Source organism: Homo sapiens, chromosome 6, assembly GCF_000001405.40.
Source record: "Homo sapiens chromosome 6, GRCh38.p14 Primary Assembly".
In the NCBI taxonomy this organism is placed as follows: domain Eukaryota; kingdom Metazoa; phylum Chordata; class Mammalia; order Primates; family Hominidae; genus Homo; species Homo sapiens.
This window is the reverse complement of record NC_000006.12, coordinates 29353111-29638208: the sequence shown is the minus strand read 5'-3', so window position 1 is coordinate 29638208 and position 285098 is coordinate 29353111. Positions and strand designations below refer to the sequence as shown.

The following is a 285098-nucleotide window of genomic DNA, read 5'->3' as shown; positions in this document are numbered from 1 at the left end:
AACAAGACTCCGTCTCAATAAAAAAAAGAAAGAAAGAAAGAAAGAAAAAGACTTGGAGTGGGAGTTGGGTGAGAGAAGTGCCTCAAAACTAAGCCTCTCAATGCAGTAGAAAGAATTTGAAAATAGGGTAACGAACTTAAGTTCAAATGTTGGCTCTGTCAGCTTTATAGCTGTGTGACCTCTGATTTGCTTCTTACTTTCTTTAAATGGTAGTTTACTAGGCTCAGTATAGAACATGAATATCCACTCTGTGTGGTTAGGTGAGAATTTAATGAGATACTCCCAAAATGTACCTAGCATCTACCTGATCATCAATCAAGTGAACTACGTTGGTTAATATGTTTTCAGGGCTCCCAGAGTGTTAAATTCTGGGCTATATGCTCTCAGGGATGGATGGAAGATGAGGCAGAAGAGAGAAAAGGAAGTAGAAAGAAAGTATGGGAGGCCAGGCCCCGTGGCTCATGCCTGTAATCCCAGCACTTTGGGAGGCTGAGGCGGGCAGATCATGAGGTCAGGAGTTTGAGACCAGCCTGGCCAACATGGTGAAACCCCGTCTCTACTAAAAATACAAAAAATTAGCTGGGCGTGGTGGTGGGGCGCCGGTAATTCCCAGCTACTCAGGAGGCTGAGGCAAGAGAATTGCTTGAACCCAGGAGGCAGAGGTTGCAGTGAGCGAGATCGCGCCACTGCACTCCAGCCCGGGCGACAGTGTGAGACTGTCTCAAAAAATAAATAAATAAATAAAATAAAAATAAATAAATAAGAATAAAAAATAAAAATTATTAAAAAAAAAGAAAGTATGGGAACTAAAATGAATAAGATTTGTCATTTTCCAGTAATCTGAGTAGGAACTCCACTATCTCTATGAAAAACCGTCAAAAACTACAAAAGGAGATGGCATTGCCAAAGGCACAAATTGTACAGAAGTGAGAGAAGGATGGGATCAAGCCTGGGGATCCTTCCAGAGGAAAGAAGTTTTGTGCTTGATGTAAAAGGAAAAGAAGGAAGTAGATTGATTGTGGGGAGGATGAAATTAGGATACTCAAGTAGTGGTTCTGGAAGGACCTCTACAAATATCCTGAAAAATATGGCCAGGAATCCTGGCAGTGACATTGGAATATGAAAAGATGTGAAAGGGGGAAGTTGTAGCTACTGGTGGAAAAAGGTGAGTGGTTTGTATAATGAACATAATTGGAGCCCTTGTCTGTACCCTCAAATGCCTCTGCCTCCCAAACAAGTAACAGATTTTAGCTATACTGATGCAACTTGCTAGGAAGGTTTTCTTTAAACCTTTATAAATCAGTTAAAAATGATTTATAGAGGAGACACTTGTAAAACATTTGAATAAAAGTTGAACAACAAATATGACGAAAGAAAAGTGTGCAGGCCCCGCACAGTGGCTTATGCCTGTAATCCCAGCACTTTGGGAGGCTGAGGCAGGTGGATCACCTGAGGTCAGGAGTTCGAGACCAGCCTGACCAATATTGTGAAACCCTGTCTCTACTAAAAATACAAAATTTAGCCAGCCATGGTGGTGTGCACCTGTAGTCTCAGCTACTCGGGAGGCTGAGACAGGAGAATCGCTTGAATCCGGGAGGCGGAAGTCGCCGTCAGTCGAGATCACGCCATTGCACTCCAGCCTGGGTGACAAGAGTGAAACTCCGTCCCCCCACCAAAAAAAAGAAAGAAAAAAAAAGAAAAGTGAGGGTGGAGGGAGGGAGAGCACGACGTGCGCGCACCCTCTCCCCTTGTCCACTGCTGCCGCCTCCTTCTTCTGCCGCTCCTGGTGCTGCTTGTGTGCTCGTTTGGAGCGGACCTGGTACCTCTTTTGTGAAGCGGCAGCTGAGGAGACTCCGGCGCTCGCCATGGCCGAAGAAAAGCCCAAGGAAGGAGTCAAGACTGAGAACAACGATCATATTAATTTGAAGGTGGCGGGGCAGGATGGTTCTGTGGTGCAGTTTAAGATTAAGAGGCATACACCACTTAGTAAACTAATGAAAGCCTATTGTGAACGACAGGGATTGTCAATGAGGCAGATCAGATTCCGATTCGACGGGCAACCAATGAAACAGACACACCTGCACAGTTGGAAATGGAGGATGAAGATACAATTGATGTGTTCCAACAGCAGACGGGAGGTGTCTACTGAAAAGGGAACCTGCTTCTTTACTCCAGAACTCTGTTCTTTAAAGACCAAGATTACATTCTCAATTAGAAAACTGCAATTTGCTTCCACCACATCCTGACTACTACCGTATAGTTTTCTCTATTCTTTCATTTCCCCCTTCCCCATTCCTTTACTGTACATAAAGTAACTGGTATATGTGCACAAGCATATTACTTTTTTTTTTTAAAACTAAACAGCCAATGGTATGTTTTGATTGACATCAAGTGGAGACGGGGCGGAAAAATACTGATTCTGTGAAAATACCCCCTTTCTCCATTAGTGGCATGCTCATTCAGCTCTTATCTTTATATTCCAGTAAGTTATTTTGCTCTCACTGTTTTAACAACAACAACAAAAAAACAACAACATAAAAATCCTTGCATACCTTGTTCAATTGGAGAATTTTAATGTTTTTCATTTATCATTGTAAAACCAAGGACAATTTTATAACTTTTTTGTACTTAGCTGTTACATGCAGAGCAATCTGTCTTTAAGTAGGGATAAATTACTCTAAAACAAAAAAGAATCCTAGATAGTTTTCCCTTCAAGTCAAGCGTCTTGTTGTTTAAATAAACTTCTTGTTTAAAAAAAAAAAAAGTAAAAAAGAAAAGTTATGCAACAATTAATGGCCCAGAGGCAATCCTTGTTAACATTTTGATGCATCTTTTAGCTGTTTTTTTTTGTTTTTTTTTTTTGACTGAGTTTGACTCTTGTCACCCAGGCTGAAGTGCAATGGCATGGCATGATCTTGGCTCACTGCAACCTCCGCCTCCCGGGTTCAAGTGATTCTCCTGCCTCAGCCTCCTGAGTAGCTAGGATTACGGGCATGCACCACCATGCCTGGCTAATTTTGTATTTTTAGTAGAGTTGGGGCTTCTCCACGCTGGTCAGGCTGGTCTCGAACTCCCAACCTCAGGTGATAAGGGAAGGGGCACTATTGACATTTATGGTTGGGGCAGAGGTGTAAGATATTCTTCAAAGCACTACCTACATGTTGAAGAATTGTTCCTCACCCAGATTCTCAAAAGTCCCCCAGGACATTCACGTAGTGAAAACCTGTGTTTAATTATCTGAGCCTATAACTTAATACAGTTTTAAAATTTTTTTTTAAATATACAGTGAACTTTCTAGGAATGCAATTATAGTTGTGTGTAAAATTAGGGAAAATTAACTTTGCTACCAAGAGTTGTTCAACATTTTGTTAAATCACTTCATTGATGGCAACATGCTGGAGGTAGTTGAGTCACCAACTCAGCACCTGGATCAGCCTGTGTTGGTAGCAGTTTCATCCCCGTGGTTCTGTGAATAGGTGGAAGCATCTGCTTACTCCATCAGGACTTCTAGGGTAGTCGGGCCTTGGCACTCACACATTAAAATACTGTTTATGTTATTTTATTGCAAGTTACTTTTCTTTCATTTCCCCTTTACGTTACAGAAAGGGAAGCATTTTGCTTTCTGTTTAAAGTTGTGTATGTAGGTAGGTTATATCATCTATGACTTTCTCTCCCTCCTTCCCTTTCTTTTTGTTTGAGATGGAGTCTTGCTCTGTCACCCAGGCTGGAGTGCAGTGGTGCGATCTTGGCTCACTGCAACCTCTGCCTCCCGGGTTCAAGCGATTCTGGTGTCTCAGCTGGGATTACAGGCGCACACCATCACACCACGCTAATTTTTCTATTTTTAGTAGAGATGGGGTTTCGCCATGCTGGCCAGGCCAGGCTGGTCTCAAACTCCTGAGCTCAAGTGATCAGTCCGCCTCGGCCTCCCAAAGTTCTGGGATTTCAGGCGTGAGCCTCATCTATGAATCTCAATTTAGGACAGTAAAAGTGTCATTACAAAATATTTATTGTAAAAAAGGGTTGGAGGTTGAGAATCTCAATTCTAGTCAGTCTCTCAGTGTTTGGTTTCTTCCTACCATTTTTCCCCCTAGGACCAGCCAGAAAGCAGCTTTTTTTTTGTCCCCCCCAACAAGGAGCCCACTGTTTCCTCTCCCAGCCCAAACTCAGGCCTACGAACAACAACAGCACAACACACACACACACACACACACACACACACACACACACACACACACACACCCCTCCACTTCAAGGTATAGCCAAGAGCTTCTGGAGCCGTCAAAAAGGTCTGTACCTGCTGTCTTTAGAGCTTCCAGTTTGCCCTTGGTCAAGAAATACTGTTTGCTAGGCTCTGCTGGAGTACATCAGGTAATACTGGCTTCTAAACCACCCTGAGGTTCTTTTCTCTTGTCCTTTTACTCCCTTCGTACTTCAATTTCTCTCCTTGATGTCCCCCTCCCTGTTTTGTTTTTTGCCTCCAATCCGTTCTGCGCGTTCCCTGCAGAGCAGGCGAGTAGCAATGCTGCTGGACCATGGAGCTGCTCTAGTCTCCCAGAAATCTCTTCTACACCCAACCCTTCTTGCGCTTAGGTGGTCCTCAGTCCCCCTCCCCCACCTCCTTCTGACCCAGGCTTCTTTCTCGCCCTCCGGTCGCAGTTCTCCTGGGCATCTGCCTCTGCCTCTCTCCTCTCACCCGGATCTAGGGCTGCCTTCTCTTTGTGCAGCCGTCTTTCTCCACCTTCATCCCAGACTCCCTGTCTCAGCGCCAGCTCCTCTGCCTTTGGCTCGGGTTCCCTCTCCCCCACCCCAGCTTCCAGTTGTTTGGCCCGCAGGTCCCTCGGCAGTGACCGGCGCCCCCCGACGAGTGCGTGTGCACCAGGGCACCTCCCTCTCCCCCACCTCTCAGCCCCGCGCCTCTCCACCGCCCGCCCCACCGCGCTGTGGGCGGTCCAGGGCGGGGCTGGGATCCGGGGCGGCTCCCGGGGCTCGGGTTGTGGGAGGCGCCCTCTCCCCGGTCTTCCCCTCTCTTCCCCCCGCCCTGCCTTCCCTTGCACCCTCCTTCTTCCCTCCGCCCGGGAGCTCTCCCTGGTCCCCGGCGCCGCCTCCTTCCCTCCCGGCTCCCCGCTCCCCGCTCCCGTGGCTGCCGCCGCCCCGGGGAAGAAGAGACAGGGGTGGGGTTTGGGGGAAGCGAGAGAGGAGGGGAGAGACCCTGGCCAGGCTGGAGCCTGGATTCGAGGGGAGGAGGGACGGGAGGAGGAGAAAGGTGGAGGAGAAGGGAGGGGGGAGCGGGGAGGAGCGGCCGGGCCTGGGGCCTTGAGGCCCGGGGAGAGCCGGGGAGCCGGGCCCGCGCGCCGAGGTAAGAGCCAGGGCCCCGGGTTAGCAGGGCTCGGAGAGGGGGCGCGCGGCGTGGTGGGGGAGGGGGCAGTGGGCGCAGGGCCCAGCTGGGGGAAGCGGGGCTGGGGGAGAGGAGGAACCGCGGGGATGGAATCGGGGAGCGCTGAGGCGGCCGATGCCGGGAGCGTGGGTAAGCCAGGCTTCTGCGAGCCGCGGGGGCCGGGGGAGAGGAGGTGGTGAGAGGTGGAGTCCCGGGAGGGTTGGGGGCCGAGGGAGGCAGGAGGAGGGTGGGGACAGGCTTTCTCTCCTCCTCTCCCCCCACCCCGCGCGGGGCTCCGCCCCCGCCTCCTCCGCGGGGCGCTCTCTTGGTCCCCAGGCTGAGCCCGGTCGGAGCCTGCGAGGCAACCGGCAAGAGGTCGAGTAGTCTCCGGGTGCGGGCCGCGCCGGCGGGGCTCGGTCCAGTCCTCATGGCCGCCTCTCACTTAGATGTTGCTGCTGCTGCTACTGGCGCCACTCTTCCTCCGCCCCCCGGGCGCGGGCGGGGCGCAGACCCCCAACGCCACCTCAGAAGGTGCATCCTTCTTCGACGACCTCCGGCCCTCCTTCGCTCCACTTCCCTTTCCCTGCATCTCCTCATTTCTGGTCCTCATCACTATCCCATCAGTCCCACATATCATCCCGGTCTGGCAACCCCTTCTGCTCGGCCCGACTTTACTACTGCTGACCTCCTTCTGTCACCCCACGTTACTATCCAGCACCTCTTTTCTCTGCCCACATTGCTACACTATACCACCTTCCTGTGCATTTTCTCCGCCTCAATCCCCTTTCCCAGCCCCACATTACTACCTCAATTACTCCCTTTTCTTGGTCCCACTTTGCTGTCCAGATGATCTTATTAGCCTCCCTTTATCCTCCTATCCTAATTCAACTCGAATATCCTCATTTAGCCTTTTTTTTTAAAGAAAAGCTCCACCCACATATCATACCCTTCATGATTTCTTAATTACTTTTCTTTCTTACCTCCACCCAGCACCCTTCCCTCCCCACTTGTGGGTTCTCTCATCAGCTTTAACCCTGGCCCTTTACTCTCTGTCCTTTAGCCAGGGGATCTGTACCTGTCCCCACTCCCACCCTCTAGTGCCCCATCCCTCTTCCTCTGTCCCCAGCCTGCCCACAGACCACGCCCTACTCTCCCCTTCCTCCCACTGGGGAGCCTGCCTTTTCCTCTTTCCCACCATTCCTCTCTGTATGCCTCCCCGACTCACCCCTTAGGTTGCCAGATCATACACCCGCCCTGGGAAGGGGGCATCAGGTACCGGGGCCTGACTCGGGACCAGGTGAAGGCTATCAACTTCCTGCCAGTGGACTATGAGATTGAGTATGTGTGCCGGGGGGAGCGCGAGGTGGTGGGGCCCAAGGTCCGCAAGTGCCTGGCCAACGGCTCCTGGACAGATATGGACACACCCAGCCGCTGTGGTGAGTAGCCTCGGAAGCCCCTCCCCTCTTCAAGACTATTCCTTTTCCTGCCGCAAACTTAGCATTACTGCTTGCAAGTCAGCACTTTAAATCCAGTATACCAAAATTCACAAATACATTTATTGAATGACTACTACATAAGAGCAATTTTGCTCTGTGCGGTTGGAGGTAGTAGAGCTAGCAGCCTGCACAGTTCATTTCATCCTCCCTTCATTAGGCCACTGATCATTGGCCTATAACATTGATAATTCATCTTGTCAGTTATTCTCTTTGAGGATCATTAGTGGCAGATGATGACAAAAAAATTCTAAAATGATTTCATCACATTTTTGAATACCTCTGTCACCAACCCAGAGACCATATGCCCAAGAAACAAAAGCCAGTTTAATATTAATAGAAGCCAACTATAATAAGAAAAGCAAATCTGATTGTGCATCCAAAGTTATATACATCTACATATTTCAAAGCCAGAGAACCGCCCACTGTAGCTGACTTTGAAGAGATCCCATTTTGTGTGCTTATAGCCCCATCTTGGGTTCCTAAAATGGTAATTTTTTTTTTCTTTTGGGAATGTGTGGATGCTTGCACAGGTAAGGGAGGATTGGAAGATAGGTAGGCAAATCCTTTTCACATGTGATTTTCTTTAGAGCAGGATGCTTGTGGACCCAAACCTGCACCTGAGTCCCCTGCTCTTTAAAGGGAAAGAGCCTTCTTCAACTCGCCTCTCTTCTTATTTTCCTATCTCTCCACAGTCCGAATCTGCTCCAAGTCTTATTTGACCCTGGAAAATGGGAAGGTTTTCCTGACGGGTGGGGACCTCCCAGCTCTGGACGGAGCCCGGGTGGATTTCCGGTGTGACCCCGACTTCCATCTGGTGGGCAGCTCCCGGAGCATCTGTAGTCAGGGCCAGTGGAGCACCCCCAAGCCCCACTGCCAGGGTGAGGGGAACAGCTGCCTGCATGCAGCTGATGAGGACGCTTGTGTGAGGATGGGAGTGGGGTGGGAATGGATAATGGGAAAGAATGGAGAGCTATAAAAATGTGGGGGAGGACACTGGAAAGGGGAGATGAAAGTCCCTTTTTCCTCCATCACCTGCCTCAAACTTCCTCTTGCAGTCCCCGGTATCCTCTGTAGGTTGGGGGCTTCCTTCCTTTACCTTTTAAAAAAATCTTCCTGCTCCCGATTCTTAGACCTCACGTTTTCTCTTTTCCTTTATGAATCTCACCTCTCTCACCTTCTTCAGGTTTAAATACTCCAATTTTCCCTTTCTCTAAACTTAGAAATTTCCATGCATCACCCTCTTCTAGAATTCATCCCTCACCATTCCTTATATAATTGATTTATTGTAAAGACTCAGAAATAAATCAAACATTCTACTAAGAAAAATTGAGAAGGGGAGCTCTGGGGGTGGAAACATATTAGGGTAAAAGACTTAAAATTGGAGGCAGCATTATCAGAAGATGAAGAACAACTCAGGGATGGGGTGGGAAGAAGACAGGTCCTTTTCTGTACTTCCTAGACAACCTCCATTATTCCCTAAGGGAATCAGTGTTGTGTCTGTCTACTTTTTTTTTTTTTTTTTTGCCACGTAATTTTACAAACTCTCCCTTTTCTAGGCACCCGAACTCTCTGCCATCTTCTCTCCTGGGATGCAGTCATCCCATTTGTATGCCTCATACTTCCTCTACCCTGGTAGATTCTTTCAAGATCCTTGGGCTTTACTTTCCTCACATAACTCAGTTATTCTGCTTCTAGTTTACCATTTTATTCTGGAAATTGAGAGTCCCATCCAGGGGTGGACTTATGACACTACTGAAACTTAGACTTCAAGGTTCCTCACCTACAGGGCCCTCTTCCTGTGCTCTAATAATATAGAGGGCTCGATGGATATGTGTTCATATGGTAACAGGCTTTTGTAAAAATTGCAGAAATAAGATTTTAACAGCAATTGCTTAAAGCCAATTGTATGTGTAATTTTTTTTCTTAAAGACTCCCAATTTTGTAATATTCAGGCACCACAGAACCAAGATCTGCCCCAAACTTAGCTATTGGCATTCCCGTCTCAAATTCTGTTGTCCTATGAAAAATCGAAGAAGAAAATAAGTCCTGACCCCCTTACCCCCAGACCCACCTTGTTCTTATCCCCAGGCACCCTCCCCTCAGAAACGCAGGCTTCTGCTCTCCCCGGTCTTCAGCATGGACAGGTGTGGGAGGGGGCTGGGGATCAGGCCAGGGAAGCTGGGCGCCAGTGGTAACTCTTCTCTGATCCCCGTCTTTCCTGCTGCCAGTGAATCGAACGCCACACTCAGGTGAGATGAGAAACCCTTACCGCGCGCACTGCAATGCCCTCCCCTTCACTCTGCACCCTCCACCCCCCTGAAATTCTGCCCTTAGGCTACGGGGCGTCGTCCTTTCGCACCTTCCCCAACCCACCCCAGTTTGCGGCCACCCCCTTCCCTCCCTACCTGTTTCCTGCCTCCAGTCCCGGTTTTCCACGAGGCTGCGGTCTCTCCTTGTCCCTGCTTGGCTACACTTCCCTGGGCTCCACCTCCTCCCAGACTGAGCCTCGCCGGTGTCAGGCAGAGCCCAGCAGAGGGCGGCAGGGTGCTGGGAGACCCTGAGCTCCCACCACGTTTTCCCCTGTGGGGTTCCTTGCGACCTTCGCTGGAACCTTTTCCAGCCTGCTGCCTCCTAGGATTTCACCTAATGGACTTTCTCAGCCTGTCCCACCCATCCCAACCCTGGCCAGGCCTCTCGCGCTCTTCCCCACATCTTTTCCTTCCGTGTACCCCTTCCCTCGTCTTTTCTCAATTCCATGTCCTGTCTCCCTTTCTTAGGCTTCTGTCTACCCAGCCCCAGGCTCCCTTCCACGACCCCACCACTCCCTCAAACCAGCCTCCCTTCCGTACCCAACTCGTTCCCTCCAAAACCGTTTCCTCTCCCCCACATCCTCAGTGCTTCACTGTATCGACTCATACTCCCACTTCAGACCTCAGGCGCCAGCCCCGTTTCTCTCCCGTCCCACTCGCATCCTTCCCTTCCTACCCTGGTTCCTCCGTGCTTCAGCCTCCCGCGGCTCCCTCCGCCCACCCCGCCCTCCTGGCACGCCCCGTCCCCATTTCTCCTCCCCTCGGGTCCCCTTAAGTGAGATCCCTCCCTTCCTCTTTCGTTCCTTTCCTCCTCGAGGTTGCATCCCCCCTCCCCTCCCCGCCCCTCCGACTGTCGCTCCCACCTCGGCGCTCGCTTCCCTCCCCGCCCCCTTCCTGCCTCCCCAGCTCCCGCCCGCCCCCCCACCCCCCGCTGCCGCGCGCCGCCCGTGACGTCAGAGCCCCCTCCCAGCCCCACATCTCCCTCCTGCTCCTCCTCCTCCCCTCCGTCGGTCAGTCAGTCCGCGAGGAGAGTCCGCGGTGGCGGCGACGGTGGCGAGAGCCGCGGGGGCCGTAGGAAGCCAACCTTCCCTGCTTCTCCGGGGCCCTCGCCCCCTCCTCCCCACAAAATCAGGGATGGAGGCGCCTCCCCGGCACCCTCTTAGCAGCCCTCCCCAGGAAAAGTGTCCCCCCTGAGCTCCTAACGCTCCCCAACAGCTACCCCTGCCCCCCACGCCATGGGGCCCGGGGCCCCTTTTGCCCGGGTGGGGTGGCCACTGCCGCTTCTGGTTGTGATGGCGGCAGGGGTGGCTCCGGTGTGGGCCTCCCACTCCCCCCATCTCCCGCGGCCTCACTCGCGGGTCCCCCCGCACCCCTCCTCAGAACGGCGCGCAGTGTACATCGGGGCACTGTTTCCCATGAGCGGGGGCTGGCCAGGGGGCCAGGCCTGCCAGCCCGCGGTGGAGATGGCGCTGGAGGACGTGAATAGCCGCAGGGACATCCTGCCGGACTATGAGCTCAAGCTCATCCACCACGACAGCAAGGTAGCCCTGGACATGGGGGTGGGTGGGAGGTGGGGGCTTGCGGGGCAGGGGGCCAGCCAGCTGCACGCGCCCCCATCTGTCTGAGTCGTCTCTGGGATTGCGAGGCAGACCCCTCCCTTGTGTGACTGGCAGGAGATGGGCTGGGGGTGCAGGAGCTTGGGGAGAGTCGCAGGGGCTGGAGGTCCAAGATGAGGGTCTAGGGGCTCAAGATGGTTAAGCATGCTGCAAGGCAGACCCTTCTGCCCCGCTGCGGGAGTCTCGCAGAAGTGTCGGGGTTTGGAGAAACTGGTGGTGGATTTAAGGTATTAGGAGACACTGATCCTCTGAGGGAGTAAACTAACCCTGGAATGGGTTGGGGGTGGAGGGAATGTCAGAGGTGGGGAGCTGGATTGGGGGTTTACATTTACCATGGTAACAAGGTAAAATCTTGGCGTAGGTTGGAGCTGGAAGGAATAGGGACAGAATGAGGAAAATTTTGAGAGACTTGAGAGCTCTAGTTTATTTATCTTAACAAAACAGCAAGGTAGTGGTGAGCCCTACCTGACTCCTTCTCATCCTTCTATTCCCAACCCTGTTGAGCATTCCCAGACTGTGGGATAGATGGCATATGGTGATTGGGGAAGGCTAATGATCAAGAGGTGGGCAGAGGCACTGGGAAAATGAATTGGATTGGGGATCCACATGGGAACCCCCACAATAGCATGGGGATGAAGAAGAGTCAACATACAAGGAGAAGAGAACAGAAAAGAATGGCAGTGGGGGAGAGGGGCAAGGAGGTAGCGTGGGGATAATGAGAGATCTTGGGGCACCTTATGGAACTTGGGTCCTGACCTTCCCTTCCCTTATAGCATTGTGGCCTCTAGGATGTGAGAAGGGAAATGGGATGTAGGGATTAGGGAGGTGAGTTGAGGGAGAGAGAGAAGGTAAGCAAATTTGGGTCCAGGGGTATTAGGGGATAGCTTATAATGAGGTTTTTTTTCCCACCCCTCTCCCCTACATGAATAATTGGGGGTGCAGGGAAGGATGTGACACAGGGAAGGAGATTTAAGATCTCAAATTTATCTTCACTGACATGTGGCCCCAGAGACTTAAGGAATTGGGTTAGGGTGAAATAGAGTACACAAGGTGAGAATTTGGTGATCTTACCAAATATCAACCTTGGGGTGATCCAAGGATTTATATTCATTTTTAGAACATCACTATACACCTAGAAATAGGTGTGTGTCTGGGATAGGTGTGTGAGGGGACAGAAGTGAGGTTGAAGGTAGGGTGCTTGAAGAGAAGAGAGCACAAGGATTATCAGGAGCTTGGCAAGAGAACTTAAAATCCTTTTTGACTGTTACTTTCTCGTGGTTCTCAGCCTTCAGTGTACATAAGAATCACCAGAGGAGTTTGTTAAAAATACAGATTCTAGCTCCTTGGTCAGGGATGAATCCCAAGTATTTATCTGTATTTTTACTAATAGACATCCTATCTTGGTGGATTCCTGAGCTGTAAGCTAACCCCAGAATGCCTATGGGAAGAGCAGCAGGGTACAGGAAAATAATTAGGTATTAGGGTACGGGAGGCAGGAAGAGAAGTAGAGGATCAGATCTGGTAGAGGGTCAGACTTGGGACAGTCAGAGAGATCATTGGTTTTGGGGAGTGGAGTGTGAAGAAAATGACAGGGAGAGATGGGTGCAGGCTTTATGATAGGGGATCACAGGAGATAGGGGAGGCCTGGCTGTGAGCTCAAACTCATCCACCATGACAGGTGATTCCCTGGAGGTGGCGGGGAGCAGACGTGGGACCTGGGAGAAGGGAACTGGAGAACATCAGAGGCATCAAGCGGGGTGGGATGGGAAGGCAGAAGAACCAGAATGTGTCAATTGGAATGAGTCGGTTTCCTGCCTGCAAATCCAGATCCTTGCAAGAGCAAAGAGAGGGAGGAGAACTAAGGAAATCTATTGGGGAGGGGGAGAGAATCACGTGGTGGAGAGAATCTGCAGTGATGAATAGTGTGTGGAAGAGGGAAACGGTTGCAAGAAAAGGTAGATAAGAAATCAGGAAACAAAATGGGGGGCATGCCTTGCCCTGTTGATATGTATCTTATATGTTCTTGTATGTCCTCATTGTTCCTATTAACCCTGTCTTTAGAGAAGTGGAGGGGCACTGAGGGGCTGTGGGAGAAGCTGGGAGCAGGATCTGGAGTAATAGATGTGGGGAGAGTGCAGGAAGGTGGGTCCTGAGAATGGTAAAGATTTACAAAGTTGCCCTAGTGGGAGGCATAAAGAGAAAACCTTCCAATGTTGTTGAGCACTGCCCTTGGCCAGAGTGAGGGTAGGGTGGGCAACAGAGAATTCTCAGTGACTGCTGGTTCTTCAGATTCCAACAGCTTCCCCTGGCTCCCCCTTCTCCAACTTCCCACCGTGTCCCAAATGTCAGGCCTCAGTGGGAGGTAAGCAGGCTCCAGAGTGCTTTCTTTATTTCCTTTCTACTTATCCTCCCCTCCTGGCAACATTTCACCCTCCTTAGTCCCCTGAGCCCCCTGTCTGTGTCCCCTCTGCCCTGGCTCCCCACTGGCTGCCATTTCGTCTTCACATGCATTGGGGTTCCAGCAGCTTCTGAAATGTCATATATCAGTGGGAGGGGAACAGGCAGTGGGAGACCCAAGGCTGGCTCTTCCTCCCCCATTTCCCCTCCTCCCAAGCTTCCTTTCTTCTCCAGCTTTCTGCTTGTTTACTTTCCCTAGCTCCAAGCCTCTCTTTAAGGCACCTCTCAAATTGTCTGGTTTCTTGAGAGTTCCATTCTATTCATTCTCTCTGTTCTTTCCTCATCCTACATTCTTCCCTACTTCCACCCCCCAGTGTCTTTTTTTCTAATGGACCTGTCAAATGTCAGCGCCCAGCAGGAGGGATGGATCACTGAGCGGGACCCCCTACTGGTCTTGTTCCTGTTCTCTCTTTACTTATCACTAGCTCTGAAAAGAGAAGAGGGAGGAAACAAATGGAAGGTGGGGAGAAGGGGTTTGCAGAGGTGAGGAAGGAATTTTCATAATATGGCTTTGAGCAAGCTATCTGGGGATGTGGAAAGAGTTTACCGTATTCCTACTGACTTCTTCCACCCACTGGTGTTTGAAGCATAGAAACATGGGGTAAAGGGCTTGGTGACAGAGGGAAGGGGGATGTCTGAGGGTGAGCTGAAAGGAGGTAAGGTGGTATGTTCATTAATACCAAAGGAGGGGTGTGCAGGAGAGGTGATGGGTAAGGCTCCAGATGGAAGACAGAGAAGGAAGTTTAATGAAAGAGGAGAAAAAAGGCACTTGACAGGAAGAGATGCCAGAAAGGAGAAGAAAACGGTAATTAATGATGAAAGTGAGTAATTGAGAAAGGAACTAATTTGTTCGAGAAAGATAAGAGCAGGAATTGCAGACAGGGGAGGGGCCCCAGGAGAGCTTGCCCTCATCTCCTCTTGTCTTTCAGTGTGATCCAGGCCAAGCCACCAAGTACCTATATGAGCTGCTCTACAACGACCCTATCAAGATCATCCTTATGCCTGGCTGCAGCTCTGTCTCCACGCTGGTGGCTGAGGCTGCTAGGATGTGGAACCTCATTGTGGTAAGCAGGGCTATGGGGGTCAGAAGATGGGGTCATTCCCTTTTGAGCTCTACTGAAGGGACGATGGCGATTGTGGGTTTGTATTGAAAAGGAGTGTGGAGGACCTGCTACTAAGATTCAGAGTCCTCTGCAGACCTGAGCTAGGCAGCCTCCTAGCAACAGTGGCCTGACAGTGCTGCAGCTGACCTCCTTCTTCAGAAGGAATTGAAATTAGATCAGTGAAAGAGCATCCCGGTTGTGAGGGGTGTGTGGGCCTTTGAGAATCTCTTTTCCTTAGGCAGACCAGAGGTGGGGAGGTTTGGAGAGAGTAAGGAAGAGAAACCCAAAGGCAGGAAGAGGGTTAAAGGAACTCTTGGCCACTCTTGGTGTCCTCAGTGAACAGACCCTGTTGCACTCACTCTCCCTGCCCCACAGCTTTCCTATGGCTCCAGCTCACCAGCCCTGTCAAACCGGCAGCGTTTCCCCACTTTCTTCCGAACGCACCCATCAGCCACACTCCACAACCCTACCCGCGTGAAACTCTTTGAAAAGTGGGGCTGGAAGAAGATTGCTACCATCCAGCAGACCACTGAGGTCTTCACTTCGGTGAGGAGGGGTTGGGCAAGGGGTAAAGGGACATAAGCTCAAATTCCAGCACCAGGAGATGTGACGTGAGAGTCACTTTTAGGGGCAAGAACTTGATTCTTCATTGAAAGAGAACGCATTCCATGTGGATTAAGTGCAGTTCTTTCTGTAGCCAGGGGAAAGAATGAGTTGAGTTTTTGGGATCCTCTCTGTCTTTATGATTTTATGATTTTTTTCCCCTGTTTGATGCCCTGTTCCCCAGACATATAGACCCAGAATGACTCAGTTCTGTTAAAGTAGGTTCAATCCAAAGTGGGGGCAAGAGATGGGAGCGAAGATGAGATAGGAATCCAGGAAGGCAGCAGATTCCAGAGGCTTTCAAGGGGGGTGGTGGGTGGGTGTGAATGGGAACAGAGGGGATGGAGCCAGTGGATTACAGAGGAGAGAGGGAGAGGAAAGAGAGAGAGAGAGAGGAATGAGGGAGAGGAGAGAGAGGGGCAGAAAGGCAGCTGCATGGATCTGGTAGTTGGTACTAAGAGAGAGAAGCCGACAGACAAGGAGAGGTTGAGGGGGAAGAGGGAGATTTGGGGAGGTAGAGAGGAAATACAGGCTCTACATCTGAAGAAGGCAGTCTGCTCCCTCCCTTTTATTCTATTCTTTGGGTCTTCTATCCACTGTGTTCAGTGGCCCTTTAATCCTCCCCCACTTTCACTCTGATTCAGACCATTCTTCTCTGATCCTTTGTCTGTCTGCCCATTTGCCTCTTGAGGTTGACATCATGCTGTCTGTCCCAGTCCTTGCCTTGTCTTTTCCTGGTTCCTTTATGTTTCTTTACCCCATCTTTGCCTTCAGTGGTAGGAGTGGGTGAATGGAGTGGCTTCCCCCACACAGAGCCTCAGCAGGGGCTCACCATTCACCTTCCCACTTGGAATCCACATCCTAAGACCAGATGCCTTCCCGAACTCCTCACTTCAGGGACAGAAGCTGTTGAAGGAAGGTTCAGAATGGCTGCTTCTTTGCTCTATCTGAGTATTGCTCTGAAATCCCCAGTTAACCTCTCTGGTCTTTATTCCCTCATGCACCCCGTGTTTTTCCAACTTGTTTTTTATTCCCACCCAAGACTCTGGACGACCTGGAGGAACGAGTGAAGGAGGCTGGAATTGAGATTACTTTCCGCCAGAGTTTCTTCTCAGATCCAGCTGTGCCCGTCAAAAACCTGAAGGTCAGATGGCTGGGAGTGGTGGGCTCTGTTTACGGAGGGACCAAGCTGGGGGACAGTGACTGGTTGGAGAGGAAAGCCAGGCGGGGGCAGGTTTTGATTCTCTGAGGCAATAGCATCTCCTGGGGAAGTTTAGCTCCATCTTCCAGTTGACGTTTATTCACTATACGTTGAGCGTTACCCTGCACTAAGCACTTTGGGATGGGAAATCAAAGCTGTGAAGACATCTGGCTTAGCCCCTCAGGCATTCCCGGGCATCCCTCAGGAGCTGTTTCTTTCTCTGTTGTAGCGCCAGGATGCCCGAATCATCGTGGGACTTTTCTATGAGACTGAAGCCCGGAAAGTTTTTTGTGAGGTGGAGTTGGATCTGAAGAGGGAGGGGCACTGGGTGGGAGTTTCCCTTGGTTTTCTTGTGGGGCCTCCTCTTGGCATCTGTGCCTGAGTTGATAGCATATGATCTGAGGTGACGATTCATAGGATGTCTCTGTCTGTTGGCTCTGACTGCATCCCTTGTCTGCACACACATGATACTTTCTTCAGATCTCATTTTTCTACTGCTTTGTGTTTCCTGAGAAGCCCATGAATTCCATCTGTCCTGACTGGCTGGAAAAGGCCACTCAGAAATACAGGGGCTGGGGAGAAACTTAGAAGGAAGAATTGTCAGCCTTTCCTACTATCCCCAAGACTTGTAGATTTCTCTTTTTAGTTCTACTGCTCTTCCCTGATTCCCAAGAGGCTAAATAGTATCAAGTGAGATAAGACAAAAACAAACAAATGAGCAAACAAAAACTCAGCCATTCTCCTCTGTATTCAGGTGTACAAGGAGCGTCTCTTTGGGAAGAAGTACGTCTGGTTCCTCATTGGGTGGTATGCTGACAATTGGTTCAAGATCTACGACCCTTCTATCAACTGCACAGTGGATGAGATGACTGAGGCGGTGGAGGGCCACATCACAACTGAGATTGTCATGCTGAATCCTGCCAATACCCGCAGCATTTCCAACATGGTGAGAGTGTGGGGACTTGCAGTCTGGCACCTGGGAGGGTGGAGAGGACTGAGGGGGCCTTGCAGGGGAAAGGGTGGCAGGGAGAGGGTGCGGAATTTGGATATAAAGGAGAAGAGGGGGCTGTGCCCACCCTGAACTTGTCTGCATTATGTTTCCTGTGGATCCTACCTTTGCTCTGACTTCCTTGGGTAGAGAGAGAAAAAAAAAAAAACGATGGAGTTGTATGTTCAGTAGGTTCCTGATGAGTGGAAGGGCTGTTACCATGGAGACGAGGAGCAGTTGGTGAGAAGTCAGGAGGAACCGGCATTAATGATAATATGGATGCTTGTATACTCAAGCACACCTTTACAGGAGCACTGTGTCTGGGCAGAATTGCATTTCATTTTCTTGGTGATTTATGTTAGTGTTTTAGAGTTGCTTAATATTCACTCATGATTGATATGCAATTAGCTTGGATCCTGTTGCTTTTTTTAATGATTCTTTTTTTAGAATTTTATGTGGAGAAGGGGCTTTTGAAATCATTTAGCCCCAGACAGCTGGTTAATGACAGACTTGGAGCGAGGAGGCGCATTCTCTGATTTGAGAGGGCTGGGGCAGCCCTGCAGCTGAGGGGCAGAAGTGAGTGTGGGTGTGGGCACAGGGGAAGAGGCTTCTTTGTTGCTCAGCACTACATTGTAAAGAGTACAGGAATTTTGGGTAAGCTCGATACGGCCACCTATGTGTCTGCTTATTACACCAAGTGTGTACCTGCTTTGGAGAGCATGTTAGGGGTGAGTTAATGGTTGTAAAGCCCCAAAATAGCTTGATTTAAAAAGTTTTACTAACAGTGGCATTTGTGTGGTACTTAGATTCATGATTTCAGGGATTCTAACAGCAAAACTCTGATGTGGACTTATCTACATTTTGTAGACCAGGAAAATGAGACTCAGAGTGGTTTAATGACTTGTCTCAGGTCATGCAGCTACTCAGCAGTCCAGCTGGAATTGAATCCTAGTTAAATCTGGCTCCAAACTGCTCTGCTCATCACTTCCCATGGAAAACCATGAAGCCTGACTAAAAAGTTTGTACTTTTATCTGCTAACACTGTTTAGCTACTGGCAATTGCTGAGCAAAGGAGAAATAAGATTTAGGAAGTTGACTCTGGTGGTGTGTTGTGATGAAAGATCTGCTGCCACATGGACTCTGATGATACACACTGTTTTGGGACATTCTAAATGGACTCTATGTTTTAAGGTATGTTAGTTGAAAAATACAATGAAAAAATTTTGGAAGATCACTTTCCTGTAGAGTACCCAAGAGGTGAGTCATCCATAAAACCTGGGAAAGTATTGGAACTGGCTACCAAAGCCAGAAAGACTTGTTGGTGCCCTGAGCCCAGGACTTGCCAATCGTTGCTTCTGTCTTATAGCAGGGAGCTAGAGGAGGCTGACAGAAAACAGGGATTTGGCTGGATCTAGTGGCTCACACCTGTAGTCCCCAGCACCTTGGGAGGCCAAGGCAGAGGATCACTGGAGCCCAGGAGTTCAAGACCAGCCTGGGCAATATAGTGAGACCCCCAGCTCTAAACAAAAAGAGAGAGAGAGAGAACAGAGAGATGGTTAGGGACATAGAGGGACACCTGAGCATTGGGGTGGGAAGACTTGGAAGGTCCCTTTCTGACTTTGTGTCTAGAGAAAGATGGTTCCTGCTTTTGAGGCCATAGGGCTTCCAGTGGGACCAGCCTAAAATGCCAGTGGGGAAGCCAATGTTTTCTGAAGAGGATAGAGCAGTCTTAACAATAGGTTAGGGGCAAAAGAGATTATAGATTAATCAAACAGCACAAATAGAAGTGGATCAAAGCAAGGGTTGGACCTAGGGGGCCGGAGCCATGGAGACTTAGAAAAGAAGCAGAGTTGCTTTTATTCCCTAAGGATGGCCTTATGTTTAGATCAATAGTTCTCAAACTTTAACATCCGTCAGAACCACCTGGAAAGGTAGTTAGTTCACAGGTTATCAGGCCCTTCCCCTGGAAATTCTGATTCAGTAGATCTGGGCTAGGGCCTGAGAACTGACATTTCTAGCAAGTCCCTGGGGATGCAGATGTACTGGTCTGGGGATCACACCTCGAGAACTATTAGTTAGGGTAGTGGTTTTCAACTACTACCCTAGACTCAGACGCTATACTATCTGGAGGCATTTTTGGTTGTTACAGTTGGGGGTAGGGGATGGGGAGGGATACATGCTCCTGATATCTAATGTGTAGAAGCCAAAGATGATTCTAAATATCCTACAAAGCACAGCCCCTGGCAACAAAGAATTATCTTGCTCAAAATGTTAATAGTGCAGAGAATGAGAAACCCTAGTTTAGAGAAAACATCTTTAGGGGCAATATGTGGAAATGGAGAGTGGGTTAGAGTGGTTTTAGAGAAATGTAGCTGTGGGCTAGAGGGGAATGTGGGAGGTGGCATCCTGGAGATAAGATTGTGAGGAAATCTTGATTGGGGTAGAGATCCCATCAGACCTAGGACCAGTACAAACTAAAAAGCTACCTCAAGATATACATTTTAGCCCACTGTCAAGCATCCATTCTTGAGAGCCAGACAAGGCTGTTAAAAAAATTAGGTATAAATTTGCACTTGGTTGATTAACTAATTGCTGTGGGTTGAGGGGTCTTTATTGTTCAGATTTCCTTAAGCTGCAGAGTAGAGTGTCTCTTTGACAATCTATAACTGTATCTTTACTGACTCAAGGGGGAAGCATTCTACTCTTCTTTACTCTTGGGGTGGCAGGAGCAGTGGTGCCCCCAGTGGTTAGGCGTGTTAGTGGTAGTGACCTGGCGTGAGCACAGGGTCTGACCACCTGAGCAGGGGACCGCATCGTGCTGAGCAGATTAATCCCTTTCTTTCTGGGTGATTTTTTTGATGCCATATTTACCTTGAACTGAAGATTGGATAGACCAATCTTTCAATTTGAAGCCAAAAGACTACTCAAAGTATTAGCCTAGCTGCTATTTGTGCAGGTGCTCTTAGAGAGAGGCAGTCTCATGTACAGAGACTGTGTAGGGTGGCTGGTAAGAGTATGGATTAGCTCTGCTACTCATTAATAGTATAACTTTTTTATAGGCAAGTTATATAACTTTTCTGTGCCTCAGTTTTCTTATCTCTAAAATGGGGATAATAACACCTCATTGGATTGTTTGAGGATTAAATAAGGTAATATAGTTTCCTCAGGAAAATGCTCGATACGTCCTAAGGACTGTATACATGTTAGCCACCATCATCGTTATCATTATCATCATCATCCTGTGTAAGGAGGGATCGATATCAATGAAACATTTCAACAAAAGAGTTAAGAGGACTCAGTGATTTGAAAGGGTCTGATGTAATTCCAAGGCTTCAGTCTCATTTACTGGGAGCTGTTTGGGAGTAAGAAAAAATTGAGCTTCATCTTGGATATTTTGATTTTGAGATTATTCATCATACATTAAAAATGCCTCAGAGTCAGTTAGAAATATGGACTTGAGGCTGGGCGCGGTGGCTCACGCCTATAATCCCAGCACTTTGGGAGGCTGAGGCAGGTGGATCACAAGGCCAGGAGTTCAAGACCAGCCTGGCTAACATGGTGAAACCCCGTCTCTGCTAAAAATACACAAATCAGCTGGGTGTGGTGTCGTGTGCCTGTAATCCCAGCTACTTGGGAGGCTGAGACACAAGAATCGCTTGAACCCAGGAGGCAGAGGTTGCAGTGAGCCAAGATCGCACTACTGCACTCCAGCCTGGCAACAGAGCAAGACTCCATCTCAAAAAAAAAAAAAAAAAAAGAAAGAAAGAAAGAAAAGAAATATGGACTTGAAATATTGGGCTGAAATTATAGATCTGAGTATCAATAACAAAGATGAGGTTGAGAGTCAAGGAAATTCACGTAGAGAAAATGTAACTTACTTCATACCCAGCATTTTTATACATGTTCTAATTTCATTTCATACTATTTTAGATAGTATTATTCTCATTTTAAAGCTGAATAACCAACTAGTGAGGTTTAATAACTTGTTTGAGATTTCATAGCAGGTAAAATGATTAGAATATGAATTCATCCATTTATCTATCCAACAGACTTTTTTTTTTTTTTTTTTTTTTTTAGTAGAGACGGGGTTTCACCGTGTTAGCCAGGATGGTCTCGATCTCCTGACCTCGTGATCCGCCCGCCTCGGCCTCCCAAAATGCTGGGATTACAGGCGTGAGCCACCGCGCCCAGCCTTTTTTTTTTTTTTTTTTTGAGGTAGAGTATCCCTCTGCTGCCCAGGCAGGAGTGCAGTGGTACAATCGCTGCAGCCTTGACCTCCTGGGCTCAAGTCATCCACCCACCTCAGCCCCTCCCAAGTAAGCTGGGATCACAGACATATGCCACCAAGTCTGGCTAACTTTTTTTTTTTTTCTCGAGATAGAGTCTTGCTCTGTTGCCTAGGCTGGAGCACAATGGTGTGATCTCGGCTCACTGCAACCTCTGCCTCCTGGGTTCCAGTGATTCTCCTGCCTCAGCCTTCTGAATAGCTGGGATTACAGGTGCGTGCCACCATGCCCAGATAAGTTTTTGTATTTTTAGTGGACATGGGGTTTCACCATGTTGGTCAGGTTGGTCTCGAACACCTAACCTCATGATTCACCCTCCTCAGCCTCCTGAAGTGCTGGGATTACAGGCGTGAGCCACTGCTCCAAGCCAAGTCCGGCTAATTTTTTTTTTTTCTGAGATGGAGTCTTGCTCTGTTGCCCAGGCTGGAGTGCAATGGCATGATCTTGGCTCACTGCAACCTCCGCCTCCTGGGTTCAAGCGATTCTCCGATTCTCCTGCCTCAGCCTCCTGAGTAGCTGGGATTACGGGAGCCCACCATCACACCCAGCTAATTTTTGTATTTTTTTTTTTGAGACAGAGTTTCATTCTTATTGCCCAGGCTTGAGTGCAATGGCGCGATCTTGGCTCACAGCAACCTCCGCCTCCCAGGTTCAAGCCATTCTCCTGCCTCAGCCTCCGGAGTAGCTGGGATTACAGGCATGCGCCACCACACCCGGCTAATTTTGTATTTTTAGTAGAGACAGGGTTTCTCCATGTTGCTCAGGCTGGTCTCGAACTCCGGACCTCAGGTGATCCACCCGCCTCAGCCTCCCAAAGTGCTGGGATTACAGGCGTGAGCCACCGTGCCCAGCTAATTTTTGTATTTTTCATAGAGACAGGGTTTCACCATGTTGGCCAGGCTGGTCTTGAACTCCTGACCTCATGATCTGCCCGCCTTGACCTCCCAAAGTCCTGAGATTACAGATGTGAGCCTCCGTGCCCAGGCCAAGTCTGGCTAATTTTTAAAAAAATTTTGTAGAGTTGGGTCCTCTCTGTTTTGCCCAGTCTTGTCTCAAACTCCTGGGCTCAAGGAATCCTCCTGCGTTGGCCTCTGAAAATGAAAATGTTGGGATTACAGGCGTGAGCCCCCTGTGCCTGGCTGCCTTTTTTTTTTTTTTTTTTTAAAGGCAGAGTCTCACTCCATCGCCCAGGCTGAAGTGCAGTGGCGTGATCTCTGCTCACTGCAACCTCTGCCTCTTGAGTTCAAGCGATTCTTCTACCTCAGCTTCCCAAGTAGCTGGGATTACGGGAGCCCACCAACACACCCAGCTAATTTTTGTATTTTTAGTAGAGACGGGTTTCACCAGGTTGGCCAGGCTGTCTGGAATTCCTGACCTCAGGTGATCCACCCTCCTTGGCCTCCCAAAGAGCTGGGATTACAAGTGTGAGCCACTGTGCCCAGCCTGACTTGTTTTTTATAATGCCTTTTTTTTTTTTTTTTGAGACGGAGTCTTGCTCTGTCGCCCAGGCTGGAGTGTAGTGGCGTCATCTCAGCTCACTGTAACCTCCACCTCCTGGGTTGAAGTGATTTTCTCACCTCAGCCCTCAGCCTCCTGAGTAGTTGGGACTGCAAGTGCACACCACCATGCCCAGCTAATTTTTTGTATTTTAGTAGAGATGGGGTTTCACCATGTTGCCCAGCTGGTCTTTAACTCCTGAGCTCAGGCAGTCTGCTTACCTTGGCCTCCCAAAGTGCTAGGATTAAAGGTGTGAGCCACTGTGCCTGGCCTTTTTTTTTTTTTTTTTTTTTTGAGCAGTTTTAGTTTCCCAGCAGAATTGAGATGAAGGTACAGAAACTTCCCATATGCTTCCCACATGCATAGCCTTCTACATTATCGACATCCTCCGCCAGAGTGGTACATTTGTTACAACTGATGAACCTACATTGATACATCATAATCACCCAAAGTCCATAGTTTACATTAGAGTTCACCCTTGGTGTTATATATTCTATGGGTTTGGACAAATGTATAATGAGACGTATCTACTATTAAATACTTTACAGAGTATTTTCACTGGCCTAATCCAATGGACATTTATTGTTACTTCATTATGGTTGGGCACAGTGCTAGATGCTGATGATTAAGAGAGGGCATGGGATTTGGTCTTGTCCTCAAGGGTAGAACCTAGGCCCATTGCATCTTCAAAGCCCAGGCTCCTTCAAAGCCCAGTGTAGTAGCAACTGCTGTACCTTGCCTGTGCCCTTTGCGTATCTCACTCCTCTATCTCTCTAGAAAGTTGGAGAGAAAAGTGAGCAAGGCATGAGGAACAAAGTTATTTATTTATTCTTCATTCATCTATTTATTCTTTCATTACCGTTTGTGTTAAAACATTCCAAACCCAAACAATTATTTGTATGGTCCCCTGTGTATTACTTGTGGTTTCCCAAGAAGTAGTTGCTAAGCTTTTCCTTGTATGGTTTCTGTGAGGTAAGGAAGGAATGATGTGATTTTCTCCAGTATGTAGAATGCAGTTCCAAGAGGTTAAGTAATTTACTTACAGTTATTTAGCCAAACAAGGTTACTGCAAGGTATATGAAGTCAGGTCTCTTGACCCAGTTCATGAGAGAGTTAAAGGAACTATCATTCTTTTTAGCTTTCATGGAAAAAGAAGGTTGAGTGTTGGGAGGGGTGTGGGTAGGATTGATAATGGACTTCAAAAATGTGAAGGGTATTTCTGTAGTTTTCATTCTTCTGAAAGCCTTCTAAGAGGCAGTGAACCAAAAGCACACAAGAATGGCAAGAAGTTAGCATGCTGAAGAAATATCCTCCTGGCTGGCAAGCAGAGTGAGAAGACTGCTATCACCTTTTCTAGAATCTTTTGGAATTGTAGGAGCTGTTAGATCCTGGGTTAACTCTATGAAGAAAGTCAGAAGGATCAGAGAACATCAGTGTCACAGCTCTTCATTGGAATATCCATGTCTCCTCCTTTACTCTGCTCTACCTTCCATCCTTTGCCACTAATTATCCAGAGTGTTTGTCAAAATTCTCTGTTTGCAGTTCTGAGCTAGCAACTGTACACACTAACACCATCAGACACAGCTAATACCTACTCTAGTCTAGTAGCTTCCGATCTAAGGCAGACACATGGGTATAGTTAAAGATTTTGAATGTACATGTGTCCAATCTGACAACAGTAACACAAACCATCCATTCAAGTAGAAGTGATTGAGTCAGAATTGGATTGCACCCCTTCCCCCACACCCACACACATTTCAGTTCTTTCCTCATGATTTTTTCCTCCCAAGACATCCCAGGAATTTGTGGAGAAACTAACCAAGCGACTGAAAAGACACCCTGAGGAGACAGGAGGCTTCCAGGAGGCACCGCTGGCCTATGATGCCATCTGGGCCTTGGCACTGGCCCTGAACAAGACATCTGGAGGAGGCGGCCGTTCTGGTGTGCGCCTGGAGGACTTCAACTACAACAACCAGACCATTACCGACCAAATCTACCGGGCAATGAACTCTTCGTCCTTTGAGGGTGTCTCTGTGAGTTAAAACTTCCTTCATACTCCCCTGTCTTCCCAATCTTGAGAGAGACTCCCAAGAGGCACCTTCTACAAACATGCATTCTCTGTTTTTCTCAGTTACTTCTTTGCAGAATCAGTCTCCGACCAGAGAAGTAGGGACCTTCAAATTAGAAGAACCCATCAAAGACTAGAGGAAAAAAAATGATGTATTCCATTTTTTTAAACCCCTCCCCTCATTTCTTTTCAAACTAGACCAAGTATTCATGAGTCAGATGAGAACTATAGGATTTTGAAAGACAAAACAGTCTGAAAGGTCATCTTCTTATTCCTTTTAAAATGAAAAGATTAGTTTCCAGAGAGATTTGCTGACTTGCTTAGGCCACACAACCAGAAGCCTGCTGGTGTTCTGTCTGGGGATTTTTTCCCATTCAAATCTCATAAGTGAAGCTCCTTCTCCAAAGAATAATGTTTCTAAAATCTAGGGTATGGGCATCTGGGGTATGTCCTATATGCAGGCAAATGCCATAAATAGCATTCATTCAGAGGCTCAATTACATCAAAAACAGAAGGATTTAAAGAGTCCCTGATGTTCTCTTTCACTCTTGCTTTTGTCTCCTTTGCCTTGCTCCACATGTTCCTTCCCTCAGGGCCATGTGGTGTTTGATGCCAGCGGCTCTCGGATGGCATGGACGCTTATCGAGCAGCTTCAGGGTTAGTACAGGGGCAGGAGGGGACCGGACATGGGGGCTAGGCTGGGGCTGGGCTGGGATGCCCCCTGGGGAAGAATGCCAGAGACATCACAAGATTGCCCTGGCACCTCCCAACTTCTGCCCTTCTCTTTTAACTCTGTTCATCAAGCTTGTAAATAATAATAATAATAAGCTTAACTACAAGAAGATTGATGTCTTTGAGTTGCACTGGTTTTGCTCTTGAAAAGAGGTGTGCAGGCTGGGTGTGGTGGCTCACCCCTGTAATCCCAGCACTTTTGGGAGGCCAAGGCAGGCAGATCATGATCATGGTCAGGAGTTTGAGACCAGCCAGACCAACATGGTGAAACCTGTCTCTACCAAAAATACAAAAAAAAAAAAAAAAATTAGCTGGGTGTGGTGGCAGGTGCCTGTAGTCCCAGCTACTTGGGAGGCTGAGGCAGGAGAATCACTTGAACCCAGGAGGCAGAGGTTGCAGTGAGCTGAGATCACGCCACTGCACTCCAGCCTGGGTGATAGAGTAAGACTCTGTCTCAAAGAAAAAAGAAAAGAAAAGAGACATGCAAATTAAAAACAGCTACTCTCTTTCCCAGTGGCTTCCATTAATTTCAGGAATTTCCCCTTGAGTGGCTTGGGTTGAGAGGTTGATGACCTGTCAGTTAGACTCAAGAAAGCTGAATCTAGGAGAACCGCTATTTTTTTTTTAAGGGAATCTGCCAAATTTCCTTGCTGTGTAAAGCTTCAATGTGTATAGCTTGGCTTTTGTAGATTGTATTTTCTTGAAACTTAGCACACAGGTATTTGCAGAACTTCTAGGAGTTAATTTTTCTGCTCCACTCGGCTCTCAGTCTTTTACGGCATGGCCAAGAGAGCTATTTCTTGGCCTCCTGTGAAAAGTTTCTTTCTTCCTTTCTCCCCACCTCCACATCCTTTCAGCTCCTCTTTGTATCCAGGACAAGAGGAAATGGACTTCAGCCATGGTGAAAGGAGTGTGAGTTGGCTTTTGAAGGAAAAGTTATGGTAACGGAAACAGTTCTAGAACAGAAATCTTAGAAATGACCAAATTTTACTCAATGGCGCTTTAAGAGGCAGATATAACTTATCCAAGGAATTAAAACCCAAGCCAACAGAAGAGAATGTTCTAAAATTAAAATGAAAGCCACTGGGAAAATAGAGCCTGCCCATCATGAGAGGAAGAATAAGCAGAAATATGTGTAAAGCTTTAGAAGCCAAAATCAAAGTGAGAGACATCTCGCCGAGAGAGGTGTGAGGAATGGAATAGGTGGCAGACATGTTGTGGAGCCTCCTCACTGAAGACTTTTAAACATAGATATTCTTATTTATTTGAGTTGTCTTGGGAACCACCTTATATTGCTTTTAAGTCATGTTGCTGATTCAAGAGTCTCGTAGGTCCTTCCAAGCATCCTTAGGGCCTCAGGTGAAAATAAAATCAGATACAACCATGCAAAGCTCTAGGGAAGTGGGAAGTTGAAAATGCCTAGGATCAGCTCTTTGGCTACCTGTGGTCACTCCTTTTATTGTCGTCTGCCCAGGTGGCAGCTACAAGAAGATTGGCTACTATGACAGCACCAAGGATGATCTTTCCTGGTCCAAAACAGATAAATGGATTGGTGAGTGGATCTTGTTTGTATTTTCCTTCAGCCCCTCTCGACAGTCAAGGGAAAAAGTCATGCCTTTGAGTGAGGATGGAATGGTAGAGACTGTTAGGTTGGAATGTGGCTGGCAGCTGGGCCAGGAGAAAGGGTTAAGTGAGAGTGAATACAACCCCTAAGGCGTGGGTAGGGGAGACTGGTGTATTTGGAGAGGGAATAGGCGGTGGTTAGTACTATTTTTAATGGTGCATTGCTGGGGTAACTGGGGATTAGAGGCAGGGGGTGGGCAGAGGGCGGGAAATGGAAACTCCATTTGGGTTTCCCAGATGTCCTGGTGTCTTGATATATTTGAACCAGCTACTTCAAGCCCAGAGCTGTCTCTTTGTCTGTCTCTGTCAGGAAAACGGTTGCTTAAACTATGGAGGAGGAGGGAAAACCTCATGTAATTGTCATCTGCCAAAATGTGCTTTTTATTTTTATATGTATTTTTAAAAATTTTCCTATTTTTATGTAATTTAGAGGTAGACGTGCAGTTGTGTTACATGAATATATTGCATAGTGGTGAAGTCCGGGCGTTTAGTGTGCCTGTCACCCGAACAGTGCACCTTGTACCTAATAGGTAGTATTACATCCCTCAAAATATACTTTTTAAAGAGAGAAAGCAAGCAGTTATTCTTTGTGTACTTGGTCTAAATGATAGGACATAGGAGAGAAACTGAAGGTGGACAAAAGGAAGGACCTACTGATAAAAGAAAGCCTCCTTGAGAATGAAGGGGAGGCTCAACCATTGAAGATGGCTGCCGTCTGCCCTGCCCAGCAGATATCCAGTCATTCCCAGCACTGCTGGAGTTTTGCCCTTTTTTTTTTTTTTTTACAATTCGAATTTAGGACAATGTTCTGGATTGCTATAAATGCTGCATGGCCTAAATTATTCTTTAAAAAAAAAACTAAGCAAATTGAAATTAGTTTTTTTTGGTGAACTCTGACAAATTTGAACTTCCCCCTAATAATAACTGGAAAACATATTTGGGAATATTACCCTGCCAGGATTAAAATTTCAGATTAGCTTTCCTTCTTTTTTTGTTTGTCTTAAGAATAGGTGTCCACACTAGATACTTCAAGGCCTTTTTAGCTTTATGATTCCATAATTGTCATTTAAAACTTTGATTTGGGTTATAAGAAACCTTATAACATTTTTTAATGATCCCCTTCTTTCTCCTCCCATTTTCCTTTGCTGTAAGAAAGACAGAAAAACTTAAAGAACAAACAAAAACAAAGACTACAACTTTGGGGACATGCCTCAGCATTTCCCAACCTATGGATAGACCATTCACTCCATCTTCTCATCTCATTTCTGGTTGCTTCCTAACGGCCCCAGTGGCACTGAGCATTCTGCCTGCAGTAACCTCTGTCCAGTGCAGTTAGGGCCTCATGTCCCCAGCCAATGACTGAATGTCCATCAGCAATCTAGTTCTTTGCCCTTTTCTCCTATCCCGTCTTCATTCCTTTGTCCTCCTTCCCTTCTCTTTTCCCTTCCCCTCTTCCTCCCCTGTGCCATGCAGGAGGGTCCCCCCCAGCTGACCAGACCCTGGTCATCAAGACATTCCGCTTCCTGTCACAGAAACTCTTTATCTCCGTCTCAGTTCTCTCCAGCCTGGGCATTGTCCTAGCTGTTGTCTGTCTGTCCTTTAACATCTACAACTCACATGTCCGGTAAGTTTCTCTTCTGACGTTTTCCTTGTCTGCCTCTCTGAGATACTGATCATGTTCCTGGACAGGATGAGAATAAAACCTGTGTAACTCCCATGGCCATGTATCATGGAGTTTTTCATTCTGACTTGTTGAGAATGAAAACAGGGAAACCAGATATAACCCCCACTCCTACTCCAAAGTAGCTAACGGGAGGAAAAAAGAAAAGAAGAGAAAAAAACAACCTTTGGGGCCAGGTCTCACAGTCTTGGACTCTACATAAATAGCCTGTATTCTAGTGGGGGCCTGTGCTTGGGAAGCCCTCTGCAACTCCATCTTCAGCCCCATGACTGCATTGCTCTGCCTCTCAAGGCTCCACTGTCTTCTCCAATCCTGTCTTCCTTTAGCCCCTGGCCCTGAAATTAGGGTCATGCCATTGCGTGGTATTTGGAGAGCTCAGCCTCCCTGGAGAAGAGGGGTAATTCTCTCTCCCTCTCACCCTCTCCACCTCTGCCCTAGTTATATCCAGAACTCACAGCCCAACCTGAACAACCTGACTGCTGTGGGCTGCTCACTGGCTTTAGCTGCTGTCTTCCCCCTGGGGCTCGATGGTTACCACATTGGGAGGAACCAGTTTCCTTTCGTCTGCCAGGTGAGGAGGTGGTGGGCAAATTCCTTACAGGATGTGACTCTCCCACCCGTCTCAGGAGCACCTTCCATGATTTATGATTCTCTGCCCTTCCTCCTCAGCTTTCCCTGACTCTTGTCCCTGTTCTTTCCTTCTAGCATCACCCCTCTGTTCTCTGTTTGGCTCTGTCCCTTCTTTCTGTGTCTGCAGGCCATTTTCATTCTGTAGTTTACTTGTCAGTTCCAAGGTTGCCATGGCAGGCCTTGCAGAGAAGAGGAGGGAGCCATTGAAGGCAAAGGAAGGGGATCTGCTCAAAGGTCTCCTGAACAATGGTGGCTTGTCTGTGGTATGGGGGCTGAGAATCAGAACTGTGGACTTTTTTTGGGAGCCTTTGTTGGGTTTGGAAGGATAGAAGCAGAGATGGAAACACAGCAGAGAGTTGGGGGGAAGGGACCACTGCCACACAGGGAGGAGGGGCTCTGGGACTGTTGGTACATGGAAGGTTCTAGTGCTGTGGGGAGAGGCCAGCTTCAACAGTGATAGTTGAGTGGTTCTCTTTTCCACTGGTGGAAACACCCACTCTTTCTCCTGATCTGCCTGCCTGTCCTTGCTCTCTCTTTTTCCTCTGCTCTGTGCTGTCCTGATCATACATCTGTGCACATGGCATTTCCATGCACATGCACATGCAGTTCATCAGGAATCCTCTGTTCCCAGTGAGGCCAGAGTGCAGCTGGAGAAGCAGACAATTAGCTGTAGTGCAATAGGAGAGGTTCCAGAGTAGGGATCTGCACAAAGTGCTTTGGGGGCAAAGAAGGGAACACAGTTCACTGCTGGCGTGATTGGGTGGACCTCACTGAAGAGGTGGCATTTGAATACTGAAGGACAAATAGGATTTTATCAGCTAGAGAAATAGAGGAAGGCTACTTCAGGGGCATAGGGAGCATCGTGTGGCTAGAAAATACATGAAAGAGAGTAGATGAAGAGAAAGTGAGTAGTTCAGCATGGCTGGAGCGTGGGGTAGGTGTGGGGCTGGGAGATGAGCCTAGCTGGACAGGTGGATGGGAGCATGTTGTGAAGGGTCTGTGTCATATCCAGAAGTGTTCAGGCTATAACTTATAGATATTGGGGAGTGGTTGGAGGTTTTTGGCCACTAAAGCCAGGAGGTTTTAGCAAGATCACCCTGGTGGTGTGGAAGTAGAGGGTGGATGGGAGGAATTGTTCAAGGTGGGGAGACTGCTCTCCTCCTGCCGCTCCCCGTCCTGCTCACATTTTCGCATCCTCCCTGTGCCACCATGAGCTCCCTGCCCGTGCTCCCTGCCCACTCTCCCTTAGGGTTCTGCCCATCCTTACTGCAGTCCCGGCTACTACTCTACCCTGTTCTGCCTGTGCCCTCTCTTCCTTTCTAGGCCCGCCTCTGGCTCCTGGGCCTGGGCTTTAGTCTGGGCTACGGTTCCATGTTCACCAAGATTTGGTGGGTCCACACGGTCTTCACAAAGAAGGAAGAAAAGAAGGAGTGGAGGAAGGTGAGCTGCTGCCCAATCCTCAGCCCCCAGATCCTTGGCTCCTGGGGCACAGAGCATTTTCCCCTGACGTGCCTGTTCTCCCCACATATTTATCCAGACTCTGGAACCCTGGAAGCTGTATGCCACAGTGGGCCTGCTGGTGGGCATGGATGTCCTCACTCTCGCCATCTGGCAGATCGTGGACCCTCTGCACCGGACCATTGAGGTACCACTGGAGAGGAGGTGCTATGGTCAGGAGAATGAGCAGGGCTCAGTGGCCATCAGGGCCCTGGGGCTGTGTGTGTCTTGAGGGATGAAGCTACTTGGAGAGAGTGCCTTCCTCGTATTGGAAGCTCTTCCTTTCCTTCCTAGAAGGAGCCCCTCATAGGCCTCCAGATTCAGCTGAAGAAAGGAAGGGGTGGGAATCTGGGAAGGGTGTGTAGAACTTCCAGGCATCAGGGAAAGTGGGGAACAAGCACCTCCAAGGGTTCAGGAAAACATTCTTAGGCCTAGAATGAGATTTGGCATCAGCATTGAGGGTCTCATAGGAAAACAGTTGGAAGCCAGAGACTGAGAAGCGTTGAGGAGAGGAGGGGAGGCTGGCAACCATCTTTCTTGTGACCTTGTTTCTGCCCTAGACATTTGCCAAGGAGGAACCTAAGGAAGATATTGACGTCTCTATTCTGCCCCAGCTGGAGCATTGCAGCTCCAGGAAGATGAATACATGGCTTGGTGTGTGGGATGTGGGCAAAGGAGGGCAGGGATGCACAAAGGCAGGAGGGAAGGCAGGGGTAGAGGGCTTGGAGGGAGAGGGGTCTTTGGAAGAGGAGGTAGAGAGCTTGTCAACCCAGTTTGAACACCCTACTCTTTGTTATTGCACTAATCTTTTCTGAGAATAGGGGAGAGTTGCTCTTTTGCTATGAGGAGCTTAGGGCCCAAAGCACAGAAAGCACAGATGAAGAACTTGTGTTCAGCAGAGGAACAAGTGGGGGTAACCCCACCTCCAGACTTGACATTATCTTTTAGATCCCCCTTGGCCTTATTAGCATTGTTCGATTCATGGTCACAAATTGCAAACCTACCCTCTGCCTGGAAAGCCACCTTCCCACCTGTAGGGTAAGGGTGAGGCATGTGTGGCCCAGACTGGCCTATTTCTAGATATTCAACAAGCCCTTGCCTGACTGACAGCAGCTTGCCACCATTGCTTTCCTGTGTGAATCCCAGGAAAAAGTGATGTGGTCTGGGCAAGTTGGGTGGACATAAGGGATAGGGGACACAGGGTGAGGTTTGCTAGGTCAGAGGGGTTGGATTGGAGAGGAGGGCCCCCTTTCCATTTCAGAGTAGGTGAAGGGCAGAGAGGGGATGGGGATTGAGTGAGGAGCATTGTGGTCCTTGTTGCTCAAGTGACTCTCTCCTGCCATCCTAGGCATTTTCTATGGTTACAAGGGGCTGCTGCTGCTGCTGGGAATCTTCCTTGCTTATGAGACCAAGAGTGTGTCCACTGAGAAGATCAATGATCACCGGGCTGTGGGCATGGCTATCTACAATGTGGCAGTGAGCACTGACCCCATGGCATTGACCCTGTAGGCTGACCACAGCAGCCCAGATATAGAGGACTAGGAAGAATCAATGCTAGATCTGGGATCGGTTGCTTAGAAGTCTTAAAAAGTTTGTTAATTCTTCAGGTCTATAAAGCACTTTACAGTTTACAAAGCTCACTACAGACATTGTATCATTAATCTTGCAACTACCCAGTGAAGTAGATATTAGTATCCCCACTTTATAGGTGAGGAAACAGAAACACAGAGACGTTAAATTGCTTGTCTGTGGTTAATGGGCTGGACTCTATTGACATTTCCTGCCAGGGACCGACTCTGGAGGACCCGGAATCTGTGCATAGAGATCCTGGGAGTTCCTGCCTTGAGGGGAGGGGTTAACCAAGAGTGAAAACTGGTTTGGGACAGTTTGAGATTTTTCTCAATCTATATTTGAGGATGATCCTGAATTTGGATCCTTTTCAAAGGGAAAGTTCACCAGGAAACTGTCTGCATAGACTCCCTCCCATGGGAAGTAAACTCTGGATCTTGTCTGAGCCTGCAGACCTGAGACTCCCTCAATGTGTCTTTCCCTCTAGGTCCTGTGCCTCATCACTGCTCCTGTCACCATGATTCTGTCCAGCCAGCAGGATGCAGCCTTTGCCTTTGCCTCTCTTGCCATAGTTTTCTCCTCCTATATCACTCTTGTTGTGCTCTTTGTGCCCAAGGTAAGGATCTGGCTTTTCTCCCACCCTCTTTGTTCCCATGTTCCCTCCATCCCTCCTTCCTATATTACTGAGTTCCTCTGCCCTTCCGTTCACCCTCCTCTCACTCCTCCCCTTGTTTTGGGCCCAACTCTTATCAGCATTCCTTCCACCTCCAACCTTCCATCAGCCAGTCACTAGTACAGTCCTTGCTGGGCCACCCCACGCCCAAACATTTGCCCCCAGATGCGCAGGCTGATCACCCGAGGGGAATGGCAGTCGGAGGCGCAGGACACCATGAAGACAGGGTCATCGACCAACAACAACGAGGAGGAGAAGTCCCGGCTGTTGGAGAAGGAGAACCGTGAACTGGAAAAGATCATTGCTGAGGTGCGGGGGTGGGTGTCAGGGTAGGGTGTTGGAGTGGTCCAGGAGGCTTGCGTCTTAGCTTGGGTTGTCTGAAGCCAAGCCTGAGATACAGGGTCAGATGTTCTTGGCTCATGGAGGGAGGGTCCTAGGAGACAACCTGTAAGGAGTGAATGGAGCAGCATAGGGGAGGGGAAAGGGCTGAGCAAGATTCTATCTCAGGCAAAATCCAGTGTTGGCCTGGCAGGTGGAAGGGCTCTGGAGTGGGAGCTATGTGGTTGACTCAGCCTCCTTAAGGCAAGAGGATGGCTGTTGGCTGTAGGTGACAACTGGAGAGAGGCAGCTGTGAGCCTCTAGTAGTCAACACTCACAGCAGCTGGGTGTAGCATGCAGCCCCAGCATAAAGGACCTGGGCAGGCGTTCACTGTGCCCCAGGCTGTCATTAGGGGCTGGTGCAATGCCAAAGAGAGGGATGTTCCAACTGGGTTGACACATCTCTCTGATTTATTGGAAGCTCTGTGCACTGACTTTTCTCTCCTTCCCCACTTTTTCCTTTTGTTTTTAAATTCTCTCTTATTTCCCTGATCGCATTTTTTCTATCGGTATCCTTATGTTCTCTGGCTTTTCTTGTTCTGTTTTGATTTCTCCTTTTAATTTATTCTGTCCACTTACCCTACGTCCTCCCCCTACATTTTTCTGTGCCCTTCCTCTCTTTCCCTGTGCCCTTCCTCTCTTTCCCTCCTCCCCACTCCTTCATCACCTCCTCTTCTCCTACTATCCCAATTGTGCTTCTTCCTCCAGAAAGAGGAGCGTGTCTCTGAACTGCGCCATCAACTCCAGTCTCGGCAGCAGCTCCGCTCCCGGCGCCACCCACCGACACCCCCAGAACCCTCTGGGGGCCTGCCCAGGGGACCCCCTGAGCCCCCCGACCGGCTTAGCTGTGATGGGAGTCGAGTGCATTTGCTTTATAAGTGAGGGTAGGGTGAGGGAGGACAGGCCAGTAGGGGGAGGGAAAGGGAGAGGGGAAGGGCAGGGGACTCAGGAAGCAGGGGGTCCCCATCCCCAGCTGGGAAGAACATGCTATCCAATCTCATCTCTTGTAAATACATGTCCCCCTGTGAGTTCTGGGCTGATTTGGGTCTCTCATACCTCTGGGAAACAGACCTTTTTCTCTCTTACTGCTTCATGTAATTTTGTATCACCTCTTCACAATTTAGTTCGTACCTGGCTTGAAGCTGCTCACTGCTCACACGCTGCCTCCTCAGCAGCCTCACTGCATCTTTCTCTTCCCATGCAACACCCTCTTCTAGTTACCACGGCAACCCCTGCAGCTCCTCTGCCTTTGTGCTCTGTTCCTGTCCAGCAGGGGTCTCCCAACAAGTGCTCTTTCCACCCCAAAGGGGCCTCTCCTTTTCTCCACTGTCATAATCTCTTTCCATCTTACTTGCCCTTCTATACTTTCTCACATGTGGCTCCCCCTGAATTTTGCTTCCTTTGGGAGCTCATTCTTTTCGCCAAGGCTCACATGCTCCTTGCCTCTGCTCTGTGCACTCACGCTCAGCACACATGCATCCTCCCCTCTCCTGCGTGTGCCCACTGAACATGCTCATGTGTACACACGCTTTTCCCGTATGCTTTCTTCATGTTCAGTCACATGTGCTCTCGGGTGCCCTGCATTCACAGCTACGTGTGCCCCTCTCATGGTCATGGGTCTGCCCTTGAGCGTGTTTGGGTAGGCATGTGCAATTTGTCTAGCATGCTGAGTCATGTCTTTCCTATTTGCACACGTCCATGTTTATCCATGTACTTTCCCTGTGTACCCTCCATGTACCTTGTGTACTTTCTTCCCTTAAATCATGGTATTCTTCTGACAGAGCCATATGTACCCTACCCTGCACATTGTTATGCACTTTTCCCCAATTCATGTTTGGTGGGGCCATCCACACCCTCTCCTTGTCACAGAATCTCCATTTCTGCTCAGATTCCCCCCATCTCCATTGCATTCATGTACTACCCTCAGTCTACACTCACAATCATCTTCTCCCAAGACTGCTCCCTTTTGTTTTGTGTTTTTTTGAGGGGAATTAAGGAAAAATAAGTGGGGGCAGGTTTGGAGAGCTGCTTCCAGTGGATAGTTGATGAGAATCCTGACCAAAGGAAGGCACCCTTGACTGTTGGGATAGACAGATGGACCTATGGGGTGGGAGGTGGTGTCCCTTTCACACTGTGGTGTCTCTTGGGGAAGGATCTCCCCGAATCTCAATAAACCAGTGAACAGTGTGACTCGGCACCTTGCAGTCTTCCTGTGAACAGAATGGGCTTCAATCCAAGAAGGGAGGTTCAGAGGACTCCAAGTTCATGAAAAGGCATTAAAGCGGAGGGTGAAAAGAGGTGTTTTATTGATCCATTGAGGGCTTAGCAGAATGAAGCAGGACATGATTAAGTCTGAGATTAGTGAGTGAGGACACTACTGGTTAAAAGTGTGGGCTCTGGAGTCAGACTGCCAGGGTATCAGATCCAACCACATGCAAACATTTTCTTAGTCTCTATTCCCCATGTCCTCATTTATGAAAATGAGAATAACAGTAATACATTCCTCCATAGGTTGGGTACAAAGACTATTATAAATTGTGCATTCAGGTGCCTAGGTTGGCCCTTGGGCCATGGTATATGTTGCGTGAATGTTAGCCTCTGTCCCTGCTGTTTAATGAGTTCCTTGACAGTAGTGGGCATGTATTGGGAGCCTGGAGCAAGTGCCTAAGCATCCCCTCTAGGGACGCTCCTTCCCAGGAACTAAGAAGAGTAAAAGAATGATGACTGCTAGAAGGTAATGGATGAGATGGCTGCTGAGTGCTTCCAACCTTAAACATCTTTGTTTAGGAACTCTGAGCATCTTGGAAATAATTTGCTATCAAACTGAAAAAAAATCTTGAATGGACAAGGGCAAAAACATTTGCCTGAGACTTTAAACATTTTTTGTGTCATCTTGGAGAGTGCTTTTTTGAAGCTCAAATTTTCTTTTATTTTGGCACTGATTTTTAAAGTGATTCTCAGATTTTTGTAAGACAGCTGCAAGGGTTGGATGGGCCCTGTCATTCACTGACCTGTTAAGAGCCAATTTCTGAACTTCCACTAAAGCATGGGCTGGTTGAATCTTAGACCAGTACTTGAAAAACTTTCCACTGTGATTATCCACCTTGGACCAGTTGGACTTAATTTGAGTCTCTCTTCTTCCCACAGTGAAATATCCGCTAGGAAAAGAGAAGAAGTCTATGGAGTAGATAAGCCTGCAGTTTGGAAAATGAATAGTTGGCATCAGAACAGCAGCAGGAGGCTGGGTGTGGTGGCTCACGCCTGTAATCCCAGCACTTTGGGAGGCTGAGGTGGGTGGATCACGAGGTCAGGAGTTCAAGACCAGCCTGGCCAAGATGGCGAAACCCTGTCTCTACTAAAAATACAAAAATTAGCTGGGCGTGATGGTGGGTGCCTGTAATCTCAGCTACTCGGGAGGCTGAGGCAGATAATTGCTTGAACCCAGGAGATGAAGGTTGCAGTGAGTTTGTGCCACTGCACTCCAGCCTGGGCGACAGAGTGAGACTGTCTCAAAAAAAAAAAAAAAGAAAAAAAAAAAAGAAACAACAGTAGCAGGAGCTATAGAACAGCCCTGGGTAGAACCTAAAAGACCCAAATTATCATCTCAAACTTGCATTGCACTTAAGTGGGCTGTAAATTATAAACAAAGGGTGAAAAGTTCTACTGTGGCCAAAGGTAAGCCAGACACTCTGCTAGCAGGAGTGCAGGAGTCGAGAGCCAAACGGTGCGGCTAGCAGAGTGCCCAGTGCAAAGGGGTGGGAAGGAGTGAGATTGAGAATATTAAAAAGGTACTTAGAAGAGAACTTGTAAGATTTTTACTGGCCAAATTTAAAACATGACTGAGCACTATTTTTCATACAGGCCTCCTACTAATAAGAAAAACAATTTTGAGATAACTACTTATTTGAGTTCACAGTTAATGTTCCTGATGATTAAGATCAGTTGCAAATGTTCATCTGTCAATGCTTATCTACAATGAGACTTCATGTATTCATTTCTGAAAGTGTCTTTTCAGGGTGAATGGTGCTATTGATTAGCACTAATACTAATTATTAGTACATTATATATAATTACAATGAGATATACACACACATACACACACACATATATACATATACACACACACAATGATATATAATTAATATATAATTGTACCCCAAGGGGTGCAAAGGAGATGTGTTGCCAGGTGGAGAGGCTACCGCTTGGCAGTTCTGGGAGGACTTGCTCCCTGTGCACTGTGAGGCAGGCTTTGCCTTTCAGACCTGCCTTTGGGTAGGGTTCAGATCACTTTCTAACTCTGGAATGTCCTAGAATGTAGACTGCCTGCAGGCTTCCATGTCCCCTGCTTTTCCCTGACTTAGCCTGTTGCCTCCCTGCCCTCCTGTTGGTTGTCTACCAGTAGAGAGCACTTTGTGTGCACTTGGCTGCTACATTAGTTAGGTGATCTTCAACAAGTGTTGATGGTGAGTTGCTGTGGCAGGTGCTTTTTTTGGCACTGAGGCAAAATGGTGAGTAAGATGGCTTTCAAGCGTTGTACCTTCTCGACGTGGGAAGATGACCAGTAAGCAGAAAAACAAACGAGATCACTTAAGAGAGCAACCAGGAGTGTTGGGCATCTCACAGCCATTAGCTCTGGTGTGAAGGACAAATCTAAAAGCAAGGGGACTGTGTGTTCATTTTCTGGGGTCACAAAACTAAGGAGCAAAGCCAGTATTCAAACTGCATATATTATTATCTATTGCCACAAAACCTGTTACCCTAAATGGCTTCAGACAACAATAATCATTTATTATCCATCATGGTTTTTGTGGGCTAGAAATTCAGATAGGGTACAGTGGGGAGGGTTCACCCTGCTCCACAGCATCTGGAAGATCTGAAGTCTGAGGGTTGTTGTCCAAAAGATCCTTCACTCAGCATCTAAAGGAGGTATTGGCTGTCAGCTGAGACCCCTACACATGACCTTTCCATGTGGCCTGGTATTCCTCATGACCTAATGACAGTTCCAAAGGCAAGTGGAGGCAGTTGTAGAGAGTCAGCCAGGTTTAAGCTGTATTTTTTTTTTCCCTGACAAAGCCTTGAAAGTCACGTAGCATCACTTCTGAGATATTCCACTGGTCCAAGCAGTCACAAGGCCATGCCTAGGTTCAGGAGAGGAAACACTTCACCTGTTGGTGGGATGAGCGTAAGTCACACTGTAAAGAGAACATGTGGAATGGGACAAATGTGTGTTGCAGGCTGCTTTGGTAAAAGCAGTCTGCTGCATCTGGTCTGCCTGCTGCAAAGCCAGTGTTCACTTCACTTTAACATGTTCTTTGTCCGCCCTCTGAGCTGAGCACCCTAGCCTTGTATATTTGCTGTCATACAGCCTCTTACCAGGCCCTGGATTCCTCTGGATGCTTGGGGGCCAGCTGTGATCTCACCCCAGCAGAAAATGGGAAGTGTTGAAGATGGTCCTGCCAATTGCTCCTCCCACAGTCCTTGGTAGTTTTAGGACACCCTGGATAGGCAACAGTTTGTTTATCCACTCAGGCTTTTGAAACAGATAATTCTGTGACTTTGCCCTTGAGGGAAGCTATCACTTGACATGAAGCTTACCAAAAGGTAGGCTTCATGTTAAGGGAGGCTGTCACTTGAAGGCAGGCAGAAAGGTGCTATTCATTAGCCACCTTATGGTGGGTTCATGTTAAGTGACAGCTTCCCTCAAATGGGATGCTACTCAAAATATTTAACCAGTATGGCATCCACTTACATGGCTCCCTGGAGTGTGGAAGGATATGCTGGAGACTCTCCTGGAAGGTGAGTTCAGCACCAGCAGCAGCTGTGATAGGGACATGTACTGAGGCCTGTGTGGGCTGGACACTGGGACTGATGCAGCAAAGCTAGGGAGACAGATGCAGAAGCAACGTCATGTGGCCTGCAGAGTGCATTCCCCAGGTGTGTGTAGGGAGTGTAGGAAAGAAAATCCTTTTCCTCTTCCTGTCTTAGGTTCTCCAGCCGTGGCTGTGTAAATTAGAGTGGCATAAGACAGATTAATGAGAGAAAAACAAATAGAAGTTTATTAACATTTGCTTCATGCATGTACACATGGGAGTACCCAGTGGTGAACAATGCAAAGGGGCAGTTAGAATTTGGGCTCATGGCTGGGTGTGGTGGCTCATGCCTGTAATGCCAGCACTTTGGGAGGCTGAAGCTGGGGGATCACTTCAGGTCAAGAGTTTGACACCAGCCTGGGCAACATGGTGAAACCCTGTCTCTACTAAAAATACAAAAATTAGCCGGGTGTGGTGGCAGGCACCTGTAATTCCAGCTACTCGGTAGGGTAAGGCAGGAGAATTGCTTGAACCTGGGAGGCGGAGGTTGCAGTGAGCAGAGATCGCGCCATTGCACTCCATCCTGGTTGACAGAGCGAGACTCTGACTCAAAAAAAAAAAAAAAAGAATTTGGAGCTCATATAGTTGCCCCTTGAACAACTTGGGGTTTAGGGTTACTGACCCCACACACAAACGAAAATCTGCACATAACTGTTGACTCTCTCCAAACTTAGCTACTAATAGCTTACTGTTGACTGAAAGCCTTACTAGTAGTGTAAACAGTTGATCAACACATATTTTGTATGCTATACATCTTATATATGTATTCTTATAATAAAGTAAGCTAGAGAAAAGGAAATGTTATCAAGAAAATTGTAAGGAAAATACATATAGGGTACTATACTGTATTTATTGATGCCTTAAGTTTACATCATTTACATGATGAATCGTCTGTCTGAAATGGCAGCAACCCCAGCAACAGACCTTGATCTATGGTGTATATCAAGCAATTCAACTTTTTATAGAGTCATGACTTTGCTTCTTGGGAGAACTTCCAGCATCACTGTTGGCACTTCATATGGGCCCTATGGTGTTATTTAAGGTTCACAGTATTGCTCTAGACATGATGAAATATATGCAAGAATCTTGAGAGACCACTCTTTACTGCTATACACAATTTACTGGATAGATGAACTGCTCATGCAGAGATGATTAGTGTCACTTGGCATTTTAGGCAGATACTTGCAACAGTTGAGCTCTTTGCAATAGTAAGAGGAGGTGGCTATCAAATTACAGTAGAACAGTATACACTACAGTTAATTTTATGCCGTTATGATTTAATTCTGCATCTTTTGTTAAGCTTTCTCTTGACTTTGAGTGGCTTATGTATGGTCTGTAAGTGTGTGCGTAAGTTTTGATAAATTTTATTTATTTTTTGAGACATGGTCTCACTCTGTTGCCCAGGCTGGAGTGCAGTGGCGTGATCTTGGCTCACTTCAGCCTCAACCTCCTAGGCTCAGGTGATCCTCCTACCTCAGCCTCCTGGGTAGCTGGGACTGCAGATACATGCCACCATGCCGGACAAATTTTTTGTATTTTTAGTAGAGATGGGGTTTTACCATATTGCTCGGATTGGTCATGAACTCCTGGATTCAAGCAATCTGCCCACCTAGCCTCCCTAAGTGCCTGGCCAAATTTTTGGTTTTTATAGTAGATTTGTGTATATTTTTTGGTAGTATCTACATATATTTTATACATTTATTTGTTGATGAAAAAAGTAAAATTTGTAAAATATTTGAAGAGGTTTATTCTGAGCCATTCTGAGGAGTTCCTGAGAACATGTGCCCAAGGTGGTTGGGTTACAGCTTGGTTTCATACATTTTAGGGAGCCAGAAGTTGCTGACAAAGACATAAATCAATACATGTAAGGTATATATTGGTTCAGCTCAGAAAGGCGGGACATCTCGAAGCAAGGGAGCTCACAGGTCATAGGGGGATTCAGATTTTCTGATTGCCAATTGGTTGAAAAAGTTAAGCCCTGCCTAAAGAGTTGAAGTCAGCAGAAAGAAATGCTTGAGTTAAGGGGGCGTGGAGGTGGCGTTGGGGGAGATGTTTGTGGAAGCAAAGATTCTTGTTACGTAGATGAAGCTTCCAGGCCTCAGAAAGAATAGATGGTAAATGTTTCTTATCGCACCTTAAAAGATGTCAGACTCATTAGTAAAATCCCTCCTGGATCAGAAAAAGACCTGGAAGGGGAAGGGGATTCTCTACAAAATGCAAATCCCCATGACAAGAAATGGCTTTGCAGAGTCATTTCAAAATGTCAAATAAGTATATTTTGGGGTAAAATACTTTGATTTCCTTCAGGGCCTGCTATCTGTGGTGTGATGCTGTATCAGAGTCAGGTTGGAGTTGACTATTTTATTGCTACAGAGAATCTTTTGTCAGTCTTATGATCTCTATTGTAATGTTAATGCTGGTCAGTTGTCCCTAAACTCCAGAGGAAGGAGGGTATCATTGGCATGTCTTACCTTTCTTCCTGTCAGTTAGGGGGCTTAGAATTTTATTTTTGGTTTACACATGACATACTTTTCTCTTATTTATTTATTTATTTATTTGAGATGGAGTCTTTGTCGCCCAGGTTGGAGTGCAGTGGCACCATCTCGGCTCACTGCAACCTCCGCCTCCTGAGTTTAAGCGTTTCTCCTGCCTCAGCCTCCCAAGTAGCTGAGATCACAGGTGTGTGCCACCACGCCTGGCTAATTTTTTGTATTTTTTAAGTAGAGACGGGGTTTCACCGTGTTAGCCAGGATGGTCTCGATTGCCTGACCTCGTGATTCACCTGCCTCGGCCTCCCAAAGTGCTGGGATTACAGGCGTGAGCCACCGTGCCCAGCCCTATTTATTTTTTTAATTGAGGCTGGAGTGAGGTGGTGCAATCACAGCTCACTGCAGCCTCAACCACCTGGGCTCAAGAGATCCTCCCACCTCAGCCTCCCTAGTAACTGGGACTACAGGTGCGTGCCACCATGCCCAGTTAATTTTTTTTTTTTTTGCAGAGATGGGGTTTCCCCATGTTACCCAGGCTGGTCTCCAACTCCTGAGCTCAAGCAATGCATCCATCTTGGCCTCCCAAAGTTCTGAGATTACAGGCATGTGCCACAGCACCTGGCCCATTAATTTTTCCAGTGCTTCTAAGCTATGTGGTTTGTGAGTTTTTTCAAATTGTCACAAATCTCCAAAAATTTTCAATATACTTACTGAAAAAAATCATGTGTGAGTGAATCCATGGAGTTCAAATCGTGTTGTTCTTAGCAACTGTATAACATCTTGGCTAGGTAAAGGAAAAGGAGTTTGGGGCTTCTGGGTGAGTGGTAGATGGGCAGGCAAGTTATGGGAAAGTGACCAGGAAAATATGGAACAAAGTGGTTTAGTAAGGTTTGTTATGTGGATTTAAACTGTCTTCTCCATTAGTAGAGTTGTACCTTTACAGATAGAAAAGGTTTGTTATGTAGATTTAAACTGATGTCTTCTCCATTAGTAAGAGTTGTACCTTTACAGATGTGAATTTATTTACAAAAGGAAAACTTGTATCCTGTTTTACAGCATTCACTAGTCTGATGATTTTCAATTGTTAGCTCAAAATAATCCACATGCTAAAGATAGTTTGAGGTGGCATATACTGGTACCCTTCAAGGGTGAGCGATTAATTCTGCATAGGAGGAGCCAGAAGGTTTCCCCTTCCCTGGGAGATAGAAGGATAAGACAGGGCTGGGCCCTACACATAAGCATCTATTCATGATTCGGTGAGCCCTTCAGACGTTTGAGGTTTATTTTATTTTATTATTATTTTTTTGAGATGGAGTCTCACTCTAACTCCCAGGCTGGAATGCAGTGGCGTGATCTCGGTTCACCGAAACCTCCGCCTCCTGGGTTCAAGTGGTTCTCCTACCTCAGCTTCCCAAGCAAGGGGTTTACAGGCACCTGCCACCAGCCCTGGCTATTATTATTATTATTATTATTTGTATTTTTAGTAGAGACTTTTTAATTTTTATTAGAGACTTCATATTTTTAGTAGAGACGAGGTTCTTGAATAATGTTCCTTTAAGGCTTCCAACTCACATGTCATGTTAGAATGAATAGTTAAGTGCCTGCCCTCAGGAGACCTAAATCATGTAGGTTTGAAACATCTGTAAGGGATCCTTTTTTTTTTTTTTTTTTCTGGTTGTATTCAATTCAGTAGCTTCTGTATCTTTCTGAAATAATCTCTACCTTCCTGCTTAATCATTTTGCTCCTCGGTGTAACTCCTTCCCCCACATCTCCCTATCTTAATGCACAACATGCTTATTTTTGTCTTTAGCCTTTTCTGTTATAGAACCAAACTGGGGTCTGCTTGCCTGGTGCAATAAAACCAGATACTTACACCAAGGATTGCACCAATAGAAAGAAAGGCATTTGTTGCAGGACACTACGCAGGGAGGACCAGGCAGCTAAACACTCAAGTCCTGGCCTCCCTGATGTCTTGCAGGCAAGGGTATTAGCGGCAGAATGTATCAGAGTTACATGGCATGAAAATATGTTAGCAGCTGCGAATCTGTACAGGTCTGCAGCAACCTCAATTTTTGCCTCCTCAGAAGAAAGAATCTGACTGAGGGGCATAAAGCAGAGTAAGAGACCGAAGCAAATTTTAGAACAGGAGTAAAAGTTTATTAAAAAGCTTTACAGCAGGAACAAAATAAAGTAAAGCCAACTTGGAAGGGGGCCAAGCAGGCAACTTGAGAGATCAAGTGCGTGGTTTTGACCTTGACTTAGGGTTTTATATGTTGGCAGGGTTCCAGGGTCCCTTCTCCCCTGAATCTTCCCTTGGGGTGGGCTGTCTGCATGTACAGTGGCCTGCTAGTGCTTGGGAGGGGCTGCATGCACGGTATGTTTACTGGAGTAGTATGCATGCTGACTTGAGGCATTCTTCCCTTACCAGGGAGTGTTCCTATAAGGTTATAAACCAGTTAAATGCTGTCATTTCTCCCTTAGTGCCCATGCATGAGCCCACTTGCCCAACTCCTGAGATCTTAGTTTCAGGTTTTTCTATTTATTGGGAGACTGTTTTTCCCTGGCACAGGCTGTGACCAATGATTATTTTAGAGAGACAGCTTAACAACCGCCTATCACCTGATGGTTGCCTGACATTCCTGGTGGGGAAGGAGGCCCTTTCCTGCCCTGCTCGTGTCTGACTAACTATTGTAACATGGGTTTTTAAAGGCAGGGGTAAGGCAGTGTGCAGTGGCTCACACCTGTAATCCCAGCACTTTGAGAGGCTGAGGCAGGAAGATCACTTGAACCTAGGAGTTCAAGAACAGCCTGGGCAACAAAGTGAGACCCCAACTCTACAAGAAATAAAAAAATTAGCCAAATATGGTGGCATATGCCTGTACTCCCAGCCACTCAGAAGGCTGAGGTGAGAGGATCCCTTGAATCCAGGAGGTTGAGGCTGCACTGAGCCATGATTATGCCACTGCACTCCAGCCTGGACAACACGGCAAGACCCTGTCTCAAAAAACAGGAAACAAAAAAAGGCAGGGGTAAATTTCAGAAAAGCAGAAGCTACAAGGAACATTGGAAATCAGTGCATAGAGGTTCCACATTTTTTTTTGAGATGGAGTCTTGCTCGGTTGCCCAGGCTGGAGTGCAGCTGTGTGATCTTGGCTCACTGCAAGCTCTGCCTCCCAGGATCATGCCATTCTCCTGCCTCAGCCTCCCGAGTAGCTAGGACTATAGGCACCCACCACCACGCCTGGCTAATTTTTTTTTTTGTATTTTTTGTAGAGATGGGGTTTCACCGTGTTAGCCAGGATGGTCTTGATCTGACCTCATGATCCGCCCACATTGCTTCCCAAAGGGCTGGGATTACAGCTGTGAGCCACCGTGCCCGGCCTCCACATTGGTTTTGATCTAAAAGGGTGGGATATCTTGAATCAGGGACTTACAGGTTATAGGTAGATTCAAAGATTTTTCTGGCCAGGTGTGGGTCATGCTTGTAATCCCAGCACTTTGGGAGGCCAAGGAGAGAGGATCCCTTAAGGCCAAGAGTTTGAGACCAGCCTGCGAAACATAACAAGACTCTGTATCTACACACACAAAATTTTTTTTAATTAGAGGCTGAGGCAGGAGAATTGCTTGAGCCTGGGTGGTTAAGCTGCAGTGAGCTACGACTGCAACTGCATTCTGGCCTAAGTAACAGAGCAAAAGCCTGTCTCAAACAAAAACAAAAAAACCCCAAATTTGCAATTAGTTAAGGAAGAGAACCTTTGTTTAAAAATTTGGGGTCCAGTAGAAAAATGTTAACTGCCTAGAAGGTGTTACTTTCTCCAAGCTCCTCAGGAAGAAACTTAGAACAAAGGATGATGGTTATAAAGTTCAGTCATTTTCCTGTCCTCTGAGGTCTATGCCAGCAGATTCATTTGGTGGGGTTCCGAGTTTCTGAGAGACAACGCAGAGACATATGTTAAGAGGTTATCTTTAGTTTCTATGAGGAAAGCAAACCTATTCAGAACGCTTAACTTCCTTGGCTATTGTCTTAGGCTGCTATTACCTTGTTGCTTTTCAAGTTGCTACTTATTTCTCAGAGCCAGCTAGGTGCCTGGAATTTTCCTTGAAGAAACACAGGATTTTGCTTTATTTCCATGCTTAGGAGTCCCCAAGCCCCTAAAAAGGGGGTCTTTGCATCATCTCATTTCTACACAGTCAGCAAATACTTCTTATTTTGTTTACTCTTCTGTGGTTCAAACCTCTAAGAGGCTTCCATGATCACTGCCGCTCCAAGCACTCACACACATTATTCTTTAATTCTGTATTCCTGTAGACTCTTATTTGCTCCAATTCAGTTGTGTAACTGTCATGTATGCTGGCACTATGTGCCTGACCATCCCTATTTTCACTGGACATTGTGGGGGTTGTGACTGAGTAACTTTATATTGGATTTTCTCACAGAGTATCCAATAGATGACTGTCACATGGAAACAATGAATTTAGGATAAGAGATGTTAGTCCTAAGTCCTATGTTAAACCATTTATTCAACAAAGCAGATTCTTTTAGACTGCTTTATTTAATTCTCTGTTGCATTTCCCCTAGAGTCAGTCTAGAAACGATTTTACTATATACAAACATTATAGCCTCTGGCTGTAGGGAGATGATAAACAGGAGAAAAGTGTAGACATTTCTAGGTGCCAGTAAGAGAAAGCAGATAGAGGGGGTCATGAAAAAAAGGTCTTACTACAGTGATTTGAAAAGTGGAATTAAGCTTAGCCTTACCTGTAGGGCTGAGATTATGATTATGATTATGATTATTTGAGATAGAGTCTCACTGTGTCGCCCTGGCTGGAGTGCAGTGGCATGATCTCGGCTCACTGCAACCTCCGCCTCCCAGGTTCTCCTGCCTTAGCCTCCTAAGTAGCTGGGATTACAGGAGCACGCCACCACGCCAGGCTAGTTTTTTTTTTGTATTTTTAGTAGAGACAGGGTTTCACCATGTTGGTCAGGCTGGTCTCGAACTCCTGACCTCGTGATCCGCCCGCCTTGGCCTCCTAAAGTGCTGGGATTATAGGTGTGAGCCACTGCGCCTGACTGATTAGGATTATTAAATATAAAATGGGGGCTCTACATTAAGATTAGAATATGCTCTAATAACGAGGTCAAGGAGACAATAAGATTAACACAAGGATGGCTAGGATAAAGATTAGGATTATAATAGAATTAATGTTGCTGTTCTGTGCTGATGCCAGGATAAATGTTGAATCAAAATCATTTTATGTTGGAACTAGAAATAAAACTAAGATTTTCCTTTTTCTTATTTTATCGGCGTGTACTCAAAAGGGAATTTGGTATTGCTGCCCTTGCCAGGGAAAAGCTGGGAGACAGCGTATGTGGGATTGGAACCCCAGAACCTTTTATATATTCTCTTTGGAGAGTAAGATTCATTCATTCATTCATTCATTCACTTATACATTTATAAAACTGGGTGCCAATTTTATGCAAAATTCTGGTCCTTGCCTTCTGAGAGCCTGAAATCTAGTGGGTGAACTAAGCCAGAAACACACACACAATGAACTGTAACACAACTTTTTCCAAAAGTTTTATTGTTCTGTTGTTTCTTATGCTTTGAAGTATTTGAAAAACTCTTATTTTAAGGAAGTGAAACCCCTTCGGCTGGGGGATCATTTAGATATAGTTTTAGATTGAAATGATTTCCTCAAAGCTTGTTGAGAAGTTGAAGCTTTTCACCTGGGCCTGGGAGGCATTATTTTTACCAAAAGGCAAGGTTAAGAGCAAGGAGTCTGGAGCCAGTTTTCCTGGGTTCAAATCCTGTCTTGCACATTTGCAAGTGGTAACATAAATTCTGTGTTTTAGTTTTTACCTCTGAAAAAGGATAATAATATTATCTGCTTCATAGTGTTGTTATAAGGGTTAAATAAGTCAATATGTGTAAATTGCAGGGGGTTCCTGACTTTGACCATTTTTTGACTTTATAATAATGCAAAAGAGATACATTCAGTAGAAACCGTACTTTGAGTACCAATATAACCATTCTGTTTTTTCACTTTTAGTACAGTATTCAGTAAATTACATGAGATATTCAAAACTTTATTATAAAATAGACTTTGTATTGAGGATTTTGCTGAACTGTAGGCTAATGTAAGTGTTCTGAGTATGTTTAAGGTAGGCTAGGCTAAGCTATGATGTTTGGTAGGTTAGGTGTATGAAATGCATATTCAACTTACAATATTTTCAGTATATGATAGGTTTTTTGGGAGGTAACATCATTATAAGTCAAGGAGCATCTGTACTTTAAGTGTTACTTGGGTTAACATAACAATTACATAAATGCTTATAGTATCATAACCATATCTATGTCTTTGAGCAAAGTACAGTTCGGATGACCCTGGAGCAGAAGTCTGGGATGTCACATGCAATACCATATTTGGCCGGTAGATGACACCAAGGTCCACAATGTGCCAGCCTAAACATGAAGATATTTTTGTGTCTTTTTGGCTGCTCCTTTACCTGCGATTTGTGGGCATTGTAAGAGAAGAAATAGGACTGAAGAAGCTAAGTTTCCTTTGTAAGGCTCAAGCCTGAAATACTGGGATATTTGATTATGGTGTGAAAGCAACAGTGTGTATTTGAGAGTTGCCTGACTGAAAATTATGGGGCCTGGATTTTAGTTCTGATGCTGTGGACACTGTGTGTTCTTGGGTGAGTTTCCGAACTTAGCTGGGCTTCAGCTTCCCCTTCTCTTTTGCTGTTATTTGAGGAATAAAATAGAATGAGAATACAAAACAGACATATAGTGAAGTGGGAAAAACATGAGGGAGAAGCAAAGAAGATATGGTAGGAATTAGAATTGGAGGTGAAGGAATAGTGGGGATATGGCAAGGGAGGGGAATTAAAAATGGAAGTGATAAAGGTAGGAACATGACTATGGAGGCGAAGACTTAAAGTAGAAAAAAATATAAAATATACTTGATGCCTATAATTTTTCGCATAAAGATACCTCCCTTTACTACATTTCAGTCGCTGTCTCTTGCACACATACATGCACACACACAGACATGTGGCTTTCATCCATTCCCACAATGTAATGGGTGTGAAGAAGGCAGAGGGGCAGGGAACTCAAACTTTCTGATAAAAGCACATAGAATCTCCTCTCTTTTAAAGCACATTAAGCAGCTCTCCCTCAGCTTTGTGTGAGCCCCATTTCCTTCCCCAGCAATCTCCTGAATGCCCTGGTTACCTCCTTGTTCCTCAGGGTGTATATGAGAGGGTTAAGTGAAGGAGTGCCCACTGCATAGAAGAGACCAAAGAACTTGCCCCTCTCTTGGGCATAGGGATTTTTGGGCTGGAGGTAGACAGCAATGACTGAGCTGTAGAAGAGGGTGACCACAGTGAGATGGGAGGAGCAGGTCCCAAAAGCTTTCCTCCGCCCTTTTGCAGAGTTAATCCTCAGCACTGCCCAGGTAATGGCTCCGTAAGAGACAAGGATGAGGCTGAGAGGCACAACCAAGATGAAGACACTGGCAACAGCCACCTGGATCTCATTGTAGGAGGTGTCTTCACAGGAGAGTCGAATTAGAGCTGGGACCTCACAGACAAAATCATCCACCTGCCGATCGGGGCAGAAGGGCAGGTGCAGGGTGGATGGTGTCTGGACCACTGACTCCACTAGCCCAATGACCCAGGCCACAGATGCCAGCTGCCAGCACAGGCGGGGGTGGATGATGGTGGCATAGTGGAGGGGCTGGCAGACAGCCACGTAGCGATCAAAAGCCATCACTGTCAAGAGGATGCACTCAGTTGTCCCCAGGGACAGGAAGATGAAGATCTGGACAGAGCAGTCCAGGAAGCTGATGGTCTTCTTTGGGCCCCAGAGGTTGACCAGCATTTGGGGAACACAACTCGTGGTGAAACAGAGGTCCAAGAAGGAGAGGTTGGAGAGGAAAAAGTACATTGGAGAGTGGAGCTTGGGGTCCAGCGCAGACAGCAGGATGATGAGTGTGTTGCCCACTAGGGTTAGGAGGTAGGAAGTGAGGACAACCACGAAGAGAGTCCTTTCCAGCCCTGGGTGTTCAGAGAAGCCCAGAAGGAGGAAGCCCGGTGTGGAGCTTTGGTTAACCATGGCCTGTTCTTGTTTGTACCTGGAGGGATGAGGCTGTCACTCCAGTGTGATTCAACCTGTCTTATCAAAACTCAGCCTGGGTGTTTGTGAGGTCACAGCAGGTAGGTGTTTCTCTTCTGTCTCTGCTCGCCCAGCCTCCCTTTCCAAGGCTCATCACCATCCAGCAGCTCCTTCTCATTCCCTGTTCTTCCTGGTCAAACATTGTCTAGTGAGAGTGAGGAATCCATGAATGTACTGGACAGCAGATGGATACTCACACTGGTGCCTCTGACTTCCTGGGTGAGGGCAAAGGAGGCTGATTAAAATATGCACTAATTCATTAATTCATTCATTCAGGGGAAATTTATTGAGTGCCACTATGTTCTGAATGCTGTTCTAGAGTTGTCTCTTATCTATTGGATGATCTCGTAAGGTATATTGAATGAATTTTCTGATAAGTTGTCTCTGTAGGCTCAATTATTGCTCTATTGGTTGAATGAATTTTATAGAACTCTGTACATTCCATTTATTTTGTATTTTTTCATTTGCAAGTAAGCTTATCAGAGACAGTGTTTTATCTATGAGAGAGATTTTGTTTTGTTTTAAGATATCCCTACTTATAGAGAGATCAGGTTGGTTGCCCTGGCCTTTTTAGCAACCTAAGTTTCTGAACCAACTGACTTTCAGGGAGGGGTGGAAATTGGTCCACATGCTTCGTCCTTGCCATGAGTAGCTTACAAGTAGGAGGCAAGAGTGGCCACAAGCATGTTAAAATCACCAGGGTTCACAGGAACATTATCGAAAGACTCCAAGAATCACTCTCCCTAAATCTTGTAGTCTTTCAGACACCACCAAAAAGAGAGTCCAAAATTTAAAGGCCAGTAACACCAATGTACTGGGTGAATGAGAGTAAAGGTTCTGTAGGATGACTGACCAATTTGGTTGGGTATATCAGGGAAAGCTTCCTAGAGGAGGTGACTGGACTTTTTCCTTAAAATAGAGATGTATTGGGGCATAGAAGGTCAGTTGAGGGCTGGGGGTGGGAGACTGAAGCCACTCTGGCAGGTCAGAGACAAGGACTCAGGGTCTTACAGGACCTTAGGAAGGCCATGAGGGGAGGAGATGAGATGGTGGGCCACACCACAAACGTGCCATGGAGCTCAGAGGATGGCAGGAATGTCTTCCTCTTACAGGGTCCCCATCTTGTATTAAGCTCTATCACATCTCCCTTTTTGCCAGGACTCTCTGCCATTGTCTCTGTCTTCTTCCTGTTTTTCCCATTATTCTTTTCTCACTTAAAATATATTTTTAATTTTCAAAATATTGTTACATATTTAAACAACTAGGTTAAGGAACTGAGCAAATGTTTCAAGTATCTTAGAAGCTTCTGTGTGCCCCTCCCTGATCTCTCAATTTTCTCAATTTGTCACCCCTCAAGATGTCACCACCATTCTAATTTTTTTTTTTTTTTTTTTTTTTTAGAGTCACGTTTTATAGCCCAGGCTGGAGTGCAATGGCACGATCTCTGCTCACTGCAACTTCCACCTCCTGGGCTCAAGCTATTCTCCTGCCTCAGCCTCCCAAGTAGCGGGGATTACAGGCACTCAAGACCATGCCTAGCTAATTTTTGTATTTTTAGTAGAGACGGGGTTTCGCCATGTTGGCCAGGCTGGTCTCAGACTCCTGACCTCAGGTGATCTGCCTGCCTCGGCCTCCCAAAGTGCTGGGATTACAGGCATGAGTCACTGTGCCTGGCCTCTAAATTTTTAATTATGCCTTCGCTTTCATTTTTTGAGATGTATTTAACGTACCATAAAATTCGCCCTTTTGAAGTGTGTAATTTAGTGGTTTAAAGTATATTCACAAGTTGTGCAACCAACACCATTTACTTCCAGAATATTTCATTACTCCCAAAAGAAACCTCATGCTCATTGGCTGCCGCCCCCTCCTTTGTTTTCTTTGTAATATAAAATTCTTTGCATGTAACCTTAAACAATAGCCAATTGTTTCTTATTTATCCATCATGTGTCATCCTAATTAATTTTCTACATTTCTAACTTTGTCATTATCTTGGCATTTCATTCCTTTCCTTTCTCTGCTATATCGCTGAATCTCTTTAGATTACACCTTTCTTAGTGACTGTTTCCCTTTCCCTCTTTGTTCTCTGTCTTTTCCACTCTCATTATTTTTCTCCTACTCCTTTTCCTTCTGAAATATTCATGCATTGGTCTACGCATTTATTCATTTCTTGAGCCCCAAAGTGCCAGCATTGTGTTAGGAGCTGGGGAAGGAGTTGGGAGGTCCTTTGAAAGGGGTTTATGATAGTCTAGTGACCATGAGCTACCCTTGCTGTTAGTAGCTACCATCAAAGCATGGTGATAAACAACTCCCTGAACATCTGGTTCTCACAGTGACCCTACAAAGAGATAAAATTATCCCAATTTTACCAAAAAGTGAACAGTCACAGACGGGACAAGAGACTTGTAGAAGGTTACCTAGTCAATAAGTGCTAGGACTAGGATTTTAGAGTAAGTTTAACTCCAAATCTGGTCCTCCAGTGTTGAGGATAGGCGGAAACTGATATCTCACAGCCAAAGAGCAAAGGTTCTGCTTACCTTCAATCAAATAAAAATCTCTTCTGGTACCAGCAATTCCCCATGACAGAGCTCTTAACTGGTGCCCAGCCTCCACTTGTACATCAGGAAGAAACAAAAAAATAAAAAGGAATGGGCATCCTTGAATGGGCAACTGCATCTCTGGTCACAATAGGGATTGCTAATGCTGACCATCTGGCACTTTTCTAAGCACACATGTGTGTGATGAGCTGGAGCTGGCTCAGATTATCTCTTGATTAGTAAATTTTTAGGAATTTTGTGAGACAGTTATTAAACCATCAGTGGCTTGAGACAGCCATGGCAGGAATATTTACACTATGAAAATTGGCAAACACTACAAATTAGGGCTCTCCCCATCTGCCACCAACCAAGTTGTTTATTAAACATTTACTCTACACTGCTGATTATCCTTCACAACTCTACATATTATTCTCTTCCTTCCAATATGAAGAAGTTGAAACAAAGAAATATAAATAACTTTCCCAAGGCAGTATAGTTAGTAAGCACCAGAGCTGATGTTTGAACCCAAATCTGCTAACTGTAGAGGGTTTGCACCAACCAAAGCCCACCAAATCTCTGCAGGGAGGATGAAGCCAAGGTCAGAACTTTGCCATTGAGTTCTTTGCCATCGAGTTCTTTGCCATCGAGTTCTTTGCCATTGAGTTCTTTGCCAACAATTTTCCCCCTCAGTCTAGGCAGAGGTGTGCCTCTGTTTTAGTGGCATTGGAGGTAGAAATGTTGACATGGTATGGTGGTAGAGGGATCCCACGGAGGGAAAGAGCTCATTAATTCTGCTGAGACTCTAGGGTCCATAGCCCACAGACAATTCATTAGCCACAAATTATGGTAAAAGGGGCAGGGGAATATCTATAGGAAATATGCCAACAATAGTCATCACTGTGGTAGGTAAAAGAGGTCACTCATTGCTTCTTTCTGTCAACAGGAAGAAAAAGGACAGTGTCTCTACTCCCACCTCCAGTGAGTCCCGGGCATCCTGATAGTCCTCTCAGGCTTATGATTCATCTATTCAGGACCTCAGTTTTTAAAGTTCTCAGCTTCCTCCTTTTCTATTTAGTTATTCTGAGATGGAGCACACTGTAGTAACAGAGAATTATAAAGCTCTGGGTTTGGAGAGTACTTAGAACATTTAGCCAATCTTCATATAACTGAATCGTTATGCTTCTCTTCCATTAGAAAGGGAGCCTATGAGATCAGCTAATAAATGGCATGTACTAGGTCCATGGATCTACCCAGTAGTCATTTCTGCAGTCTCTAAATCTGTAACTGGAATGCACATGCTTGGCCATTGGCAGAATCCCCACATAGTTCTTTAGTCTGTGGAGTACGAGCTACAGATTGAAGTGGAAGCCCTGAATCTACACCTCTTACCGCAAAGACAGTGAATCAAGAACAATATCACAATTCAAGGGAAATGGCTGATTGAGGCCACCTTTAAAGGGTGCGGGGGTTTGTTTCTATCATATTTCACATTTAATTCACCAGTCTGGTCACTACAAATATCAGATGCAACTTGAAAGATGACCAGACTAGCACAAACTCAACCAAGAAATAGCTGTAATTACAGCTGTTGTGCCTGATTAGCACGGTTTCAGGTCCATGTTATATGGCTATTAATCTGGTGAATAATGTGTTCTTTTCTTTTCTTTTTGAGATGGAATCTCACTGTTGCCCAGGCTGGAGTGCAATGGCATGATCTTGGCTCACTGCAACCTCCCCCTCCCGGGTTCGAGCGATTCTCCTGCCTCAGCCTCCTGAGTAGCTGGGACTACAGGCAAATGCCACCACGCCTGGCTAATTTTTGTATTTTTAGTAGAGACAGGGTTTCACCATATTGATCAGACTGGTCTTTAACTCCTGACCTCGTGATCTGCCTGCCTCAGCCTCCCAAAATGCTGGGATTACAGACGTGAGCCACCGTGCCTGGCTGAATGTGTTCTTTTCAAATACTATCAGGAAGAAAGACCAAAGGCAGTTTGAATTTACAGGTATGGATATAAGTGTACATTTACATTTACATTTTTGCTTCAGTACCATGTTAAAACTCTCCCGTCATAATAGGGTCCAATGGGACATGGATGTGCTGCAAGTCCAGGCAAAAAAGCCTTGATTTACATCATTTGCTGATTTCTGCAGTGTAAATATTCTCACCATGGCCAATTTTAAACTGTCAATGTGAGATTACTGAAAATGCAGAGTTGTAGAGAAATGTATGGTAACACACCATTACACAGAATAATTTATAATACAGAGGGTTTTTTTTTGTTTGTTTGTTTTTGAGGAATAAACAAACAGTCTTTATTAGGCTCAGACCAGAAGTCCATGGATCTTGAGGAGACCTGTGTGTATTTGTCAGTTTTCTTTTTCATGTTCTTTTCCACCTATTTCTGTAGCCTCATAAGCTGTTTCTTCTTCTGGTAGTGGATCTTGGCCTTCTCCTTCCTCTTCTTCAGGGTGGCTGTCACTGCCTGGTACTTCCAGCTAACTTCATAAGCTCGGTGTCCAGGCGGACAAATTTTCTTGTAGGCTTCAGACACACAAGCTTGAGGGCAGCAGGAACCACCAAAGCTTTTTCTTGTCATGGGGCGGTGGAATGCCGTCAGACACCTTGAGGTGGTTGAGGGCGGCCTGGCCTTGGTGAGTCTTGTGGGGCAGTGGGCCTTGCACCATCCACCAGAAGATGCGGCTAGGGCCGAGAAATGGCAGGGCCTCCAGAAGGTGTTCATCCGCTTGCGGAGAAAGCCCAGGTACTTCAACTTGTTTCTGTAGAACTTGCCAGAAATGTTGATGCTCTCGCATTGTACGACCACCACCTTCTGGCCTAGAGGGAAGGAAAGGGTTGGGAAGTGCTGAGGGTGCCATCTGAAGGCTCTCCCTCTACCTGTGACTGCACACAGACAGTGATGGGCACAGCAGAGTTCATGTTTAAATTAAAAGATAGCCTAATGGAAAATCACTTCTGAACCAGGAGGACCGCACCCCAGGAATGGGAGTGGCTGGCAGGTCTCAGAGCAGTGCATGGGGTTGGTCTCATGGCCATGAGACTCAAACGAAAGATGGTGATTGTTGCTCATCACCAATCCAGAATATTTTTATTATACAGACAACATTATTTAGTATCTTTATTATATAGACATAACAGATATAAATAACCAGAAGAGTATGGAAAATATGATAAGATAGTTAAATACCTAGAAAATGAAGAGCTTAGGGATTTGTTACCTATGCCTTAAAATAACTTATTTTAAAATAATAGTCATGTTTAACAACTGGTTTGCACAATTTCTGAAAATTTAACAGTTGGCTCCATGAGGCAGTATGAGCTAGCTGCATGCAGCACACCACTGGACGTGGACCTTCTGGACATTCCACAAAACATGACATCGTTCCACTGTATCAACAATATCTTATTAACCAAACAGAATGAGCCATGAGGGCAAGCATATTGGCGGCACTGGTAAGACAAATGCACTCCAGAGAGTGGGAAATACACCCTGTGAAGATTCAGCATCCTCCACATCTTTGAAGTTTTTAGACTTTGTGCCAGGACATCCCTCTAAAGTAAGAACACATTATTGCATTTCACACTTAACACCAGTAATGCAGAATTGGAAAGAGATGCACAGTAACACACTATTACACAGAAGAATTTATAATACAGAGGTGTTTTTTGGAATAAACAGTCTTTATTAGGCTCAGACCAGGAGTCCATAGGTCTTGAGGAGAACTGTGTGTATTTGTCAGTTTTCTTCTCCACGTTCTTTTCTGCCTGTTTCTGTAGCCTCATAGGCTGTTTTCTTCTTCCAGCAGTGAATCTTGGTCTTCTCCTTCCTCTTCTCCAGGGTAGAGAATGCTTGGTTGTCCTATTTAGGATCTAGAGGAAACATATTCCACACTCATGGGAATACCACATGGAACAGTTTACTAGCGACTGACTGAAGCCCAGAGCAGACCTGGGGTCCGCAGCTGTTCTAAGCTGTCATATCAGCCGTGTGGTAGTGCTTTGGTCATGTGACTCAATAGACTCTGGGGCACTAAAGGTATCAGTGGTGGGAAAAGATACAGTGTGGCATTTTGGGCAAGCCTTGAAAGGAAAATCACAACATAGATCCCTGGGGTTCTTCATCAAATCTATGCTGTCTGCTGCAGGAAAGTAAACCCCATTAGGAAACAAGTCCTAGCTTGCTCTTGGGCCTTACTAGAGACAGAGCTCCTGATCATGAGACATCAAATGGCTATTAGGCTACAACTGTCCATCATGAGCTGGGTCCTGTCAAATCAATCAAGTGATGAGGTCTAGTGGTTGCAACATCATCAGTTGTAAGAGAGAAGTCGTATATCCTGCATCAGTCATGGGCAGAACTGGAGGGTAAATGCAAGGTGCTGAAGTGGGGGGCCCAGATTCCCATGTCCTCCACGCTGTGGCCTTGGTACTTCCCAACTTGCTCATACCAGTGGCTCATGGGAGTGTTCTAGTTATTTATTGCTGCATAACAAAGTCTCCCCAAATTTAATGGCTTAAATGAACACAAACCTTATTGTATCTCACATGTTGTGGGCCAAGAATTTGGAACGAAATTGGCTGGGTTTCCTTATATTCCATGTTGCATCAGCTGGGATCCCTTGGAAGTATTCAGCTGGCAGATGGACTGCTCTAGAGGGTCCGAGACAGCTTCACTCACATGCCTGGCACCTTGGTGGGTTCACTGTAAGTTTGGGCTCATTTTCTCTGTCTTCATGCTATCTCAGGGCCTTTCTACATGGTCTGCCCAGCATGATAGACTTTTTACTTGGAAATTCAGGACTCCAGGATAGCAAGGAGGAACAGCCAGTTCTCTTACAGGCTGGCCCCAGAGCTGGCATGGTGTCACTTCTGCCACGCTGTTTTTGTCAAAACAGTCATAGACTAGCACAGATTCAAGGGGAGGGGAAATAGATAGCCCTCCTGATGGGATGATTGTCCGATAGTTTGCAGCCATCTTTAATCTGTCATGGGGGGGGAGGGGTACTTTATGATTGGCTAATGGAGGAAAAATAAGATGACCTTGGTTCATGGATGTATCTGCTCAACACATTGGTGTGAGCTGAAAATGGACTGCTGCTGCATTATAGCCACACTCAAGAGTAGTTCTGGAAGACAGTAGAAATTGTAAATCTTCCCAATGGGCAAAGCTTTGAGTAGTGCACCTGATTATCTATTTTGTGTAGAAAGAATAATGGCCTAATGGAAGAATATTTGTGAATACATGGGCAGTGGCAAATGGCTTGGTTGGTTGGTCAAGTGCTTGGAAGGAGGAGGTTTAGAAGATGAAGAACAATGAAATTTGAGGAAGAGGCACTTGGATAGGTTTATGAAAATGGGAAATCTTTTTATTTATGAAATTGGGAAAATTGTGAATATCTTTGTGTTACATGCTAATGCCCACTAGAAAGCATCCACAATAGAAGAGGCTCTAAACCTCTTCTAAACCAAGTAAACAGTGACTATAGGCCAGTTCACACTAAGCAGTCTTCTCCACAGGCCACCCTAGTGCTGGTAAAAATGGACTTATGAAGGCAGTAACTATGGTGGCAGGATGCAGGTCTGTATGTGTTCAACAGCATGGCTTTCACTCACCAACACTGATCTAACTCCTGCAGCTACTGAACGTCCGGCCTGCCAGAAACATGCAAATGCTGCCCTTGATATGGCACTATATCCTGGGCATGAGTTTGCAGGTCCAGGATTCAAATTGGATGCTGCGCAATGCGAAAGGGCTCTGTGTATTTGTAGAAAACCCCCAAACTGACCATTTTCTCCTACTATATTCTCAACATTCAACACTTCTAGTCACCAAAACATGTTCGTTTTTATTTTATTTTATTTTGTTTTGTTTTATTTTATTATTTTTTGAGATGGAAGTCTTGCTCTGTTGCCCAGGTTGGAGTGCAGTAGCGCGATCTCGGCTCACTGCAAGCTCTGCCTCCTGGGTTCATGCCATTCTCCTGCCTCAGCCTCCCGAGTAGCTGGGACTACAGGCATCTGCCACCATGCCTGGCTGATTTTTTGTATTTTTAGTAGAGACGGGGTTTCACCTTGTTAGCCAGGATGGTCTTGATCTCCTGACCTTGTGATCCGCCCGCCTCAGCCTCCCAAAGTGCTGGGATTACAGGGCTGAGCCACCACGCCCGGCCAACATGTTGGTTTTTCTTCCAGACTGACCAATACATTCTTCAGTGGACACCAACTTGGTGTCCTATAATTCAATTCAATTCACTTCTGACATTATTCACCTGGAGATACAGTGAGATCCCACAGGTTAAAGGATCCCATAAGGCTGCTCCCCACTTCAGATGCCAATCACAAGTCCAAGCTTCTGGAACTTCTGACCTACTGGGAACCCTACTGGGGGTTCCCACAATCCCCTCCTTGGGTTTGATGATTTATTAGAGCAGTTCACAGAATACATGAAAGCTCTTTAGTTCAATTTACCAGTTTATTATAGAGGATATTCCAAAGGATACAAATGAACAACAAAATAGAAGAGATGTACAGGAAAAGGTGTGTGGGAAGGGTTACAGAGCTTCTGGGGCATGCTGCCCTCTCAGCATTTCTGTGTGTGCACCAGCCTGGAAGTTCTCGGAGCTCTGTAGTTCAGGGATTTTTGTGGAGGCTTCATCAAATAGATATAGTTGATTATTAACTCAATGTCTAGCCACTCTCGATTTTCTGGAAGATGAGGGTAGAGCTGAAAGTTTCAAACTTCTAATCATGGCTTGGTCCTTCTAGTCAGAGTCCCCATTCAGGGGTCCCCCAAGGGGTCACCTCATTAGAACAAAAGATGCTCCTGTTACCCAGGAAATTCCAAGGGATTAGAGCTCAATGTTAGGAACTGACATATTTGGTCAAAGACCAAATATTAGAACAAAAGACTCTCCTAGCACCCCTATTGCTCAGGGAATTACAAGGGCCTTAGGAACTCTGTGCCAGGAACTGGGATCAAAGGCCAAATATGTATATCTTATTATATCACAATATTACAGCCTCTTGGCCACCGCATTATTCTGCAGCCCATGACTGCAATAGCTTTTTGGATTATATTCAGATGCTTTTCACATGTGGCGATAGACTCAAGTACCATACTCAGTGATGACCTCAGAATTACATGTCATTTTGCTATGAGTCTCTCCCAAGTTTAGCTTTTTGAAAAATCTTTTGGTTTCATATTATATTATGGGATATATTAGCAATCTCTGATAGTTTTGTGGCATATTAAATATTCATGGATGAAGCAGCTTTGGGAGTCGATAATGGATAGGGTGTTTATAACTAACCTAATTTAAATTTTATTCTAGTTACTACATTACTATGGCTATTTTGCCTGGCAATTAATGAAGAGCACTGGAACTGATTCTTACTGGGGCATAAACTTGTAGCCACTTCTGCCTTGAACCTATTAACTGCTTAAAATTTACACACACACACACACATACACACAATTTATTTTGAATATGTAAAGCACACACAGCTGTAACATTTAAAAGACAGGCAAAAATATAAAGTGAAAAGCAGATTTCTCTTCCATGTCTGCTCTTCTTCAAGTTACTGCTGTCGATGATGTCATAGGGCTCACTAGCTCCAGAAACAGCTTCTTCTGCAGGAACCTGGGAGGCTTCCAAGACACAAAGGGATTTTACTTCCTGCTGAACGACGTTGGTGATGGCTTTCTTGACTCCTCTAGACCTTGCGACCGCCGGATCCCAGTTGGCGTAATCTGCCACAGTCTTTGGAAGGAGCAGGCATCATGGGCCCAGAGCTTGAGCCGATTTCTTCTCCTCGACACGGCGCTCTTGTCTAGGGGAGGCTGGCACAGAGGTCTGCAACCATGGGCCAGCTCCGCCCTGCTCTGCTGTTAGCCCACGCTGGAGGCCAATGCTTTCGTGAGGACGCAGGCCCTAGGATTTCTTTCTGTAAATATAGTCTATCCTCCATTCCCACAGGTTCTGCATCCACAAGCAAACATGAATTGAAAATACAATATTCTCAGGATGCTAAACTCATGGATGTGAGAACCGACTTTTTGTATTTGTGAGTTCTGCAAGGTCAACTTTGGGACTTCAGCATCTGCAGATTTTGGTATCTGAGGGGTGTCCTGGAACTAATTCCCTGGGGATACTGAGGGGTGACTGTAATAAATATTCATTACATACCTACTGTGCCAGATACTATGCCAGGCACTAAGAGTATAAGGATAAGTGAGCCAAAACCCTGACCCTCACTTTCCTTACTGTGTACTTTGAGAGGCAGACAATTAAAAAGATCCTGTTACTTCATGGGAAGTGCTTTTTGTTGGTGGTAGAGAGGAGCTGGAGGGGAGAGTCTTCCAAAGAGAGGGAGGAGCACGTTCAAAGGCTAAAGGTGGCAGAGAGCCTGGTGTGGTTCATACACTTGCACTTGCAGGTAGTTGTGTGAACTTGCAGGATTCTAGGTGGTTGAGCCTTAGGAGGTGGGGATGGTAAAGTCTGGAAAACAGGAACCCGATCTAGGAGTTTGGGCTCCACATTTTATTGCAGGGGGATTCTATATATTATTTTTGGCTAAGGGAGTAACATATTCAAATTTGTATTTTGGAATGATTACTCTGGTTCAACATGGATAATCAATTTCAATCGGTCAAGACTGGAGGCAAAGAGCCAGTTAGTAGTCATTCATATCATCCACCAAATATTTCTGGTTCCCTTTCCTGCCACATGATTGGTTTATTTCCCCTCACCTTGAAGTTATATGTAGCCATGAGATTTGCTTTGGCAAATGACCAATGAGTCAAAGTGTTATGCCACTTCCGATTGGAAACTAAGTGCTAGTTTGCCATTTGTCATGCTTATTATTTCCTCCTTTCCCAGCACCTAGGAGTGTTTGAGATGGTGGGTGTTCTGTCAGTCCACATCTTTGGGTGAAGATGACAAGGCAGAACCTCTGGTTGGATGACAATGGGCATGCAGCAGCAGCAAGAAATAAACCTATGCTGTTTCAAGTCACTGAGGATTGGTATTGTTATCACAGCATAACCTCTTTCCTGACAGGAAAGAGGAGAGAATGGTTCAGTTCTAAACAGATTTTTCCATCACACTCTCCATTCCATTCATGTGAGGCTTTGAGAATGTAATGAATGTAGATCAACTTGAAAAAGGAAATAAGATTTCATAGAAGTTGGGGCTTACACTGCTGCTCCCTTTTTTCTGAGGCCCTTGCTCCATCCAGGCTCCATTGCAGCACTTTATTACTTACAATTGGATTTCATGTTTGTGCCTGGCTAGTAGAGGTTGGTCAGAATTTCAGAACTGCACTAGAAAATGGATGCAGGACAGCTGTTAGCACTGTGTAGCCACTGAAGAGCAGACTCACAACTCCTCATGGTCACTGTCATGCAGAGGTTGAGAAGAGGTAAAGGAAAATCATCTCCAGGAATGGGAGCACATTTTCAGGATTTGGCAGGAGATTAGTGTTGTGATCCCTGGAAAGCTGGATGATCAGAAAACTTACTAGGACTGGAAAAATAGAGTTTTCTGCCTGATAACCCATTTGGGTATAAATCCTAATGATGTTGGTATATTTATAATGGTGTAAAACCAACAGCATGCACTTGGTAAGTTAACAGATATGCATCTCAATTTAGGTCTAACAAATTGCTGTGTGTTCTTGGGTGAAATTACTAAATTCTCTGAGTGTCAGCTTCCTGTCAGTCCACCTCAAGCAAGTGGAGATGAACCATCCTGATGACAAAGGAAAGAAGACATTGTCAGAATCAGAAGTGGCTGGGTGATGTGGCTCACTCCTATAATCCCAGCACTTTGGGAGGCCGAGGCGGGTGGATCACCTGAGGTCAGGAGTTCGAGACCAGCCTGGCCAACATGGTGAAACCCCGTCTCTACTAAAAATAAAAAATTAGCTGGGCATGGTGGCATGTGCCTGTAGTCCCAGCTACTCAGGAAGCTGGGGCAGAAGAATCACTTGAACCCAGGAGGCGGAGGTTGCAGGGAGCCAAGATCGCACCACTGCACTCCAGCCTGGGCGACAGAGTGAGACTCCATCTCAAAAAAAAAAAAAAAAAAAAAAAAGAATCACAAGTGATGGTAAAATGATGATGATAATGTAACAATCGGAGAGGGGTTACATAACCAGAAATAGGCATGGTGCATTTGGAGAACCTGTAGGGGAGAAGAGAGTTAAAAACCAAATTGAAAAGAAAATAAAAATATAGAAATTAAATATTAAAAATGGGCAGGTATGATAATCTTTTTGAGCTTTAGATGTTAATTAAAGATACCTACCTCCTCTTACCTGACTCTTAGTCTTTCTCTGTCTCTTTCTCTCTCTCACACACACTCATATACTGTGACCCATTGTAAACACTGTGATGGGTGTATGAAAGGTAGTATACTTGGGAGCTCAAACTTGTTCACAAAAGGATAAATAATTTCTTCTTAATTTAGAAAGCACATTAAACAGCTCTCCCTCAACTTTGTATGAGCCCCATTTCCTTCGCCAGCAATCTCCTGAATGCCCTGGTTACCTCCTTGTTCCTCAGGGTGTATATGAGAGGGTTAAGTGAAGGAGTGCCCACTGCATAGAAGAGACCAAAGAACTTGCCCCTCTCTTGGGCATAGGGATTTTTGGGCTGGAGGTAGACAGCAATGACTGAGCTGTAGAAGAGGGTGACCACAGTGAGATGGGAGGAGCAGGTCCCAAAAGCTTTCCTCTGCCCTTTTGCAGTTAGTCCTTAGCACTGCCCAGGCAATGGCTCCATAAGAGACAAGGATGAGGCTGAGGCACAGCCAAGATGAAGACACTGGCAACAGCCATCTGGATCTCATTGTAGGAGGTGTCTTCACAGGAGAGTCGAATTAGAGCTGGGACCTCACAGACAAAATCATCCACCTGCTGATGGGGGCAGAAAGGCAGGCGCAGGGTGGATGGTGTCTGGACCACTGACTCTACCAGCCCAATGACCCAGGCCACAGATGCCAGCTGCCAGCACAGGCAGAGGTGGACGATGGTGGCATGGCGCAGGGGCTTGAAGATAGCCATGTAGCGGTCAAAGGCCATCACCGTCAGGAGGATGCACTCAGTGGTCCCCAGGGACAGGAAGATGAAGAACTGGACAGAGCAGCCCAGTAAGATGATGGTCTTCTTTGGCTCCCAGAGGTTGACCAGCATCCCGGGGACACAACTTATGGTGAAACAGAGGTCCAAGAAGGAGAGGTTGGAGAGGAAAAAGTACATTGGAGAGTGGAGCCTGGGGTCCAGCACAGACAGCAGGATGATGAGTCCACCGGGGTTAGGAGGTAGGAAGTGAAGACAACTACAAAGAGAGTCCTTTCCAGTGCTGGGTGTTCAGAGAAGCCCAGAAGGAGAAAGCCTGGTGCGGAGCTTTGGTTAACCATGGCCTGTTCCTCTCTGTATCTGGAAGGATGAGGCTGTCACCCCAGTGTGATTCAACCTGTCTTATTAAAACTCAGCCTGGGTGTTTGTGAGGTCCCAGTAGGTGAGTGTTTCTCTTTTGTCTCTGCTCGCCCAGCGTTCCTTTCCCAGTCTCATCACCATCAAGCAGCTCCTTCTCATCCCCTGTTCCTTCTGATCAAACATTGTCTAGTGGGAGTGAGGAAACCATTAATGTGCTCAACAACGGATTGAGCCTCACACTGGTGCCTCTGACTTCCTGGTTGAATGCAAAACGTCTGATGTGAAGCATAGATCAGCTAACTAGTTAGTTTTTATTAATTTTGCAAAAATTTATTAAGTACCTATTATGTTCTGATCGCTATGCTACTACTGAATTTTCCCTTTGTTATGTGTGGAAGGAAATACAAAGAAATGTGTGTTCAGTGAGTTTCCTAATTGTAAACATTACTAGAGAATTCATCATGTTTTCTAGTGGTGGGCATAAATTTTCTCAAATCATTCACATTCTATCTACTTTACACTTTTGCAAGAGATTTGACCAGTGATAGAAATGTGGACTGTGGAGATTTCTTCTGTATGTGAAATGACTCAACTGCTAGAAAGATCAGTCAGGTGATTTAGGTCTTTCAAAAAAAATTATGACTTATTAAACTAAGAACAAACATTTCTCCTGCAAATGAAATGTCCTGCCTAAATTTTCCATTATGTGTAATATGTAAAAATAAGAAAAAATATAATGTCAGTCAGAAAGATTATTTTCTGGTTCTGTAACTGCAAAAAAATCCTGAAGAATTGATGTTTGGTGTTAGAAAGCTGAAATAGATTTCAATATCCTCTCCTTTTCATGTAAGATAAAATATAGTAGTAAAAACATACCATGTTGAGTTTGGGACATGTAAGTAGAATTTTGCTTTTGAAAATGCTCGGTTAATTTTATTCACATGCAATTAAAAACCTTTGATTTTGAAATAAGTTGAAACTTACAGAAAAGTTGCAAGTGTAGTTCCAAGAACTTCTATATAACCTTTATCAAATTCATCAATTTTTAGTATTTTTACTCATTTTCACTATCATTATACTCAATATGTTTATGTATTTTCATTTTTACTCTGAGTCACTTGGGAATAACTTGTGGACATCATGCCTCTTTCTCCTTATTGTCTTAGTATTCATATTCTACAACAAGATGATCTTAATTAACACTGTACAGCAATTAAATTCAATAAACTTAAAATTGATACAGTATTGTTATGTAACACACAGTCCATATTCTTATTTTCTCTATGTCCCAATAATGTTCTTTGTAGGATTTTTTTTTTTCCACGTAGGATCCAGTTGAGAGTCACATATTGTACTTAGATGTCAGGTCTGACTTTATCCTCTTTAGTAGCCTATCCTAAGTCACTGAAGTAAGGAGTCTACTTCAAATTATTGAACAATGTGGTCATTCAAGGCGGAGGAGCTTATGGGCTGGAAGAAAGAGTAGTCTCATGGCTTTGAAAAACCCTGGGTAGTACATTCAACATCAGCAGAAAACTTGAAACATTGCAGGCAAATAAGGCAAAAATATTGGGGTAGGGGGCTAGAGGTGAGAGATAGATCTGTAAAGAAAATGAGTAGGGTGGTTGAGTGAATCAGGGAATGCTTCCTGGAGGAGGGGACTGTGTTTTTGAGAAGGTGAAGAGAGTTTCAGCACACAGGGCCAACTCAGATATGGGTGGACGGTGGCAGCCACTCTGGCAGTTGAGAGGCAGGAACTGGGCAAGTTGATGGGGAGGTGGCTGGAGAGGCTATAGGTTGGCAGCATCTACCCATTGCAGTGTCTCTTTTTTGTGTGTTTAAAAGCCCCATCTCATCTTTTTATTTGTTCAACCTGTTTATATTTGTCTCTTTTTTCGTTTCCTTCCTCCTATATTCTTTTTACTCTGAGAAAAATTTTTCCTTTAAAATATTGTTGAATATTTTAACAAAAGATTGTTTAAATCTTAAAAGCCTTCTGCGTGCCCTTCCCTAATCATACCTACTACCTACTCCTGAAGACGCAATGACTATTTCAATTATTACTTTTACAAAATCATTCCTATATTGTCTTATAACATTACACCCTTTGTGTTGGTAAAAAATAGCCAACTCCTCCTTATTTATCTGTCAACCATCATTCTAATACACTTTCTGCATCCCTCTCTTACACTCTTATACTCTTGGTAATTCATTGCTTCACTCTATGTCATTTTTCAGTCTCTTCAATTTACATAGTTCTTTGACTCTCTTTCTGTTCTCTCTTGTTCTGTGTTTCACAACGTGTATTTGTTCTCACTCTCTTTCTTCTGGTCTTTTTAATTTTTCTTGGACACCCACAAAAGTCCAGTACAACTTTACTCTCTTCCTATTAATTTCATATTCACGGATGTATTTATTTCTTTATTAATCACCAAAGACCTAGTTGTGTACTAGGTGCTACAAGGGAATGAAATATCAATTCTTTTCTCCAATTCATTAGTGAAAACCACGTTAATACTTTGGCAGCTACCATCTGTTGTGTGCTTCCTATACACCAGGCACCATGCTAAACATTTCCTGAATACCTGGTTCTCATAACTCTTTGAGGTAGTTAATATCATCTTCCTTTTACAGAAGAAGAAATGGTCGCAGAGAGGTTAAGTAGCTTGCCCAAGGTTACATAGCCGATGAAGACCAGGCCTGGAGTCTGAGTCCTGTTTGATTCCAAATCTGGTGCTCCTGGGGTAGCTCTACCATTGACGATATGTGGACATTAATGGACAGTAGGAGAAGAATAAACTTATAACTTTTCCTCAATCATGTCACAATCTCCCCATTGCCTGCTGCCGGAGCTTCTCCCTGACAACGAGCTTCTAGACTGAGTGAGCCTCTAGTTAATCCTCACAATGAAATCTACAAGCAAAGTCAGGAGTGTTGGGCACCTTTGAAAGGGTGGTGGATTAGGGCTCAGGTAGTAATGTTGACTTCTAATGCTGCTGCCACACCTTTCAAAGCACTTCACAACCTCTGTATGACCTGGATAATATTTCTATATTCTATATTTATTTTCAGATGAAGAAACTAAAACATAGGTTAAATAATTAGCTCAGAATTATATAGCCAGAGCTGAGACTTGAACCCAGGTGGGTTGGCTCTAGAGTCAGGCACAAACTATACCCCACCACCATCCTTCTTCTGGACCTGTAAGGCTGAAGGTTGCTCTTTGCCCACAACCTCTCCTCTTCAACCTAGTAAGTTAACCTGTCTTTTAATGGTAGTGGAGATAGAGAAGAAAACGTGGTGAAGTGATGGAGGGAGGGATCCCGGGACTCCCATCCCATGGAGAGAAATGGCTTGTTAATTCTCCCAAGACTCCAGAGCGTCACAGTTCACAGACAATTAATTAGCCACTGGTGCTAATGATGATTAAGAAAGAAGGAGATGATTCAGAGGAAACGTGCCAGCATTGGTGCTCCCTGTGGTAAGTAAAAAGGTCACTTCTGCTCCTCTGTGTCATTGAGGAGCACAAGGTCATGTTTTCTCATTGCCACCTCTCCTGAGTGTGTCCCATTCTTTTCTCTCAAGTCTCATTTGAACCCATGTAAGACTTCGTTATTTCTTGTTTCTTCTCTACTGGTAGACATTTGGATATAATTTACATGCAATAAAATGCACAGATTTGAAATATACGCTTTGATGAATTTTGATGACTTCAATGAAGAAACAGAAGATTTCCATCATCCTACAAACCTTCCACTTGCCTCTTTCCTTGATACTTAGTTTTGCCTCTTCTAGGACTTCATACAAATGGAATAATATATACTCCTTTGAGTAAGAATTATTTCACTAGGAGTAATTATTTTGCAATTTATTCATGTTGTTTCAAGTATCAGTAGCTCATTTCTGCTTTTAAAATCAACTTCAGTCTGGGCATGGTGGCTCACATCTGTAATCCCAGCACTTTAAGAGGCCAAGAGGAATGGATCACCTGAGCCCAGGAGTTCGAGACCAGTCTGGGCAACATAGCAAGACCTTGTCTCTACGAAAAGTACAAAAACTTAGCCGGGTGTGGTGGCCTTCATCTGTAGTCCCAGCTCCTTGGGGGGCTGAGCTGGGAAGATAACCTGCGCCTAGGAGATTGAGGCTGCAGTGAGCTGTGATCATGCCACTGCACTCTAGCCTGGGTGACAGAGTCAGACCTTGTCTCAAAAAAACATAAAATAAAATAAACTTCTTTAAGATAGAATTTACATGTAATAAAATGCACACATTTTAAGTATATTGTTCAATATACTTAGGAGGTCAAGGCTGTAGGGAGCCGTGATTGCACCACTGCACTACTGCACTCCAGCCTGGGTGACAGAGTGAGACCCTGTCTCAAAAAAAAAAAAAAAAAAAAAGCAAGCAAGCAAGCATTCATACATTCATACCACCTGATTTCATTGACATAACTTTCCTACAACAGGAAAAGCAAATCTAGCAAGATAGAAATCAGATGATTGGTTGTCTGGGACAGGGCATAGGATAACTTTCTAGAATAATGAAAATGCATGCTCTATATCTTGAATGGGGTATTGGTTATCCAAGTGTATGCACTTGTCAAAACTTATTGAACAATATACTTAAAATGTGTGCATTTTATTACCCGTAATTTGTACTTCAATGAAATTTACTTTTTTTATGTTTTTTGAGACAAGGTGTTACTTTGTCACCCAGGCTAGAGTGCAGTGGTGTGATCACAGTTCACTGCAGCCTCAACCTCCTGGACTCAACCCCCCAAGTAGCTGGGATTACAGGTGCAGGCCACCACACGCGGCTAAGTTTTGTACTTTTTGTAGAGACAGGGTCTCGCTGTGTTGCCCAGACTGGTCTCGAATTCTTGGGCTCAAGTGATTCACCCACCTTGGACTCCCAAAATGCTAGAATTACAGGCATGAGCCACCATGCCTAGCTTCATGCCTTATTTCTGGCTTCTGTTATCTGGCTTGTTATGGAAATTCATTCATAGTGTTTCATATATTAGTAATTTGCTCCTTTTTATTGCTAATAGTATTTCACTGTATAAATATACCACAGTTTATCCATTCATGCATTGATGGGCATTTGGGTTGTTTCTAGTTTTGGGCTGCTATGAAAGAAGCCACAATTGTTGGGTATGGTGGCTCACACCTGTAATCCCAGAACTTTGGGAGGCCAAGGTGGGAGGATACTTGAGCCCAGGAGTTTGAGACCAGCCTGGGAAACATGATATAACCCTGTCTCTACAAAATAATACAAAATATTGGCCGGGCATCGTGGTGCATCCTGTAGTCTCAGCTACTTGGGGGGCTGAGGTGGGAGGATCACTTGAGCCCAGGAAGTTGAGGCTGCAGTGAGCCATGATCATGCCACTGCACAACAGCCTGGGTCCGAAAAAAAGAAGAAGAAGAAGAAGAAGAAGAAGAAGAAGAAGAAGAAGAAGAAGAAGAAGAAGAAGAGGAAGAGGAAGAGGAAGAGGAAGAGGAAGAAGAAGAAGAAGAAGAAGAAGGAGAGAACAGTTAGTTGTGTTGTATATGGTTCTTCGTTCTTTGTGTGAACACATGTGTTCTTTATTTTGGGTAAATACCTAGAATTGGAATTTCTGAGTCATTTGCTGTCTGTTTATCTTTATAAGAAACTGCTAAACTGCTTTCCAGAGTGATTGTGCCATTTACACTCCCTACAGCGATGAGAGTTCCAGATGTTCCACATCCTTGGTAATACTTGGAATTGTCAGTCTCTTGGTTTTAGGCATTCTATCGGCTGTGAAGTGCTCCCTCAAGTCGTTTCAATTTGCTCTGTGATGGTTAATGGTGTTAAACATCTTATCATGTGCTTTATTGGTCCTTACGTGTCTTTTATTCAAATTATTTTTCATTTTTTTAACTGTGTTGTCTTATTAAAACTGTAGTCATATCTTATAATAATATAAGTAACATAATAAGTATTTATGGTAATACTTTGAGATTATGCAAGTATCTTTTTCTCATTATAGTTTTGCCTACTAATTTTAGCATCCACAAATGAGTTTTGACTGTAACAATTACTATTGGGCTGTTTGCCTAATGATAACTTTCATCATTTCTCCTATGTTTGTTATTTTGAATTTTGTAAGAGCTGTCCCTCTCCTCCTATTCGTTTACTGTTTATTTTCTTTATTCATATCCAGTAATGACTCCTGGATGTTTATTTTATTCTTTCTTCATTATTCTCATTATTTACTTTGCTGTTTACATTTTCCCAGACTTGGCTATGGGGAAATCCTTTAACGTGATTACTGTGAGTTTTTTGATGTGTCCTCATTTTTTTTTTTAATGACTTCTTTAGTTTCTGGCATCATACAGTATTCCAGGGTTATCTTGTATGTTCTCTTTCCTCTGTCTGGGATCAACCATCTCTCCAAGGACTCCTGGTTCTTTTTACCAGAAAGTCGTATACAGCTGACCCTTGAACAATGCGTGGGTTAGAGGTGCTGACCCCCTCATACATTTGGAAATCCATGAATAACTTTTGACTCCCCTAAACCTTAACTACTAATAAACTACTGTTAACCAGAAGCCTTACTGATCATATATACAGTTGACTGACACATATTTTGTATGTTGTATGTATTATATACTGTATTCTTACAATAACATGAGCCAGAGAAAAGAAAATGTTATTAAGAAAATTATAAGGAAGAGAAAATACACTGACAGTACAATACCGTATTTATCAATTATGTAAGTTTGTGTCATCTGTTAAGAGATGAAACATCAGTCAGAAATGGCAGGAAACTGCAGCAGCAGACCTCAATCTATAGCACATATCAAGCAATTCAACTTTTTCCTGTAATGTTATGGCTTTTCTCTGTCTCCAGGGAAAACTTCCAGCATCACTATATGGGTCTCGTGGTGTTATTCAGGCTTTATGGAATTGCACTAAACACAATTAAAAATACACAAGATCCTGGGCGCGGTGGCACACCTGTAATCCCAGCACTTTGGGAGGCCGAGGGGGGTGGATCACTTGAGGTCAGGAGTTCAAGACCAGCCTGGCCGTCTTGAACCAAAGAACGTTTCTACTAAAAATACAAAAATTAGCCAGGCGTGGTGGTGCATGCCTCTAATCCCAGCTACTTGGGAGGCTGAGGCAGGATAATCACTTGAACCCGGGAGGCAGAGGTTGCAGTGAGCTGAGATCGTGCCACTGCACTCCAGCCTGGACGACAGAGCAAAACTCTGTAATAAACAAACAAACAAAACAAAAACAGGACAACCGCAAGAACCGTGAGACATCACTTTTTCCTAAAGAGAAGACGAACTGCTTACGTGGGAATGATTAGTATTACATGACATTTTAATCCCATACTCCCAACACTTGAGCTCACCCAATAGTAACAGGAGGTGGCTACATAATTATTATAGTAAGACAGAATGTACTATGACTAATTTTACGCAGTTATGATTTAATACTGTATTTTATGATTGTTTATAAGTATTTGTGTGTGAGTTTTAATAAATTTTAACTTTTTATAATAGATTTGTGTATATTTTATAGTAAATGATAAAGTATGCTAGTATCTACGTATGTTTTATGCATTTATGATATGTCTAATTGTTTCTTAATTATTTTGATGTTTCTAAGCTATGAAGTTTGCGAGTTTTTTCAAATTGTCACAAAGGTACAAAATTTTCCAGTATATTTACTGAAAAAAATCTACATTCAATGGACCCATGCAGTTCAAACCCTTGTTGTTCAAGGGTCAACGATATTGTATTTTTCAGTTCCAGCATTTCTGTTTGGCTTTTTAAAATGGCAGTTTCTACATCTGTCTCCTAAAATTCATCATTTCTTTACCCATTGTATAAATCTTTCCCTGTGGATTCTTTAAAATACTATAGTGATTTTAAAGTCTCCATCTGATAATTCTAACATTTCGGTGGCGTTTGGGTTTGTTTTTATTGAGGATTTAAAACTGTTTGTCTAATATTTCTGTTTCTTCACATGATTGGTGATTTCCTGTTTTACACTTGATGATGTGAGTAATATGTTACAGAGATTCCGTATTCTATTACCTTTATCTATTTTGTATTCTATTATCTTTCTCTGAAGCGTATTGAATCTTGTTTAATAAGCAGATATATTACCCACTTATCACTTTGAACTTCTGAAAAACTGGCTTTACATTTTGCTGGAATGGATCATTGCAGTTTTTTCTTGGTTCTAGGGTGAACTCCTTAAGCCTTGGTTGTCATTTTGACTTCTAAGATCTGGTCCTTTTGGGGTTTTAGTTAAAGGCACATTATTTTCAGATGTCTGTTAATGGTAGCAGAGCCTAATCCTAAGTGAAATCCGAAATCCCCAGCTGACAAAAGAAAGTACCAAATAACTTGCATGAGAAGTAGGAGGCAGAGCCTGGATTCACTCCAAGATGGCCTGACTGCTACAAAGTGGAAATGCGCCATTGGTCAACACATCATCCTGCACTTATGACTGCATTAGTTATTCCAGTTGCTTTGTCAGGTTGGACAATTTTTGCACATTGACATCAGTCCCATGTACCAGGCTCAGCAATTGTCTCAGAATTACTTTTTTTTTTTCATTAGGTTTGGTCTCTGATTTTAGCTAATTATAAATTTCTTTGCTTTCAGATATATTATGGGCTATATTATCAATGTTTCTAAATTTTGCAGTATGTAAAAGATTAGTGGAAAATAAATTTTGGGGAGTAGGGAAGGCACAGAATCACAATAGTTAACCTACTATAGCCACCAACTTTTCATGGCCCTTTGCCTGTCAACTAGTGATGAGCACTGAAACTGGTTCCCATTGGTGCATAGCTTATAGCCAGCTCCATTCTGAGCTGATGACTACATAAAAAATATACTATCCCTTCCCATACTATCTGCCTATCTGAATGTGTAAAACATGCACAGTTGCAAAACTAAAAAATAGCAACAATAATAAGATAAGACATATAATGAATAGTCCACCTCTCATTCCTGCTCCTCAGGCAACTTGCAGAGTCAGTGTCTCCTCACAGAGATGTTGTATGCACATTTTAGCATATGTGTATATTTTCTTCCTTTCTAAATAACAAAATATTATACATATATTTTGCAACTTGGCTTTTAAATTTAATTCAACTGTATACACCAGCACTTATTTAGTTGTCTATTGATAAGTGTTGTTCCCATTTATTTCAGTTGCAAATAATTATTTCACATGAATATTCTTGTACATGGCTTATTTCACACATATATAAGTGTACTAATAGGGCCAGGCATGGTGGCTCATACCTGTAATGCCAGCACTTTGGGAGGCGGAGGCAGGTGGATCACCTGAGGTCAGGAGTTCGAGACCAGCCTGGCCAGCATGCTGAAACCCCATCTCTACTAAAAATAAAAATAATAAATAAATAAATAAATAAATAAATAATAGCCAGGCATGGTGGCACATGACTGCAATCCCAGCTGCTCAGAAGGCTGAGGGAGGAGAATCGCTTGAACCCAGGAGGCGGAGGTTGCAGTGAGCCGAGATCGCGCCATTGCATTCCAGGCTGGGAGGCAAGAGTGATACTCCTTAAAAAAAAACCAAAAGAGTACTAATAGGATAAGTTCCTAGAAGCAGAATTGCTGAGCTAGAGGATATGAACATGAAAAATTTTAAATTATATTTTTATTATAATCTTTGATACTACAGATAAATAAATGTAACCCATATAGAATAATATAATGTAACACTATAAAACATAATAGTAGCATAATGAACACTCATGGTTTTTACATTTTTATAAGAGCCTTATTGCTTACATATGTAGTTCTAGATACTATATTCAGTTTTGCTTATGTTTAGTTTTCTTTGGAACATTTGTTTTAGATATTATTACTTTACCTTTAATAAAGTGAATATACGGTATGTCTCTCAAGTAATAAATTGCTTTAACAAACATTAAGTTCTCTTGGTTAAACTTCAGATTCTGAATATGGCAAGATGAAATAATATCAGGGCTTCTAATGCCCTCTTACTTCCTGTTGAAAATCTCCTTCAAGTAGCTTATATCAAAATTTAGATTGGGCTTCATTTTTGTTAAAAAGCAGACATATCCTGAATTTCAAGTAGTTCCTCTTTTTCTCTGTCTCACTATGTAGTTTTGCTTGCTTTTGAGATTTATGGAGAGTATCATACTTTATGTAGTCTTACTCATCTTGCTTTTGTTAGATATAGTGAACTCCAAGATTCTCTTCAAAGAATCAGTATGTCAGCATATTCATCTCTCTTATTCTTTGATTCTCCATTTGAAAGTTGAGCTTCCGGGTTCTCTTCACCCTCTTGCCTCTAGTTTCAGTAAACAACTTTCCTGTCAGTTCTAATCAGTGGTTCATATCTGTTCCCCTGGTCACCTGCTCCATCCGGAGTCACCCTCGGCCACCTGCTTTGATTTGAATCATCCTGAGTCACCTGTTCTGTAACCACCCTTCCCACCAAACTACCCACCCTGCCGCTCTGGCTCATACCCCTGCTCTCTTTAAAATAGCCAATCGGAATTAGCTTAGATTGTGTGGTCCAAACCTAGCCAATAGGGGAACGACACAGCAGTAGGGGCTACCTGCCTCAGGAATAAGAACTCCTTCCCCTCCCTTGTCCAGGTATGCTCTTGCCATTACTCCATCCGCGAGTCACACCCTTCTATAGAAGTAAAAATTCCTTGCTGAGAAAATTGAATTTATGTCTGAGTGCTATTTCTTTGCGGCACCGTGGAATAAGCATTTGTTTCTAACACTTTTTTCACTCAATAGGTTCTAGCACATTCATCTGTATCGTTGTTTGCAGGTATGATCCTTCTATTTATGCTGCTTATGATATTCTACAATTTGGTTACCTATTTCCCTAATACTGATAGGCATTTGGTTGTCTTGGTTTGGTATGTCCATGTTAAATTTTGGTAGGTATTTTCAAACTGTTCTTCTTTGAGTGTAGACTTTTTTCCCAATCACCAATAAATGAGAATTCACACTAGCTTTCTGACTGAGTTTGGTTGGCATTTTTGAAGCAATATTCTAGATCTCAAAGCAGTTTAGAAACTCTTTCATGGACGTTATTAAAGAGACTAGAAAGAGACATCTGTTCCAAGTAGGCTTCAAGTAGGCTTCAATGGGGGCAGTGACAGGCCCAAGAGCATCCCGTCAGCCAGGGCCACATTGGGACACTCGTAGATAACCGCCACAATTGTTTTATAACTTGGCAAGATCTTCATACCATCATCTTTTTACTTTTGTTACTGGAAAGGGATCCTGATCCAGCCCCCAAGAGAGCGTTATTGGATCTTGCACAAGAAAGAATTCAGGGTGAATCCATAGAGTAAACTGAAAGCAAGCGTATTAAGAAAGTAAAGGAAAAAAAGAATGGCTACTTTATAGGCAGAGCAGCCCTGAGGGCTGCTGGTTGACTATTTTTATGGTTATTTCTTGATTATATACTAAACAAGGGGTGGCTTATTCACAAGTTTTCCAGGAAAGAAGTGGGAAATTCCTGGAACTGAGGGTTCCTCCTCTTTTTAGACCATATAGAGTAACTTCTGGACATTGCCATGGCATCTGTAAACTGCCATGGCCCTGGTGGGAATATTTTTTAGCATGTTAATGTTTTATTTAGCATATAATGAGCAGTGAGAATGACCAGAAGTCACTTTCGTTGCCATCTTGGTTTTGGTGGGTTTTGGCTGGCTTCTTTACTGCTTCCTTTTATTTGCAAGGTCTTTATAACCTGTACTTTGTGCTGATCTCCTCTCTCATCCTGTGACTTAGAATGCCTAACTTCCTGGGAATGCAGCCTAGTAGATGTCAGCCTTATTTTATCCAGCCCCTATTCAAGATGGAGTTGCTCTGGTTCAAACACCTCTGACACTTTAGTTGGTTTTCTGAATTTGTCAGAGGGGTAAATGATGTAGTTTGGATGTTTGTACTCTCCAGATCTCATGTTGAAATGTGACCCCCAGTGTTGGAAATGGGCCCACTGGGAGATGTTTGGGTTGTGGTGGCAGATCCCTCATGAATGGCCTGGGGCTGTCATCATTGTAATAAATGAGTTCTCACTCCATTAGCTCACAAGAGAGCTGGTTGTTTAAAAGAGCCTGGCATTTTTCCCACTGTCTCTTACCTCCCTCTCTTGCCATGTGACACGCCTGCTCTCCTTCACCTTCCACCATGAGTAAAAGCTTCTTGAGGCCTCACCAGAAGCAGATGCTGGTGCCATACTTCTTGTATAGTTGGAGGAACTATGAATCAATTAAACTTTTTTTCCTTATAAATTACCCAGCCTCAAGTATTCCTTTATAGTATGCAAAAGAGACTAAAACAGCAAATGAAAAGAGATCTGTCTCTGAAAGAACTTATTGTGACATAGAGAGAGACAGAAAAAAGTCAGATTGACACTGGGTAAGAAGCAAGGAGGTCAGGTCCCAAGATGAAGTCCTGCCTGTGGTCAGCAAAGGGGCACCAAGGTGTCTGGGACAGTCCTGGCCCTGGCTTTGGGCAGGGAGGGAATTTCCCATAGGAAGGGAAGAGTAAAGAGAGAGAGAGAGGTCAGAGTCCAGGTTTGTTGTTCATATGTTTTCTTGAAAGGGCACTATTTCCCAGAATCCAGGTCATCTCTGGGTAGGGAATCCCCTGAATTAGTTTTTTCTGAGAGTATATTAGATTTGCCCTCACAGTAACCCCATGCTGGAAATACCCAACTCCAGTAGCACTTTTCTCCCTGCCTTTTCCCACTGAAATAACATAATAATATAGGAAGAATACAAGGACTATAGAAATACAGATTAGTGTTTGAACCCTTGCTTACCAGCTACTACTAATATGATTGTGGATGAGGTAGCTTCTTACTTATTAACGGGGATACTAATAGAGGTGGTTCCTTACAATGATTCCATTTATGATTTTTTATTTAATAGTGATACCAAAGCAATACATACTCAGTAGAAACCTACTTCAAGTTCCCATAAAATCATCTGCTTTTCACTTTCAGTACAGTATTTAATAACTTAAATGAGATATTTCACACTTCAGTAGTAAATACACTTTTTGTTAGATAATTTTGTCCAACTGTATGCTAATGTAAGTGTTCTGAGCATGTTTAAGGCAGGTTAGGTTAAGCTATGATGTTTGGTGGGTTAGGTGTATTAAATGCATTTCTGATTTTGGATATTTTCAGTGTACAATGGGTTTACAGGGATGTAACCCCATCATAAGTGAAGGAGCACCTGTACTTACTTCATTAAAATGCTGAAACAGTAAATAAGGTAACATTTAATAATATGTTGTGCAGTTCTTGAAATTTAAGTACTCACCAAATATTACTTTTCCTTTTTTTGTTATTTACTTACTTTTCATTCATTTATTAATTCATTTGTGCATTTAGTAAACATTTATAAATTATTTCCTGTGCCTGACAGCATGCTGGAACAGTGCTAAAGATACAAGTTAATTAAGACACAATCACGACCCCCAAGATTCCTACTCTTTTCTAAAGATTACAGACAAGCAGACGATGCTATTGTTGAAGAAACATGCTCTGAGAGGCATTTGAAGGAAGTGTAGAGGATAGAAGATGGACACATAACCCAGGATGGGGAGGAAAAGAGTTAGGGAAGGCTTTTTGACGAAGATACTGTTTACACCGTGTGTTCTTATAAATTCATGGTGGTGGGGATAGAGTTGGAGGAAAAGGCATGCTCAGTGGCGTGGAGATGGCAGAGAGATTGGGGTGTTCAAGGATATGCCGGGAATTCAAGGAACGAGAATTCCCATAGACACAGACACAGCTAGACATAGAGATCTGCAGCTTAGGTTTGGGCTGTGGGTATAGATCCAGGTGGCTTCAACAGACAAAGATCTTTCCTGAGAAAAGGGAAAAGTTTTCAACACAGAAAGACCATCCCATGTTTGGAATGAGGTTTGCAAATAGATTGCTTGAGGAGAGAAGTATGTGATCAGAAAGCATTCTTTGTCTATTAACTCCTGCCCAGCAAAAGTGAAAGAAAATTCATGGGAGCATGCAAGAACAAAGAGCACAGCAAAGCTGGACAAACACAGCAATCCAGGCAGGGGATTTCCAACTCAACTCTGGTATATAAGCTGCATGCAAAGTCCTTTTTCTGTCTCTGGTTTCTGGCCCCTTGTCTGCAGAGATGGCTCCCAATGCTTCCTGCCTCTGTGTAAGTTGGGATTTGATAAAGGGGATGGGGAAAGGAAAAGCACTTTCAAGAGTTGGGGAGAGATCTTAGAAACGGGGGCTGGGCAGTACTCAGGGCTCTGGGGGGCTGGGCAGGCATCCTTCAGGAGAAGAGGCTGGCATTGACATTTGCAGAATGGGAAGAGGGATTGTCTGAAGAGAAGCTGGTTATCTGGCTTCTGTGTTCTTTTTTAAATAAAACATTGGACTAGCTACTCTTAGGGATAAATGGTAGAAGAAAAAGTGGGGGTGAGCTTTGTGTTCCACAGGGCTGGTGAGATTTGAAATTATGGTAACATTTTTTAAGGTTCTTAAACTTAATCTTCCCTCTCCTCTCAAAGGAGAGCTTCACAAAACTCATTCATCTGAAGTTGTTAATGATCTAACACATTACATTATATAAGAAAATATGCACTATGGAGAGAACCTGGAATTAAGGCAATGCTTAACACAGATCTTCCAGTGAAGAAATGTCTGCAATATCTAGATTGGGAAAATATTTCTGAATGGAGTATGAGGGAGGTCTTCTCAGGCTTTCAAGTGGCCATTAGGGGTGAGTTTTCCCATCTTTTAGGATTTTCCAGCTATTGAAGTAAGACTTAGATATAGTCCCTACCTTCTGTGAGTGAGGCCCTAGTCTTATCAAAGGAGATCACATTCTATATTAGTGTTACCAGGGGGTCTTTGCTCCCAGAGCTCTCAAGATGGTGGTGGGCTGCTTCCAAAATGGCCGCAGGCCGCTTCCAAGATGGTGGCAAGCCTCGTGTTCTCTGACCTGGGGTTCTTGGCCTCATGGATTCCAAGGAATGGAATCTTGGGTCATGTGGTGGTTGTTACAGCTCTATTAGAAGCCATGGGTCACGGAAGAGAACCGTGGACCCAGTGACTAGTGTTCAGCTCGATTAGGAAGAACCTGGGCACTTAGCCGTGCAGAACAATGGTACGCCTTTAGCCCAATCAGGAGCGGCAATGGGCGCCTCACTGGTTCAGAAGCACAGCGGACACCCTGCCAGATCCGAGGGATGGAAGTCAGCCGCGGGTCTGCGACGGTGGCAAACGGCAGTGGTGGATGGCAAGCGAAAGCTCACCTCGAGCCGTAAGAAACATAGACCAGAAGAGTGCAGTTGCAAGATTTAGTAGAGTGAAGACAGAGCTCCCATACAAAGGGAGGGGACCCAAAGAGGGTAGCGTTGCTGGCTCGAATGCCTGTGTTTATATCCCGATCATTGTCCCTCCCGCTGTGATCTCAGGCAATAGATGATTGGCTATATCTTTACCTCCTGTTTTTGCCTAATTAGCATTTTAGTGAGCTCTCTTTACTACCTGATTGGTCAGGTGTGAGCTAAGTTGCAAGCCCCGTGTTTAAAGGTGGATGCAGTCACCTCCCCAGCTAGGCTTAGGGATTCTTAGTCGGCCTAGGAAATCCAGCTAGTCCTGTCTCTCATTAGATAGAAATAAAAACACAAGAAATATAAATTAACAAGAAACACTGAACATAGTGTCACGGTAGTATGTGAGTTATTATTATAAAGCAGTGGGATATTTGAAAAGAAACTAACAGTTCAGTGATTATGTGTCCTACCCAGGATTTCCTTCTGAAGTATTGACAGAGGGTATCCTATGGCTATGAGTATCTTCATGAGGCTGTCATATTTTGGAAATTCTCTTTGAGAGTTGTTTTTAGAGTCTGATGTACATCTTTTGAAGCCTCGTATTTACTTGTTGACATTTGACAAACTTTATCTGGATAGGAGAGGCAGGTAAATAAGGTGGAAAATCACTAATTACATTTTGAGATGGATAAAGGTATGTTTTTTACATCCATTGAAATGCACAGAAAAACGAAATGTAAAGATTGTCAACTAAAAAAAATCACACAATTCATAAATTTAGAAGGGGAGTTTATTTCTTATGAAAGGTTATAGTCTGCAAGGTAGCCATTCTGACAGGCTGGGAAGTTTTGCTTCTGATTGAAAACCAAAAGCAAGCACTTTGCAGGAGGAAAGGTGACACAGGAATTTATGCTGAAGGGGTTTGCTAAGTATACATATCCAATAGGTTATAGCAGAGGCAATGAATATTCATGGAGGGGGTCCTAATGCATGCATATTGAATAAGCTTGCATGTTACATACCACCCATGGTCACTCTGAAGTGGAGACTTAACATTTAATTGCATTACAGTTAGGCCTTATACATGAAAAGGTGAAGCAGGGACACAAAGGCATTCAAATGCACAGCTTCTGTAAACTAGCCAGAACCAGTCCATGGTCAGTGGTCTCTTATCAGGAGAAAATTACTGAAATCAGTCTTTTGTCCAATTAAAACTGTAGTTATGGCTTGTGGAACACGGGGTCAGTTAGCCTGTGTTCCCCAACACAGGGTGAGCTGTAATTGTTTTAATATTGTTCCTGTCAAGGCCAGTGCTTGTTTAGCTGCTAGAGAAAAAAGAAAAAACTTTGTGGCAGAACATAGTTTATTCTTTAAGTGTAAGGGATGCATGACTTAACTTTTGCCTGTTATAGCCCTCGGTCTTGTTTATAATTTGCTATCTTATTGCCACAAAGAATCCATTCTCTCAGTCTTATAATCTCTAACTTTGCTGGTCAGTTGTGTCTAAACTGCAAAAGGGAGAAGATACAATGAGGCATATCCAACCTCCTGTTCCATCATGACTGAATGTTTTATTTATTTATATTTTTGAGACAGAGTCTCACTCTGTTGCCCTGGCTGGAGTGCAGTAGTGCCATCTCCACTCACTGCAACCTCTGCCTCCTGGATTCAAATGATTCTCCTGCCTCAGCCTCCTGAGTAGCTGGGATTACAGGGACTTGCCACCACTACTGGCTAATTTTTGTATTTTTAGTAGAGACAGAGTTTCACCAAGTTCACCAGGCTGGTCTCGAACTCCCAGCATCAATTGATCAGCCTGCCTCAGCTTCCCAAAGTTCTGGGATTACAGGTGTAAGCCACCACCCTTGGCCCAATGACTAAGTTTTTAAAGTTTCTCTAGGGTCCCCCTGAGCAAAAGAGCGTCCGTTCAGTTGGTTGGGGGCTCAGGATTTTATTTTCCATTCTCAAGATCGAAAAAAAGGTGTGATTATAAAGGAATGGGACAAATTATCTTATTTGTGTTGTAACTTGGTAATTCCAAAAAAGAAGTTCCAAGAAAGAGAGGGACACTGGCTACTGAATAGGAGCTAGAGGACCAGATAGATAGTGGAAGAGGGGGAGCCATTGTGGTGGGGAGTAGAAGTGTAAAGGAGGCAGGCATCCTAGGTAACTGTCTTGTGGCTTTCACTTCCCAGGTGCATGTCCGTTCCGAGGAATGGGATTTAATGACCTTTGATGCCAACCCATATGACAGCGTGAAAAAAATCAAAGAACATGTCCGGTCTAAGACCAAGGTTCCTGTGCAGGACCAGGTTCTTTTGCTGGGCTCCAAGATCTTAAAGCCACGGAGAAGCCTCTCATCTTATGGCATTGACAAAGAGAAGACCATCCACCTTACCCTGAAAGTGGTGAAGCCCAGTGATGAGGAGCTGCCCTTGTTTCTTGTGGAGTCAGGTGATGAGGCAAAGAGGCACCTCCTCCAGGTGCGAAGGTCCAGCTCAGTGGCACAAGTGAAAGCAATGATCGAGACTAAGACGGGTATAATCCCTGAGACCCAGATTGTGACTTGCAATGGAAAGAGACTGGAAGATGGGAAGATGATGGCAGATTACGGCATCAGAAAGGGCAACTTACTCTTCCTGGCATGTTATTGTATTGGAGGGTGACCACCCTGGGCATGGGGTGTTGGCAGGGGTCAAAAAGCTTATTTCTTTTAATCTCTTACTCAACGAACACATCTTCTGATGATTTCCCAAAATTAATGAGAATGAGATGAGTAGAGTAAGATTTGGGTGGGATGGGTAGGATGAAGTATATTGCCCAACTCTATGTTTCTTTGATTCTAACACAATTAATTAAGTGACATGATTTTTACTAATGTATTACTGAGACTAGTAAATAAATTTTTAAGGCAAAATAGAGCATTCAAAGCCAGCTTGGAATTTAATTCTGTCTTGATACCTTGTTATTTATGCAAAAACTCCTATCTCCTTTCCTTTATGACAAGAGAGTAAGTTTTAGGTTGGGATCCATGTTCTACTGATTTCTGTATTTCTGTCTTTGTTAAGTCCAGTGCTTTATTTATATCACTCAATAATGGTTGAACCAAATTGAATTTCTACTTATAGAGCATAGTGAAATGATATTTTATAAAATGAATTAGTTGCTCTGACATGATCACAATCAAATTACTAAACATTTTAGAAACTAAATTAAACTCCTTCCCCCCTCTTCTCCTTTAAAGCTATTTGTATGAAATGAAGTCTGGCACCATGCCCCCTTTTATTCTCTATGTCTCACACCCAACTAAAATAGTTATTATTTCTGGGGATGATGGTGGGCAAGGAAAGGTATTTTCCACAGGGATCTAGCAATTCTGTTTAACTAGTGGGGATTCCTAGGGGTAGATGGACATTGGGAGCGAACAAACTTTCTAAAGCTGGGGGACTGTGGACCACCCTCTCTCCTACCTGCCTTAGGGTCTAGCAGGTCTTCTCCAGGATGAGGGCGCCAGTCTGGGTGAGGGTGGGTGAGGAGCTGGCTTCTGGGTTGACCTCAATATTCTGCTCAGGTTCTGCTGATTGAGCATTTTCCTCTCTTCTTTTTTTCATGAGGAGATCCCTGTTCCTGTCTTGAGAACTTGAGTCCCTTCCTCCATCTTCCTCCCTCCATTTACTCCTCTCTCTGACTCTCTCTCTTGCTCTCTCTCTCATGACTCACTACTGATCACCTGTGAGTTTTTTTCACGGGCTGAGACGTGCCCGCCTTCTTCCACACTCATCCTAGTTCCTTGTTTCTTTAAAACTTGCTCAAGAACCAACTCCTGCAGGGGGGTTTCCAGTCTTAACCCCACTCAGCAAAATTCACCACCATTTATGGGCTTTCCTCATCACATTTATGGGTGAAATGCCCCGGGGAGGGCACTGGTCATCTGGCCAGGTCTGCACTAAGTTGGACTGATTTCTGAGAATAGAGTCCATGGTCGCTTTTTCTGGATGTACCCTCTCCTGCAGGGTAGGGACTATGATTTTCTTGTCAACTTGAGACTTCTGATTGCAGAGACCAAGAGGTCTTCCATGGTCTTCCATCAGATAGGGAGGAAGCTAAAGGCGAGCATCACGTCCATCATTTTCCCTGCGCGTGGAGTTGTGAGGGGTAGGTTTTCCTTCCCTAAACCTGAGTATATAGAGGATTTAGGGATTTTCCCTCAAGAACTAAACATTTCCTCACGGGAGGAAAACATATCCCCCATTGGACTCCTTAGGACAAATCTTGCAGATTATCATACAAAAATGAACAGCCTGAAGTCTAAACTGACTCACTAAGGGGTATTTCCATCCTTGGGTTCTGGCTTAATACTTTCTCCCCTCCCCAACTACTCACTGCCCAGCCTGGCCTCTCCCCAGACTCCGCAGCAGCCTCCTCGCTGCCCCCTTCACTTTCTTATTCCTGAGGGTGTAGATGAGCGGGTTGAGAGCAGGTGTGACCACGGTGTAGAAGAGCGATACGAACTTGCCCCGTGCCTGGTTGTAGCGCTGCGCGGGCTGCAGGTAGGTGTAGATGGCCGAGCCGTAGAACAGGCAGACGGCTGTCAGGTGGGACCCACACGTGCCCACCGCCCTCCTCCGGCCTCCGCTGAACCGCATGCAACAGACAGCTCGGGCCACGGCACCGTAGGAGGCCAGGATGACGGCAAACGGCAGCAGCAGGATGACCACGCGGGCGGCGAACATCTGGTTCTCGGTAGTGTCTCCGTCGCCTCCGCAGGCCAGCTTGAGCAACGCCGGCAGCTCACAGATGAAGTGGTCCAGCAGGCGGGGCGCGCACAGCGGCCGCTCAGCCAGGAGCGCGGTTTGCGCAACCGAGTTGGTGAGGCCGCTTAGCCAGGAGGCGCTGGCCAGCGTGCGACATAGGCGCGGGGAGACGAGCCCCGCATAGCGCAGCGGGCGGCACACTGCGGCCGCGCGGTCCAGAGCCATCACCGCCAGGAGGACGCATTCGGCGGAACCCAGAGCCAGCGATGCGCACAGCTGGGCCGTGCAGTGGCTGCGCGGCAGCCAGAGCGCTGGTCCGCGCAGGTTGGCCAGCAGCGGCGGCACCACGCTAGTAGTGAAGCCCGCGTCTACCAAGGCCAGGTGGCAGAGGAAGTAGTACATGGGCGTGTGCAGGCGCGGGTCGCGCACCGCCAGCAGCACCAGCGCCGAGTTGCCCGTCAAGGTCAGGAGGTAGCACAGGAGGACAAGGGCGAAGAGGACCGGCTGCAGGGAAGGCCAGTCGGAGAAACCCAGCAGGAGAAAGCGCTCCTCTGCGCTGTAGTTGGCCTAAAGGAGGAAAACTCCCAGAATGTTTGGAAGGTCGAAATAAAAAAGGGTGACTACCCCTTATAAGCAAAGGGAAAACCTTGGAGTGTGGGGCTGGGCTGGGAGAAGGAATGGAATCATATACAAGGTCAGTTTGTGGATTGTAATCCCATTTACAGATGAGATTACTTAAAAATAAACTCCCTAAGAATAAGAGCAACACTCCAAGCTTGGCCTGGCCAACACTCGGTAGGCAGAATGATCACCTCCGTTGTTTCAGGTACTCTGTGTTTATTTATGCAACAGTTCATGTAAAATGGAGACGAGGCCAGAAGAATCCTTGAGCAGACAGAGCCAGTTGGGCCTCCTAAGTGACCTTAACCTTGCTTGATTTGCAAGCATGTCTGAAACTTTATTTGTGGTATTTCTTGTAAATGCCTATGTTAAAGAAACACAGAACTTAAGCTCAACCAATCAGAAGCAGCCAACAAAAACGTAATTAGTAACTAGGACTTCCTCATGGGATAGACCAAATAAGGCAACTGTATAACTGTGTAACTGTATAACTGTAACCAATGAAATATTATCTTTGCTTTTATCTATTTGTCCTAAAAAGCCTCCTCCTCATGTTCTCTCTGGGGAGCTCCCTAGCCACTTCTGGATCACTGCTCAAATAAACTCTTAAATATTTTATTGGGCCTTAGTTTACTTTCTAACACAACCCATTATACGGCTGATTACTGATTTTTAATTTGTTGTGAATAGAGACTACTCCCAACGTCCATGCCCCTCCCACTGAGGGGAGATCAGCACACGTATACTAGCCTTTAAATCAGGAATAAGTTGGGTAGAAAAAAAGAACACTTTCTGGTAGACTAGAATATCAGGACATCTTGGTTTTACCTACATAGCTCCCTTTAGCCAGTTATATGATATGGGGAAATCTTCATTTCCCTCTGTCTCAATTTTTTCATATGTAAATCAAGGAGTTTGAACTAGATGTCATCTAAGTTTCCTGTCCCAAATCCTTGGCTTTACTATCAAATATTAATCCAAAAATAAAATAAAAAGAGAACCCCAGGGAACAAAAGGAACCTCATTCTCCAAGGGTCTTGTTGAACCAAGTGTCTTAATGGTACAGAAACATATGGGTTATGTAATGGATGAAAGTTTACGTGATGGACAGAAATCTTTCTGCTGCATGACTCCTGACATAAATTATTATATGGATAACTTATTTTTCACATCATATTCACTGCTGTAAATTACAAAATCACAATAACCTAATTTTTCATTTTTCAGAGGGAAAAAACACTGCTCCCTACCAAAACATCCTGTTTGATTTTATGTTTCACTCATTTTATCCTCACTGGGCAGAATAAGCATTAATGTCATAATTAAGAACCAGGGCTCAGCAGCCAGACTGCCTGGGTTTGAGTCCTGGCTCTGCCATTTTCTAGCTGGAAAACCTTGGGTATGTTACTTAGCCTCTCTCTGCCTCAGTTTCCTCATATGAAAATAGAAATATGTTAAGTGGGCTAAATATGAAAAGCTGTTAGAACAAGGCCTGGCACATAGCAGTTGTTAACTGTCATCCTTTAATAAATGCTAACTATCGTCATATCTGTTTCCCAAATTAAGAAACAGGTTTTTAAGGGGTTCTTATGCTAGGCAGTGATACAACTGCTATGAACATTTACAGCTCTTTTCATTTATTAACTCTAATCTTAACTCACTTGAATATTAGGCAATAGCCTTATTTTATAGAGTATGTTAGGAGAGTAACTGAAGTTAAATTACTTGCCCAAGGCCACATTATTTGTAAATGCTTAATAGGTTTTCCACTTATATTTGACTAACTTCGAGGTCCTTCCTGTTTGATCAACCAGGATCCACTGTGCTAGAGACTGTGGAGTATGAAAGGACATGCAAAGTCTTACCTATATTTATAGATCATTTTATAATTTGGGGTCATATCAGAGATGAATAAAGTAGGAGAGGTGACATTCAGGCTTACAGACCAATGGTGGCTAGAGATGTTGAGTTACAAAAGGTCAAATTCTTTAATGCGGTGATTACACGGACACATAACTGTTCAGCCTGGCAAGCTCTAAACCATTCCTCTTCAAATATGCCACACCATGAAAACAGGCACACAATAATAAAACTGCACAGATAACATTCTTGTTACATGTATGCACAAATTCCCCAAAACATAGGCATGTGTGCACCTGTACACATAAACCCATCATCTCCCTCACACATCTAGAAGACAAATCTGTTGTGAAATATATAATATAATGTGTCATCAAACTTCACTTGGTATTTCAGAATGTGGCTCTCGGCACAAGACCATTTTGTTGTAGGGCACTGTAATACCCAACTTACCTTCATGACTAATCTTTGGCACTAATGTTTACACCTTGAGTTTCCAGATGATAGGTTGGTCTCTTGCTCCTGCTCTGGATTCTCTGGATTTGAAATGGAGTTGGGAGTATTTAATAAAAGATGCAATTGCATAGCTGTGTTGATTTCTGGAATGGATGCCTGGGATCAGAGCCAGGTATTTCAGGAAGAAGACGAGGGGTGGGTGTCATTGTGCTTGTAAATAGAGGAATAAAAAGAACGGGTAAGAAAGAACCTACATTTGTGAAATTTCAGGATCTAGGCAGAGGTGGTGATGTCTGTTCCTGGAGAACCTTGTAATGGGGTACAGACCAGACAAGGACCTGGGCCTTGTGCTGGTAGCAAATCAGCATTAGCTGGTGGTGGTAGCAAATATCCCTCCTGGATCTAAAGGACACAGTTAGAGAGGAGGAAGCATGCTGATGAGTGCTCTCACTAGAGAAAAAACAGGGGACTCAACGTTCCCTGTTATTTAGAAGAGAGGATGGAGCTCTGGGGAATAGATGTCCCACTCCTATCATTAGTACTTTGCATGAAGGTGTCCGGAGAGGAGTCCCCAAGAGTGGGGAAGAGGAAATTCTGGAGGGAAAGTCCCTTTAGGGTAGTGTGCCTCTGGCAGTGTATGAAGGCCAAAGGCAGCGTAATTCCCTCTCATTAATATTTCTACTATTCAATTGGAACTGGTTTAGAATTTCATTCTCTGATGGAGTGACCTTAAGCTAATTGTTTAACTTCAGTGACTCTCAATGTCATCATCTGTAAAACAAGGAAAATAACCCTTTCTGTCAGGAATTTTGTAGATTTGTTGAAGTCATTATTAGTTTTGAATGTAGCTTTGACTGTTATGTCATCAGCTTTGCTCCAAAGTCCACCTCCCCACTTGTGGCTCTCATCATTCTCTTTCCCTTTGCTCCTCCTTCGTCCTTGAAGATTTTTGTCCCTGATCCCCTCTCACTCTCTCCAGTACTGTGATGATTCTTGGTGAATTCAGTATCCTCATAGATTATCTTTCTATACTTTCCTCTCAGTTTCTTCCTCAGTGAGAGGTCCGCAAATTCATCGTGGCCCCTCACGCCCCTTGTATCTTCAGTTCTCTATCAAGCTTAGACTGTCTCGTCAATCACTATTACTCCTTTGCATACATCAATGTTCCTGCCCTTTTCACTTGTTACACTCTTTCAGCTAAATTGCTTTCCTATTTAAATCCAACTATAGTCCTACTCTCTCCCTATATTTGTTCAGCTGACTGTGGCCGAAGGAAAGCCAATAGCCACACTGAGAGGTTTCACTTTACATTCATGACCACTACTTTAAGAGGAAGGGGCTAATGTCATTGATAATCATATTTTCCTAGTCCACTCACTTTCCCCTCTCCTACGTAACTCATGCATACTTTCTGGTCTCCCCTCAAATCCCCAGTACTCCTCTCTCTCAAATAATATCATCTTTCTCAGATAAAAATTTTACTTCATTTTTTACTGAAAAAATGTAAAGCAATAAAAAGAGAAGTTCTTACTAACCCATCTGTTCACCTACTTGCATCTGTGCTCACATATGGGACTCCACCTTTTCTTCTGATACTGCTAGGAATATACTATTTTGCATCTGTCTGATGCCAGTACCCCCACTTGCCCACTATATTCCATCCCTTTCCACTTATTCAGGGACATTACTCTAATCTTTCCCCTCTTTCCTGTAATATAATTTGTCCTTCCAGTGGACCATCCCCATCAATACATAAACATACTTTGATTTCACTCATCAGAAAATAATCTTCTCTTGACTTCACTTCCCCCTAGCTACCATCCAAGTCCTTGAATTCTCTTTCGGGTTGGCTCCAACAAGGTTTCTGCACTGGAAACCTTTCATCGAAGGTCACAAACTGACCTCCACATTGATATAGTAGTTTTCAGTCCTCATGTTACTTGACCTGTTAGAAGCTTTTCAATAGAGTGGACTTAGCTTTCCTTTTTGGAACATGCCTTTCACTTCTGCTATGGACTGAATTGTGTCCCCCCCCAAAATTCATATGTTGAAAATCTAATCCTCAATGTGATGGTATTTGAAATGGGCATTTTAGGAGGTAATTATAGTTAAATGAGGTCACAAAGGTGAGGGCCAAATAGGATTAGTTTCCTTATAAAAGAGGAAAGGCCACGTGAGGAGGCAGCAAGTAGGGAGTTGTCTGCAAGCCAGGAGGAGAGCCATCACCAGGAACAAAATCAGCCAGCATCTTGATCTTGAACTTCCCAGCCTCCAGAACTGTGAGAAATCAACTTCTGTTGTTGAAGCCACCCAGTTTATGGTATTTTGTTATGGCAGTCTGAGCTGACTGACAGCTTCAAATCACCAAAGTCTCCCAGCTGCTCCTTCTTAATCTCCTTTATTGGTTTCTCCTCCTCCCTGCTGTGCCTAGGGTTCAGTCCTCTTTCCTTTTTTACATGCACTTCCGTCATCCAGTCTTATGACATTGTACACCATCTATATGCTGATGACTCCTAAATTTATATTTCCAGGCTGGATTTTTCTCCTAACCTCCAGATTCCTATGTCCAATTGTCTACCCACCAGCAGCTTTTGGTATCTAATACACATCTCAGATTTAACATGCCATAAACTGAGCTCCTTACTACCCACCCTCTCCCCCACAATGTGCTTCTTCTGTAGCCTTTCTCATCTCCCGTAATGAAAATCCATTCTTCTAGTTTCTCAGACAAAAATCTTGTGATACTGACTCTTCTTCATCTCACTCACATATAATCTACCCACAAATTCTATTGGCTCTACCTGCAAAAATATGTTGTGAAACTGACAAATCGTTATCACTGTTAGGACCACCACTCTGGTCTGTCCTTGTCAACATCTCTTGCTTGGATGATTGAAATAATCCTCTGGTTCTTCCCTTAACCTTTAGTATATTCTCAACATGGAAGCCAGAGTAACCCATTTATAACAACTCAGATCATACCACTTCTTATCTCAAAATCTTTCAGCAGTTTCCATGTTACTCAGAAAGAAAAAGCCTAGTCACAAGATCTAAAGATCAGTGCCCTCCACCTCAGTACTACTGACGATTTTGACTGGATCATCCTTTGTTGGGGGTGCTGTCCTGTGCATTGTAGGATGTTTAGCACCATCTCGGGGCTCTACCCACTAGGTGATAGTAGTGCATCCTCTCTAATTGTGACAATCAAAACCAGCTCCAGACATTGCCAAATGTCCCAGTGGGAGGCCTAATTAGCCACGGTGAGAACTGCTGCTTGACTTAATCAGAAAAAATAAACCTCCTGCAGCTAGCTTGGTGTCTGCCTAAACAGCCTCCTAGTTTTGTGCTTGAAACCCAGGGCCCTGGTGGCATAGGCACCAGAGGGAATCTCCTGGTCTATAGGTTTCGAAGACGTGAGGAAAGCGCAGTATCTGTGCCAGAGTGCACCGTTCCTCCCCACACAGTCCCTCAAGGCTTCGGCTTCCCTTGGCTAGGAGAGGGAGTTCCTTGACCTCTTGTGCTCCCCGGGTGAGGCGATGCCCCACCCTGCTTTGGCACACCCTCCATGGGCTGCACCCGCTGTCCAACCAGTCCCAATAAGATGAACTGGGTACCTCAGTTGGAAATGCAGAAATCATCCACCTTCTGGGTCAATCTTGCTGGGAGGTGCAGACCAGAGCTATTCCTATTCCACCATCTTGCCAGCCTCCTCCCCTGGTATCTAGCTGTAATTTTGTATCCATGAACCAATCTCTTCCTATCCTTCCCTCTCTCCTCCCTTCGATCCTTCCTGTGCTCTAATAATCAAAATTCCACTCTCTATTTCTAATGAGCTCAACATTTTTTAGCTTCCATATGTGAGTGAGAACACACAGTCTTTATCTTTCTGTGCCTGCTTATTTCAGTTAACATGGTGTCTTCCAGGTTCATCCATGTTGCCATGAATGACAGGATTTCTTTTTTTTTTTCATGTCTCTGCCATTTAAAGGGGGTGTTTAATATATTTACATTTAATGTAATTACTGATAGTATAGGATTTTGACCTGTCATTTTGCTACTTATTTTCTTTATATCGTGTTTTTTATTGCTCTATTCCATTATTACTGCCTTTGTATGTTAAATAAATTTTGTTAGTGTTTTACTTAATTCTCCTTGTTGTTTCTTTTACTATACTTTTTGAGGTATTTTTTAAATATTGCCCTGGATCTTGCAATTAATAATTTATAACAATTTAGTCAGATTAATAGCAATTTAATTTCAATAGCACACAAAACCTTTGCTTCCATACAGCTCCATTCTCTTCTGCTTCTTTGTGTTTTTATTGCCGTACAAATTACATCTTTATACATTGTAGGCTTATCAATACAGATTTATAATTATTTCATTATGTATTTGTCTTTTGAATCATATGAGAGAGGAAATCGCAAACAAATTGCATTTATACTGTCTTTTATATTTACCCATGTAGTTATCTTTACTGGAGTTCTTCATTTCTTCATGTGGATTCGAGTTGCTATGTAGTGTCCTTTCATGTCAACCTGCAAGACTGCTTTTATAATTTCCCATAAGACAGGTCTGGTAATTACAGCTTCTCTCAGTTTTCAAAATCTGAGAATGTTTAATTTCTAGTTCATTTATGAAGAATAGTTTTGCTGGCTTTAGAATTGTTCATTGACAGTATTTTACTTTTGCTACTTTGAATATGTCATCCCATTGCCTCCTGACTCTGTAATTTTTCATGAGAAATTAGTTCTTATTCTTACTGAGAATCTCTTGTACATGATAAGTTGCTTCCCTCTTTTTGCCCTCAAGATTCTTTCTTTGTTTCTTGGCAGTTTGATTATAATGTTTCTATGTGTGAATCTCTTTGAATTTATTTTATCTAAGTTTGTTGAGCTTTGTGAAAGTGTAGATTAACATTTTTTCATTGAATTTGGAGTTTTTCAGCTAGTATTTCTTTAAATATTCCTTCTGTTCCTTTTATTCTATCCTCTCCTGAAAATTCTCGTTTATGTGTTTTGGTACACTGGATTGTGTCCCACAGGTCTCTGAAACTCTGTTCATTCTTCTTCTTTTTAATTCATGTTCCTCATACTGGATAATTTCCCCACCTATCTTTAAATTTACTGATTCTTTCTTCTGCCTTCTCAAATCTGTTATTGAGGCTATCTAGTGAAGTTTTTATTTCTACGATTTTATTTATCAATTACTGAATTTTATTTGTTTCTTTTCTTTTCTTTTTTTTTTTTTTTTGAGACAGAGTCTCGCTCTGTCGCCCAGGCTGGAGTGCAGTGGCGGGATCTCGGCTCACTGCAAGCTCCGCCTCCCGGGTTCACGCCATTCTCCTGCCTCAGCCTCCCAAGTAGCTGGGACTACAGGCGCCCGCCACTACGCCCGGCTAATTTTTTGTATTTTTAGTAGACACGGGGTTTCACCGTTTTAGCTGGGATGGTCTCGATCTCCTGAGCTCGTGATCCGCCCGCCTCGGCCTCCCAAAGTGCTGGGATTACAGGCGTGAGCCACCGCGCCCAGCCTTGTTTCTTTTTTAACATTCCATCTCATTATTGATGTTTTGTATTTGGTGAGATATCATTCTCATGCATTCCTTTAGTTCTTTTGACATGGTTTCCTTTAGTTCTTTGAACGTGTTTAAAATTGTTCGTCTAATATGTTCACCTAGTATGTCCAATGTCTGGTATATGCAGTCTACCAGAGGCAGTTTTGATTTTAAAATGAATAGGTTAAAAAAAGAGGGTGGAAAAAAGTATACCATGTAGAAAACTATGATGAAAGAGCTGAGACAGCTCTACTAATATTGGACAAAGTAGACCTTGAGAAAAATAGCGTTACTAGAAATAAAGAGGCATATTCTATAATGATAAAATTTCAATTTATCAGGAGGATATGAGGATTATAAACATACACACAATTAGCAACACATCCCCCAAATACATAAAACATGAAAATGACAGAATTGAGGGGATAAATAAACAAATCATTAAAAATAGTTGAAGATTTCAACACTCCATTATCAATCATTGATGGAACAACTAGATAGAAAATCAGCAAGGATACAGAGCCTGAAACATTATCAACCAACTTGACCTACTTGACAACAACAAATGAATTATACACGCTTTTGAAACACACATGGAACATTCTCCAGGATAGACTAGATGGGAGGGCACAAATTATCTATAAATTAAAAAAAAATTGAACTAATACAATATATGTATTCCAACCACAATGGAATTGAATGAGTAATCACCAACAGTTGGAAACTTCAGGAATCCACAAATAACAAGTGAAAGAAAAAAAAACACAGGGGAAATTAAAAAGAATATGCATGAAATGAAATGAAACCATAACATGTCAACATTTATGAGATGGAGATAAACCAGTGCTTAGAGGAAAATCTGTAGCTGTAAATGCCTACATTGGAAAAGAAAAATACCTCTAATCAGTAATTCAACTTTCTATGGTAAGAAGCAAGGAAAAGAAGAGAAAACTAACCCCAAAGCAAGCAGAAGAAAGGAAATAATAAAGAAGAGAGCAAGAGTAGATGGAATAGAAAATAAAACACTATAGAGAAAAGTAATGAAACCAAAAGTTGAATCATGGAAAATAACAACACAATTGACAAACCTTTAGCTAGACTTACCAAGAAAAAAAAATGGCCTCAAATTCCTAAAATCAGAAATGAAATTGGGCACATCATTACCAACTTTATAGAAATTTAAAGGATTATAAAGAAATCCTATGAACAACTTTATCCTAACATGCTAGACACCTTCGATGAAATGGATAAATTTCTAGAAAAACTAATTACCAAAATTGACTCAAGAGGAAATAGAAAATCTGTATAAGCCTACAAGAAGTAAAGACATTAAAACTGTCATTGCATATCTTCCCACAAAAAAGGCCCAGGCCCAGATGTCTCTACTGGTGAATTCTACCAAACATTTAAAGAAAAAAATAATACAATTCTATACAAACTCTTCCAAAATATAGATCAGAAAGGATCACTTCCCAACACATTGTATAGGAATGATGGAAATGTTGTAAAATCATATTCTAGTGAGTATGTACTTTTGTACATAAGGAAGTTAAGAGACACAGGGCCCCATTTGTGATCCTTTGGGAGTGTGAGAAGCACATATTTCCTACACCCATGTTCCCATTTGGAAGGGCTTCTCTGACCAGCATCAGCCACAAGTGACTTTGCTGAGTGGGGCATCCAGAAGAAGGGGCTGAATGTGGCATTTGAAGGACTTTTCCTCCTTTCTCCTTGGAATCTGACTGTCTGCATGGAGGAATCATACTCCTGGGTTCCCTCCATTAAGTGATAAGCTTCAGGAGACAGGTGTTGACCATGGGTGCCTGTGCCTATTACTTTGAGGAGTAAATTCAATTCCTGGAGAGAATAACATATAAGCAAGTGCTTTGGGGTCACAAACTGCTTCCCAGGTCATTAGGGGAGGGAGGAATAAAGATGCTATGTTGTTGGGCATTGTTTTGACTTCTCAATTTATCTCTCAATTGATTCAGAGAGATGTAATGAAAATGAACTAATTGACTTATTGATTGATCGAAATTAGTGCAACAAGGAGACATGTCTTTTCTTGCCTCATAAAAGCAAGTCAAGGCCGGGTACAGTGGCTCACCCCTGTAATCCCAGCACTTTGGGAGGCCAAGGTGGGCGGATCACCTGAGGTTGGGAGTTTGAGACCGGTCTGACCAACATGGAGAAACCCTGTCTCTATTAAAAACACAAAATTAGCCAGGTGTTGTGGTGCATGCCTGTAATCCCAGCTACTCAGGAGGCTGAGGCAGGAGAATCGTTTGAACCCAGGAGGCTGAGGTTGCAGCGAGCCGAGATTGCACCATTGCACTGCAGCCTAGGCAACAAGAGTGAAACTCCGTCTCAAAAAAAAAAAAAAGAAAGCAAGTCAGTGGTGGGGTAAACCAGGGTGAAAAATATTGGCTCCAACAAAGCACAGCCAAATCTCCCTAGGCTTGGTGAATCCAATGTAAGTTTCTGACACAGATTTACAAGAACTTCCACATCTTTTGCAAAAAAAAAAAAATGCAATTCAATTGACAGCAAAATGAAAGGAGCACATTTGAGTTCCTGGCATGCTCAAGTTTATTGACAAAATGCCCACCAGAGTTCCCTCTCCTGCCTGTCTCAGATGGGCTGGGCTGGGCTGGATGTCATTCTAGGAGATTCACACAGGGAGGCAGGTGACAACTTGTCTTAAAGATCCTTCTTTTTTGAGGGAAGTTATTGTTCAGGATGGAGTAATCAAAAGTGTCAGTGGGATGGGGGATATCAGGAGATGCTGAGATACAATGTTTCAGATAAAGGCCTGGGCCCTGATATGCAATTTGCCCCAGTACAGGAAGACCCAACAGACACAGAGAAATTGACAACCTCTTGTCAGGACCCAGTTCAAATCAGACATCGTTAGATTGCTTCCTGACCTGTGGGCAGAACTTTCATCTCTCAGGACATTGGCCTCTGTGGTACCAATTCTATCCAAGACTTCCCAGGTATGAGAAAAGATCTCTCTTCCTTCTTTCATTTTCAAACCATTTTAACTCAGAGACATATTTTCCTGGAATTTGAAACCTCATGATTTTTTACTGGGGAAGGTGCATTTCTCAGGAAAATGGGGACAGGACAGAAACCAGGTTCCTGGAGAAAGCAGGATTCGGGGTTCCAGGGTAGTCCCAGCAGGTGAGCCACAACTGTGCCCTGGCCCCTGGTTCACAAATGCCCCAGCTGTGTAGATGGGCAGAGGGTGTGTTATTCTGTTAAAGGTAGGATTTGAGCCACTGTATTACTGAGGTGTAGTCTATGACTTCTAGGAAAATCCTTTTGGGTCTTCTGATTTCACAGCTTCTATATTCATATTTAGTTTGTATCTAACGCAAGGAATGAAGTTCTTATGCATGCTACCCTGTGAAGAAGCCATGAAAACAAGAGGCTGAGTGAAAGAAACAGACAAAAAATCACAGAGGGTCTGATTCCACTAATAGGACATGTCCAGAATAGGTGAATGTGCAGAAATGGAAGGTAGATGGGGTTGCCAAGAGCTGGGAGGAGGAAGACAAGGGGAGTAACTGCTAACAGGTAAAAGGCTTTCTTATGGGGGTATGTAAATATTTTGGAACCAGATAGAGGTGGTGGTTGCACAACATTGTGAAGGTGCTAAGTGAGGCAGAACTGTGCCCTTTAAATTAGTTAATTTGTGTTATGTAAATTTCACCTCAAATAAAGATTAAGTGGGGAGGGTGGGCTCTCAACTCAGAACCAGAGCAAGTACTTCAATCCCAATGCAAAGGTTACTTGGCTATTTTGGCTGCATCAACCTGAGCACTTCCATCAGAGCTGGCTCCCTGAATCCCAGGATCCAACCTGTTTGTTGTTTATGCTCCTTGGGGAGCTTGGCTCATGACCCGACTTGGAAATGACATTTCCAGGTGCTAGGATCTCTCTGTGCCCAGTGCTGGGGCTGCACCAGGCACTGAAGCCTTCCCACCCCAGGAGGGCTGTGTCCTCCTCTTGTGTGATGAGGAAGAATGTGCTGCTTAGTCACTGGCCTCAGTAGTGGTCTCTGGGCATGAGCTAGGTCTCAGTGAGCCCAGGGATGGGAAGCCTGGCTCTGTCCCTGAAGCCACATGCTGCCTCCAAAATGGGCATTTTCTCTTTGTTGAAGGGTAAGTCACCTCTCCCCTTGAAACTCTTTTATCTATAAATCTCCTTTCTTTGTTGGGGACCAGAGCCCAACTGCTCCTGCTTGGTGCCTTGGTGGCCTGGGGTGGGCCACGGAGGTCTGTTTGCAGCTTCTCTTCTGTCATCATCACGAGTTCTGACACCCTGGCCCAGGCACAGAACTGCAGGTCACCCTGATGTTTCCATGGGCACCAATGTTACCAAGCCCCAAGACTCATCCTATGACCAGATTAGATCTGAGCCAGATCTGCGGTCCTCCCTGGCCTCAGGTAAGAGTGTCTAGGTAACAAGTGCAGGGAGGGGAGGGGCTGGGGCTGGACCCTTCCATTTCAAGAGAGCTGCCAACTGAAGGGGACTCCATCATCCCAGCAAGGAGGGAAGATTCAAACACTGGGCTCACTTGGAGCTGGTCCCTAGCATTCTCCTAAACCCTGCTGATGCACCAATATGTGACTGCAGGCCACAAGGTCACCTGTGGAATATTTCCAGGCATATCGCAGGCATTTATCAGTTAGTTTGTGGAACAAGCTCTGTTCTAGAAGCTTCTGTGATTCAGAAGCAAAGCTTCAGCAGCTCAGGGTTGTAGAACCAGGTAGATCTCACTGTTCTGAGACTTTCCATAATTCCGTCTGTAAACTTTTCATCATAAATGTGATCATCAGTTCAGGCTCCCATGACAGAGATCACAGACTGAGTGGCTTAAACAGCAGAAGTTCATTCTCTCAGTTTTAGGAGGCTGAAAGTCTGAGATCCAAAGATTGCCGGGATCATTTCTTTCCAAAGCCTCTCTCCTTAGCTTGTAGATGGCTGCCTTCTCCCTGTGTCTTCTCATGGTCATCCCCCTGTGGGTGTCTGTGTCCTAATCTCCTTTACTTATGAAGACACTACCCCTATTGGATTAGGGCCTACCCTAATGACCCATCTAAACATAATTACCCCTTTAATGTCCCTGTCTCCAAATTCAGTCACATTCTGAGGTACTGGGATAGTTCAACATATGAATTTAGAAGAATACAATTCATCCCATAGCAGCAGCCCTTACTTAGATGGGGATGCTGAGGCAAAGAAAGAGTCAGCTACTATGAAAAAGAGCTGGGATTTGCCCCCAAGAGGTCAGCTCTCACAGTCTCAGCATGAACTCCTCAGATCACTGGGTTTAACCAAGCTGTGGGATTCCAGAAGGGGTACTGACCTTCTCCTGTTTAACTTTCAAGTTGGGCAACAAACCACCTTGGTTTTCCTAGGGCTATGAGGATTTTCAGGACAAGAGATGTTCAGAGCTTAAACTGGGAAAGTCCTAGGCAAAGCAGGATAAGTTGGTCACCCTCCCCTCATGATTCTACAAAGAAAGACCTGTGATTGGCAATGTGGAGGAGAGTGCCTGCTCCTGTTGTGGACGTAGCCCAGGGTTCAGGTGTGAGTCTCCCTCAGGAGTCCAAGAAGCCTTTTTTTTTAAATCAGTTTGCGGAACAAGCTTTGTTCCAGAAGCTTCTGTGATTCAGAAGCAAAGTTTGCTTTTATGAAGAGGTCACCAGCACTTCCCCAAGTGTAACTGAGCTGCATAAAGCTCTCCATAGGTGCCGTACCCAAGTGAGTCCTCTATGTCAAACCCTGTTCCAGGAGCTGGAGAAGTTATTGAACAACATTGTGAAGAGAATAAAAAACCTGATAAATCTTCCATTCCCACAGAGGGATTTCTGCAGAAGTAAGTAAGTTGCATAGACACTCAGCATGTGATGAATGCAATGTTAATAGGAAGCAGAAGCTTCTCTGGAAGTTGATACTGGGGCAAAGATTGGAAAGAGGATACAAAGCTTACAGATGTGCAGAGGCCCTTCCAGGCAGCAGAACAACATAAAGGTCCTACCAGGAGGCCCTCGTGCTGAAAGTGAGGAGTTGAGGGGAGGTGAGCAGGAGAGAGGTTGGGTAGACCTTCCCTAGAGCACTGAAAAGCAACTGCCCCATGTGGGACTCAGAATATCTCAGAACCTTAGGGCAGAGGAATTGCCTGGTGCCTCCACCAAAACCATGCCATGAAAACTGTCTGTGTCAATGAGAGAGTTGGAGAACAAAGGTAAAGAAATGCACCTCTTTCCTTTATGGGCACCTAGGTGCATGGATACACACCTGGTGTTGGGCACAGCATCAAGAATACCTGAACGAGGTGGAGAGAGGGATGGGGGCAAGCAGGAGAGGGTACCCTGCAGTGGAGGATATGGGATGGATGGATCACTTGCAGGAGACTCATTCCTCTCCTTGACTTTGCTCTGTGAGATTCCCACCAATCTTGGGAGGCCCAGCAGGACCCTCTTGGGAAGCCCAGCAGGTCAGAAGGCAACCCTGACTCTCCTTCCTAGGCCTGGTAAGTTACCAACCTTTGTCTTTGCAGGGTGTGCCCAGGCAGCCAAGGCAGCCCACCATGGCCCAGTTTCTCTCAGTGTTCTCTGGGAAGCTGGATTGGGACAACAGGACAGAGACCCCAGGACAAGTGAACATGAGTCATACGGGAGGCGAGTGGTTGGTGGGCAAACAGGTGGTTTTCATCCTGACAGTGCTGGTGGCCTTCTGTGGGCTGGTGGGCAATGGTGTGGTGTGCTGGCTTTTCTGCTTCCAGGTCAGGAGCAGCCCCTACATGACCTATGTCCTTAACCTGGCCGCTGCTGATATGGTCAACCTCTCCTGTGTAACTGTGATCCTGTTGGAGAAAATCCTCATGCTGTATCACCAGGTGACATTGCAGGTGGCCATGTTTCTGGAGCCTGTGTCCTATTTCTCTGACACAGTGAGTCTCTGTCTCCTGGTGGCCATGAATATTGAGAGCTTTCTGTGTGTCCTCTGTCCCACCTGGTGCTGCCACCGCCCAAAGCACACCTCTGCTGTGATGAGCATCCTGAGCTGGGCCCTGGCCCTTTCTTTGCATGTGGTTAGCCAGGTTTGTGAGTAATGGGAGAAGGGCCTGGCATGTGACCAATTTCAGGCAGGCTTTATAATATTTCACATGCTTATTTGTCTTGTGGTGGGCATTTCCAGCCTGACTTTGATCATCAGGAGCCTGTACTGCCTGAAGAACTGTTCACCCATCCGGATCTACCACATTGTCCGCTTTGTGGCCATCAGCTTCCTCGTTTGGGGCCTGCCCTTAGTTGTCCTTGTGTACCTGCCAGGAAAAGAATACCTGACCTTTGCCTTTGACCTTCTGTTGCTGCTGTCCATGGTAGTCAGTATGGCTCAACCAGCCATCTACTTCTTGGCTGGCTACCTTTGAAGGAAGAGGCATAGGGAGTCCTTAAAGTTGTTCTCCCAAGAGCTTTGTTGAATGAGATGGAAGGTGGAGGAAACAAGGGGTTTCAGGCAAGGGAACAGCAGGTTACCAGGACTGAGCTCCTCCCACTCCAGGAAGCTGTTCCCCAGGACTGACCATGATGCCCTGTATTGGTCCATTCTCACACTGCTATAAAGAAATATCTGAGACTGGGTAATTTATAAAGAAAAGAGGATTAATTGGCTGACAGTTTGACAGGCTGTACAGGAAGCATGGCTGGGGAGGCCTCAGGAAACTTACAATCATGGCAGAAGGTGAAGGGGAAGCAGGTACGTCTTCACATGGCAGGAACAGCAGGAATAGAGCAATGGGAGAGGTGCTATACACTTTGAAACAATCAGATCTGGTGAGCACTCACTCACTATAATGAGAGCAGCACAGAGGGGAAAATCTGCCTCCATGATTCAATCACCTCCCACCAGGCCCAACCTCCAATACTGGAAATTACAAATGGACATGAGATTTGGGTGGGGAACATAGATCCAAACCATATCATGCCCTGTGGAGTCTGCCCCATAAGGAGGTGCTTGAGTCCTGGCAAACATAAGACTCTGAATAGGGCAGGAAGTCAAGTGGTGGAAAAAACTATGACTAGAGGAAATGTTCACTGAAGATTCCCTTTGTCTCAATACTGCTCTAATTACTTTGCAAATATAAAACCAGGTAATTTTAACAATTCTATGAATAGATAACGTTATTATTATCCTGCTTCAGCCTAAGCCAAAAGGCCACTTGGCCCACTTAGTCAGTGGTTATCCAAAGGCCCCAGCACATTATAACAAGCACAGTCCTTCACCATCACGCTCCTCCTTGGTGATCAATCACAGTTGGACTCTTGTGGGTCTGTCTGTGGGCCCTCTGCTCTATTCCATCAGTCTATTTATCCATCCATGGACAATACCACACTTGATGTAGTTACTGCATCTTTATCATACATGTCTATCTGCGAGAAGCTGAGTCCTCCTACAAGCAGCTAGATAGAGAAGAAAAAGACATATATGTACAGAGAATCAAAGATACAAAGCAGATTTCTTGTTGGAAAATTGCAAGTTGTATGGAAGTATTTTTTTTAAAGAAAAAAATGCCAACCTAGAATTCTTTACACAGTCAAAATTTTGTTTTCCAATAAAAAGGCAGAATAAAGAGGTTTTCAGATTGACAAAAGATGAAAGAAATCATCACCAGGAGATGTACAGATTGAGAAATGGTAAAGGACATCCATCTAGCAGGAGAATAATGACTCCAGATGGAAATCTGAGTCTACTAAAGGAAGGAGCCCTTTGCACTGCTAGACTCTCCATAGGATGCTGAATACAAGTAGTGAGAGCTGACATCCTCACCTAGTTCTTCCTCTGGGGTGAAACCATCCAGTCTTTCATCATTAAGAATAACGTCCAGTAAACATCAACTACAGGGTTTTTGTAGGTGCCTTTTATCAGTTTAAGAAAATTCACTTCTATTCCTAGTTTTTAGGAATAGAAATAGACTGGAAGTTTTTATAAGGTTGATGGATTTTGTCTAATGCTTTTTCCAAATATACTGAAATAATGATGTGCTGTTGTCTTTTCATCTGTTAATATGGTGAGTTATACTGGCCCATTTTTAACGTTGAAGCAGCCTTGCATTCTTGGGATAAATTTCACTTTGTCGTTCTGTGCATATATTTATACTTGTGTTGCATATGTATGTATGCTCAAGGGCACGGGTTTCTGTGTGTGGCAATGCAGTGGACCTAGATTAGAAATAAAAAACCCTCTAAAAAAGAAGAATTAAGTAAGATGGCTAACAATACCTAACTTCAAGACCTATCGTAAAGGTTCAGAAATTCAGACGGTATGGTATTGGTAAGAGGCTAGACAAATGGATCAATAGAACAGAATACAGAGTCCAGAATAGACCATCACATATGTGTTCAATTGTTTTTCAAAAGTTGTACAGCAAATTCAGTGGAGAAAAGACAATCTTAGCAACAAATACTATTAGAACAATTAGATATGCATATTAAAAACTTCAGTCCATACATGGCACCATTATTCAAAATGTATCATAAACCAAAATGTAAGGCCTAAAACTTTAAAATTTGCATAAGGAAAAAGGTAGATATTAGTGTGACTTTGGATTAGAGAAATATTTGTTAGATAAGCACCAAAAGCATGATGCATAAAAGGAAAAAAAAATGATCAATTGGACTTCATCAAAATGATGTGTGCACTCTGAAAGACCCTGTGAGGAGAATGAAAAGACAAGTCCCAGGCTGGAGGAAGTATTTGCAAATCTCACCTCTGATGGACTCATATGCAGGTTCTACAAAAAGCTCTGGGGAGTGGACTCCTCGTGGCCCTCAGGAGTCAAAGGGGTGCTGTGCTCAGGGCAGAAATGGGAGATGCCTCCCACCCTGTCATTCATGTCCCCTGAGCAGTGGTGCTCAAAGTCCCCTACCAATGTCCCTTCCTGGGTCCACAGACCCTTCTCTCCCCACATCTACACTGACAGGCCAGGCCCCTCCTCCAGGGCACAGGGAGGGACAGTTGGTCTCAGGCTCTGGGTGCCCAGCTTCATGCTCACCCCTTCCTTCAAGGCCCACTGGGCCTGTCTCACAGGATATAGTGAGGTTGTCTGGCATCTCCTGGACATGCTGTCTGGGCCTATTCCAAGCTGCAGCCAGAAAAATGGAGGAATGTTTGTCAGACCAGGTACCCTTCCCACAGAGCCTGGGTCCAGATACACAGTACAGAGGCCACAGGGTGGCCAGCCTAGAACCTGTGAGGTGGGCTGGGGACCACACAAGGGCTGTCTCCAGACAGCCAGGTGAAGCTTTGCTAGTTTCTCGGTATCTCATTTCTTTCCTTTTCTTTTTTTCTTTTTTTGAGACAGGTTCTTGCTCTGCTGCCCAGGCTGCAGTGCAATGGCGTGATCTCAGCTCACTGCAATCTCCACTCTCTGACTTCCAGGCTTAAGCCATTCTCCCACCTCAGCCCCACCAGTAGCTGGAACTACAGGCGCGTGCCACCACACCTGGCTAATTTTTTTGTTTTGGTAGAAATGGGCTTTCACCATGTTGTCTAGGCTGGTCTTGAACTTCTGGACTCAGGCAACCCACCCTCCTTGGCCTCCGAAAATCTTGGGATTACAGGCGTGAGCCACTGCATCTGGCTGTTATTTCATTTCTTGCCAGTTACCTTACCCTCATGAAAAACCCCCTTCATTCAAAATCAGTAAGAGGAGAAAGGTGGTAAAAGAATCAATGGAAAGAAAACAGGATATAACTTCTGTCCATATAACTTCTTTATGTCCCATTGGAAAGAAAAGCCTAAAGGGGTCCACTGGTTTCTATTGCTCTGAGGTCCCGACGATGGCATTACACAGTGCAATAACTACCAGCAGGGGCCATGCTTGATTTCAGCAGACGTCAGTGAGGACATACCTGGGATCTTCTGGGGTCGTGGACATGGACTTAGAGCAGAACTGAGTAAACAGGTGTGCACAGGCACGCACACACATACACATACACGTGCACATGTGCACACACAGGGACACACACTTCTGCACTGTTCTAGACTGTTCCCGGGGCAGCAGTCCTGGGCTGCACAGATGAGCCCCTCCCCATCCACTCTGATTCCACAAGGCTCCCCGACCCCGCTAGTCACCTGGCTTGTTGTCAGTGGTGTCCTTTGTGTCCCGCCTTGGCACAGGCTCAGGACCTGGGATTGCCAGATGCTGAGAGGAGATGAGATGGAAAGGATGAGGGAAGCAAGAGAAGAAGGAAGAGAGGGAGGGAGGGATGTGGGGAGGGAAGGAGGGAAGAAAGGAAGGGAGGGCTGCCGGAGACCAGCCACCCAGGGACAGTAGACACAGGTGACAGCAGACCCTCTCAGGGATGCTTTGTACAGACTGTCATGAATGAGCAATGTCACTGGAACTCCAACTTTTGCTCCCTTCCCAGCCCTCTGGGGGTCCCTATCAGGTGCAGTTTGAATTACAGGAAATTACTGGAGGGTCTTAACCCTGGCATCTGCCTGAGAGTGGGAGGCTGCAGTGCAGTGTGGCTCACAGTTGGGTGGGAACCTTGGCCTTTCTGGTGCTTGGCCCTGCTGCGGCCTTTGGGATGGGGAGGCTGTGAGAGGCTGGTCAGGGTCTGGGCTGTGCCATCTTCATTTCCCATCCACCCCAGTATGTCCAGGGCTTCCTGCAGAGAGCTCTGGGCAACTCAAAAACAGGCAGGACATAACAACAAAGACTTTATTGTGCTTTAATCAAAATAAGTGGGGGCTTTGAGGCCAAGGAAGGGGTCCTTTTCCCCAAGAAGAGGCATTCTTAGGCATTGTTGAATCTATGCTGGAAGCTCTGGTCCCACCTTGGAGCCTCCTGCAGTGAGTAGAGCCAAGTTTCCTGACTTTTTCTGACCACAAAATGCAACTGCCAAGAATGGCAGATGAGGGATCCAGCCTCCTGGACTCTCATTTGCTTAGTTTTCTTCAGTCTTGTGTCCTGGAGCAGATTGTGGACCCTGGAAGCAGGGCCCCAGTGCCATCTGCTTGGGCCTCAGAACTCTGCCCCATTGGTGGTCTGGTGGTGGCCACTTATCCTGCAGGAGCCTGACCATTTCTGCTTCCTTGAATGGATGAGGTTGGTGGCTGGTCCACGTGTTTCTGCCCCACCCTCACCAAGGTGGCCAGTGGTAGTTTGAGCTTGGTAACATCATCAGCTTGGCCTTGCCAGGCACACATAGGCCCCGGGTATGTACGCAGTGCTCCAAGGGGGCTTGCTCCGCCTTAAGCCAAATACTAGTTCTGGCCAGGGCCACAGGGGGCTCCATCTCCTGTGTATCTTGGCTGCTGCTGGAGGCCCCAAGGCACCCCTGGTGCCCCTTCCCTTTCAGGGCTCAGGTTGAGTCTGGGCTAGGGCCCTCTGGGTCTAGGAATTGTGCGTTGAGAGGGGGGTTCTGCCCTACAGGTTGGGACCATGGATGCAGGGCATGCTGCTGGGTGGCCTGGGCTGTGGGGACACCATGCTCACCCCTCCCTCCAGTGGCCTCCAAGTGTCCAGCTTCCCCATCAGTATTGACTTTCCATGTCTAAGGAGCTCTCTGGGGCTTTGGGGCAGCTTGCCAAGTGCTGCCCTGGCTCCTTCTGGGCCGTGATGTTCACTGTCTGCCAAGAGTGATCAGCTGTAGGCATCACATGCAGGAGAGTTGTCTCTGGCCCTACCTCTGGGCTATCAGGGGGCTGGGCAGTGTCTGGTATTGGGGGCTAGGCCAGTCCTATGATCTTAGAGGTGTCCAGGACACATATGGAAGTGATAGGGGCCTAGCATCTCTGCTCCAAGCTCTACTGTGAAAACCACAGGCCTCTGAGGTCCAGGTCCATGGGGAGCTTAGAGAGGGAGTTCCAATGCAGGAATCACCAAGCACTCTGTGGTCTATCCTGAGCTGGGGATGGGCTGGCCACACTCTGAGTCCCCAGGGCCCCCAGAGAGCAGCCTGCTGTCCTGGGCTCTGCAGAAGCTCCCTTATGCCTCTGGGCTTTGGCCTTGGGTACAGCATAGCCAGGTGAGGGTGAGGGAGGATGAGGCTCCTGTTTCAGGAGGGCTATACCCATGGGCTGCTGGAGCTGGGCTGTGGGCCAGGGAGAAGCAGCCCATCCCCTTGGGGAGGGTCTCAATGCTGGGGGATATCTGCAGAGGCCTGGGTGGTGGGGGTGCTTGCTCAGGTTTGGCTGAAAGGAAAGCAGATTTGGTCAGCTTTTCCATTGAGAACATCTTGCTTTTGCCAGGCTGGACCCCACAGACCTGGGTCCCTGCAGTCCTCAGGGTCCCCGTGTGGTCCCCCTGGTCTAATGCTGAGGACACTCCTGCAGGCTGCTACTCCCAGAGCGAGGTGTGTGTGCAGCCTAGAGTGGGGAAGCTGTCAGGGAAGCTCAAGTCACTCCAGGGACAGCCCCCAGGGTTCAGGCTGACTCAGTCTTCCTGCCTCACACTCTTGCCCCAGGGCTGCTTAGCCTGGGCTTTAGCCTTGATTCAGAGCTCAGATGGATGAGGCCTTAACTGTTACCTAGCCCCTTTGCCACGCAATATGGGGGCTTATCTCCACAGTGGATGAGACACCCTCCACTCCTCTGGGGGATCTCCATGCCAGGGCTGGACTGTTCCCACACTCAGCTGAGCAATCAATTCTGGCTCTGGGCCAGGGTTTCACCTATGCCCTCTCCCTAGATTCTCTTAGGGTCTCTGACACTGATTTTAGGCCCTTGGAGGGGTGCTCAGGAGTGAAGGCCCCCTGCTGCTCTCCAGGGCTGCTGGTACTCACAGGTGTGGTTGTGGGCTTGCACAGATGGATCTGACCCCTCCAGTGTCCTTCTGGGGCTTTCAGGAGTGAGAGCAGGAGGGTACAGGGGAGGGGCTTGGAAGAGTCTTGCTCACGTCTCATTGTCTCTGAGGCATGTCCAGTAAACCCAAGGTCAGCTTTTGCCCTAGGCTCAGGCAGCCTGGTTTCAGAAGCTTCTTAGAGGAGGAGGGAGAGGAGGGGCTGGAGGAAGGCCCAGGGAGCAGGGCTGGTGAGGTCTGGGCACTTCCCACTATTTACTGCCCCGCAGGGTGACACAGGAGGAGACTTGGTGCTGAAGCCCACCTGGGTGTGCAGGTCACAGTGCATGCTTCTCAGTTCCCCCATGGAGGCCTCAGGGTGCCTCATCACCATGTCCTCCTCCAGGGCCCAGGCCTAGGACAGTGTGTCCTGAAGGAACTCCTGCAAGCCAAACAGGAACAGCTTCAGGGGGTGTTCTAGGGACAGGGTGACTATGAGGCTGGGAGGGGTCTGTGGGAGAGTCAGTGTCTGCACCTTGTTCCTGCCCCAGGCACCCACCACTGGGCGGTGCTGGATCCTACTGTGGCTGCCCCAGGGGTCCAGATGTTCACAGAAAACCACAGCTGGAGGAAGGCCTGGGCAGGGAAGTGCTCAACACACTCTTGCCTTTCATCTGGGTTGTGTCAGGAGTGGGTTTGGTACCTGGGTCCACTCCCTGCCCAGCCCACCAGGCCTGGTCTGGCCCTACCTCCAGGCTGGAGCAGAGAGCCATCTGGACAGTGTGGATGCTGCTCTCAGGTCATCACACACCAGAAGCCAGGAATCTGTCCTGGCTATAGGTCCCAGGGTCTGTCCTGCATGCTCCTTCTGGGCACCATTGGCCACCCAGGGACTTAATTCTGTGGCTGTGAAGGCCATGTATACCATAGTTGTCACCACACACTCACCTCCCAGTAGGTAGACATCCCAGAGCCACAGGATGAGCATGAAGGAAGTCTGTGGGAACAGCAGGTGTGGGAGGACCTGGCCTTTCCAACCTCGGGGCTGGTGGCTTGAGCAGGGCCCACTGTAGCCTCAGTCTGGACTTCCTGAGGCTCCCTCTGCTTGGGAAGAGACCCACCCAATCTTCCATAAGGCTGGGTCAGACAAGGTCCGGCAGCTCTTCATGGGGATGGACTCATCTCAGCAGAAATGTGGTTCCCAGAATAAGGGGCTTCCTGAGGGCTTGTGGCTTCCCTGGCTCCTTTGGCTCTTCCAAGATGGGTCTTGGCCCAGTCTGCCCAGAATTCCCTGGTGTCTGGTGTGTAAAGCTCCCATCATACAGGTCCTGGCTTGTGTGCCCTGCAGAGACCTGCCTGTGCCTCCTGTGGGGTGGGGGTGAGCTGGGTCCTCCTGGGGAAGCCAGACCCCTGGGCTGGGGGAGCTGAGCACTGTGGGGAAAGGAGGTACCTGGCCTGGGGTCTCCTATGCATCCTTATCTCATCGATGAAGCACCATAGAAACCAGTTTAAGGTGGAAAGCCGGATGCACAACCCTTCCTTGTCCTGATAGAAGGAATAGAAGTGTTCAGGGTCCCCTGGGCTTCCGTGAAAACCTCTGTATTCCAGACCCCACTGCAGACCCTTCCCCAAGAGGTAGAACAGTGGTGGCTGTGCCCCAACACCTCCCCATGGCATGGGCCCCCAGTGGATGTACTTCCCCTAGCCCTGGCTCAGCCAGAGCTTGGCCTGGTCCCAGTGCCTCTGTCCCCTCCAGGTAAGGAAAAGGAGGCCAAACTTTGAATCCATTGAAAACCAGATCAAGCCCTGGCTGGAAGTTGGCCTCTCACCAGCCCCAGGCTTCCCCTGTCCCTGCTAACCCCATGGGACCCAGGGCCTCTGGGGAAGAGCTGAGGGACTGACCACTCACCATGTGCTTCATAAGCTCTCAGAACACTTTTAGCAAAACTTGCTCTTGATGGGCTTGGAGACTCTGGAAGTTAGAACATCTTGGGATGTAGACTCCTGAGAGGCTCCTGGGGCCCCAAGGAATCAGAGCCTACTCCTGAGATGTGGAGCCATCAGGCTGGGCAGTGGCAGTTGGGCAGTGGCAGTTGGGCAGCAGCGGTTGGGCAGTGGCAGTTGGGCAGTGGTGGTTGCTTCCAGACCCCAAGGCCTTTCACTGTCCCATCCAGTGACCCCATCATGTGGTCTCGGCCAGGAGAGGAGGGGTGGGAATGCCCCTGGGGCCTGGCTGGAGGCACTGCTTAGTGGCTTCCAGGGCCATGGCTCCAGAAGGGCAGGCCTGCCTTTGAAGCAGTGAGGACAGGTGGGAGCTGGTGGGGTGACCAGGGGTGCTGGAGGGTGTGTGGCCTTCTCCTGGATGTGGGGTCAGGGCAGGGGACACAGGACAGAGAGAAGCTGTCATCTGGGCTTGGTCTAGCCATGGGCAGGGAGGGTGGTTGGGAGGGTGGCCAGCTGGGAGGTGGAAGGACCAGCAGGGTTGTAAGAGTCCCCTGCATAAGGTCAGGGCCAGAAGGTTGTGACACCAGGATGCAGAAGGTGGTCACAGGGCAGCTGTGATCCCATTTGCTGATGGGGACAAGAGGCATCTGACTTGGGGTGTCGGGTCCCTGGCCAGTCACAGGCTCCTGTGGGACTCTCAGCAGGGGATACCCTGGAGGCTCAAAATGAGCAGGGGACAGAAGGTGCCTTGTCTGTAAGTCACAATTACCCAGCCAGTGTGGCCGTCCCCTGTCCTGGCTGTGTGATGCCTCGTGGGTAGCTGTCCACTGTGAGCTAATGTCACATGGGAGGACTGTGTCACCTGAGAGGGCAGAGGTCACCTTGGAGAGTACCATGCTTGGCAAGCCTCTCATTGGCCAGCAGCTGGGCCAGCACCCAGATGTCTCCTCATTCTGGAACATGAGCAGGATAGTGGCTCATGGCATGATATGGCTTATGCCCCCGCAGTAGCCTACCTCTGGCAAAAGCCAAAGTCATCATGGAAAGACTTCACCAAGGCTGACGTCACCTTGGAGGGTTGAGGTCACCTGAGAGGGCTAATGTCACCTGAGCACACTATGTCACCAAGAGGGCAGAGGTTACCTGGAAAGGCAGAAGTCCCCTGGCAGAGCTGAGGTCACCTGAGGAAACAGGTCACTTGGAAGGGAAGAGGTCACTTGGGAGAGTTAATATCCCCTAGGAGAACTAATGTCACCTGAGAAGGCAGAGATCATCTGGGAAAGCAGAGGTCCCCTGGAAGACCTGAGTTCACCAGGGAGGGCAGAGATAACCAGGGAGGACTAATGTCACTTAGGAGGGCTGAGGTCACCTGAAAAGACTGAAGTCATCTGGAAAGGCAGAGGTCACCTGGGAGAGCTGAGGTAACCTAGGAGGGCACAGATCACTTGAGAGGGGAGAACTAATGTCACCCAGGAGGGCAGAAGTCACCTGAGAAGGCAGAGGTCACCAGGAAGGCCTGCCACAGGTCCCGGGGAATTTAGGGTGCAGCTTCCGTGCCCCTCTCCTGACACTGTGGTTCACTTGAGCCAGTCATGGACATCTCAGATGAAAAGGAGCTATGGAAGAGACTCCTGCTTCATCCAAACTCATGTGTGGCCAGAAAAGGCATAGGTGAGGGCCGTTAAGAACACCCTGACCCGAACTGCAGATGCTAAGCTGGGGAGGCCACTGTGCCAGGCTCAGGGCAACACCCATGAACTGAATCCCTATGAAGGCTGGCTTGTGGGTGCTGACCACTGCACATAGGGGACTGGGATGGCTCACAGGCTGCTGGGCACAGGAAGACAGCTAGGTCCAGACCCTGTGTGGGCAGCCCATGGAGTCTGCTCAGCAGCTCTTCCTGCCAGGAATGGTCAGGAAAGTGGGGGCTGGAGAGTGGGAGCAGCCATCTCAGTAAGTCCTTCCCTGTCTGCTGTGCTGTTCAGGGTTCGGGTGAAGGGGAACTTTGATCCCAAAGCCTGATTAAGATGATGGCTTCTTCAGGATCCAAACTCACTTTATGACAAAAGAAATGTTCATTAGGCACTTCACCATCTTGTAAAATATTCTGAGAGGGACAATCTGCAACAACGCAAAGCTTGTGGGGTTTGAGGTGGGAAAGGAAAATAAAACTCAGGACTCCAATTCACTATGCCAAATGGAAAAAATTAAGCTGAAAGCTGAGTCATGCAAAAAACTGTCTTTCCTTTTGTTCCTCAGCAGATAGCTACAGATAGAAGGTTAAATAGCTCCTCAAGTAGCTAGTCTTATGTTCACCTTATGTAAAGGGCCTATTACTGAGTGTGAGATGAATCCATAATTGACTGTTTTCCTGCCTACTCCTTTTCTCTTGCAACATGTGGATAACCACACCCTCTTTCCCATCTAGCACACTTCTCACCTTTAAATATTGAAGCCCTCACAATCATCTTTGAGAAAGGTACATATACCTGTTTCCTGGGTGCGTCCTTAACCTTGGCAAAATGAAAATTCTAAACTGATTGAGACCTATCTGACATACTTTTTCGTTTACAAGTTGGCAACCAACGGAAGAGACTCTGAGTGAAGGTGGCCCTGACCTTTGACAAATCTACTTGTGCATGGTACCAGTATGAGCTATATTTTTATTTTATCTGTTTTAATTTTGAGACAGTGTTTCACTCTGTCACCCAGGTTGAAGTGCAGTGGCACGATCCCTGCTCACTGTAGCCTCCACCTCCCGGGCTCAGGTGATCCTTCCACCTCAGCCTCCTGAGTAGCTGGGACTACAGGCTTGTGCCACCACACCGGGCTAATTTTTGTAATTTTCATAGAGACAGGGTTTTGCCTTGTTGCCCAGGCTGGTCTTGAACTCCTGGGCTCAAGAAATCCTCTGGCCTTGCAAGGCCTCCCAAAGAGCGGGGATTACAGGCATGAACCACCATGTCTGGCCTTGAGCTATCTTTATTGTTCAAACTGTTACAATAGGTAATTAGTCAGACATGAATAGGTCAGGAGAGGGACCCTCGCCCAGGAATGTCAGGCAACCATCAGATGGTGGTCAGGAGGTTGTTAAACTGCCTCTTGAAAATAATAATTGGCTGCAGCCGGTGCCAGGGAAAGGCAGCCTCCCAATAGAAACACCTCAAGTTGGTAATCAGCAGCTTCCCAATAAGATCTCAGGAGGTGGGCTAGTGGACTTAAGCATGTGCACTAACAGGCAAAATGGCAGAGTTGAACCAGTATATAACCTTTCTCCAGGAACACTCGGCTGGTAAGGGAAGAATGCCTTAAGTGAGCATGTGTACAATTTTGGTAAACACATTGTGTATGTTGCCCCTTCCAAGTGCTGGCAGGCCACTGTGCACGTGGACAGCCCACCCCAAGGGAAAAATCAAGGGAGAAGAGATGCAAACCACTCCCCCGCCCCAAGAGGCATGCCAATGTATGAAACCCCAAGTCAAAGATCAAACCATGAACTTGATCTCTCAAGTCACCCACTCGGCCCTCTTTCAAGTGGACTTTACTTTCTTCAGTTTCTGCTCTAAAGCTTTTTAATAAATTTTCACTCTTGGCTCTAAAACTTGCCTCAATCTTTCACTCTGCCGTATGCCCCTCAGTCGAATTCTTTCTTCTGAGAAGGCAAGAATTGAGATTGCTGCAGACCCATATGGATTTGCTGCCAGTAACAAAACCAACAGGACGATTTGCTGAGGCCTGGGAGGTATCATCTCCAGAGAATCCCTGATTTCTCAAAATGTTGTTGAGATCTAAGGTTTATTTTGCTGTTCAACTCCTTTTCTAGAGTTTTACTTGCATCCAAAAAGATGAGTTTTTCTGAATCCATGATAATGGAAAGCAGGCAACTCCTTTCCAGAGTTTCAGCTTGCTTCCAACAGGGAAGATGAGTTTTGAGTTTTTTTCCTGCTTCTAGGATGATAGAGAGCAATCTTCAACCTGGGCCTTATTCCTACATAAGTAGCTGAAATGGGGTTTGTCTTGGAAATTCTCTGAAAGTTAAGATTAACTACCAGCTGGTCTTGATTCCTCCTTACCATTAGAGTGCTCAGTAATCTTATAAATTGTGCAATCATTTGTTTTGCTTTACTTTTTTGTTGTTGTTTATTTGTTTGGTTCTGTTTTTGTTGTTTTAGTCTTTTTTCCGTTGGGTTTGACCACTCTAGTTGACTTGGTCAAACCTGAAGGAAAGTTCTAAATTATGGGGAACAAGACCTCTGAACTGGCTAAATTCCTGAAGCTGGAAAAACAAAGAGAAAAAAAAGAAAAATCAGCCATCGAAGCAAGAAAGATTTCAATTACCTGAAGGGCTTTATTTACATAACAAAACAACCCTTTGCTAGCCAAGCCAAACTGAAATAGCAATAGTGGTTGCCCCATGCTGTAGTTCAGTAGCTAAGGTTCTGCCCTTTTTCCACCATGGCAGCCTGGGTTTGGTTCCTAAATAAAGTCTTTACTGGTTTGATATTTGTGTTACATTTGAAATATTAGAAGTTTGTCCCACCTAAAACATGGTAATGTAACCAAAATGCAGGTTAGTCGCTTGTTGCTTGCAGAGTCCAATTAACAAAAGTGAAGTCTGGTATAAAGAAAGTAATTTATTTCCAAAACTAGCTTAGGGGAAGAAATGCAGGTGTCCTCCATATGGCTTCACTTTTAAAAAGCAGGGGAGGAAGTGAGCAAGGGTGGTGGCGGGGGGTCCATGCTAGCTCTTGTGCCTTATCTACGGGGCAATCAGCTTGTGACTGCTGGCACCTTCATGGGCAGGCTGTTATCTCTTGAGACAACCTCCTAAAGAGTGAGAGTTCCACAGTGGGCATGATTGGTTTATAAATCAACTGTTAATTCTCAAGTTGACTTTCCAGTTTGAGCGTGTAGTTAGATGAACTTGCACTGTAGGGAGAGTCCGGTAATGGGGAGGTAAAAGGCTATATTTGCATTCCTAAAAGCCTAAGTAGGGAGTGGGGAACTGAAGGAACAAGAAAAGGAAAGAAAAAAAATAATAATTGATGTCTCAGGAAAATGGGTGTACTCGGTTACAGCAATGAGATTTTAAAGGATTTTTAAAGCTCAGTGGTTAAAAGTCAGCTTGATTAAATGCTAATATACATAAGGTGTCAAAATTTGGCATGACGGTTATAAAATTATAAATGTAACTCAAAAGATAATTATCCTTGTGTAATTTTTTTTGATAAATAAGTCATTTATCCTGAGTTATTGGCGAAAAACTCATTTGTTTAACCTTAAGCTTCTTACTTAGGTAAACACCTGAAATTCACAGGCTATATAAATGATTAACAGGAAAATACCTTTAAATGTTGATTATCACAGTTTTCATAAGTAATCTAGGTAAACTATTAAAAATAAGTTAGGTAAATGTAATGGAAGGAATGCTTGTAAATAAGCATAATATAATTTAGAATCTAAAGTTATATTACATAACAGGCATTTATTAAATGTCTGGGTCATTCACAATTAAAAAAATTACAGAAAAACATTTTGCTAAGAATATGTTCTTATTTAAAGGAAAATAATTTTTGTTGAATTCAAAGGTTATTTAAAGGTTATGAAACAAGATAAAAGGAACCACTAAATAAGAGCGATATAAAGACAGTTAAAAATATAAAGAGATATTTTTGGTAAGAAAGGTTAAAAGGAAAATTTTATATGAGAAAAAAATCTTGCATGGTAAATGTTTGTTCTAAAATAAAATGGCTGGATGCAAATAGCTCATGCATGTAATCCTAGCACTTTGTAAGGCTGAGGTGAGCAGATTGCTTGAGCCTGGGAGTTCCAGACCAGCCTGGGCAACATGGTAAAACCCTGTCTATACAAAAAACACAGAAAATTAACTGAGTATGCTGGTGCACATCTATAGTCCCAGCTACCTGGGAGGTTGAAATGGGAGGATTGCTTGAGCCTGGGTGGGTCAAGGCTGCAGTGAGCTGTGATCATGCCACTACACCCCAGCCTGGGTGACACAGAGAGAGAGACCTTGTCTCAAGGAAACAACAGCAGCAACAACAGCAGCAACAACAAAGAAATCTTAAAAAAAAGAAAAAGAAGATAAAATGATTGGTTATTTAGGAAAGAAGCTGTTTAGGATAAAACAGGAAGTCTAGGCATGTCATAAGTGGCTTGTGTAAGTCATAGTAAGGTTTGTAAAAAGAGACTTTATGAGAAAAGAATTTATTTGATCAAGTTGGCTATAATTAAAAGGAAATTAGTCTTTCTAGAGACTGTGCTTTTGCACTTAGTGTATATTAAAAATATGCTAATCCACTCAAGAATGGGCTAGAAGAACAAAATTTTCTTAAGATATTAATTTACTCTTAACAAATTACAAGATATTTTAATTTTTTTACCCCAGATTTCAACTTTTATTGAATCTCACTGTTTTCACCTTTCTCTCCCCTTCATAAGTCCTGAGATAATCGCTCTCTCCAACTTTCTTGTCAGTTTCTATAATTTTTTTTCCTCAGGTTCTAACTGCTACTGTGACATGATGCTAAAAGTGTTTTATCTTAAAGGTCTAAAGGAAATATTTTCTTCCAATATAACATTCTGTGCTCTTGGTTTGAAGTTTTTCTATGAAACTGAAAATTTTCACTTATGATGCAAGACACACCCTTCCTATATCTAACTAATTCAAGTACCATTTTCATTAGTTTTGACTTGAAGTCTAGGGAAAAGCAATTGCTGCAGGTCTTTTATTTATTTTTTGCCTTTTGGTAACTGGCCTAACAAACAGATTTTATATTTTATTGAAACAATTCCTATGTCATTAAGTTTTTTATTTGCCTAGGAAAACTGAGATTTAAAAAATTAAAGTTATTAACATCCATACAATGTTCTGTATTGCTTTTAAAGTCCTTGTTCTGTTGAGTTACAGGGCTTTGACTCCTGTATCTAAAAAGGACACCAAGTCCTGCTAAATCTTAAACACTGAAAGCTTCTAAAACCGTATCTTCAGAACCAGGAGAAGATGATAATCAAAAGAAACTGCACTCATGAAACACAGGGCCAGAAATTGAAACTATCTTACCCCTCAAAGTCCAGGGGCTATTGTGGAAGATGTGGGTACATGCGATTGTAAGAGCCTATTTTGAAAGATAAAATTGGTTTTATCTTGGTTACAGTTTCTCTGTAAAGATTAGTATCAAAGGCTCACTGATGCAAGACTAACCTCTGAGCTCCTGTGTCAGATTAACAAGGTTTTCTTGGAGTATTAACCCACTTTTTCATTTAAAAAATTATAAAATGTTACAAAAAGGTTTTTGGAAATTATATAGTATGGTGAAGATCATTAAAATTTAATAGATTTGTTTATAAGATTTGAGAAACAGATTTCATTGGCCTCATGCTATCTTTATTAGGGCTTATTGTTTGGAAAATTAAGTCTCCTCTCTCAAAGAGTAATGGTTTTGTCTTTTGACTTTTTTTTTTTTGAAATCTTTGAGTTATCACTTTGGTTAAATGAATGACTTATTTTACAATGACCAATGACCAATGATCCTATTTTGTGATAGCAGGTGTTTTAAAGTTTTGATATTTGATTTTTTCAAAATTAAATTCTAAATTCAGTCCTTTTGACTCATTAATTTTTTTGATATTAGGTCCCCTTAAGTCCAAAAGACACATATTTGCCTTATTTGGTATAATACAATCATTAGATATTAATTTCATATTTGACAATACCTACTGTATAATTTTATTATACCAAATAAATGTAACCTAATAATCTATAATTATAATTTATATTTATAGATTTAACCTGTAATTTTATTATACCAAACAGGTATAACCTCATTTCATGGGATGCGCCCATTCCCCTGAATTCCTCCATCTCCCCTGGGACCTGTGTTGAAGGTCATCTCAGTAGCTTCTAGGTTTTAGTGATAATGAATAAGGCAGTGAATGTGACATGTAGGTTTTAGGTGTACATACATTTTCAAGTCAGCTAGGTCAACGTCTATGACACTTGTGGTCACGTGGTACAAGTACATTTAGCTTTGTGAGCAATTCCCAACTGTCTTCCAAGGCGGCTGTACCATTTTGCATTCAGCAGCAGCAGCATTTTGCAGCAGCAATGCACAGAGTTCTTGTGGCTCCACATCCTCTATGGTGTTTGGTGTTGTCAGTGTTGCCTGTGAAGTCTGAGCCCCTCTTGTGGGTCTCTACCTCAGGTACTTGTGGGTCATAGAGAGAACTTTTCACCATGCAGCATGATTGTGTTTGCTACCGCTTGTTTCCTCAGTAGCCACTTGGGTTCTGGACCCACATGCCCCAGCTCGGCCCATGGTTTGGAGCTCAGTAGATGCTCTGTGATGCTGGCTGCTCCCTGGCCAAGAGAGCCCTTGGGGGGCTCTGTCACGTCCTATCTTGGACTCCTGCATGGGATGCCCCTATTCCTCTGAATTCCTCCGTCTCCCCGGGACCCTCCATCCCCCATAGGCCTTACCTGACTCTGTAGTGCTCCCAAAACATGACATGGTGTCTGAAGGTGCACTTCATGTCCAGGTCAATCTGGTTTATTTTCGCTGAGGACATCTTGCCCTGCTGCTTTATTTTCTGCTCCCTCTGCTCCCAAATCCTAGGCCCTCCTGAGTGTGAGCCCATAGAAAGACCCTCTTCCCTTCCCTAAGTGGCCACCTGGACTGATAACCTGTGGTGGATGAGGATGGGGCTGGTCCTTCCCTGGGGCTCACTCTCCCTCAGTTGCTTTACAGTGAGAGCCCTGTATAGGAGCCCTGCTCCTTTATTTTCTTTAGGGCAGGGCTAAAGGGCTGGTTCCTCAGGAAGGAACCAGCCTTATAACAGACAAAAGGCTCACTACCACAAACAGCAATCATTCAGCACTTCTGGAAGGAAAGACGATTTTTTTTTTTTTTTTTTTTGCAGAAATATCCTTCTCTATCTTATTTCCAAAGCCACTGAGGGTCACCAGAGCCCAGTTCACTTGTGGTTCCCATGCCATCGTCTGTGCCTAGGATATGGGACTGACCATCACTCAGGCTTGACTTTTCCTCTAGCTAGAGACCTGGGCTCCTGACATGGCCTGGCCTGTTTCTTCCGCTGTGGCTGAGTGTGGAAGGACCATACCTGGTACTTACTTGGGTTTTCAGCCTTCACCTTCTTAACGTCCAGCAGGAGTGACCATGCCTGACTCCACATCTGCAGGGGGATTCCTTAACAACATGCTTTTTTGCCTTAACAACATGCTTTTGCTGCAGATATCAGCCAGGGCCTGTTTCTCTGCTCCTCGCTAAGAATGCTTTGTTTCCCATAAGGAATGCTTTTAGCTAATATATAATCTATAGAAGCAATGCTTATCACTGGCTTACTGTCAATTAATATGTGGGTCTAACTCCATTCATGGCTCTCAGCTCTGAAGGCTATCAGCCCCTGATTCCCACTCTACACTCTATTTCTGTGTCTGTGTCTTTAATTCCTCTAGCGCCACTGGGTTAGGGTCTCCACGACCGAGCTGGTCTTGGCAATTGGTTGGGAGGACAGAAGACTGACTCACTGTGGAATCTCAAGCTGACTGATGACCTTGTAGATGTAAACATCTTCATCTCCTGTGTCCACTGGTGCCCTGGATCAGCAACCTGCAAGGCAGAGGGAGAGAGGGTGAGGGAGGCCAAAATAAAAGTTGTTGGGTATGGGCGTGTGGGCAGCTCATCCTTGCCCTGCATCCCGAAGGAGTCCAGGACCATCAGACCAGGGAACAGAGGGAGAGGTGAGACCCGCCTCCCTGGAGGGAGCAGCCTGACCTGTGTCTGCTTATACTTGGCAATGATGTCCCTTTACTCCTGGGCGAGCAGGATATCCATGTCTTTGTCCATATCCACCCTATAAGACAAAATACTCCCAAAATTACATGGCACCTGAGAGCTTTAGAGAACACCCCATACATCTGCTCCCAGATGCCAGCCGGGTGAACTTCATTTCACCAACACCCCCAGGACAATGGGACCAAGCCAAATGGCCCCACCTCTGCCAGGACTTCTGGAGTCCCTGGGCCTGACCAGAGGTGGGCCCTTTCCTGAGGACTTTAAAACAAGGAGACCTAGACAACAAGACTTGTTGTCCCTAAATGTCCTGAAATGGGCACACACTCCACAGCAGGATGAACGGCATCTACCTGCTCAGGGTGAAGGGCCATGATGACTATAATGGACACCTGGAGGCAGACTAGGGCCAGGAACCAGAAATCTCTATATGATCAGCCTCCTGCTATTGTTCAGACACCATGAAGATGCCCAGTTTTCTATAGGAAAGAAGAAATCTCATGAGTGTTCTGTTCCACTCAAATCTTTACTCACTGTGGCCAGTGAATCCATTTGAAGAATAACACCAGTCAAGAAGGAGGATGTTTGGTTCGGAGAAGGCTTGATCTATTGTCTCCAAAGCAGCCTCCCTTTGGTGGAGGGAGGGCAGATTCCACAGTCCTGAGCAGTTGATACAGGAAGAGGCTTTGTTTTCCCAGGTCACCAAAGAACAAGTGAACTCTTGGGGACAGGTTCTGGAGAACACCCAGAGGGGCCATCTCTCCTGGGAATACCTGAGACAAAGGGAAGGTGATACGTCTGGAGGACAGGTCAGAGAGAGGGCCTTGCAGGTTAAACCCCTGTCCCCAGGCCTCAGAGAACAGGAGGAATGACTGTCACCTTTCGGCCAGACCTCCAGGGTTTCTTCATTTTCCACAACTATTCGAGGGCAGAGGGCTCCCAGCTCTGCTCCCAAACTGGAAAACTCCAGTGCCTGGTGGGTCCCACAGTAACCATCAGAGCCCACACTTAAAGTCTGAATGGATAAGATCCCTGCCTCTGGGGAACTTTTTCTTGCACAGACTTGGACTGAGGGATGCCTCTAACCCCACCCACAGGGCCCCCCATTCCTGTGGCTCTTCCAGAGCCAGGTTCTACCCCCACTGGGGTCCGGAATCCTCAGCAGATTTTGTATCTAAGGCAGGAAGGCTGCAGAGGCCAGGAGTTGAGTGCAGGACAGCACAAGGCAGGGCTGAGATCACAGTCCAGAGTCACATCTGGGTCCCTGGGTCAGTTGCCTCCCCTCTGACCTCAGGCATCTCATCTTCAAATGGGTACATTAGCACCCATTCCACGAAGTCAGTGTGAGGGTGAATGAGACGGCTGCAATACATGGTCAGTGAAGAGAAAGCACCTGGTGGGAGCTCAGCGACATTACCCTCCACAGTGCCCTGGAGGCCAGTGATGCCATCTGGTAGCATCTGCCCCCATGTCAGCAGGAAGGGGAGACAGCAGGTCACACTTACCCGAGAATGATCAGTCAGCTGTGCTGAGATGTGCCTCTCACTTAGAAAAGGGTCCTGCACACAGAGACACTCACAGACACCACTGTGTGTCTCCAGCTGCTCCACAACTCAGAGGCAGGCAGATGTTCAGCAACAGTGACGTCTGGGGTTACAGCACCCATCAGAGTGGGGCCCTGCCTGGGTCAGCAGGGCCCAGGTCCAGTGTCCTCTACTCCTTGAACTGTCAACACGCATGCATTCAATGTGTTTGTGTGTGAGTGTGAATGTGTATGTTGTGAACACGTGTGTGCATGAGTGTGTCTCTTCTCTGGCTGGTCTTGGCTGCTCCACCACATGTGCACCCAGGTCCTCATCACTGTCACCCCCAAGGGCTGTGGCCAGCATCAGAGCATCTATGGGTGCTCCCTAGTCTCTGCCCTCTCCACCTGAGGCAGTTCTGGATATGCAGACATAGGAAGGGCAGAGGGCAGAGGGCTTGCCCTTTCCTCATAGGGACTCAGTTTGTGTGTAAAATTTTAGGCCTACATGCTCAGCAGGGCAGGATTCAGCACACCTTCTCACGTCCTCCTCCTCCTCGAAGCCTTCTGGGCTGCTGTGTCCATTCCCCTTTTATAGATGGAGGGAAGGAGGCTCCCAGGACAAATCTCCTGTCTGAGGTCACACAGTGGCAGGTGACTAGGCACCACTGACCAGGTCCCCTGCCTAACTGGACCTGAGGAAGGAGGAAGCTCAGGAGGGAGGTGGGTGGAATCACCTCTTGGATGTCAGCTTCTGTCCACCAGGTGTCAGGTGACCCCCTCTTATCTGTTTTCTTTACCTCTGCTATCTCCCTTGGTCATTGAAATTGAACTGGGGTGGGGACATATTGGGAACCTATACCTGCAGCCCTTCCATCTCCTCAGAAACCTTCCCATGGGCCCAAAAATGCCCCCTCACTGGCCTCCTGTTTTCTACTCTTTAACTCTTAACCTCACCCAGGCATGGGGCCATAGTGGCCTGGAGACCCTATCAGATGCAAGTCCATTAGGGCACATCCCTGCTTAGGGGTCACCACCAGTGCCCCATCCCAATGGGACGCTCCAGTGGCTAAGAAACCCCCTTGCTCCCACACAGCCATGTGGAAACAACCTCATGTCCATTGAGAGATGAAAGGAAATGGAGGCTATCCTCACAATGGAATATTATCCAGCCATGCAAAAGAAGGAAATCCTGCCATTTGCAACATGGATGAACCTGGAAGACGCTGTGCTAAGTGAGACAAGCCAGTCACAAAAAGACATATACTGTATAATTCCACTGAGATAAAGTACCTAAAATAGTTAAACCCATAGAAGCAGAATGTAGAATGGGGGTTACTGGGAGGTGAGAAGAGGGACATGAGGAGTTGCTTTTCAGCTTGTGTAAAATTTCGGGTATGGAAGATGATTAAATTCTAGAGATTCGATGCATAACATCCTACCTATAGTAAACAATGCTGTATTACACATTAAAAAAATTCTGCTAACATTAGGAGATATATGTGTGTGTACCTGTGTGTGTATACAGTGTAGTATTTTTTTTTTTTTGCTGAACAGTACTCCATTGTATGGATGCACCATAGTTTGTTTACACGTTCACCTGTTAAAGGACATTTAGTTTGCTTCTGGGTTTTGCCTATTATGACTGGAGCTTTTATAACAGTTTGTGTACGGGTGTCTGTGTGGACATAAGCTTTTATGTCTTTAGGAGAAATACCAGGGCTGAGATTGCTGGTTCCCGTGGTAAGTATATGTGTAACCTTACAAGAAACAAATTGCTTTCCAGTGCAGCTGTGCCATTTTGCTTTCCTGGCAGCGATGTGTTAGTCCTGTTGCTCCACATCCTCGCCGGCACTACTAGTGTCTGTGGTTTTTATTTTAGACATTCTAATGGGTGTGTAACAGGATCTCACTGTGGTTTTGATTTGTAGTCCCCTAGTGAGTCATAGTATTGAGTACCTTGTCTGGGCTGCTCTGCCTGCTGCGTGCCCTCGTTGCTGAAGTTTGTGTCTGAGTCTTTGTCTCATTTCTGAAACTGGTTTTGTTTTCTTGTTTTTGAATTGGATTGATTGTTTTAATTGGGTTGGCTTGAGCATTCTTAAGTGTTCTGAATATGAGTCCTTGTCAGACGTGTGATTTTTTAAAATATTTTCTCCAAATCTACAGCTCATCTTTTCATTCACTTAACAATGTATTTTACAGAACAAAAGTTATAATTTTGATGAAGTACAACTTATTGAATTTATTTTTGCCTTTTGCTATACTTTGCTTTCAGTGTCACATCTATGAACTCTTTGCCTAACTAGATTGGAAAAATTTTTTCTCCTATGTTTTAGTCTAAGCATTATATATTTTTATATTTTATGCTTAGATCTATGATCCATTTTGAGTTAATATTGTAACTAATGCAATTTGTTACATGTAAATTAGGAGGTTTAGATCAAGATTCATTATTCTGGATAAGACTGTCCAATTGTTGACTGGGTGCCGTGGCTCACGCCTGTAATCCCAGCACTTTGGGAGGCCGAGGCTGGTGGATCACGAGGTCAGGAGTTCAAGACCAGACTGGCCAAGATGGTGAAACCCCATCTCTACTAAAAATCCAAAAAATTAGCCGGGCCTGGTGGCAGGCGCCTGTAATCCCAGCTACTTGGGACGCTGAGGCAGAGAATTGCTTGAACCCAGGAGGCGGAGGTTGCAGTGAACCGAGATTGCCACTGCACTCCAGCCTGGATGACAGAGCAAGACTCCGTCTTAAAAACAAAACCAAAAACCAAAAAACAAAAAAAGACTGTCCAATTGTTTTAACACTGTTGAAAAGACCTTCCTTTCTCTGTTGAATTGCTGCTGTTCCTTTGTCAATAATTAGCTATAATTGTGTGGGTTTATTCCCAAGCTTCCCAATGTCTTCCATAGATCTATGTGTCTATCACTTCTCCAATATCACCTTGTCTCGGTGAGCTCTTTTGGAACAGCACTTTGGAAGGGTAACCTGCAAGTGGGGTGAGGGGCTCTATGATGGGACATACCTGGCCTAGTGGGCAAGGAAGGGCTTTATGGTCAAACATTCCTGGGATGCAGTAACGGCTTTCCCCTGTATTGCGGGACATCAAATATTCTCTTCATTTCTTTCAACTTGAATGTTCTCACCTGTAAAATGAAAAATAACTATTCTACCTTATTTGGAAGAGAAGACCAAGAACCTATATGACATTGAGCAGGTGTCTACGGAGCACCTAGTATCATGTGATACACTTGGAAGATACCCTGGTGAACATGCTGGACACAGCTCCTGCTTCTGTAGGGCTTGCATGTTAGTGAGGGAGACAGAGACATAACCAGACAACTGTAATTATGGGCCAACATTTCTGCCCTCAGAAACATATGATGTGCAAGTGGGTCAACACAACCCAATCGTGGAGTGAAAGAGAAGGTTCTGGGGCAGTGACTTCAAAGTGAAAGAGTACAGGGTGAGAAAGGGGCAGCACAGGAACAAAACAGGGCGTGGGGAAAGAGGGACTATAGGTAGGCAGACAGCATGGGAGAAGGCAGAGGATGAAGAGAGTAGGACAGCATGGTGGGGCATAGAGAGCACTGAACAATGGCGAGAAATGGGATCCACCAGAGAATAAAGGAAGGGTTTTGCATGTTCCAGTGAGGTGTTGGGCTTCATGTCGTTCATTTTGTTTTATTCTATTGAATTTTATTGCTATTATTCCACATAAAATTCACCATTTTAAGTTACACAATTTAATTTTAAATATATTCACAAGATTTGGAACTATCATTGCTATCTAATTCCAGATCACTTATATCACCCTTAAGAGAAAGCTTATACTCATTAGCTGTCAGTTCCTATTCTCCCCTCCTGCAGCCCCTGGCAACCATTAATCTGTGTTTAGTCTGTATGGATTCACCTATTCTGGACACTTTACATACATGGAATTATATAATATGTGGTCTTCTGTGCCTGGCTTCTTTCACTGAACATGCTGTTTTCACATTTCATCCACATGATAGCCAATGCCAGTGTTTCATTCCTTTTTATGGCTGAAGGACATTGCATTGTGTAGATGTATCAGTTTCCTAGGGCTGCTGTAACAATGTACCACAAACTGGGCGGCTTCAAACAACAGGAACTTATTGTCTCATAACTCTGGAGGTTAGCAGTCTAAAGTGTCAGCTGGCTACCCTCCCTCTGAAACCTGTAAGGGAATCCTACCTTGCCTCTTCCTAACTTCTGGTGGTTTGCCAGCAATCTTGGCTTGCAGGAGCATCACTCCAGTCTCTCCTCTTGTCACCACATGGTTGCCTTCTCTTTGTATGTTTGTGTCTTCACATGCTATCTTTTCGTAAAGACACCTGCCGTATTGGATTAGGGCCTGCTCTACTCTAGTATAACTTTGTCTTAACTAATGACATCTGCAATGCTGCTATTTCCAAATAAGGGCACATTCTGAGGTTTGGGGAGTAGAGCTTCAATGTATCTTTCTTGGGAGGGCACAATTCAACCCATAACAGTGGACACACCTTTTCTTTATGCTAGGCTTTCTTATAAAAGTAATGAGATGCCAGTTAAATTAACAGTCCTTAGTGCTTCCTGTTTTTTGAGTCAAGCGCTTCGCATGTGTTATGAAGTTTACAATTGCTCTGCAGGGTGGAAGGTGGAAGCTATTATTTATAAGAAAAAAAAATTAAGGAAAGAATGGTGAGAGGGTGAACCAAGGTCACACTCTTGATCCATAATGGAGATAGGAAGACTTTCCAAGGTTTTTCCAAAAGTTCTACACTTGGTAAGTGGCAGAGTCCAAATAGAAACTCAGGTTTTCTGCTTCCAAATCCCATGATCTTTGCAATGTTGCAAGTCTGGCTTCTGCTGTGAAACGCTACTGTTATAGAATACGTCTTCCAGATCACAGAAGCTTTCATGACCCTTCGACTGTCTCATGCAAGCAATGGTGAAATGGTAGAGATGCTAATTAAGCGGGGACATCAAGGGCACCCTCAGGGCTGAGTCAGCTGCAGTCCACAAGACAGAACTAAAAGGAAAGAATCCATGGGGAAACACCTTCATTAGGCCTTTTCACTATGGGAAAAGAACTTTCAGAGTTTGAGTGATGGGAAGAGTGAGGACCTTAAACAAAATGGTGAAAGCAAAAGAAATTTTTAGAGGAGAATGGTGGGTTCAATTTGGCCCTGGTGAATTTGAAGGGTGTATTAGTCTGCTAGAGCTGCAATAGCGAAGTATCACAGACTGGGAAGCTTCAACAAGAAAAATTTATTTTCTCATAGTCCTGGAGGCCAAAATTCTGACATTAAGGTGTCCGCAGTGTTGATTTCTTCTGAGGCCTCTCTTGTTGGTTTGTAGATAACTGTCTTCTCCCTGTGTCTTCACACAGTTGTCCCTCTGTGAGTGTCTGTGCCCTAATATCCTCTTAGGGCCCACCCTAATGATCTCATTTTAATTCTATAAAGACACTATTTCCAAAGAAAGTCACATTCTGAGATACTGGGGGTTAGAACTTCAATATACAAATTTTGAGAGGACACAACCCAACTCACAACAAAGACCTTGCTGTGCAGTAAAGCAGAGATATCTTTTAGGTTCTTAGCACTCAGAGTTGACAGTTGAGGAAAGACCAAGGTTGAGCATGTCATTTTTTTGTTTTGTTTTGTTTTTTGAGATGGAGTCTCGCTGTGTCACCCAGGCTGGAGTGCAGTGATGTGATATCAGCTCACTGCAACCTCTACCTCCTGGGTTCAAGCAATTCTCCTGCCTCAGCCTCCTGAGTAGCTGGGACTACAGGTGCACACCACCATACCAGGCTAAGTTTTTTGTGTTTTTAGTAGAGATGGGGTTTCACCATGTTGGTCAGGCTGGTCTCAAACTCCTGACCTCAAGTGATTCACCTGCCTCAGCCTTCTAAACTGCTGAGATTACAGGTGTGCGCCACCACACCTGGCAAAGATGTCATTTTTAGGAGGCAGAAATTGAAGACATGTGATATGGTTTGGCTGTGTCCCACCCAAATCTCATCCTGAATTGTTGTTCCCATAATCCCCACATGTTGTGGGAGGGACCTGGTGGGAAGTAATTGAACCATGGGGGAGGTTGCCTCCATGCTGTTCTTGTGATAGTGAATTGTTATCAGATCTGATGGTTTTTTAAAAGGGGCTTCCCCCTGTCCCCTTTCACTCTGCCCTTCTCCTTGCTGACACCATGTAAAGAAGAAGGTGTTTGCTTCCCCTTCTGCTGGCATTGTAAGTTTTCTGGGGCCACTCCAGCCCTGCAGACCTGGGAGTCAATTAAACCTCTTTCCTTTATAAATTACCCAGTCTTAGGCTGTCTTATAGCAGCGTGAGAACGGACTAATACAACATGTGATAGCTGATGATCCCAGAAACAAAGTCTAGAGAAATTGGGTGAGGATGCCAGTCTTGAGTGTTTTTGGTCATTGACAAGGTAAAATAAAATTTCTTAAAACGTTTTCCTACTTTTGCTATAGAAGCTTGATTTGTGAAATAGTGTTTGGAGAGTTGTAGTATAAATATCAATGCAGAGTGAATTAAAAAACAGAAGAAATGGATAAACCAGATTTACAATCATTAAGTAAATCAAAATTGGTAGTTAAAAAAATTTAGCATGACCAGGCCCAGATGATTTAACAGGCAAATTGAACAATTGAAAAATAGGCAGCAGGTAGATTTTTCTGGATTTACAGAGTGTATCCACCCCAGCATATCCACTTCTCTGAGCCTTCTCACCTCTGTCTTTCGTGGGGAGTTGTCACTTTTTCCATACTTACAGGAGCTTACCTTGAATCTGATTTGAACTATCTTCTGGAATCCCTGTTAGGCTGTTAAATCCTGTATCCTGTGAGGATCCTCCTGCATTGATAATAAACCTCTCTCATCTAACCTTAGGTTCTACTTGGAAATGGAGACCCTTTAGTATCCAGCCCCATGGATATCTCAGGACTTCTGCCCATATATGTGGCTATATTCTGTGGCTCTTCCCCTATTAAGTCATAAGGTCCCTGGCTGAGGTAGGCTGTGGTGAACCTCATCATTGGCCTGGCCACCAGGAAACAAGGTGTGAGCTGATCAGGGGGTTTTAGGGCACTACAGTCTTGTGGGAGAGCAGTCTCTGCCTTCTCTCCAAGCAAGGGGCCAGTGCTTTCCCTTCCTAGGGAGGGCTGGGCCACTCTGCACACTCAGATTGTGCAGGGGCATCTGGGGATTCAGATAAAAAGAGAAATGGGCAGAGGGGAACAAGAAAGGGGCACAGAGAGAGAAGCTGGGATGAGTCACGAGAGCACAGAAAGAGGGGCAGAGACACGGCTGGTTGCCAGCAAGGTCTCAGGATCAATAGGAAGACCATTGTTGGAAGGAGGAAGATTTCCCCAGTATTTTGTGTGGGAGCTCCAGTTGGAAGCTGGAAGCTCTGCTCTTTTGCATCTTAGCGTGAAGACGGGGACCATGGGTTCATCTCTCCCAGGCAGCTCTTCATTTTGTTGTTTTATTTTCTTTTTTGATTTTTATTTAGAAATTTTCTACATTTCCTAAAATCTTAACTTTTATATCATTGTTGGTGTCCAGTAAATTAAGAGAAATGTGGCAAAATGACATGGAATCCAAATACATCATCAAAGAGATATTTTATTTGTAAACAAGTTACTCTCTAAGGTCTTAAAATCTGCCCCAAGTGTTCTCTCTGCACGTGAACAGGCGGAATAATTGTGATAAAATGGAAGAGCCCAGCAGGTGGGGTCTGTGAGATCATTCAGCTGACTCCTGCAGACAATGTGCTCTCTCTCTCTCTGCCCCCACACTAAGGGTGCACTCCTTGTTCATCTCCAGGACGGTGTCAGCAAATGCTGCCTGGGGCATGCTGGTGATCACTGTGTCACTTTGGGTCAGGAAACACATTCTGGAGAGGACAAAGCAAGTGAACAGGCCTTGTACGCTGAGTGGAAGGCCTTTTATCTCCAAAAAATCAAACCAGAGAAATTAAAAAATATCTTGAAACAAAAGACAAGGGATACACAAATATAAAAACTTGAGGGTTCCAGGGACCAGAGGGCTTCTGCACCTTAGCCTGTTTCCTGCTTTGCTAAATGAGCAGATGTGTGATGTGCTCTCTTTGGTCCCATCGCTTCCTATTGTGATTCCTCCACCCTGGGCACTTGCTGTCATCCTGTTCTGCCGGCTGCTGCCTCACTCAACAAAACCTGTCGACTTCGACTAAGGTCAAGATTCATGGGTCGACCTTAGTACCACCTGCCATTGGCCCCAGGACCATGCCCTGTGCCACCACCCAGGCCCCAGAGCCCACGGCACAGCAGGTTCACCCTGAGGACATCTGAACAGGTCTTTTTTCACAAGAGGACAGAAGAAAGGATAGCGACACTGAGCTCCAATGCCGTGAAGAGGAGCATCACAGACAGGATCCTCTGAAATGCAGGATGCACGAGGTCTGTGCTGGACTGGCCAACCCTTCTGCCTTCCTGAGATGACCAGATGGGTTTAGACAGTGTCATCTGCTGGCTCCTCTTCCCTCGTACCTGACTCAACCTGCTCATGATCTGGGAGACAGTGTCATATCCTAGTATCCTGGGCCACTCCAGGGACAGCAGTACAGGTGGCAGGTGACACCCAAGGTTGAGCTGAGCCTCCTGACTCTTCATTCATCTGGCCTCCATGGAGAGTCTCCGCCTGTCTGGGTTTCAATTTCGTCTTCTGTAAGATGGGGACTTCCCACTCACCCCTTAGGGCGGTTTGCAGGTCCACAGAGGTGGTGAGGCAGAAGGCCTTCCTTTGTAAACTGAGCGCCAGCACCTGCTACCCACCTATGCTCCCTGGGGTGGGCCTGCTTGGCTTGGCTGGGAGGCAGCAAGGGGCACCTTGACCAATCAAAGTGATGTGCTGGCACAGTTGCTAATTCTCACGCCAGTCCCCAGGAGCTATCTGCCTGAGGAGGAGAACAATTCTGCTTCCCTGGGTCACCTTCCATGGAACAATGACTTCCAAGTAGAACAGGTAAGGCCACAGGTGGGCAGAATCTAGAATTTATTTGTACAGACTGTGACTATAGTGGGTTAGTGTCCCCCCTCAAATTCATGTCTACATAGAACCTGAGAATATGACCTTATCTGGAAATATGGTCTGTGTAGGTGCAATTAGTTAAGGATCTCAAGGTGAAATCATCCTGGATTTAGGGTGGACCCTAAATGCAATAACTGGTGTTCTTATAAGAAGAGAACAGGACACAGAGACAAACAGAGGGGAAGGCCTCATGAGGATGGAGACAGAGGTTAGAAAGACGTGTCCAGAAGCCAAAGAATGCCTGGAGTTCCCCAAAGCTGGAAGAGACAAGAAAGAGTTTTTTCCTAGAGCCTTCAGAGAAAGAGCGGCCCTGCCGACTCCTCGATCTTGGACTTTGCTTTCAGAACTGTGAAGGAATTCACTTCTGTTGTTTTCAGTCACCAGTTTGTGGTCCTCTGTTATTGTGGCCATGGGAAATGAACACAAGGACCCCTCAGGCAGGGGTTGCCGCTTCTCAGCTCTTCCTGAGAAGCTCCTGAGCCAGAGAGCTCAGGCTGGTTTCTGAGGAGCTCATCCTAACCCACTACACAAACCCCATCCAGCCACTCAGCAGATGCCTCCCCTGCCCCTCAACCCTCCACTCCCATTATAGCTGCTCCATCTATGGGAGGATGGCCTGAAGCCAGCGATGAGGGGATGGGACAACGGCCAGGCTGTGCACACATTCCCCCTGCCTGCTGCCTCTCCACCCCTAGAATATCCCCCTCTATGGCTGCAGGAATGCAAATTTCCTCTGCCTTCTTTTCTCAGTGTTCCACACACATGTTCTCTTGACTTTATTGACTAAACACATTTTAGAGCAAATACTGATGCTCAGACTGGCTCTAATGCAACAGAGAATGCGAAACCACATTCTGTCATTTTCATAAAGTTCTGATTGCAAACAACAATTAAAAAGCCCATTCCGTATTTGTTTCCTGATTTTTTGGGGTCATTTTTGGCCATCCCATCCATTTTTGTGCATGTGGTGGAATTAGGATTTAGCCTCTTGCAGCCTCCCTTGACCTGTGGCTCTTGCCTGGCTGAACCTGGGCACTGCCAGCCTGTGGCCACCCTGTTTATGAGGTTCCTATGTCTCCCTGAGCTCTTGGCCTTTCTTGAGCAATTCGCTACCCTGACCCTAGAGTTCTTGCTTGGAAAAACCCATCCCTTGAGACTATGACAGTTAAATCAGTTTGTTTATTAAGGTGCTCAAATTGAAACCAAGTTGTTGGTTATGTCTTTTTGCAACTACAGTCTTGCTTGATATTGTACTTGAACAACTCTTTTGGCACAGTCCAGTCAAATGCCTGCTATTCTCCCATGTGTGGGTTCCTGTGTTCTGCCTCTTTCCGCATGGTCCACATCAGAAGGAAGCAGTGAACAAGAAGCAGAAAATCTCAAAGACTTCACTAGTCTGGAACATTCTACCTAAAAATACTCACCAGTAAGCTGGAGCTGGCCACAAAGCAGCTGGTGGTCTCATTCTTCGAAAAGTAGTGGCTGTCTTGGGGCACTGATGGGCAGGCACCACCAGTTGGCACTGTCTGGCAGCTGGGAACACCCCGGCTAGGTGATAGGGAAGGACAATGAGGCCCACTGTGGCAGCCATGGGGCTTAGGAGGCTGCTGATCAGGCTGTTCCAGGCCTGCAGGGGATCTGGTCAGGGTCTGCTCCTGAGCAGTTCATGCTCCTGGGGCACCACGATCCCACCAGGCCAGCAGCAGGTTCTCACATCCAGGATCCTCGGCAGGATGGGACTTCCTCTTCTGTTATACGATTTGATTAATTTTGTTCACTCTCAACCCCTCTCAGAGCTCCCCAAGCCTACAGGCAAATGCTTGCTTGATGCACGACACATGAAAGCGTGAATGAAGCAGAGACTTATGGTGGGACAGACAGGAGATGTGGTTCTGGTAGCTTCTCCACCCAGGACTGAGCAGGGCTAGAGGAAGAGGAAGATATGTATAGAACTGATGTCCCATTGGACTGAACCGAACAGAGAAAATATTGCAATGCCCACAGTGCTTGATAAATCACAGCTTCCCTGACCTCCAAGCCCCCTGATGGCTTTACCCAGTCCACTGGCACCCTGAGGAGGTTCCTCCAGCCATCTCCCCTAAGCCTAGCCAGAGGCCTCCTGCCTCATCCTGAGCTGAGGCTGTCATCAGGTGGGTTCCCAGACATGCTCTTTCCTATCACCTGGCTCTGTCTGCAGCACCCCTGCACGGTAGAGCTCGAGGCCAAGGGGCCTGCTCACCCAAGTACAACAGATGCCCCCACAGCAGCCTCTGTCATATGGGGACAGCAGCAGGGTTGGTGCTCTTTCCTGTTCTTTTCATCCACTCCACTTTGTGAAAAGGGTGCCCTGGCAGGAGGGCCAGGGAGCATGGGGTACGAGGGCTCAGTGTGGGGGCAACAGCACCTGGGGCCGAGGGTGGATGTTCAGATCCCGGCTGGGGCACGGCCCAGAGGAGGGCTGAGAATCACAGCTGCGCCATGGGGGGCTACCTCCCCTCGAAAGTAGGAAACCTGGATTCCAGTTTTGCGGTGTCCAGACTCACTTTTCAAAGACCAACACCAGGGGAGGAATAGGCTGATGTCTGTGGTGGCTTCTGGGACACCTGGGCTAGGTGTTCCAGCCCGTCACAAACAGCCCATGGCACGTGTGCTCAGGTATGCCCAGCAGCCTCTGGCAAAGATCCGGGCCCTCTTCCCAGGGGCTCAATCTCAGAGCTGGGCAGTGATGGGGGAAGAGATGGAAAAAGGTCGTGGGCCATTTCTCCATACAGCCCCAGGGATTCACAACTCGTGTTGTCAGAATGTTCTGAGAAAGTCCCTTTTTTTCAAAGAAGAGGTCCCTGAGGATGGTGGCGGGTGAATTTCCTAGGAGCCTAAGTGGCCCTGGAACACCGTGGTCCCCACCTTGTGCCGCCGTCTGCCTCACCCAGCTGCTGCTTGCTCTGTAGGGCTGGTGCTCCTGCCCTTGTTTAGGGGATCCACACAGGCTGCTTTCCTGGAGGGCTCAGGGGAGGCTGAGGGTGGGGATGAAGAAGGGCATCTGATCCTTTGAGGGAGGTCTGAGAGAATGACAGTGTCCAAACCTGGCACTGCCACCTTGAGGCTTGGCTGCCAGTTTCTTGGCAGCTTCTGTGTCAGGACAGGGAGACCCCCAAATCCCAGGTCACCAGAATCTCCACCATACCCATCTCTGTCCCCCAACCCATGCCTCTTAGCCTCCTAAGAAAGGCCTGGAAATGATTCTGCAAAAGTTTGTCAATCAGATGTGCACCCATCACTGAACACCCCCTTTTCACTCTGCACCCTTCCTGGCCCCCACCAGCAAGGCTCATCTCTTTTGATTGATGCTTTTCTCACCCAGGCTGTGGGGCACAACTAACAGCCCATGCTCTCACTGTCCTCTTTCCCCTGTGCTCACCAAGGACCTGAACCCCGGTGGTCAGTGAACACCAAAGGGTGTCATGATGAGGCAGAATTTTCCCATAAAGCCACCCAGAGCCTGGAGAGGGTACAGGACTCTCTTCAAAATGAGGATCATGAAAGGTGTCCCCCAGATCAGTGGGCCCTGTGTACTTCCACAGGGCCACTGACCAAAGGACACTTGTCAGCAACCTGGGGTTCAGTTCCTTTGTCTGAACCTTGGAAAGATCCAACTGGATGAGGTTCCGCTAAAGTCTCTTTTTAGTAAGTGAGGCACTGTTGTTCCTATACTCACCAGATGCTTGTTTGATTTTCTTCCCAAAATGACAGACAGCAATCCAGAAATGATAAACTACTCAGAAAAGAGGAAAATGGTAAAGTCAGTTTCCACATGAACAAGCACCCCGATGTCCCTACCACTGAATTGTCACGTCCTTGTACACCTCCAGGAACTTCCCCACAGGGCTGACATTATTGGGCATGCTGGAAGCTGGGCCAAAGTCCAGGCCATATGTGGCTACAGGCCAATGTTGGGGGAAGTGGATATAGGAGGCCAAGCCACCCCTAGAATCTCATGAGAACCTGACTCAGCTGGAGAGGAAGTTCTTCTAGGGCAAAGACAAAGGGGCTTAAGGCCCAGGCTCCCCAACAGGGACCAGGGAACAGTGATTTTCAAGGGAGAGAGGGCAGGTAAATGTTACAAGACTCTATTTAGATGAAGATGTTGTGGTGGGGAGAGAAAAGCCACGCGGGCTTTGAACTGTCAGTTCCATGGGCTCTACCAGAGTCAGAGTTAAGGACAGAAGAAAAAGGGGGCCCAAATAAAGGGAAGATTTTGAGGCCAGGTTAACAGCTAGAAAAAAACTGTTGATTCTGGGTTATTACAGAAAAAGTGTTCTGTGGTAATGCAGTAATTTGAAATAGCTGCAATGTACGAAAACTACATGGCATGGTGGCAAGACTATAAAAAAAAGTTTTTCTGGTCCTACCAAGAAAATAGCCAGATAGAGAGGGAACAGGGAGGTTTGTGACTCAGTGGTCAGAGGATGCTCAAAAGCCACCGTGAATGCAAGAGGCTGCGGCTGGGGCGTGAAGACAGGTCTAGGCTGTGGGAAAGCCTCATTCACATTTCACAAGACTGAAAGCTTTCTCCTGAAGCTTCTTGCTGTGGCCTGAATGTCTGTTGCCCCCAGATTTCATGTGCTAAATACCTAACCTCCAATGCGATGGTATCTGGAGGTGGGGTCTTTGGGAGGTGAGTAGGTCGTAAGGGTGAAGCCCTCATCAATGGGATTACTTCCTTTATAAAAGGAACCCAGAGAGATTCCTCTGCCCTTCCACCACATGAGGACACAGCGAGAACGCTCTATCTATGAACAAGCAACAGCCTTCACCAGACACCAAATCTGTCGGTGTCACGATCTTGGACTTCCAGCCTCCAGAACTGTGAGTAATAGATGCTTGCTGTTTATAAGCCACCCAGCTTATGGTATTTTTGTTAAAGCAGCTCAAGCCGTCTAAGACACTCCTTGATTCCAGGAGCCTGGGGGATATTCAGGACTCCGAGGCTATGTCTGGAGCGTAACTCTGCAGAAGGCCTTCCACATGCCAAGAGATGACAAGCAGCAGATAGAGCTTCTAAGTGCTCCATGCCACCTCTTCAAGCTCAGTATATGCTCTACTGACCCCACTGGTCCTGCTGGCCCCATAGACAGGGCCACAAATGCACCAGCCTGGCCACCCCACTGTGTGCCCTGTCCACCCCATTTCTCACTTGCTGTCTGCCCACCTCACTCCTACTCCTTGTGTCACCTGAACTTAGGGAGAAGTAGGGTGACCCTATGTCCAGTGTGTCAGGGACAGTCCTGGGTATTCCTGTGATCATGGCATAAATAGTAATAGCACACTCTTTTATTCTTATAGTGTCCCTGTTGAGGCTACACATGCTATTGTCACCCCAGAGAGAAGCTGCAGGGCTCCCAGGGCCCTCGAGGATGGCACTATGAGGATTTTGGAAGAACTGATATTTGAGCCAGATGATCAATTCTGTTCCCATTGGCAAAACCCCTTCTCCTGCCAGGCCTTCTCTCACTCCTGGCTGATTGCCCTCAAAACAAGTTCCATTCCTGCATCTTTGCTCTCCACAGAGACATTGCTAGGTAGCATATCAGTTGTCTGTGCCCTGCTCCATCCCAGAGACCACCCTCCATGAACACCCATCCTACTCACATACTTGGCTCCTACGAATGGGTATCCAGACCTCACCAAGGTGAGAACCACTGGGCCAAAGTGACAGGGAAAGGAAGTACATGCCAAAAGGATCCCCATGCTCATAACTGCAAAGCCACAGAGGATCTGGATGGTCTGTTAGGGAAGAAGGGTCACCTGGTGTGACCTCAGAAAGATATGTTCAAGTCCTAACCCCTGATACCTGGGAATGTGATCTTCTTTGGAAATAGGGTATGTGTAGATGTCATTGGGATGTCAGTTAAGATGAGATCAGAGTGGAGCAGGGAGGGCCTTTAATCCAGTATGACTGGTGTAGGTACAAGACAAGAGAAACAGGCAGATGCTGGCAGAGAGAATGTCACACAAAAACGGAGGCAGAGGTGGGAGGGATGCAGCTGCAACCAAGGAGAGCCAAGGACTGCCAGGATACACCAGAGCTGGGAGAGAAAGCCTGGCCCTGCCCAGACCTGGATTTCAGACTATGGCCTCTGGCCTCCAGAATTGGGAGAGCATGAGTTTCTGTTTTGTTTTGTTTTTTTTTTGTTTTTTTTTTTTAAAGCCATCTGGTTTGTGGTAGTTTGTTACCATGGCCCCAGGAAACCAACTCACTGGGTGAGTCAATCAAGGGCCAGTCATTGTCAGTTTCCCCAGGGAAGCGGAGTGCTGGAACTCTCTGTGCAACCCAAGGAGATAGTGCGGAAGCAGGAAAAGCGTCTCAGGGGCATGGGAAACCAAGCACGCAGGACATGCTCCCAGCCCTTCCCAGTGCTGGCTGAGATCAGCGTGCAGTGAAATGCTGGGTGTTTCTGTCTTTAGCTCTGAGCTGTGGCAGTGGGATCCCAGGTGATGACTGGTCACAGCCCAGGAGGTTCCCATGCCCTTTGCTCCCTCTCCCTCCTGGGCACAAAGAAGCACTTAGGAGACAGCAGGTGGGGCAGGAACTGGCTCCCACTCTCTGCAGGATGAGTGGACACAGGTACCTCTGTTCGGGGCATGGCTCCTTGTGGGAGACAGACCCCAGAGCTGTGACGGGGTCCCAGGCAGCCTCTGAATCAGCCTCAGAATATTTCTACCACAAGAGTTCACATTCTTGCAACATTTACCAAGCAACCTCCTACCTGTTCTAACAGCGGAGTCAGCCCAGAAAGCACTTTTCAACCCAAGGTTAGGTGTGGCCTGGGGATTGAAGGAACAGCTGAGGCTCCCACAAGTAGGGAGGTGCTGGCCCTGGGCCCCAGGCCCTTCCCCCTGGTGCTTGTGTTGCCCAGCTCCTTCTTTCCATTTCCCCCTCCTCCCTTTGGTCATGCAATGGAGTTGTATTTCTTTAAAAATCATGGATCGTATGAGAGATATTGGAAGGCAGACTAAGGGCACATATCTGTTTTCAAATGGTTAATTTCTCAAGAAGGGAGAATAGGAGATGAATTGTCTATAATTTTTAGAAAGAAAAAAAAATCCCTGGGAAGTAAAATCTAGAATAATTTATTCAACAGACTATTTTTTTTCTTTTGCCTCCAAATAAAGTGTATGCAAATATGTTATTATTCCCTTAAAATGAGTTAAGCAGCCAAAGTTTTATATCTCAGGTGAATGCTCCCCATGAGCACAAAACTGGGAAATCTCTTACTTTCTTGCGGAAAATGACTAGGTGGTCCCAGAGGCCTCCCCCGACGCCTCCAGAGCAGCCTGGAACTCCTTAAGCCAAAGGCTCTGTCTCCAAAGTGACAAAGTGTCCTCCTGGCACCCACTCAGCCTCTGCCCTTTGCTTGGCTGTTCTTACCCCAAGCACCTGGGCCTTTTTCTTCAGATTTTTTTCTCACGTTGTCCTGGTTGAGAGGCTCCAGATTCTCTGTGAGGTGCTCAAAGATGCAACTTTGTGGAAACACCACACAGTATCCACTGGGCAGGGCTCTGGACCCGGATAGGGATTGCTGCTGCTGCTGCCAGACAGGCGCGGAGCCAGGTCCGACTCTGGACCGAGACTTAACATTGCAAACTTCCCAAGCTTCAGATTTCCTTGGGTAGTCAACTAGAATCCCCCAGTCATCCCAAGGCGACCAGGGTTCTAGGAAGGAACCTGGGAACAGGGGTGCCTCAAAACCCTGGCGTAGTGAGAATTCTCATGGGTTCTTGGCATTGCACAACACCTGTTGACAGCACAGCCTGCCCTGAGGAGGGTCACAGCAGAGAGAGCAGACCAGCCTGCCTGCAGGTGCCCAGCTTCACCTTCATACTGGTCATGAATTTCCTGCAGTCCCTAACAGGCTTGGGACATGCTCCCTCCAGCCCAATTTCAGGATTGGATGCTTTTCAAATTCTGCTCTCCATCCCTTCTTATGCCAGGTCCATTCCTTTCAGGACATCCAGTTAGCACTGCCCTGCTTCTATAACCCAAATATTACGTGATTCTTTGTAGGAAAACCAATTGTTGGTGTCAGAGCTCTCTGAGCACTGACAATAGGCTAGGCTTCATGCTAAAGCAGTGCTGTTCCTTACACGCAGCAAGGCCCGTAATCAGAGTCCGAGGTACTAGTTCTAAATGAATAAGACATTCTTAGCCCAGAGACGCCTAGCCACAGCATGGCCTCTGTATGAATGTGTAGTAAATGTAAGCAATTACGAGTAATGCCAGGTTTAACTGTCACAGCCGATGTGACAAAGCCCGCTGGCTCTGGGTCTTTTCTCTTTTTACCTCCTCAGCTCCCTTCTTCCCCCTCTTGTAGTGTAAGGCAGCTGCATATGGCAGAAAGAGAATGTGGTCCAGCCCGTCCCCTGGTCTCTGCAGCTGAGCCCAGGCCCCACCTGCCCCAAGGGCTCTGTTCACTGCATCAGCCCCTTCTAGGACAGCACAGTGGGGAAACAGTCTGAAGTTGCCCAGAGAGAGGAGGCTCCTGCTCCTGTGGCCCTTTATCCTGCGTCTGAGCTTGCAGGATGTTCTGGGATCTCTGGGCTGGAGTGGGCAACACCTGCAGCTCAGAAACCATGTCCCAAATTAGGCACGTGAAGGAGTCTGGTGGAAAAAGTATTGGGCCACAGAAACAAGGCTGCTGGGTACCTTTCCCAATCTCACAGACAGCGTCCTTCAGAAGAGACCCCAACACTGACGTTGGCAGATATCTCTGAGGGGGCCTGTGTGACTTTCATCTCCTCCAGGACCTCTGGGCTTCATTGGCCCATGTCAACCTGTTCTGCCCTGATTGGCAGGGAACACCCCACATCTCTGGCTCAGGCAGTTATGATGACAAAATTTATAGGGCCCTTCCTGCAGCAGTTCTTTAATTTTTAGAACAAGGCCAGTGGCATTGTGATTGAGTTCAACTGCTGGGGAATCAATTGCATTGAATTTGTGTTGGGTGGTATTGTGTGCACTGAAGACACAGTGCACACATTAAGATCTCAGAACCTCAGAGCTGCAAGGGAGCCCCATTTAGCAGATGAGAAGTTTCTCCTCCTAGGGCTTCAGGAGCTGTAAACATCCACCCCTAGATGCCACCGTGGGGTCGGAGCCCCACAATCTGCCCATCTGTATGCTCCCCTAGAGGTTTGAGCAGTGGGGCACTGAAGAAGCAAGCCACACCCCCATCACGTGCCCCGCGAGGGGAACAAGGGAACTTTTCTCATTTCAAAAGTATAAAACTCACTGTAAAAATAAGAATATAGTACAATTCAGACTTCTCTCATACTCTGATGGCATAAGTCACTTTTAATTCTAGTATAAAATTAAAAGATAAAATAAAACAATTATAGCCATAATAATTTGTTGGTGGATACAGAGTATGAAAAGATGTAAATTGTGACATGAATAACATAAAAATGTGTAGAGAGAAGAAGTTAAAGTGTAGGGTTTTTGTATGCAGTTGAAGTTAAGTTATTAGCAGCTTCACATAGACTAAAAACTGTAAGATATTTTATGTAAGTCTTATGGCAACAACAAACAAAAACCTGTAGTAGGTACACACAAGACAAAAAGAGTAAAATCAAAGCATATTACCACACAAAAAAATCATTAAATTACAAAGGAATACAGCAAGAGGAAGAAAGAACAAAATATCTACAAAATAGTCAGAAACCCCTGAACAAATGGCAGTAATAGGTCCTCATCTGTCAATAATCACTTTAAATATAAATGAATTCAATTCTCCATCAAAAGACATAGAGTGGCTGAATGAATAGAAAAAGAAAACCAAGATCCAACTATGTGTTGCATCTGAGGGATTCAATATATCTTTAAGGACACACATAGGCTAAAAGTGAAGGGATGGAAGAAGATGTTCCATGCAGATGGTAGCTAGTAGAGAAGAGGGGTGGCTATACACACATCAGATAAAATAGACTTTCAGTTAAAAACTGCCACAAGATTCAAAGAAGATAATTTTGTAATGATCGAAGGAGTCAATTTATCAAGAAAATATAACAATTTTAAGTGTATGTGCACCCAAGTTCAGAGCACCTAAATATGTAACGAAAATATGAACACAATGAAGGGAGAAACAGACAGCAACACAACATTAGCAGGAAACTTTTATACCCCACTTTCAACAACGGATAGATTGTCCAGACACAAAATCAAAAAGGAAACTTTGGATTTGAACAACACGATAGACCAAGAGGTCCTAAGAGACATTTATGGGACATTACATTCAACAGCAGCAGAATGACCATTCTTCTCAAGCATACACAGAACATTCTCTAAGATAGATCATATATTAAGCCACAAAACAAATCTTAACAAATTTAAGAAGATTAAAATCATATCAAGTCTGTTTTCTGACCACCATGGTAATAAATTAAAAGTTAGTAACAGGAAGAAAATTGGAAAATTTACAAATTTTTGAAAATTAAATAATATCATGTTGAACAATCAGTATGTCAAAGAAGAAACCAAAAGGCAAATTTAAAAACTATCTTGAGACAAACACAAATGGAAATACAACATCCCTAAACTTATGGGATGCAGCAAAATAGTTCTAAGAGAGAAGTTTACAGTGATAAACACCCACATTAAAAATATTATAATATAATTTTGCATGATGTTACCACTGGAAAACTGGGTATGGGATCTGTTTGCATTATTTCTTGCATCTACATGTGAATCTACAATTATCTAAAAATTAAAAGTTGAATTTAAAAAGCCACAAGAATGATAATGTACAGAAGAGCAAGAGGAACAGAGAGATGTAAAACATTTCATTTAATCAAATATTAAAAAAAAAAAGAAGTTGCTGACCCAGTAATTTCACTCCTTTTCGTTGGATATATGCTCCAAAGGAATGCCTGCATTCATTCTAAGACATGCTACAAAACATTAAAATACAATGGTCAAAATATGAAAAGACAAGGGATTTCATACAATATAATCCACCCAAAACAAAATCCAAATTATTTTTTAGAAGTTATTAAAATAGAAACCACATGTTTTTGAATATGTGATTAAAGCATACTTAATACAAAGAGAAAGCTTTGCTAACTGGAAATTAACTATTTGTTTTTGTCTTAAACAACTTTTGGTACTGGAGGATTTTAAAATGAAAATTATTTAGAAAATAGAAATGTTGAGATAATTGCCAGTGGTTATATGTTAATATCAGGAGGGACTTGCAGACACTGGAACAGGACCTCAGTGGGGACATGCAGAGCCATGGGGGCTGGCAGTGCTGGCTGCTGCATGTCACAGGAATAAACACAGAAAGCACATTATTGTTAAAGAAGAGAGCATGAGCAGACACTGAAAATGCTTTAATAAAGATACCAGAGAACAAGATAGTGTTAGTCCATTATGTCCATTACCACACTGCTATAAAGAACTACCTGAAACTGGCTAATTTATGAAGAAAAGAGGTTTAACTGACTTATAGTTCCACAGGTTTAACAGGAAGAATAACTGGGAGGCCTCAGGAAACTTACATTTATGGCAGAACACCAAGGGGAAGCAAGCACCTTCTTCACATGGTGGCAGGAGAAAGAGAGAGAGTGAAGGGGGAAGGTCACACAATTTTCAACCATCAGATCTCATGAGAACTCACTCACTGTCATGAGAACAGCAAGGAGGAAATCTGCCTCCATGATCCAGTTACCTCCCACCAGGCTTCTCCAATTCGATATGAGATTTGGGCGGGGACACAAATCCAAACCATATCATGTGTCTATAAGAAACACAGAGATTTACACTATTGGTATGTAAATGGTGCTACTGAGACCAGATTGGGTACAATGACAAACACTTCCTGTGGATGGTGACGTCTTTTCCAGACTAGGAAGACTGGAAAAGAGAAATCTCCATGTGGACGGCCAGGTGTCAGAAAATGCTTCAATCAATGGATTTAGTTAAACAGCATAAAACAGCTTGCCATGTAGTTATTTTGAAATAAATTACTCAGTCAGGCAGCAAATTCAGGGAAAGTCAGCCAAATAAATATACAAATGTAGACAGAGAAGTCTTCCCAAGAAAAGAAGAGAAAGCAAAGAGAAATGGCATCACCAATGAAAGCACACACAGAGATGTAACTTCAGAAATGGTGTCCAGGGAAAATGTCCTTTCCCATCTTCACATCATCCTCTGGACATTGACCAGCAAGCAGATATTTTCTGACGCAGAAGAAGAAAGGAAGCTCTTCTGATCTGTACAGTGGGCAGATCACATCTCCGTGGGGTGTTCTACAAATGTTTTATTGATCTTTGGTGATGTATTTTTTTTGTCATCCAGTAATTTTTTTCATGCCCCTTGTCAAGATAATTCTCCATCCTTATCTGGTGTGCTTCCCTCCTGGCAGGGTCTAATCTTTGTTGCCTGCTCTGGAGGTAGCAGGAGCCTCAACGGTTCAGAGAAGTCCTATCTCCTTCCTGTAGGCAGCAGAAATTCATTTCTCATGAACATCAAAGTCTTCTTAGTGAGATGGGTGCCTGGTGGGTGAAGTTAAACATGTCCAGGATGGGCCATGGCTACGCCACAGGACCTGAAGGGTTTTATCACAATAGGTGAGGACTGCCCTCAGAGTGTGGCATCAGAGTCAAACTCTGGTATTGTAGCTGCAAACCAGCACTGATCCTTGGGGGCAATCCCTAGGCATCCTGGAAACTCTGGCTACTGATTGAGTTCATGAATGAGATGAATACCTAGAATTTAAGCATACACCTGAATGTGAACCTTGCTTATGCTGAATTTCCTTTTTCAAATTTAAATGTTGAGCTGACACTGATAAAATTAGGCTTCTCCAAACAGCAAGCCAAACTTTGCTTATTTGCTGACAAGCCAGCAGGCCCTTCTATTTCAGAAGAAGTGATGTAGAACCAAGTTCTTAGCAAGCAATGAACTCAGGTGTCTGCCAGGGAATGGCATGCTCATTCACAGATGCATCAGTCCTCATCCCTGTAGGTTGGAAACCCCAGCAATGAAGAATCAATAGAAAGGTCTTCATCATGACTCATCACTCCAAGCTGTCTGTTCTAGAGCAGGGAAATTTCCAGCATGGATCTTTAGCTCCATTTGGGAAGATGGACCAAACCCTGCCCATCTTGGAGAAGAGGTGGCCTGACACTCAAGGTCCCACACACAAGGCTCTTTCCCTCTGTGTGACCATCAGAATCTTCAAGGGATACCTGACCATTTCATTTCTTTCTTTTCTTCCTTCTCTTGACAAGTTAATTGCAGAAGCTGTTGGAATCGCTTCAATAGAACAGATGGCCTGCGCTGGAGAACGTGTGGTGTTACATTAAGGGAGGGGTCTTGTGCTTAAGGGAAAAAAATGAGACCTGAACTAAAACTTCCACAGAGGACAAAGGACGAATTCCTGGAATCAAGTAAAGCAGTGCAGCAGCAGTGACAAAACCTCCAGAGTTCATCAGAAACAGAGAAACTGATTTCAGGGGTCACAAAAGAGTCTGGTGTCTGCATACCAGAGAGAACAAATGTAGGTCTTTTTTTTTTCATTCAAAAGATACAGATTACACTTTAAGAGACAGATAATTCCACTAAGTAAAACTCCTCTGAGAAGCACACTTCGTATGTCCAGGAGAAAGGCCATGAAAGGGCACTGTGGAAACTGGGAGGCAGATACAGGTGAGGAGCTTGCAGAGCACCTTGAAGTCCAGGAGCCTCTTGTACTTCAGAGCTGATGGGTGAGAAAAGCCGGTCAGTGTGGGAGGAACAGAGTGGGGCATAACACCCTTCAGCATGCATCAACATGACTGTGGGATTGTGGGGAAAAGGCTAGGAGGGGTGACAAGAGACAACAGAAAATGTTATTCTACACTTAAGCAAGACATTTTCTCTCAGGGTAACAATACGTCATTGGTGTTGATTTTCAGTGCCTGTCCTAACTAGGATCAGGTGGCAAAACAGGACACAAGATATTGAGAGTCCAGGGGACTCCATGCCCAGAGACTGCATATTCACATGGTAAGTGACCAAGAAACTGTTACATGAAGATGGTGGGTACAAACCATCTTTGAACAGAGAAAATGAAATAACTGTTTACAGAACATCAGCCCTCGGGACAACTCAGTTGGAAAATCAATAATCTAGAAATGTGCATTCTTAAAGTGAATGTGGCAGGTGAGATCAGAGCAAGGGAAAAGTACTGAGAAGGTAAAATGACAGTGAGCTCATGGCAACCCCGAATCTGAGTCCTAAGACATCAGTCAGTGCACAGGGTTGACCCGATGTGTGTCAGAAAGACAGGCAGAATCTCTCAGACCTGCTGTGGTCCCTGAGAGTTGAGAATGCAGGTGAAATGTGGACACAGAAGTCCCAATACATACCCATGCCTGTAATAGGAGGACACTCTTTTCAAACTGTGAGGGCTAGGGCCAAGCTTTTCTTACTGAGGTGAAGAAAGGGCCACATTACTGGCTTCTCTCTGCACAAATTGTATTGGAACACCCCTCAAGGGGTGCTTTCTTTGGGAGTGAAGCATGGTGAAAGCTTTTGCCTGAGGGGTTCTCTGAATTTGATCTTGATCTTGTGTTTATCAAGAGCAATGCCATGAAGTTCAGCTCACTAGAAACTGACTCAACATATCCAACTTGGAACTGGGTCTACTCCTTGCAAGGCCCTATTCCCTGTCCCTAGGATGAGGGAGTCAGGGGCTGCCAGGGCTATGCGGAGCTCTGACCAGAGTAAGAGAAAGGAGCCCTATGGAGACAGGAAGGACCTGCCTGGGCACATAAAGCCACAGTGGAGCAGCTGACCATGTGATAAACCTCGGGATGCTCAGCTATCTGTCCCCACAGATAGAAGCCACTCATTGGCCAGAAGAAAAACAAGGAGCACATGGGAATCTTGATCAAAGTTGCTCAAGGTCCAGTAACTTCTGGAAGCCCAAGAGAGAGCTCATATTCAGAGGACAGGAAGACAATTCCAGACCATTGGTCCACAGAGGTGTCACCTGTCCTTCTGTGTCTGTGTCAGCCTCACTGCCCCCTGACTTACCCCTGCCCCCAGGAAAAATGTCACAGGTAAGATGAGAACTGTGTTCTCTCTTCATCTGACTCTCTTTCTCATCTCTCTAATTCGGAGGAGTTTTTGCAAGGATTTTAGATGTGTTTTCCCCAAGGGAAAGAACATTATCAGGACAGTGCAACCCTTCATTTGAGGACTGGGGACTGGAATCCATCCTTGCTTATTCTTTTTTTGTGTGCGAATTTTGCTTCATTTTGGTAAGAATTCTTGACACGAGATCTATTATCCTAATAATTTTAAGTGCACAGTAGTGATCTTTAAAATGCAAATCCTTGGCTGGGCATGGCAACTCATCCCTGTAATCCCAGCAATTTGTGGGGTCGGGGTGGAGGGGATCTCTTGAGCTCAGGAATTTGAGACCAGCACAGGGCAACAAAGGGAGACTCCCATCTCTACAAAAAGAAAAAAATTAGAAAATTAAAAAAGAAACCTAGCCAGATGTGGCAGCACACGCCTGTGGTCCCAGCCACTCAGGAGGCTGAGGTGGAGGCATCGATTGGGCTGGAGAGGTGGAAGCTGCAGTCAGCAGTGATTGCATCACTGCACTCCAGCCTGGGGGTGAGAGAGTGAGACCTTGTCTCTAAAGAAATAAATAAATCCAGATAATATTATTATCTGAGCTTAAAACTTTCCAACACCTGGACATTGCACTTAAAATTCAAACTTCTTATCTTGGCCTATATGATTCCACACCTGCCTACCTCTCTAAAAGCTTATTTCTCTCACTCTCTCTTTCCCTCCCTAAACTTCAGCCACACTGGCCTTCTTTCTTTTCTTCAACCATACGACTGTTCTTCCTATGCGCCTTTGTACTTCCTGTTCCCACTACCTGCAGCACTATTCCTCTAGATATTCCCAGGATTGGCTTCCTGAAAAAGCCAGAAAATATTGTCAGCTCAGAAAGGACCAACCTAAGTGGCTCACTGTCTTTCCCGTTTTCCTTAAGATAGTCCATCCCACTGCCACTTTTTTTTTTCCTTCAGAGTAGTAAGCACCGTCTGAAATGATCCAATTTACTGCATTTGCTTATTGACATTCATCTGTCCCAACAGGACAGTATTTATTCATTCATCTCTCACTATATGCTCATCACTGTTCCATGCACTTACATGCTATCCACCCATTTAATTTTCAAACCCACAAGTAGGTATTATCAGTATTCTAATTTTGCAGAGGAAATACCAGAGGCTCAAAAAGATGAAGCAGCTTCAGTTGCAAAAACATTCCAGTACACTGTTGTTAACTATAGGCAACTACTACTTTTGTGCAGTAGAGCTCTAGTGCTTATCTATTTTGTTAAACTGAAACTTTATGCCCACTGACTACTAGCTCCCTACTTCCTGTCCTACAGCCCAGGGAACAACCATCCCACTCTTTGTTTCTATGAATTTGACTATTTTAGATACCCTATTTAAGTGCATGCAGGATTTATTCTTCTATGACTGGCTAATCTCACTTACCATAATGATCTGCAGGTTCAACTATGTTGTCATATATGACAGAATTTCTTCCATTTTTTTTTTGAGATGGAGTCTCCCTCCCCTGCCCAGGCTGGAGTGCAGTGGTGTAATCTCGGCTCACTACAACCTCCGCTTCCCAGGTTCATGCAATTCTCTGCTTCAGCCTCCCAAGTAGCTGGGATTACAGGCACCTGCCACCATGCCCAGCTAATTTTTGTATTTTTAGTAGAGACGGGGTTTCACCATGTTGGTCAAGTTGCTCTTGAACTCCTGACCTCGTGATCCATTCACCTTGGCCTCCCAAAGTGCTGGGATTATAGGCGTGAGCCACCACACCTGGCCAAATTTCTTCCTTTTTAAAGGCTGAATACTATTCTATCTTATGTTTATATCACATTTTCTTTATCCATTCATTTTTTGATGGATTTTTAGGTTGTTTCCACATTTTGGCTATTGTGAATAGTATTGCAGCAAACATAAGAGTGCTAATATTTCTTTGAAAACCTGATTTCAATTCTTTTGGACAAATACTCAGAAGTGGGATTTCTGGACCATACGGTGCAGTTCTACTGTTAATTTTTTGAGGAATTTCCATACTGCTTTTCACAGCAGCTGCGCCATTTTGCATTTTCACCAACAGTGTGTGAGGGATCCCTTTCTCCACATCCTCATTAGCACTTGTTATCTTTTGTTTTTCCAGAATGGCCATCCTAACAGGCGTAAGGTGCTATCTAGTTGTGGTTTTGATTTGCATTTCTTTGATGAGTCATCTTGGCCTGTCCTTGACTGGAGACACATTTTGGAAGCTGTTGGCACTCTCTGTTAATGGACATTTGGGTTATTCCCTCCCGTTCTCCCCTGAACTGGCTCTTCCCAGGTTAGTAGGAGGAAGAGTGTGTACTTGGTGCTGCAGGACTAAGATTAAGCCCTAGTGAAATCTGTAACATCTTTTTGGGCATTCCCATGGATCAGCTATAGCAACTCATTTAAGGATTTTTTTCTTGTTACAGATACATCCTGCTTTAGTGAGCTCAGCTTCTCTGCCAACTTCATCTGTGAAGCTGTCTTAAAGTATGAGAAGTCATTATCAGTGTTCAGGATCTCAGGAAAGGATGGTCTGATCTCTTTGGGCCCAGAGCGTTTCACCTCTCAAGCATCCTAAGTTCTTCAGTGTTCTGGACTCCATAGTGGGGCATCAAGGGTCATCAGGGCTGATTCTCAGAGGCCTAGCCAGCTCAGCCGAAATGTCCAAGGCTCAGGCAGTGGGCCCTGGACAGGGGATGTTGGCATCCTCCAATGAAATGATTCCATCCATCTTCCTGAGACAGGAAGGTGGACAGGAATCTCTCTAAGGAAGACACATGAGATCTCCTCTAGTCTGTGGTCAGCCTTGAGGTACCACACCTGCCCAAGGTGAGCAGGTTTTTGGCTAAGGGTGAATGGTTCATATCAGTTCTCCCCTACCCTGGATGCATTGTCTGAGGTGTTTTGCATGCTAGGCTCTTGGCCTCTGTCTCAGAGTCTTGAAAAGAGACAGAGCAGAGCTCTCCTGCTCACAGTCTGTATCTGCACTCATCCAGGATCTTCCACTTAAACGAGCTCTCAACATCATGGACAAACTTCCAGCATGTGAGTAGATTCACATCTGAGGCTACATCTTTGGTGTTTGCAAAATAGTGATAAGGATTCCATGGTTGAAAGAGGAAGCTGTGGTCAGGCCCCACCACTCCAGGGACAGTAGCTCAGTGCTGCTCTGAAGGGGCCTGGCTGCCCCTTTCTGTCCACTGATGGCTGAGATAAGAATATTCTCCAATCTTGAAAATGGCTTATAAGTCTTTAACTCTCTAGAGTTGCAGGGACCTTCTTGGGGTTTATTAACGCAATAATAGAAAAATAGTTATTGCACTCAAGTTGCTTAAGAGGCCCTCTCTGGACAGGAGCATCAAAGATTAACAAAGCAGATGAAGCCACTTGCCCCAGGGTGGTGAACTTGCTGAGCCTGCCTGTGGCTCTTTCCTTCTGGCTGTCACCTGGTTGCTCCAGTAGGTCATTCAGATCTCCATGTCCTACTAAGAAACTCCCCTCATTTATCCCACTAGGAAACATCCATTACCCTTATCATTTTCTATCCACTCAGCCCAATTTATTTTTCTCCTTGCAGTTATCACAATGTAAACCCAAAGAAGGTACAGACAGTTCTACCTTAGCACTGTCTTATCCTCATGCCAAAGATAAGTTTGTGGCAAGTGACATTTGCCTACTGAAGAGGCAATTTCCTGAGGAGACTGTTGAGTAGAGATGATGAAACGGTCTTTGGAGGAGCTTCAAAAAGGGAGGTCTAGAAGAAGAGCCCAGTGTGTTTCACAGATCCCAGAGCGGGAGGCAGAGGTCAGAGAAGCCTTGCGAAGTCTGCTCCACAATTCCAGATTCTATAAAAATAACAATTATTATTAGTTTTTTGAATATTAATAATAATTATTCATTAGAAACAAGATATAATAGTACTACTTGTTAATCATAATATAATCATAAATAATTAATAATCACATACAACTATTAATCACATTATATTATTAATATATTGTTATTAATATGCCACTAATAGCATATTCATATCATATAAATAATATTAATATAGTATACCAAATATATTAATATATACTGTTAATATGCTAATATATTCACATGTAATCAATAATACATTAATATCTTAATATTGAAAGCATATCAACATTAAAATGTACTGATAAACTATTTTACTAATATTGTATAAATATTATTAATGATACATTATTAATAAACTGAATAATGTTAATATCAATTAATATTAATGACCAAAGACCCACCAACATGGGTCGTGTTGGCATCAAGACTGTGACGAAGGTGGCCTAGGTCATCGTAGAAAAGTACTACATGTGCCTGGGCAATGACTTCCACACAAACAAGTGTGTGTGAGGAGATCCCCATTATCCTCAGCAAGAAGCTCCACAACAGGAGAGCAGGCTGCGTCACGCATCTGACGAACCAGATTCAGAGAGGTCCAGTGAGAGGTATCTCCATCAAGCTACAGGAGGAGGAGAAAGAAAGGAGGGACAATTATGTCCCCAAGGTCTCAGCCCTGGATCAGGAGATCATCGAAGTAGATCCTGACACTAAGGAAATGCTGAAGCTTTTGGACTTTGGCAGCCTGTCCAACCTGCAGGTCACTCGGCCTACAGTTGGGATGAATTTCAAAATGCCTCGTGGAGCTGTTTGACTCTTTCTCCAATGCTGTAATATACAGCAGTCACTGGATTTTATTTTCAATAAACCTGGGACAACAGCAATAAATAAATACATAAATATTAATAAACTAATGTCAATATTAATTATCAATATCCTTGATAGCATAATTGAGAATATGTTATATTAATATAATTAATATATTAACATAAATATATAATGTGAATATATTAACATCAATATTAATAACATGTTAATATAGCAATGTTATATTAATATAATTTATTAATATATAAATATTTACATAGTATTAATATGCTAGTCTCTCTATATTAATATATTTACATAGCATTAAAATACTATTCTCTATATTAATATTTATATTAATATTCTTAGGCCTCTTTTGTATTTGTTGCACCCTAAGTCTGTTCATTTCCTTCTCCTCAGCTGACATTTGGAGCATAGCAGTCGATGATGCCCACACAGACACTGCCTGAGACTCACGCCCCTGGAGAAACGCAGATTTCCTTATTTTCCAGGTCAAGTCCTGCCAGCCATAGAAAGGACTTCTTTGGTGCCAACTGCTGTGAAATGCCTGCCTTGGAAATCTCAGTGCTCCCTTGTACCTGTCTGAGCCCAGGGAAATGCCATACTGTGGCACTGCTGCATCCTGTATGGCTACCCAAGGATGCCCAGGACTGGGTTTGAAAGAGATGAGACATGGCCAGGTGCCGTGGCTCACGCTTGTAATCCCAGCACTTTGGGAGGTCAAGGCAGGTGGATCACAAGGTCAGGAGTTTGAGACCAGCCTGGCCAATATGGTGAAACCCCATCTCTACTAAAAATACAAAAAAATTAGCCGGGCATGGTGGTGGGTGCCTGTAGTTCCAGCTAGTCAGGAGGCCGAGGCAGGAGAATCGCTTGAACCTGGAAGGTGGAGGTTCCAGTGAGCTGAGATCGCGCCACTGCACTCCAGCCTGGGTGACAGAGTGAGACTCCAACTCAAAAAAAAAAAAAAAAAAGAGATGAGACACTAGTGTCTCATGAGTAGAACCTGGACCAGACACAAATCTCCATTCCCAATGTTTAGTGCCTCATTAGTGCCCAACAACAAGATATTGGGTCTATGTGGGTAGGCCTGGGGCATCCTGTACAACAGGAGATGTGTTAGGGGAGGGAGAACAGATCACAAATTCATGGAGAGCTATTTGCAGAGCAGATACTCCCATCCACTCTGATATGTAGTTAATGTTCAGCTGTTCCTAAAAAGCACACCCAACAATGGGTGTTCTATTCCAGCCTAGGAAAATGTAGAGGCAAGGGGTCTGAGGCCAGAGGACACCACTAGATGGACCACTGCTCCTGACTGTGATGTTGTGGCCCACTCAGGTCCCAGCACCCCATGGTCTGGGGGAAAATTTGCTGGTTCAGCCAGAGGGCTGGATGGACAGTGTTTGCTGAGTCACAGATATCTCTCTCATGTAGCCTTTGTCTCCACAGTGGTGACCAGGAGGCACAGAACCCAAACCTGGTATCTCAGCTCTGTGGCGTCTTTCTTCAAAATGAGACGAATGAAACCATACATATGCAGATGAGCATGGCAGTGGGACAGCAGGCCCTGCCCTTGAATATCATTGCCCCCAAGGCTGTGCTGGTCTCCCTCTGTGGGGTCTTATTGAATGGCACTGTCTTCTGGCTGCTTTGCTGTGGGGCCACGAATCCCTACATGGTATACATCCTCCACCTGGTCGCTGCTGACGTGATCTATCTTTGCTGCTCGGCAGTGGGGTTCTTACAGGTGACTCTGCTAACTTATCATGGAGTCGTGTTTTTTATCCCTGATTTCCTGGCCATATTGTCTCCCTTCTCCTTTGAGGTGTGTCTCTGTCTCCTGGTGGCCATCAGCACAGAGCGGTGTGTGTGTGTCCTCTTCCCCATCTGGTACAGATGCCACCGCCCAAAATACACATCTAATGTTGTCTGCACCCTCATCTGGGGCCTGCCTTTTTGCATCAACATAGTAAAATCACTTTTCCTAACTTACTGGAAACATGTAAAGGCATGTGTCATATTTCTAAAGCTTTCTGGGCTCTTCCATGCTATCCTTTCACTTGTGATGTGTGTGTCGAGTCTGACTCTACTCATTAGATTCCTGTGCTGCTCCCAGCAGCAAAAGGCCACCAGGGTCTATGCGGTGGTGCAGATCTCGGCCCCCATGTTCCTACTCTGGGCCCTACCCCTGAGCGTGGCACCCCTCATAACAGATTTCAAAATGTTTGTCACCACCTCCTATTTAATTTCCTTGTTCCTCATTATAAACAGCAGCGCCAACCCTATCATTTATTTCTTTGTGGGGAGCCTCAGAAAGAAAAGGCTGAAGGAATCTCTCAGAGTGATTCTCCAACGGGCGTTAGCAGATAAGCCAGAGGTGGGGAGGAACAAAAAGGCAGCTGGCATCGACCCAATGGAGCAACCACACTCTACTCAGCATGTGGAGAACCTTCTTCCCAGGGAGCACAGGGTCGATGTGGAAACATAATTTCCCACATCTGAGCTGGGGAATTGTACACATAGTAACCCAGCCTGTTCTGCATCATAAGGCTGCTGCATCAAATCAATGCTTTATTCTAATCAAGTTCAGCTTTCATGGACTTTCAAAACAACCCCTTGCTGTTTGTGGTTGGAAGAGACATTAACTTCCTTCCTAGGCAGTAAGCCCAGTTTGAATGTGCTCCAGTTCCAACGATGAGGGGAATGGGACCCAGTGAGACTTTCCTGGTACCTGTGGAATCCCAAATAAAGACCATACAAAAGGCCATGCATTATTCTCAATCATTATCCTGGAACATCCTCCAAATCCAGCCACAGATTTTCCTCCCTTTGTCTATCTCCTCCTTAGATAGAGCTTGAGCTTGTCGGAATTACCAAGAGGCATCATCACATAAGAGTAAGAGTCAGGGTTTTGGACCCAGATTGCCTTTGTCCAAACTTTGGCTCTCCCATTCAAAGCATGTTATTGTGGGCAAATAACTCTCTGTAACTCTGTTTCATCTTATGCAAGAGGAGGATAAAGTTGGTATTTAATATGCATGGTTGGTGTGAGGATTAATTAACCTTATGAATATACAGGACTCCTTGGATTTTATTTACAACATGTGTAACAATTATTTAGTAAGGATGATGAATATGTTGCAGTGTGTTGAATAAATGTACAAAAACATTACGTTGGATAATATAATCCCTCCTCACTAGGTTAGAATTTACACCCAAACCTTTTACTTTGAAGAAAGCAAATTTACCTCATCCTCTCTCCAACTTAATACCATTTAATTCTTCATCTTGCTTACATTGCTTACAAAACTCTCATATTGGGTTTCTTTTGTTAAATGGAACACATCCTTTTTGCAAATTTTCTTTCCTCTGTGAGGAATTATGTCACTCACAATTTTCCTTGTTTTTGCCTTTTCCATGTTTTATCTCTAGTTAAAAAGGTCAACTTTAAGAGCATTTCTATGATCACATTCTCTGGCTGGTCTTATTGATCTTTTATTTCTTACAACATTATTGTAATTTGTAATGGTTCCACCATTTTGGTCTTATTTTAAGCTTCCCCTAGAAGACGAGAAGTTTTGTGAGGTTGAAGTCATTACTTCATGATTCAGTTTAATGTCCCAGTGCTTTGTACATAATAAGTTGTTTTAATAATACCTCTTTGTAATTTGAATAAAAATTGCATTCCCTTTAAGTACATACCCTTTATTTAAGCCTTATTAATTTTATATCTGTGATTTTAGACAATCCTTCAAGGACTAGAATTGCCATTCTATAATATTGCTTTATATATATATATGCTTTAAATTCTAGTTATTGTATATATTATTTTATTGTGGTCAAATAATATAACCAACAAAATGTTATTATTAATATTATTATTTGTATTTCTTTCAGATTTACTCTGTGGCTGAAGACATGGTCAGTTTTGTCCACCATGGTGTTTAAAATAATGTATAGTCTCCTTTTAAGGTGTAATTTGTCAAATAACTTTTTTTAATGATTTCTATATGTGCTTATTCAATTATGTGTACATGTTACTCAAAACAAAGAAGATTCATTCAAGTCTGATATTAAAATATATGGTTACCTCTTAATTCCCATACTGCATCATTGTGTAGCTCATGTCTCATGATGCTGACATTTCAGGAGCATGTTAAGGAGGTGTCAGAGTGAAGGAAGGGGCATGAGACTTCTCGTGGACAGGTCTTTGTCTCTCCACTTCTGTTAGCTCTCCATCTATAAGCAGATTAGTCCTTTTTCAGTTGTCTGAGCTGCAGATACAATTTCCAACATTTTCATTGGTCACTTACTTCGGTTATGATTTTAAAAACATGTTATTGTCAAGCACACCGTTTTTATAAATTTGAATTTGTCAGTCTTTTATGGCTTATGTATTGAGTTATGATTAAAGAAGTCTTACCTACATGAGATAATATAAAATGAATCTATGCTGTCTTATACTATTAAATTATTTCATTTGTAAACATGTAAATATTTGATCAATTTGATTTTTTTTTACTGGAGGATAGTGTGAAGTATAAGCCCACTTTAATCTTTTTTGTTAAACGGTTAAATTATTCAACTTTGTTAGTCATCAGGAGCACTGCATAATGAGATATGATTTTCTACCCCTGTTATTAATAAGCTTTAATGGCTGGACACACAGAAGAATATGGAGGATTTAATGTCTTCTGCAACCAAAGTGGTGAGTTTAAGTTATTGCTTTTGTTGGGGAAAAATTGAGTACTGTACCTTAAAATTATAAACACACATACACTTATAATCAACGTTTAAAGTTTTATTGCTCCATTTTACAGAGACAAAATAGTGTTACCAAGTGATATCCGTGACAGGGTGTTTATTGCAACAATACTGGTTTTACCTGCTCCCAAGGCAGAAAATCCCACTGTCCCTACTGCAGAGATGCATCTGGGAGGGATTGGGTGACTGGGCACTTTCACACCTGTAGCTGTTATGTACTTCTCCAAGGCAAAGCCATGAAGTAGGACTTAGCAGGAACTGGTGCCCATAGCTAGGAACAGGAATCTTCTCACACGCACACACACACACACAAATTACATTGATAAATATTTTCATGAGATTGTTTCCAGGGAATTTGTAAGACAAAAGTTTTTAATGAAATTACTACTCCCCACCTCTTAAAATAAAAGGAAAAAATAAAACAAATAAAATCAAACTAATAAGTGAAAATAACATGGCCAATAACATCATATGTTCAGACCCAAAGGTCCAAACCTGAACCCTGACCTTTTGCCAAAAGAAATGGGATTGTGAAATATGAACAAACATTAGAAAGGTGTTTCACCTCAAACACCCAGGTGTGGCCACGGAATAAACCAAATAAGGAAAATCTCCCAGAGGGAAGTTCCAGTGTCTATGGACAATTCACTAAATAGATTAGGTGAATCCTTCCAATGAGAAGAACAGAGAACTGTGAGCTTGAGAGTGATGGAACTTACTTTCCTGACAACAAGTGTGATTCTGTCTGTTCTTTTACCCAAGAATGTCTAGCTGGAAAGGACACTCACTGAATGAATGGAATTAAATGCCTGTCACGTGGGTGCCAGAATGGAGCTAGAGGCAGTAACAAGATGATACTAGGTACATACAGTTCTTGACAAAATAATGAATGCATTTCAAATAGATGCAAATATTTTAATTTTAACTTGGACAAGGGAGGGAGGTGTATATAATTTGGGGGTAGGTGAAAAAGGCCTAAGTGTTGGTTATGGTGAGGGCATTCCAATGAGATATCGCAGGACATTCTATGTGGTATGACTCTAAGAAGAGTTTTCACAGATATAAAAAGAGATGGAAGGAAAGGAAGTTCTTTTTTCTCGCATTTTTTATATCATATTCTGAGTATGAAGTCATATCCTAAGCATTCGGAAAACATGCCCAGTGAGGAATGAGGACAATATTCTGAAGATGCCAGAAGTAAAAGTGGATAATTCTAATTTTTTCAAGACATTGTGCCACTGACTTGAACATCTTGCAGCAGCCCTATCTACAGGTGTCTTGTGCTTCAATATTATACATCACTGACTGCTAAAATTAGTTTAATTGAGCTTCTCTATTTGGCAGCCAAAAACATTTCTAACTGGAAATATTTTCTTATCCTTGAATGAAAAGGCAAAGACAGCCTTCTATGGGAATGCTACACAGCAAACTGGAATCCTAGTACTAGATAAGCTTGCCTCATACATTGATGCCCATTGTTGTTAAACCAGGGCCTAGATTTATGTTTATAAAATTATCTGAGTGTGGCTTTTACTGTGATAGAAGCAAATAGTGCTGGTTCTCAAAGGTAGAAAAGCATAAGAGATACACTATATGGGGGAGGCCAATCTTATTAGGGGTGTCCTGTGGACAAGAGTCCCTGGATAGAATCCCAATTGTGTTTCAGATACATGACTATAGGCAGGACTTGAGCCTGATAATCACCAGTATTAGGTATCATGAGAGAGTGGGAACAGAGGATGCTCTTGAAACCAAGAATTTGAGACAGTGAGTCGAGATCATTTCACTCCATGCCAGTCTGGGCAACAAAGTGAGATTCTGTTTCTTAAAAAAAAACATACAAGGGATGTGAAGGACCTCTTCAAGGAGAACAACAAACTGCTTCTCAAGGAAACAAAAGAGGACACAAACAAATGGGAAAACATTCCATGCTTGTGGATAGGAAGAATCAATATCGTGAAAAAAGCCATACTGCCCAAAGTAATTGATAGATTTAATGCTATCCCCATCAAGCTACCATTGACTCTCTTCACAGAATTAGCAAAAACTACTTTAAATTTCATATGGAGCCAAGAAAGAGCCTGTGTAGCCAAGACAATTCTAAGCAAAAGGAACAAAGCTGGAGGCATCACGATACCTGACTTCAAAATATACTACAAGGCTACAGTAACCAAAACAGCATGGTACTGGTACCAAAACAGATATATAGACCAATGAAACAGAACAGAGACCTCAGAAATAGCACCACACATCTACAAGCATCTGATCTTTGAAAAACCTGACAGAAAAAAGCAATGGGGAAAGGATTCCCTATTTAATAAATAGTGTTGGCGAAAATGGTTAGCCATATGCAGAAAACAGAAACTGGACCCCTTTTATACAGCTTATACAAAAATTAACTCAAGATGGATTAAAGATTTAAACATGAGACCTAAAACCATAAAAACCCTAGAACTAGGCAATATCATTCAGAACATAGGCATGGGCAAAGATTTCATCACTAAAACACAAAAAGCAATGGAAACAAAAGCCAAAATTGACAAATTAAACTAATTAAAATTGACAAATTTTAGTTCAGTTGACAAATTACACTAATTAAAATTGACAAAATTTGACAAAATTGACAAATTAATTAAATTAAACTAAAGAGCTTCTGCACAGCAAAAGAAACTATCATCAGAGTGAACAGGCAACCTACAGAATGGGAGAAAATTTTTGCAATTTATCCATCTAACAATGGGCTAATATCCAGAATCTACAAAGAACTTAAACAAATTTACAAGAAAAAAACAAACAACCCCATCAAAAAGTGGATGAAGGATATGAACAGACACTTCTTAAAAGAAGACATTTATGTGGCAAACAAACATATGAAAAGGGCTTATCATCACTGGTCATTAGAGAAATGCAAATCAAAACCACAATGAGATACCATCTCATGCCAGTTAAAATGGTAGTCATTAAAAAGTCAGGAAACAACAGATGCTGAAGAGGATGTGGAGAAACAGGAAGGCTTTTACACTGTTGGTGGGAGTGTAAATTAGTTCAACCATTGTGGAAGACTGTGGTGATTCCTTAAGGATCTAGAACTAGAAATACCATTTGACCCAGTGATCCCATTACTGGGTATATACCCGAAGGATTATAAATCATGCTACTATGAAGACACATGCACACGTATGTTTATTGCGGCACTATTCACAATAGCAAAGACTTGGAACCAACCCAAATGTCCATCAATGATAGACTGGATTAAGAAAATGTGGCACATATACACCATGAAATACTATGCAGCCATAAAAAGGACGAGTTCATGTCCTTTGCAGGGACATGGATGAAGCTGGAAACCATCATTCTCAGCAAACTATCGCAAGGACAGAAAACCAAACACGGCATGTTCTCACTCATAGGTGGGAATTGAAAAATGAGAACACATGGACACAGGGCAGGGAATATCACACACTGGGGCCTGTTGGGGGTGGGGGTCTAGGGGAGGGATAGCATTAGGAGAAATACCTAATGTAGACGATGGGTTGATGGGTGCAGCAAACCACCATGGTACATGTATACCTATGTAACAAACCTGCAAGTTCTGCACATGTATCCCAGAACTTAAAGTATAATTTAAAAAATAATAATAATGAAAAAATAATTTGGGTACATATAATAAAAAAATTCAAGATCCACAATCTCTTGAATATAAAAACTACATGAAATATAGAGGAGATAGGACCAAAGGTAACAGCTGCTCTAGACCCTTAATGGCTCCCTTGTAGGGAGGATCAGTACTGTCCCATAAAGTCACATTCCCTATGTGACCTTGAGGTCTTCTCAGATTCTATCTCTGCAGTGAGGTAAACAGCCAGTCAGCACCGAAGGACAAGGAGGGGTGTATTTTAACATCTTGTCACCCTTTGATCATAGTGTATTTCATTCTTATATATCTCTCCTTCCTGGTCACTGTAGAACCATACAGAAACCATCTGCCCCACTATGTGAATCACATTTAACCACAAGGTTTTAAGAGGGAATATAATAAAAGATTATTTCCTGCAGGGATAAGAAGCAACTTCAAGCTAGAAATGCATGAATTGCTAGAGAAACCAACGAAAGGAGCCTTGCATCCATCTCATTTTTCTCAAGTTGAGCCACATGTGAACAAAAGTCTATATGAAATGATCAGCTGGCTCCTTCACAAACAGCTGTAGGTGAACGGAGGGGAATAGCATGAGGATACATGGAGTGTGAGCTTGATCTGGCTTTCAGTAAGAATTTGCCAATATGTTGTGTCAGAACCTGCTTGGTAAGTGGCACAGCACAAAAACATTCCCAAGACTTCTTTACATTATGTTTATGGATCATTCATGACTAATTTTCCAACAAAAACAAACATGCACTAGAGAAAATCAAGAAAGAGCAAATTGATCTTTGAGAAGACAGCAAAGTAAAGTTCTTACATTAATTTTACTTTACAAAACATGCAATTCAATTCATGACAAAATCCAAGGAGCACGTTTGAGCTACTGGAATTCCTGAGTTCATTGGGAAAATGCTGACCTGACTTTCCTCTTCTGCCTTCTAGGATGGGTTGGGCTGGGCTGGACCTCAGTCTGGGAGATGCATTAAAGTGGAGAGACTGACTTCTCTTAAAGATTCTTCTTTGTTTCAGGGGACAGTTCTTAAGGACAGAGTAATAGAGTCAGACAGGATTGGGGGATATCGTGAGATGTTGAGATAAAGATGCTTCAGTTAAAGGCCTGGGCTCTGATATGCAAGTGGCCCTGGTACAGGAAGACCTAAGGGACACAGGGAACTTGATAACTGCTTGTCAAGACCCAGTTCAAAGCAGATATGCTTAGAGAGCTTCCTGACATGAGGGCAGAACTTTGATCTCTCAGGAGGTTGGCCTCTGTGATACCAAGTCCGTCCAAGTCCTCCCAGGTATGAGAAAAAAGGTCTCTACCTTTTTTTTCATTTTCAAAGCATTTTAACTCAAAGACTCATTTTTTAAAAAAATTTAAAACCTTGTGATTTTTTTTTTACTGAGGAAGGTGCATTTGAAGATTGACAGGATAGAAACCAGTTTCCTGGAAAAAGGAGGGCCTGCGGTTCCCAAGGTAGCCCCAGTGGGTGAGCTACTTCTGTGTTCTGGTCCCTGGTTCACAGGTGCCCTGGCTGTGTAGATGGGCAGAGGGTGTGTTTTTCTGTTAGAAGTAGGATTTGAGCCACTGTGTTACTGAGGTGTGGTCTATGACTTCTGGGTGTAACCTTTCAGATTTTCCAATTTCCCAGCTTCTATATTCGTATTTAATTCTCATCTAACACAGAAAATGAAGTTCTGGCACATGCTGCACCATGAACAAGCCATGAAAACATGAGGCTGAGTGAAAGAAACAGAAACAAAATGTCACGGAAGGTTTGATTCCACTAATAGGACGTGTCCAGAATGGGTGAATGCGCAGAGACAGAAAGCAGATGGTGGTTGCCAAGAGCTGGGAGGGAGAAAGGGATGTAACTGCTAAGGGCATCCTTATGGGGCATGAAAATGTTTTGGAACTAGATAGAGTTGGGGGTTGCGCAATATTGTGAAGAGGCAAAGTGAGGCAGAACTGTGCACTCTAAATTGGTTAATTTCTGTTATGTGAATTTCACCTCAGATAAAAATTAAGTGGGGAGGGTGGGCTCTCGCCTCAGAATCAGAGCAAATACTTCAATCCCAATGCAAAGGCTACTTGGCTATTTTGGCTGCACCAAACTGAGCACTTCCAACAGCGCTGGCTCCCTGAATCCCAGGATCCAGCCTGTTGTATCTACTCCTTGGGGAGCCTGGCTCATGACCCAACTTGGAAATGACATTCCCAAGACCACAAATGACATTTCCAAGTACCAGGATGTCTCTATGCCCAGTGCTGGGGCCACACCAGATGCCGAGGCCTCTCCACCCCAGGAGGGCTGCCTCCTCCTCCTAGGTGACAATGAAGAATGTACTGCTCAGTCACTGGGCTCAGTGGTCGTCTCTGGGCATGAGCTGGGTTTCAATGAGCTCAGGAATGGGAAGCATGACTCTGCCCCTGAGGCCACATGCCACCTCCATAGCGGATCTTTTCTTCTGGCTGGAGGGGAAGTCACTTCTTCCCATGAAACTATTTTATCTATAAATCTCCTCTCCTTGTTGGAGACCAAAGCCCAGCTGCTCCTGCTTGGTGCCCTGGTGGCCTGGGGTGGGCCATGGAGTCCTGTTTGCAGTTTCTCTTCTGTCACCATCACGAGTTCTGACACCCTGGCCTGGGCACAGAACCGCACATCAGCCTGATGTTTCCATGGACACCAATGTTACTAAGCCCCAAGCCTCGTCTTATGACCAGATTAGATATAAGCTGGATCTGCTTTCCTCTCCTGGCCTCAGATAAGAAAGTCTAGGCAACAGGCACAGGGAGGGGCGAGACTGGGGCCAGACCCTTCCATTTCAACAGAGCTGCTGACTGAAGGGGAACTCCATCATCCTGGCAAGGAGGGAAGATTCAAACACTGGGCTCACTTGGAGCTGGTCCCTAGCACTCTCCTGAAACCCCACTGATGCACCAATATGTGACTGCAGATCACAGGGTCACGTGTGAGATATTTCCTGGCATATCTTAGGCTTTCATCAATTTGTGGAACAATCTTTGTTTTAGAAGCCTCTGTGATCCATAAACAAAGCTTCAGTAGCTCAGGGTTGTAGGACCAGGTTCGTCTCACCATTCTGAGACTTCCCATGATTCCATGTATAAAGTTCTCTTCACTACTGTGATCATCAGCTTGGACTCCCATGACTAAGACCACAGACTGAGTGACTTAAATGATAGAAGTCTATTCTGTCACAGTCCTGGGGGTTGGAATTCTGAGATTAAGGGGTCGGCACTGTCGGTTCTTTCTGAGACCTCTCTCCTTGGCTTGTAGATGGCTGTCTTTTCCCTGCATGCTTACATGGTTGTCCCTGTGTGTTTAACTAATCCTAATCTCCTCATCTCATGAGGACACCAGTCCTATTGGATTAGGGCCCAACCTAAAGACCCATTTTAACATAATTACCTCTTCAAAGATTCTGTCTGCAGACACAGTCACATTCTGAAGTATTAGGGGTTAGGACCTTAACATATGAATTTAGAAGGTCACAATTCAGCTAATAACAGCAACCCTTAGATAGCTGGGAATACTGAGGCAGAAAAGGATCCACTGCTTATCAAAGATAGCTGTGATTTGCCCACATAAGATCAGCTTTCATACCCTTGGCCTGAACTCCCAGGTTACTAGGTTTGACTCAGCTGTGGGTTCCCAGAAGAGGTATTGATCCTCTCCCGTTTCATTTTTAGTTAGGTGACCAACCAGCTTGGTTTTCCCAGGGCTATCGGGATATTCAGGACAAGGAATTTTCAGGAATACAAACTAGGAAATTCTAAGGCAAAGTGGTACCTTTGCCCTCCCTGCACAATTCTTCACACAAAGACCTGTGATTGGCAGCCTGAAGCGGAGTGCCTGCTCCTGAAGTGGACAGAGCCCATGGCTCAAGTGCATGTCTCCCTCGGGACCCCATGAAGCAGCTTCTGGTGTGCAGGGTCCCCTGCTCTCACCTACATGTAACAGAGCAACTTAAGTCCTCTGCAGGCACCCTCCCCAAGTAGCTCCTCAGTGTCAAACCCTGTTCCAGGGGCTGGAGAAAAGGCAGTGAACAGAATTTTAAAGACAAAGTAAATTCTCATGGAACTTCCATTCCAGGGCATGATTCCCACAAAAGCAAGTAAGTGAATATCATAGACTGCCAGCAGGTCAAGAGTGCAATGTTTAAAGGCTGATCAGCAGAAGATCACCTGGAAGGTGACCCTGAGGCAGAGACTGGAAGGAGGAGACCGAGCTCACTGAGGCACAGAGGCTCTTCCAAGCAGGAGAACAGCATGTGCAAAGGTCCAGGGAGGAGGCCTGAGAGCTAACAGAGAAGAGGTGAGCAGGAGCAAGGTTGGGAGCCCTTCCCTTGAGTACTGACCAGCAACCTCCCCATCCAGGACTCAAGGAGTCTCAGAACCTCAAGGTAAAGTAGTCACTCAGTGCCCCCACCAAAACGATGTCACAAAAACAGCCTGTACCAGTGGGAAAGTTGGAGAACCATCCCTATGGGCTAATGTAAACAAATGTATTTTTTTATGCAGCCTTATAGATAATCTGGGTGCACGGGATACACACTGGGCCTTGGGCACAGCATGAAGCATCAGGGATAACTGAATGCGGTGGAGAGAGGGGTAAGGGTATGCATGAGAGGGCATCCTGCAATGGAGAATCTGGGAGGGAAGGGATGGGTCTCCCACAAGAAGCTTGCTCCTTTCCTCCACTCTGCTCTGCAGAATCCCTGCCAATCTCATGAGGCTCAGCAGGAACCTCTGAGGACAGAGGGCAACCCTGACTCTCCTCTCCAGACCTGGTATGTTACCAGCCTTTGTTTTTGCAGGATGTGCGCAGGCAGCAAAGGTAGCCCACCATAGCCTAGCTTCTCGCAACCCTCTCTGGAAAGCTGGATTGGGACAATGAGACTGAGACCTCAGGACATGTGAACATGAGCCATACGGGAGGTGAGTGGTTGGTGGACAGGCAGGTGGTCTTCTCCCTGACAGTGCTGGTGGCCCTCTGTGGACTGGTAGGCAATGATGTGATCTGCTGGCTTCTCTACTCACAGGTCTGGAGCAGCCCCTATGTGACCTACATCCTTAACCTGGCCACTGTTGATATGGTCAACCTCTCCTGTGTAACTGTGATCCTGCTGGAGAAAATCCTCATGCTGTATCACCAGGCGGCATTGCAGGTGGCTGTGTTTCTGGATCCTGTCTCCTATTTCTCCGACACAGTGGGTCTCTGTCTCCTGGTGGCCATGAGTATTGAGAGCTTTCTCTGTGCCCTCTGTCCCACCTGGTGCTGCCACCGCCCAGAGCACACCTCTGCCATGGTGAGGTGGGCCCTGGCCCTTTCTTTGTATGCAGTTAGCCAGGTCTGTGAGTACTGGGAGAAGTGCTTGGCATGTGACCAATTTCATGAGGCTTTATGACATGTCATGTACTTATTTGCTTTGTAATGGGCATGTCCAAGCTGATCCTGATCATCTGGGGTCTGTGCTGTCCCCAGTGGTGTTCCCCCATCAGGACCTATCATGTTGTCTGCTTTGTGATCATCAGCTTCTTCCTTTGGGTCCTGCCCTTAGTTGTCCTTGTGTGCCTGCCAGGAAAGTTTCTGACCCTTGCCTTTGACCTCCTGTTGCTACTGTCCATTGTGGTCAGCATGCCTCACCTAGTCATCTACTTCTTGGCTGAGTAACTCTACAGGAAGAGGCACAGGGAGTCCCTAAAGGCTGTTTTTCAGAGGGCTTTGTTGAGTGAGATGGAGGCATGGATAAAATGAGGCGTTTCAGGCCCCCGATCCCAGGGCAGATTTCAGCCTCACAGCTGGAAACAAACTGCTCTTCTAGGGGGCTCAGCTCCTCCACAAAGGCAGGGACTGCCTATGCACAAGGCTGTAAAAGGGATCATGTCTGGAAAACATGCTGGATCCTCCAAGGAGCAGGGTGAATGTTCTTGAGATTATTTATTACCTTTGTGTATTTTCAGAGTAACCAGATTTCTGACTGAATTCAAGACAAAATTACTTTGCTTCTGTTGATAGCCCATTATTCTCAATTCCCATGGAAACCCTCTGGAAAGGCAGGTCAGGAGCAAAGCAGACCTTCCTGGCTTCTTCTTTTTTTTTTTTTTTCCAGCTAATTATTTTATTTTATTTTATTTTATTTTTCTTTTTTTATTATACTTTAAGTTTTAGGGTACATGTGCACAACGTGCATGTTTGTTACATATGTATACATGTGCCATGTTGGTGTGCTGCACCCATTAACTCATCATTTAACATTAGGTATATCTCCTAGTGCTATCCCTCCCCCTTCACCCCACCCCACAACAGGCCCCAGAGTGTGATGTTCCCCTTCCTGTGTCCATGTGTTCTCATTGTTCAATTCCCACCTATGAGTGAGAACATGCGGTGTTTGGTTTTTTTGTCCTTGCACTAGTTTGCTGAGAATGATGGTTTCCAGCTTCATCCATGTCCCTACAAAGGACATGAACTCATCATTTTTTATGGCTGCATAGTATTCCATGGCGTATATGTGCCACATTTTCTTAATCCAGTCTATCATTGTTGGACATTTGGGTTGGTTTCAAGTCTTTGCTATTGTGAATAGTGTCATAATAAACATACGTGTGCATGTGTCTTTATAGCAGCATGATTTACAATCCTTTCGGTATATACCCAGTAATGGGATGGCTGGGTCAAATGGTATTTCTAGTTCTAGATCCCTGAGGAATCGCCACACTGACTTCTACAATGGTTGAACTAGTTTATAGTCACTGGCCATCAGAGAAATGCAAATCAAAACCACGATGAGATACCATCTCACACCAGTTAGAATGGTGATCATTAAAAAGTCAGGAAACAACAGGTGCTGGAGAGGATGTGGAGAAATAGGAACATCTTTACACTGTTGGTGGGACTGTAAACTAGTTCAACCTTCCTGGCTTCTGCAAGCTCCATATTTCTGAGAGTGACAAGTGTCATTCATCCTTATTCAGTCACCTTGCTCGGAGTTCTGTCCTCTGTCACCCCAGTCCATCCTTCCTGGGGACCCCTGGGCAGAGACTGATTCATGATCCTGATGTTCCTCCACCATTATGGCCTCAAGTTTCCATCCATCCCTTCCTACAAAAGCCAGGAAAGCGATTCAGTAAGAGTGCCATAACAAGTTGTTTCTGGCGTTGCTCACTGTGGAGAGATCTAACGCTGGCAGTCTGGCCTACAGCCTGGTTTCTCCAAGCTGTTTCACTCTGCTCATTCCAGGTTCCACGCACAGGCTACTCTCTGTGTTTTTCCCAGACTCATCACACAATCTAGCGCCTGTGCTTCTTCACAGGAATCCCACCCTGCAGAATGTCATGCATTCTTCCCCACCCTGACCAGGGTGTTGCCCGGCACCCACCATGGTCAGAACCTTAATGAGAGCCCCTGACCAGCCCCAGCTCCATCCCGTCAATGCTCTATAGCCATCACAGCAGCACATCACCCTGCTTCATTTGTTCAATTGCACCCCAGCCAGCGTAACTCTTAGATTTCAGGATGGTGTCCACCCCCTGAGTTGTCCTCAGGTGCACCATTTGACCTTGTCCCATGACATCCTCACACAGGATTCACTCTCTCCCTTGTTTGCACCAGACTCGCGCCCAACCTTGCAAGGTCCCTTTCTCCCTTCCCTGCTTAGAGCACTCCCTCAACACTATCTGTACATTTTACTCTTTTTCACCCTTCACTCCTTAAAGATGTTTGTCCAGACCACCCCATTTAAATCTCCACCCCTTTTTGACTCTTCTCTAAAAGGTTTGTTTCTTTTAATGTGAAGATAATTGTCTATAATTATTTTCTATGTATTCTGTGTTGTGTGTTGTTATCAGTTTATTGTACTCCTGCCTCATTTGCACTTGAAGCCCCAGTAGGGCAGAGGCCACACCTTCCTCCTACCCTAGCAAATTCCCAGCAAGTAGCAAAATGCCCTGCAAGTCTGACATTAACCCCCCATCATCTGATGTTATCCATCGCTCACTAGTCCACCTTTCCACCTTGCATGTTTCCACATGTTTTCATTGTCTCTGCCTTCTTGAGGCTTCCCAACCATATTCTAACTAGAATTCGACGAACACGTCTTTGGAGATTGTTCCCAGTGTTCTTGTAATTGATTTGTCAGTTTTTTACTCACTTGGAAAATGTCACTTGTATAATACTATGACTGTTATGTGAAATTCACACTGTTTTCTCTGTTGCCGAAAACTTGCTCAGGTTTGTAAATGTGCCAGTGATACTGGTAAGCAATGTACATTCTCTTATTTTAGATATTCAATGTGATACATTCTAAAGCAATTCTGAGATGTTTAGATTACAGCAATTCTTTAAATGCTGTTACTTGGATCATATTGATTTCTGCCTAGTGTAAATGACAAAATTGATAGGGACATGTTCATATCTCCTATTAGTTTGTTTCACATCACACTAGAATTTGAAACAGAGTTTGATTTACATAATTTGATGTTGTCCTTTGATAAGTGAATGGCAGAAACCCTGGCCCTAGAGCACAGAAGGGCTGATCCGGGCTGCCTGTCTTTAGTCAGCGTGTTTTGTTCTAACAAAATGCCATAGATTAGGCTACAAACAGCAGATATTTATTTTCTCAGAGTCCTGGAGCTTGGAAGTTCAAGATCAATGTATCAGCAGGGTGGGCTTCCCCTGAGGCCTCCCTCTTTGACTTGAGATGGCCGCCTTCTCCCTGTGTCATGACATGGCCTTTTTCTGTGTACCCACATCCCTGGGGACACTTTCTATTCTTATGAGGATTTTAATTCTTTAGGATTAGGACCTCAGTCTTATGAGCTCCTTAGCCTTAATTATCTCTTTAAAGGCCCTATCTCAAAATATTGTCACATTCAGGGTTAGGACTTTAGCCCGTGAAGTTTGGATGCCTGGAAGTAAGAGGCAGGTTGATCTCACAGAGTTGGGCTGCTGCTATGTTCAGGCAGGGGATACAATTTGGGCATTTTATGTGCCTTTACCCTGGGCCAACAGTTCCCTTGGAGGTGAGCATCTGGCTTATGGTTCTTTAGTTTTTTGTGGAAACGTCTCTATTATCCTTGCAGCTGATGAGCTCCTGGCAACACAGACAGTCCTCAGTTTCCTGAATTCTCTCACTCACTCAGAAAAACAAAAATGTCAAGGCTAGGTATGGACTATTACAGTTTAGTAAGTAATCCCCTTCCTTCCCTCTGGAATTGAGAACTACTGATGAAAGTGAATGAAGGAATGAGGACAGTGTCAGATGGAGAACAATGCATTACTTCTATTGCTCCTAAAATTGAACTGGAGAAAGGGGCTTGGATGTCTAAAAAACTGACTTTCAAAAGTGCCCCTTAAATGGTACCTACTCCAGAGGATCCCATCCCTCCTCCCTCTTCCTGCCCATCTCTCTTTGGAGGAAAGCAGTCCTTCTGGGGAACTCACCACCCACTGGTGAAGGGAGCACTCACTCCAGGTTATTCTTCCAAACTCACTCATCAGTTTCTTTCCTTCTCCCCGGGAGGGAAAAAGTGCGGGGAAAGAGAGAGAGCCCAGAGCTTAAAATAGACCTGAGATTCTCAGTCTTAAATAGTATTGAGCAGCTCAAAGAACTTTTGTGGATCAGGGTTGTATCTTTCAATATTTACAGTATTAGTAATTATAACTCAGAACTTTACAAATGTTTACTTATTAACTCCTTTAGAACATAAATTGTATGCCTATTCCATGTAAACATGAATAAATTTTAGAAAAAATAACTATGTTTTCTTTAAAAAGTTATGTTATTGAGAAGAGCAAGATGGTTTTGTATTTTGCAGACCTCTTAGAGGCCCAGCAGCAAGCTGGACATTCACAGCTGCTTCTGCATTGGTGTAGTTTTCCAGTTGGCGGCTTCATCTCACCTCATACAGTCTCTGGAAAACTCCACTTTCACTCAGGAGTGCATGAGTGTGAGAAACACAGACTCACTTCAATACTTCAAGTATTACCTGAAGATTATGTTGGCCTCCCTTCCCCTAAAAAGGTGTTGGGGACCACATCTCAAGAATTACTCCTCTGGGGTGATCCCCACCTGGAAATAAGGGCTGAGGGAGTGGAGGCACCCACCCTCTCACACCAGTTCCCTTGTTTGGAATTTTTAAAGAGAGAGGCATCCCAGCATTCACCCCGCAGTAGGGCAGAACTGTGTGGCACATCCTGAGAAGGGATCAGCGGGTGACCAGGACTGAGCCTCTGCCACCTGGAAGAAACTGTACCCCAGGACTGACCAGAGTGTCTTGTGGAGTTTCGGCCTCACCAGGAGGCACTTGAATCATGGTAACCATAAGACGCTGCACGGGACAGGAAGATGAATAGTAGCAATAGCAACTAGAGCAAATATGTTCACTGATGATTTACTGTATCTCAATATTGCTCTAATCACTGTGAAAACATGAAGCCAGTTTTCACACTCTATTAATAGGTAACATTATTATCCTGCTTCAGCCTAAGCCAAAAGGCTGCTTGGCCCACTTAGCTGATTGTTATCCAATGGTCCCAGCACATTTATAACAAATATAGTCCTTCACTATTGTTCTGATTTTTGGTTATCAATCATGTTTAGACTTATGTGGGTCTGTCTCTGGGCCTTCTGCTCTGTTCTGTTGGCCTATTTATCCACCCTTGGACAACACCACACTTGATGTAGTTACTGCATCTTTCCCGTGCATATCTATGCCCAGGAAACTGAGTCCTCCTACAAACAGCCAGAGAAGAACAAGACATATATGTACAGAAAATCAAAGATAAGAATGAAGCAGATTTCTTGTTGGAAAGTTGCAAGTTGTATGACAGTGGAGAAAATTCTTTAAAATATTAAAAGAAATAAATTTGTCAGCCTAAAATTTTTTACACAGTCAAAATATTTCCCAAAGAGATGGCAAAATAAAGAGGTTTTTGGAGACACAAAAAAGATGAAACAAATCATCACCAGGAGATATGCAGACTGAGAAGTGGTAAAAGACATACATCCAGCAAGAGAATAATGACTCCACATGGAAATCTGTGTCTATTTAAGGAAGGAGTCCTTTGCCCTGATGGTATCTTCTTAAGACGCTGAAATAAGTGGTGAGAGCCAACATTCTTGGCTTGTTCCTCATCTGGGGTGAAAGCATCCAGTCTTTCATTATTAAGGGTAATACCCACTAAATATCAACCATAGGATTTTTTTTTTGGTAGCTGCCTTTTATCATTTTGAGAAACTTCGTTTCTATTCCTAGTTGACTGAAATTTTTTATGAGCCTATTGGATTTTGTCTAATGCTTTTTCTGAATCTGCTGAAATAATGTTTTTGCCTTTTAATCTGTTAATGTGGTGAATTATATTGGCTCATTTTTCATGTTAAACCTGCCTAGTATCCCTGGGATAAATTTCACTTGGTCTTGATGTGCATATATTTATATTTCTGGTGCACATGTATGTATGTTCATGAGAAAGTGATTCTGTGTGTGGCGATGCAGTAGACCTAGAATAGTTAAAAAAAAAAAAAAAAACTTTGAAAAAAGAAGAAGCAAGTGAGACAGTTTATAATACCCGACTTCAAGGCTTATTATAAAGGTTCAGAAATCCAGATGGTGTGATATTGGTAACAGGATGGACAAATAGGTCAACAGAACAGAAGAGGGTCCAGAATAGACCCTAACATATATCTTCAATTGATTTTGAAGAAGGTGTAAAGTAAATTCAGTGGAGAAAGGACAATCTTAGCAACAAACGGTCCTTAGAATTATTGGATATACATATGCACATATGAACAGAACTTCAATCCATACGTGGCATCATACATAAAAATTAATTCAGAATTTATCATAAACCATAATGTAAGACCTAAAGCTGTAAGCTGTATGTAAGAAAAGAAAAGAGAATATCAGTGTAACTTATGGTTAGGAAAATATTTCTTGGATGAATACAAAAAGTATGATGCATAAAAGAAAAAATTGATCAATTGGATTTCATCAAAATATAAGATGTGTGCACTTTGAAAGACCCTGTGGGGAGAATGAAAAGGCAAGTTCCAGGCTGGAGGAAGTGGTTTCAATCTCACATCTGATGAAGGACTCATATGTAGGATCTATAAAGAGCTCAGATGAATGGGCCCCTGGCAGCCCTTGGGAATCACAGGGGTGCTGTGCCATGGACAGACATGGAAGACACCTCCCACCCTGTCATTCATGTCTTCTGAGCTGCAGTACTCAATGTCCCCTACAAATGCCCCCTCCTGGGCCCACAGACCCTCCTCTCCCCACATCCACACCCTCAGGCCAGGCCCTGGGGCTCTTGTTGGGACAGGGCCCCTCCTGCAGGATACAGGGAGGGAGGAACTGTCAGTCTCAGGCTCTGGGTGCCCAGCTTCAAGCTTACCCACCTCAAGGCCCTCTGGGCCCATCTCACAGGATATAATGAGGTAGTCTGGCACCTACTGGACATGCTATCTAGATCTAATCCTGAGCTGTGGAGCCAGAGGAAAGGAGGGATGTTTGTTGGACCAGTTACCCTGTTCTGCCAGGTCTCACAGGGCCCTTCCCTTAGAGGCCAGCTCTAGACACACAGCACAGAGGCCAAGAGGTAGCCAGCCCAGAACCTGCAGGCTGGGCTGGGGACCACACGAGGACTGTCTGGGGACAGCCAGAAGACCCCTCACTAGTTTTCTCACTACCTCATTTCTTATCAGCTACCTTACCTCCATCAAAACCCCCCTTCACGCAAAATCAGTAAGAGGAGGAAGATGGTAAAAGAATCAACGGGAAGAAAACAAAAAAAGGACAACCATTAACAGTCCAGAACCCTGGGTGGGAAGAGTGGAACTGGGAACAGACCCTTTCATTTCAACAGAGCCTTGACTGAAGGGGACTCCATCATCCCAGCAAGGAGGGAAGATTGAAACACTAGGTTCACTTGGAGCTGATCCCTAAACTTCTCCTGAAACCCCACTGATATACTGACATGTGACTGCAGATGCCAGGGTTGCCTGTGGCATATTTCTAGAAAAATCACAGGCATTTATCAGTTTGTGGGACAAGTTTATTTCCAGAAGCTTCTGTGACCCAGAAGCAAAGCGTTAGCAGCTCAGAGTTGTAGAATCAGCATCTCAGATTATAGGATTATAGGATCTACCAGGTCGTAGATCTCACTATTGCAAGACTTCCCATGATTCAATTTGTAAAGTTCTCATCACAACTGTGATCATCAGCTTGGACTCCCGTGACTGAGACCACAAACCGAGTAGCTTAAACTACAGAAGTTTATTCTCTCTCGGTTCTAGGAGGCAGGAAGTCTGAGATCAAGGAGTGGGCAGGATAGGTTTCTTCTGAGGACTCTTTCCCTGGCTCCTAGATGGATATCTTCTCCCTGTGTCCTCACATCGTTGTCCCTTGTGGTGTTTGTATCCTAATCTCGTCTTCTTATAAGGACACTAGTCCTACTGGATTAGGGCCCATTCTAATAATCCATTGAATTTCACCTCAAGTAAAGATTAAATTAAGGGCTAGTGTGAGCTCTCATCTCAGAATCAGAGCCATTACTTCAGTCCCAAAGCAAAGGTTACCTGGCTGTTTTGGATGCACTGAGGCAGACACCTCCTTCAGAGCCTGGTCCCAGAGACAGTTTCTACTAACTGCTTGTTTTTCTGTGTATGGGCCTTACTTTATTGTTTCTTTGCATGTTGTATTATTTCGTTCTTTCTTTTTTAACTTAGCATTTTAAACAGTATAATGTGGCAACTCTGGAAGTCATATTTTTTCTGTTCCCAGATTTTACTATTGCTAGTGGATGTTTTTTGATCAGGTTTTTAAAAACTATCTGTCAAGTCTGTTCTTTTTTGTTTTTTTGTTTTGTTTTGTTTTTGTTGTTGTTGTTGTTCAACGTGGCCACTGAAGTCTCTGCTTGGTTAGCTTAGTGGCCAGGTAAAGACTGGACAAAGATTTCCTTAGGTTCCTGGAAGTAATGTCTCCCAGTGTATGTAGAGAGGCTCTGTGTGCAGGTAGATACAGGTCTTCAAAGCCCAACCAAGCAGTTTACACTGTGTCCTAGCCTTCATTTCCTGTCTGTGCAGTGCCTCAAACTTATTCAGGGTTAGAGCTTAGAGCCTGCTCAGGTCTGTTCAAAGCATATATGCAGCACTTGTCATGCCCACATCTATGCATGCATGTGGCCGTCGGAACTTTCTGGAGTATATTAAGGCTTTTCAATCCCCTTTATGGGCATCTCATTCCCTGACATTTCGTTTTTAAGTTCTTGGTTAGGCTATTGTTTGTTCCAACTGTTATTTATGACCGTCGGCAACCATGATGTTCAACAACTGCCTATGATTCTTTTTACTCATTTCCCCAGGAAATACATTGTTCTCTCTGGGATAGCTCTGAGTCAAGTCAAATAAGGATAGCATTGTGAGTTCTAGGGAACAACCAGACAGGTAAAATAATAACAGTCCTCTGGAAATAAGGGATTAAAGGATCTGTAACCCTATTGTGTCCCCTCCAGTGATTTCATGTCTGCTGGTTTTCACCATGATTGTGGACCGTTGGTTTTTAAGAGCTGAGGAGGAAGGAACAGGAGTGGAACCAGTTAAAACATCACAGAGCTCACTGTTCTTATCAAGATTCAGCTATTATTCTTGAACAAACACTCCCCAGATTGCAGCAAGCCTTTGGTTAATTTCTAGAGTTCTAAACAATATTAATTCTGACAATTCTTCCATAGTTCATTTTACTCTTAGGAAGTAGGTCATTTTTGGAAGTCATTACTCTGTTATTTTTGTTGATGTCACTGTGTTACTGGAAAGGGGCCCCAATCCAGACCCCAAGAGAGGATTCTTGGATCTCATGTAAGAAAGAATTTGGGGCGAGTCCATAAAATGAAAGCAAGTTTATTAGGAAAGTAAAGGAATAAAGTATGACTACTCCATAGACAGAGCAGTGGCATGGGCTGCTCAACTGAGTATACTTACAGTTATTTCTTGATTATATACTAAACACGGAGTGGATTATTCATAAGTTTTCTGGGAAGACGGTGGGCAATTCTCAGAACTGAAAGTTCGTCCCCTCTTTAGATTACATAGGGTTACTTCTGGACATTACCATGGCATTTGTAAACTGTCACGGCATTGATGGGAGTGTCATTCAGCATGCTAATGCATTATAATTAGAGTATAATGAACAGTGAGGAGGACCAGAGGTCACTTTCATTGCCATCTTGGTTTTGGCCGGCTTCCTTACAGCATCCTGTTTTATCAGCAGGATCTTTGTGACCTATATCTTATGCCAACCTCCTATCTCATCCTCTGACTGAGAATGCCTAACCTTTTGGGAATGCAGCCCAGCAGGTTTCAGCCTTACTTTACCCAGCCACTACTCAAGATGGAGTCACTCTGGTTCAAACGCCTATAACAACAGTATGGTTTTTTGTTTTATTGGAATTGTTGCTTTAGGGATTATGATATAAATATTTACCCTTTCATGGTCTACTTAGAATGAATAGATCCATTTATTATTATTAGTTTATTCAGTAATTGTCATATGTATTACATTTGTATGAATCCCCATCAGTGTTGTACTTTTTAGTTCCAACAGAGATACATATTTTAAATAATTCAAAAAGAGAATAATATACGATTGCATTTACCCAGATAATTACTCTTTCTGTTGTTCCTTTTTCATTCATGATATTCTGATTTTCCCTCTGGTTTTATTTCCTCTCTGCCTGAAGCAGTGCAATCCATGCTTAAAAGCATTTCTTTTAAATCAGATGAGTTGGTGATACCTACTTTCACTGAGAATATCTTTACTTCATCTTCGTTTCTGAAGAATATTTTAACTTTATATAGAATTGCCTAAATGAGTGTCAATTGTGAGGAATGGGAATTAATGACATTGGCTGCTAAAATGGAGTGAAGAAGGTAGGTGAACAGCTCTGGTCTAAGACCAAGGTTCCCATGCAGGACTTGGTTTTTCTGCTGGGCTTTAAGACCCCAAAGCCCAAGAAAATGCTATCGTCTTATGAAATTTCCAAGAAGAAGACCATCCACCTCACCTTAAAGGTGGTGAAGCCCAAGATGCGGAGCTGCCCATGTTTCTGGTGGAAACATGTGATGAGGAGCAGAGAAATCTCCTCCTGGCATGACTTAATTTAAAAAAATATGGTAGATTATGGCATCAGAAAGGACAAATTACATTTCTTGACATACCACTCCACTGGAGGTGACCCAGGGGTAGAGAGATGCTTAAGGAAAAGCAGTTCATTTTCTTCTGGCTCATGTTCAGTAACCAGGGTGCCCAAATACTTTGAAGACGGAGTCTTAATCCAGAAGATAGGAGTTCTGTGTAACCTATACTATATGGTTACTTGATAGCAACAAAGTTCTTGTTGAAATATTCTGTTATAACTCAAAGGTTATATTATGTTTGCTTTTTTTTTCTGGACTCTTTAGTGGAAAATGGAAAAAAATACTACAAATAAAACATTAAACTTTTCCTTCCAATATTTCACCTTTATTTCAGTCTCAAAAAAAGTGTTATTTGCAACTTTAATGTGGCCAGAACCATATACATTTGAAAGGCTGCTAAATTGAAAACAATAGAGCCTGCATTTTGGTTGTAACAATCCATTCTGTGTATTTGCATGTGATTATAGATTTGCTAAGTTTTAGTTCCTCCTTTCCTCTGGCTGTAACTTGAGGCAGTGAAGGAGAAAGAGAAGGCAAAAAAGGGTCAATAGAAGAAGGAGCAACTGGACAGAAAGAACCTTGAGGAAGTAGGAAAGAAGACATGTGCAGGGGGTTGAATGCTTATGTCCTTCCAAAATTCATATGTTGAAATCCTAAACCACCAAGATGATGGCATTAGAACATGGGGCCTTTGGGCAGTGATTAGGTCATGAGGGAAGAGGCTTCATAATTGGAATTAGTGCCCTCATAAAAGAGACTCCAGAGAGTTGGTAGTCCCTTTCACCATGTGTGGGCACAGCAAGAAGTCACCTTCTATAATCAGAAAGCAGGCCCTCAATAGGCATGAAATCTGCCTTAATCTTGGAGTTTCCAGCCTCCAGAACTGTAAGAAAGAAATGTTTGTTATTTATAAACCACCCAATTTATGTGTAGCTTGTGATAGTAGCTTGAATGAACTAAGCTAACACGGTAAGAACCAGAAATGAAGATAGAGTGACGGTGATGACTGTCAAGCACACTCATGAGAAGCAAGGCAAGGCCATGGCCTAGCTGATTTGGCTGGAGAAGATATGAGCCACTTTTACACTTAGATGGCTTATTATTTACATATAAAAAAGAAGTAAAAGCCAAACGTGCCAATTCCCTGGCTCCTTGTCCTACACACCAAAAAGGATGACACGGAAACCAAAGGGGCCAGACGACTGTGACACTGTTGTGGAATATACCACTGGTGAGGAGTCAGTTCTAGAATCCAGCTATTCCTCATTATATTCTTCAGCTATATCCTAAAGGGTGTGGGGCAGAAAACCCCATGCTCCATCCAAAACCTGGGAGACAGTAAAGACTTGTCACATGACATACTCCCAGGGATATAAGAAGGAGAGTGAGAGATGGCATTGAGGCAGGTTCTAAAGGGCCTCCCATCCTCTCATATTCCAGGAGGATCAAAAAGCATTCTTCTAAATCTCAGATTAGCTGTTCTTCAAGCCTTTGCTTACATGACCTACGTAGATACATGCAAGGTGTCCAGAATGCTATGATGGAGTAGTTCCCCTACACTGACATGACAATTGGAGAGCAATTATATAACCAGAAATAGGCATGGTGGAGTTAGGAAATCTATAGAAGTGATGACAGTAAAAAGAACAGAATGGAGGATAGAAATATTAAGAATGGACAGTGATAGGAATGATAATATTTGAATTTGTGTGCCTTATGGAGCTACCTATCTCCTCTCACCCAATTTCTTTTATCTCTCTGTCCCTCTCTTTCTCATTCTCCCTCTCATAGATAACATAGCCACACTGTGACCCACCACAGTGGCTCAGGTGTATGTGGGAAGGGTAGTAGTCTGGAAAACTTAACATGTTCATAAATCTTGAAGAAACTCTTCTTACTTTCGAAAGTATATTAAGCAGCTCTCCAGCTTTCCCTGGAGTCTCTTTCCTTCCCTAGTAACCTCCTGAGTGCTCGCTTTATCTCCTTGTTCCTCAGGGTGTATACGAGAGGGTTAAGTGAAGGAGTGCCCACTGCATAGAAGAGACCAAAGAACTTGCCCCTCCCTTGGGCATACGGATTTTTGGGCTGGAGGTAGACAGCAATGACTGAGCTGTAGAAGAGGGTGACCACAGTGAGATGGGAGGAGCAGGTCCCAAAGGCCTTTCTCCATGCTGTGGCAGAGTTAATCCTCAGCACTGCCTGGGCAGTGGCTCCATAAGAGGCAAGGATGAGGCTGAGAGGCACAACCACGAAGATGACACTGGACACAGCCAACTGGATTTCATTGTAGGAGGTATCTCCACAGGAGAGTCGAATCAGAGATGGGACCTCACATAAAAAGTCATCTATCTGCTGGTGGGGACAGAAGGGCAAGTGGAGGGTGGATGGTGTCTGGACTATCGATTGAACCAGACTCATAACCCAGGCCACAGATGCCAGCTGCCAGCACAGGCGGGGGTGGATGATGGTGGCATAGTGGAGGGGCTGGCAGACAGCCACGTATCGGTCAAAGGCCATCACTGTCAGGAGGATGCACTCAGTGGTCCCCAGGGACAGGAAGATGAAGAGCTGGACAGAGCATCCCAGGAAGCTGATGGTCTTCTTTGGGCCCCAGAGGTTGACCAGCATCTGGGGGACACAACTTGTGGTAAAGCAGAGGTCCAAGAAGGAGAGGTCAGAGAGGAAAAAGTACATTGGAGAGTGGAGCCTGGGGTACAGTACAGACAGCAGGATGATGAGTGTGTTGCCCACCAGGGTCAAGAGGTAGGAAGTGAAGACAACCACAAAGAGAGTCCTTTCCAGTGCTGGGTGTTCAGAGAAGCCCAGAAGGAGGAAGCCCATGGGGGAGCTTTGGTTAACCATGGCCTGTTCTTGTTTGTACCTGGAGGGATGAGGCTGTCACCCCAGTGTGATTCAACCTGTCTTATCAAAACTCAGCCTGGGTGTTTGTGAGGTCACAGCAGGTAGGTGTTTCTTTTCTGTCTCTGCTCACCCAGCCTCCCTTTCCCAGGCTTATCGTCATCCAGCAGCTCCTTCTCGTTCCCTGTTCCTTCTGATCAAACGTTGTCTAGCAGAAGTGAGGAAACCAAGAATGTGCTGGAAAGCAGGTGGAACCTCACATTGGTGCCTCTGACTTCCTGGTTGAGGGCAAAGAAAGCTGATGTAAAACATGGATTAATTAACCGATCTTCATTAATTCAACAATAAATTGTTAGGCTCTATCTTATTCTAAATGTTGTGGTAGTTCTGAATATTTCATTATGTACATCCATAAAGAATTAGAAAAGAATCATTTGATAGAATTGCCCTACTATTCATATGTATGCAAAATTATTCTGTATTCTGGGGCATAAGTTTCCTGGAATTATTCATGTTTTATCTACTTTATCTTTGTTTGCAGAGGTGTCAATCAGAGGCAGAGTGTAGAATTAACAAAGAGATTTCTCCGCTGTGTGTATTAACTCCACTCATAGAAAAATCAATGAGGTATTTTGTTCCTTCTCCATTAAAAAAATTATGATTCATTAAACTAAATGTAAGAGCTTCCTCCACAAATGAAAATCCCTAACCTCAACTTAACATTATGTAGAATGTAGCAAAATGACATGAAAAAAATGCTGCCAATTGTCTTGTTCTGGGGCTTAGAAATTAAAAAGATGATATAATTTTTAAAATTTTTTGCCTCTCAAATAAGATTATGTCAATAGCAAAATAGAGAGTTGATATTGGGACGTTTAAGTAGAAATTATTCAGGATCTAGAAGAATTTAAAGAAAAAAAGGAAGGAATTAGAATTTGTTACTTTCTTAATTCTATTCACTATTTAAGATTTAAAACATTATTTTTATAAAAATTCATACCCCCAAATTTTAAGAGTAATTTAAAGAATTTCTGAATGTTCTTTATCTATATTAGTAAAGTGCTAACACTTGACATTTTTATCATTACATCTTTATCTTTGCATATGCAATTATATTTACCCTGAGCTACTGAACAGTGAGTTGTATATATAATGCCTCTTCACTTCTTCATGTTTCTAAGATAGAATTTTTTTTTAGTGTAAAAACAGCTCAGTTACTAAATACAGGAAAGCCAACATTGATAAAGTATTATTGGCCGGGTGTGGTGGCTCACGCCTATAATCCCAGCACTTTGGGAGGCTGAGGCGGGCGGATCACCTGAGGTCAGATGTTTGAGATCAGCCTGGTCAACATGGTGAAACCTCGTCTCTACAAAAAAAAAAAAAAAAAAAAAAAAAAATTAGCGGGGTGTGGTGGTGGGTGTCTGTAATCCCAGCTACTCAGGAGGCTGAAGCAGGAGAATCGTTTCAACCTGGGAGGTGGAAGTTGCAGTGAGCTGAGATCGTGCCATTACACTCCAGCCTGGGCAACGAGAGAGAAACTCTGTCTCAAAACTAACTAAATAAATAATAAAATATTATTACTTACTCTGTAGACCATACTTATAGTTTTGCCAATAATTTCTGTTATATACGTGTTTTCCCATGGAAGATCCACTCCAGATTATGTATGTCTGAGCTTGCCCTCTTAAGTAGCCTTTCCTTAGTCAGTGAAATAACAAGCCTTAAAGTATAGGCTGGTCGGTTCAGTTCCTAGCATGAGAAGCAGAGAGACTAGAAGAGTATGGCCTCATGTATTCAATAAACACTGGGAAATACATGGGAAAATTGAGACCCTCCCCAACACCGCCGCCCAGAATTGAAGGCAAATAAATTAAGATGAGGTGTGGGTTAGGAAAGAGTCTGCACAATAAAGGAGGAATCTGGGTGGGTGGGCCACGGAAAGCCTTTAGGAGGAGGTGACATGCATTTTTGCTGTAAAAGACTGTGCTGAGACACATGAGGCAAGCTCAATGATGGGGGTGGGATGCGGCACCACCCTGGCAGGTAAGAGGCAGAAACTGAGGGTTTTCTGAGCACAGACAATGGCAGGAGGGCCGTTTAGGGGATGTGGCCATTTAGGGCAAGCAAGTTGGTGGTCTCATTGGCAGACAGTGCCCTGGGACTTTATGGGATGGCACAATCACCTCTGCATCACAGGACCCTGTCTGGTGTTAAAAGCTGCCTCCCATCTCCCTTTTCATCAAGACTCCCTCCTTTTTGTCTCCTTCTATATTCCTTCCTCCATCATTACGTCTCTCCTTGAGGATAAGATTTGTTCCCTTAATTTTTTAAAAATCATATAAACAAAAAGTATATAAAACACATCTATGGATTTTATGGAATAATAAACACATGGTGTACCTGAATCTCCTCCTGATTTAAGAACAGATCAAATATTACTGGTATCTTAGAAGTCTTCTGTGTTCTCCTCCCTGATCACATCTCCTTCTCTCCCACTGAAGAAGTAAACACTATTCTGATTATTTTAAATGTATCGTTCCTTTTTAAACTTTGCAGCCTCATATCTTTTGTGTCTCAGCAATTGTCCAGAGTTTTATTCATCCATAAACTGCAGCATTTCTTACATTCTTACTCTCTTGGCAACTTGTCTCACTGTATGTTTTTTCTTAATCTCTTCAGTTTATATCTTCCTTTGACCCTCTGCACTCTCCTATTTTCTATCTTTAATAACATGCCTTTTCCTTACCCTGTTTCTTCTGGTCCTTTTCTCTGACACCAATAATAGGCAAGCACTACTTTCCCTACATCCCATTAACTCCACACAGAAGCACATTAATTTATTCTTTTTTGGTCCTCAAAGAGCCAGTCATGTACTAACTGCTACAAAGTTATGAGACAAATTCTGCCCTACAGTTCAATAATAATAACCACTTATAGTTTTGACAGTTACTATCTGTTGATGTCCTATATACTAACACTGTGCTAAATAATTTCCTGGAATATCTGCTTCTTAAAAGAACCCTGCTAGACAGTTAATATCTCTGCAGAAGAACAAACAGTCTCAAAGAGGTTAAGTAACTTGCCCAGGGTTACCCTGCCAATGAGTGTCAGTGCCAGGATTGTAGACCCTGTTTGATTCAGAACTGTCTTAAGAACATGTGGAAATTGATGGGCTGTAGGGGAATAAACTTGTGACTTACTTGCAATTAAGTCAGACTCTCTTCACGGCCTTGCTGCCACAGCTTCCCCATAGAAAGGAACTTCTGGACTGGTTGGAGCCTCCACTTGTGATCTCACAATGAGAACTAAAAGCAAACTAAAGAGGAATGTTATACTCTTGATGATTATTGGAACTTGGATTTCAGTTAAGAGTATTGATTGCTAGTGCTTACTTCCATGGGCACTCAAAAAAGCGCTTCATATTTACGGCTCCTTATAACTTCAAAAGGTGGGTACTATTATTACCTTCCCTTACAGATCAATAATTGAAGACATGTAGAGGTTGAATATCTTGTTCTGGAAAGTATAGCTAGTAAGCACCAAAGACCAAATTTTAACCCAGGTGGGCTGGCTGAAGAAGCTATGCGCTAACCACATTCCACCATTGCTCTGCCAGACACATGAGCTAGAGTTAGCGCTTTACTATGGAACTCTTGCTAACGACTTCTTTTCCTCAATCCAGTAAGTTAACCTCTCTTTTAGTGACATTAAAGGCAGAAAAAAAGGCATAGTGAGATGATGGGGGGAGGAATCCCAAGACTCCCATCCCATAGAGAGAAGTAGCTCATTAATTCTGCCAAGACTAGGTGCCCCATAACCTATAGACAGCTAATTGGCCACAGCTACTAATGGTTAAGAAGGAATGTGAAGATTCAAAGGAAGTGTGCCAGCAACTGAGTTCCCTTTGGCATATAAAAAGGTCACCACTGCTTCTCCGTGTCACTGGGGAGTAAAAGGGCACTATTCTCTCCTGATCCACACCTTCTGAGTGTCCCATATTTCCAGCCTTCCTCTCAAGCCTCGAATGTGCTCATTCAATCCCCCCTGACTTTGGTTTATTTCCTTTCTCTTTTTAAAATTAAGGTATAATTTACATAATGAAGTGCACATATTTTAATGGACAATTCACTGAATGTGAACAAATGTATACATCCAGACAACCATTACCCTACTGAAGATATAGAACATTTCCATCACTCCAGAAATTTCATCATGCCCATTTACAATAATTCTCCCCATGCTCTAGGCAACCACTGCTCTGATTTCTATCATTTTGTTTTGCTTTTTCCAGAACTTCACATAAAAGATTCATTCAGCACATACTCTTTGTGTTTGGTGTGTTATGCTCTGTACCACAGTTTGGAGAATCATCCCTGTTGTTTTGTGTATCAATAGTCCAATTCTTTTTTAAAAATATCAGTGAGTAGTATTCTCTTGCCTAAATATATCACAATTTTTTCATCCATTCACTTGTTGATGAACATTCAGGTTTGTGGTTGTTTTAAAATATGGCCCCCAATTTTCTTATATCCCCTTCACAAAGTAGAGCCTACTTCCCTTACCTTTGCATGGGAGCTGTACTGAGTGACTCAGTTTTAACAAATAGAATCTGGTAGAAACGATGGGATGTGACATCAAAGACTATGTCACAGTAACATTGTGACTTCTTCTTTGTGGATTGTTTACTTTGGAGGAAGCCATCCTAGCAGTGAATGGAAACACACATATGGGGAGAAACTAAGGCTCCCTACTAAAAACGTGCAACATGTGACTGGGACATCTTGTAAGTGAATCCTTCAGCTTCATCCAAATCTTAGAAATACAATCAGCTGACTTCTTGACTACAATGTCAAGAAAGATCCTAAAATAGATACATCTACTATGTATTCACAAAAAGTTTTTAAAAAGTTAAAAGAAAGATCCTAAGCTAGAATCACCAGCTACTATTTAGCTGCTTCTGAATTGCTGGCCCATAGAAACTGTGAGATAATAAATATTTGTTGTTTGAAGCCATTAAGTTTTGGGATAACTTTTTATGCTGTAATAGAGAAACAGTGTGGGGTGGTTTCCAGTTTTTGCTGTTGTGAATCAATCTGCTATAAACTTTCATGTACAAGTCTTTTGTGTATGTGTATTTTCATTTCTCTTTGGTCAAAACCTATTTGTGGAATTTCAGGGTCATGTGATAGACATTCTAGTGGATATCAGGTGATATCTCATTATAGCTTTTATAGCTTTTTAATTTAATTTTTTTTTTTTTGAGACGGAGTCTTGCTCTGTTGCCCAGGCTGGAGTGCAGTGGCGCGATCTCGGCTCACTGAAAACTCTGCCTTCCGGGTTCACGCCATTCTCCTGCCTCAACCTCCCGAATAGCTGGGACTACAGGCGCCCGCCACCACGCCCAGCTAATTTTTTGTATTTTTAGTAGAGACGGGGTTTCACCATGGTCTCGATCTCCTGACCTCGTGATCCGCCCACCTCGGCCTCCCAAAGTGCTGGGATTACAGGCGTGAGCCACCGTGCCCGGCTTTTTTTTTTTTTAGACTGAGTTTCACTCTGTCGCCCAGGCTGGAGTACAGTGGTGTGATCTCGGCTCACTGGAACCTCCGCCTCCCAGGTTCAAGTGATTCTCCTGCCTCAGCCTCCTGAGTAGCTGGGATTATAGACATGTACCACCATGCCCAGCTAATTATTGTATATTTAGTAGAGACGGTGTTTCACCACATTGACCAGGCTGATCTCGAACTCCTGATTTCAGGTGATCCACCTGCTTAGGCCTCCCAAAGTGCTGAGTTACATGTGTAAGCCACCAAGCCAGGCTAATTTTGAAAATTTTTTGTTGTATATGTATATGCTTAGGATATACAGGATTTCCTTTTTTTTTTTTTTTTTTTTGAGACAAGTCTCATTCTGTCTCCTAGGCTGGAGTGCAATGGCACGATCTCGGCTCACTAAAACCTCCGCCTCCTGGGTTCAAGCGATACTCCTGCCCCAGCCTCCCAAGTAGCTGGGATTACAGGCGCATGCTGCCACACCCGGCCACTTTTTTGTGTTTTAGTAGAGAGGGGGTTTCACCATGTTGCCCAGGCTGGTCTCGAACTCCTGAGCTCAGGCAATCCACCCGCCTCGGCCTCCCAAATGATGTTTTGATATACATAGTTAAATGATTACTATGGTCAAGCCAATTAACATATCTATCAACTCACAGTTACTTTTCTTGTGGTAAGAGTACTTAAAATCTATTCTCTTAGAAATTTCCAGTATATAATACAATGTTGTCAACTGTAGTCCTCAGGCTATACATTAGATCTCTAGACTTATTAATCTCACAGTAGTTTCTAAATTTACAATTATCCAACAACTAAGTCATTGAGCATCTTTTCATTGGTCATTTATATATTCTTTTGTGAGGTGTCTGTTCAAGTCATTTGTCCATATTTTATAGTGTTTCCTTTTATGATAAAAGTATATGAGTTCTTCATATATTCTGCATAAAAGTCCTTTGTCAAATAAATGCACTGTGCTATTTTTTCAGTCTGTGGTTTGATGTTTCAATTTGAATGGCGTCTTCAAAGGAGAAGAAGCTTTTAAGTTTGATTAACTCAAAATTCATCAATTATCTTTTTGCAGTTAAGTGCTTTTTGAATCCTAAGAAATCTTTACCTATTCTAAGGTCATAAATATTTTCTTTTATGTTCTTCTTTAGAAGCTTTTAATTTCTAGCTTATATGTTTATTTATATGACCCATGTTAATTTTTTTGTATGTTGTGATATAGGAGTCATAATTCATTTTCATACATATAATAAAATATTATGAAAATGGCTGCTTTTTTACACTTGATCTTAGCCAAAAGGCCGAGAAGCGATAAAAAAAATGGCTGCTTTTTTAAACAAATCATAATGGTACAGTTTTTATACCTATATCTGGTTCCTCCAGTACCATTTGTTGCAAAGAATATCGTTTCCTGTATTGAATTATCTTGGTGTCTTTGTGTAAAATCAATAGATCTTATGTGTTTGGCTCTATTTCTGCACTTTCTATTCAGTTCCACTGATCTCACCAGTTGATGACATTTGGATTGTTTCTACTTTTTGGGTGTTACTAATAATGTTCTTATGAAGAGTCATTGAAGGCATATGATTTAAATTGTCTTGGATATTACCTGACAGTGGAATTATTGGGTTGTATAGTAAATTTTTTTTATAAAAAACCTGCCAAATTGTTTTCCAAAGTGGCTCTGTCAATTTTGACATATTCTTGCCAACACTTAATCAGTATTTCACATCTTTGTCAACATCTTATACCATCAGTTTCTTATTATAGTCATTCTAGTAGACTTGTAAGTATTGTGTTTAATTTCATGTTCTTAATAACCAATGATAAAGAGCATCCTTTCATGCCTTTTTTTTCCATCTGGGCCCCAGCTGATTGGATGATACCCATCTATATTGATAGTGGATCTTCCCTACCCAATGAAAGACTATATTGTCCATGAATTCTTTAAAAATGGTTTTAATTTAACTATTTATATTAGATGTTTTGAATCTCTGTTTGCTAAATTCAACAGCAGTCCCACTTACAGTCAGTTTCCATTAACTGCAGTCTTTTCTCTAAGACTTGATTATACTTTCCTGTTTCTTTGCATGTCTCATTTTAGATACTATATTGACAAGTTTATATTCTTATTTTTTTCTAAGAATTATTTTGTTAACATTATTGGACATAATCTGTGGACTGTGTATCTTCCACCATTTATGGCTTCCATGGTCTCAACCTAGCTCTTAAAAATTCATATTTTAAAATCTTGGATCCCAGAAGTTTCCCTTGTTCTTGCACAGCTTAGTGTTCAGTCAATGATTGGGTGAAGGTTTTGGTCAAATACTTTTGATTTCAAAAGGCTTCCATTCTCTGCTAATGCATCTGCCTTTGTGCTGGGACCATATTCAAATTCAGAGAGCTTTTAAGTTTGTCTTGGATTTTACTTCATGCTGGTTTCTCTCATGTTTCTTCTGTACATACCTGTAGTTTCCCAGTCAGCCAGGAATGTGTAGAGATCTTATCTAATTCTTCTATAGCTATCTAATTCCCAGCATCTTCCCATTACATTTCTGATAGGTTCACTGTTCGCCTCATTAAAACTGTAACCTCTGGATACCTGAGCCTTAAACACGATTGAGTTTGTTACTTTTACTGACATAAACCCTAGGCATGAGTTTTTATCTTTGTTCCAAATCATCTCAACCCTCTTTAATAGTGTAATTGTTGATTTTCATGGCCATTCCTGACTGGCAAAACTACCATCAACTAAGTTGGAGTAGTACTGGAGCACTTTTCACAGGACAGGCACAGTTACCTATGATTCTTACCTAAGCTTCTAGCACTGCTTTATGAAAAAGTGGTTCTCAATTTATTATTTGCCTTGGTTTATTTCCAGACACCTGAAATGATTGTTTTTGACAATTTTTCTGGTTTTATAATTTATTTGTGAGGTGGAGGAAGGAAGGATTTGCTGTCCTCTTTAATTCACCATATCTGGTGAATTTTATTTTTAATGTATATATATTAATTTATATTTATTATTTATTTCATAATTTATATTATAATTTTATTTTTAATCTATAAGTGTATTTATGATTAAGCTGTCTTTATATTTAAAGTGCAAGTTTTTTTCTTGGGGATACCATATGGATCCTGAACTTATAAGAGTCTACTCTGACTTAATACAATACCTTTAACATAGAATATAAAAATCTGATAATAATAAAATTAGTTATAATTCCTCCCATTCTTTGTGCAGCTATTGCCGTGTTTTACTTTACATATGTTACAACCCTTGTAATATATTATCATTATTTTTAGACTTTTAATGAATTTAAGAAAAGGAAGAAGATAACTTTTATATACACTTTTATGTTTCCAATCTTGAAAGTTTTTCGTTCCTTCTCATAGATTTGAAACTCCAAATATTATAATTTCTCTATAGCCTGAAAAACTTCCTTTATCCTTTTTTATTCTTTTAGTGAGTATCTTCTGGCAACAAATTTTCTCAGCTTCTTTTTAATTTCAGATGGCTTTATTTTGCCTTCATTTAAGAAAGATTATTTTCCCCCACTGGGTAATTCTAAGTTGGCAGATTTTTTTTCTCTTCACATTTGAAAGATAATTCATAGCCTTCTGACTCCCTTTGTTTCTGTTGAGATGTTGGCAGTCATTTTTATTGTTATTCCTTATTATGCAATATGTCTCTACCACTTCAGCGGGTTTTCAGATTTTTCTTTTTAAATCTTTGTTTTTCTCAGTTTATGATGTATGTAGATGTGGTATTGATAATGTGGATTGCTATTTTTATCGAATTTGAAAAAATTTTGCCAACATTTTTTGAACAATTTTTTTGTTTGCCCTTTTATCTCTCTTCTCCTTTTTTTCCCCTAATTTTTATTTTAGTTTCAAGGGGCACAGGTGCAGGTTTGTTACACGGGTAAATTGCGTGTCATTGGGGTTTGGTGTACAAATGATTTTGTCACCTAGGTAGTGAGCACAGTAACCAATAGGTAGTTTTTTGACCCTCACCATCCTGCCATTCTTCCAACTCAAGTAGGCCCTGGTGTCTATTGTTACTTTCTTTGTGGTCATGTGTATTCAATGTTTTGCTCCCACTTACAAGTGAGAACATGCAGCATTTGGTTTTCCAATCCTGCTTTAATTTGTTTAGGATAATGGTCTCCATCAGGATCCATGTTGCTGCAAAGGCCATGATTTCATTTTTCATGGGTGTATAGTATTCCATGGTATATAAGTACCATGCATTTTTCTTCTCCAGTCCACTGTTGATAGGTATTTAGGTTGATTCCATGTCTTTGCTATTGTGAACACATACACATACATGACTCTTTATGGTAGAATAATTTATATTCCTTCGTGTATATTTCCAGTAATGAGATTGCTGGGTCAAATGGCAGTTCAGTTTTAAGTTCTTTGAGAAATCTCCAAACCACTTTCAACATACATTCTCAGCAGCATGTATGAGCTAACATACATTCTCAGCAGCAGTGTGTAAGCATTCCTTTTTTCTCCACGATGCTTCCAGCATCTGTTATTTTTTGAGTCATTCTGACTGATATGAGATGGTATCTCACTGTGGTTTTCACTTGCATTTCTCTAATGAATAGTGATATTGGGCATTTTTTTCATGTGCTTCTTGGCTACATGTATGTCTTCTTTTGAGACGTGTCTGTTCATGTCCTTTGCCCATTTAAAAAAAATTTTTTTTCTCTTTAAGTTCCTTATAAGCTCTGGATATTAGACTTTTGTCAGATGCATAGTTTGCAAACATTTTCTCCCATACTGTAGGCTGTTTATTTACTGTCTTGATGGTTTCTTTGGCTGTGCAGAAGCTCTTTAGTTTAATTAAGTTCCACTTGTCTATTTCTGTTTTTGTTTCCATTACTTTTGACAACTTTATCATGAAATCTTCACCCATTTGTATGTACAGAATGGTATTTGCTGGATTTTCTCCCAAGGTTTTTATAGTTTTAGGTTTTACTTTTAAATCTTTAATTTACTTCGAGTTGACTTTTGCATATGGTGAAAGGAAAGGGTCCAGTTTCAATCTTCCTAATACGGCTAGCCAGTTAGCCCAGCACCATTTATTGAATAGTGAGTGCTTATTTTTGTTGACTTTGTTGAAGATAAGATGGTTGTAGGTGTGCGGCATTATTTCTGGGTTCTCTGGTCTGTTCCATTGGTCTATGTATCTGTGTTTGTAACAGTACCATGCTATTTTGGTTACTGTAACCTTGTAGTATAGCTTGAAGTTGGATAATGTGATGTCCTCAGCTTTGTTCTTTTTGCTTAGGATTGCTTTGGCTATTTGTGCTCTTTTTTGGTTACATATGAATTTTAGAATAGTTGTTTCTAGTTCTGTGAAAAATGTCATGGGTAGTTTAATAGGAATAGCATTGAATCTGTAAGTTACTTTGGGTCATATAACCATTTGGATAATACGGATTCTTCCTATTCATGAACATGGAATGTTTTTTCCATTTTTTGTGTGTGTTGTCTCTGATTTCCTTCAGCAGTGTTTTGTAATGCTTGCTTGTTGTAGAGGTCTTTCATCTCTCTGTCTAGCTGCTTTCCTAGGTATTGTGTGTGTGTGTGTGGCTATTGTGAATGTAATTGCACTGTTGATTTGTCTCTCAGCTTGGACATTGTTGCCATATTCTGTGCCATGCCAGATGGAGTACTTAACAGAGCAGTGGATGTTGTAATGAACATATGTCTGCTTTTAAGATTCCAATAAAATATTTTAGGATTATAGCTGTGGACAGCTTTCAGTTTTTCAAGGATGAGGTTGGATTCTATACCCGGGACATAATTAGGCTGAGCATTCTCAGGAAAGTTAAGATCACTACAAGCCTCTCCACTCTACCCAAACACTGAGTTTCTGTTGTGAGGGATGACCCAGCAGGTCTGGGATAGCTGTTGAGAGTTTTGATACTATGGTTGGGCCTAAGAGGGAGGCTGCATGGGAGAAGCCAAACTACCAGCTGGGGCTGTGGGACAGTGGTGGAACCAAGGACAAATGTAGTCCCCTGTTTTAACAATGACCATTGTTGTGTTTTTTTTCCTCTTCTAGGGTCTTTCTACATCCCATATCTTAGTTACTCATAAAACTGTGCTGCCACAGGCCCATTTTTCGGTGAGAAAGCTAGAAAAGTTGGAGGACTTATTCTAAGTCACGCTGTTACCAGCCTAGAGGGGCATCTCAGTGTTTTGAGCAGCTTCTCGTTTTGTGAGCTTTGTGGATGAGTGGTAAGAAAGATGGTCATTTGGGCCGGGCACGGTGACTCAGGCTTGTAATACTAGCACTTTGGGAGGCTGAGGCAGGCAGATCACCTGAGGTCAGGAGTTCAAGACCAGCCTGGCCAACATGGAAAAACCCCATCTCTACTAAAGATACAAAAATTGGCTGGACGTGGTGGTGCATGCCTGTAGTCCCAGCTACTCTGGAGGCTGAGGCAGGAGAATTGCTTAAACCTGGGAGGTGGAGGTTGCATTGAGCCGAGATCATGCCACTGAACTCCAGCCTGGGAGTCAGAGCGAGACTCCATCTCCAAAACAACAAAAAAAAGAGAAAGATTGGTCATTTATGGGTGGGTGGGTGTATTCGAAGGAAATGTTCAGTTGTGAGGATATCAGAAGAAGGAAGAAAAATCATAACTGGGAAAGAAAGATACTTTTTTGTGAGACGTAGCTTGAGTAATTTATTTTTGATATTTGATTTTTTGAAATATTTTTTGAGTACTTAACATATGTAGAGATTAGAAACTTCTGGTAATTAAGAGGGGGCAAGATAGCTAGAGTATCATTTAGTATAGGATTATAGGGAGGTATTTGAAGTTTTCTTCTTCTTTCCTTTTCTTTAAATAGTAAAACTGAACAGAGAGTAGAGAGGTTTTCTGTATACCTCCTGCCCTTCCTCCCTAGGTGGACTCTCCTACTAACAACATCCCATATTAGAGTGGTAATTTGTTATAACTGATAAACTTACACTGACATATCATTATCACCCAACGTCCATTGTTTACTTCAGGACTCACTCTTGGTACTATATATTCTATGTGTTTGGACAAGTGAATCCTAGTACATACAGAATAGTGTGACTGCCCCAAGGTTCTCTGTGCTTTCTATTCATCATTCCTTCTCTGACCCCATACTCCTGCTGTAACCTCTGGAAACCACTGATATTTCTACTTTCTTCATCATTTTGCCTTCACTGAAAGAGTTTTAAGGCATATTGATTAGGAGAAGTTAGAGGTTAAAGTAAAAGAAGGAGAGGTAAGAGGTCACCAGTCATTAAAAATACATTGAAGGCAAGAAAAGTGTTGGGAGAAGGGATCATAAAAAACATGAGTACTTCAAAGGGAAATAGGGATGAGAGCTACTGGGTAATATCAGGAAATTTTTAAAAAGAAGGTGTTTATTGGAATTGGAGATGGAAGTCATGGGAAGCAGGAGTTCTAGGACACCAGAGGTCAAAGTGTCCAGTATGATAAGAAGGAATACAGAAGGCTTGAAAAGGAATAAGAATTCATTAGAGGAGTTGAGTGGCATGCAGAATGGACACAGAAAATTGCCAGAACTGGCCAACTCGAAAATGGGGCTTTTGCCGACAGTTTGGTGCCTACTTAAACAGAATGTATCACTTGGTTGTCAGACATTATTCTATAGTGGCAGGATTCTATGACTTGCCCTTCCTTTCCCAGATTTCATGATTTTCTCAAGTGACCCTTATGGGGCATCCAAATGTGGCAACATAATAATTCATGGACACCAGAATTATCCAAGAGGAACTGGAGAGACAACAGCATTGGAGGGCCATCCAAGACCCCCAGTAGTCCTTTCTGTACTTGGTCTCCATGTGCCATCTTCACTTCCTTAGAAAGGGTCGTGTGGCTGGGTGTGGTGGCTCACGCCTGTAATCCCAGCACTTTGGGAGGCCGAGGTGGGCAGATCATGAGGTCAAGAGATCGAGACCATCCTGGCCAACTTGGTGAAACCCCATCTTTACTAAAAATACAAAAATTAGCTGGGTGTGGTGGCGCACACCTGTAGTTCCAACTACTTGGGAGGCTGAGGCAGGAGAATCGCTTGAACCCAGGAGGCGGAGGTTGCAGTGAGCCGAGATCACACCACTGTACTCCAGCCTGGGCGACAGAGCTAGACTCCTTCTCAAAAAAAAAAAAAAAAAAAAAAAAGAAAGGGTCATGTTGATCACTTTTGGATCTTTTTTGATGACCAGTAGAGTGCTATAGACTGGCTAAAAGAAAGAACTGAAGGAACTGTGACTCATTTACTTTCTATAGAACACCAGAGAGAAAGCCAAGGAATGCAAAGAATGCATATCCAGTGTCAAGGAGGAATGGGGAATGAGCTGAGTTCCTAAGGAGGCCCAGCCAGGCCATCCCAGAAACAGGAAGAATTAAAAGCCTCATCATCTAGCAGAAATCCTACAGTATTTATTTCACTAATTTGTTTTAGGTCCTCTCTTTGGATAATACAGAAGAATAACTCTACAATGGCCTCATTTATACTGCCAGAGGGCCCATAATGGTGATTCTCCAAAGAGTATATGGCCTGCATTCTCATTCACAATTGGGACGCACCCCTGTACTTATCTCTAGTCCTCCTTCAGTTCATTTCCAGACCCATGCTAGTGCAAGACTTAAAAGTGCTCCAGCCAGAAGAGTCTTCTACCACTCGTTCAAATTCATTCAACAAATAAATATTATCAAGTATAAAATTCCAAATTGGCATCAATAATATAAAACTGTCAATGCAAACCCCATTTTTCAAATTGACTATTTTTAGGAGCTGAATAAAGATCAAAATGATAAGCCCAATGTGTATAGGTATCTGTGGTCCATTGCAAAAATGAACTATTTCCCAATGGCTGCTTTAGAAAGTTTCTATTTGAAAGGCAGTAAATAAGAGGCATCATGATTGCCTAGGGCAGTATTTTTACCCTTGGAGTCAAGGATGGTCAGGGTTTCTATGTTTATCATTTGTATTCTTTTATGCAAATGGGGAATTAGGTCTAGATACCAAGAACTAGACCAGGATCTTATTGGGGTCGGAAATTAGGAGTAAAGCCAGTCCACAGGAATATCATGAACTGAAAAACAAAGAGGCAGAAAACATTGTTCTGGATGATAAGTTCCAGTTATTAGGTAAAATATTCTCGTGAAAAGTTGAGTAATTTATTTAGGTCCATCAGGGTGCCTATGGTCGACAGAGTCCTCAACTGTGTTATTTCCGCTGCTTGGGTTCTAAACCACCTTTTGACCTATTATTTGGCTTTCTGAAGAGGGTGATTGCAAAATGGATCTTATTATGCAGACCAGGTGTGCTGCTTATTCAGAACTCAGCAGTTACTTTGGCTCTAAATCAGCCTCCTGAGAAGTCAGTATTGGTAAGTCAGTCATTTCATTAGGGCTTGGTCACTGACTGGTATATTATCAACCATGTTTTTTTCAGGCATGCTGAGGTTGAAGCAAATGGGAGAGAGATGACTTTTAACTTCTGTGCTTCCACCTCCTCATTCTCTCAAGTGGCCGAATGTCTAACCTCAGTCAATCGTTGTGCCTTGAGGCTTGTTTCTCTAACTATATCCATACATATGTGGTGAATAAATATATCTATCATTCTTGGGTGCAAGTGCCCTGACTCCTGCTGCTTCTCTGCAGTGCCTCTAATTGGTTAAGAAGGTTGTGGCTTGGCTTTCCAGGCCCCTGGCAGGTGACATTGTCAGTCCTGGCTGCCAGGAGAGGAAACATCCAGAAAATGCTATTGCACAAACCAGGTGGTGGTTATGGTAGATGAGACAGATTAATAATATTGCCTCTTCTTGCAGGAAATGGGATTGGGTGATGAGGAGGGAGATAGGCAAGGGAAGCTCAGGGAAGGGAGGAAGTGGGTCTGGGCTGCAGTGAGAATGAAGGAGAATGAAGAGGATCCACTGAAAAGCTGAGCAGAGGAGAAATACAAAGGAAGTTGACCAGATTGCCAGCACTATGTAGAATAAGGCACACTGTGGGAACTTGATAATTATTCGCAGACTTGAAAGAAGTGTAAAGGGTTAGCCAAAAGAAAAAAAAAGTTGAATAGATGATGGGTGGCATCTTTGAAGCTTGAAGTTTGCACTGAGATCCCACTTTCTGTTTTTCTCAACTCTCAGAGGATCAACCCTGGAATCTTTTGTGTAGCAAGCCTGGTCAGCTCCTAATCCTTCTCCTTATGTCCCTGGGAGACCCAGAGCCCCTGTTTCTTGGTGGCCCTGATGTACCTGAGTTCTCTTCTTTCTTCTACAATATTTCCTCTTCCAACTCTTTCCTAGTCTTCCCTGACTGGAAAGAGTTAAGGCCAGTGAGGGCACACAACCTAGAGAGGCAGAGAGGCTGGCAATGGACAAGCACACGCTCCCATTTCCAGGACTGAGCCACAGCCTTTGTTCAGTGTCTCTTCCTGAGTCCTACATCCCTTTCCTGGCCCCTGTGTAAGATCCCCACGTGCTAGGCTCTCCAAGCCCTCCCTAGGGCACTGATTTGTGAATCCCAGAGAGCTCAGTGGGGAGCAGAAACGCAGGGGGACCATGCTGCCACAGGAGGAGCTGATGCAGGGAAGCAGTGAGCATAGACTGTGGGAGTGAGCTCTGGTTGGGAGGTTTCTCCAAGCCCTGTGAAGAGATTGGCCTGGGATGCACAGAGATGGCTTTCCTTGTGAGCCGGTGAGTCTTCCTCTGAGGTCTTTTTTGTTCTTTCTCTTTTCTCTGCTCAGTTCTTCAGCCTGCCTCTGTTTCTTCTTTCTCTCCTTCTCCCTTCCCTTCCATCTGACTTCTACCCTCCCTCCCTGATGCCACAGTCACTTCTTACTTCAGTTCTGCAAAGCTAAAGAATGAGGATACTGGCTGGGCACAGTGGCTCACGCCTGTAATCCCAGCTCTTTGGGAGGCCAAGGCAGGTGGATCATGAGGTCAGAAGTTCGAGACCAGCCTGGCCAACATGGTGAAACCCCGTCTCTACTAAAAATACATAAATTAGCTGGGCATGGTGGTAGGCTCCTGTAATCCCAGCTACTCAGGAGGCTGAGGCAGGAGAATCGCTTGAAACCAGAAGGCAGAGGTTGCAGTGAGCCAAGATCGTGCCACTGCACTCTAGCCTGGGCAACAAGAGTAAAATCCTGTCAAAAAAAAAGAAAGAAAGAATGAGGATACTTCTGGTAGCAGATACCATCAGGAGCTGGGGTGCACTATAGTGAGTGGGTCCCATGGGATTAGGGAAGTTGAGGAAGGGAGTGTCAGGGAGAAAGGTTGGTAGGAGGAAATATTAGGGACAGAGCAGTGGGATTTCAAGAAGCAGGTCAAGTTTTGCTCAGGGGCAATGGCAGGTGTGAGTAAGGGAGATGTGAGGTTCAGGAAGGTAGAATACAGTGGGGGAAGACTCAATATGGGGATCACTGATGGACTCTCCCTAGCTTTTGAGTGGTGTTTGTCTTGAAAACCAATGACTGTGCTTATATTGCCCAGGATTAATGTAGTTCAAGGTCCCTTGGTAGCTATCTATGGTGGAGAAAGAGCATTTGCTGCAATCTTCCTTCTGGTTCTTTGTGAGAGTATCAGCTATAAGAAGCATATAGTCCTTGGGACAAATAAGCACAGAATAGTGGATCTGGAACTCAATCCAGAGCTCATTTGATTTAGCCTTTATGTTTATTGATGATGAAATTGAAAACCAAAAAGATGATGCAAAGAGTTTGCTCTAGGTCCTGTAAAGTTTTAGTAACGGAGTAGAGATCACAACCCATGTCTTCAATCTTTACCAAGGTGTATTAGTCTGTTTTCACACTGCTGATAAAGACTTACCCAAGGCTGGGCAATTTACAAAACAAAGAGGTTTATTGGACTTACAGTTCCACATGACTGGGGAGGCCTCACAATCATGGTGGAAGGCAAGGAGGAGCAAATCACATCTTACATGGATAGTAGCAGGAAAAATGAGAGCTTGTGTAGGGCAGCTCCCATTTCTAAAACCATCAGATCATGTGAGACCCATTCACTATCACAAGAACAGCACAGGAAACATCCACCCCCATAATTCAATCATCTCTCACCAGGTCCCTCCCACAACACATGGGAATTATGGGAGCTACAAGATGAGATTTGGGTGGGGACATAGAGCCAAACCATATAACCAGGGATTTTCCATTCAATACTTTCCCCTGTCTATTTTTTTTTTTTTAATTACTGATTGGTGGCTCTAAGTCTTGCTCCAGAAAGACTAATGTGCTGGGTTACATAAATGTACAGAAAATAAGGATGAGAGAGACTGGACAAAGAAAAAGGTAGAATAGAACAACAACAACAACAGCAAGTGAGACCAGAAACTAGATATCTCAAAAATATATCGTGAGGAATTGCACATTTCCTGGAGATGAGTTACAAATTCAGGTGGAAACTTGCTAGCTGTCATGTTAAGAGGAAAAGTGATTACTTAATTTCTTAAAAAATTAAACATACACTTCCCATGTGATGCAGCCATTTCACATCTATGTATTTACCCCAGAGAAATGAAAGCATACAAAGACTTTGTACACAAATGTTCATAGAACCTTCATTCTATGAACCAAAAACTGGAAACAACCTGAACTTCCTTTAGCAGGTGAATAAATAAAAAATTGTGAAAACAACCCAAATTTCCTTCAGCAGGTGAATGGATGAACAAATTATGTCATATCTATACAATGGAGTATCACTCAGAAATGAAAAGGAATGGCTGCTGTACACACCACAACATGGCCAAATCTCCAAATATAAGTCAGACTAAAAAGAGTACATATTTTATAATTTCATTTATATAAAACTCTGAAAAAAGAAAAATATAGTGCTGGGAAGCAGATCAGAGGTTGCTTGGGAATGAGGAGTGCAGGGAGGGGTGAAAGAGAGAGATTACAATGGAGTGTGAGGGAGCACGGGGGCTGGATATGTTCATTTCGTGATTGCGCCTATAATGTCATGGTGCATACATGGGTCAAAACTTATCAAATTGCACACTTAAACATGTACAATTTGTCATATGCCAATTGTACTTCCATAAAACTGTGAGGAAATGTTATTGCTTATATGACAGGAAAAATACAGTGATTCCTATCACTGAGATATGAGAAAAATGATCCCTCTGAGAGTTTCATAATGTTGCTTCTTGTAATCTTTCTCAATGTAAACCAATGGCTTAATGCCAAAACACTCTTTAGCAAGACCAGTTCTAGGAAAGATGAGTTGATGGAGATATGTAGGAAGTGGAAATATTTCAGCATTTTAAATGTGTAGCTCTGTGCTCATCTGCTTTAGCTTGGGGATAAGATTTAGATTTTAAATTATCAGAGGAAAAGCTGTTTTGACAATCCTTTAGGCAACCCTTCTTAAATGCTGTTCCTCGCTATTGCAGTTTTGTTCAATTGAAGAGCAGTAGTTGTGAGGTTTTCCACATTGATAAAATGAGTTTGAGGAAGGCCACACAACCCCTTTTGGGGGGTGGGGACAGGGAGTAACACCTTTGTCTTTTCGCTTTACATTTTGAGTGTTTTCTTACTTTGCAAACTGTTCTCTGATAGTTTCATGAGAATCAGTGCTTTCTTAACAGGACAGCAAGTGCTCTCTGGACAGAATCACCACCCTGTATGTACTTGATATTCTCCACAGTGCCAAAGAGCAATAGGCACATAGAAAGTTTGCAATAAATACTGTTGCATTTGAATAAAGTGTTGGAATGATATAAAGTATGTAGATTGCACTTTTAATTATTAATAAATACTTGCCTCTTGGAGATGGCTGTTTTTGATTCACCCTCTCAGCTTATTCCACTTATTTGTTCTGCAGTTCACTGACTCTCCTGCATATCATAGCCCTTATATTTGCTCTTCCGTGTCTTGGTAGTTTTTGGCTCATATCTGTGCTGGGTAGCAGTTTCTGTTAACAGTGATGTATAGAGCCTCTTCTTCCACCTTCCTCTGGGTCTCTTGTGGGTTCCAATGCCACTGATATTTCAAGAATACCCTTCTCTTCCCAGCAAAGTCACCCCATGTGAGCCAAACATTAGCCTTTGCGCTGACCTGTCTGACTTGCTAACAAAAACATCTATCAAGATACTATTTTGTGCCAGATATTAAGCTTGATTGTTTGCAAGTCTACAAATCCTCACAAAAACCCAATGAATTAGACTCTGTTGTTACCGCAACTTTATAGATAAGAAAATTAAGGCTCACATAAAAACAAAACAGAACAAAACAAAAAACAAACAGATTATGTCCTTTGCAGCAACATGGATGGAACTGGAGGTCATTATTCTAAGCAAACTAACACAGGAACAGAAAACCAAATACCATATATTCTCACTTAAAAGTGGGACCTAACACTGAGTACACATGAACACAAAGAAAGGAACAACAGATACCAGGACATAATTGAGGGTGGAGGATAGAAGAAGGGTGAGGATCAATAAACTGCTTATCAGGTACTATGCTTATTACCTGGGTGACTAAATAATCACTGTGAGGTGAAATTTACCTATATAACAAACCTGCACATGTACCCTTGAATCTAAAATAAAATTTAAAAAAATTAAGGCTCAGAGAGATTATATCATTCACCTGTGATCACTTAGCTAACTAGCTGGAAAAAATAAGACTTGACTTTAAGTCTGTCTGACATCAGAATCTGTTCTCTTAACCTCTGCGGCATATGAATTTCCATAAGAACTTACCTTCATTGAAACTTTTGTGGCCACTCCTTACTTCTTGAGGAATCTGTCTTTAGCTGGTAGTAGATTTAATTAGGTATAATTATGTTTGCTAAGGTACTAACCAGTAGTACCACCCAAGAAACAAATGCCTTACCTAGGACGTACAAATGTCAAATGACTTTAAGGATCATTGTTGTGGCTGAAAATTTTATTACCTTGCTAGTCTGATAAGGATAATATTTTGTAACTTTATCCCTGGTTGTCAACTTGCTCTGCTTCTGAAATTGATCCTCCATCCTGGGTTTCTTGTTTCTTGCAACAGAAAGCGGAATAGAATATGTATGTGTTGTGAGGGTCTGAGGAGCGCATTTGACTACGGTAGCTTTTCAAAGATAAGTTTGTCTTTCTGACAGGCTGGCCCTCCCCTAATGTGAAGAAAGACCTTAAGGGAGACTCTTTGATCCTTAGGTATTTGGGACTGACTCAGAGCACTGCACAGAAGTCACTATCGCCCCCTTTTCAAATCTCCATAGGCACCGTTTTCTGGATGGTTCTCTTTAGGGCAGCTTTGACCTCTGTGTTCCGCAGGCTGTAGATGATGGGGTTGAGGATGGGGGTGACCACAGCATAGAAGAGGGACACCAGAGGGTCAGTGGCCGGATCGTAGCTGGCCTTAGGGCGAATATAGATAAAGAGTGCGGTGCCATAGAAGAGGGAGACCATGATCAGGTGGGAGGAGCAGGTGGAGAAGGCCTTGCGGCGGCCCGCAACAGATGGGATCCGGAAGATGGTAACGAGGATACGCCCGTAGGAGCCCAGGATGAGGCCAAAGGGGCAGAGGATGAGGAGGGCTGTTGCCAGGATAATCTGCAGTTCATTAAGCGAGGTGTCTCCACATACCAGCTGCAGGACAGGCTGGATCTCACAGAAGAACTGCGGGATGGTATTGGGGCCGCAGAAGGGCAAAGAGAAGATGAAAGGGGTGTGGCCCAGCCCCACCAGCACCCCACAGGCCCACGCCGACCCAGCTAGCTGTAGACACACCCGGTGGCTCAGCAGCAGTGGGTAGCGGAGGGGTTCACAGATGGCTGCATAGCGGTCATAGGCCATGGCTGCCAGGAGGCAGCACTCCGTGGCGCCAAAGAAGAGGAAGAAGAACATCTGGAGAGCACATCCAGAGCGAGAGATGTGGCGCCGGCCAGTAAGGAGGTGGTGAAGTAGCAGGGGGACCGTGACAGACGTATAGCCAATCTCCAAGGCCGAGAGGGTGCGCAGGAAGAAGTACATAGGGGACTGGAGGGCAGCATCAGTGGAGACCAGCACCACAATGAGGAAATTGCCTGCCACGGTCAGCAGGTAGATAGTGAGAAAGACAGAGAAGAGCAAGCCCTGGAGGTCGGCCAGGTGGGAGAAGCCGAGAAGAAGAAACTCAGTCACCATGGAGGTGTTTGCACTCATCCTGCCTGCATACCTTTGACTGGAAGACAAAAGAAATGGCAAGGAAAAATCACAACTATGGAATCGTGAAATGGGCAAAGATGACCTCTCTCTGCATCTGATCGCAGCACTAGATCTCCCTTTCTATTAGAATATCATGGACTTTGAAATTAGGCAGCCTTGCCTGGAGTCCATATTCCACCCTTGCTCACTCTTGGGATCCTGGATGAGTATTTGTCTCTCTGAGCCTGAATCCCTGACTTCATCTCTTCCTGATAGTGCCTATCATTCTAAAGAACATGTTAAACTGTCTTTCCAGTTTTACCTGGGCTGAAGATTAAGTCAGTCTAGCTCCCTTTTCACTCTTTTCTGATTTTCCAATTCTTCCTGCAGGGCTGGAGACAGAATTTTCCCTCATAGCAGATCTTTTTCTCCATCAACTTGTCTCCTGTCTGATAAGAGGTGACCTCTCTTATCACCTCTTGCCCTCTAGTTTTCTTTTTTCCAGCTCTTTCTTTAGTTACCAGATTCACTTAGTCTTTCTTCTTTTTCTGTCATTTTACCATAAATTTCACAGTGTTCAAGGAGGAGAAAAAAAATGAGAAAGATCCTCTCTTTTTAAGCTCCTATAGCATTAAACAGTTCAACTATTTAGAGGGGTGAGCATTTCTCTAGTTTTAAAACATGCTCAGGCAAAAGATGACAAGAACTTCCTTAATTGCTTATTTCTGCATCTTACAGACTTTCAAACTTAGTCCTCTTACATTGTAAACATGAAAATCCCCAAACTACACACATAAACTCCACAAATTCACACACTGTCAAATTATATTTCAAAATACAGGCACAGAAGAATAGCCTAATATTCCCAGATGCCAGATTTATCTAAAGTTGCAAATCATGTATTCTATTGGCATTATTACAGATAACAGTAAAAGTCTAAATACACTGAACATAAAACTATAAACACCCAAAGATACACTTGAATATATACACAAATTCAATATTCCAGCCATATTCAAGGTTGTGTATTAGAAATACAAGTCCACACACTGATATCCTTTTGCAGTTGAAGAGCCCTTGGTTCATTCTCCTCTGGGGGCTCTTTCAGTGTTTTCCAGAAGATATTATCTCAAAGGTGTCTTTCTATTTTCTATTTGGAGAAATAACCAGTGAAGGCAGATGGCATTTGTGACTTGCTTATCTTCTTTTTTATCTACATAGTGGATCCCTCTTGAGGAAGCCTCTCTTAGGTTTGTTGTCTCTCTTTAAGCTCTCTGAGGATCTGAGTCTCCAAGCATTCTTGGCTTTCCAATGGGGAGAATGCTTCACAAAACCAATTAATCTGTTATTTTGAATCTGTTTCTTAGATTGCAAGAAATACAGAATGACCTGTTAAGAACATTTCAAAGAATATATCCAGAGCTATTGGTTTCTCTTAGTTCTCCCATATCTCTGGTTCAACCATTTTAATTTTCTTCTTTTTTCTCATGATTTTTTCCCATCACTGTAGATGTTCTAGTACATCTACAAAAAGTAATAATGCAATTTTACCCTTCTTATGTATATTGATATAATCCAGTAATCAATTTATTTGATAACTATTTATAGGGTCCCTTGCAGGTTTTATTGATTCTACAGGTAACTAATAATATAAAAGAGAAATAAACATGTTTTGACCTAATTGAGGTGCTAAATGTCATTTTCTTATACAATTGTCACTAATTTTTCTTGCTTTGATTTCTTTTTCATTTATTATACAAATCTTTCTTTGCATTTTTATCATTGGTATCTATTATTTGATTTGTTTCTTCTGTGTTTTTATACATTTTCATAGATGTGATAAAAGCTGTGTGTCAAATAGAATGTTTTCAAGACATACCAACCATTATAACAAGCCCCAACTCCAACGGGTTTAAGTAATAAATTTACTTATTAATTTATATAACTAGAAGTTCAGGGTTTACATAAACTGGATTTCGTACTTAGTTTTCTTCTGACTCCTTTATATTTTATCATTTCATTTATTTATTAGATTTGGCTGAAAGTAATGGAAATGCCAATGGCTCAAAGAGAATGAAAATTTATCTCTCACTTAAATGTCTAAAGATTTGTAGTTCAGGGAAATATGGCTGCTCTGATCCAGAATTCCTCAGGAATCTGTTTTCTCTCAGCTCATCAGTCATCTACTCCCAGAGTGTAGCCCTGTTATGGCTGAAGATGATGCCATTAATGTTACAGGGAACAGAATGGAGTAGAATAATTTGGATTGCTATTTGTCCACTCTTAGTGTAACCTATGTAGTATTATTGCTAAAAATGTTTAATTGGAGTATAAGAAAACAGTCAGACAAATCCATATTGTGGCATATTCTATAGACAACTGACACAAACTCTTAAAAAATATCCATGTCTTTAAAGACAAAGCAAAGATGGGAGATGACATCGTTCCAGATTGAAGAAGACCAAAAGCCATGGCAATAAAATGTCATTCATGATTTTTGACTGGATCCTACGTCATCAACAAAACAAAATAAAAACAACTATAAAAAAGATTTGGAACAAGTGGGAAAGTTGAATATGGGTTTTATATTATTGGTTCAATGTTAATTCCCTTGGGTGTAATAATAGTATTGTGGTTATGCTGGAGAATATTCTTGTCATTAGAAAGATGCAGAATGGCTGCATAGTATTCCATGGTGTGTATGTGCCACATTTTCTTAATCCAGTCTATCATTGTTGGACATTTGTGTTGGTTCCAAGTCTTTGCTATTGTGAATAGTGCCACAATAAACATACATGTGCATGTGTCTTTATAGCAGCATGATTTATAATCCTTTGGGTATATACCCAGTAATGGGATTGCTGGGTCAAATGGTATTTCTAGTTCTAGATCCCTGAGGAATCGCCACACTGACTTCCACAATGGTTGAACTAGTTTACAGTCCCACCAACAGCGTAAAAGTGTTCCTATTTCTCCACATCCTCTCCAGCACCTGTCGTTTCCTGACTTTTTAATGATCGGCATTCTAGCTGGTGTGAGATGGTATCTCATTGTGCTGGCGCTTTTCGAAAGCAGCCGCTGCGGCCGCCCAACGCCAAGAACGCTTCGCGAGCAGCGCCATCTTGAGCGAGGAAAGAGGAACCGAGAGAAGAGGATTGCGGGCCACTGGCCGACTGAATTCCGTATTTTATCTTTTCTTATTGCATTTTCAGAACTGAAGATACAGCTGACAGAGCACTGAACTAGGCCAGGGTTTTAATGCTGGCTCTATGACTAACCTATTCTATAACTTTGTACAATTCACTTCATTTTAATGAGACTCATATTTCTCATCTTTAAAATGCAGACACAGCTGATTCTTATTATTCACTGCAGTTGCATTCTATAAAGTTGCCTTGAACCCTGTAGGAGCAAATATTAAATAATTCCTTGCTTTAGGGGAGATGCAGGGTTAGATTCCTATGAGTTTTTGGTCACATTTTTGTCACCTGATCAATAAATAACCTTATTGTAAGTGTGTTTCTGTTTAAACACATCTTATATAATATATATCGTTGATCATTAACGTTGAACCCACAGCCAACAGCCCTATAACACATGCCTGAACAGAGCTTATCTAGCAAATGCATTTTCTCCGTAAGATCCATTGCAACATTTTTGTGCTCAGGAGCATGGGACAGCACTTCAGCGCTACATTTGGGGCTATTTTGAATTATGAAATCACCAAAAAACAAACAAAAAATGTGAAAAATATGGCATTCAGCAAATCAGGAAATCATGAAAAGGACACTTGTTTACAGTATAATAGCTGAAACAAGAGGACAGAGCGTTTCCTTGCTCAGCATCAGGTGGGGATGCATACAGTGTGTCTCAAACTTTTTGTCACTGTGTTCATGCACTTGTCCATGAACGACTGCGAAGGTGCTGTGAGTATTGAGCTAGGGGTTAAAAATAGATGTTAGGGAGCAGGTGACTTTGCAAATACTGAATCCACAAATAATGAAGGTCAACTCTATTGCTAGTCATGTCTACTGGTGGAATGTTTGGAACTTTCTTTTCAACCGGACATTGTGTTAATATATTTTTAGAAGGCCAGGGATTATGAATCAAGTGACCATTTTTATTTTTTCATTCATGCATTCATGCATTGCTACTTATTCACTAATCATTTATGACACAGCTAAAATATTCTTGGGATACAAAGATGAATAGGATACACCATCTGCCCTGGATAATATTTACTTCTAATTCGTAGTCTAGTGAAGAAGAAATCTAAATGGTAAGACTATGTAAATCTCTAACAGAAACCACAAAGAGCTATAATTTGTTTTTGTAAAATCCTGCTGGGTTGAATACTATCTCTTTTGTATTAAAATATATTGTTAATCCTCAAGAAGTTTTCAAAGATAAGAGATTGAACAATATTTTGGGTTAGGTCCATGATGTACTGTTATTAAAGTTTCTATGGATTCAGATTGCCTTGGATGCCTAGGCTGGAGTCTAAGGAACAAATAATCAGAAAACATCACTGAGCTCGAGCTTATGAAATATTTTAGTAACATGGGAGACTCATGGAAATGTGTGGTTTCTTTTCCAACTGGAATTACTGATACAAAATAGGATATATATGTGACCAAAGCCAAACAACATAAATGGTTGTCAAACTTGAGCTTGAAGTTAGCCCCCGTGAAGCATCCCATAGTCACTTCTGAGAGTTTGCAAGATGTGTTCAGGAATGTCTCCTCTGGTCCTTCCTCTCTTGTGTCTTTTCTGTGCCTTCAAGCTGCTGCTCTGTGAGAGCTGACTGACTCTTTTTATTTTGTCATCCTTTGCAGTGGTTGACATTGCTTTCTCCACCCTGGCTGTGGGAACAGCAACCACTGTCCCCTGTACCTGCTTTTTCTAAGCAAGGCCACAGGCCCTCTTAGAATTCTCCTAGTACAACATATATCAAGTTGTAGCTTATAGAATAATTTACTGTAGTTCTAACTTAGTGGAAAGTAAATGTAGTGCAGAGAATTATATGCTGTTATACTGATCCACACACACTTGAATTCCACTAGGTAATTTATGTGGCCAAGGGTATATTTCATTTCATTTGGAACTACTTATAATCTTTTCACGTCTTGCAGTTTAGGCCAAATTGACCCCAGGACACAAGGGAAGGTAGAAATGTATTTTTCATGCTAATATATCACCTACTTTTGGAGACTTCATTTATACCCCAGGATTAACCTCTCACCAGGGTGATTAACAATACAAACATCTACTCCCCACAGATCCTTGTCTTTATCCATGGGACTGTGGTCTGAACTGATGACCTTAAAAAGTCCATAAAATGTATTTTGACAAAAAGTTTGCTAAAATATCTGTAAGAATTAAGATTAGTCAGACTTTCCCATCTTAAACTTGAATTATCTCTGAAGTTGTGTTTCTCTATCAAACCAAATTTAACAGTATACTAAAAGGATCTTTCACCATGATCAAGTGAGATTTAGCTCTGAGATGCAAGGATGGTTCAACACACAAATCAATAAATGTGATACATAACATTAACAGAATTAAAGATAAAACCATATGATCATATAAACAGAACATGAAACGGTGAAAGAAAAGTCTTTTTAATAAATGATGTTGGAAAACTGAATATCCACATGCAGAAGAATGAAATTGGATCCTTATGACACTCAATATATGAGAATTAACTCAAAATGGATTAATGACTTAAACATATGACTGCAAACTGTAAAACTATTAGAAGAAAATATAGGAGAAAAGTTCCATGACGTTGGTATGGGCAAGATTTCTTGTATATGATCCTCAAATCACAGACAGCAAAACCAAAAGTAAACAAATGGGATTGCATCAAATTAAAACATTTCTCCGCAGCAAAGGAAACAATAGAGTGAAAAGACAACCCACAGGTTGAGAGAAAATATTTGTAAATGATACATGTAAGTGGCTAAAATTCAAGCTATATAAGGAACTTAAACAAATCAATAACAAGGAAACAAATAACTCAATTTTAAAATGAGCTAAGCACCTGAATAGACATTTCTCAAAAGAAGACGTACAAATGACAAACAGGTACAAGAAAAAATGCTCAACATCACTAGTCATCAGGGAAATACAAATTAAATTCACAATAAGATATCACCTCACACTTGTTAGAATGCCTACTACAGAAAAGATAAGAGATAAATGTTGATGAAAATGTGGAAAAGGAGAACTCATACACTTTTGGTGGAAGCGTAAATTAGTACAGTCATTAAATACACTGTGGAGGTTTCTGAAAAATTCTGAAAAAATTAAAAATAGAACCGTTGTATGACCCAGCAATCCCTTGTCTGTGTATATATTCAAAGGAAATAAGAAGAGAGATCTACACTTTCATATTCATTGTAGTATTATTCACAATAGCCAAGATGTGGAATAAACCTAAGCATCCCTCAGCAGATGAATGGATAGAGAAAATGTGGTATATATGCATAGTGGAATACTATTCAGCCTTAAAGAAGAAGGAAATTCTGTTGTTTGCAACAACATGGATGAATCTGGAGGACCTTATATTAACTGAAATAAGTCAGGCACAGAAGGACAAATACCTCATGGTCTCCCTTCTACATGAAATCTACAAAGTCAAACTCACAGAAACAGAGAATAGAATGGTGGTTACCAGGGGCTGGAAGAAAGGGAGAAAATTGAGAAGATATTGGTCAAAGGTTACAAAAATTACAGTTAGACAAGAGAGATAATTCAAGAGATCTATTATATGAAAGGGTGACTATAATTAATGAATTGTATATGTGAAAATTGCTAAAAGAGTAGATCTGAGTGTTCTCATCACAAAAACATGATAAGTATGTGAGGTAATGGTTCATGTAAATTAGCTTGATTTTGTCATTCCATGATGTATACATATGTCAAAACATCATGTTATACATCATAAATATATACAATTTTAATTTGTCAATTAAAAATCATAATAATGTAGGCTAACTAAAAAATGCTACATTTTTCCAAAAGTTTTCTTTTCAAGACACATATACTTACCTTTTAGCATATGCTGCTGTTTGATGAAAAAAATAAACGATTAAGAGAACCCCTCCTGCTGCCAAGAAAAAATAGGGTGGCATTTACTGTGAACTACAGATAGTAGACAACGTAGTTCAGAGAAAAAGTGTTCTCGGTTGGTCAGGGAGAAAGTGGAGCTGAAGTTAGGGTCTGAGTTTGATAAATGACACAGAAGTGCCTTCAACACACTCCTAGGGATGAGAAATAAATATATCAGCCTGATTTCTGTGGAAGCTTCAAAAAAGGGAGTAGTGGCAGACAAAGTTGTTGGGCAGTAATTTGGTCAGGAAGGATATTGAAACGCTACATAACCATTTCAACGTCATTTTGTAACATCACGCCACCTTCCTTCTCCTTAAATCAGGCTCAGCATTGGCAAGATTTTGATGATCTATATAAAACACCCCTACTAAGGGTGGTACCTATTGAAACAATTGCCTGGGATGGTAAGAGGGCGATTTGGAGGCTGTAGATTGGAGAATGAAAGTTGAGGGCAGGCTCCTGGGAGGACCACTGTTGGTAATGGGGAATTTAGGGATGTTGCAGAGAAATCAGAATTTTCTGGTGAGTTATGGAGACTAGGAATTGGGGCTTTAGATGTTTGGTGAAATGGAGAGCATTTGTCCCCAAGGGGATGGAAAGGTGGGCTCCATTTGGCTCTTTTGGTTTCTGCTCCGTTTATGGTCAAGCCAACAGTTCAGGAAACCGCCTTTGAAAAAATACAATTTCCTTAGGGGCCTGCTATGTCTTGCTCATTTCAGGCTGCTCTCCAGTAAATCTGTAATTGGTTCTCAGGGGCCTCTCCCTTTGTGGCAATTTCCTGCCCTCCCATGTGATAGAGGGAAAGGACTGCGATGAAAGGACAGAATAGCCTGAGAGCTAGAAAAGGGGATGGAGGGTGGAAGAGAAAATGGCTCAGGAGTGGAGGGTAACAAGGGTGACATTTGTAATCAATGTTCTACGTTACTTCAGGTTGAGCTCAAGCAGGGAGGGAGCTGAAGGTAGGAAATTCCAACATTCTGAAGTCTTCAGCAAATCTTAGCAGATCATCTCCTCCTCACAGTCCTGTCTTTAGAGAACAGGGTCGATATTTCGGGTACGTTTATTTTTGTAAAATTCTTTACAGCTTAGTTCACAGATTCTTTAAAAAAGTTAAATGGCTGGTTTTTATAGCTGTTTATCCTGTAATCACTAGCAACTTTCAATTAACCCAGAGAGTCAAAAAGTCTTTTATTAAAAATCATTTCAAGAAGTCCCGCAGTATTTCTCTAGAATACCAGTGCTGCTCTTTTCTCCATTGGATGTTTTTAAAAGTTGATTTCTAATCCTTCTGGGTGCATACTGACTTATTTTTTTAATTCTCTCTTCTCTTTTGGAGATGGGGAACAGTAGATATTCATGCTCCCCAAGCTTCAGTTGATATGTTACAGAGTAGGAAGAAGCGAGACACCCTCATACTAATGTTTTCATGGTGGAAAGTTTTCCTCCTGCTATCCCATGGCTTGACAAAACTGGGATATACTTAAAATTATACTGTTTTCTTTTAAAACCTTTTAAGTATATTTTAATGTTTTATTATGGAGTAATTACTGAAGAGACTTGAGGAGAATTAACAGATTAAAAAAATCAAACTGAATTAACTTTTTGGTTTTCTGCTTACAAACATAACATGTTTGTTTAGCAGACATTTCAAAATATGAGAATAAATTTTTTTCTAATACCTAAAGATGAATTAAAATGTACAGTTTTGTATATATTTTTTAAAATATTTTTTCCTGGAATATTCTTTGAATTGCTCATTTTAATTAAGGACTCTATGCTATCTCAGAGTCTGGGTTGAATGAGGGTTATGGTTTTTACTTAGAATTGAGTGTGTGGCTGATTGTTCGTTAGACAACAAACAGGCATTTTGCACTATTCTTACTTCTCTACCAGTCAGTATGGTGAAATTCCTGTTGATTTCAAACTCTTCCTGCAGTTTTTTGAGTTTTCCAATTCCAAATTCAGCTCTATTCCTTGGAGTTTTCAACTCTAAATTCATCAACTTCCTCTATTCCCTGATTCCCCTCTGTCTTTAAGGGAATAACAGCCTCTCATATATCCTACTGTTTCTGTGTTTTTCCCATTTCTTTTCTTTTCATATCTACTTTTACAGATTTAGGGGTACAAGTGCAGTTTTGTTACATGAATATATTGTGTAGCGATTGAGTCTGGGCTTTTAGTGTAACCATCACACAGATAGTGTGCATTATACCCATTAGGTAATTTCTCATCCCTCACCCCTTCCCACCTCACCTTTCCAAGTCTCCAATGTCTATTATTCTGAATTCTGTGTTCATGTGCACACATTATTTAGCTCCCACTTATAAATGAGAATATGCAATATTTGACTTTCTGTTTCTGAGATATTTCACTTAAAATAATAGCCTCCAGCTCCAATGATACTCTTGATTTCCAGGGGAGGTAGTGGTCATGAGCTATTTATTATTAGAGGTATTCTTGCCTGATTTACATGCTCACCTCTCTCCTGGCAGGAATCCTATAGAAAGACTCCAAGCCTCAGAATGAGTTTGGACCAGATAAAATAATCTAGAGTTAAAGATGGCCCACATAGGGAGTGCCAGATTCACTCACAAGGAAATGCAGATGGGATCAAAGGGTAAGAGAATAGCTTTAGAGACGGGAGTTGGAGGGCAATAACAGAACCTGTGGAATTTTGTAGTCTATGAAGAACAGCATTCTTCTCTGATCAATTCATATGGGTTTAGGTTAAGGAAGACATGGTGTTAAACATTAAGTATTCATTGAGAATATATCTTTTTGTAAGACTTCGGTACAGTAGCACTTATAAAAATTTAAATCCTGTGCTAAATGAACTTTTAGTCTTTTGGAAAAGAGAAAGTGCATACCATAAGATAATTAATGATGAACTCAAGGCAGCATGTATTTGCACATCAGGTATCAGATGAGTGGGGCCATCCCTTCTTTCACTCTTGTTACCTTGGATGTAGCTTCCATAATACTATTTAAATTTAGGTTGAAACATGCCACTGTACTGTTTAAAAGCCTTCAGCTGTGCCTTGCTGCCTATAGAATGAAGCTCTAGTTCCTTCTTGTGACAAGCAAGGGTCCCCAGACTCTGATCCTGGCCCCTTTCTCTCCCTGTCTTCCCCCATTCTTCACCTCAATCCTAATTCTCCTTCAGAATCGAGGGGATTGTTTGAGCTACCCTTGGCTACTTACCCCCTGCTACCTCTTTCTCCTCCTCACATCCAATGTTGTTTCTTGCCTCAGTGTGTACTCATGGTTTTCCTTTTACCTAAAATGCCCTCACCTCCATTCTTTCCATTTTCCACTGCAATCACTCATCAGTTCAGCATCACTTCCTCCTAGTACTATTTCTTTCAGGTTGAATTCATTAACTGTCTTTTGGCGTATTGCAATTTTCTGTTGATATGTCCATCTGTCACACAAGAGTGTAAACTCCTTAAGAGTATGGACCAGTTTTGTTTGGCCCACTATCCTCAGAAACAGATGTAATATCTTCTATACACTAGATCCTTAGTACATGATTGGGAGAGAAATAAAGGGCTCTATTAGTCAAGGGGGATTCTTGGTAGAGATAAGTTCTTAAGCTGGGTCTTCGAGGATTTAACGTTAGCAATGAGCAGAGGTATGGAAAATGGGATTCCATTCAAAAGGCAGATTTGGTCTTAGGCAAAACTACAAAACAGTGTGCCGTGAAGGCTCCCAGCACTGTGGTCCCTGAGGCATCCAGTTTTTCACCTCTTAGGAAACTGATGTTCTAGACTATTTGTATTAAAGATAACTTACATTTTTTGTGATAATAAATATAATGTATATTTATTAATCCCATATTCTAGAAAGTAACACTGTTAGTATTATGTATTTATATTTATTTATATGATATCTGCTTTTTTTCTCTACCTTTCTCAACTGTTTCTAATCATTCCCTGTATTCTCTCTCATTGTCTTCAGTTAATAAACACATATTGCTTTGAATAGCATATGAAAACCTTCCAGCAGGTATGACAGAGCCATTTTCAGATATTTAGAAGTGTCATGCTCAATTACAACTCTTTGCTTTTGCATATGCTTTCCTGCCAGGGATGCCCTGCCTGGTCTGGTTTCCTGTCTTTTGCCTGGCCAACTCTTTTTTTTTTTTTTTTTTTTTTTTTTTTTGAGATGGAGTTTCGTTCTATTGCCCAGGCTGGGGTGCAGTGGCGCGATATCGGCTTACTGCAAGCTCCGCCTCCTGAGTTCACGCCATTCTTCTGCCTCGGCATCCCGAGTAGCTGGGACTACAGGCGCCCGCCACCACGCCCGGCTAATTTTTTTTGTATTTTTAGTAGAGACGGAGTTTCACTGTGTTAGTCAGGATGGTCTCGATCTCCTGACCTCGTGATCCACCCGCCTCAGCCTCCCAAAGTGCTGGGATTACAGGCGTGAGCCACCAAGCCCGGCCTCCTGGCCAACTCTTAATTGGCCCTCAAAACTTAGCCTACTTGCTTCTATCTTCAGAAAGCCTTCCCCGACCTTGATCCCACACCTTCTGCCCCACAACCCCAGGCTGGGTTTGGTCCTTCTCTGCTCCCATGGCACCTACTTCCTTCCCTATTACCATTTACCACATTTTCACTACCAACTCCTGAATGACTTGATGAAACTACTATTTAAGGAAGGCAATAAGTGAAGAATATATAAGAATTATCCGAGGAACAGTTGGTAAGGTATCACTGATTAGGAGATGGGGAATGAAAGGGGCGGTTGAGATAATGAGAAGAATGAGATAGTGACCATGGGGATTAGACAGAATTCTCAAACCACTCATAGAGGAATTGGTTGTGATTGAGAAAGATAGAAGAGTTTGCAGTTGTGGGCCATGTCTATATAGCACACATTTGGAGAATATTATACTGGTGCACAAGAAGGAGGCTATGGCTGACTATACAGATAAGAATGATAGAGGTGATTATGCGAAAGAGGTAGTAGATTGAATTAATGGGGTAAAGGTCTTTGAAAGACTAAAATTATGAGTTTGGATAAACTCTTCTGAGCGTTAAAGAATATGCACAATTAAGGAAGGCAGGGAAGGATGAGAGTTGAGGAAGGAATGACAACTAAGAAGGGGGATAGTTGAAGACTTGCGTGAGCGAGTCTTGTTTTAGAGACTCATTTTTGTCTTTTTTGTTTTGTTTTGTTTTAGCTCTAATAACGTTAGGCTTGGTATAGAAGATGCAGAGACATGCTAAAATTTCTCCCCCAATTATTGCCAAGCAGAAACTTGGACGATCGACATGGAAATTGTCTCCACAGGAAACGAAACTATTACTGAATTTGTCCTCCTTGGCTTCTATGACATCCCTGAACTGCATTTCTTGTTTTTTATTGTATTCACTGCTGTCTATGTCTTCATCATCATAGGGAATATGCTGATTATTGTAGCAGTGGTTAGCTCCCAGAGGCTCCACAAACCCATGTATATTTTCTTGGCGAATCTGTCCTTCCTGGATATTCTCTACACCTCCGCAGTGATGCCAAAAATGCTGGAGGGCTTCCTGCAAGAAGCAACTATCTCTGTGGCTGGTTGCTTGCTCCAGTTCTTTATCTTCGGCTCTCTAGCCACAGCTGAATGCTTACTGCTGGCTGTCATGGCATATGACCGCTACCTGGCAATTTGCTACCCACTCCACTACCCACTCCTGATGGGGCCCAGACGGTACATGGGGCTGGTGGTCACAACCTGGCTCTCTGGATTTGTGGTAGATGGACTGGTTGTGGCCCTGGTGGCCCAGCTGAGGTTCTGTGGCCCCAACCACATTGACCAGTTTTACTGTGACTTTATGCTTTTCGTGGGCCTGGCTTGCTCGGATCCCAGAGTGGCTCAGGTGACAACTCTCATTCTGTCTGTGTTCTGCCTCACTATTCCTTTTGGACTGATTCTGACATCTTATGCCAGAATTGTGGTGGCAGTGCTGAGAGTTCCTGCTGGGGCAAGCAGGAGAAGGGCTTTCTCCACATGCTCCTCCCACCTAGCTGTAGTGACCACATTCTATGGAACGCTCATGATCTTTTATGTTGCACCCTCTGCTGTCCATTCCCAGCTCCTCTCCAAGGTCTTCTCCCTGCTCTACACTGTGGTCACCCCTCTCTTCAATCCTGTGATCTATACCATGAGGAACAAGGAGGTGCATCAGGCACTTCGGAAGATTCTCTGTATCAAACAAACTGAAACACTTGATTGAAGGAGAGTAATGAAGATGTTATTTTGGACTTCGGACACCTCCACTGGGGACTCTTCCAGGATGGGTTGGAGAGGAGTAACTTTGTCTTATTCGACCATTCTCTTTGAACTCTTCTGCAGTTATACTAAAAATGAAAATGATAGGGCAACAATTTTTTAACTTTTATTTTAAGTTCAAGGGTACATGTGCAGGTTTGTTACATAGGTAAACTTGTGTCATGGGGGTTTACTGTACAGATTATTTCATCACCCAGGTATTAAGCCTAGTACTCATTAATCATTTTTCCTGATCTTCTCCCTCCTCCCAACCTCCACCCTCAAGTAGGATTCAGTGTGTTGTTCCCCTCTATGTATCCATATGTTTTCATAATTTAGCTCCCACTTATGAGTGAAGACATACGGTATTTGATTTTCTGTTCCTGTGTTAGTTTGCGAAGGATAGTAGCCTCCAATTCCATCCATGTCAAATAATCAAAATTATTTAAACTTTGATTAGTTCTTTATTAAATATGTCATAAATATTTAAAAATAATACAGCAATACCAAAATAAACCTAGAAATATTGTTTTTTATATTATTGTTGTATGACATTTAAAAATTTCTTTCTATGTGTATTTATATTTATACATACAAGTTGGATCATGGAGTTTGTAATCTGGTTTTCCACTGAACACTGTGTCACGAACAACTTTTTCTATTAACAAGCATCTATTTCTTTATTCTTCTGGGCTTCATCGTATGGCTAAACATGATTTGTTATTCTATTTTGGGAATTTTTAGTTGTATTCTATTCTTTTACTGTACATTGTTTACATCTGGATTTTCCTGTAATAAACTTTTAGCACCTAAATTGCAAGATCTAAGGATATGTGTTTTTAAAAATCTAAAGCTGAATTCCTTTTCTTTTAAACTTCTTTTCTTGTAGAACATTTCAAACATACATAAAAGAGAAGAGCACAGTGAACCCCCATGTACTCCATGTAGCCACCATCCAGCTTCAACATCAACATTTTGCTAATCTTATTTTAATTAGCTACAGCTCCTTGTTTGTTAGTTTTCATGGAAAATTTTAGGGCAAATTCCAGATGTTGTATAACTATTATGTTGTGTAAGTTATGTATGTACATATTCCACATATGTATTTAGTATAATCTGTGACTAATAAAGACATTTTAAAAAACCATGCCCACAATACCATTATGATACTTAGCACAATTATCAGTATTTCCTTTATATCATCTAATACACAAGCCATGTTCAAATTTCTCCATTGATCTTTAAGTAATTTCTTAAAATTAGGATCTAAACAAGGTTCACACAATGTATTTTGTTATTGTCTTTCCAGTCCCTTTATAACATAGCAGACCCCACTTTTTTGTCATGCCATTGACTTAAGTTGCTATGTTATTTTTATTGCATCATATCCTGAGACACATGATATTTAGTTGTCCCACTCTTAGAGATGCTATTTATATTATTGTCCAGTGAGTTGAGGTGGTATCAGTCAGATCTATCAATTACTCAGTTTCTAATTAACGTTTTCCCTAATACTTTAATCATCCATTGTGGAAAGGTGATGATTAACTTTTATTCCAAATGTTTTTATGTTCCTTTTTCAATTCCAAAATTCACCATTTTAATAAATGGCTCTCTAGTACATTATATATCAGTCAGCCAGGAATCACACTTAGCTATTAGAAACTGTCAATACAAAGTTTTAAAAGTAAAAATTGTCATGTAAGTAAAAGTTAATTTTTCTCTCAAGTAAAAGAAGTCTGGAGGTAAGTAGTACAGAGAGGATGTGGTTGGTTCCCAGGGTTATATAGACCAGAGCTCTGTTTACTTAGTGTATATGTCAGGAGAACAGCGTGGGGGAAAGTTCCCCCATGATGAAATCACTTCCCTCCAGGTCCCTCCCTTGACATGGGAGATTACAATTGAGATGAGATTTGTGTGGGGACATAAAACGAAACCATATCAGGCTCTATTCTGTGTGTCTGTGTGCATATGTAACTAAAATCAGGAGTGAGTAATTGAGAGAAGTGAATTTTCTTGGTGTGGTTTCAGTTGCAAACAACATAAGCTACCCTGGCTAATTTAAGCTGCTGTTTTTTCTTATATAATATTTGATAGCTCACACACTATCCTGTAGGTAAAGAGAGTCAGACTCTGAATTATTCTGCCAGGAATGAGATGCAGAAACACAGAGGGTCTCTTGTTGGCGTAAATATCACTGCCATCATTACTCAACCCTAGAGTACTTCTAGATCCATCACTGATGCTCCAGAAGGACCAGATTCCTCTGTTTCATGCAGAGAAGACTGAATTCCACATGCATAGTCTTGCTGATTGGTAGGACCTAATTTCCATGGTTGTTACCAGCTGTTAAGGAATCTAGGAAATGATCACAATGTAGTGGGGGTGTTCACAGATGTAAAAGCACTATAATGAATGTCTACTCTTGGCACAGTGCGAAAGGATAATGTTAGGTACTAATTTTTTTTTCTTTTGACATTTTAAAATACAAACATTTCAAGCATATACTAAATACAAAAATTTCCTTTGTCCACTTTTTAATGGGGTTATTTATTTGTTTTTCTTGTTGAGTTGTTTAAGTTCCTTGTAAGTTCTGGATACCAGTCCCGTATTAGGTGCATAATTTGCAAATATGTTTTCCCATTCTGTAGGTTGTTTGTTTACTCTGTTGATTATTCCCTTCACTGTGCAGAAGCCTTTTAGTTTAATTAAGTTCTGTTTGTCTATTTTTATTTTTGTTGCATTTGCTTTTGAGGTCTTAGTCACAAATTCTTTGCCTAGGCCAATGTTCAGAAGAGTTTTTCCTAGGTTTTCTTCTAAAATTTTTATAGTTTCAGGTCTTACATTTAAAAGAAGACATACAATCAGCCTACAAAACCTACAAACATATAAAAAAAGCTCAACATTGCTAGTCATCAGAGAAGTGCAAATTAAAACCACACTGAGATATCATCTCATACCAGTAATAGTAACTATTATTAAAAAGTCAAAAACAAGAGATGTTGGTGAGAATGCAGAGAAAAGGGAATGCTTATATACTGTTGATGAGAATATAAATTAGTACAACCTCTATGGAAAACAGTATGAAGATTTCTTAAAGGGCTAAAATTAGAACTACCCTTTGATTCAGCAATCCCAATACTAGATATCTACCCAAAGGAAAATAAATCATGGTACAAACAAGACACCTGCATGTGTATGTTAATTGCAGCACTTTTCACAAGAGCAAAGTTATGAAACCATCCTAAGCATATGAAAGCATACACACACACACACACACTTACATAAGCATACGTAATTAGATATTTTTTCTTTTATTTTACTTTCACTTATTTCTTCTTCAATGCTCTTCTGTTCTTAAAGGTGGATTGAAATGTCTCACTTGTATAATTTTATTACTCTCTAAAAAATTTATTTTATCACTTTTTACCAGGCAAGTCTATTGGCAATAAATTCCCTCAATTTTTGTTCCTCTGAGAAGGTTTATTTCTCATTCACTTTTGAAGGATAATTTCATGTAGTGCAGAATTCTAGATTGGTTTTTCTTCTATCAAAAATTTTAAATATTTCACTCTATTTTCTTCTAACTTTTGTAGCTTCTGCGAACTCAGATGTCATCTTTTCTTCCCTAAAGGTATGGTATTTTTTATCCTCTGGCTTCTTCATGATTTAAAAAAAATCTTTGACTTTCTGATTTTTGTTTAATTTTCCATAGTTTAAAAATGATATTCCTAGCCATAGTTTTTCTGGCATTTATGCTTCTTGGTATTCCTTGAGCCTCCTAGATTTGAAGTTTGATGTCTCATATTAATTTGGGGAAATTTTCAGTTATTGCTTCAAATATTTCTTCTGTTCCTATCTACTTTTCTACTCCTTCTGATATTCCCATTGTATGTATTACATATTTTGGAGTTTTTCCAGAATCCTTGAATATTCTTCTCTGCTTTAATAAGTCTTTGTTTTCTTCGCTTTTCAGTTTTTAAAGTTCCTATTGATATATTCCCCTGCCTAGAGGGTTTGGTGGTCGTTTTCTTCCTCTTAACTTTATTAAGGTATGACTGACACATGAAGTTGTATATATTTATGATGTTTACTGTGATGTTTTGAGATATGTATACATTGTGAAACGATTACCACAATTAAGCCAATTAACACATCCATCACCTCACATAGTTACAACCTTTTGTATGTGTGTGGTGAGAACATTTATGATCTTCTAGTTTAGAAAATTTCAAGTATATAATACAGTATTGTTAACTATAATCACCACGCTATATGCACATTATATAGGTCACATTTTTAAATCCACTTCTCTGTTTTGATGGACCTTTGGGCTAATTCTGTATCTTGGCTATTGAGAATCATGCTGCAATGAACACAAGAGTGCAGATATGTCTTTGAAATACTAATTTTTTTTTTATTTTTCCATAGGTTATTGGGGTACAAGTAGTATTTGGTTACATGAGTAAGTTCTTTAGTGGTGATTTGTGAGATTTTGGTGCACTCATCACCCAAGCAGTATACACTGCACCGTATTTGTAGTCTTTTATCCTTCACCCCCCCTCCCACTCTACACCCCAAGTCCCCTAAGTCCACTGTATCATTCTTATGTATTTGCATCCTTATAGCTTAGCTCCCACATATCAGTGAGAACATACAATGTTTGGTTTTGAAATACTGATTTTATTTCCTTTAGACATATACCCAGAAGTGGGATTACTGAATCATATGGTATTTCTACCTTTATGTTTTTTGAGGAATCTCTATATGTTCCCCATAATGGCTGTACAAATGTAAATTCCCAAAAACAATGTACAAAGGTTCTCTTTTTATATCCTCATTAATACTTGTTATTTTTTGTCTTTTTGATAAAAGCCATTCTAACAGATGTGAAGTGATATCTCGTGGTTGTAGTTTGTATTTCCTTTGATTTAATGATGTTGAACATTAAAAAATACACTTGGCCATTTGTGTGGAAATATCTATTTCATTGAAAAAATGTCTATTTAGATTCTTTCCTCATTTTTAAACTAGGCTATTTGTTTTCTTGCTATTGAGTTTTTAAAAAATGTATATTTTGGATATTAACTCTTTATGAAATATTGTTTTCCCATTTCATAGGTTATCTCTTCATTCTGTTGATGTTTTCTTTTGTTAAATAGGAACTATTTAGTTTGGTAGAATCGTATTTATTTTTGATTTTGTTTCCTGTGCTTTACGTATGATATTTTAAAAATATCATTTCCCAGACCACCATTGAGAAGTTTTTCCCTGTTTTCTTCCAGTAGTTTTAGTTTCAGGTCTTGCCTTTCAGTTTTTAATCCAATTAAATTGATTTTTGCGTATTGTTTGAGACAATGGTTTAATTTCATTCTTCTTTAGGTGGAATATTAAGTTTTTCCAACACAATTTATTGGAGAAACTATTCTTTTCCCATTGTATGTTCTTGGCACCTTTGCCAAAGACCAACTGACCATAAGTACATAGATTTATTTCTGGGCTCTCTATTCTGTTCCATTGTTCTATGTATCTGTTTTTATGCCAGTATCATACTGTTTTGATTACTATAGCTTTGTGGTATATTTTGAGTTCAGGTAGTTGTGCCTCCAGCTTTGTTCTTTTTGCTCAAGATAGCCTTGGCTATTTGGAGTCTTTTGTGGTTCCATAAGAATTTTAGTACTTTTGCTATTTCTGTAAAAAATTCCATTAGAATATTGATAGGGATTGTAAAGAATCTACAGTTTGCTTAGGAAAGTATGAGCATTTTGACAATATGAATTCTTCCAATCCATGAATAAAGAATATCTTTCCATTTATTTGTATCTTTTTCAATTTCTGTCATCCATGCCTTATAGTTTTCAAGGTACAGATCTTTCACCTTCTTGGTTAGATTTATCCCTAAGTATTTTATTTACCTTTGATATTATTGTAAATAGAATTGTTTTCTTGATTTCCTATTCAAATAGATCATTGTTGTAAAAATGCAACTGGCTTTTGTAAGTTAATTTTGTATCCTGTGAACTTAACTAAATTTATTAGTTCTCACAGTTTTTGGTGTAGTCATTAGGGTTTTCTAGATGTAAGATCCAGTCATCTGCAAACAGAAAATTTTACTTCTTCCTTTTTAGTCTGGATGCCTTTTATTTATTTCTTTTGTGTAATTGCTATAGCTAGGAATGTCAGAATTATATTGAAGAGAAATTGTGAAAGTGGGCCTCCTTGACTTGCTCCTGATATCGGAAGAAAAGCTTTTAGCTTTCCAACACTGATAATGAGAATAGCAGTGGACTTGATATACATTATCTTTATTACATTAAGCTATGTTTCTTCTATACCTAATTTGTTGAAAGTTTCTTTTAGTTATGAAAGAATATTGAATTTTATCAAATGCTTCTTCTGCACCTATTATCATATGGTTTTTATCCCTCAGTATGTTAATGTGGCATATCATATTTATTAATTTGTGTATGTTAACCCATTCTTGCATCCTAAGGATGAATCCCACTTAGTCATGGTGTATGATCATTTTAATGTGCTGTTGAATTCATTTTGCTAGTTTTCATTGAGGATTTTTGCATCTATGTTCATCAGGGATATTGGCCTGTAACTGCATTTCCTTATAGTTGCGTTGTCTGGCTTTGGTATTAGGGTAATGCTGACCTCATAAAGTGAGTTTGAAAGTATTTCTTCCTTTTCATATTTTTGAGTGAGTTTAAGAAGATTGGCATTAATTATCCTATAAATGTTTGGTAGTATACATCAATAAAGCCATCAGATCCTGGGCTTTTTTGAATAGGAGACATTTTATTACTGGTCAATCTCAGCCCCAGGCTGGCAGCTTTTGCCGTGGTCTACTGGAACATGAAAAAGTCTGTCTGAGGCTTCCCTGTTGAAGAAGCATATGATAGTCACAAGGAGCAATTAAGGGAGGAGAAAAAGAAATAGAGAGAGAGACTTACTCAGCTCTCAGCTATTCCGTGACCAGACTGAAGTCATTCCAGCAAAGGTCAGAGACATTATGGATCAGAGTCAACCATTCTCTGCTGTGTTTTTCCAAATTTCTTACCCAACAAAGCATGTAACTTAAGTGTTTTAAGCGATTGAATTTTGGGGTCCTAATGTGTTATGCACTAATAGTTAACCAGAACCCCATGTGCTCTTCTACAGTTCACAAACTCTCTGAAGTTTGAATTATGTGGCAGATTCTCACCACCAGAAATGACAGAAAAAACATATTGTATAAAAATATGCATCAAATATATTACTGATAGTGTGGGACAGTTGAGATTAGGAGTTGCCATCTCCACACACACATTGTTGTTTTGTTTTATTATAAACTAAACTGGAATTGAGGGACCAAAGAAGGTGAAGTTAGAAGACAAAAGAAGCATGGAGAGAAGTCAGAATAAAATTGTTTAGATTTACAAAAGTGCATGCAGGGACCTTGAAGGGTCAGTCCACCAGCTTAAAATGCCTTTTCATAGTATTTTCTGTCTATTCTTTAAATATTTATAAATTATAGAATCCACCATTTTTTCAGGGACAGAAGCCATTTATAGGAACTTAAAAAGTGAGGAACATAGCAGTTCATGTCTAGAAATACTTCAATAATTATGACTTCTATGCCTTTGCTTAGTATGAGTTTGGTGCCAAGTAAGAAAAAGAAAATAAAATTTTGATAAAGTCGTCATCTTCCGCAATTAAAGGCTGAGGGAACAATAACATCCTAACGAGATTGAAAGAGTCTTAAGAGCTTTGTTAAATTATCTCCGATTTTTAATATTTTAAGTAATCATTGAGGGTGTGGACAGTTGACTAATAAGAGATATCTGGAGACAGAGGTGCCAAAACTATTTAGATGAACTGTCAGGGTTTTTGTTGTTGTTGTTATTTAGTGATTACAATGTCATTTGCTTTAATTACTTGTCTCCTTGTTTGAAGAATAAGAAATCAAGACCCACCCCTTAAAAATTCTCCTTAACTCATACGTCAGTTAGCATATTCTTTTCCAGTTGAGTAACTATGGCCCTAAAGTAAAATCCTCAAAATATCAAAGCATAATAATTTTATTTATAATATTATAATGCATTAACCTAGAGGGACCAGATAGATAAATAGACCCAAGTATTATCCATATATTTGATATATGGGAAAAACAGGCATATTTCTATACCCAATTTCATCATAAGAACATATAAAAAACCTAACATCAATTTTATCAACTGATATCTTCAAAACATAGTCAGCAGTAGAGTTCCATGGCTAGTATCCCATTCATTCAAATGTCCCTTATATAATCCAGGAAAGCATTGTTAAATACAACTACAGCATATTTTTCCATATATTTTTGTTTTATCCAGTTCCCTCTGTTGTACATTTCTAAATAATTTAAGAAACAATGTAATTACAAACTCATCTTTTTAATTGTTTATTTATGCTTCAGAAGAGTTCTTCAAGATTTCTTTAGGCCAAAGCCACCTTTTCATTGCTCTATTAAAGGCCCCTTTCACTTCCTTGTTCCTCAAAGTGTAGATCAGTGGGTTTAGTACTGGAGTGACCACAGTATACATGATGGCAGTGATCCGGTCCTGGTCCATGGAGGTCCCTGAGGCATGATGAATATAGGTGAAGAGAACAGGTGCATACAAAAGAATAACTACCATCAAGTGGGAGGCACAAGTGGACAGTGCTTTGCGGAGCATGCTAAAAGAATGAGTCTTGAAGAAGAGATGGGTGATAATGTAGAAATAGGAGAGTAATGTGAGAAAGAAGGGGCCCATGGCGATTGTCCCTGTGACAGTACTGAGCAGCCACTGATTAAGCTCAGCTTTAGCAATGGCTTCACATCACAGAAGAAGTGATAGATACGGTTAGAACCACAGAAGTTCAAGCGAGAGGTCATTAGGGAGTGCAGCAGGGCATGGAAAAAACCAATCATCCAGATTGTGATGGCCATCTGGGTACAGAGCTGAGGGTTCATAATGACAGTGTAGCGAAGTGGCTTGCAAATAGCCACAAAGCGGTCAAATGCCATCACGGCCAACAACATGGCCTCTGTGCTGCCCAGGAAGTGGAAGAAATGGAGTTGGCTTATGCATCCCAAGAAAGAAATTGCTTTGTGTGCAGAGAGGAAGTTCTGCAGCATTTTTGGCAGTGTTACGCTGGAGTAGCAGATGTCCAGGCAGGACAGGTTTCCCAAGAAGAAATACATAGGGGAATGGAGTCTAGGATCAGAGATGACAATCATCAGAATGGCTCCATTCCCAGCCACACTGATGAAGTAGATGGTAAGGAAAACAACGAAGAGAAAAGGCTGCAGTTCTTGAATGTCTGTCACTCCCAAAAGGAGAAATTCAGTGACTGAGGTTGTATTCAGCATTGCTTCAGACAAAAGACAAAATAATGTATGGAACACTAATCACAATCAGAATCCTTCCAGCTCAGAATTTTCTTACCAAGCCAAGAATATCTGGAGGGAGAGTATTGTTGTTTTGCATGATTCAACCTCACAAGTTTTACATTTTTGGCTTTTAGATGGCTAAATATTAAAGATATATATATATATATCTGTTATGATCTCTGACACAACTATTTTTTTATTATGTTTTTCATTAATATATTTCTTTCTCCCAGGAATCAGAAAACGTTGCTAGCCTACAGTCTTCTCTGGCTGTGAATATTTTCATTCTTTTTTTTTGAGATTCTCACTCTTTCTCCCAGGCTGAAGTGCAGTGGTGTGATCTTGGCTCACTGCAACCTCCGCCTCCTGGGTTCAAGAGAGTCTCTCGCCTCAGCTTCCCAAGTAACTGGGATTACAGGAGTCCACCACCACACCTGGCTAATTTTTGTATTTTTAATAGAGATGGGGTTTCACCGTGTATGCCAGGCTGGTCTTGAATTCCTGACCTCAAGTTATCTGCCTGCCTCGGCCTCCCAAAGTGCTGCGATTACAGGCATTAGCCACATCTCTGGGCCTGTGAATATCTTCATTCGGTCACAGCTTTCCTTTCATCTTCCCAAGCAGCTCTCACAGGGGGCAATTTTTAAGCATACCACATAGCTATCTCTTGGCCTAGTAAGAAACCACCAGTAGGATGTTAACTTAAATAAAAAGACAGGTTTCAATGCATCAAAACCACGATTTTTTTTTTAAATCTTGAAAGAGTAGTAGTAATTGCATTTCCTCATTTTAGAATGTAAATGAATTAGAGATATTCTCTTACTGATCTCTTCCTGACCCACATCCCTGAAATGTCGCAGTGACCTACTGGGGTAAGAAACATGACCACATTAATCACATATTAACCTGAATATTTAAAATTTCATCACTATTATATCTGATGATGAGCTCAGTTTCTTCCTATAATCTGACCCTTTATACATTTTTTGAAATAGAATCCCAAATTATTTTTTTCATTGCAAATGTTATTGTGCTTTTATTCACCAGTTGATCTTAGACTCTTTCTTTCCTAGGAAATCTGTGAATCCCTGGATAAGAATAGTATTTCCTCTGATAGATTCAGTAGTTTCTCTTCTTTTTTCACCAATACTAACCTCTCCTCAAAATATATATTCAGCCTTCTTGAAATTGTCTTCTCTTGTGATCTATTTTCTTAAGTTCTGTTTTTATTTTGCCTGAAATAAACTCACTCATCAGATATTAAGGAATATTCTACCTCAAGTGAAATTCACCTTCTTCTCTTCTAGATCCATTACATTTTCTAGAAAAATTTTTTCTCCATAATTTGCAAAGTACTGGTATTATCTTCATTAGGTTTACTAATAAAAGCAGACATAATATTGTGAAGTAGCTTCTTCTTTGTTCTTTTCATTAGGCTGTAATGGATTAGCTCTTGTATATTGGGAGGGAAGAAGTCAGGATGTGTGGGGAACTTACAGAAGTGAGAGGCACTGAGAGAGCTAGTAGAACTGTAAAGAAATTGAAAAGAGATGCTGACATTGGAGTGCTTCCTATAAAAGGAGTATCATTCAAGGTTTTAGAAACCACTGAGGAGAAAAGAATATAATTTGATGTGACTAGGGTAAAAAAAAATAATGAACAAGGGAACACTTCTAGAGAGCCCATGGGTTTTTTGGCTTCATAGCTGGGAAGAAGTTTTGAAAAACAATCTAACTTTTACTATACCTCCATGAAGGACTGCCTTCAAATAATTCACAATAACTTTCTTGAATGACCATGTATATTTTGTATATTTAAAAATTACCACTCCTGTTTAAAATACAAATTATATTTCAAATATAATTTTTGGTTCTTGGACCCAGAAAACAAAATTGTCCCAAAAATCCATATGGTAAAACATATATTCCTAGCTTCTGAGAAAATTAGCAGTCAGAGTGGTCTGTAGTAAATCGTTTCCTTCACTGAAATTTCACCATTTAGAAATCACATGTTTGCTTTGGATAATGTCTAGAGAACTAGATATGTTGAATTGAGAACAAGGTATGGCAATAAAAACATGGTAAGTCAAGGGCCTTCATATCTCACAAACACAATGAGGAGTCCACCATTAGATAGAAAATGAGATCTAGATACTGGGTGTTTAATACTAGCAAGTAGATAGATCATTCATTAACATATTGAGATTATGTGTAACTTCACAGCCTGTCTCCTAGTTCATTCTCTTACCTGATTGAGTGTTCTGATTCACAGTTAAGGAAGCTATTCATGTTTATATTCCCAGTGATTATAAAAGTTAAAACATATTTGAAGTAATAGTTCATGTTGGGATTGCAGCATAAACTCATCTTTAAAAACCTCTTTCTCTCTTTCTGAAAAATCAGTCTGCCTTTTAATGAGCCACAGGTCTCTAGACATAGAAATCCAAAGGGAGAGTGTCCCCTGGTGTTGAGAAAGATTTTAGGAATTAGCAGGATGCCTTTCCACACCTGTAATATGAATCAGTGGCCTTGGGGAATTCCTGTGTGAAGTTTCATTTGTTTTTTTCATTCTTGTTTTTTTTTTTTCCTTACTAAGTTTGTTCCTTAGTTTTAGAACTATGGCCAACACAGGTCTCAATGGCTTAATATGTTTTCTTAGTCAAATTTCTTTTTATTTCCTAGGACAGAGATATGGATTTACTTTCCCATTTTTGGGACTTTCCTGAAAGAATACCCTGGTATTTTTCAGGAAACCTGTTTTGGCTACTGTTGCTCTGTAGTATAGCTTGAAGTAGGGTAACATGATGCCTCCAAATTTGTTCTTTTTGCTTAGAATTGCTTGGCTATTCAGGTTCTTTTTTGGTTTCACATGAATTTTAAAGTGTTTTTCTAGAATAAACTAGTTTATTCTAGTATTCTAAACTTTAGTTTAGAAACTACCAAGAATGTCTTTGGTAGTTTGATAGAAATAGCATTGAATCTGTAAATTGCTTTGGGCAGTATGGCCATTTAAACAATATGATTCTTACTACCCATGAACAAGAAATCTGTTTCCATTTGTTTGTATTATCTCTGATTTCTCTGAGTAGTGTTTTGTAGTTCTTATTGTAGAGACCTTTCACCTGCCTTGTTAGCTGCATTTCTTGGTATTATATTCTTTCTTTGGCAATTGTGAATGGGATTGTGTTCCTGATTTGTCTCTCAGCTTGACTGTTGTTGCTGTATAGGAATGCTAGTGACTTTTGTACATTGATTTTGTATCCAGAAACTTTGCTGAAATAGTGTATCAGCTGAAGGAGCTTTTTGACCAAGACTATGGGGTTTTCTAGATATAGAATCATGTCATCTGCAAACAGGAATAGTTTTACTTACTCTCTTCCTATAATGCCCATTATTTCTTTCTCTTGCCTAATTGCTCTAGCCAGGACTTCCAATGCTATGTTGAATAGGAGTGCTGAGAGAGGACATCCTTGTCTTGTGCTGGTTTTCCAGAGGAATGCTTCCAGCTTTTGTCTATTCAGTATGATGTTGGCTTTGGATTTGTCATAAATGGCTCCTACTATTTTGAGGTATTTTCCTTAATACCTAGTTTATTGAGAATTTTTAATATGAAGCAATGTTGAACTTAATTGGAAGCCTCTTCTGTTATCTATTGAGATAATCATGTGAGTTTTGTTTTTAGTTCTGTTTATGTGATGAATCACATTTATTAATTTGCAAATGTTGAACCAACCTTGTATCCCAGGGATAAAGCCTACTTAATCATTTTGTATTAGCTTTTTGATGTGCTGCTGAATTCAGTTTGCTAGCATTTTGTTGAGAATTTTTGCATCTATGTTCATTAAGAATATTGGCCTGAAGTTTTCCTTTCATGTATGTGTTTCTTTCAGGTTTTTGTATCAGGATGATGCTGGCCTCATAGAATGAGTTGGGGAGGAGTCACTCCCCCTTTGTTTGGTAGGCTATTTATTACTGATTCAATTTCAGAGCTCGTTATTGGTTTCTTCACAGAATCAGTTTCTTCTTGGTTCAGACGTGGGAGGATGTATGTGTATAGAAATTTATCCATCTCATCGAGGTTTTCTAGTTCATGTGCATATGTGTTCATGATTCATCATGTCTCTGATGATTATTTGTATTGTTGTGGGGTCAATGGTAGCATCCCATTTGTCATTTCTGATTGTGTTTATTTGGATCATCTCTCTTTCCTTCTTTATTGATCTAGCTAGGAGTCTATTCATCTTATTAATTCTCCCAAAAAACAAACTCCTGGATTCGTTTATCTTTTGTATGGTTTTTCTCATCTCAATTTCTTTCAGATCAGCTCTAATTTTGGTTATTTCTTGTCTTCTGCTAGCTTTTGGGTTGGTTTTGTCTTCTGTCTCTAGTTCTTTTACTTATGATGTTAGGTTGTTAATTTGAGATCTTCGTATCTTTTTGATGTGGGCATTTAGTGCTACAAATTTCCCCCTTAATGCTGCCTTAGCTGTGCCCCAGAGATTCTGGTATGTTGTATCTTCATTCTCAATAGTTTCAAAGAACATTTTGATTTCTGCACTAATTTCAGTACTTACCTCAAATTCATTAAAGAGTAAGTTGTTTAATTTCCATGTAATTGCATGGATTGAGTGATTTTTTTAGTCTTGATTTCTATTTTTATTGAGCTGTTGTCCACCAATGTGTTTGGTATGATTTCAGTTCTTTTGCATTTGCTGAGGATTGTTTTATGTCCAATTGTGGGGTCTATTTTTAGAGTACGTGCCTGTGTTGATGAGAAGAATGCACATTCTGTTGTTTTGGGGTGGAGAGTTCTGAGGTCTATCAGATCTATTTGATCCAATGTTGAGTTCAATCTTTGTTTAAATCTTTGTTAATTTTCTGCCTTGATGATCTGTCTAGTACTGTCAGGGGAGTGTTGAAATACCCTACTGGAGACTCCCATTGTGTGGGCATCTAAGTCTCTTTGTAGGTCTCTAAGAACTTGCTTTATGAATCTGGATTCTCCTGCTGTGGGTGCATATATATTTAGGATATCTAGATCTTCCTGTTGAATTGAATCCTTTATCATTAGATAATGCCCTTCCTTGTCTTTTTTCGTTTTTGTTAGTTTAAAGTCTGTTTTTCTCTGAAATTAGAATTGCAACCTCTTCTTATTTCTGATTTTCATTTACTTGGCAGATTTTTTCCATCCCTTTATTTTGAGCCTATGGGTGTCATTGCATGTGAGATGGGTTTCCTGAAGACAGCATACAATTGGATTTTGCTTCTTTACCCAGCTTGCCACTCTGTGCCTTCTAATTGGGACATTTAGCCTGTTTACTTTCAATGTTTGTATTGATATATGTAGATTTAATCCTGTCTTTTTGTTGTTAGCTGGTTATTATGCCTGCTTGTTTGTCTGGTTGCTTTATAGTGTCACGGGTCTGTGTACTTAAATGTGTTTTTGTATTGGCTGGTAATGGTGTTTTCTTTTCATATTTAGTACTCCTTTCAAGATCTCTTGTAAGGTGGGTCTAGTAATACAATCCCTCAATGTTTACTTGTCTGAAAAGATCTTATTTCTCCTTCACAGAGAAAGCTTAGTTTGGCTGGATATAAAATTCTTGGTTAAAGAAATTTTTCTTTAAGAATATCGAATATAGACCTGCAATCTCTTCTGGCTTTCAACATTTCTGCTGAGAGGTCCACTGTTAGCCTCATACGGTTCCCTTTGTAGGTGACCTGCCCTTTCTGTCAAGCTGCCTTTTACATTCTTTCTTTCATTTTGTCCTTGGAAAATAAGATGATTTTGTGTGTTGGGGATGATCTTCTTGTCTAGAATCTTGCAGAGGTTTTCTGTATTTCCTGCATTTGACTATTGGCCTCTCTAGCAAGATTGGGGAAGTTTTCATGGTTGATATCCTGAAATATGTTTTCCAAGTTGTTTGCTTTCTCCCCCTCTCTTGCAGGGATACCAGTGATTTGTAGATTTGGCCTCTTTACATAATCTCATATTTCACAGAGGTTTTGTTCATTCCTTTTCCTTTTATTCTTTATTTTTGTCTGACTCTCTTATTTCAGAGAGCCTGTCTTCAAATTCTCAGATTCTTTCCTCAGCTTTGTCTACTCTGCTATTAATATTTGTGATTGCATTGAAAAATTATTTTAGTGAGTTTTTCAGCTCTATCAGGTCAGTTAGGTTGTTTTTATACTGGCTGTTTTGTCTGTCACCTCTTGTATCGTTTTATTGTGATTCTTAGCTTCCTGGGATTGGGTTTTGCCATTCTCCTGAATCTCAATTATCTTCATTCCTATCCATATTCTGAATTCTATTTGTTATTTCAGCCATCTCAGTCTGCTTAAGAATTCTTGTTGAAGAACTAGAGTGATCATTTGGAGGACATAAGACACTCTGACCATTTGAGTTGCCAGAGTTCTTTTTTTTTTTTTCTCATCTCTGTGTGTGAGTGTTCCTTTAACTGCAGAACTGCCTCTGATTGAAGTGGTCAGGTGGCAGCTGGGTGATTGTGCTGGAGTCCCAGGTCATGTGGCCTTGCCCAGTGAGGAGAAGTGAGGATCAGGATCTGCATGGAGAACAGTTCAGCCACTTTTCTATGATGTGGATGCTCTGTGTTATGGGTCCCAACCAGCCCTTGGTCCCACAGACTCTCCAGGGCCTGGGGACACAAGGATGAAGACTGTGAGAAAGCAAAGATGACAACCCACCCCTTCCATTGGGAGCTTTGTCCCAGGGCATTGCAGAACTGCTACTGGCTCAATAGTCCCAGTGTAAGGGTGACTGGAGACTAGGCTGGGAGGATCTGCCCCAGGAGAAGATACAGGATTGGGGACCCACATAACATACAGTCTGACCACTTTTCCATAGAGCTGCTACCATATTCTGGGGATCTGCTCCAGTCCCTAGTCACTTCAGATTTTCCAGTACCTGATGGTATCAACAGTGAAGTTTGTCAAACAGCAAAGATGGCGGCCTGCGCCTCCCTCTGGGAGCTCTGCTCCAGGAAGGAATGGACCTGTTACCAGCCCAAACACACTGGCAGGGTTGGCTGGGGATCCCAGAAGTTCCCACTCAGTGAGGAAAAACAGGATCAGGAGGTGCATTAAAAAGCAGTCTGGCCACTTTTTCATAGAGCAGCTATGCTGTCTTTGGGGTCTACTCCAGCCCCCAGTTGCTTCCAGCTCTCCAAAGCCCAAAAGTGACAATGGCTAAGCCTGCAAAACAGTAAAGATGGAGGCCTACCCCTCCTCTGGGAGCTCTGCTAGGGAGGTTTGGGATTGCTACTGGCCGGAAAACACCAGCAGAAGTGGTTGTAGACCTCGGTCAGGGGATTCCTCCCAGTAAACAGAAATGGGATCTGAGACCCACATGAAAAAGTGGTCTGGCCATCTCTTTGTAGAGCTGCTATGTTGTGCTGGGGTACCACTCCAGTCCCTAGTCACCTCAGATTCCCCAGAGCCTGAAGGCACCAATGGTTAAGGCTATGAAACAGCAAAGAAGGCAGCCCAAGCCTCCCTCTGAGATCTCCATCTCAGGGAGGTATAATGTTGCTACCCATGGCAGCCTAGAGTTCAAAGCTATTGGGTCTTATCCTGTGATGTTCCATGGAAATGGGGCTTGCAGATAGTCATTGCTCAGCCCCGTGGATTTAGACCGTTTTCTAGGGGTATATATGGGGGGGGGTGTCTAACCTCCCAGTTTGCCAGAGTTGCAGTTACTTTTGCTGGGAAGCCTGGGTATCTTAAGCTCCTGTGGCTTCCAGTGTGCCTGAGTGGATGCTCTGACGAGACTCCACATAGCTTTGCATGTCAGACTGAAGGCCCTGGTGGAGTGAGTTCATGAGGGATCTCCTGACCTGAGGGTTGCAAAGTTCTGTGGGAAAAGTATGGGTTCCCAAGGTCGCTCACTCACTCACCACTTCTCTGGGCAGGGGAGGCTACCCTGGCTACATGTCATTCCCAAGTGGGTGGTTCTCCTGCCTTGCTTTTCTCTGTTCTCTGTGGGTTGGGTTGTTTTCTTGATGAATCCCAATGCACGTACCCAGTTCAGTTGAAGATACTGTATTTACTTGCCTCTTCTATTTTGCTCTGTGACAGCGGTGCACAATAGGTGCTTCTCGTTGGCCATCTTGGCCAGCCCTCAACTTCTTGTTATTTTATACACTGTGAATATAATACAAATGAATACTATTTATTGCATGCTTATTATGTGTAAGGTATTGTTCTAAGTTCTTTACATCTATTAGCTCTCTTAATTCTCACAAAAACCCAATGAAGTAAGTAATACAGTCATTTATCTTATATCACAAGAAAACTGAGGCTCAAAGGATTTAAGTAAATTTTTCTTCTTGTGATATATTGTGAAACCAGGACTCAAACTGAGGCTCCTTAGTTCTAGTGATCACTGTATTGTGCTCTTTCAAATATTATTCATCTTAATTTTATCTACAATTTTCTTAGTTGACTAGCCATTCGCTATTTTAATGAAGTCATGATCAGCAATTTTCTTCTTTATGTATTGTCTCTTTGTGATTGTACATATTATTTGTTTTAAATTTTCTTTTATTACAAAGGAAGCTTCATGGGCCTGCGACCCATGCAGTCACAAAGGACCCTGCACTCAGAAGGGCCCTATGTTTGATTTAATGCTTTGTGGTCACTGTCTTGAAACTCTTAGTAATTTTTTTTAACTTCCTTTTTTTTATTATTATACTTTAAGTTCTGGGGTACCTGTGCAGAACGTGCAGGTTTGTTACATAGGTATACATGTACCATGGTGGTTTGCTGCACCCATCAACCCGTCATCTACATTAGGTATTTCTCCTAATGCTACCCCTTCCCTACCCTCCCACCCCCTGACAGGCCCTGGGGTGTGATGTTCCCCTCCCTGTGTGCATGTGTTCTCACTGTTCAACTCCCACCTATGAGTGAGAACAAGCGGTTCTCTGTTTTGGTTTTCTGTTCTTGTGATAGTTTGCTGAGAATGATGCTTTCCAGTGTCATCCATGTCCCTGCAAAGGACATGAACTCATCCCTTTTTATGGCTGCATAGTATTCCATGGTGTATACGTGCCATATTTTCTTTATCCAGTTTATCATTGATGGGCATTTGGGTAGGTTCCAAGTCAATGCTATTGTGAACAGTGCTGCTATAGACATACATGTGTGTGTCTTTATAGTAGAATGATACATAATCCTTTGGGTATATACCCAGTAATGGGACTGCTGGGTCAAATGATATTTCTAGTTCTAGATCCTTGAGGAATCGCCACACTGTTTTCCACAATGGTTGAACTAATTTACGCTCCCACCAACAGTGTAAAAGTGTTCCTATTTCTCCATGTCCTTTCCAGCATCTGTTGTTTCCTGACTTTTTAATGATCACCATTCTAACTGGCGTGAGATGGTATCTCATTTTGGTTTTGATTTTCATTTCTCTAATGACCAGTGATAATGAGCTTTTTTTCATATGTTTGTTGGCTGCATAAATGTCTTCTTTTGAGAAGTTTCTGTTCATATCCTTTGCTCACTTTTTGATGGGGTTGCTTTTTTCTTGTAAATTTGTTTAAGTTCTTTGTAGATTCTAGATATTAGCCTTTTGTCAGATGGATAGATTGCAAAAATTTTCTCTCATTCTGTAGGTTGCCTGTTCACTCTGCTGATAGTTTTTTTTTGCTGTGCAGAAGTTCTTTAGTTTAATTAGATCCCATTTGTCTATTTTGGCTTTTGTTGCCATTGCTTTTGGTGTTTTAGTCATGAAGTCTTTGCCCAAGCCTATGACCTGAATGGTATTGCCTAGGTTTTCTTCTAGGGTTTCTATGGTTTTAGGTCTTATGTTTAAGTCTTTAATCCATCTTGAGTTAATTTTTGTATAAGGTGTAAGGAAGGGATCGTGTTTCAGCTTTCTACATCTGGCTAGCCAGTTTTCCCAACACCATTTATTAAATAGGGAATCATTTCCCCATTGCCTGTTTTTGTCAGGTTTGTCAAAGATCAGTTGGTTGTAGATGTGTGGTGTTATTTCTGAGGCCTCTGTTCTGTTCCGTTGGTCTATATATCTGTTTTGGTACCAGTATCATGCTGTTTTGGTTACTGTAGCCTTGTAGTATAGTTTGAAGTCAGGTAGTGTGATGCTTCCAGCTTTGTTCTTTCTGCTTAGGATTGTCTTGGCTATGCAGGCTCTTTTTTGGTTCCATTTGAAATTTAAAGTTGTTTTTTCTGATTCTGTGAAGAAAGTCAATGGTAGCTTGATGGGGATAGCATTGAATCTATAAATTACTTTGGGCAGTGTGGCCATTTTCACGATATTGATTATTCCTATGCATGAGCATGGAATGTTTTTCTGTTTGTTTGTGTCCTCTCTTATTTCCTTGAGCATTGGTTTGCAGTTCTCCTTGAAGAAGTCCTTCATATCACTTGTAAGTTGTATTCCTAGGTATTTTATTCTCTTTGTAGCAATTGTGAATGAGCGTTCACTCATGATGTGGCTCTCTGTTTGTCTGTTGTTGGTGTATAGGAATGCTTGCGATTTTTGCAAATTGATTTTGTATCCTGAGACTTTGCTGAAGTTGCTTATCAGCTTAAGGAGATTTTGGGCTGAGATGATGGGATTTTCTAAATATACGATCATGTCATCTGCAAACAGAGACAATTTGACTTCCTCTTTTCCTAATTGAATACTCTTTATTTCTTTCTCTTGCCTGATTGCAGGAAATACGTTGTGAACTTCCCAGCACATCTGTTAGAAAGGAGGTCCAGAAAAAGAGCACAAAGAGAATGGTCTGTATTTAAAGATGTAACAGCTGAGAAAGCACAGTGTAATTTTCAAGAAAATGACTGTAGCCATTCTGCTTGGGCTTACATCTATCATTGCTAATCACTGTCGGAAAAACTTTGGGCAAATGACTTAACATTTCTGTTCCTGTATTTCTTCATCTGTAAAATAAGAATAAAGGTTGTTACGATGATTAAATGAGCTAATATGTATAAAGTACTTAGAATAGGGTCTGACACATACAATGCACCATGTATGTTTTTGCTAGGTAAAAACAAATACATTAATCTTCAGACGGGACTATCAAAATGAGTCTCAAGTCAATGTGGTAGCTAGTCTAGACACATGGATGCCAAGTGAACCATGCCTCTCAGCATTGATGCCCTGTGTGGTTCATTTTTCTTGAACCTGGGCTGGCACAGTGACTTCACCAATAGAATGCAACAAAAATGATGTTCTGGAACTTCGAAGGTACGTTAAAAGAAACCTTACAACTTCTTAATAGATCTCCTGAAACAGTCACTCTTGGGATGCTCCCAAGAAACAAGAATGCATTTGCCATATCAATGGACAAAAACCATTTACCTGAAGCCCTGTTAACTTGTTCTAGCAATGATACCATGTCTGACATGACAGCTGTGATCAAGACTACTAGTCTGCAGCTATTCAGGATTTATCTGTTTTTTGCAAGTGATCTTTCAGTCTTTAGATATTTAAGGGGGCACTAATCTTGGCTATCCTTCCCAGGATGTGATATTGTTGTTAGTTTAATATCCTTGCCAGATGGGGCAGTTTCAAAGCTTCCAGTTGGCATTATCCAGTACGATAGCGCATTTCCCACTGGCCAAGGACTGATGTAGAGGCTTCTCTTACTGCCAAGTATATCAGTCCTAATCGTATAGCCAGTGACTGTGGGAACGACTATTGGATGTGCCTACAGTACTGGGTGACGTACTGTAAGCTAAACTTTAACATGACTCCATTCGTAATCTGGCTTCTGTATGCTCATTGTAACATTTGGGCCATGGTGATGCTTTGGCTCTTGGAGTATCGGTGTCAACTCAGACAACTGTACTTGAAATATTTGGGTATTCCCCCTTTCCCAGTGTGCAGTAATTTGCATAAATAATGTTAGCTCCCTCTCGGGAAAAACTATAGGTGTCTTTCCAGTAAATGCTTACCACAATGTTGAAGTTCACTTCTTTCTGGAGGACATGACTAAATGTTCAGGTAATAAGTTATGCACCTAAATATTAGCTTGCGTCTGTGAACTGAGCAGGAAATTAGGCCATTTTATTAGAGAGACCACCCTCAGTGTCCTGTTCCTCTACTCTTGCCTTCTTTTGATTGTAGTTTTTAAGCAGCAACCTCATCAGCTGTCCTGTAATTTCGTCTTTAGGGACACATGTTATATTAACCATCACCACAGCTTCCTGTAGGTCAAGACTACTTGGCTACCTTTTTGACTCACTGATGATTACAGCAATTGCCAACTACTAGCTTCCAGTGGTTCAATGCTACCATATATTTTTATTGCTGTAGGCCCCTTTTCTCCAGCAATTCAAACTCTGTGATTACTTCTGTAACCATTATCCCTGGTCTACAAAGAGTCACCACTGAATTTCTTAGTAATTCCAGAACGCCTCTGCCAGAGCATTCTGAATTGTGAATGGTGTGTCTCCTCTGAGTACTCTTGTGGAACATAATATTCTGGTGGCTTTTCTGACCTACATATAGTATATTCTTCCAATACCCCCACTTTCCTGAGTCTCTTTATTCCTTTCCATACCATCTGTCAGGGCAACTCAGTAATTTTAACTTTGATCATCATGGGCCAATGCCTTCCCTGTGCTTGTAAGAGCCACACTAGCAGCACATTTACTTAAGCCCCAGATTCCGTGTCTAAGAACTCAATGTCCCCTAGTTAATATATTCTCATTTATCCAGTTTAGTGTTCTAGTCCCTTGATCATGCACACTCAAAATTCAATCCCATGGTACTCCTGCTGGCACATTGTAACTACTATTTGCACTCCTGTCAGTTTAATCTCTTTTCTATTTTAACATCTCTAGCACAACCCTAATTAATTTATGGGGATTTAACTCTAATTGTTGGCCTGGCGGTCAAGAGAGACATCCACTATCTATAGTAATATGTAGTACAGTAGACATGTACTATCCACAGTAACAAAGAAGATAGAAAGGATATCTATTGAACCCAGATGTTGCTAAGGTGCTTACTAGGAAGAATGATTGTAGTAGTCAGGGTTCTTCTGAGAAACAGAGTCAACAGAATATTGATTGGATGATGGCCACCTACATTAGGGAGGATAATCTGCTTTACTCAATCTATCAATTCAAATGTTAGTCTCATCTAAAAACATCCTCACTGACACATCCAGAAAACTGCTCAATTAAATAAAGTGTGGACATCCTCAGTCAAGCTGACATAAAAACCATCAAAATAGTGAAAGTTCCAACAGATTCTTTTAGCTGACTATTACAAAATAGGGCAGACGTAAGATGAACTAAAAAACAAGGCATTCAATTTTCAATCAGTATTTAGAGGAAAACTAGATTCCAGGACTTCCTAGGATCAAAAAATTAAACTGTATATTAGTGCTAAATAGTCTAGATGGTAGAAGTTTCTCAAAGTAAGAAATGGCTTCAGGGCAAAGATCATATTCCAAGGTGCTGTTAGTGAAGTATGGTTTTTAGGTAAAGATCCCAAGGATGTGACTATAATACCCATTGTTGAAAGCTCAGAAAGATAATGGGGAAGCCTAGAATAGTTTCTAAAAATCTTAAGACAGGCCTCTTAAGCCCTCTATGTTAGACACAGAGGTCACTACGAGTCTTATGGACATGCCTTGTCAACATTTCCAGCTAGAGGCAAAAATGTTTCCAGAAATCTTATTTTAGCTTTATTGAGGTACAATTGACATAAAAAAATTATATGTCTTTAATGTATACATCGTGATGAGTTTGGGCATATGTACACATACTATCATCACCACAACCAGGGTAGTAAGCATATCCACCACCTCCAAAAATGTCCTCATGCTCTTTTGTGTTGTTTTTGTTTCTGTAAAAGCACTTATCATGAGATCTATAGTCTTGTTAACATATTTTAAAGTGCAAAATACTATTTTCTAGTTATAGGTAATATGTTGTACTGCAGATCTCTAGATCTTATTTATCTTGCATAACAGGAACTTTATACCATACCCACTGATAAACAATTCCCCATCTCCCCCTCTACACATTCCTTTACAATCACCATTCTATTTTGTATTTCTATGAGGTTGACTTAAGCATGGCCATGCAACATTTGTCCTTTTGAGACTGTCTTATTTTACTTATCATGATATCCTCTAGGTTTGTCCATATTGTAATAATTGGCAGGATCTCCTTCTTTTAAAGGTTAAATAATATTCATGTATATATTCATTTTCTTTATCCATTCATCTGCCAATGAATACTTGGGTTGTTTTTGTATTTTGTCTACTGTAAAAAATTTCAAAATAAACAGAGTGTTGCACATATTTCTTCAAGGCCCTGATTTCAATTCTCTTGGCTATACACCCAGAAGAGAAATTGCTGGATCAGATTGTAGATTTATTTTTAATTTTTAAAGGAATTTTCATACCATTTTGCATAGTGGCTGCAATTTCTATATTCAGTGTATAAGGGATCCAGTTTCTCCACATTCACACCAACACTTTTTTTTTTTATAATAACCATCCTAAAATATGTTAAGTGATATCTGACTATGGTTGCCTTTTTCTGATGGTTAGTGGTATTGAGTACGTTTTTATATACTTGTTGGCCATTTATATGTCTTCTTTAAAGAAATACCTATTCAATTATTTTGTCAATTTTAAGTTGTGTGTGTGTGTGTATATATTATTGAGTTGAGAAGATTATTATGTATTTTAGATATTAACCCCTATCAGATAGATGGTTTGAAATATTTTCTCCCGCTTCATAGGATGACTTTTCACTCTGTTGATCATTTCCTTTGTTGTGAAGAAGCTTTTTAGCTTTACATAGTCCTGCTTGTCTATTTTTTATTTTGTTGTTTCAAATCTAGAAAATCATTGTCAAGACCAACATCAAGAAGTTATCTCCTTATTCTTTTTCTTCTAGGAGTTTTACATTTAAATCTTTAATCCATTTTGAGTTGATTTTGTATATAGTATGAGATAGGGTCCAATTTCATTCTTCTCTATGTAGTTTATTCTACACCATCTATTGAAGGGACTATTCTTTCTCCATTGTGTGTTCTCAGCAATCTTGTCCAAGATCAGTTTACTATATATATGTGCATTTATTTCTGGACTCTCCATTCTGTTCTATTGGCTTGTATGTCTGTCTTTATCTCAGTACTATACTATTTTAATTAAATGGAAGGCATTCAAATTGAATATAAAATTAACATACAAAATCAATTGCATTCCTATACATTAACAATCTAGCTTTTCTGAGCTATCAGAAAAGGAAGAACCAAAACAATTTCATTTAAAATAGCATAAAAAAGAATAAAATGCTTAGCAATAAACTTAACCAAGGAAGTGAATGACTTGTACACTGGCAACTGTAAAAACATTGATGAAAGGAATTGAAGAAGACTCAAATAAATAGAAACATAACCTATGTTCAGGGCTTAGAAGAATTAAAATTGTAAAATGTCCACACTACCATAACTTGTCTATGAATTCAATGCAATCACTATCAAAATCCCAAAAGCATTTTTTACAGAAATGGAAAAAACTATTCAAGAAAGACCTCAAATAGCCCAAGTGATCTTCAGAAAGAATAGCAAAGCAGATGGTATCACTCTTCTTGACTTCCCAAGATGTTGCAAAGGTACAGTAAATAAAACAGTATTCTACTGGCATGAAGACAGACAGAGAGAAATCTCAAGGGTGTTGTCTCACAGTACACTAATTGTCAGCCCAAGTCAGAGAAAGGCCTGTCCTAAGGAGATGTATGAGTGTGGTACTTATCTAATTGACTAAACCCAAATAAGAATCCTAAGAACCTAAAATATTTTAAAAGGAATATTATTGGTGGGCCAGGCACAGTGACTCAGATCTGTAATCCCAGCACTTTGGGAGGCTCATGTGGGTGGATCACATGAAATCAGGGGTTTGAGGCCAGCCTGCGCAACACGGTGGAAACCCTGTCTCTATTAAAAGTACAAAATTTAGCCGGGCATGGTGGCACATGCCTGTAATCCCAACTACTTAGGAGGCTCAGTTGAGAGAATCACTTGAACCTGGGAGGTGGAGGTTGCAGTGAGCCGAGATTGCACCGTCCCACTGTACTCCAGTCTGGGTGACAGAGTGAGATCCGTGTTAAAAAAAAAAAAAAAAAAAAAAAAAAAAGAAGAAGAAGAAGAGAGAGAATTTTATTGGTATCATCAGTTTCAATTGCATCATCTTAGACTCTAGAGGACGGAGTGAGAAAAATGTCCCCAAATGGGTTTCACAATTGCTATGTAACTGTTATGTGCCTCCCATTTTTTCTCTTTTGGAGTAACATTTTCTATTACTGTCATCTTATATCTACTTTATCATTATGTGCTGAGTGTGTGACAGGAAGATAACCTGACTTCTTCAAGTTCAAAGGTCTTCAGGTCAAAAGGAACCATTCTTGAGGAATCATACTAAATATGCCCCATTTGCACTTTGTCATGATTTGGATTTTAAAAACCTAGACTTTGAGCTGATGCTATAAAGGGATGAGATTTTAAGATTATTAGGAAGAGGAGTAAGTGTACCTTGCATATGGGAACAACATGAATTATTAGTGGTTAGATATGGGACTGTGGTAGATTAAGGATGTCCACACAATTTTTGACACTCTTTCCATTGAAGGTTACAGAAGCTCAGTTGGCCTGCGATTTCTTTGGCCAATAGAGTATGATAGAAGTTATGTTAATGCTGGTTCTTGGTTTTTGTCTTTGAGACAACTAACAATTTTTGTCTTGGTTTGCTGTCCCCCATGAAAAAGTCTGTCCCGAGGCTTCCCTGTTAAAGAAGCACATGACAGTCAACTGAGAAACTGGAGAGAGAGAAAGAGAGAGAGAGAGAGAGAGAGAGAGAGAGAGAGAGCAGATCCAGATATCACTGAGCATAGTCAACCCTTTCCTGCTGTGCCCTCCCCAATTTCTGACCCACAGAATCCTGGGATTTGATTAAATAAATTAAGCCATTTAGATTTAGGCTACTATTTGTTATGCAGCAGTAGATAACTAGAACCCATGTGTTTTCCTACAGTTCACAGCTTCCATGTAGATGGGATTATGCAATAAACTCTGAGCAACAGAAGTGATAGTCTGAGATAGTTCAGGTGGATAGTGTCTTCTCCACACAGGCATTCTCTCATCAACAAAACTGGAACTGAAGGACCAAAGAAGGTTGACTTGGAAGATAGAAGAAGTACCAGAGAGAGGTCAGATCGTTTGGGTTTGCAAAAGTGAAGGCAGAGGTTTTGAATAGTCAGCCCACCCGCTCAACTTAGCTTCCATAGTCTTGTCTATTTGTATCTCTAAATAGTTACAAATGTTGGCATACCACATCTTTTCAGAGCCAGAATCCATTTCTAAGTACTTAGAAACTAAGAAACATCATACCTATTCTTGTCTATTAGCTCCAGAAATACTTCCACAGTTATGATTTCATTGTTTTCACTTAGTATGAGTTTGGTACCAAAGGAAAAGAAAAATAAATTTTCATGAATTTTTTGTATTTCACCTGTATTTCATCATATTACATGCATTACAGTCTGTCAAAATAAGGACAGATAAAGGAAAACGAAACCAAAATAATAGAGTGTTTAAAGTCATCATCTTTCATGACCAAGGGTGGAGAGATACGAGTGGTTATAACACTCTAATGAGATACAAAGTGATTCTTGAGGTGTTTTTTGTTTGTTTGTTTGTTTTACCTAGCTCCACTTTTAATGGTATTTCATAGTAATCCTTGAAGTCTGGCCAGTTGACTTCTAAAACATCTCTGAAGATATAGGTACCAGAACTCTTAGCTGAACAATTGGTTGTTTTATCTCTTAATTAGTGGTTGCAATGTCATTCAATTTAATTACTTATTAGCCTCTCTGGACCAAGTAAAAAGCATTTTTCATTTGTATTATAAAATGTAAAAATAAAATTGTCAACTTTTAGTAAAAGTTTGTTCCCTTTTTCCACTCTTTCCTATTCTTTTTGTGTCATAAAAGAAATGAAACATTCTAGTGTGTTTCAGTAGCTCATTCTCTCTGCAGCATGTCCTCTGTGTGAGATTCATTTTCTTTAGTTAAACGGTGGGTCTTTTAGGGCACCTTTCCTTTATTTTGTGCAGGACTTTCATAAATCTAACACCTGTAGAGCTTTTTTTGATTAAAATAATAAACAACACAATTGATTAATTTTTCACATGAATAACTGTTGGTGTAGTAAGAGGAAAGTTTTAAGTATTTTATGCTGAAGTAGGGGAAAACACTTCATGTTGCCTGTGTGCCAGCTAACAATGACAAGAATTGCTGTAATCTTAGCTTTTCCTTTCTCCCAGTTGCCATCTTGCTTGGGCTTCAAATAGTCTGAAAACTTTCTATAACAATGGCAGAATTATGCAGACTTCCATGTTATGGAAAGTGTCTTTAGGATGTCATTTTTTACATAACCAGGCTGTAAAAGTAGAATATTTTCAGGGAAGCATCTACAAAATAAGTCATTGGCATTATTCATATTCAATGTAGTGTAAAATCTAAACACTTTTACATTGCAAGTGGTGATGAAATTTTTTATAACCTCTGGGGAGGGCAATTTGGCAGTATCTATCTGAATTACAATAACGATATCTCTTGACCTAACATTTCCATGTCTGGAAGTTTGTCCTACAAATAGACTTGCACATATATAGAATGACGTGTACACAAGATTATACACTGCAACATATGATTGGAAATAACATAGATGTCCAATGATAGGAGACTGATCTATCAAATATAATACATGAACAAAGTGGCATATACCATGCATGTTAAAAAAATAAAGAAGCTCTATGTTCTAATAGGGAAAGATCTCCAAGATACACATTGCCCTCAACATTGGTTTGCTCATATAACATGTATTGTTCATTGCCATTCTTTTTTAAAGAAAATATTTGTATTTGACTGTGTAGCATAAAGGATCTCTGTGAGGACAGATAACAACTGATTAAATTGATTGCATATGAAGAGTAAGTCAGTGACGGAGGGCAGAGATGGGGAGAAACATTTGACATCTTTCTATGTCTTTTGCATTTTGAATCACCATTAAAAGAACAAAAACCAACCGAACTGAAAAGAAATCATGACATACCTCTTTAAAATTTATTTAAATAATATGCAAGTTAGCATTTACTTTTCCAATTGAATAAACATAGCCCTACATGACAATCCTTAAAATAAAAAAGCATAATAATTTTATTGATCAGACTAAAATGTGTTAAACTAAAAGGATCTCACAGACAAACAGTCCTAAATATCATCTATCTATACAATACATGGGCAATATAGGCAAAATTCTACATGCAATTGCATACAAGTACATGTTAGAATACATAATAAGTCAATTACATCAACTGATATTCCAAAAAATTTTCAGCATTAGGGTTCCATGGCTAGTGTCTTGCATTTTCAAGTATTCCTCATATTACTTAGAAATGTATTGTTTACTACAACTAGATTGGACTTTTTTTTCTTTTATCCAGTTGCCTCTATTTTACACTTATAAACCATCTGAGAAGCAGTAAAATTACACATCTCTACTTTTTCATTGCTGGTTATTTATGCCTCAGTAGAGTTCTCTGGTTTATTCAAATCAAAGCCTTCTGATCACTCTACCCAAGGCCCCCTTCACTTCCTTGTTCCTCAAAGTATAGATCAGTGGGTTTAGTACAGGAGTGACCACAGTGTACATGATGGCAACAATCCGGTCCTGGTCCATGAAGCTCTCTAACGCAGGATGGATATAGGTGAAAAGAACAGGTGCATAGAAAAGAATAACTACCATGAAGTGGGAGGCACAAGTGGACAGTGCTTTACAGAGCATGCTACAAGAACGGGTCTTGAAGAAGAGATAAGTGATAATGTAGAAATAGGAGAGAAGTGTCAGAAAGAAGGGGCCCATGGCAATTGTCCCCGTGACAGTACTGAGTAGCCACTGATTAAGCTCAGTGTTCCCACAGGCCAGCTTTAGCAATGGCTTAATATCACAGAGAAAATGATGGATACGGTTGGAACCACAGAAGTTCAAGCGAGAAGTCATTACGGAGTGCAGCAGGGCATGGAAAAAACCAATGACCCAGATTGTGATGGCCATCTGGGTACAGAGCTGAGGGTTCATGATGACAGTGTAGCGAAGTGGCTTGCAGATAGCCACAGAGAGGTCAAATGCCATCACGGCGAACAACATGGACTCCGTGCTGCCCAGGGAGTGGAAGAAATGAAGCTGGCTTATGCATCCCAAGAAAGAAATTGCTTTGTGTGTAGAGAGAAAGTTCTGCAGCATTTTTGGCAGTGTCACCGTAGAGTAACAGATATCCAGGTAGGACAGGTTTCCCAGGAAGAAATACATAAGGGAATGGAGTCTAGGATCGGAGATGACAATCATCAGAACGGCTCCATTCCCAGTCACACTGATGAAGTAGATGGTGAGGAAAACCACGAAGAGAAAAGGCTGCAGTTCTTGAATGTCTGTCACTCCCAAGAGGAGAAATTCGGTGACTGAGGTTGTATTCAGCATCACTTCAGACAAAAGACAAAATAATCTATGGAACACTAATCGCAATCAGAATCCTTCCGGCTCAGAATTTTCTCACCAAGCCAAAGATACTTGGAAGGAGAGTACTGTTGTACTTCTTCCAAACCTCAGAAGTTGTATAGAAGCTTAGCTGTTGGTCTCTTCAATATTAAGGATTCATGCATATTATGGACTATGACTTAACCACTTTTTAAAATTAAGTTTATCATTAACGTATTTCTTTCTTCTGGGGATTTAGAACATGTTGCTAACTTACATCTTCTCTGGTTGAGAAGAATACATCCGTATTCTGTTACAACTTTCCTTTCCTATCCCAAGTCAGCATTAATAGGGGGCAGTTTTTAAGTGCACCACCACTTGGATATCTCTTGACCCAGGAAAATGGCTCCTGAAATTTTTTGACTTAAGAGAGGAAGATGGGAGGCTGAGGCAGGAGAATGGCGTGAACCCGGGAGGCGGAGCTTGCAGTGAGCCGAGATCCCGCCACTGCACTCCAGCCTGGGCGACAGAGCGAGACTCCGTCTCAAAAAAAAAAAAAAAAAAAAAAAAAGAGAGGAAGATAAAAATGAACTCATTATAATCACAAAGTCTTTAAAGAGATATAAAAACCTCTTTAAAATAGTAGTAATTATTTTGTTCTCATCTTAGAACGTAGATGAGGCTGGAGATGTTCTCTTACTGATCTCTTTCTAACCCACATCTCTGGCAATGTCATGGAGCTCTACTGGGAAAGGAAAAAATAATACATCAATCAAATATTAGCCTGAGGTATATTTGAAGTTTTATCACTGCTATATCAGATAATGTGCTTAGTTTCTTCTACCTAAGCCTTTAAATTTTTTCAAAGTAAATCCCAAATTACTTACTTGATGACAAATGTTATTGTTCCTTTAGTTTCCAGTTGCACTGAGACTTTTTCCTTTTTCACACCCCTGAATCTCTGAATAAGAAAAACTCTTCCAATAGACTCAACAATTCTTCCTTCATTTTACCCAATAGTGTCTTCTTCTAAAGTATCTAAGAATTTAGACCACTGAAAGTTCTGTCTTCTCTTGTGATGCATTTTCTTAAGTCTTATTTTTATTTTGCCTGAAATAAGCTCACTTTTTAGATGTGAAGAAACATTGTATCCAAGTGAATTTTCTCTTTTCTTCTAGTTTCATCAATGTGACACTGACAGTCAGGTTCTCCTCCATCAACCCAGAGGTCTGTTGGCTTCATACCAGTTCTCTCCAAAGTTGCCACACATTTCTAGCCTTTTTCATTTGTAAAATGTGTTTTCTCTATTTGCCCCTTCTTTCCATCAGATAAAATTTCCATTTTCTATGAAAGAAATGTATTCATTTTTCTTTCTTTTGCAGAATTGAAATAATAGAATTTTTTCAGTAACTGTTAAAACACATGAGGGATTATAAGTAAGATAATTATAATGAGGTTTAATATTTGACTAAATTTATACTGTTTACTGAAAGGCAGAAATATATTTTGAAGGTTTTTTCTAACATTATTTGCAAAGTACTTGGGATTATCTTCTATAGGTGCACTGACAAAAGCAGACATAATTTTGTGAAATAGCTTCCTGTTTGTTCCTTTCTTGTACAAATGTAGTGGATTAACTTTTGCATATTAGGAGAAAAGAAGCAAGAATGTGTGGGAAATCCATAGAAATGGCAGGCACTTAGAAAAGAATAAGAACCAATAGGAAATCAGAAGAAAGATGCAGACATTAGAGTGTTTCCTATAAATGGGGAATAATTCGAGGTTGAAAAATTGCTGATGAGAGAAGAAAAGGATTTGGTGTGACTAAAGTTAAAAAAAATAATGAACTAGGAAACATCTCTAGGGAGCCCATAGGATATTTGGCTTTACAGCTAGAGGAAATTTTGAGAGATTATCTAACCTTTACCACACCTCCATGAAGGACTGCCTCCAAACAATTTAAAGTAGCTTTATTTGATAGCCATGTATGTTGCATATTTTTCAAAACTTTTACCATGTCTTTTAAAAGTACAAATGATAGATAAAATATTATTTTTGGTTCTCTGACCCATAAAATAAAATTGTATCAAAAATCTATTTGGTAAAAAGAAAATTTAAAAAATAATAAATAATAAAACAACATTTTCCTAACGTTTAAAGAATGTTGTTTAGCCAACTTCTCTGTACGAAAATATTTCTTTCACTGCAATTTCAATATTTAGGGATTTCAGATTTGCTTTAGCGAATATCTAGAGAGCCAGGCATGTTGAATAGAGAAGGAGATATGGCAATAAAAGTGCGGAAAACAAAATGCTTTCATAATCTACAACTACAATGAAGACTCCATCATAAAAATAGGAAACCAGCTCTAAATCCTGGGCATCTAACTTTAATACTCGCAAGCAGTCAGGTCACTCATTAACAGATAAAAAATACGAGCAGCTTCCCAACCTGTCTCCTATTCTATTCTCTCACCCGGATTGAGAGTTCAGAATCACAGGTAAAAGAGCTTTTCAGATTTATACTCCCAGTGATTATAAATAGAAAAATATTTGAAGTGATGGTTGATGTTGGGATTGCAGCATAAATTATCTTCAAAAATCTTTTCCTCTCTGAAAATCTGCCTGCCTTCCAATGAGCTGCAGATCTCTAGACATAAAAACCTGAGAGAAACTGTCCCCTGGGTGCTGAGAAGGATTGTCGTGAGAATAAACAGGAGGTCTCTCTGCACCTGCAGCATAAGGGGATAGCCATATGGAATTTCTCTGTAGAATTCCACTTTTCTGTTGTTGTCGTTCTTCTTATCTTTTTTTCTTAATATGTTTGTTCCTTGGTTTCATAACCATGGACAAGACAGTTTTCAATAGCTTAATATATTTGCTGGATTTTTTCTTTAAAATAGTAACCCAATATTTTATTTGACCTTTCACAATACTGTTTTTTAAAATATTTATTTGTTTATTTAAAATACTTTTTCCTAGTCAAATTTCCTTTCATTTCCTATGGTAGAGGTTCAGATTCACTTTCTCTTCTTGAGGGCTCCCTTGGAAAATATTTTGGTATATAAAGTGAAAGAAAATTGGCAATAAAAATTAATAAATATGGTCACCCACATTCCATTGATCAGTACAGAAAGATGATTATCTTTAATATTCTACTGTGGTTCTATGAAAACCAAAGAAAGAGACATAAAGAGAAATAGTATTACTTTTGTACCTTCTACATCTTACTCTTCACTGTTGCTAATAATACTAAATTATTTTAAATAATTAATTTTGGGGTCCAAAAGCTCACATTTTTCTCTGTTTGGGATAAGGATTTTGGTCTTACCAATGTGTAGCATTACTTTTTGCTATTTTTTAGGTAAGAAAATTCTGTCTGAATTACACCAGGGTATCTATGCGTGACCTTCCATCAATCCAAGGATTCTACTAACAGTTGTAACTGTGATGTATTTTTTCCGTCTTTCTATTGAGTTTCCATTTTTGTTGCTTGGCAAAAGTTTATTATATATATTTATCACAATAATATCTTATTTTAATTTTTTAATTTTGTTTTTTTTTTTAAATCTTTAATTTTTTTTCTTGTTTTGAGTCAGAGTCTTGCTCTGTCATCCAGGCTGGAGTGCAGTGATGCAATCATAACTCACTGCAGCCTCTAATTCCTGGTCTCAAGCAATCCACCAATATCATCCCCCCAAAATTTTGGGATTATAGGTATGAGCCATTCCACATACAAATAATTCCTTATTTTATATACTGCTAATATATTATAAATAAATAACATTTATTGCATGCTCATTATGTATAAGTTATTGTTCTGAGTTCTTCACATATATTAGCTCATTTAATTCTCACAAAAACCCAATGTAAAAGTATTAAAATTATTCCTTTACTACAAGAAAACCAAGGCTCAAAGGATTTAAGTAAAGTTTCCTTTTCCTTGCAATGGATTGTGAAACTAGGATTCAAAATAAGGCTCTTTAGTTTTAGGGATCACTGCAATGTAATTTCCATTTTTTCAAAATGTCCCCCACTTCAATTTTATCATTTTTTATCTTGCATTGAAACTTAAAGATTATGTAACTGGTTCTGTTAATTAGATTTAGAGTTTTATATTTGTCATTTAGGACTCTAGTCTTCTAGAGGTTATATTTACATATCCTGTGAGATAATCAGCTAGTCTTGGTTCTGGTTGTCTCTATGTAGACCGACTAACCATTCCTTCTTCATCGATTTGTGAGGCCATCTTTATACTATTCCAAGTTCCCCTCAATACATGGTTTGTTTCTCCACTTACTATTTTTTCCATTGAATAAGCTGTAATTTAAGTAATATGATGTTATTGTAGGTCTTAATATCTCATAAGTTAGGAAAAATCATTACTTCTTTTTTTTCCCCAAAATACCTCCAAGTTGGCTGAGTGCAGTGGCTCACGCCTGTAATCCCGGCACTTTGGGAGGCCGAGGCAGGTGGATCACTTGAGGTCAGGAGTTCCAGACCAGCCTGGCCAGCATGGTGAAACTCCATCTCTACTAAAAATACATAAATTAGCTGGGCATGGGGGTGTACGCCTGTAATCCCAGCTACTCAGGAGGCTGAGGCAGGAGAATTGCTTGAACCTGGGAGGCAGAGATTGCCACTGTATTCCAGCCTGGGTGACAGCGTGAGACGCCATAAAACAAAACAAAACAAAACAAAACAAAACAAAACAAAACACCCTCAAAGTCTTTTGACAGCTTTTTTTCCCAAGTAATTTCAATGTTATAGAAAGTTTGCTTACGGGGAAAGGCCTAGGGCCAACTCAAAACAGGCCCCTTGAATGGAGCTGGAGAGGCTCCAACATGGCTGACTTGATACATCTGGTACTTGGCCCTTCCATGTAAAGTAACCAAAATAACCAGTCAATAATCACACGTTGAATAGATCATCTAAGAGAGAACACCGAAAGTCAGCAGAGAAGTGACCAGGAAGCACCAAAAGCAAAGGAGAAGGAAATGAGACCGCCTGTTCAACCAAGATCGGATATGAGTCTCGAGCGGCTCTCCAATGTGGGAAAAGGGAAAGGGGGAGACTCCCAGCAGCCCACATTTCACCACAGATACCTACAATTCTAGCCACAGGAGATCCCCTCAACCATCGTAGCCCCTGAGACTAACATAGGGAGCTGCCTGGAGACCACGTGAAGGCGCTACCCAAGAAAGAACCTCACACTGGGTCCCACGAACCCTAAGTCCTAACTAACTGCAGCACGGCACCATTTTGACAGCACAGATCCCAACGCACTGCATCTTACTCTGCTTCTGAGACCGAGGCAAGAGCCCTAGGGAGTAATCCCACCTCCCGTTACCCCGACCAGAGGGACAACGACACATTTTTACTTGCCCTGAGGACAAATTTCACTGCCTGCAACTGCTGCCATGATGAACTACTGTGGGGCAGAGGCATGAGCAAAGCCCATGCCTCCCCAGTTTCTTGCCTATGGTTGTTCCCAGGAAAAGCAACCCAGTCCTCCCCAGTCCATGACCACAAAACAGCCACTACCACTCCTATCTGAGCATTCCATCTGTGGCCTGGGGATCCCCCTGCCCCTGCCTACCATAGCCAGTGCCTCATACACCACCAAGGAGCCCATGGGAAGGTCTACTCAGCCTGGCTTCACCCACCCACAGAATCTGAGCACACCGTACAGGGGCCCGAGGGTCACTTAGCCCAGTCCATCACTGGTAGCTCCTCAGCACCCCTCCTGGGATCTGAGGTCAGCCCCACTCAACCTTCCCCTGGCACCACAGCTGACATCCACACTCATGTGCCTCCTGTGGATCTGGGAACTGACCTGCCCAACCTGTCACAGCCATTGCCAATATCAGCATGGACTACACGGGTCCCAGAGGGCTGTCCCACCACTGCTACTGCCATCACCCACACCACATCCACTGCCAAAGGGCTCAAGAATTCAACTTCATACCTGAACTACTGATGCCATTCCCAGAAGCCAAGCAAGCCACTTGGAAGCACAAGAACTGTCTTGCCTAAACCCGCTAACATTGGTGCCAGTGTATGCTGCCCTGGGGCCCAAGGACACACATGCTCATCCCACTGATTCTACCAATGGAAGCCGAAGACTGGCCCAACTGGCATCTCAGTTCTTAGCAAGACTTCAGCACAGCCTCCACTAACAACCATATCCTAAGCCACCAAAGAAATCACAGACACCACTGACACTGTTTACAGATGAAGAAATCATACAGAGACTGCACTATTGTACACACCCAGAATCAAAACCAGAGAACCCTACCCAAACTACACCTTAGATACATCTTCTGGAAAAAGTCCTCCCCATGAGAGCAAATTCAAAAAATTTAAAAAAGTAACTGTTATACTAGATATGCAGATATCAACATAAGGACACAATAATTCTCCAGCAACAGATCCCAATAAAAAAGAAATGTCAACAATCCCAGGCAGAGTATTCAAAATTTTGATACTAAAACAGCTCAGTGAGATACCAGACAGTATTTAAAAATTATACAAAGAAATCAGGAAAACAATTTAGGTTATGAATAAGAACTGTACCAAAGATACAGATATCAGGAAAAAAAACCCCACCTAGTTCTCTATCCCTTTTTTCTATCTTTGATTCCACTCACAAATATGCTTGCTTTTAATCATTCTCTAGGATGTTTAGTTTTTGTTTTATTTATTTTGCATTTTATTCCTCTAAGGAGCTTTCATGGCCATATTGGCAGCATAACTCTCCATTGTATGGGACTTTGAAGGGGAATAGGCCAATTTGTTGAAAACTAAATTGTCTAAGACCCAGTTTCCTAAGAGCTATTTCAGTGAGTCTCATCCTACAACTAATCTGTGTGTTAACATGACTTGTCTTTGACACTTACCCTAAAGTAACAGCGATAGTTGAAATTAAAACTTTGGAGATATTTCTAGTAAATCATAAAATTGATTTTATTGGTTGTTCATGAATTAACATAGGGCTCAGGAAATTTACCATTTCTTTATTCACAGTAAGAAAGAACATTGATCATAATAGTACAAATAATGACTTTAGTTAGATGTTTTTAATTATTTCAATGGGCTCCATACATAAAGTTGTCTCTTCCAAGAATCTATATAAACACTAATCCCTAAAAGTATGTTAACCAAATTTATCTCCACTGTTTAGTCTTCCCTGTTTGATCATAATTTGCTTAAATCTTTCCATTTCAATATCTGTAGACCTCAGTTTATAATTAATCATTTTTAGTTTTCATTATATTGTTCTAAGTGATATTACTTTTCAGATTCATTAGATGTTAGATTTCTCAAGGATAGGAGCTGTGTCTTCTCTTTCTTTTATATTATCATCACTCTTTTTTTCTTATGACTAATGAAGGGCTCTGCCAAAAATTTATTATTATTACTTAAATCAATGTAGTGATCTCATAAGCACATCAAAGAAGGAATAAACTGATACACAGGGGAAGAGAAATATAAAGAGAATAAGTCCTTGGAGAGAAAATCCCAAAGTGTTAATGCTCAAGATGCTACTGGGAAGGTTTACTGAGAAGATTTAGCCTGTTCATTTTCTGTCCATAATAAGACATGAGATTTGCTTAGATTCCATGTAAGTTGTTTTCAATAAGGGTGTTTATAATAGGTTTTGAGCAGTCAGAACTTTCTCTGATAACTTTATTCAAGGACACAATAAATACATCTGATCTATGATATTTGGATAACTCTTTTGACACAAAAATTATATTTATACTAAGATACGTGCAAAGGAATGTGCAGAGCAAATTGGCTTAGACTAAATAGAAAAATGATATTATGATAGTAGAGAAAAACTCTTGATGAAAAGAGGTTGAGATCACTGGAATGAGTGGGTTAGAGTGACGGAGGAACCTCTTTGAATATAGGCTATGAAGATTACAGGATGCAACAGGTGGGCTCATTACATAAAACATTTATGAGGGAAGCTTCAAATTTCCTGATCTATTTACTTATGCTTTTTTTGGACTTTTTTTGGTTTCAGGGCAGCAGACTCTATGATCAAGTATAGATGTATGTTATAGTTAAGTGTCTGAGTGTGTACGACTGTTTAATGGAGATAGTGGTAGTGTGTGTATATTTGTGTTACAAAGAGACGAAATAAAGGGAAAAGGAAGTGAGGGAGAAGTAAAAAAAAATAGGTGAGTAACCTTTTAGTATCTATCACAATCAGTTTTCATAAAAGTAGCAGATTCCAATTCGTGTTAGATAATATATTAGATTGTATTTAATGTTAGATAATTATATAACTTTGCAGTAGTATTATTTTTAGTAGAAGAGGGATGGTGTTAATTATTTAGGAAAAAATAATTTCGAAACTGTTGTATAAAGTATTTACTTATGTAGTTTCACAAGCGTACATCCCAAACCCTTAATTATATGCATCCGTTACAATGTCCTTCAGCTATGTTTATGATTCCTGAAATTAATTCTCTTCTCTCCACTATCAATAATTTCACTTTGAACATTTATTCTGTATCTATACCCACGGAATACAGCTCCTAGGTTTTTGTGTCAATTCACCAATCTTATAATTAAATATTCAATACTACTTACTGATGCTAATTAATCAATAAGAATTATTAATGCCATTGAGAGCAGGTCATGCCAAAAATGAATTGTGGAAAAACCTGTACCTATTGGCTAAAAACCATTACTTTTTCTACAAATATACATGTTTATGTTCTGTGTTGCCATGTCCTTTGATAAAAATGGAGGAATCTTCATTTTCTGATTTGTTAATGTAATTGTTATTGGTGTTGTTTATAAAAGAAATTTTGGTAGAAGAGTGAGGGTAAAATTTTAATTGGTATAGGTGTAGGAGGGAATGGAAAGAGGATTGCAAACAGCTGGTATAGGCAAATGTTTACAGAATTTAATTGTAAAGGGGAACACAGAAATGGAATGGAGGTAGAAAGGTAGTACAGGAGAGGAAAATTTTCATGATTTAAGACAGAGATGAGAAAATAACTGGAGCAGTGTTCTTAGAAGATGAGAGAGAATGGGTTCTTGGACACAGGTGGAAGAGGTGGTCTTCATCAGGAGTATCAATTATGAAACCATTAGAAACAGAGTGAATGCACAGTATATGAACACAGTTACAAAACTGTGGGTAGATACTAGGATGAAACTTGGAGATACTCTCTTCTGACTGCCTTTACTTTTCCAAAATAAAAGAAACAATGTCACTCTCCGAGAGAGAGGATGAGAGAGAAGAGTTAGAGGTATGGCCTGTAAAGAGAAAGGGAAATATGTAATTGATTGGCATCTCTAAGATTTCAGGGGTTTTTTTTATTGCTCATGATCCTTGTGGTCATGCGTTGGTGTCTGTGCATCTGAAGAAATAGGCATATATTCCAGTCTTTACAGACTGTTTCGGCAGGGAACGCCCTTCATGCATCAGCCTATCCAGAGATTCTGGGCAGGTCATATGGCGTGGTCTGGAAGTAGGTTTGTTCCTGGAGTCCTGGGCAGGATGGCTTAGTGCTTGGGTCATCAGGTGGGTGGGCCTGGTGGCTGAGTCAATGGCATTCCCAAGATTTCAATGCAGTTGAGTATTAATGAATTTAGATCTAGGCAAGTGAGCACAGGTGCATTTTCCTCCAATCGTGTTCAGCTGCAAAGGTTTAGATGTGGAGTAAGTAGAGAGTGGTTTGACTTTTTCCAGGTAAAGACATGAAGCACAAATTGGTCAAGGGATGTAAGGATATATGCTACTATAAAGTGACTATAAATATGCATATGGAACTTAAGATGAGTAAGGAGGAGTGTGAGTACATGAGAGTAGTAAAGAACATGAAATAGAATAACTATAATTTAGGGGATAAAGATTATAGGATTTGTGGTATTGGAGAGAGTAAATTATGAATTTACCTGGTGGTAGTTGGAGTCTAGGATGCTTATTACTGAGATCATGAAGGGTTGAAGTTATTAATGACTAGTGAGTAATGAGTAATAAATCTAGAGTTTAATGATAGGAGAAAGTAGCTGAAGAAGGATAATAATGATTATCAGACAAATGGAAGTACAGAAACCTATAGAAGGGTATCGTAATAGGGTCTAACTTAATTTGAGATAGGCTGAAACCCAAAGGATAAATAGATATTTTCTTACATTAAAGGACGGGAGGCCAGGCACAGTGGCTTACGCCTGTAATCCCGGCACTTTGGGAGGCCGAGGAGGGCAGATCACAAGGTCAGGAGATCAAGACCATCCTGGCTAACATGGTGAAACCCCGTCTCTACTAAAAACACAAAAAATTAGCCGGGCGTGGTGGTGGGCGCCTGTAGTCCCAGCTACTCAGGAGGCTGAGGCAGGAGAATGGCGTGAACCGGGAAGGCGGAGCTTGCAGTGAGCCAAGATCGCACCACTGCACTCCAGCCTGGGCGATAGAGCGAGACTCTGTCTCAAAAAAAAAAAAAAAAAAAGGGACAGGGGAAGTAAAGAGTGATCCAGGGAGGACAAGCATGAATGAAGTCCCTGTCAAGGGACACCTTGATATATTTGAGGAATTGGAAGATATCCAGTAGGATCACATCCAAGTAATATAAAAGGTGAGACTGAAGAGATAAGCCACAGACATTCATGGAGGGTTTGTAAGCTTGTCCAGTTGGAAGGTACTGAAATGTTTCACATAGAAATTTATACTGTAACGCAGGCCTTTAAACAATCATTCTGGTTACACTATGAAGATGGCTTGAGAGTAGGGGAAGAAAAGAACTGTAGGGCTGCTTTGAAGTAGTTAAGTTTAAAGGCAATCATGACTTGGGCCAGGATTGCGGCAGTGTGGATAAAGAGACGTGAATTTGAGGGATGTTTCAGAGACTTGATGACTGACTTAAAGAGAGTGGATTGAAGCGAAGGAGAAATCAATGTGGTTCTCACATTTCTGGTTTGAACAACTAGATGGTTTTTATTCTGTTCACTACGTTGAAACACTGTGAGAGCATGCTTGGAAAGAGGATGCGTTCTGTTTGACGTGTTGATTTTTGTAATTCAGTAAAGAATTCAACCATCCCTCCATTAAAGGACATTTGGGCTACTTCCAGTTTTGGGTTGTTATGAATAAAGATTCTATGAATATATGAATACAAGCTTTTGTGTGAATTCAAGTGGAGAGTCAAATATGAAATTAGGTAAGTCTAGAACTCAGAGTGGGGGTTAGACAAGAGATCTCCCTCTTAGAAGCTATATAGCCAGAATAAATTTTATACTTGGAAGACATGTAGTTATGATATCAAAGTCACTAGTTCAAAGTCACTTAAAGATATTACTATTTGTCTTTCTTTCAATATTATGTTCATTTTTTCTTGGAATTTATTTCATATTTACTAATTATTATATTAGAATAACAGTCATTTGTAAGAGTACATGGATAGCCAGAATAAGTGACCAATTTTATTCTATAGATTATTTTTCTACACCATTGTTCTGTTTTTCTACATGGTATAGGAACTGTAAGAATATGAAGAATAAGATACTTTCAGTTTTTTTCACCTCTAATAATCTGATATTCCAATGAGTAGACAGACATGCAAAATTCTACCTATAAGAATAAATGGTGGCCAGGCATGGTGGCTTACACCTGTGATCCTAACACTTTGGGAGGCCGAGGTGGGCAGATCACTTGAGATCAGGCACTAGAAACCAGGCTGGCCAACGTGGTAAAACCTTGTCTCTACTAAAATACAAAAATTAGCACAGTGTGGTGATGCGTACCTGTAATCCCAGCTATCTGGGAGGTTGAAGCCTGAGAATTGCTTGAACCCAGGAGACAGAGGTTGCAGTGAGCCAAGATTGCACGACTGTACTCCAGCCTAGGTGACAGAGCAAGACAGTCTTGAGAAAAAAAAAAAAAGAATAAATGGAATAGTGCCTTTGATTTGATAAAACAGAGAAGTGCGTATGACAAGTATAATCTGTAAAACAGATGCCGAAGTAACGACTTTCTAGTCCAAAGTAAGTCACAGTCTCCACTTTGCCATCTATAAAACAGACTGTACTTGTCATATACACTGCCATTTATACATAATATTACTGGGCCTAAATATTTTAGATGCTCAGTTCACTGCTCTTTTTCACAACTATATATTTGTGCATAGTATTGCCATGCTTATTTTTAAAGAAAATAATTTCGTTTTTTGAGTACATAATATATGAACATGGTACAAAATTCAAAATATACTAAAAAGAGTATTTCTTCTGCCTTTGTTTCCTTGACAGCCAGTTTCTCTTCCTAGAGACTACAACAGTTATCAGTTTCTTTTATGTCCATTCAGAAGTACATGTGCGTATAGAAAAAAATGTTAAACAGAAGTTTTAGCATACTACTCACATTGTGCTGCATCTTGATTATATCATTTAACAAGTCACCTTGGCATTCATAACATATATAATTTATATGTATATAGGTACATATGTAAAAATTTGCATATATATGATTTGTGCACCTTTCCGTATCTATCCACCTGGCTATTTTCTTTGTGTGTGTATATATATGTACATATATATATTTTAAAGCTGCATATTATTCTCTCTCATAGGTGTAATAATTCACCTCGTCCCCTACTTTGGCTCTTAGGGTTCTGTCTAATTTTTGCTTTTAAAATACTCAAATAAATATTATGGTATATAATAATGATTTCCACACATTGAATAATATCTACAGGTAAATTATAACACAAAGTATGTGATTCACAATTTTCAACTTTGAGAGCTATTGAAAAAATTACCCAGCATATAACTAGTACAAATTATCATCAGAAATTCCTATTTAGCCATTCTCAAACACATATAATTTATTAAGTATTTTGATCTTTGTACAAATATGATTTGCCATTTAATTAAAATCTTATGTATGATTACAATATGCAGTTGTAAGAAAAAATACACAAAGATGCTGTTTTCCCTTTACATGGTTCCTCCCCATGGTAACAAATTGCAGCACAGTTTCACAATCAGGATATTGATGCTGATACAACCCATGAATCTTAATGATAGCCCCAGTTTTATTTGTATTCATTTGTTTTGTGTATCTGAGTTTAATTCTACACAGTTTTATCTCATGTTCCTGTATCTGCCATCATAGTCAAAATACAGAATAGTTCCTCCACCACAAGGATCTTTCTTGGTATCCTTTCATAACCACACACACCTCTCTTCTGCTCCTTCTCCAACTTCATTCTCCAACTGTAACTACCAATCTTTTCCCCATTTCTAAAATATTATTTCAAAAATGTTATATAAATGGAATCATACAGTATATAATTTTTTGGATTTCACTTTTTAAAAAATTAAGCGTAATTTCCTGGAGAGTTTACCAAATTGTTGTTTTCTTTTTATTGCTAAGTAGCATTCCATGGTATGGATATACCACAGTTTGTGTAAGCATTTCTCCATTGCAGGACATTTGGGGTATTTCCAGTTTTTGGCTATTACAAATAGTCTATGAACATTCACATACAAGTTTTTGTGTGAACATGTTTTTATTGTACTGACATAAATTCCAAAGCGTGCAATTGTTGGGTCATATAGTAAGTGTATGTTTAATTTTGTAAGAAACGACTATACTCTCTCCAGCGCAGTTGTACCATTTTATATCCTGACCAGTTTTATATTCATGATCCAGTCTTTCTGTATCCTCCCTAGCATTTGGTGTTGTCACTATTTTTATTTTATCTATTTTGATAGATGTGTTGTAGCATTTTACTGGTTTTAATTTGCATTGTGCTGATGAAAATGATTTTGAACACCTTTTCCTGTGTTAATTTGCCATTTATATATCATTTTCTGTTTATGTTTGTATGTCTTTTCCTAGTTTTTGCCCATGTTTTTGGACTTTTAAGAATACTATTAAGTTTTGAGAGTTCTCTCAGATATGTGATTTGAAACAGTATTTCTTTTTTTCAGTCTTCAGCTTGTCTTTCCATTTTCTTAATAGAGTCTTTTGGCAGAGCTTTTTTTTTTTTCTGGTTAGGTCAAACTAAAATTTTTCCTTTAATGTGTCATGCTTTTGGTGGAAAATCTAAGGACTCCTTGCCTAGCTCTAGACCCTGAATACTGTTTTCTATTTTTTCTAGAAGATATGTAGCTTTACATTTTACATATAAGTCCATGATCTATTTTGTGTTAATTTTTGTATATGAGGTGAAATTTGAATTTAGTTTGTTTTTTCTTTTCTATTATGGATGTCCAATTATTTCAGAACTAGTTGTTGAAAAGACAGTCTTGCTTCCATTGAGTTACTCTGCACATTCATAAAAAATCAGTTGGACATATTTGTGTGGGCTGATTTATGGGTTCTCTATTCTGTTCCATTGATCTGTTTCACTATCACTTGTGTTAATACCATACAAAACCTGATAACTATAGTTAAATAATAAGCTTTAACATTGAGTAATTTGATTTTTCCACTTTTATTCTTCTTTTTCCAAATTGTGTTAGCTATTCAATTTCCTTTGCCTTTACATACACATTTTAGAATAATCCTATCTATGTCTACTAAGAAATATTTCTGGGATTTTGATAAGAATTGTGTTAAACCTGTATATCAATTTGGAGAGGATTGACATCTTTACTATGTTAAATCTTACAATCCATGAATATAATATGTCTCTAACTTTATGTAAATCTTTTGTTATTTCTTTCATCTGTGCTTGAAGTTTTTAGCATACAACTCCTAAACATTTTTTTTAGATTTACAGCCAGATATTTCCATATTTTGAGAGATTATAAATTAAATTGTGTTTTAATTTTGGTTTTCACATATTCATAGTTTATTAAAAATATTTAATTTTTTGTGTTAATCTTGTATCCTGTCACTTTGCTGAACTCATGTATTAGCTATAGGAATTTTTATGTGGAATCCAGGGAGTTTTCTACATAGATAATGACATCTGAAAATAAGTACATTTGTATTTATTACTTTTCAATATATGTGTCATTTATTTCTTTTTCTTGCCTACTACAAGTGGTGAGAGCAGACATCCACGCTTTATTCCTAATCTTAGAAGGAAAGCATTTACCTGGAAGATTTTTATGGATGATCTTTATTGAGTTGACACAATTTCTCTCTATTCCTAGCTTGCTGAGAGTTTTTATCATAAATGGGTGTTGGATTTTATCAAATTTGTTTTTTGCCTCAATTAATACGATCATATAATTTTTCTTCTCTATTCTATTTATATGATAGATTACATTTACTGATTTTCAAATGTCTATGTAGTCTTGTACACCTGAAATAAATCCACTTGGCCTATGTAAATTCTTTCTACATATTGCATTCTATTTTCTAATAATTGATTGAGGATATTTTGTCTATATTCATGAGAGATATTGGAATGTATTTTTTTTGTTTCGTACTGTCCTTGGAGTTGAACTGCATATTACTCTATATATTTATGTTTGTGTGTTTATATATACACATGCTATATAGTATAATAGTATATGTAATGTTAATCAAATTATGATGTTTCTTGGCTTGGATTTCTTTAGATTAATCCTGCAAGGGGTTTATTCAGCTTCTTCAACCTGTATATGCTTATGTTTTCAACAGATTTGGGAAGTTTTAAACTATTATTTATTTAAATACCCTTTGGCATTATTTTCTTTCTCCTCTTCTTCTGGAGCTCTGATGATATGAAAGTTGAATCTCTTGTTATTGTCCCATAGGTCCCCGAGGTTCTTTGCATTGTTTCTCAGTCTGTTTTCTCCCATTGTTCAGATAGGCTACATTTTGTTGATCTGTCCTCATGCTCATTGATTTCATCCTTGGTCATCTCCACTTAACTAATGAGCCCATTCAGTGAGATTTTATTTCTGTTACTGAACTTTCCAGTTCTATAATTTATAACAGGTAGAGTTTTAAAATATTGTATCTTGGACATTTTGGCTATTACAGAACTATAAACTGGAATTTAGGTCCTGTTTAAATCTTTAATTTTAGCAGATAGTCACTCTGTTTAGACCTAGCACACAGGTCCTGACCTAATTTTGTAGGCTGTGCATCCAATGGCAATTTTTTAAGAGACTTTTAGCTGTTATTTTTGTGTTCTAGTTTTATTTGGTACTACTGGGGTTTCCATTGTTCTCTGCTGGTACTGCCTGAGAAGGCAGAAGAAGGGATTTCCTTAGGCTAGGCCTTCTGGTGTCCTTGTGCGGTGGAGAGAATATCAAGACTATGAGGACAAAGAGGCTTCCCTGTCGGGGTGCTTGTGGCGGGATTGCCTGCTTGTGCCGGACAGAGACTGCTACTTGCTGGATGATTGTCAAATTGGAATATTTCTTGCTGGTGCCCTCTTTCCCCCTTTCTCACTCTGGTGTCTGTGGGTGGCAGAAGGAAGTCTCAGGCCTGCAGGGCCAGAGGGCCAGGATGCTTGTTATGGTGGGGTCCTTCTCCAGATGCCACCTGACTGCCCTGTTGTCTCTCTTTAGGGGAAGAGAATGCCAGACAGCAGGGAGAGAGGAGCTGAGTAGAGTACTTCTCTGGGTTAGTAGAATTCCTGATGGGCCCCCCTTACTCAAGTGCTGTGTTGTTGGAGGAACTACCTTTTGATAGGAGGCAGGAAAAAACCTACCTAGGCTGCCTTTTGTTGTGGGATGGCGTGTTGGAAGAGGCAAACATTTTTTGTCAAATAAACTAATTGCCTTCTTTAGTTGGGTGAAGGGACAGCCCTGCTGCTGTGTGGTTCCTACAGTTCTGGAATCCCAAAGCAGTTCACCTTCCCACATTTGAGAATTCTTTTTTGGTTACCTCTTGTATTGTTTCTACGGTTTGTAGTTGTACTTAATGGGAAGGGAGATGGGAGAAACCTGTATATACCATCTTATCCGGAAGTCAAAATCACTGTTTTTAAGTTATTTTATTTCGAAAAATCTCAAACTTGCTGGGTGCTTAGACCTGAGCTGGGCAGCGGCAGAACATGCCTTGAGCAGATGGGCATGTGCTTGTGACTAAGTGGGGTGGGAGTCGAGGTGCAGCGCGTTGGTGCTCTTTACAGTGCTCACGGCAGCCTGCTGTAGCGCTTGCCTGCATGTCATATTTCAATTTGCATTTTTCTTATTTTTAATGAGGTTGAGCATCTTTTCCTATCTTTAAGATCTATTCATATTTCCTTTTCTATAAATTGTCTGTATGTTTCTCTCTTTAAAAAAAATTGGTCTGTGTCTTTTAGGTTTATTAAATAATTTATATATTAAGAATGTTAGCACATGGTCTACAATTTGCTTTGTGATTTTATTCCTGGATGCGTTTTGATCTTTTATTTGTAGGATTTTTGTCATGCAGACATTTTCGATGCCTATGTAGTCAAATTTGGTAATCTTTTATTGCTTCAGGTTTTTCTATGATATTTAGAAAATCATTTCCAAATCCAAGATTATTGTTTCCTCCCTTATTCTCTTTTTTTCTGTAAAAGTTTATATGACATATAAAGTACAACACACATACAGAAAAGTGGATAAATCCTGAGTCTCAATAAATTTTCACAAAATGACATATCTGTATAACCAACACACCCACATGAAGAAACAGCTTCATCCATATTACTTAATATAGCTGTAGTTCATTTTGACTCCTTCACAATGTTTCATTTTGTTGATGGACATTTATATAGTTGTCAGTTTTTGATAAAAAATATTGCTGCTATGAACATTTTTATATATTTTGGTATGTGCACCTTCTATTGGCTATATACCTAGGAATGGAATTTCTGGCTTATTCATATATGCGTATGTTTAGCTTGAGGATACTGCCAGATTGTTTTCCAAAATCACTATGCTGATTAAACTCCCTGGAGGAGTATATGAGTGCTCAGGGTGCTCTACATCCTTGTTGACACTTGGTGTTTTCCATCACTTTTTTATTTTAACTGTTCTAGTTATTGTGCAGTGGCACTGCATTGTGGTTTTGTTGCTGGGGGCTCAGGAAGGTCTCCAGATGCAGGTGAGAACCCAGCCCCAGGGGGTTTTCAGGTTCCCCATTCCTTTGCATTTCTATGTAACTTTTAAAATCAGCTTGACAATTTTATATTTTAAAAATCAGGGACTTGTACTGGGATTGCGTTGACTTTTCAGATTACTTTTAGGAGAGTAGACATCTTCATTATAGTATATCTTTCAGCCCATGAATATACCATATTCCTCTATTTATTTAGATATTCTTTATTTCCTCAGAATAATGTTTTGTAGTTTTTAGGATAGAGATCTTACATATTTTTGTTTAGTTTTATTTCTATACATTTATTGTTTCTGATGCTATTGAAAATATCATTGGACATTTTATTTTCATTTGATTGTGGTTAGCATATAAAATATATTTAATTCTTGTTTAATGTCCTCATATCTCAGAAATCTTCTAACCATACAGGCATATCATCTATGAAAATGAGTTTTATTTTTTCCTTTCTAATTCTAAAGTATTTTATTTATTTTTTTCTTGCTTTATGACACTGGCTAGAACCTCTAGGACAATGTTCAAAAAAGTGATGATAGGAGAAATCCTTGTCTCATTCCTGATCTGAAACTTTTCATGTTTCTTCATTAGGTATGATCTTTTCTTATGGTATTTTTTATTAATTTTATCAAATAAACTAATTTCCCTTGTATCCCTAGTTTGCTAAGGATTATTTTATTAAATCATGAGTGGGTGCTAAATATAATCAAATGCTTTTACTGCATCTGTGGTGTTTCTTGTTTTCTTTCTCTAATATGGCTATTGTATTAATTTATTTTTTAATGTTAAATTACCCTTACATCTTGAAATAAATTTTATTTGGTTGCGATGTAGATATTGCTTGTTTTTATTCATTTTTTCAAGATTTTTGCATCTATAGTCACAAGACAGGTTAGTCTGCAGTTCCTTTCTGTTAAGTTTTTTTGTTTTTTTTTTTTTTTTGAGATGGAGTCTCGCTCTATCGCCCAGGCTGGAGTGCAGTGGCGCGACCTCAGCTCACTGCAAGCTCCTCCTCCCGGGTTCAAGCCATTCTCCTGCCTCAGCCTCCCGGGTAGCTGGGACTACAGGCTCCTGCCACCACACCAGGCTAATTTTTTGTATTTTTAGTAGAGACGGTGTTTCACCATGTTAGCCAGGATGGTCTAGATCTCCTGACCTCGTGATCCGCCCTCCTCGGCCTCCCAAAGTGCTGGGATTACAGCCGTGAGCCACCGCGCCTGGCCTCTGTTGAGTTCTTTTTAAAGTGTTGGTATCAAAGTTGTGCTAACCTTATAAAAGAAATATAGAAGTGCTCCTTTTTCATTGTTTTGAAAGTATTTGTGTAAGTTATTATTTCTTCCTTAATTATTTGGTAGAATTCACCAGTAAAATCTGGACTTGGTGTTTCCTTTCTGGAAAAATTTTGAATAAGAACTACACTTTCCTATATAAATATCAAACTATTGAAATTGTCTTTCTTCTACTGTCAATTTTGGTAAGTTACTTTTGGTTTAAGTAATTTTAAAATTTTATTTAAATTGCCAAATTCTTGGGCATGAAGTCGTTCATAACGACCTTTTACAATGTTTGACGTTGATAGTATCTGTAGTGATACTAGCTTAAAATTTGTATTCTCTCTCTCTTTTAACAATTTTACTGAGTTGATAACTTTCATTAATCTTTTCAAATGACTAAATTTTGACTTTGTTGACTTTTCTTTATTGAACTTTTGTTTTCTATTTCAATTATTCTTGTTATTATTTTAGCTATTTCCCTTCTACTTTGTTTAGGTTTGAGTTGTTGGATTATTTGTTCATTCATTCATGCATTCATTCATTTAGCTGTTTGAAATGAAAGTTTAGGTTATTGGTTTTTCAATATTTCTTTTTTTCTAACATATGCATTTAAGGCTGACAATTTCCCTCTATTTATTTCTTTAGCTATATGCCAAAAGTTTTGATATATCTCATCTTCATCATTGTTCATTTCAATTTTTTTCTAATTTTATTTGAATTTTTTCTTTATGAATTATTTGTGTGTATTACATAATATGAAGCAATTGGTGAGTTTCTAGATGCATTTTTCTTATTGTTTTTTAATTCCAGTGTGGTCAAGGGACATTCTTTGAATAGCTCAACCTTTTGAAACCTTTTGAAGCCTTTTGGTAATACTCAACTCATGCTTGATTTTGTAAATATGTACAAGATATACTTGAAAATAATGTGAATTATTTTTTGGTTGGGTTCAGTGTTCTTTATATGTTAATCAAATTTGTAAATTATGTTGTTCAGATGTTTATATCCTTACTGACTTTTTGGCTGATTCTTCTGTCAGGTATAGAGAGAAACTTGTTAAATCTTCTCATTGTGATTGTGGTTTTAACTATGTCTTTATTTCTGTCTATTTTTAGAGTTATTTTATGGAGAACTTACACTGGAGAACTTATGATATTGTGGACCAATTATTAGCAGAAGAATCTTAGTAGGCATGGGTGGGAGGAGTATCCTAGTTAGCCTTTCCAATTCCTCAGTGCAAGGGCTCCCTCTTCTGTTGATAAGGTGGTGATTATTATTATTGTTATTATTATTATTATTATTAATTACTTACAAATGACAAGCTTCCTTTGTTCTTCATATATTTACTATACCTCTTCTCTCCATCACCTTCAGTGCTTAGACTGTGCCTTTTTCTATCCCCTGCCCCACAGAAATTCTCACTCCCTGGGAGGTACTCCCCTTTTGGATTGAAAAATTGGGGGTGTTTTCGAAGTTCTTCTACTAATGGGACCTCTAACTATTTCAAGTTTTTCCCAACTACATCCACTGCCTCATTGCTATGACACAGTCTTGTGACTAATGATGCTAATTTTGCTGTTTTTTTCTCCTCTACTCATACAACATTTGGTTTGTGGGTGTTTATGTTTCTTACTTTCACTGAAAGTTTGGGTTGTCAGAAGACATGTGTTACTCTCTTGTGGCTTTTATGTATCTTAGAAGAAGTGATGAAATCCCCACTGAGCTACATCTGAATTTTTGCCAGAACCTAGAATCATAAGTTGAAAAACTATTCCCTGTTTGTATGTTTAAAATTTTTGTAATACATAATTCTAATGCCATACATGAGGTTATGATTATGTCCATCAAATCTTGCACTTCCTAGTTTTGAAAACAAATGCCCTTTATCTATATCTGATTTGTTCATAATATAATGCTTTTATTAGTCTAGTGCCATTTTAACAGCTCAGAATTTATCAGGTATATTAGTCTTCCTCAATTTTGTTGTACATAAATTTAGTTTTACTGTTCGTAACTATTCTTCACACTGTTGCTCACCCCTAGGTTCCTCCAAATAGTAAACTTGCTTTATTTAATCCTCACAGTGTAAAATTAAAAATTCAGAAAAATTAATTCTGTTATTGTTAAATTTGCTTCCCAGAGCAATGGAGAATGTCACTACAATGAATGAGTTTCTTCTACTTGGCCTGACTGGTGTTCAGGAGCTGCAGCCTTTCTTCTTTGGGATTTTCTTAATCATTTACCTGATAAACTTGATTGGAAATGGATCTATATTGGTGATGGTTGTTTTGGAACCACAACTCCACTCCCCTATGTATTTTTTTCTGGGAAACCTTTCTTGTCTGGATATTTCTTATTCTTCAGTGACACTGCCCAAGCTGCTCGTAAACCTCGTGTGCAGTCGCAGGGCTATATCTTTTCTAGGCTGTATCACCCAGCTACACTTCTTCCACTTTTTGGGAAGCACAGAGGCCATTTTACTGGCTATCATGGCCTTTGACCGTTTTGTTGCCATCTGCAATCCTCTTCGCTACACTGTCATCATGAACCCCCAGGTGTGTATTCTGTTGGCAGCTGCGGCCTGGCTCATCAGCTTCTTTTACGCTCTGATGCATTCTGTCATGACTGCACACCTGAGTTTTTGTGGCTCTCAGAAACTCAATCACTTCTTCTACGATGTCAAGCCGCTCTTAGAATTGGCCTGTAGTGACACATTACTCAATCAATGGCTTCTTTCCATTGTCACAGGCAGCATATCCATGGGAGCTTTCTTTCTGACTCTTCTCTCCTGCTTCTATGTAATTGGCTTCCTTCTGTTTAAGAACAGGTCCTGCAGAATACTCCACAAGGCTCTGTCCACTTGTGCCTCCCATTTTATGGTGGTATGTCTTTTCTATGGACCTGTGGGCTTCACATATATTCGTCCTGCTTCAGCCACCTCCATGATTCAGGACCGGATAATGGCCATCATGTATAGCGCCGTCACCCCTGTACTGAATCCACTAATCTACACCCTTAGGAACAAAGAAGTGATGATGGCTCTGAAGAAAATCTTTGGTAGGAAGTTGTTTAAAGACTGGCAGCAACACCACTAGGACTAATGAGGGATATCTGATTTCTATTAAGACTGATTTCCATCACTTCACTGTAAGAAATGATTTGTTTACCTGGTTTATATTTTTCTTTCAAAAATTTTGAGCACATATTATATTAGGCAGTGTAGTAGGTTCAAGAAACACAGGAGCAAGCAAAACAAATTCCATAATGTCATCAAACATAAAGTTTAATGTGATGGAGGCCCCAAATAACCAAACGCGTAAGTACATATGTCAGGATAATTCGGTGGCAAGGAGAACTAAGGAGGTAGGAAGTATGGGGAGGGTTAGAGTAGGAATCTGCTGTGTAAAAAAGAATGTGGCATTTCTCCTAGGACAAAAACCTTTGGAATTTTCCAAGTAATAGAAGTATCTTACTGAAATTCCATATGAGATAATCTTTATTTTTGCCTATTTTTTTTCCTTTTGTGTTTCCTTCAGCAGGAAAGTACTGATGATAATTTTTCTCACAACAGTTTTTATCTAGAATATCATTTTTGTTAATCTTAATTCTTGAAGAGAATTTTTAATGGGTATTTAATTTTAGGGAGAGATTTTTCTAGCCATTGAAAATATCTTGTTTTTCCCCAGCTTATTGAAGTATAATTAACAAATAAAAATTGCATATATTTAGGCTTCACAACATGATGCTTTAGTATATGTATACATTGTGAAGAGACTACCACAATCAAGCTAAACCTACATTACTGTCCCTGCATTAGTTTACTGTTGAATACTAGAAGTTCTTCATTCTATCTAACTGCATTTTCATACCCATTAAGCCAATGTGACAAGCTCTTTGTTTCAGTTGGAGTGTTTGCACAATTTAAATTTGATAAATTTTTGATAGAATTAAATTTAAATTTATCCTCCAACTAAATTTTTGATAGAATTAAATTTAAATTTGTCCTCCAACTGTTTGCCTTTCATTTGTCCTATTTGTCCGTTATTGCTTCTTCTTTCATTTACTGTTTTTTATGGGAATATTTTTATGATTTCATTATATTTTCACTATTGTCCTTTTATTTATACCTTTTTATTTTATATTTTTGTGGTTACTCTGGGGTTTACAATGTACATTTTAAATTCACAAAATATTTCTTCACATAATATTACACCATTTAAGATGTATTGCTAGAGTCATGCCATACTGTACTTCCATCTCCCTGCTCATGCTTTGTGATTTTAATGTCACACATTTTACTTTTACTTATGTTATTAGTATCCAAGATACTGCAATTCTGTTTTTTTTGAAAAATTCTATTATTTTTAAGGTAATTAAAAATAATAAAAATGTCTTTTACACTTAAACACATATTTATAATTTCTGGCACTTTTGGTCCCTTCATGGAGACACTGATTTTCATCTCGTATCATTTTTTTGTTGTTGTTGTCTAAAGACTTTCCTTAACTATTTCTTGTAGTAAAGTTCTGCTGGTAATAATTTACTTCAGCTTTTGTTGGCATGAAAAAGTACTTTGCCCTTATTTTTAAGAGATGTTTTCTCTGTATATAAAATTTTAAATTGCCAGACTTTTGTTTATGTGCTTTAAAGCTGTTGCTCCATTACCTGTCTCACATAATTTCTGGTGGGATGCATGCTGCCATTCTTATCTTTATTCCTTTGTAATAACTGTGTTGATTTTTCTCTTGCTGATTTTAAGATTTTTCTTTATGACTTTTTTAGCAAATAGATTATGATGTTCATTGTAAAGTTTTCTAATATTTATTCTATTTAATTTTTATTGAGCTTCTTGGATCTATAGATTATATATTTTATCAAATTTGGAAAAACTCAGTCATTACTTCTTCAATGTTTTTAATCAAACACTTCTTTAGTACTCCACTTGCACATATGTTAGACTGCTTGAAATTATGACATAGGTCATTGATACTTTGTCCATTTTATTAAAAAGATTTCTCTGTGCTTCATTTTGGATTGTTTTTATATCTATATCTCCAAGTTCCTTGATTTTTTCTTCTGCAGTAATTAATCTACTGTTTATTCCATGCACTGCATTTTTCACTTTATATTTTGTATTTTTTATTTAAACAAGTTCTATGTGGGTCTTTAAAAAAATCTCTCTCTTTTTATGTCTGTATTTCCCCTAAATTATTATGCTTATTTTGAGGCATACTTTTTTTTTTGTTAAGGTAGATCCAGAACATTGTTTATTCTGAGATTAATTTAGCCCCCACTACTAAGGTAATATCCTTCTCAGGACTCCACCTAAGTCCTTGTCTATTACAAGCTGTTCCAATCAGGCTGATGGGTCATGGGACATACCCAACCCTGTCTTGTACAGTGTATTAAAATCATTGCTTTATATATTTTATTCCATTTTTTAGATGTTTAATCAGGAGAGAAAATCTCGTTACTTTATTATGGCAAGTAATGAAACACAAAAATCATTATTTTTGAGGTTGCGGAATGTAGATCTTCCTATCTGTTGTGGGTACACACGACTACTTTCTAGTATCAATAACATTAGTGTGATATAATCTAAATCACAGGCACTAATGTAGTCACTCCTGATCGAGGTACAACATATGTAGCTGGCAATACTGTTCAGGGTTGATGCTTATATTTTTTTTTTCTTAAATTGAGACAGAGTCGCCCTATGTTTCCCAGGCTGGTCTTGAACTCCTGGGCTCAAGGGATCTTCCTGCCTCTGCCTCCCAAAGTGATAGGATTACAGGTGTGAGCCAGCACTCCAGGCCTTATCTTAAATTCACACTTTGTTAACTTTTTTTCTCCTTTTTTTGTAGAAACAAACAGAGCAAATATTTCAGTGTATGATGTCCCTGTTTTCCTACTCTGTTCTATGAGTATATCTCTATAAAAGAGTTGATTCTACTATTATTTTGCTCTTAATAATATTTTCCTATTTTCACCTCATTTTTATTATTCTGAATAGATCATCTTTAAAAAGGAAGTGAAATTTTTTTTCCTTTTTGTCTCTACCCTATCTATTTCTTTTTTGTTATGGCCATTTATAGTCACGTACACTCATTTAATCTCAATTTATTCACTGGAAAAAAACAGCTGATTTAATGTTAGAGAGCACACATTATTGGTAAATCCCTTATTATACATCATAAAAAGCAAAGACACCCCAAACTCCTAGATTTATAAGAAGAAAACAAGCTACGGGGAAATGATTCCCTATTTAATAAATGGTGCGGGGATAACTTCCTTGTCATATACAGAAGATTGAAGCTGGATACCTACCTTTTACCCTATACAAAAGTTAACTCAAAATTGATTAAAGATTTAAATGTAAGACCTCAAATTATAGAAATCATGGAAGATAACCTAGGAAATACTCTTCTCAACATCGGCCTTGGCAAAAGATTTTTGGCTAAGTCACCAAAAGCAATGGCAACAAAAACAAAAATAGACAAGTGAGACCTGATTAAACTAAAGAGCTTCTGCACAGCAAAAGAAACTATCAACAGAGCAAACACACTATCTACAGAAAGGGAGAAGATATTCACAAACAATGCATCTGACAAAGGCCTAATATCCAGAATCTATAGGGAACTTAAACAAGTCAACAAGCAGAAAGCCAATAATCCCATTAATAAATGGGCAAAGGACATGAAAAAACACTCTCAAAAGAAGACATACATGTGGCTAACAAACATACGAAAAAATTATCAGCATCACTAATTATCAGGGAAATGCAAATCAAAACTGCAGTGAGATATTATCTCACACCAGTCAGAATGACTATTTAAAAAGTCAAAAAACAACAGATGCTATCAAAGCTGCAGAGAAAAGGGAATGCTTATATGCTGTTGGTGGGAATGTGGATTAGTCCAGCAACTGTGAAAAGCAGTCTGGAGATTTCTCAAATAATTTAAAACAGAACTACTATTCAATACAGCAATCTCATTAATGGGTATATATCAAAATAAAATAAATCATTCTACCAATAGGATACATACACTCACATGTTCATTGTTGCGCTGCTCACAATAGCAAAGATGTGGAATGACAGACTGGATAAAGAAAATGTGTTACATATGCACCATGGAATACTATGCAGCCATAAAAACAGAATAAAATAATGTCCTTTGCAGCAACATGGATGGAGCTGGAGGGCATAATTCTAAGCAAGTTAACACAGGAACAGAAAACCAAATACTGCATGTTGTAACTTATAAGTGGGAGTTAAGCATTGAGCACACATGAACATAGGTATGGGAACAATAGACACTGTGGACTACCAGAGGCTTCAGGGATGGGGGAGGATGGGTTAAAAAACTGCCTATCAAGCCAGGTACTAGGCTCATTACCAGGGTGGTGAGATCCATACTCCAAATTTGAACATCATGCAATATTCCCATGTAACAAATCTGCACATATATCCACTATGTCTAAAATAGAAGTTGAATTTTTTTAAAAAAGTAAAAACTAAAAATAAATATAAAATAAAAAAATTTAAAAAGACTTATTGGTAATGAATGTTAGATACAATAAATGAATAATGCAAAATTTATTATCGTCTGTTTTTGGAGTGAAATAACCACTCATAGATATCTTCAGATGATAACTCTCTTGCTGTGTGTACCCAAGTCAGCCGGTAAGAATTTAGCAAGTGATGAAATTGGATAATGCCTAGTAGGTAATTAATTTGTTGAGAATTGAGATTTGATTTTAAGCCATAGGTGATGATTAAGAACCATATGAATCTGGGAGAAATAACTCTTCTTTAATCCAAATTCTTAATTTTAAAGGGCAGGCAATATAATCATTAGAGGTCAAAGGATTCAGAAATTCTGTTTTTATGTGATAGTGGCATACTTAGCTGCCTCAATTCTTAAATAATTATAGGATCAAAATTAATCAAGCAATTATACTTTTAATTTACAAGTCATGCTCAAAATTAATATTTAATCTATCACAAAATATATGGATACTGTATATTCGTTAGTGAGTTTTTGATACATCTTCAAGAACACATAACATGCAAAGGAATAGATATTTGGAGGACTAATCAGTCTTCGGTGGCTGAAGAATATTTCTTCAGTGCGAAGTAGTGTGCAATGTAAGCTTCCCCCACCTCCAGGAGGAAATGAGGATGCTTTCTCCTAATTTAAGCTGAGAGAAAAACCAGTTAGAGAGCTTGATTTCTACATCTGGAATTTTGGAGTCCAAAGACTGATATTTCTTACATGGCCAAGAAGCAAAATCTAGAGAACTGCATTTCCTGTGTTAATAGGGGAAGCATGTGGGTTGTTTCTCACTAGACAGATGTGGGCCAGGAGGTAGTGGTCCACCTGGAGCAGGTCGGACTCCACAGGACACTTTCTGAAGCATAATTATGATGGCAACAGAGCCACTAGAAGACAAATAGATGCTCAGGGGTTGAAGCAGGAACCAGAAGTAGTGAGTCTCAGGACTTGTGCTTGAAGATCCCCAACGTGTGTCTCCGAGGCTCTTGAAATATTCCCATAAGATGTGGGGATCTTCTTAATCCAAAGGGCATTTTCCTTACTCACTCCAGTCCCATGCACTGGCCTTCAGGGACTGAGTAGAGTCTTGGCACTCACCTAGAAAACCCATCACTCAGAAGTTTATCAGCACAGACTCTGTAGGGAACATTATTTTGTGTTACTTCGTTGTATTCTTAAAAACAGCCCCATATCAGTCTCTCAGAGTCTGAATGGTAATCTCTGCTCAATATCTCCAATCACAGGTGAGTGAGTAAGTATTTTTAATTGCTTAACTATAGCTTCATTGCTCTTAGAGATACACTTTTCTGTCTTGCTTTTTGGATATGAGACTAACTGTGTAGGAGATGGAAGTGTAATGACCTGAGGAGTTCCAAAGGAGGGAATAATAAAATTGTCTGTCCCATGCTTTGGGTGACAATCAGCCTACTGAGTATGTGAATCAGGAAGCTTCTTTCATTTTGGGTAATTTTTATGTCATTCAGAATAGCCCTCTGCTGGTTTGCCGATTTTTTATTAAATAAAGGACAGTGTATTTATTCTGCAAAAAGAGACTAAAATGCCACTGGACTGCAGAGAATAGTATCAGGAACACACTTCGTGTGACTTTCTCACAAGAAACCATCTTTCATGTGGATCTAATAACCTTGCATGCTAGCTATTATTGATTGAGCTTTAGCCACACTGATTTTCACGTTTGCTATGTGATTTCAGTTTTTAGTAAGAAATTGGATAGTATATTTTGAGAAAATTTGAAATTTTAAGATTCTGAATTTCTAAGGTCTCTTTTTTGAGAACACTCTTTAATGAAGAGCTACTGGGTCTGTTAGAAGGAAATGAAAAAGTCAAGACTGAGCTTGGAGGGCAAACATTCTCGTGAATTTTCTGGGGGCCTCTCCTTGTGGGTTCTTAGAGGCCATTCTTGAGCTCTTTACTATGATATGAAATTCTGAAAACATTTTCTCAGTTGTCCTTGTATTATATCAAGTTTCGGTTCTTTAGTAAGGAGTCAAGACCATGGCTGCTTGGAAAAGCAGTAATTTTCCTATAACTCTGTGTGAAATACTTGTGCTTTGCGTGGTGAATTCTATTCTGTCTCAGGGTCAATCTATGCCTATGAGAGGCAACAATGACCCATGTAGCACAATTTGAGTACCAGCTGCAGGATGTTGTTCTAGATTTGGAAATAGAAGAATTTTTTTCTACTCTTAGTTCACTACTTGTTAACTATTTGATCTTATAAGTAATCCACCATAAATTACAGACTCCTCTACTCTAACTAATATAAATGTTATAAGAATAAAAATAATATGTAAGGTCTGAACATTTTTTCCAAGTTCTACATCATAATAAGTATGTAAAAAAGGGAGGAAATACAATTGTTTTCTTGGAAAATTTTGCTATACTGCCTTATATTCCAACAGTAGTAATCCATTACTGAATGTAAGACCACTGTGTCCCCAGTTACGTATTAATTCATTGAGAAATAGATTAGTAAGACAGAATATGCACCATAAGATATTATGGACAAACAAGTGATATGTCACACAAATAAGTATGTTGTGTGTTATGTGTCATAATCAAGATTGAAACAAATGCCTATAGATTTTCCAGGAAGGGACAGAAGCATTTCACTTGAAGAGAAAAGAGGCATTTAAGCTGAGCTTTAAAAATATGTAGATTAGCAGACAGAAATGAAAGCAGGAAGAAAAACATACAGGCTGAGTGGATAAAAAAATGACTAAAATTAAGAGGCTATTCTGAAAAAGAAAATTCTTATTTTAAGGCAAATAACCTTAGAGGAGTAATACATTATTGTTTAAGTTATTTCATTTAGTCGTTTTATCACAACAGCTTCCCCACAAATAGGGACATGGGAAAGGCATGTTTTGAAGTAAAGGGCAATGATCACAGAACATAGAGGACTTGGGTAACAAAACAAAAGCATCAGGAGATCCCCAGGAGAAAGTAATTCCTTCTCTTAATGTGTAAGAAACCCTGAGAAGGGAGGTGGGCTGCTGAGCCAAGTGTGTCCTCCTTCGCTATTTTGAGAACTGGACAGCTGATACCATCTCATAATGACCTATGTTTGTGTTGGAGGGCAGTTCTCTGCAGGATAGCTTTTCTCATGAGGAATGGTCTGGCAAGAAAAATGGGGCCCCTTATTTTCACAAACAGTTCTTTTAATAACAGCACTCTTTCATACACTAACTGTAATTCAGTGCTTCCTTGAATTTCTACTTTTATGCTTCTCCTTCTTAGTCTCATAGTTTAGCTTCTACATGCAGGAAATTAGTTCTGAGAAAGTTCAATTCTGTGTTCTCTTTTTTCCTACTTCACACTCTCCCATCCATAGGAGTAGTTTCAACTATCCTCTATATGCTGATGTGTTACAAATTCGTATCTCTAGTACATACCTCTCCTCTGAGGCCACATACCAAAATATGTCAAATAAACATATTTTCTTAGATATTCAGATATCTCAAATTCAGCATGGCCAAAACTGAACACATGATCTCCCCCTGGATTTCCTTTTTTTTTTTTTTTTTTTAATATACTTTACTTTAAGTTCAGGGATACATATGCAGAATGTGCAGGTTTGTTACATAGGTGTACATGTGCCATGGTGGTTTGCTGCACTGATCAACACGTCATCTCGGTTTTAAGCCCCGCATGCATTAGCTATTTGTCCTAATGCTCTCCCTCCCCTTGCCACCTACTCCCCAACAGGCCCCAGTGTGTGAGGTTCCCTCCCTGTGTCCATGTGTTCTCATTGTTCAACTCCCACTTATGAGTGAGAACATGTAGTGTCTGGTTTTCTGTTCCTGTGATAGTTTGCTGAGGATGATGGTTCCCAGCTTCATCCATGTCCCTACAAAGGACATGATCTCATTCTTTTTTATGGCTGCATAGTATTCCATGGTATATATGTGCCACATTTTCTTTATCCAGTCTATCATTGATGGGCATTTGTGTTGGTTCCAAGTCTTTGCTACTTTAAATAATGCCACAATAAACCTACGTATGCATGTGTCTTTATAGTAGAATGATTTATAATCCTTTGGGTATATACCCAGTAATGGGATTGCTGGGTTAAATAGTATTTCTGGTTATAGATCCTTGGGTAATTGCCACACTGCCTTCCACAATGGTTGAACTAATTTACACTCCCATCAACAATGTAAAAGCCTTCCTATTTCTCCACATCCTCGCCAACATCTGCTGTTTGCAGACTTTTTAATGATTTCCATTCAAACTGGCGTGAGATGGTATCTTATTGTGGTTTTGATTTGCATTTCTATAATGACCCATGATGATGAGCTTTTTTTCATATGTTTGTTGGCCACATAAATGTCTTCTTTTGAGAAGTGTCTGTTCATATCCATCACCCACTTTTTGATGGGGTTGTTTGTTTTTTCTTGTAAATATGTTTAAGTTCCTTGTAGATTCTGGATATTAGACCTTTGCCAGATGGATAGATAGCCAAAATTTTCTCCCATTCTGTAGGTTTCCTGTTCAGTCCGATGATAGTTTTTTTTTTTTTTTCTATGCAGAAGCTCTTTAGTTTAATTAGATCCCGTTTGTCAATTTTGGCTTTTGTTGCATTGCTTTTGGTGTTTTAGTCATGAAGTCTTTGCCCATGCCTATGTCCTGAATGGTATTGCCAAGGTTTTCTTCTAGGGTTTGTATGGGTTTAGGTTTTATGTTTAAGTCTTTAATCCATCTTGAGTTAATTTTTGTATAAGGTGTAAGGGAGGGGTCCAGTTTCTGTTTTCTGCATGTGGCTAGCCAATTTTCCCAGCACCAATTATTCAACAAAGAATCCTTTCCCCATTGCTTGTTTTTGTCAGGTTTGTCAGGTTTTTTCAGGTTTGTCAAAACAAAGGTTTTGTCAGGTTTGTCAGGTTGTAGATGTGTGGTGTTATTTCTGAGGCCTCTGTTCTGTTCCATTGGTCTATATATCAGTTTTGGTACCAGTATCATGCTGTTTTGGTTACTGTAGCCTTGTAGTCTAGTTTGAAGTCAGGTAACATGATGCCTCCAGCTTTGTTCTTTTTTTTTTTTTTTTTTTTTTTTTTGAGACGGAGTCTCGCTCTGTCGCCCAGGCTGGAGTGCAGTGGCGGGATCTCGGCTCACTGCAAGCTCCGCCTCCCGGGTTCACGCCATTCTCCTGCCTCAGCCTCCCAAGTAGCTGGGACTACAGGCGCCCGCCACTACGCCCGGCTAATTTTTTGTATTTTTAGTAGAGACGGGGTTTCACCGTTTTAGCCGGGATGGTCTCGATCTCCTGACCTCGTGATCCGCCCGCCTCGGCCTCCCAAAGTGCTGGGATTACAGGCGTGAGCCACCGCGCCCGGCCCAGCTTTGTTCTTTTTGCTTAGGATTGTCTTGGCTATACGGGCTCTTTTTTTGGTTCCATATGAAATTTAAAGTCGTTTTTTCTAGTTCTGAGAAGAAAATCAATGGTAGCTTGATGGGAATAGCATTGAATCTATAAATTACTTTGGGCAGTATGGCCATTTACACAGTATTGATTCTTCGTATCCATGACCATGGAATTTTTTTCTCTTCATTTGTGTCCTCTCTTATTTCCTTGAGAAGCAGTTTGTAATTCTCCTTAAAGAGGTCCATCACATCCCTTGTAAGTTGTATTCCTAGGTATCTTATTTTTTTATGGTAATTGTGAATGGGAGTTCACTCATGATTCAGCTTTCTGCTTGTCTATTATTGGTGTATAGGAATGCTTGTAATTTTTGCACATTGATTTTGTATCCTGAGACTTTGCTGAAGTGGCTCATCAGCCTAAGGAGTTTTGGGCTGAGATGATGGGGTTTTCTAAATATACAATTATGTCATCTGCAAACAGAGGCAATTAGACTTCCTCTCTTCCTATTTGAATACCATTTATTTCTTTCTCTTGCCTGATTGCCCTGGGCAGAACTTCCAATACTATGTGGAATAGGAGTGGTGAGAGAGGGCATCCTTGACTTGTGCAGGTTTTCAAAGAGTACGCTTCCAGCTTTTGCCCATTCATTATGATATTGGCTATGGGTTTGTTGTGAATAGGTCTTTTTTTATATATATGTTCCATCAATATTTAGTTTATTGAGAGTTTTTAGCATGAAGGGGTATGGAATTTTATCAAAGGCCTTTTCTGCATCTATTGAGATAATCATGTGGTTTTTGTCATTGGTTGTTTATGTGATAGATTATGTTTATTGATTTGTGTATGTTGAACCAGCCTTTTATCCCAGGTATGAAGCCGACTTGATTGTAGTGGATAAGATTTTTGATGTGCTGCTGGATTTGGTTTGCCAGTAGTTTATTGAGCATTTTTGCATCGAGGTTCATTAGGGATATTGGACTGAAATTTTCTTTTTTTGTTGTGTCTTTGCCAGGTTTTGGTATCAGGATGATGCTGGCCTCATAAAATGAGCTAGAGAGGAGTCCCTCTTTTTTATTGTTTGGAATAGTTTCAAAACGAATGGTACCAGCTCCTCTTTGTACCTCTGGTAGAATTCAGCCATGAATCCATCAGATCCTGGAGATTTTTTGTTTTTTTAGGCTACTAATTACTGCCTCAATTTCAGTACTTGTTATTGGTCTATTCAGGGATTCGACTTCTTCCTGGTTTAGGCTTGGAAGGGTGTATGTGTCCAGGAATTTATCCATTTCTTCTAGATTTTCTAGTTTATTTGCATAGAGATATTTATAGTATTCTCTCATGGTAGTTTCTATTACTGTGGGATCAGTGGTGATAACTCCTTTACCATTTTTTATTGTGTCTATTTGATTCTTCTCTCTTTTCTTCTTTACTAGTCTGGCTAGCAGTCTATCTCTTTTGTTAATCTTCTCAAATAACCAGCTCCTGCATTCACTGATGTTTTGAAGGGTTTTTCGTGTCTCTATCTCCTTCAGTTCTGCTCTGATCTTAGTTATTTCTTGTCTTCTGCTAGCTTTTGAATGTGTTTGCTCTTGCTTCTTTAGCTCTTTTAATTGTGATGTTAGGGGGTCGATTTTAAATCTTTCCTGCTTTCTGACGTGGGCATTTAGTGCTCTAAATTTTTCTCTTAACACTGCTCTAGCTGTGTCCCTGAGATTATAGTTTATTGTCTCTTTGTTCTCACTGGTTTCAAATAACTTCATTATTCCTCCCTTAATTTCATTATTTACCCAGTAGTCATTCAGGAGCAGGTTGTTAATGTAATTGTGAGGTTTCATGTAGTTGTGAGGTTTTGAGTGAGTTTCTTAATGCTGAGTTCTAATTTGATTGCACTGTGGTCTGAGAGACTGTTTGTTTTGATTTCCATTCTTTTGCATTTGCTGAGGAGTGTTTTACTTCCAATTATGTGGTCGATTTTAGAATAATTGCTATGTGGTGCTGAGAAGAATGTATATTCTGTTGATTTGGGGTGGAGAGTTCAGTAGATGTCTATTAGGTCTGCTTGGTCCAGAGCTGAATTCAAGTCCTGAATATTCTTGATAATTTTCTGTCTCATTGATCTGTCTAATATTGACAGTGGAGTGTTAAAGTCTTCCATTATTATTGTATGGGAGTCTAAGTCTTTTGTAGGTCTGTAAGAACTTGTTTTATGAATCTGGGTGCTCCTTTATTGGGTGCATATGTATTTAGGATAGTTAGCTCTTCTTGTTGCATTGATCCCTTTACCATTGTGTAATGCCTTTCTTTGTCTTTTTTGATCTCTGTCGGTTTAAATTCTGTTTTATCAGAGACTAGGATTGCAACCCCTGCTTTTTTTTTCTCTTTCCATTTGCTTGGTAAATATTTCTCTGTCCCTTTGTTTTGAGCCTATGTGTGTCTTTGCACATGAGATGGGTCTCCTGAATACTGCACACTGATGGGTCTTGACACTTTATTCAATTTGCCAGTCTGTGTCTTTTAATTGGGACATTCAGCCGCCCATTTACATTTAAGATTAATATTGTTAGTGTGAATTTGATCCATTCATCATGATGCTAGTTGGTTACTTTGAACATTAGTTGATGCAGTTTCTTCATAGTGTCTTTGGTTTTTATATTACGGTGTGTTTTTGCAGTGGCTGGTACTACTTTTTCCTTTCCCTGTTTAGTGCTTCCTTTAGGAGCTCTTGTAAAGCAGGCCTGGTGGTGACATAATCCCTCAGCATTTGCTTGTCTGTAAATGATTTTATTTCTCCTGCACTTATGAAGCTTAGTTTGGCTGTATGCAAAATTCTGAGTTGAAAATTCTTTTTTTTTAAGAATGTTGAATATTGGTCCCCACTCTCTTCTGGCTTGTGGGTTTTCTGCGGAGAGATCCACTGTTAGTCTGATGGGCTTCCCTTTGTAGGTAACCTGACCTTTCTCTCTGACTGTCCTTAACATTTTTTCTTTCATTTCGACCTTGGATAATCTGATGATTATGTGTCTTGGGGTTGCCCTTCTCGAGGAGTATCTTAGTGGTGTTCTCTGTATTTCCTGAATTTGGATGTTGACCTGTCTTGCTAGGTTGGGGAAGGTCTCCTGGATAATATTTTGAAGTGTGTTTTCCAACTTGGTCTCATTCTCCATGTTACTTTCAAGTATACCACCCAATCACATGTTTGGTCTTTTCACATAGTCCCATATTTCTTGGAGACTTTTTTCCTTCCTTTTCCCTCTTTTTTCTCTAATATTGTCTTCACACCTTATTTTAGTAAGTTGATCTTCAATCTCTGATATCCTTTCTTCTGGTTGATCAATTCAGCTATTGATACTTGTGTATGCTTCATGAAGTTCTCATGATGTGTTTTTCAGCTCCATCAAGTCACTTATGTTTTTCTCTAAACTTCTAGTTAGCGGTTCCTGTAATCTTTTGTCAAATTTCTTAGCTTCATTGCATTGGGTTAGAACATGCTCCTTTAGCTCAATGGAGTTTGTTATTTCCCACCTTCTGAAGCCTACTTCTGTGAATTCATCAAACTCATTCTCTGCCCAGTTTTGTGCACTTGCTGGAGAGGAGTTGCAATCATTTGGAGAAAAGACATTTTTCTCTAGAAGAATGTTTTTGGAATTTTCAGCATTTTTGTGCTGGTTTTTCCTCATCTTCGTGGATTTATCTACCTTTGATCTTTGAGGTTGATGACCTTTGGATGGGATTTTGTGTGGGGGTCCTTTTTGTTGATGTTGATGTTATTGCTTTCTGTTTGTTAGTTTTTCTTCTACCAGTCAGGCCCCTCTTCTGCAGGTCTGCTGCAGTTTGCTCAAGGTTCACTCCAGACCCTATTTGCCTGAGTATCACCGGTGGAGGCTGCAGAACGGCAACTATTACTGCCTGCTTCTTCCTCTGGAAGCTTCATCCCAAAGGGAAGCCCAGTGCCAGCTGGACTCTCCTCTATGAGGTGTCTGTCAACCCCTGTTGGGGAGTCTCTCTCAGTCAGTAGGCACTGGGGTCAGGGATTCACTGGCAGAGGCAGTCTGTCCCTTAGCAGAGCTTGAGCGCTGTGCTGGGAGAACCCTCCTTGTCAGAATCCACTGTTCTCTTCAGAGCCGGCAGGCAGGAATGCTTAAGTCTGATGAAGCTGCGCCCACAGCTGCCCCTTCCCCCAGGTGCTCTGTCCCAGGAAGATGGGAGTTTTATCTCTAAGCCCCTGACTGGGACTGCTGCCTTTCTTTCAGAGATGCCCTCCCCAGTGAGGAGGAATCTAGAGAAGCAGTCTGGCCACAGCCACTTTGCCACGCTGTGTTGAGTTCCACCCAGTCCAAACTTCCAGGCCTCCTTAGCACTGTCAGGGGAAAACTGCCTACTCAAGCCTCACTAATGGTGGATGCCCCTCCCCACAACAAGCTCGATCATCCAGGGTCGACTTCAGACTGCTGTGCTGGCAGTGAGAATTTTAAGCCAGTGGTCCTTAGCTTGCTGGGCTCCATAGGAGTGGGACCCGCTGAGTGAGAGCACTTGGCTTCAGCCCCCTTTCCAGGGGAGTGAACAGTTCTGTCTGTTGATGTTCCAGGTGCCACTGGGGTATGAAAAAAACTCCTGCAGCTGGCTCAGTGTCTGCCCAAACAGCCACCCAGTTTTGTGCTTGAAACCCAGGCCCCTGGTGGTGTAGGCACATGAGAGAATCTCCTGGTCTGCGGATTGCAAAAACCGTGGGAAAGGTGTAGTATGTGGGTGAATAGCACAGTCCCTCACAGCTTCCCTTGGCTGGGGAAGCTCCTTGCACTTCCCGAGTGAGGCGATGCCACACCATGCTTCTGCCTGCCCTCCAGGTGCTGCACCTGCTTCCTAACCAGTTACCTAACTGGTACCTCAGTTGGAAATGCAGAAATCACCTGCCTTCTGCATTGGTCTCACTGGGAGCTGCAGAGCAGAGCTGTTCCTATTCAGCCATCTTGCCAGATTTGCCAACAAGTGCCAATTTCCTGCTTTCATTTCAGAGAATGACACCCCCAGCCATCTGCTTGTTCAATCCAGGAATCTAGATCAGCACAGTGCACTCGTTTAGGCCACAAAGTGAAATGTAAAACCCAATAACACCACTGCAAGTCTGAGTAACTTTAGGCAAATTATTTAATTTCTCTGAAACTTATTTTAAAATTTTTTACTTGTAATGTGGACATAATATGTCTCTTTCATTGTGTGCGTGTGCGTTTTTAGTGTGTGTGGGCATGTGAACTGGGTAATACAATGATTGTTGAATGGTTATGTTATAATAAGCATTTAATATATGTTGGTTATAACTACTATCCTTAATTTATCCTTCTTCGTCATTTTATACCAAAATTGTAACACTGTATATTCTAATATCTCTCAAATGCCTCTATTTCTATCCAACCAAATTGTCACCACTCTAGTCTGCAGTATATATATAACGTGATGTTATAATGCATGTATATATTTTGGAATGAGTACAGCAGGCTAAATAACATATCTGCCACCTCACATACTTATCATTACTTTGTGGGGAAAATATTTAAAATCCACTCCATTAGCAATTTTGGAATATACAATACATTTTAACTATAGTCACCATGCTATACAATAAATCATTAGAAGTTACTTCTCCTGTGTAACTGAAACTTTGTACCCTTTGACCAGTCCACCCCTGTCCACTCCTACCTCAAACTCTGGTAACCACCATTCTATTTTCTACCTCAATAGATTTGACCTTTTTAGATTCCACATATAAGGGAGATCATGCAATACTTGTCTTTCTGTGCCTGGCTCATTTCACTCAGCATAATGTCCTCTAGCTTAACCCATGTCAGAAATGACAGGATTTTCTTTTTTTAAAGGCTGCATAGTATTCCACCAGGTATATATAACATTTCTTTAGTCATTCATCTATTGGTGAAGATTTAGGTTGTTTCCATGGCTACTGTGAATAATGCTGCAAAGACCATGGGAGTGCAGATATCTCTTTGAGATACTGATTTCAATTCCTTTGAATATATATCCAGAAGTGGAATTGCTGGATCACATAGTAGTTGCATTTTTAGTTTTTTGAAGAAACTGCACTGTTTTCCAAAATGGCTCTATTAATTTACATTTCCATTAACACTGTGCCAGTTCCCTTTTTTCCACATTTTTGCCTTAAAATACATTTGTTGAATAAAATGAGTAGAAGGGTTAATTCCTCCTCAGAAGTGGAAGGAAATGTTAAAAAAGATGAAAGGGGAGATAGAGATTTGGAATAGGGAAAAAGATTGATTTGAGAATACAATTTTGGAGTTCTTCTGTAGATGGAATGAAAATTGTCCCAGTGAATTTATTCAGTTGTGGTAATGTGAAATACTATATTATGTGAATTTTTTCAACTTATCCTCTCCCTTCATTAAAAATATCCACAGTAGTTCACGAGGAAAGAAGACAGCAATTACAACAAAAGCACAATTAAGCCACCTCTCAAACTTGACATTGAAATGCATATTTGTCTATAGGTGAGGGCAATCGATAAAGTATATAGTTTGAATGAATATACAACAATTATCTTCATTTTTAAGTTTTTATTTTGTTTTATTTATCTAAGTTTTTATAATTTGCTTCAAACATCAAACTGCAGATTAATTTTTCTCACTTGAATTAGGCCCTGAGCATTTTAAATTAGGGGATTCTCCCTACAACTGTTTTAATTTTATTAAACATTTTTATTAACCAACTTAAACTAAGCTCTAGAAGAGTATCTTTTAATAACACAAACATGAACATTTAAATTAATCTATAGCTGGTCCAGGAAATAAAAAACTACACTAGAAATTGATTGTTCAAATAAACATATTCAAATAAAAACCAGGTATTTAGAAACAATTGGATTTAACCATCAAAACACTGCAGGCATAGCACATTGCCATTAACAGTCAGAAATAGAAGTCATAACAATTTGTAACCAGTTAAAATAATTCAGTTGTATGAACGTAGGTTATATTCAAAACAAGAGAAGTGTTTTTTAAGGGCATTCTGTTGTCATAAGTTAATGGAAATTAAATTTTTAGCCACTCAACTGAAAGTATATTAGCTTTGGGAGTGATAAACCTACCTTTTTTTTACCTGCTAGCTGCGTGACATCTTCCAGACGTTTATCTTGCTGAGGCTTGGTGCTCTCATCCAGAGAATGGGAATGATAAATATTACTTATCTTAAAGGATTTATGTAAAGACTAAATGAGATGCTGTGTAGGAAGTGCTCAGAGATTATCAGCATCCTTCTATATGAAGCACTTAACAATAATTTGTTGAAACAGACACTAATTCCTGCACCAGCCAAATAGCTCTTGAATTTTCCAGATTGATGATCTATAGCAATAGGTTTCTAATTCATTAGGATAAGTCTCTTGGAAAGTTTATAAAAATTCAGATAACCTAACCCCAAATTCAGGGAATCTAATTCAATATGCTTCTTGTTGAAATTTATCATATCAAAAATGAACAAATAAAACAATATAAATATTCATTAATAAGGGTGGGATATATAAAAACTTTGCTATATTCATACAAATACTTGAATACAACTCAAAGATCATGTTTTAGCATAAAATGTATTGCCACGGAAAATTAAGGAAAAATCAGATTAAAATAGGTACTTTTGATCCTCTATTCAACATTTCTATATGGAAAATGGATCAGAAGAACATATACCAAATCATTAATAGAGATTTTCTCTGGTGACTACTAAAGATTTTTAATGTTTTAAATTTTCTTTTCTATATTTTTCCCAAATATTCTAAAACAAATACATTAATTTTAATCGGAAAAGAATATAAAACAAAATTTATATTAACGTTGAAGTATGAAAAAGGAGAGCAGGGATGGCTTCAAAGAAGCAAATGAATACCAGAGATTCTTCTAGAAATCGCATTCTACAGCACAAGTTCACACATCCCCAAGAAAATGCCGGTGAGCATGACCCAGCCATTATTAACAGAGAACTCTAGGACATATGGTGTCCATTTGTATTCTAATTTAAAACTTCCAGTGTTGTATATTTAAAAAGATTTGATCTGCAGGTGAAACATTGGATGTATTTATATCTGTGTTGCATGGTAGGTAGGAGCTATGGTTTGCAAAAGAATGCTGCTTCTCTGGTTTGACATAAATGGTGATTACTTTTATTTGTAACCGTTTTTTCCCTTATTTTTCAGGTCATGCTATTGCAGCATATGATTCATTTTTATAATCTGGTCTTCTCTTTGCCCAATTCCTGAAAGGAAACCAGGCGACATCATGGAAAGAAAGAATCAAACAGCTATAACTGAATTCATCATCTTGGGATTCTCCAACCTAAATGAATTGCAGTTTTTACTATTCACCATCTTCTTTCTGACTTATTTCTGTACTTTGGGAGGAAATATATTAATTATCTTGACGACTGTGACTGATCCACACCTGCATACACCTATGTATTATTTTCTAGGGAACTTGGCCTTTATTGACATCTGCTACACCACCAGCAATGTCCCCCAGATGATGGTGCACCTCCTCTCAAAGAAAAAAAGCATTTCTTATGTGGGGTGTGTGGTTCAACTTTTTGCATTTGTTTTCTTTGTAGGATCAGAGTGTCTCCTACTGGCAGCAATGGCATATGATCGTTACATTGCAATCTGCAATCCTTTAAGGTATTCAGTTATTCTGAGCAAGGTTCTATGCAATCAATTAGCAGCCTCATGCTGGGCTGCTGGTTTCCTTAACTCAGTGGTGCATACAGTGTTGACATTCTGCCTGCCCTTCTGTGGCAACAATCAGATTAATTACTTCTTCTGTGACATCCCCCCTTTGCTGATCTTGTCTTGTGGAAACACTTCTGTCAATGAGTTGGCACTGCTATCCACTGGGGTCTTCATTGGTTGGACTCCTTTCCTTTGTATCGTACTTTCCTACATTTGCATAATCTCCACCATCTTGAGGATCCAGTCCTCAGAGGGAAGACGAAAAGCCTTCTCTACATGTGCCTCCCACCTGGCCATTGTCTTTCTCTTTTATGGCAGCGCCATCTTTACATATGTACGGCCCATCTCAACTTACTCATTAAAGAAAGATAGGTTGGTTTCAGTGTTGTACAGTGTTGTTACCCCCATGCTAAACCCTATAATTTACACATTGAGGAATAAGGACATCAAAGAAGCTGTCAAAACTATAGGGAGCAAGTGGCAGCCACCAATTTCCTCTTTGGATAGTAAACTCACTTATTGAACCTCACAGGTTCAATAATCTTATACTACAAAATTAACTTTTTCACCAGTCAGCTGTTTTTATTGAAAGTTTAAAAGATAATTGCAATGTTGGGACAGATATTGAAGAGTTGATACACTCCAGTCTAAGTGTACTTATTCTTGAGCTTTAGTTAGTTCTATGAGAGATATCAATGTTGCTCTCTTTAGATATTATCTTCTTATTTATTTTTCCATTCCTGAATTTTGCATTCAAAGACTGTTTCCCTCTTTCATGAGATATTTGTTTAATGGACTTCATCACTTGAAAATTTCCCTGCTTTTTCATATTGCTTTCTGTATATTAAATAATGTGAAATATTTTTCTTCACATTCCTCATATGTGTGTCATATTTTTCTGTTCTTACTACTTAAGCCATGCTTTTGACCTTTCTTTCTTTAGTAGGCCCTTCTTAATAAAACATCATCACCAATAGATTAAGAAATGTAAACACAGTAAAGTGATGTTTTACCTCCAGATCTGTTGGTAGCTAATTTTAATTTTATCACCTGCTGCATGGGCCAAGGCCAATTTATCTTCACATTGGAATGAAGACAGTCATAATTTTCAATCCCATTTGACATGCATTCTTTATTCTATTCAAAAGGCAGAATTTCCTGAGGGATTTTTCTAAAACTAAGTCCCCAAAACATATTACTATTTTATAGAGTATCTTAAATTTGGGAAACTTTTTTCGCTAAAAATTTAGAAAACAGAATCAGATAAAACATACAGAAAAAACAAGGGTTTTTTGATGGGGAATAAAAAGTCTTAGTTATATAATGACTAAATTTAGAAAAAAAAGTAGAAATTACTAATGTTAAAAGTAAAAGTACTTAATTACTATTTTCTATGTGTTATTACCATGTAAAGTACAGTTATGAAGTCAAGACAAATGGGAAGGAAGACTAAGTGGTGGAAGAGAGAAATAAATACAGACACTGGAGAGAAAATTTAAAAGATAAAGAGACTTAGAGATACCAAGAAGGGAAAATAAATAACATACAATGTAAGAGCCTAAGAGATTGAAAGAGAGATAGAAAAAGGCTTATAGATCAGGTAGATACAAGTTGTCTAGTGTCTTTCTTCACTATTCTCTCAGGACCGTCTTCTTTTTCTTCCCATACCTACTGATGCCTCCCTTGATTAAGTCTTGACTTCCCAGCCCCTCTTTTGTGTAATGTTGTCATAGTGTTCTAGTGGAGTGCCTTGTCTCCATTCCTATTCTGTTTAATGTACCCTGCACATCATTTCTGAGTTAACTTTCTTAACATGGTGTTATGTACAGTCTCCTATACTGTTTTTGTTTTAATAAACTCTACTGGCTTACTGGCACACTCTTCATTTAACTAAATATATTTGTAACCACTGTCTATAAAATCTAAGTACTACCTACTTTGTAACTCATCTCCTGCAGGAACCCTAAATAATTCTTCTCCAGGTATGGCTTGATCTTTCCTGACTACATACCACTATTATGACGATTCCCTTAATTTGGAATTCACATCTCCTCCCTTATTTGTTCAAAATTCTCTTCATTCTTTATAGTTCAATTCAAAATCTACTTTCTCCTCCATCATTCCACCTAATGTTTTCTATTCCTCCTTAAATCACATGGTACTGCCTGAAATGGTGGTGGTGGTGGTAGTGAGAGTTACTTGACTAATCTATTTAAAATTACAACTTCTCACCACTCCCCCACTCAATAACTCTTGATAACTCCACTCTGTCTTTCATTTCATAGCAGTTATCTAAAGTTATTATTATCAGAATTATGTATCCTGTTCACCTCTTTATCTTTAGGGCCAAGAAGAGAATAATTCCTGGCCTATCATAGGTGGTAAATACTCCTGAATAAATATATGAACATGGGGGGCAGAAAGGAAAAACCAGTATCAGCCACTGCAAAAACACACTGAAATACAAGGATCAATGACACTATAAAGAAACTGCATCAACTCGTGTGCAAAATAACCAGCTAGCATCATGATGACAGGATCAAATTCACATATAACAATATTAACCTTAAATGTAAATGGGCTAAATGACCCAATTAAAAGACACAGACTGGCAAATTGGATAAAGAGTCAAGACCCCTCAG

The 285098-nt window shown here is 41.9% G+C and overlaps 11 protein-coding genes, 5 long non-coding RNA genes, 1 other non-coding gene and 9 pseudogenes across 45 annotated transcripts, besides 11 other annotated features; 13 read left to right on the top strand and 13 right to left on the bottom strand.

Annotated features, from left to right (window-relative positions):
• Nucleotides 1741–2755, top strand: SUMO2P1 (SUMO2 pseudogene 1; annotated as a pseudogene).
• Nucleotides 5026–35971, top strand: GABBR1 (gamma-aminobutyric acid type B receptor subunit 1). Of its 12 annotated transcripts, none has more exons than NM_001319053.2 (23): nt 5026–5359; nt 5824–5908; nt 6610–6813; nt 7566–7687; nt 9102–9122; nt 10563–10723; nt 14185–14319; nt 14734–14904; nt 16004–16105; nt 16392–16457; nt 16917–17108; nt 24724–24966; nt 25595–25658; nt 27208–27285; nt 28830–28980; nt 29476–29608; nt 30991–31107; nt 31205–31312; nt 31725–31818; nt 32513–32640; nt 33221–33349; nt 33572–33715; nt 34493–35971. In NM_001319053.2, exons 6-23 carry the CDS (start codon nt 10598–10600, stop codon nt 34664–34666), a joined length of 2355 nt encoding a protein of 784 aa, NP_001305982.1. In that variant the 5' UTR covers nt 5026–5359; nt 5824–5908; nt 6610–6813; nt 7566–7687; nt 9102–9122; nt 10563–10597; the 3' UTR covers nt 34667–35971. The 12 variants fall into 12 exon arrangements, with proteins under 12 accessions (NP_001305982.1, NP_001461.1, NP_068704.2 ...); NM_001470.4 differs by having other exon boundaries at nt 7566–7751; XM_005248982.3 differs by lacking the exon at nt 5026–5359 and adding an exon at nt 5427–5527 and having other exon boundaries at nt 7566–7751.
• Nucleotides 6716–7217: an enhancer, noted in NCBI's record as "H3K4me1 hESC enhancer chr6:29598769-29599270 (GRCh37/hg19 assembly coordinates)". NCBI's record gives its function as "activates a minimal SCP1, AML or CMV promoter by ChIP-STARR-seq in primed H9 embryonic stem cells {active_cell/tissue: H9 hESC(primed)}" and the evidence as "EXISTENCE:reporter gene assay evidence [ECO:0000049][PMID:30033119]".
• Nucleotides 8629–9434: an enhancer, noted in NCBI's record as "H3K27ac hESC enhancer chr6:29596552-29597357 (GRCh37/hg19 assembly coordinates)". NCBI's record gives its function as "activates a minimal SCP1, AML or CMV promoter by ChIP-STARR-seq in primed H9 embryonic stem cells {active_cell/tissue: H9 hESC(primed)}" and the evidence as "EXISTENCE:reporter gene assay evidence [ECO:0000049][PMID:30033119]".
• Nucleotides 13252–13837: an enhancer, noted in NCBI's record as "NANOG-H3K27ac hESC enhancer chr6:29592149-29592734 (GRCh37/hg19 assembly coordinates)". NCBI's record gives its function as "activates a minimal SCP1, AML or CMV promoter by ChIP-STARR-seq in primed H9 embryonic stem cells {active_cell/tissue: H9 hESC(primed)}" and the evidence as "EXISTENCE:reporter gene assay evidence [ECO:0000049][PMID:30033119]".
• Nucleotides 15430–15979: an enhancer, noted in NCBI's record as "H3K27ac hESC enhancer chr6:29590007-29590556 (GRCh37/hg19 assembly coordinates)". NCBI's record gives its function as "activates a minimal SCP1, AML or CMV promoter by ChIP-STARR-seq in naive H9 embryonic stem cells {active_cell/tissue: H9 hESC(naive)}" and the evidence as "EXISTENCE:reporter gene assay evidence [ECO:0000049][PMID:30033119]".
• Nucleotides 15980–16530: an enhancer, noted in NCBI's record as "H3K27ac hESC enhancer chr6:29589456-29590006 (GRCh37/hg19 assembly coordinates)". NCBI's record gives its function as "activates a minimal SCP1, AML or CMV promoter by ChIP-STARR-seq in naive H9 embryonic stem cells {active_cell/tissue: H9 hESC(naive)}" and the evidence as "EXISTENCE:reporter gene assay evidence [ECO:0000049][PMID:30033119]".
• Nucleotides 42903–43410: an enhancer, noted in NCBI's record as "NANOG hESC enhancer chr6:29562576-29563083 (GRCh37/hg19 assembly coordinates)". NCBI's record gives its function as "activates a minimal SCP1, AML or CMV promoter by ChIP-STARR-seq in naive H9 embryonic stem cells {active_cell/tissue: H9 hESC(naive)}" and the evidence as "EXISTENCE:reporter gene assay evidence [ECO:0000049][PMID:30033119]".
• On the bottom strand, nt 47709–53088 carry OR2H2 (olfactory receptor family 2 subfamily H member 2). The gene is made up of 2 exons (NM_007160.4): nt 52859–53088; nt 47709–50539 (listed from the first exon to the last, which is right to left on the bottom strand). The coding sequence occupies exon 2, from the start codon at nt 50262–50264 to the stop codon at nt 49326–49328; it is 939 nt and encodes a 312-aa protein (NP_009091.3). The 5' UTR covers nt 50265–50539; nt 52859–53088; the 3' UTR covers nt 47709–49325.
• Nucleotides 55154–55701, bottom strand: RPL13AP (ribosomal protein L13a pseudogene; annotated as a pseudogene).
• Nucleotides 55881–55957, bottom strand: SNORD32B (small nucleolar RNA, C/D box 32B). The gene has a single exon (NR_003049.1). It is a non-coding gene; the product is annotated as a small nucleolar RNA, C/D box 32B (small nucleolar RNA).
• TMEM183AP1 (TMEM183A pseudogene 1) lies at nt 60461–60750 on the bottom strand (annotated as a pseudogene).
• OR2H5P (olfactory receptor family 2 subfamily H member 5 pseudogene) lies at nt 63558–64136 on the bottom strand (annotated as a pseudogene).
• Nucleotides 63881–64140: a silencer, noted in NCBI's record as "fragment chr6:29541846-29542105 (GRCh37/hg19 assembly coordinates)". NCBI's record gives its function as "represses an EF-1alpha promoter that drives an FKBP-Casp9 reporter gene in an ReSE screen in phorbol 12-myristate 13-acetate-treated (for megakaryocytic differentiation) K562 erythroleukemia cells {active_cell/tissue: K562(+PMA)}" and the evidence as "EXISTENCE:reporter gene assay evidence [ECO:0000049][PMID:32094911]".
• Nucleotides 74140–75339: an enhancer, noted in NCBI's record as "P300/CBP strongly-dependent group 1 enhancer chr6:29530647-29531846 (GRCh37/hg19 assembly coordinates)". NCBI's record gives its function as "activates an origin of replication core promoter dependent on BRD2, BRD4, P300/CBP, MED14 and CDK7 cofactors, with strong dependence on P300/CBP, by STARR-seq in HCT116 cells {active_cell/tissue: HCT116}" and the evidence as "EXISTENCE:reporter gene assay evidence [ECO:0000049][PMID:35650434]".
• UBD (ubiquitin like modifier D) lies at nt 78477–82694 on the top strand. The gene is made up of 2 exons (NM_006398.4): nt 78477–78534; nt 81859–82694. Exons 1-2 carry the CDS (start codon nt 78508–78510, stop codon nt 82327–82329), a joined length of 498 nt encoding a protein of 165 aa, NP_006389.2. The 5' UTR covers nt 78477–78507; the 3' UTR covers nt 82330–82694.
• On the bottom strand, nt 80436–87802 carry OR2I1 (olfactory receptor family 2 subfamily I member 1 (gene/pseudogene)). Its single transcript, NM_001396058.1, has 2 exons — nt 87352–87802; nt 80436–84984 (listed from the first exon to the last, which is right to left on the bottom strand). Exons 1-2 carry the CDS (start codon nt 87355–87357, stop codon nt 84043–84045), a joined length of 948 nt encoding a protein of 315 aa, NP_001382987.1. The 5' UTR covers nt 87358–87802; the 3' UTR covers nt 80436–84042.
• Nucleotides 99558–100397, top strand: GPR53P (G protein-coupled receptor 53, pseudogene; annotated as a pseudogene).
• On the bottom strand, nt 104641–108803 carry LINC01015 (long intergenic non-protein coding RNA 1015). Of its 3 annotated transcripts, NR_037181.1 has the most exons (4): nt 108625–108803; nt 108166–108260; nt 107041–107157; nt 104641–106129 (listed from the first exon to the last, which is right to left on the bottom strand). It is a non-coding gene; the product is annotated as a long intergenic non-protein coding RNA 1015 (long non-coding RNA). The 3 variants fall into 3 exon arrangements; NR_037179.1 differs by having other exon boundaries at nt 104641–107157; NR_037180.1 differs by lacking the exon at nt 108166–108260 and having other exon boundaries at nt 104641–107157.
• Nucleotides 112775–113282: an enhancer, noted in NCBI's record as "OCT4-NANOG hESC enhancer chr6:29492704-29493211 (GRCh37/hg19 assembly coordinates)". NCBI's record gives its function as "activates a minimal SCP1, AML or CMV promoter by ChIP-STARR-seq in primed H9 embryonic stem cells {active_cell/tissue: H9 hESC(primed)}" and the evidence as "EXISTENCE:reporter gene assay evidence [ECO:0000049][PMID:30033119]".
• On the bottom strand, nt 127645–140734 carry LINC02829 (long intergenic non-protein coding RNA 2829). Of its 2 annotated transcripts, NR_183360.1 has the most exons (5): nt 140670–140734; nt 139993–140060; nt 132832–132888; nt 130541–131040; nt 127645–127941 (listed from the first exon to the last, which is right to left on the bottom strand). It is a non-coding gene; the product is annotated as a long intergenic non-protein coding RNA 2829 (long non-coding RNA). The 2 variants fall into 2 exon arrangements; NR_183359.1 differs by lacking the exon at nt 139993–140060.
• Nucleotides 140735–144066: 3332 nt separating this feature from the next.
• Nucleotides 144067–149693, top strand: LOC124901486 (uncharacterized). Its single transcript, XR_007059914.1, has 4 exons — nt 144067–144218; nt 146383–146559; nt 146693–148070; nt 149352–149693. It is a non-coding gene; the product is annotated as an uncharacterized LOC124901486 (long non-coding RNA).
• LOC105375008 (uncharacterized) lies at nt 148028–162510 on the bottom strand. 2 transcript variants are annotated; one of them, XR_007059916.1, is made up of 4 exons: nt 162422–162510; nt 158277–158397; nt 153046–153229; nt 148028–148111 (listed from the first exon to the last, which is right to left on the bottom strand). It is a non-coding gene; the product is annotated as an uncharacterized LOC105375008 (long non-coding RNA). The 2 variants fall into 2 exon arrangements; XR_007059915.1 differs by lacking the exon at nt 148028–148111 and having other exon boundaries at nt 152856–153229.
• Nucleotides 148516–149006, top strand: RPS17P1 (ribosomal protein S17 pseudogene 1; annotated as a pseudogene).
• On the top strand, nt 150253–151512 carry MAS1L (MAS1 proto-oncogene like, G protein-coupled receptor). The gene has a single exon (NM_052967.2). The coding sequence runs from the start codon at nt 150307–150309 to the stop codon at nt 151441–151443; it is 1137 nt and encodes a 378-aa protein (NP_443199.1). The 5' UTR covers nt 150253–150306; the 3' UTR covers nt 151444–151512.
• On the top strand, nt 162138–163184 carry MAS1LP1 (MAS1L pseudogene 1; annotated as a pseudogene).
• Nucleotides 173264–173534, top strand: UBDP1 (ubiquitin D pseudogene 1; annotated as a pseudogene).
• OR2H1 (olfactory receptor family 2 subfamily H member 1) lies at nt 173881–181054 on the bottom strand. Of its 11 annotated transcripts, none has more exons than XM_047418641.1 (6): nt 181002–181054; nt 179640–179755; nt 178840–178934; nt 178025–178736; nt 175476–177333; nt 173881–174460 (listed from the first exon to the last, which is right to left on the bottom strand). In XM_047418641.1, the coding sequence occupies exon 5, from the start codon at nt 176437–176439 to the stop codon at nt 175489–175491; it is 951 nt and encodes a 316-aa protein (XP_047274597.1). In that variant the 5' UTR covers nt 176440–177333; nt 178025–178736; nt 178840–178934; nt 179640–179755; nt 181002–181054; the 3' UTR covers nt 173881–174460; nt 175476–175488. The 11 variants fall into 11 exon arrangements, with proteins under 11 accessions (XP_047274597.1, XP_047274598.1, XP_016866228.1 ...); XM_047418642.1 differs by having other exon boundaries at nt 178025–178188; XM_017010739.2 differs by having other exon boundaries at nt 178025–178934.
• LOC105379641 (uncharacterized) lies at nt 179808–195706 on the top strand. The gene is made up of 2 exons (XR_002956335.1): nt 179808–179887; nt 195638–195706. It is a non-coding gene; the product is annotated as an uncharacterized LOC105379641 (long non-coding RNA).
• Nucleotides 181138–212705, top strand: OR11A1 (olfactory receptor family 11 subfamily A member 1). 3 transcript variants are annotated; one of them, NM_001394828.1, is made up of 5 exons: nt 181138–181222; nt 206222–206345; nt 207784–207908; nt 209249–209296; nt 210477–212705. In NM_001394828.1, the coding sequence occupies exon 5, from the start codon at nt 210568–210570 to the stop codon at nt 211513–211515; it is 948 nt and encodes a 315-aa protein (NP_001381757.1). In that variant the 5' UTR covers nt 181138–181222; nt 206222–206345; nt 207784–207908; nt 209249–209296; nt 210477–210567; the 3' UTR covers nt 211516–212705. The 3 variants fall into 3 exon arrangements, with proteins under 3 accessions (NP_001381757.1, NP_039225.1, NP_001381758.1); NM_013937.4 differs by lacking the exons at nt 181138–181222; nt 207784–207908; nt 209249–209296 and having other exon boundaries at nt 206137–206345; NM_001394829.1 differs by lacking the exons at nt 181138–181222; nt 206222–206345; nt 207784–207908; nt 209249–209296 and adding an exon at nt 209743–209995.
• Nucleotides 190033–190569: an enhancer, noted in NCBI's record as "NANOG hESC enhancer chr6:29415417-29415953 (GRCh37/hg19 assembly coordinates)". NCBI's record gives its function as "activates a minimal SCP1, AML or CMV promoter by ChIP-STARR-seq in primed H9 embryonic stem cells {active_cell/tissue: H9 hESC(primed)}" and the evidence as "EXISTENCE:reporter gene assay evidence [ECO:0000049][PMID:30033119]".
• OR10C1 (olfactory receptor family 10 subfamily C member 1) lies at nt 197232–198903 on the bottom strand. The gene has a single exon (NM_013941.4). It carries the CDS (start codon nt 198191–198193, stop codon nt 197255–197257), a length of 939 nt encoding a protein of 312 aa, NP_039229.3. The 5' UTR covers nt 198194–198903; the 3' UTR covers nt 197232–197254.
• Nucleotides 197235–197735: an enhancer, noted in NCBI's record as "H3K4me1 hESC enhancer chr6:29408251-29408751 (GRCh37/hg19 assembly coordinates)". NCBI's record gives its function as "activates a minimal SCP1, AML or CMV promoter by ChIP-STARR-seq in naive H9 embryonic stem cells {active_cell/tissue: H9 hESC(naive)}" and the evidence as "EXISTENCE:reporter gene assay evidence [ECO:0000049][PMID:30033119]".
• Nucleotides 219813–221144, bottom strand: OR12D1 (olfactory receptor family 12 subfamily D member 1 (gene/pseudogene); annotated as a pseudogene). The gene has a single exon (NR_145489.1). The product of NR_145489.1 is annotated as an olfactory receptor family 12 subfamily D member 1 (gene/pseudogene), transcript variant 1, noncoding (transcript).
• On the bottom strand, nt 240201–242578 carry OR12D2 (olfactory receptor family 12 subfamily D member 2). The gene is made up of 2 exons (NM_013936.4): nt 242394–242578; nt 240201–241511 (listed from the first exon to the last, which is right to left on the bottom strand). The coding sequence occupies exon 2, from the start codon at nt 241507–241509 to the stop codon at nt 240586–240588; it is 924 nt and encodes a 307-aa protein (NP_039224.2). The 5' UTR covers nt 241510–241511; nt 242394–242578; the 3' UTR covers nt 240201–240585.
• OR12D3 (olfactory receptor family 12 subfamily D member 3) lies at nt 262918–264786 on the top strand. The gene has a single exon (NM_030959.3). It carries the CDS (start codon nt 262922–262924, stop codon nt 263870–263872), a length of 951 nt encoding a protein of 316 aa, NP_112221.1. The 5' UTR covers nt 262918–262921; the 3' UTR covers nt 263873–264786.
• Nucleotides 264787–269343: 4557 nt separating this feature from the next.
• Nucleotides 269344–284460, top strand: OR5V1 (olfactory receptor family 5 subfamily V member 1). The gene is made up of 2 exons (NM_030876.6): nt 269344–269577; nt 281932–284460. The coding sequence occupies exon 2, from the start codon at nt 282014–282016 to the stop codon at nt 282977–282979; it is 966 nt and encodes a 321-aa protein (NP_110503.3). The 5' UTR covers nt 269344–269577; nt 281932–282013; the 3' UTR covers nt 282980–284460.
• Nucleotides 284461–285098: the final 638 nt, after the last annotated feature.

What these genes read in the sequence shown, in the direction of transcription:
- OR11A1 (NM_001394828.1), top strand. Translation starts at nt 210,568, where the DNA reads ATGGAAATTGTCTCCACAGGAAACGAAACTATTACTGAATTTGTCCTC.
- GABBR1 (XM_005248982.3), top strand. An exon ending in GGATGTGGAACCTCATTGTG is followed by an intron (nt 14,320 to 14,733) that starts GTAAGCAGGGCT and finishes CCTGCCCCACAG; the next exon opens with CTTTCCTATGGCTCCAGCTC. An exon ending in TTGTGCTCTTTGTGCCCAAG is followed by an intron (nt 33,350 to 33,571) that starts GTAAGGATCTGG and finishes ATTTGCCCCCAG; the next exon opens with ATGCGCAGGCTGATCACCCG.
- OR2H1 (XM_017010739.2), bottom strand. Translation starts at nt 176,439, where the DNA reads ATGGTTAACCAAAGCTCCCCCATGGGCTTCCTCCTTCTGGGCTTCTCT.
- UBD (NM_006398.4), top strand. Translation starts at nt 78,508, where the DNA reads ATGGCTCCCAATGCTTCCTGCCTCTGT. An exon ending in CCAATGCTTCCTGCCTCTGT is followed by an intron (nt 78,535 to 81,858) that starts GTAAGTTGGGAT and finishes TTCACTTCCCAG; the next exon opens with GTGCATGTCCGTTCCGAGGA.
- OR5V1 (NM_030876.6), top strand. Translation starts at nt 282,014, where the DNA reads ATGGAAAGAAAGAATCAAACAGCTATAACTGAATTCATCATCTTGGGA.
- MAS1L (NM_052967.2), top strand. Translation starts at nt 150,307, where the DNA reads ATGGTCTGGGGGAAAATTTGCTGGTTCAGCCAGAGGGCTGGATGGACA.
- OR12D2 (NM_013936.4), bottom strand. Translation starts at nt 241,509, where the DNA reads ATGCTGAATACAACCTCAGTCACCGAATTTCTCCTCTTGGGAGTGACA.
- OR10C1 (NM_013941.4), bottom strand. Translation starts at nt 198,193, where the DNA reads ATGAGTGCAAACACCTCCATGGTGACTGAGTTTCTTCTTCTCGGCTTC.
- OR12D3 (NM_030959.3), top strand. Translation starts at nt 262,922, where the DNA reads ATGGAGAATGTCACTACAATGAATGAGTTTCTTCTACTTGGCCTGACT.
- OR2H2 (NM_007160.4), bottom strand. Translation starts at nt 50,264, where the DNA reads ATGGTTAACCAAAGCTCCACACCGGGCTTCCTCCTTCTGGGCTTCTCT.